At 38.5% G+C, this 226,487-nt stretch overlaps 1 protein-coding gene and 1 non-coding gene across 2 annotated transcripts; both read right to left on the bottom strand.

Annotated features, from left to right (window-relative positions):
• Positions 1-70,143: 70,143 nt before the first annotated feature.
• Positions 70,144-197,164, bottom strand: SENP6 (SUMO specific peptidase 6). The gene is made up of 24 exons (XM_052645712.1): positions 197,033-197,164; positions 163,620-163,713; positions 161,650-161,710; positions 149,540-149,682; positions 145,528-145,623; positions 140,406-140,426; positions 130,206-130,276; positions 115,289-115,437; positions 110,277-110,664; positions 105,121-105,359; positions 102,272-102,442; positions 101,315-101,348; positions 100,481-100,675; positions 99,310-99,536; positions 97,877-97,986; positions 97,644-97,760; positions 90,278-90,400; positions 88,844-88,936; positions 80,792-81,222; positions 75,531-75,634; positions 75,201-75,289; positions 73,959-74,027; positions 73,706-73,856; positions 70,144-70,546 (listed from the first exon to the last, which is right to left on the bottom strand). The coding sequence occupies exons 1-24, from the start codon at positions 197,082-197,084 to the stop codon at positions 70,337-70,339; spliced, it is 3,438 nt and encodes a 1,145-aa protein (XP_052501672.1). The 5' UTR covers positions 197,085-197,164; the 3' UTR covers positions 70,144-70,336.
• LOC128053625 (U6 spliceosomal RNA) lies at positions 134,409-134,512 on the bottom strand. The gene has a single exon (XR_008199944.1). It is a non-coding gene; the product is annotated as a U6 spliceosomal RNA (small nuclear RNA).
• Positions 197,165-226,487: the final 29,323 nt, after the last annotated feature.

Below are 226,487 nucleotides of genomic sequence, written 5' to 3'. Positions count from 1 at the left end.
AGATATTCTAACTGACTGCAACTACTTACAACCATACTTTACAATATGCTTTGAAGACAGTATCTACCAAAATACCTGTAAAAATTCAATTCTCACTTTTTAAAATGATCAAACATTCCTCGAGTTTTCCACACCGCATCGACTTGCCATCCTGCATCTGTGCCCATGTACTCTGCGTTCCGGTCTATTACTGAGGCTGAGTGAGTCTTCCTCAGACCTGAGACCAGCTCCTCGATCTACCCACCAGACCCTACCCCCTCGGCCACACAGAGACAGAGCTGCTCTCTCTGCTGCCCGCCCGTCTCCCCTCATCACAGCTGACCACCCTCCAATTCACGGTCCACACTCACTGCCTCCATTTCCGCTCCTCTCCTCCCCTCTCGAGCCCCTGCCTTAGCGGACCTCATCCCTACGCTGGAGGGCCACTAGAGAGCCCGCCACACTGCTAAGACACGTGACCAGGGCTCAGTCTTCATACGCAAATCAGCAGCCCCACCTGAGAGCTTAGGCCTCGCCCCTGAAGCAGCTCCTCACAGCTCTCAGGGTCCTGAGCTCGTCTGGTGTGCTCCCTGGATTGCCTCAACTTCTCTGGCTGGATTCTCCCCATCTCCTCAAGGTCAGAAACTCTTGGAGAATCGATCCTTGGGCCTTTTCTCTTATCTACTCTCATCCCTCATCAACTCCTATTTCACCTAGTCCTAAGGCTTCTTGCATTAACCCCCCACAAGCTGACAACGCCCAAGTTTCCACCTCAGCTGACTCCTCTCCCCTCACTCCAGGCAGCCAACACCCACAGCCTGCTTCGCATTGGTTCAGTTCAGTTCAGTCGCTCAGTCATGTCTGACTCTTTGCGACCCCATGAACTGCAGCACACCAAGCCTCCTGTCTATCACCAACTCCTGGAGTCTACCCAAACCTATGTCCATTGAGTTGGTGATGCCATCCAACCATCTCACCCTCTGTCGTCCCCTTCTCCTCCTGCCTTCAATCTTTCCCAGCATCAGGGTCTTCTCAAATGAGTCAGCTCTTCACATCAGGTGGCCAAAGTATTGAAGTTTCAGCTTCAGCATCAGTCCTTCCAATGAACACCCAGGACTGATCTCCTTTAGAATGGACTGGTTGGATCTCCTTGCAGTCCAAGGGACTCTCAAGAGTCTGCTCCAACACCACAGTTCAAAAGCATCCATTCTTCAGCACTCAGCATCACTCTTTGGGAAAGTACAGCCACCTGGACCTTCTATCCTAAAGTGGCCTCCGACGTCCCCTTCGATGCATTCCTCTCTTGGTCTTCTCACCCCATGACCACGTCACCCTCACTCGTGTATGAGCCAAAACCTTGAAGTCCTCAGCTCTCCTCTTTCTCTCCATTCTCTGTCTAGTTCTTCAGCAAAACATCTTGGCTCCAACTTCGAGTTCTATCCAGAACCTGGAAGGGTCTCATCAGTGCAACAGGCCCCACCCCAGCCCGAGTCCACACGGCCTCTCGCTAAGACTGCCGCCGCGGCATCTGACTGGGCTCACCTTCTCTCTCCTTCGCCCACACGGGTCAGGGCTGGCCCTGCCGTCAGTCAGATCCTTTTATAACTCAGCCCAGTGCCTATCTCTGCTCCACTCTCTCCAAACGCCGCCCACCACTCACGGAACACCTAACTCTCCGCAGGGGCCCACAAGACCCTCCACAAAAGCCCTCCCTTACCCCGCCCCTCTGACGCTACCCCACCTGCTACTTCACTCCCGCTCTGGGCTGTTCCTTGAACACACTATTAGTGTTACTCAGCCGTGTCTGACTCCTTCGCAATCCCATGGAGTGTAGCCCACCAGGCTCCTCTGTCCATGGAATTCTCCAGGCAAGAATACTGGAGTGGGTTGCCACTCCCTTCTCCAGAGGATCTTTCCAACCCAGGGATCAAACTCGGGTCTCCTGCACTGCAGGCAGATTCTTTACCAGCTGAGCCACTAGGCATGCGTCTATTTCAGGCCTCTGGTCTTTACCAGTGCAACCCCTCTGCGTGAATGACACTGCTTCCTCCGAACTTCTTCACGACTTTGCTTCACTGTCACCTTCAAAGGGAGGCTTCCTTCATCACCTCACTAAAAGAGAAACCCAACCCGTCCACCGAAACCAGCGCTCCTTAACACTCCCCTCGACTTTGTTATTCATATAGTACTCACCATCTGACATACTAATTATATGTTTTGGTTATTTAGAATATCAGCTTCTTCAATCCAGGGGCTTTATTCATGGCTATAAATCGAGATGCTCAGAACGATGCTTGGCACAAGATAGGTATCTGTTAAACTGATAAATTAATTCTATAGTCTCACCAACCATAAAATAGCTAGGGTCATTGCAGTGAGATTCAAAATCAAAAACTGAGAAAGCTGACGCTGCAGGGTGCCTACTCCAGTCCCACCAGAGCAAGTATCAGGCTTTCTGGAATACTAAAAGCAGACGAAGGAGAGCCACGTGGACCTGAGGGCCCTCGAGATGGGAACTTCGGTACTTTCTCAGCAGCTCCCAAGTCCAGCTGCTGAGCCGTTAGGGAGCACACCTCATGGCGGGTGTTTCTGAATGGTATGTTAACCCATTCATATTTGTTCAGCCTCACACCAATTCTCTGTTTTCTTGGGTTAAAGGTAAGGGCTGACGTCACATGTCTCCTGTGACTCCAATATAGAGCAAACAAGAATCCAAGAAGAAGGCGGTGAATGTCACTGCGACCCAGGCAGTCGTGCCCCGCAGGAAGTGGCCCATGAAGCATCCTCTGATGCAGTGGGATTCACTGCGACCGGAGCTGGGGCTGCAATAGAACACTCTTGATAACCCCAAAGGCACAGAGAAAGAAGGTTTCAACAGAGCAGAAACTCTGTTTTAACTTTTAATTAAAGTCACAAAGTAAACATATCTCAGACAGTAGAGTTAAAAAAAAAAAAAGCAAACAAGCAAGTGTAAGAGAAACAACAAATCGTTTCCACAAAATCAGACTTCAACCAAATGTCCTAGGATTATGAGGTGGGAGCCTGAGTCAACAATACACTATTCAATAATATCTTCTGACAGCAACTGCACCAGGTTTGGAAGGACAAACTGACCATATTTATGGACTTCAGGAGTCATTCTTCCTTTTCGACTACCAACCACTAACAGCACACGCAACCATACAGCACTAAAAAGTTAAATCTCTGACAAATCCGTTCCAAAATAACTCGTACGGAGAATACTGAGTGATTCAGCTAATTACATTTCTTCTCACAGTTATATCTGGCATAACTATACTTATCTTGTGGCTTCCCAGGCAGCTCAAATGGTAAAGAATCTGCCTGCAATGCAAGAGGCCTGGGCTGGATCCCTGGGTTGGGAAGATCCCCTGGCGAAGGGCAAGGCGACTCACTCCAGTATTCTAGCCTGGAGAACGCTATGGACAGAGGAGCCTGGTGGGCTACAGTCCATGGGGTCGCAAAGAGTCGGACACCACTAAACAACTAACACCTTCACTTTTCATACTTATATTAAATAATAACCGTTTGAAGTAGTCATAGGATGATGAGGCTGTGTAAGTATTTTAGAAGCATGCCTTCCTACAAAATACAATTTTTTCAGCAGATAACATCAAACAATTATGGACCAAACATAACACATCCTAAAAACTCCAGAAACTTCCAAAGTTATCTCCCAATGCCATTTAAAGAATTCATACCAATTATCTCACAGCAGGGTCAGGGGAGAGTAACTAAGGTGACAGTACCCCAGAGGCCCAAACGCAGGGGTGAGGAGGGAGGAGGTCAGAAAACCAGTACTGCAACGCTCCCCCAGAGTTATAATGTGGGTAAAATTAGCCGACACCATCTTCTCTTTCCTCACCTTTCTCCACCTAAGCACACTAACTCAGGCATCCACACAGGCAAAAAATCAAGACACAGTGGCTATCTTAACTCCTTGAAGTGAAGATTCAAACCCCAACCTACACAAACCTTACTTGTTAGTAAGTAAATTAGGAAGGGGGGGAAAAAAACCAAAGGAAGTATTTTCCTGCTTTATAAACAAGTCTACATTTGCCTGCCTTATAAACTCCTAGGGCTTATACATTTTTAGAAACATTAATTTGAAAATTTCAAACACTGACGACATTCACAATGATCACGCTGCTTCTGGATCTACCATCCTTGTTCCTCTCCCACCTACAAACGCCTGTGTTCTTCCCAGGCCCTGCTGTTCTACACAGATAAGAGACCAGAGGCCAAAGTACGACAGTCTCATATGTGAGCATTAAGACAGGACGACTCTGGCCACCTGACTGAAGTCAACGTGGGGGTGAGACTTTAGACAGACAGAGTGATGTAAGCTGGGTTTCAAAAGTCCAAGGATTGGTGGCTTCATGTCAATGTATGGCAAAACCAACACAGTATTGTAAAGTAAAATAAAGTAAAAATAAAAATTAAAAAAAAAAAAAAAAGCACAGGAAGGAAAAAAAAAAAAAAAGTCCAAGGATTTCAACAAGTAGAGAATCAGGGAGGGGCATTCCAGACAAATGAAAGGAAAAGGAAAAATTCAGAACTGCAGAACTGAAACTGGAGGGTACTAAAGAGAGAAAAAAAAAAAGCTGGCAAGACAGATCCATGCCAAAGTATAAAGGGCCTTAACTCTTAATTCTGTATTCCACAGGCAATGGAGAGCCATCTGATTAGATCTGCATGAGAAAGATCACTGTGTTCTGGTAGAAGAGCCTGTACTTAAGAAACCAATACGATGAGAAGAAAAAAAAAATCCAAACTGAAGCAGTGTCAGATAGAATGACAAAATAGGATGGAAACCAGACAGCAATAAATAATTAGTCAATGCATGAACAGACAAAAAGACAGAACAGGTTTAGTAACTGACTGGATGTTTCAGACAAAGTTAAAAGAACACTGACTGTTACAATCTGTTGGACTGTATACACCCTCCAGTCAGATATATTCATTGCTGGCCATCCAACCTAGCAATTCCCACAAATGTGGTGAAAAAGTAAGTTAAGGAAACAGGGTAACACAATAGATTCTCAAAACATGGATAAAAACACAAAGATTCACCAGTCGGCAAAGTTTAGGTGAAAATCAAGAATTTTTTTTTAAGATAGATTTTTATTAAAAAGTATAAGTAGCAAAATAAATCAAACACTGTAATTGGGATTTCCCTGAGTGGAAAAATCTACTTGGATTTTTTATTTTTCTGAGCAAGACTTGAGACAAACACAATTTATACACTGCTATGATCCCTCATACAAAGTGTTTTATGAAACTACAATGCTTTTGTCAAAGCACTTAAAGGGTTAAACAATTAACTTTTCAGACAAAATCAATTAATCATTCTAAAACTGTAAAACAGTGACTGAACAATCCAAACATTCGTACATCTTCCCAGCTCATAAAACAGGACATCTCAAAGAAATGCTACTTCCAGGGTTAAAGGGCTTCAGTTTCCCTAAACAGAGTGAAAAGTAAGTGAGCTGTTTTGTTTTTTAATCAGCTCTCACGGCGAAAACTCTCTCCTCCATCGCACTTTGGGCATTTTGCCTTTACTCCAACATAGCTATGAATGGTTTCCTTTAAAGCTGCTGCTTTCCACCTACACCAAAATTCAATCTTGAGTTTTTACAGTATCAACTTTATTTGTAAAGTTCCTAGTTGTTAAGGTCAACTGAGTCCAGAGACTTTAAATCAGAGTAGTTCTTGTCCTCAGTTACTATTTTTATAATCACACGCATCTTGTGGGCATAAAATTACACAGTAATTATTCAACAATTAAAATTCAACTCAGCTACAATTTAGTCTCAATTCACAAGAATTACTGTCCTAGAATAGAATTCGCTAGAATCACTGAGTACTCTTCATGAATTTCTTCTCACCCTAATTTTGGTCTTCCTTTCCGTCAGTTTAAGCTGTTCACTTCAAGTTGCATGAATTACAATCTTCCCATGAGTCCTATGTAATACTGATAGCACTTCACAATGGTGCACTTTATATTAACTTTTTTTTAAATTAAACTGATTTTAAAAGAACAGAGTATTTAAACCAGATATACTATTTTAGAAGGCTTATATAACCAACCCCAGGGCCCTGTCCTCTCTCCCCTCCCAGCCAGCTGCTCTCTGGACCTGCCACCCAGCATCACAGAGGTGCCCTTCCCTCCTGGGTACACACTGGAGCCCATTCACGTCCACCTTCATACCAGTGATAGATTGAACAAACACACACACACACACACACACACACACACACTGAATTCTAGGATGAAAGTCTTTTCTCTTCAGGATTTCAAAGGTATAACAATTAGCATCCAACGACTGTTCTGCCTTTCAGATTCCCCATCACTTAATATTCCTTTTCTTATCCCCTTGGAACTGCAAGCTTCAAGGGTTGAAACCCCCCGAGGATGCGTTCGGTGTGGGGTACTTGGATTCACTGAGCTATACACTCAGGAGAGGACGTTCACGCTGGGGTCACAAGTCACGCGAAAGTGACAAGTCCTCCAGTATTACTTCTTTAGAAAGCCTTATCGTTCTCTTTCTGACAGTTCTATAACCTGATGCTGCTCCTCCGAGTCCGCTCCCTTTCTCCTCCTTTCTAGCATGCATCCCTCACCTCTTTATTCCACCTAAATGTCCCCCATTCAACTGTCTATTCCTGTGGTCAAAATTTTTATTCTGTAATCAGATTCCTAATTTCCCTCCACCATCTTGGTTTCCTTGTTGTGTGTTTTCCTACTGTTTCTGTTCTTTCTCTTTCGTAGGAAGGCTTTTCCTCAAAACGTTTGTTTTCCAATGTTTATAAGGCAGGAGAAGGCTCTGACGGGAAGCTCTGGAATCGCCCGGAGGGCAGTCTTCATTCTCAATTGCCCAGGCAGGACTCCGCCTCTCTGTGGGCAAGAGCCGCAGGCAGTGTCTGCTCACCTTAGTCTGGTAAAGGTCCGCTTTCCAGACAACCAGGCCTCTGTCTCTCGTGAGACAGTTATGGAACTGGAGGCCTCAGCTCTTCACATGCAGACTTCCAGCCAAGCGCCCCATCCTCTGCCCCGAGCCTCCAGCCTCACTTCTGCACTAACCAAAACCCCCGAGCCCGAGGCCTCGCAGGGATTCTTCAGTTTGATCTAATCTGCTCTTGTTGGGTTTTGTCTCTTCAAGATCTTAGAATATAGATTCCTCCGCTTAACTAAGTCAGTTTAATACTCCTTTATCCAAATTTGCTGAAATTCCTCATCTACCACTGCCTTAATATTAACACATTAATAATTATTTACGAGTTGTTTCTTAACTTTTTGAAGTTTGCCATTAAATGGCTTCCCTGATGGCTCAGCAGTAAAGAACCCACCAGCAATGTGGGAGACACAGGAGACACGAGCTCTATCCCCGGGTCAGGAAGCTTCCCTGGAAGAGAGCTTGGCACCCCACTCCAGTATTCCTGCCTGGAGAGTCCCATGGCCAGAGGAACCTAGTGTGCTACAGTCCATAGGGCTGTAAAGAGTTGGCCACGACTGAAGTGACAGAGCGCAATTAAATGCATTTCACATAGGTAAATTCTGGTGAGCTCAGTGACTTGTACTGTACTTTTCATTATAAAACTGGGATTGTTTTCCCTAAGAGGAAAGAGGCTTAATCCCAGGGTACAGTAAAACCATTTAGTATCTTTTAAATTTTTAAGTCATAAAAAAAACTTAGTTTCACAGAAATGTTAACTGAAATACTCAAATACATACAATAGATGAAAATGCACAATAAATGAAAAACACAAGAACCAGAAGCTAGCAGAACCACTTCTCCTGCCCATCACTCTTCACATGCTGTGCCCACCACGTAGTACCAATCCCACAAAAGGCCTACAACTTTTGCATTTTTGCTTTACTTCAGTATTCTCAAATATTACATTCTAAGATTCAACATCTGGATAAAAACAGATGTAGAAAGATGCAGGAAACTTCAGAGAAACTACGTGTGGGGTGGTGCAGTGCGCGCGTGTTCACTCTGAGTAAGCATGAGAGAGAAAACATTGATGTCATCTTTTGGCAAGACAAAAATACAGGTTTGGGATCGTGAATTCTCTGGCACAAATTCTCCCTTATTAACTCTGTAAAAATAATTATACAGTCCAACCTATCTTCTAGAGAATAATCTAATTTTACGTTGTTAACAAGATACTGACAACCCATGTCATCATCCAGTGTACCCCATTAGTATCAACAGAGCAAAATCAGCTAGAACACGCTAGATTGGATCAAGCCACTCAATAAATTCATCTTACCTCAAACCTTAAAAACCAAGAACCAAGTAACAACAGAGACTGGTGGACCAACTCTTCCGCAGAATATCAGAATTAACTGTTTCCGCAATAATGAACAATCAGTGACGTATGTTATTGTCCTCATTTCCAAAAACAAAGGCAGAGAAAAGTTAACGTGACTCATCCATAGCCATGGAGCACTGGACACCAGAACAAGGCTACTCTGTGTCCATCCATTTGCCTTTCCACTAAACTGCCAGCCCTTCAACCTTCCTTCAAAGACCTGTTTCTATCAGAGCCACAAGAAAATTCTGCATTTTAATATATACTACTTCACATTCAATTTTTGTGTCTTCCCCCAAAAGATTCAATTATGCACTTCTAAATACATTGCTGCCAGCCATTCAGAAAGAGCAGATAGTGTGGCTCAAGAGAAAACTTTTTAAATGTTCAACCCAAATGCTTCATAATTAACCTAAGATTCTTCTATCAAAATGAAAAATACTTTTTTCGTTCTTATATCAGCTGAAAAATCAGTCTCTTTGATGAAGTACTTTTAGTAATGGAATAAAATCAAGAGGAAAAGATTTTACAGTATCTATTATTATTTAAGTGCCAAAATTATTTTTACCATCTAATGTAATATATATTACTATATTTTAATCATGTACCATTATAATTTAAATTTTTTCAGAGATTCAGTTTCACAGCAGATACAATTTTATCCTACCATTAACAGGATCATAAACATTATACATATTAAGTTCATTAATTCTTCAAAATATAAAATCTCATCTTAGAAAACAAAATAAACACAAATTGAGCAACAGATCATAATAAGAAATTCAACAGGACTCCAAAATTTTTCTAACTATCACTATTATTTTTTATAATTAAAAATGTGGCCATTATGCTACTGCAGAAGAAAAATAAATCTAGTAATTAAAAATGTCATAACAGTTGCATAATTAAATCTGCACTTTATAATTTACTTATTGCCATAAAAAAATCCAGAAACTTAACATCAATGATAAGGTCCTATAAAAATTAATGTGAATAAGTCTTCAATCTAATACCCCGAAAAATGCAAATTTAAATGAGATGCCATTCTTGTCTACAGAATTAGAAAAAAAACTTTTACTGTAATAACTAATGTTGAAGAAGTTATGATGGAACTTACAACTTTAAGCATCATAGTGAAAAATATAAACTGGTATTACAGTTCTGTGCAGAGCTGGTGGTTAGTACTCTCGCTTCTACTGCAAGGGGCAAGGGTTCAGTTCTTGGTTGGGGAACTAAGATCCTGTATGCTGTTTTAAGAATGCTTAGACTTTTCTTATTTCTAGGCATCTATACTTAAGAAAATAATGAGAAGTTTAGCTAAATTCTCTAAAGTACTTACAAAAAAAGAGACAATGAAGAGAAAAAGAAACCAGAAAAACAAAGAAAAATCTTCGAAATAAACTGTATGTTTAATAATAAAGGACAATTAACTAAATTATAGTGTTGTGTAATTCAGCATTTGAGGAGTCAAAACCACAGGTCTGAATATCCAATAAGAGCCACCCTGAAAAACTATAATATAGTGATTTACAAAGGAGTGATACCAACCAACACTGTTATTGGGAGGATTAAACGAAATACCACATACCTCAACAATCATAACATGTACTTTTTTCATGTGCTAACATGTTTAGAACTAAGATCTATTTACAATCAATGGTGTGTCATGATTTAATTGGCAGTGTTTTTTTTTTCTCTTTCAACAGTACATAAAATAATTAGGTACTTTAGAATTGACGGTTATTAGGATGGAATTTCAGAGAAGGCGATGGCACCCCACTCCAGTACTCTTGCCTGGAAAATCCCATGGATGGAGGAGCCTGGTGGGCTGCAGTCCATGGGGTCGCTAGTAGTAGGACATGACTGAGTGACTTCACTTTCACTTTTCACTTTCATGCATTGGAGAAGGAAATGGCAACCCACTCCAGTGTTCTTGCCTGGAGAATCCCAGGGACAGGAGAGCCTGGTGGGCTGCCGTCTCTGGGGTCACACAGACTCAGACACGACTGAAGCGACTTAGCAGCAGCAGCAGTAGCAGCAGGATGGAATTTAGATTCAGTGAAACACGGCAATGGACTGCAGAGCCTGGCTCAAGTCTGAAAGGCTTAGCACGCAGTACAACTGGCGCCTTGATCCAGTCATCTGGATGGCAAGTGAGCCTACAGAGCCTCCGGCCGCCTCCCTCAGCCCATCAGGTGAGCCGATGGTAACACACAAAGGACCTCCCATTACTGTCTTCAGTTAAAGTCTACGCTGCATATGAAGGAATATCACGTTGCCTTAATTGTCTTCATTTCTTTAAGAGCATGGCAAATGCTTATTTCTTTGGGTAACTATTTTTTCTCACCTCCTTCTCCAGCCATCCTCAACCCAAGTGTAATACTCCAGGCTGAGCCAACCCCCAAGCCACTGCTCTCGATCAGCTTCCTCTGACAAGATCATTCCAGAACCAAAGCTCTGGCGTCAGCTCTCTCGGAAGATTCTCCTGCCTCAGCCCAATCTCTTCCCCCCAACTCTTCCTCATATTTGGTCCCACTTTATCCCACATAAAATCTTCCAATAGAGCATGAGAAAATGTTATTATACTAGTGTTTACTTAAGCTCTTCCCCCTACATTGAAGCACCTAATGATGAGGACATCTGATGCGTATATGTGTATCCTCAAGCCGAGGGCACAACAAATGTTCTATAAATGTTGCACACAGAGGGGTTTAGAGGGCAATGTACATTACTTGCAGAACTAACTACACCGTGTATATTCCAGAAATACAACTGGCATCAGAAATAAACTTTCAGTCCTACATGTTTGTCATAAAATATGAAAACAGTCCAACTTTTCTTATGTACTTCATTTAGCCAATATTTTCTCGAAACAGTCAAGGAGTTAAACCAACACATATTTTACAGAGCCCTCATGCAAAGAATTCCACAATTCATCCTGAGGATAGAGCAAACTTGATGATAAAATTCACAAACATAGATACAAAAATCCTAAACAAAACATCAGCAAAGCAAATCCAGTAATAAATAAATCGCAACCATATTTCATTTGTTCCAAGAATGCAACTTTGTTTCAATATTTAAAAATCAATAAAAAGATACTCCAAAGTATAATGGATGGCAAAAGCAGCACAGAAAATAATATTCAACACTGTAATCATCGGAGAAATACACCTTAAAACCCCAATGAAATACTACTATGCATCCGCTTTAGGCTAAAATTTAAAAAAATGATACTCCCAAATGTCAGCAAGGATGCAGAACAATTAGAACGCTCATATACTGTTTACCATACTATCTGAAATCCTACTTCTAGGAATTTGCCCAAAAGAAATAGCCACACAAAGACTTATAACCAAATGTTTACAGCAATTTTTTTAAATTGCCCCAAACTGGAAACAATTCCAGCAACCAGTGACAGATGAACAGATGAACAAAAATCTATACGATGGATAACTACTCAGTAATAAATAAGACTGAAGTGCTGATAGGCAACAGGAATGAAACTCAAAAGCATTAAAAAAAAAAAAAAATACACAAGACACCAGAAATATATAGTGTTAGACACCATCTACAGGCAAAATAACTCTAAAATAACAGGAATCAGATTGTGGAGGGGAACATGAGCTGAGGAGGTGGGATGGGACTGACTGCAAAGGGAATGAAGGCACTTTGCGGGGAAAGGGAGCTATTCTAAATCTCAAACGATACTCCTCAAAAAGTGAATTTTATTGTATGTAAACTATACCTCCAGTAAACTTGAATTTATTTTTAATCAACTTTTAGGATTCATTTACACTACAAACACCTGGTAAAATTCAACAGCCAATTGTGATTTTTTTTTTTAAAGAGACCCTCAGAAAACTAGGAAGAAAACATAAAGTCCTTAATTTGATCTAACCGACTATGAAAAAAGAAAAATGATGCGTATTGGTTAAACATAAAAAGTTTCTCCTTTAAAAACAGACACTGTGTAATAAGGAAGCCTGTTACCACCACTCCACCATTTTAGCTGAGGTCTTAGCAGATTCAGTAAGGCAAGGAAAAAGCAAAAGACATGGGGGTGGGGGGTGGAAAGGAAACAATAAAGATCTTATTTACAGACCTGACTATATACAAAAAGATACTTTTCAAATCTACAGATAAATTATAGGAACAATAACTGAGTTAAGTAAATGTGTGAAATAAAGATCAATGTACTGAGTGGATTACATTTTTGCACACGAACAATAGTTTAAAAATTAAAAAATTTCAGGGACTTCCCTGGAGGTCCAGTGGTTAAGACTTTGCCTTCCAATGCAAGGGGCATGGGTTCAGTCCCTGGTCAGGGAACTAAGATCCCACATGCCTCGTGATTACAAGCCAAAATATAAATAAGAAGCAGTATTGTAACAGATCCAATAAAGACGCCTTAAAAAATGGTTCACAATAAAAAAAATCTTTGAAAAACAATTTTTGAGATACCATTTATAATAGCACCAAATACTGAGGACTAAATCTATTTTAGAATACGTCCATCCCCCCATAGATACAAAGCAGAAACAATAACTTTCTATGTAAAGTGACAGATACCATCTTAACCAAATGATCAAAATTCTAGTCAGTACTTCATCAGTTCAGTTCAGTTCAGTTCAGTTCAGTTCAGTCGCTCAGTCGTATCTGACTCTTTGCGACACGCCAGGCCACCCTGTCCATCACCATCTCCCGGAGTTCACTCAGACTCAACGTCCATCGAGTCGGTGATGCCATCCAGCCATCTCATCCTCTGTCATCCCCTTCTCCTCCTGCCCCCAATCCCTCCCAGCATCAGAGTCTTTTCCAATGAGTCAACTCTTCGCATGAGGTGTCCAAAGTACTGGAGCTTCAGCTTTAGCATCATTCCTTCCAAAGAAATCCCAGGCTTGATCTCCTTCAGAATGGACTGGTTGGATCTCCTTGCAGTCTTCATACCCCTTCTGAAAACGTACAGCCTAAATCTCACCATGAGAAAACATTAGACAAACTCAAACTGAGAGACTTCACACAAAAAAGCTAGCCTGCATTATTCAGAAACTTCAAGGTCGTGAAATGCAAAGAAAGATGGCAGGAGACTAAAGCACCTTGATGACCAAATACAACCTAGGATCCGGGGTTCACTTTTGCTATGCATGAACTCTGATTATAACCTGAAAATTTCAGATAACATTTGGTTATTAGGAAATACATACGGAAGTGTTTAGGGGTAAAGGAACAGGGTTCTGTCTGTAAGCGTTATGAGGGGAATAAAGAAAATGTGGCAAGGTATTCACTTAGGGAATCTCGGTAAAGGATATCGGTAAAGGATATTTTTGTAAAATACAGGAATTTTTGTAAAGAACTGTTCTTAAAAGAACTTTTCTGAAAGTCTGAGATTAAAGTTAAAAAAGAAAAACACACACAAGTAAGACTATTACAGAGCAAACTATAAAATATCATCATGAGGAGTTCAGTTCAGTTCAGTCGCTTGTTCGTGTCCGACTCTTTGCCACCCCATGAACTGCAGCAAGCCAGGCCTCCCTGTCCATCACCAACTCCCGGAGTTCACTCAGACTCACATCCAGCGAGTCAGTGATGCCATCCAGCCATCTCATCCTCTGTTGTCCCCTTCTCCTCCTGCCCCCAATCCCTCCCAGCATTAGTGTCTTTTCCAGTGAGTCAACTCTTCGCATGAGGTGGCCAAAGTACCGGAGTTTCAGCTTCAGCATCATTCCTTCCAAAGAAATCCCAGGACTGATGATCTCCTTCAGAATGGACCGGTTGGATCTCTTTGCAGGATGATGTTAATTCCTATGAGGAATTAACAAAGACCTAAATAAAGCAACACGTTCTGATCCTAGATGAAAAGACTCAACAGTGCAGATGTCAGTTCTCTTCAGTGACCTCTAGGTTCAATGCATTCCAACTAATATTCCAATAGGTCTTTTTTTTAGGACTTCACAACCTGATTCTAGAATTTATACAGAAATGTGAAGGCCAAGAATAGCCAAGACATCTTTGACAAGAATGAGATGGAAAGGTAAGATTTAGTATACAGCTACAAGACAGTGTGACAACGGAACATGGACAAAGAGACCAATGGAACACCACAAAGATTCGAGCATCCACGAAGCATCCGTGCACACCTGCTTCACAACACAAGCAGCAATCCCCAAGAGGAAGCCACGCAGGGCAAAGATTCACCTTTCGATAAATGCTACCAGAGAAACTGAAACACATCTGGGAAAAAATGAAATTTGAGACCTACTTTACATCAAACACAAAAATTATACACAGGTGAGCTATAAATCTATACATGAAAAGCAAACAATAAAGCTTCTGGAAGTTTTACAGGAGATTATCTTTATGACCTCAGAACAGGGAAGGACTTTAAACGTGGAGGGGAGGAGGGAAGATGAAACACAAAGAAAAAGATGCACAAATCTGACAAGCGAAAAATTTGTGATCTTAATTACTACACAATTCTATTCTCCCCCAAAGAAGGTACTTTAGCAGAACTTCCAGTTACCGAGTTATGACTTTCTTCATGATGAGAAAGGTTGCTACTCTGTGTTTTAAATGATTAACTGTTTATTAATCATGGTTAATAAAATCTCATGGTTAGCACTCAATGAAATAGTTACTGGGTAAGCCACTAGATAAATAAATGAAAATTTACATTTACTTGATGAAAAATACATATTTGGAGGACAGACTATGCACTGAGTACTAACACATAATGAGTTACAGAGGGATCCCTACATTGTTAACACGTGGGTCTCTCCTCCCAGTTCCAAGGATTAACAAATTAAACAGCAAGTAGCCTTCACTTTCTCTACAGTGGTTTCAAACCACAGAAATACGAGGACTCTTCCATCTCCCGTCGGCTGGTACTGTCTTCCCCAGCTCCATTCTCTTCTTTTTCTTTGCCTCCTAAAGTAGGACCTTCACTTTCCCTCTGGTCTGCTCCTTACTGTCACACCCTGTGGTCTGCTGGTTTTCCCCAGACTGACTTTATTACACTATTTCTGGCTTCAACTTCACCTCCATTTCTCTGTGCCCAGCACTAGTTACTTCAAACTTCTCTCCTAACCCCTCAAATAAAGACGTCCCTTCAGGATATCTTAACCACTTATGTAGACGGTCTTTCTACCAGGGCCCTACTGAAGGCAAACTCTGATGAACAAGAATTGCATCCCAACTTCTTCCACCCAGTCCTTCACCTTACAGCAGAAATCTGATGCCGCCCTTAAACACAGCCTGCCTTCTGCCTTCTGTCCCCAACTTAGGAGATTCACAAATATGAGTCAAGATCATGTAACTGTTCCAGTCTAGATGAGAAATTTCTAACTCTCTCAAAACTGCTAGTGAACACTAAAATGACAATAAAAATGACCACAGATGGGTAGATCCTAGACTTGAGTAGGAGAGAATTACTGCTATTGTCAAAATAATCGATTTTGTTGACCTCTTGACACAGCCCCAGGCCTTGTCTGATGATGGCACGTGTCCACACCACTGACGCGAGGAGGACAGCTATGAGATGCCATCTTAGGGTGGAAATACCCCTCTGTAAGGGGCTTCCCGGGTGGTGCTAGTGGTAAAACCCACCTGCCAATGCAGGAAACTTAGAGAGACGTGGGTTCGATCCCTGGGTTGGCAAGATCCCCTGGAGGAGAGCATGGCAACCCACTCCAGTATCCTTGCCTGGAGAATCCCCAAGGACGGAGGAGCCTGGCGGGCTGCAGTCCACGGTGTCATCGCAGAGAGTCAGACCTGACTGAAGTGAATGCAGGCACACACCCCTCTGTAAAATATTCCATTAGTAAGATAAAGGGCTCCACCAAAACACAGGAAGAGATGGAGGCACGCTGAAACCAAGGCTATTTCGATGTCCTAATTTCACAAATGGGGTTCCCAGGTCAGTGCATCCAATCAGAAAGAATCATCTGAAATCAAACAAGAACCTATGCCAGCAGGCAGTTTCCCAAAGGACAGAGAAAACTAAAGCTTTGGGAGAAAACCGGAGGCACTCTGAGGAAAGCAAGACTAAAAAGTAAAAAGCCCCCAGAGGATATCGAAGACTATGGCTTGTTCTTTGGGAAAAGCTACGTTTGCAGCAAATACCACTTCGGGGAGGTTCATGAAGACAGCCAGAACCCTTGGTCAGACAAACAGAGAATCTCTATTTTCAGCTTAAGAGATAGTTAGCACAGAAATAATAGATGTGGGGCAAGGAAACAAGGACAGGTGGAAAACAGGCTGAAAAGGGGAAACGGAAAGAAGAGAAGGGAAACATGAATCTCAGGATGGGCTATCAGCAAGGATGAAAGCTGAACACCCAGGGCAACACACACTGGCTAGGAAAACAGCAACTCACTCAGCACTGAAAACTCAATGACGGCGGGCAAGGGGAAATGAGAGATCTGTAACCACCACCATATTTAAATGATAAACCATAAGTCATCTTTCTACTTTTCTTTCTAACCAGCTATAGAGAAAAGTTTAAAAAAAAAAAAAAACAACACCAAGATTCTGCGGAAGCAGCAGCAGTGAGTACCATCACCTTGAATATACGGGTAAGGAAGAGACAGAAACCAAAATAAAACTACAACATAAAGCTATTTTAAATGGGTACAAACTAAGGTAACTAATGAATATGAATTGTATTTCAACCTATCACTAACGTCCAACAAAATGCCCAGCACAAATTTAGATCCAAATGCAAAGAAAACGTGTTTATGAAAGTTCCATTAAAGCCAGAGAACTGGGAAACCCACTGCAAAGTGATCTCCGCCATCATCCACCCTGTGCTCTGCGATATCTGGAGTAAGGTTGCTCAGAATTAGTCTCACTCTGAACTACAGCACAGCCGCTCACCTGTTCTGGTGGTTTAGGTGACGCCCCACCCTCTCGTACCTTTGTCTTCTCTCGCAGAGAAACAGTTTCTCCAAGTGACGCTAGAAGAAACACATACAAACCTGCAAACCCGGGAAGCCGAGCTATCGCCCAGCACAGATGGACGTGCTGACTGCATTCTGGAACGAGGCGCCTGGACGGTCTCCCTTTCACCAGCCTGAACAGGTCAGCTTCTGCTGGGGTTGCTTCGACACATCTCATGTACTCTGCTCCCCAAACATGCTGAAGAGTCGCCCATCCACACACACACAATGCGCACTCCCCTTCCCCTACAGCATTCATTTCATTCATACGTCACAGCTCCAAGAATCCAGTAAATCACTCCTCCCTGATAATCCACATAATTAGGGGTTCCCTCCTCTATATCTGCTTTCAACTTTACAGAGAATAGCATCAGTTTCTGTTTTGTTTCATACCTTCCTGTTAAATTTTAACCTCTTTATTTAAAGTGCTGTTTCCATGTCTTGTCTATTCATATGCTGCCAGCACTTAACGTATCATATGTAGGGGATTATTAAATATTTGTTGATCAAATAATATGTAGCCAATGCCCTCTTCAATCCAAATGACTAAACAGAGCTATACGTTAAGGTTAGAATCTGAACGAACGGCACTGTCAGATGCTAAGATAAAGGTTTTCAAGAAAGCAGGTATGTGTCATTACTAGCTCATCTCTACAGAACATGTCTTGTCTCTGTAAAGAACAAAAAATTGGTAATATGCTTAAGTGGAATTTTAACAGCACACATTCAAAGTGTCCTAATTTAGAAATGATTTTTACCATTACCCAGAAATGTTGGCAAACATAACAAAATGGTTTCTTAAGTAAAACTGACATATTACAATAAAGTATTACAATGAAAGACAACTTTGTGAATTAAAACATTTAAATATACTGGCTTTAAAAGTGCTTATCTTGAGGCTCACAAAACTCATAAAATTAACTTATGGTTGCCAGGGGAAAGGGATAGTTAGGGAGTCTGGGATGGACACGTACACACTGCTGTATGTAAAATGGATAACCAACAAGGACCTACTGTACAGCACCGGGAACTCTGCTCAGTGTTATGTGGCAGCCTGGATGGGAAAGCAGCTTGGAGGGGCATGGATATATTTACATGTATGACTGAGTCCCTTTGCTGTTCACCTAAAACTATCACAACATTGTTAACTGGCTATACCCCAATACAAAATAAAAATTTAAAAAGAAATAAATAAAGGTGCTTATCATTTTTAAAAAAGCATTTTTAATAGCAACTTAATTAACAAAGGTATTGTTGTATACCTGAAACTAACACAACTAAATTAACTATACTCCAATATAAAATAAAAATTAAACTTTTAAAAATAATTTAAGAAAGTTAACTGGCAGTCAAAGACACAGGGGAAAGATTACCTTTTATTCTGGTTCTTTTTTAAAGCATTATTTTTTTCCACCAGGAAATAAGAAAAGTGTAGGCAGAGCTATTCCTATTATTTATATTCACTAAACCAATATCAGTCATATGAAACTAAACACCTTAAAAAGAAGTAAACAATTCATTTGCTGCTCAATTCTCAAGAAATCATAAAATACAGAAGAAAATGTACTGTACAGTATTTGTAAGATGCTTTAGACTTTGACCACCATAAATAATGGAGACAGAAAAATACTAAAAAAAAAAGAGTAAAATTCATGTCAGAGGGGACTATCCACACTTCGCTGGGTATTTTATGATCAGGTCCTTTTAATACCATACTCATATCTGTTTCTGTTTGCTTATCATATAGATCATGCCAGTGCCAACCAAAAATCACTGATACATGTACAAAATGCTTAACCTTAACGCTGCAAATGCTACACTCGAGTATCTATCTGAATTCTAACATTAATTCATTACTTGTCTGTTTGCCAAACAACTAAAACGTATTCTTATTTCTCCATTCCTCTAAACCAAAATAAATCTTGGTTCCATATTTTATTAAACAAACTGCATCTTTTTAAGTTTGAGAACATTTCCCAAGGTCTTAAGACTTTAAAACATCTGATTCTAAAAACTGAAAGGCAAAGAATACTTTTGTCCCTGTGTTTTAGCTCAAGTCAAATGAAACCTAAACTAACTAAAATGAATTGGGGGTAGGGAGTTAAGTGCTTCTTTATACAAAATGATGAATTCAGAACAATTTTTTTTTTTTTTTTGCCTTTCAAACACAAAGTCTGTATTTCAAATAGCCAGACATGTCTCTGTAAAGAATTACACCAGAAATCCACATTTTATCCATCTTTATCATTAAATTCTGATATTTCCCCTTAAGAAAGATATTATTACATAAAATTAAACAAGATACTTTTTTCACCCATTACACTGATTAAAAATTAAAATCCAATAACATCAAGTTGCTCTCTTAGCGAGATTACAGAGTGGTAAATTCTCTGAATCAGCACTTCTTAGGATACACCAAGGCTGTTCACTATAGCACTATAAGTAAGACAGAAGAACTACAAACAGTCTAAGTATCCAGCAGCAAGGAAAATAGCTGAACAGCTACACAATACCTGGACTACGGAAAACCATCCAATTAAAAGCAATAAAGTAGGTCTAAACCTTCCAACACGGCCATGTAAGTCATGTGGTTACATGAAAAAACAAAATTGCAAACCATTTTTCAGAGTACTCATGTCAAAATACACAAAATGACAAGCATAAAACTATAAATAACACTAAAAGAAACAGAAGTATATGCACCAAACTGAAAACAACACTTGGTTTCTAGACGGAGAAAAGGTGGTGTCCATGGGAACATCAACTGGAAGTGTACTGTTTTGTTGTGGCAAATCACTTGCTAGTTGATTAAAATGAACACACTGAAAAAGATACTACTCAAAAAAATTTATGGGGCTTTCATAAAGAGCAGAGGAGGACTTCCCTGGCGGTCCAGTGGTTAGGAAACTGACTACCAACGCAGGGGACATGGGTTCGATCCCTGCTCCGGGAAGATTCCACATGCCGCGAACAATTAAGCCCACGCGCCACAACCACAGAGCCAGGAGCCTACAGTTCCTGCTCCACAAAAGAGGCACCAAAATGTGACCCCCAAGCACCTCAGCCAAGAGGAGCCCCCACTTGCTGTAACTAGAGAGCCTGCATGCAGCAACGACGACCCAGCACAGCCAAAACATAACTAAATAATTTTTTTTTTTTTAAAGAGTAGTGTAAATGGTACTTCCCTGGTGGTCTAGTGGTTAGGATTGCACTTCCACTGTGGGGACACCGGTTCAATCCCTGGACAGGGAACTGAGACCGCACATGCTGTGTGGAACAGCCAAAAGGAAAGAAAAAAACAAAGAATATGGAGGAATTAAAAAATAAAATTTCCCTAATACAATCCAAACTATCAGACTTTACTGTGCGATAAAAGGAAAATGATCAAATATTACAATTTTAAAGTAACTGTTCAACCATGCTCCAAAATAAATGTAGGACAAATTACAGTTAATTAGGAAAAGAGAAAGTGGAGCATAATACTTATCTGATTTCACAGTAAGAGTTAATTAATAAAGTTTTAAAAATATGTATATTAAAGTATGAGTACTTCTTGTTTCTAATTGGTGCCATTATAAATGAGTTTTCTTTTCTCCTTTACACATTTCATATTTTTCAAGTTTTCTGAAGGATAGTGACTGCTTTTATAATAGAAAGAAGAGTTATCTTTAACTTTCATTTAAATATATAATAAATTGTGTAGAAACTCTAACTGATGCTATACATGTATGTGTGTTTACAACAGTCTTTCTTACTTGGTGAACTTGTTCAGGCCAGGAACAACAGTACACAAAACTTCAGGATGGAGGTCAAAAGGCGGAATATGCGCAAATTACTACATTTAGCTTTCTAATTTTTCAAAATGATTGATCAAACCCTAACAGTTATGCAAACAACCAGGCCTGGTCTCCACCATGTATCCTGCACCACATCCTCCAAATTATTAAAGAAAGCGTTCTTTGAACTGAAGTCTCACCTTCCTTAAACAGATCTTTCTTACCACTGCCATTAGTTTCAATGCTTTTCTTTTTTTAAAGCAATATTCTAGGTGCCTGGGTTCATTAAACCCTTGACTATCCCAATCTCACCTGCTTTAATAATCAGGAAATTTTTAAAAAAGTTATCTTTAAAGTAATTTTCTAAGAGGTTTTAGGGTTGACAAGATGACCCAGCATTTCTATTTGGAGAAAAAACTTTTTCAAAGAAGCAGACAATATATCTACAGTTCAAACTTGTGATTCAATTATTCACTGAATAAACATTTCCTGAGCATCTAATAAAACAGGGCCAAGTCTTAGGTCCTAAACTCACAAGAATAAAACTAGTGTTCACAACTCACTGAAGGAGAAAGACCAGGTAAATAAACTGGGTTGCAGAGCAACATTTAAAAGAAGTTCTGAGAGAATTCAACGGAGAGGGACTGGGTGAGACTGGGGTGGGGGACACAGTGAAGGACAAGGACCAGGACAAAGGAGACCCATTTTAAACAGAGTATTTAAAGACGAGCAGAACAAAATCTTAAAGCAGTGGTGTGCTACACATTCTAGGAAAATAAAACAAAACTCCAATGTGCCAATGAAATGGCAACCCACTCCAGTATTCTTGCCTGGAGAATCCCAGGGACAGAGGACAGTCCATGGGGTCGTAAAGAGGCGGGCACGGCTGAGCAGCTGACAGCCAGTGTGCTCTGCAGGTCAGGACTCAAACTACTTGTGAAAATCACTGTTCCCACAAATGCACGAGTTAAGGCCATTAAAAAGCCACTTTCACGGGTCTATAAAACTGGTCCTAAGAATTTCTGACACAAGCCACAGTCCCTCAAACAAATGTATTGCTAAACACCAAAACTGTTAACCAATAACAAAATAACATCAACGAATAACAACCGGAAAAGCTCGAGCCTCCAACAGCCTAACTGGAAAAGGAGAGGATCCTTTTGACAGGTCACGTGCACCTCCTGACCTCCCAGAGGTCACAGCACTCCCAGAGGGGCCACAGACCAGCAGCAAGGCTCTCAGGGCTGGAGACGGCTCTCCTGCAGGCCAGGCATCCACTGGGTGTTGCTCTCTGCATGCTGCCGGCGGACGAGCCAGGGGAGACCTAGAACCCGAGCAGGTATATGTCCGATCTGGACAGTTGCCCACCTATCCCATTCAAAGTATCCAGGGGCCAAGTCCAGCCCAGCCCCCACGCCCAGAACCCAGGCAGCAGCACCTTCAGTTTGCACTCCCGCCCCAGAGCTGACCTGCAGGCACTCTTCGCCACCTGCTGATAACCAAACAGGAATTTGCTCAGTCCAGTAGCTGTGCAGCCTCCAGCCTGACCACTGGCAACCCAGCAGCCACAAGCTTCAAGTCCTGGGAGGATCATATTTACTGCAGAGAGCACATGGTCTCTTGGGACAGAAACTAAGGACTGCAAAACAGCACCTCCTTTACCACGTATAAATGGTAATGCTAAGCATCACTCTTGCATGGTTTAGAGCGAAATAATCCCCCAAGGTTTCAGGGAAAGGGGATGCTAAAGGGTAAAGGGAAAGAATTCCCTGACAGTCCAGCGGTTAGGACTCCAGGGGCGCAGGTTCAGTTCCTGGCTGGGGAACTAAGAGCCTGCAAGCCGTAAGACTCAGCTCCCAAAAGAGGCGAAGGGGAAAACTTGGCTTCTCTAAATTACACCACAAAATTCTATCCATTACTTAAGAAGCCATTTTTTGAAAGGTAAAAAATAAAACACCCATGATGCTTCAGTATATTTCAATATTTACAGATCTCAATAGCCACGTAAAATACTAACTACATTCATTCTCTAACACTGGTTTTTAAAAAAATCTTAAAGGTTATTAGCAGTTTGGTGGCATAAAGTTATGCAAATAAATAAAAAGAATGTCAAAAATAAAGGCAAGTTTTTTCAAACTGTTAGATTATAAGAAGGAAATCTAACAATTCTCTAAATTTGCACAGGGCTATAATTTATATCTGAGCTTCCCTGGTGGCTCAGACAGTAAAGAATCTGCCTGCAATGCAGGAGATCCAAGTTCAATCCCTGGGTGAGGAAAATCCCCTGGAGAAGGAAATGGCAACCCACTCCAGTATTCTTGCCTGGAGAATCCCATGGACAGAGGAGCCTAACGGGCTATAGTCCATGGGGTTGCCAAGAGTGGGACATGACTGATTGACTAACACACAAAATTAGTATAAATTCATTAATCCCAGTTGGTGCAAAAATACTGGATTATCATGCTTTAAAATTATATCCTTAGAAAAATACACAATTCACAACCATTTTGTTGTACAAAATTAAAAAACAATAAATGTGTATTACATGTTATCTATAATACCTTAATAAGAACACATTTGCCTTGGGCTATAAATAGACATTCATCAACTTAAGTTATCAAGTAATTATTAAGTGGGGCTACAACACTTTGGTATCTAAAGGTAGTTATTTTTCTTTATACAGCAACAATACTCAGAGGACCCAACTCATAAATTTCCAGGTATAGAAATGAAATTTCTCAAATCATTGTACAAAAAATGGAAATGCATGTAATTTTTAAGGACTTCCAAAAAGGACATGGGGAAGGGGGGTTTAATTTCATTTTTGTGAAGAATATATAGGCACACATATATACACACACAAAAAAAAATACCAAAATATCACTCAACAGAATGCCAACAACAGAGATTATCTCAATGCGATAGAAAGATTGAGGAGTCTTAACTTCCATGTTGTTATGTGGATTCTGCACCATGAACCAACCATGAGTTAATTCATAAGGAGGAAAAGAGCATAAAAGAGGATGGATTAGTCCACAAAGGTACTCCACAACCTTCTTAATGTTTCAGCTCCACTGCACTGCTCTTCCTAACATCCTTCCCCATCACATGCTCTCAAAGCACACACAGAGCTTGTCCATTCAAGTCCTGCCATAGGACTGTCTATGTCCCTGTTAGAACACAAGTGTAATGACGGGAGATCACGTCCATACTGATCAGCAGTGCATCTCTAGAACTTGGCATAGTGCCCCTATCCAGTAGGCTGACAAGTGACTGAAGGTAAATCAATGAACATCCTGAAAGATGATGCTGTGAAAGGGCTGCACTCAATATGCCAGCAAACTTGGAAAACTCAGCAGTGGCCACAGGACTGGAAAAGGTCCGTTTTCATTCCAATCCCAAAGAAAGGCAATGCCAAAGAATGTTCAAACTACCACACAATTGCACTCATCTCACACGCTAGCAAAGTAATGCTCAAAATTCTCCAACCCAGGATTCAACAGTACATGAACTGTGAAGTTCCAGAGGTTCAAGCTGGATTCAGAAAAGACAGAGGAACCAGAGATCAAATTGCCAACATCTCCTGGATCATAGAAAAAGCAACAGAGTTCCAGAAAAACATCTACTTCTGCTTTATTGACTATGCGAAAGCCTTTGACTGTGTGGATCACAACAAACTGTGGAAAATTCTTAAAAGAGATGGGTATACAAGACCACCTGACCTGTCTCCTGAGAAATCTATATGCAAGTCAAGAAGCAACAGAACTGGACATGGAACAACAGACTGATTCCAAATAGGAAAAGGAGTATGTCAAGGCTGTATATTGTCACCCTGCTTATCTACTTATATGCAGAGTACATCATGTGAAATGCTGGGCTAGATGAGGCACAAGCTGGAATCAAGATTGCCCAGAGATATATCAATAACCTCAGATATGCAGATGACACCACCCTTACGGCAGAAACTGAAGAGGAACTAAAGAACCTCTTGATGAAAGTGAAAGAGGAGAGTGAAAAAGTTGGCTTAAAACTCAACATTCAAAAAACGAAGATCATGGCATCTGGTCCCATCACTTCATGGCAAATACATGAGGAAACAATGGAAACAGTGACAGACGATCTGGGGGGGCGGGGGGGGGGGTGCTCCAAAATCACTGCAGATGGTGACTGTGTTGTAGCCACGCGTTCCGGAAAACAAACTCACTCGGAAGGACAATGCAGATAGTGGAGTGCAGTTTATTACACCGGCGGGCCTAAGGCAGAGTCCCTCTTAGGCAAGGACCCTGACCAGTTTTTGTGAAAACGTTATATTCCCTAAGTGTACGTGCTCAAACCCACCTCCCCAAATTCCCTGAAACTAGTCTGAACAAATCAAAGTTTGTATGTCATTTCCACAGTACAGGGCACACAGCTCAAAATCCACAGTCCTGCCCAAGATGGAGTCCTATTTGCAAGATGGAACCTGTTCTGTCTGTTTCCTCCTTCAACTGCAGCCATGAAATTAAAAGACGCTTGCTCCTTGGGAGAAAAGCTATGACCTACCTAGACAGCACACTCAAAAGCAGAGACATTACTTGGCCAACAAAGGTCCATCTAGTCAAAGCTCTGGTTTTTCCAGTGGTCATGTATGGATGTGAGAGTTGGACTATAAAGAAAGCTAAGCACCAAAGAATTGATGCTTTTGAACTGTGGTATTGGAGAAGACTCTTGAGAGTCCCTTGGACAGCAAGGAGGTCCAACCAGTCAATTCTAAAGGAGATCAGTCCTGAATATTCATTGGAAAGACTGATGCTGCAGCTTAAACTCCAATACTGTGGTCACCTGATGCAAAGAACTGACTCATTCGAAAAGACCCTGATGTTAGGAAAGACTGAAGGCAGGAGGAGAAAGGGACGATAGAGGATGAGATGGCATCACCGACTCAATGGACATGAGTTTGAGCAAGCTCCAGGAGTTACAAGCTCCGGGATGGACAGAGAGGCCTGGCGTGTTGCAGTCCATGGGGTCATAAAGAGGTGGACATGACTGAACAACTGAACTGAAACTGAACCTGAATGAACACACTGGTCTAAATCCCTCAGAATGCAACTCAAGCAAGATTTCCTCTGTTTCCACTAAAAAATGCTGTCTGATAAGAGATCATTGTCTTTTGTATTTGAAAACATGTCTGAATCACATCATTATTCTTCTTTTTCAATTTAATCAATTTCAATCCCCTGAAATTTTCTCCTAATACGTGGCTCTTATTCTGAACCCTAGTTTCTTCACAATGGTTCAGTTGCAAAGTTTAGGATTCATAAGCCAAACATTTGAATTCTTATTTACTATTTATTATAACTAAAGGAATAGACATAATTTTATACAAAATCTGGACAAATTCAATCAAGTGTTTATAATACCCTCCATACATAAACATCCTGCCCTCCCAGAATATAAAATTTCAAGTTTCTAAGACTTTCTCCCCTTTCACTATCATCACTAGTATAGTATTTTTACAAATGGTATTATTTTACTTTTTACAGATTCTATGTCATAATCATGACAACTTCTTACTCTGTTTTTAAGAGACATATATAGATAAATGTATAGTTACTTCCTAATCTCATGGAATCAATGTAAATTTTTTTGCAAAGTCAAGTAAATATAATTAAAACCCAAATCCTTGAACTAGGTAATTGGACAATTTGCTTTAATTATCTGTATGTTTCCTAAAATCACAAGATCACCAACACAGTTCATATATCATCTCAAAACTCTGGAATTTCAGGAAGGCCCCAATATCACCTTTACCTTATAAAAACTTGTGATGACCTAATGTCTACCTGACAGGGAAAAAAAAAATGCAATAAGCTGTGAAACTTCCCAATACTCTGCCTCTCCAACCAAAACCCCATGTGTAGCTTCATCCACTTCTGAACAGAGCTGGCGTCTCCACACACGGTTGTGACTCCGCGAGCTCCCAGTGCTCCAGGCCGTCTCTGAACTCATTTCAGTCATTTCCTCACCACTACCTTTCCTTCATCAGACAGAATCTCTTTATCTTACACAATGCCGCGTTCCCAATGGCTCACACCGAGTCCGCCTGCAAGGCAGGAAAGCTGCGTTTGATCCCTGGGTCAGGAAGCTTTCCTGGAGAAGAGAATCCCCCTACCCACTCCAGTATTCTTGCCTGAGAATTCCATGGACAGAGGAACCTGGCGGGCTACAGTCCATGGGGTCACAAAGAGTCAGACACAACTCAGTGACTAACACTTTCGCTTTCACTTTAACGTTCAGGTTCTAATTTTGACTGATTTTTTCCCCTTTAAATTTTATTCACAGAGAAAACATTTAGCATCTGGTGTCCAAATATAAATACTGGAGCTCTGATGAGGAACAATTACAGATAAATGTACCTTGAGTTAAAACATACATTCATTCATTTCTTTCCCTTTTGTTCATTAATCAATTTCTTGGAATATATACACACTTTAGCAAAGGCTAGTAAAAAAGTATTTCGCAGAATCCTTTTCAAAGAAATTTCTGTAAGGAAAAGCATCGCTAACTTACATGTGTATCTCCTGAGGCTACATCTCTACCTATTGCTTAGGCAAAGCCATCTACACTACCATTCCTTACAACACTCAGACTCTTTATATTGTTGCCTGTCAAGGTTCAGCTAAACTGCCAATGTGACTTCAAAAAAATCAGAAAAGGTACGTCGACTAAAAGATATCTTGCTTTCAACTGCACATATAAGTCATTGGAAAATGTCTATAAAACTAATGGTATATAAAAAAAAGCAGATTCCAAGGACTGTAGCCTGCCAGGATTCTCTGTCCACAGAATTTTCCAGGCAAGAATACTGGAGTGGGTTGCCGTTTCCTACTCCAGCAAATACTAAACTGAGCACAACAAATATTTACTGCTATAATAATAAACAACATGATAAAATTATTTCTGGCCATCTTTTCAAATACATACCTCTTTATGTATATTCATGACAATCTCTCTCTAGTGTATCTTTATGGCAAACTAATGAACATATCTTACAGCAATAATTTACTTCTAACCTCTGTTCATTCTGAGACTCACAATCTCCTTGAGGATAAAAAATAGATTATCTCCATCTGGGGCAAATCTCTCATAAGATAAAGAAAAATTCTTGTATTTAAACTCAGATTCAAAATAGAGCAGATTATTGGGATCTCAATATTCTAAAACTATAGATAAAAGGTTACTTATGCATTTTGCAACACATATGGCCTTTAAAAAGCTAATAATACAACACCTGTAGAGACAAAATATGATTTCTGCAGTAAATTTGTTATCAGTTGCAATGAATTGCTATTAATTTGAGTGGAATCTGTGAATCATATGGCATTTTTTAGAAAACTACATATATTTACAACTACCACATTTGCTAATTTACATCAGAATAAATGTTTTCATTATTTCACTAATTATTTGTATTTTCTACTCAATTTAAATTTCAGTATTTCACCTGAAAATAGTTACACATCACTCAATAATGAATTAAAGATGATGATCCAATAAAATTAATGCAGCCAAAACAAGCATCTAGGACAATTCAAACTGATATGACTCCTGTGGGAGGGACAGAAAGCGCACTTTACATTCTACTTCAAATTATTCTGATGCCATCAATGATACACAGAAGGCAGAATAAATAGCGAACTTAGAGAAGACAGTAGAGACCAGAATCATATCTAAAATATTTTTGCACTGTTTTAACATTTACTGAGTTTTCCCAAAATAAAATATCACATAAATTGAGAGAAGACTGTCTTTCATCTGGATTCTCACCAAAGATGTTTATTATTTTGGAGAATATTCTATTACAGAGCAATGCTGATCATATGTTAGTCTAAGCTGAAGTAGCTGCATTCATGACTGTTTTATATATGGATGCTAGCAATGGATTACTTTGTTCTGTATTATAGTATAGGAGTATCTAAGCCTTCACATACTGAAGTATGAGTAGTAATAAGTAATTAATATAAATATATTTAATTTATATAATATAAATATAGTGTTTAATATAAATATATTTGTGATAAATACATAATTTAATAATTACTTCTTTTATGTAACATCACTATGTTTTTAATTATACATGCAGATACACATGCATATACATGTATGTGTAGGTTAATTCAGTGTAGTAAATAGGGTTTTACAATTGTTTTGAAAAGGGGGTCCCAAGTCTGACAGAAGAGAGAATCACTACTATTAAGTAAAAGAGAACAGGACTGAGGCCAGAAGCAAGGCATTTTAAAGGATGAATGAAAAAGGAAGGGACAACTGGGAAGAGTAGACAGACAGGGAGCACCCTGGGGGACAGTATGTTGCCAAAGGAGAAAGAAGTCTGAACAAGAAGACACTGTCCTCATCACCAGCTGGCTCAGAAGAGGCTGCCAACTGAAAGGAAGCTAATGGATTTGCAAACAGGAAGGGCAATGGCGATCTGGGAGCAGGGTCAGTTGAAGCAAAGGTAACACTGCAGTGAGTAAAAGGGTGAACAGAAGGAAAACAGAAAACAGCGCACAGAGAATTTGCTAGTAAGGGAACGAAAAAGCAAAAGAACACAGAGATGACAGGGTGTAAGAGGAGGGTTCGTTTGTTTCTGGCTTTGTTGGTTAGGCTAAGAAAAAAACCCTGAGAGGTTAATTCAGACTTATTTTAGATATCAATTCCTCTAATTACAAAGTGTTAAGAAATATTCTCTCCTACAAACTGAAATGCTTCTAGATGATACATCATTTTTTTTGAAAAAAGGTAAAATAAGATTAACAATGAGCTGTTAATTGCTGAATCTGAGTGGTACGAAGTGGTTCACACGCTCTTTTCTGAATACGCTTAAAACTTTATACAATAAAATTATTTTTAAAAGAAATACACTCCAAAAGATGCTCAATTATTTTTCGATTTTGTATATAATCATATCCTGCACCATCTCAAATGTTAAGCTGATGATACTCATTTTTACTAAGGTATATAGAGGTTTCTCTTAGTAGTAATTAGACATTAATTGCTTAATTATCTTAATTAAGTCACCCAATCTTCCATCTGATCACAGCAAGCCATTTCATAGCCAACTAGCTGAAAAAAAGGGAGAAGGCAATGGCACCCCACTCCAGCACTCTTGCCTGGAAAATCCCACGGACGGACCCCACTCCAGCACTCTTGCCTGGAAAATCCCACGGACGGAGAAGCCTGGTGGGCTGCAGTCCATGGGGTCGCTCAGAGTCCACAACTGAGTGACTTCACTTTCACTTTTCACTTTCATGCATTGGAGAAGGAAATGGCAACCCACTCCAGTGGTCTTGCCTGGAGAATCCCAGGGACGGGGGAGCCTGGTGGGCTGCCGTCTACGGGGTCGCACAGAGTCGGACACGACTGAAGCGACTTCGCAGCAGCAGCAGAGCTGCTTTACAATGCTGTGTTAGTATCTGTACAGAGAAGTGAGGCAGCTGTATCTTCACATATATCCCCTCCCCCTGGAGGAGTCCCCAGCCCACCCCCACCCGCCATGCACCCCCCCAACTTCCACCCCACCCCGTAGACGGCCACAGGGCACCGAGCGGAGCTCCCTGAGCTATACGCCAGGTTCCCACTGGCCGTGTGTTTCACACGTGGCAGTGCGCGTTCGTCCATCCCACTCGCCCAGTTTACCACCGCCCCCCCTCCCCTGGCGTCCACACGTTTATTCTCTACACCTGTGTCTCTTTCTGCTTTGCAGACAGGTTCAGCAGTACTAGTTTTCTAGATCCCACATACATGTATTAATACATGCTACGTCTTTCTCCTTCTGACTTACTCCACTCTGAATGACAGGCTCTAGGCCCAGCCACTCCACGGCAACGGCCCAGCGTCATTCCTGTTCGGCTGAGTAACAGCGCACGGCGTGCCCGTGCCACATCTTCCTCACCCTCTCCTCTGCCAACGGACGTTCAGGTCACTCCCACGTCCCGGCTGCTGTGAACAGAGCTGCAGGTCCTCCACTTCTTGACCAGGAGTATGAATTAAACTAATTGAAGGTAAAGTCTGCTGCTGGGAAAGGCTGAAGGCAGGAGGAGAAGGGGATGGCAGAGGATGAGACGGTTGGATGGCATCACCGACTCAAAGGACAGGAGTCTGAGTAAACTCTGGGGGTTGGTGATGGACAAGGGAGGCCTGGCGCGCTGCAGTTCCTGGGGTCACAAAGAGTCAGACACGACTGAGCGACTGAACTGAACTGAACTGAATGTCTAATTCTGACTCTCCAGGCATCTCCACATCAGGTCTACAGAAAACCTGAACACACAGCTCCGGTGGATGGTGATTTAGACCAGCAGTTCTCCAAGTGTGGCCAAAGCACCGCAGGAGATTCCAAGACCCTCGCAGTCAGTCAACACAACAAAACAATTTTCAAAGTGATGCTGAGGAATCCGCCCTAATAATGCAGAACCAATGATGGGTAAAACTCCCACCACTTTAGCCAGAATAAAGGCAGGGGAGCCAAACCGCACCAACGGTCAGGGCTGCCACAGTAAAAAGGAAGCTGCCCCACTGAACAGCACCTCTGATGTGAAGCTAGAGATTATCACACCCAGGAAGTAAGTCAGAAAGACAAAAACAAATACCACATAACATCACTAACATATGGAATCTAAAATATGACACAAACTAACCCATCTGAACCCATCTACGAAACAGATTCACAGACACACAGAACAGACAGGCGGCTGCCAAGGGGCAGTGAGCTGGTGGAGGGACGGAGGGGAGGCTGGGGTTAGCGGATACACGCTTTCATACACAGGATGGATAAACAAGGTCCTACTGTGCGGCACTGGGAACTATACTCAGTATCTTATGACAAACCACAATGGAAAAGAATATATGTATGTGTGTGTGTATATACATAACTGAATCACTTTGCTGTACAACAGTAATACAATATTGTAAATCAACTATATTTCAATAAAAAAATAGTACCTCCAAAGTTGTTGCTGTTGTTGTCGAGTCACTCTGACTCTTTTGTGACCCTATGGGCCGTAGCCTGCCAGACTCCTCTTCCATGGGATTCTCCAGGCAAGAATACTGGAGTGTGTTGCCATCTCCTTCTCCAGGGGAGCTTCCCCACCTAGGGATCGAACCTTCATCTCCTACATTGACAGGCAGATTCTTTAGCACTGAGCCACCACAGAAGCCCCAACTTTATGACATTTTGATCCTCAGATATAAACCTGTCATATAAACGGGGATGGTGCACAAATCACTTCCACTGTAAAACGAAGTATGGTGTTGCCCCAAGGAAAACATTCACGAGAGTGTTTGAGTTCTCATCTTCAGGACACTGGCATTTTTTCATGAAACACTCTTTTCGCTGGAAAGAATGGCTAGCAAAGCTTGGTTAGTTATAACAAACCTTGACTAACAAACTCAAGCTTGAGCTTTTGGTAAACAAGTTTTGCTTTTCTGAGTGTAGCCTGTCACATCAAGGAAAGCAACTGACAGTATCTGTTAACAACGCTAAAATTCAAATGAAAACAGAACCTGGGAAAACCTGTATGTGCCACCTTGAACATAAAACAATTTATCCTGTAGAAGTATAAACACTTGACTTTTTGATGAGATTACCTATATTTTGAAGGTCTGCATAACTCAGGGAAATAGTATGTTCAAATGACCATTACATTATATTGTGAAATCACATATGAGGAGAAGACCCATTTAAAGCGCAAAACTGAATAACGAATTTTAAAGCCACAAGATACAAAAAATTTACTGACATGGTTTAAAATTTCACTTGGGACTTTAAGAAATTACCACTTGTTTAGTTGTGATGAAGACTGAAGCATATATGCACAATTAACTGAAAAGGTCAAATTAATACTTCCTTCCCCAATGAGGTATCTGTAGGACGCCAGATTTCCTTCATTAACAGTTCAACAAAAAAACGTAAATCAAAATAATGGAACAAACTGAATCATGAGCAGATATGACAATCGAGCTGTCTTCTACTGTCAGACATTAAGGAGTTTTTCAGAAGTGTAAAACAGTGGCACTCTTTCACTAATTGGTGTTTTGGAAAATAACTGTTTTTCATAAAACATGTCATTTCTGCTAAAATGCATGCATTTTTATTTTTAAGTAGATTAAATATTTTTAAAATTTCTAATAGAGCAAATATCAATAAACATAACTAAACAGATGAGCGAAATCTTTACAGCATCCTCAATAATTAAGAGTATAAAGGAGTCCTAAGACCCAAGATCTGCTGATCTAAATAAAACATCACCAAATCGTTTGCTGGCAGTTCACACACTTGAGTCATTCACCATCTAGGAAGAGTAGTGGAGCATGAAAGAAGACACACATATATTACATAACCAGTGATGAATACTGTAATACAGGCATGCTTCCAAAACAGTAAACTGGGGAAAGCTACTTTCAAAGATTTAACTCAAGCAGGTTCTGAGAGACGGGTAAGCCTGACTAAAGGAAAGTATTCCAGACAAAGGCCTGTTTGAAGTGGAGAAGGGAGATGCGAGAACCGGGACGTGTCTGGGGAACAGGTCGATGGGGCCTGGGCACAGGACAATGCCAAAGTGTGATGAGCGCTCAGGTGAAAAGCGGGCCAAGAGACCAGTCCACAAAGAGTGTCAAACCCCACAATAAACGTCTGGACTTGCCAGTGTATTAAAGCGGTAAACAGGGACTCTCACTGAGGAAGAGATTATTACAGTCAGATTTCTACTCTGAAACAGAACTCTGAAGGCAATGCACAGGGCAGCCCGTACGCTGAGGGCAAAGGCCAAACGCAGGGAGCCGTGCAGGAGAGCAGGCATGAGGCTGCACCTGGTCCCGGGCAGGAAAGCGATGGCCGACCTTCACAGAGTGTGACAGTGACGTGAGGAAAGGTGAGCGAAGTTCCGAGCGTGAACCATTAGGGTAAGGAGGGGATCGTAAGGGAAACGGGGGAAAGGCAGCTTCTGCCTGGAGGTGGCCTGGGAGGAAACACGTGAAATGGGAAGGTGTCTGTGGAGACGATACGTTCAGGGATCACTTCTATAGTTCATGAAGATGTCTGTGCAGCATCAGTTTGGAAAGGCTGCTCAAGATAACACAGAAAGCAATCTGAGGGGAAAGCGGCATGAAATGAGAGCTGATGTAATTATCAAAAACAAGAACAGAGCGCGTAGAGCAAAGTGCCAGGCACAGGATTTTATGAGACATGAACAGTAAAGGCATGGGCGGAGAAAAGCAGCAAAAACCAGACCGCAAACGGAGATCTGGGAGAGTGCAAGAGCACAGGCGCTGAGAAGGAGAGCTCAAGGAAGACGCAGCAGCAGCAGCAGCTGAAGAGGCTGGAAGAGAAGAAGGACCTAAATGAGGCCACTGGGCCTATTAACTAGGAGGCTACAGAGCGGTCTCTGTTGAGTGTTCGGGAGAGAACACAGATTACAATGGAACTGGGCTCACAGCCTCATTAGCAAGGTATTAGGTACAGGAAATAAATATTTCACTCAGGACTGCATGAAACTGTGTGTTCCAAACCAACAGTCTGTCTGCTTTTCAACCATAACAACTGTTTCATAAACTCTCACTCTAAACTTTATCTGTTATTTTTAGAGAATGTATTTCAGACTCATGTAAAACACTTACTTTGGCATTTAAACAGAACACTAACATTTACCTAATAAATTTTTATGACACAAAAATAATTTACTGTTGTGCTATATATTTAACCTCAACCTACTGCTTAAAAGAACATTATTCTTCGTCTAGATAAGCCTACTAAAGTACATTTTAGTACAAATACAACAAACACCACTTAACAAACCAATTTTTTCAGCCCCTTTTTATTAACAGTATCAAGCACAGTATGAAGTCAAACTCAATTTAGGCATATTCATATGAACTGTGTGTTTAGCTGGGTCTATGTTTACACAAAGGTCATAAGTGAAAGATCCAGACTTACTAGTATAATTTAGAAAACAATCATTTGTTTTACAAAGAGATTCTTCCCTTTACAAAAGAAGTCACTTATTGGGATCCTTTAAACAAGTAGCTTTCCAAGAATAACAAAAAATTACAATTTAGTTATTTAACTTATACAAAACTTGACAGCAATACGTTTGTTTAAAGCAAATTAATAAGATAAGTGAAAGGGGTAGTGGTTAAGGAATTTAAAACGTCATCTAGAATGGTTTAGCCTCTATAGGCCCACAAGGTCTCCCCTGTCATCAGTCCGAGGAGAGGCTGGGGCCCTGTGACCAACAGGAATTAGTGGGTGGGGCACCTGAGCACATCACAGAGGACCTATCCGCCCCCGCCGCTGCTGCCTGAGGGTCAGGATGTTACCACCCTCGTTTAGACAGAGAAGGACACAGCGGCTTAATACTCAAAGCTTCAAGTCTTCAAAAGAACACACAAAAGAGGAAACTAACATTCTAAACGCGACAGAGGCTCCGGATCTAGACCACCTGAAGACGCCTTCAGCCCTGGCCCACTGCAGGGTCACCTAGGCAAATTGCTAGACCTCGGTTTTCTCAGCTACAAAGGGAGGTGAGAAGAGCCACCTCACAGGGCCCACATTAGAATTAATGAGGAAAGGACTATAGGGCTCGCAGAGTGGTGGCACGTCTCTGGCCCTCAGGAGCTATCAAAACTGTACTGTTGGAGAGTCATTCTGGGCCCACTCCTTCAATCACCATCATGAGACACTGCTGTCTTTCACTGTTCAAGCATGCTGAAGCACTCAGGTGTCTGTAGGTCCCGAAAATAGTCTAGGTCAACGCTGTTGCCAAACAGCGGGATCGCAGAGAAGAGGATCAAAGTGCGTGAGATTCTGGGCCAGTTCCAGAGGCACACTGTTAATAAACAGCCCATTTTCTGACACACTAACATTCCATGCAGCCATCAGGCTATCTCCATTTATGCTAATAACTCGTGAAAATCATCATAGCATACAACTGGTTTATAAATTCCTAATTTATGCTGCACACCCACCCCCCTTTCAAAAGCAAACTCATCAGTAGAATCTATCTCTATAAAATACAAAAGTTCTGACTCAAATTTTATTCTCTGACTTACTCGGTTGGCCAAAAAACCATCTGAGGTGAATCTGGTCATATGCTCAAATTCATTCAATTCTCTTCCTCCACTCCCCCTCACCACCACATCTGATAGAAAATCTTTCTTCTGTGTCCATGGGATTTTCCAGGCAACAAAGCTGGAGCAAGTTGCCATTTCCTCCTCCAGGGGATCTTCCCTATCCAGGAACCAAGCCCGTCTCCCGTGTCTCCTGCACTGGCAGGCGGATTCTTCACCACTAGCACCCCTGGGAATCTCCAAACTAACCTCCTCATTAGCAGGTGGATACAAAACAACTATTTTTACACTTTAAAATAGTTTTCTCCATCATCTCATTAGCCAACACAAGCCATAGTTCTGTTTGCAACCTCAAGCACAACAGATACATCAATCATCTTGCTCTTCTCATCTTCAACTCAATAATGACAGACCAGAAACACAGAGAAAGTAATTCATTCCCTCTCAAAACACACACACATGCATACTTTGTTCTTCCCCAAAATACCAAAAGGATAACAGACAGCAAATCATGCCCACAAACCAAAACACAGCTGTTACATCTAATTTTAGAAAAAAAATAACAAGGAAAGGGAGAAAAGTTCTCTCTGGAATAACTCAATCTTCAAATTAAGGAAATTCAAAGAGCATAACAAGGAAAAGCCAACAGCCTCAATCCTTTCCTGCGGGATACTAATTCTATCAGCATCAAATCAAAATAAACAATGTGCTTTCAGAAGATTTCACAAAAGTTTGAACTCGCTCCTTTCAGAAAAAGGCTCACCTACAGGGAAAAAAAAAATCTAAATATATGATTTCCAAGCACAGGTGTGCTTTTGTTGACCCCAAACCTGTTTATTTCTTCCACCATACTCTTTTAAAGACAAGCTGAGAAACTTATTTGTTCCCCCAAACCCCAACTCCAGTTATAACATTTACATAGATGTACTCTTTATTTGTATGTTAAAGTTTCATACCTAGGTGTTGGTTACTGATTAATTTGCTCTTTTTTTTGGAAGCTGTGAGTAAGACCCAGTCTAGCTGCTGCTTAATCTGAATAAAATCTTGGACTCTTTTCCCTGGAACCCATAAGAGGGGAAATATAAACTATTCTAATTGCCTTGTCTCAAGTAATGCTCATAAACTAGCGACCTTCATGCCATCTCTTTAAGGCAAGAAATCTTTTTCTTTAGTAATCTTCAGGAATCTATCCAAAGTGAAGAGCAGAGGTTTAAACTGGCTAAAGCCAGAATTCAGATTAACTAGGTAAAGTTGGCATTAGCAGAAGGCAGCTGTATAACAGTACACTGTGACAGATTCATACAGAAATTTAATGTGTCTTTAAAAGGACTTGGGGAAGAAGAACAATTATTTCATACTAGTCCTACTTCTATGAACTGTAGTCTGGTGTTCCTGCTATCAGTCCAAGTGAATACAAAGTATAAATTCCAGAAGGCAAAGGACTTATCTTGCCATAATATTTTAAACTTAATCAGTAAAAAAATTTTTAATGAAAAACATTCATTCTATCAAACTAAGACTACCTAATGAAGAAAATTTCAGAAAGACTTACTAAGGCATAACAACACATGAATGAAAGTGCTTTATGTTAACCTGCCTAGATAATGTTTCTCATCAGGCTATATGGATCATTAAATTTCCTAATCGTTTGATTAAATGAGAAAGTATTTTCTAAAAGCATGTAAAAGACAGGTAGTCTCAAGCACTTTGCCAACACATCACAAAGCTAGAAATTATTTAAAATGCACCAAGTCAATGCAACAAAATCCCAAAGTTTCCACCTGATGCCTGAGTTATTCACTTGCTCCTCTGCACCCCCTTCCCTCTTCTGCTCCACCCTGCCCAAGGCTCCCTACTCAGAGCCATGTTAGCTGGCCTCCCCAGCTGCCTGGTAACTGAAGCCACCGGCCAAGACCCAGAAGACAGGGGGCCCCGGGAACCTCCCTGCTCCCCGCCTTGAAGCCTGGGCTCCTACCCGCCCTCTTCCTCGAGGCCAGCTCTCTACTCCCAGGATCTCTGGAGAACTGAGGGCTTCTCACCACTGCTATCCCCTGGGTACCTCCCCACTCCATGTTCGCTTCCAACCCCTGCAGTCTCTTCGCAGGCACCATCCAGGATGGAATCTCTTCCTGCTGGGACCTCACCTGCTGTGGCTAACAAGCCCAAGACTGGTTATTCAGAAACAGTGCATTATCTAAAGAAATCCAGCTAAAAAGGTTAAAAAGGTCTTAAGATTTAAATGAGAATTATTTATATAATACTGCTGTGTGTGTGTGTGTGTGCACGCGTGCGCCCACTCAGTCGTGTCTGACTCTTTGTGGCCCCGTGGACTGTAGCCCACCAGGCTCCTCTGTCCATGGGATTCCCCGGGCAAGAAGACTGGAGCGGGTTGCCATTTCCTTCTCCAGGGGATCTTCCCAACCCAGGGATCGAACCTGAGCATTTCATGGCTCCTGCAGTGGCAGGTGGATTCTCTACCACCAGCTCCATCTGGGAAGCTCCACTGCTATCTGTATAGTCATTTAAAAATTAAACATGACCAGCTCCCTTCCAAATGAAGCTGGTTAATAAGCTGAAATACTCTATACTATTAAGGTGTGAAATTTAACACTGCATTGTCCTCTCACGATAAATGCTGTGAGCTCCAAATAAGCTTAAATGAAAAAAACAATCAATGGAGAGATTCTGGTAACCGATATTTCACTTCCTTCTATCACATGCTGCCTGGTAAATCCAAGCAATGTTTTGGTGTAATTGCGAACACCCTCCCAAAGCAGAGGATGAAGAAAAGGTGTCAGCCAGTGGTTTCCAAATTTTGGTGCACAAATAAATCAATTGAGAAGCTTATTAAAATGCCATTGCCCACACCCCACCCACACCTCTCTGACGTGTTTTTACTAGTTCCCCAGATAATTGTGGTGTGCACCTGTTTTAAGTACTACTTAACAGGTCAACCCTTCAAGATTTCACCTGAATCTCCAATACATAGCTTGTTTTCCTTTTGGATGAACATCCCACGTTAAACATGGGGAAAATCCCAACGCAGTAACAATAACACTGTACCCTAGCTATGTGCTTTCCCTGTATTTGTGTCTGATCCAGTCCTCACGAGAACCACACCAGGTAGGTAATACTGCAGCCTCCATCTGACAAACTGCAGCCCAGAGAAGCAAAGCCACGTGACCCTGGTAACAAGAAGCAAAACCGGGATGCCCTCCCCTCTGCCTGCCTTCCCACTGTGGGGCTGGACAAGCAAGCCCTTTTCACAAATGCAACTCTGGGGCCTGGGGGCTGGAATGAAGCAGGTCAGGGGTCAGCAGTAAGGCAAACAACAACAATAACCCACCTTGTCCCTGCCCCCCCACAACTCCCCCCACTCACCCAACAAGCTCTCCTGACCCTCCACGCCCACCCCTCACTCACCAAGCCCTTCCCCCGCGTGGTGTGCCATGACTTGCGGTCGGCACGACGCCCTCCCCACGGGAGTGTCTGCGACCACACGCTGAGGACAGCAAGGGGTTCAGTCCCAGCTTCACCCAGTACTGGCTGGGAGCGAGTTTAACACGCCTGTGTCTCTGTTTCCCAAGACACAAGTCACAATGCCAAGGGCACTGAAGTGACACAGTGATTAACTGGGCTAAGGTACACACAGCGCTCGACTGACACAGTACCTACACATGGCAAGCGCTCAACAAACAATAGCTGCCATGAAAATCACACTTTGCCAACACTCTCTCCTCCCTTTACTTGTCTCTCAGCCTTGTTTCCTGAAACTGTGATAAAAGGTGGAACATATTAGTATCTATCAGGAGTCGACTGGTAATAGGGCTGTGACTCAGGGGACTGAAGGCCAAGAATAGAATATTTTAGAGCAAATGAGGCTTTCAGTAGCCCTCAAATTGCACCACTTTGGCAACTATTTCCCAACTTTAGGGTCAGCCCTGTTAATCACATACTAGAATGAAGAGTCTATAATTAAATTAATTCAAAACAACAATAGAATGTCACTCAGTACAGGACTTGGTTTTAATTTACCACCTTATTGACACTTAGAACCATGCCTCCATGTGACAAGACACTCAAATATTTGTGGAATGAATGAAGGCATATAGATACCAACACAGTCACACCTTACAGCTCATTAGTGAGTCTTTACAAAAGCAAGACAACCATCAGATCAATACCAATGTGCCAACTCATAAAGTTTATTCTCAAAATTTCCCCAGAATACTTTCCTCCTTTTTTAAAACCAATTGCAGTTTTCTCTTAAAAACTCTACAACTAGAAAAGTTAACTACCAACACTGACTCCATTAATGTACTGAAAATGTTAGAGTAGTTCCATAATAATGCATCATGCTCATCTTCCACCTTCCATTTAAAAAAAAAAAGGAAGAAAAAGGAAAAACAATTTGTAACTACACATTTAATAATTATCACTTTAGTGACCCTGATTATTCAGAATTTTCTGACCCGTCTGACTTAAATCCATAAAATGAAATAAGTCACTGCTGAGAGGTTGATGAGAAGAACTGACTCATTGGAAAAGACCCTGATGCTGGGAAAGACTGAAGGCAGGGGGAGAAGGGGACGACAGAGGATGAGATGGTTGGATGGCATCACAGACTCGATGGACGTGAGTGTGAGTAAACTCATCCGGGAGTTGGCGATGGACAGGGAAGCCTGGCGTGCTGCAGTCCACAGGGTCGAAAGAGTCCGACACGACTGAGCGACGGGACTGACTGAAAGGTTGACCCCAACTGACACCTAAGAGCTAAGAGGCCTGGAGGAGGGCGGATCTACGGGAGTATGTGGGCAGAAGGTCCAGTTCTCAGGGATGCCCCCAAGCAGCCTCCCTTGCGGCCTGGAACACAGCACCGCCGTGGCCACTGAGTCTGTTCAGGCTTTCCCATAAGGTGGCAGGAAACACCAGAATGAGCGTTTTGGCCAACCTAATACTTTTTTTTTTTTCCTCTGGTCTCCATTTTCTCATCTGCAGATTAGGAATAAATTTACCACATCTACTTAATCAAGTTTCTCTAGGACCAAATGTACATAAGCGAATTCCAAAACGGGAAAGCACCACACATGTAAGGTGTTCACTTCTGACATGAACGTCTTCAGGTTTTGATGGGTGTTTCTGATTATCTTTCTCTTCGCATCTGCACCACGCTTTCTGTACCCTAAATCTGCCAGGACAGGGAAGAACCGGTGCCCATTAACAGCTGTGTTCGGACACAATGGACCCTCAGTAAATGCTGGTTGGAAGAGGAGCTCATCCATATAGAACAGAAGTATTTTAAATCTGCGATATCGAATACCTCACCATCTAAAGGTTAAGCGGCAGATTACCTTCAAATAAAAGAACAAGTGACGCAAGGTACATGAGCGATGCCTGTGGTTCTGCGGGAGCGCCGCCGGGCTTTGTGCACATCTCTTGGCAGGCATGTGAATATCACCTGAGGAATGTGCCTAGGTGTTTTGGTTTCACTGGAGGCCTGCTTTGTGAATAGAAAAGGCCTTCCCCCTCTCTCTGACACTAGAAAGGTTTCTAGCTGGATCTGTTCTTCCGGTTTGACTTCCCACGCTTCAGTACTCACAAGGAGAACTCTTACTGACTTGTGGTCATTTCTCAAACCACTGTGTCATTCTTACACTACTCAACGAGAAGACAAAAAACTCCTCTTTGTTTTGAACACCATAATTAGAAAGATAGCCTAAGAGTTACACTTTAAGATTATTAACAGTCCACTAAATGTATCAAGGCTATGGTTTTTCCCGTGGTCATGTATGGATGTGAGAGTTGGACTGTGAAGAAGGCTGAGAGCCGAAGAATTGATGCTTTTGAACTGCGGTGTTCAAGAAGACTCTTGAGAGTCCCTTGGACTGCAAGGAGATCCAACCAGTCCATTCTGAAGAGCAGCCCTGGGATTTCTTTGGAGGGAATGATGCTAAAGGCCACCTCATGCGAAGAGTTGACTCATTGGAAAAGACTCTGATGCTGGGAGGGATTGTGTGCAGGAGGAGAAGGGGACGACAGAGGATGCGATGGCTGGATGGCATCACTGACTCGATGGACGTGAGTCTGAGTGAACTCCGGGAGTTGGTGATGGACAGGGAGGCCCGGCGTGCTGCGATTCATGGGGTCGCAAAGAGTCGGACACGACTGAGCAACTGAACTGAACTGAACTGAAATGTGTCACATAAAAGTGTAACTATTTTAAATGCAGACCGTCCTGGTTCCTCTTAACATTATATATGCCTCAAAAACAGAGTTAAGCTTATTATCAAAAACAAAATTAAGCTTATTAAGCTTTAGTTAGTTCTTGATTATCCACACACACACACACACACACACACACACACACACCCCTAAGCAGATGTGTTACAGATCATCCATTAATAATTTACACTTAGCCTTTGGATGATGGTTTTGTATTTACAGTTGAATATGAGTATCTTCCAGATGCGAAATTCCCCGCAGTTTAAAACAAATAAACACCTGTAACAGAAGTCACCCAGCTCCGCCTTCCTACCATTTTTCTGCTCATTTACTCAACCACATTCTACTGCCGAAATGACTCATTTGTTACAGAAGGTGGACTTTGTGTGCTCATTTTTGTTCTTTATGTCTATTATAGCTCAAGGGACATTCCTGAAATAAACACAGGCCATTAAAAAAACTGTTCTAATCGAACAGGTCACCATTTAATCATGATCTAAAAACCATTTCCCCCCTTAGTATTACACAGTTAATTATGTATTATTTAAAAGGCAACTACTGTACTTATGGGCAATAGTCTACCTCATTTGAAGTTCCATCCTAACCGAGAATATTATGCTATTCATTTTAGCTACAATGAAAACCAGTACTACATTGTAGTCTGATTCTAGTTCCTATAACCCACCAAAATTAAAAGTGCACTATACATGTAATATTCTGGAATTTACCCCCAAAATGATAAAGCAACATCATATCACTGTTTAAGGCTGTCCACCTAAGAACGAAGAAACAGAATTCAAAGTCAGTTCCACAGTCCCATGTCCAGTCTTTCTCAACATTGCTCCTCTACGCCTCCTTCACTCTGCAGCCACATTCTTTAGAACAATACAGTTCTGCAGGTTTACCAGAAGAGTCTACCACATGCACCTGAGGTCAAGGTAACCCGCTCTGGTGGAAAGGACCGAGGTTTCACGGTCAGAGGACTTGAGCGTGAATCCAGAATCTCTCAGGAACTGACAGGACCTCATTACCTTGAGCAAATATTTACTCTCTGAGCCTAAATTTCCTCAAGGGACAATTTAGGACAGGTGGTGCTAGTGTAAAGAATCCGCCTGCCAATGCAGGAGACTCAAGAGACGCAGGTTCGATCCCTGGGTCAGGAAGATCCCCTGGAGTAGGAAGCGGCAACCTGCTCCACTATTCTTGCCTGAAATATTCCATGGACAGAGGAGCCTGGCGGGCTACAGCCCAGAGGGTCACAGAGTCGGACACATCTGAGCACCCGAGCACGCACACACACACAAGACCACCAACCTTGAAAATTATTTTGTAGATCAAGTTCCTCACTGTTCTGCTCATGACAGATGCCTAATAAATGACAATTTTATCCTACTAAAGGGCCAGTCACCAATTATACTAATACCAAATATCTCACAAGCATCACAGATAAACTGTATGGAATTTATTACAGTTGTCATACTTTTTTTCAATCTTTTACTTAAAATGTTTTAATATATAGAAATAAAAAATTCACAAAGGTTAAATATCCTTGTAAAACTGACATTTGACATAACAGACATGGTACTTCGATTATCGGCAGACTGTAAAGTTTTCTTAGAAAAAAGTCTGGGGTGCTTATGTTTATTCAAACCTCATGATCATTTCTTTAAAACGTTATTTGAAAAGCTGCGTTTTATTGGGAGATTGGGGCTGACACATCTATACAACTGATACCATGTATAAAGCAGAGAACTGATGGGAATATACTGTACAGAACAGCGAACTCTCCTTAATGCACTGTGATGTCCTAAACGGGAGGGAAAATCCAAAAAAGAGGGGTATATCTATTATGTATGGCCGGTTCACTTGGCTGTACAGTTGAAGGTAGCACAACATTGTAAGCAGTTATACTGCAATAAAAATTAATTAACGAAAAAAAAAAGAAAGTTGTATTTGAGAATCCGGAGACAGCTGGGTTATCTAAACAATGGACTACATAATCTACCACAGTCTCCAGGCAAAGTCACAACAGGATGAGAAAAGGGCCTCAGCTTCTCTCAGATTTCCTGGCCACTGTTATTTTAAAACTTGATCACACAAACATAAACAGAGGAAAAAATCCATTTCAGATGAGCTCCACGGGTTACGACTTATGATATTTTTAAGACTTTGCATGAATTTACATTAAATTTTGCAATACCTTATTACATTTTTCTTGCCCATGTTTCCAGGCACTAATGAAAAAAATATATATTATACATAGTTTAAAATATCATATAGAGAGTTTTTAATCATTATCTTTTCTTAACGTTGCTCACCACTTCCATTACTCCCTCTTAAAGTCAGTTTTTGGAAACTAAAATGTAACTTAAAAGCCAACAATAAATAGCATGTCACACAGAACATACAAGTGCAACTGGACAAATGTGCATAAGACTAAAATAACTTTTGTTTACCACTATGCAAGTAATTAAGCTGGATATTTAAAAGTCAATGAGTTATTTTAAAAGGTTGCTTTGTTTCAAGCTCTGGCTATAGACCAAGTTGTGGTGTTACTAAAACTAATATTAAAAGACACCAAGGTAGTTTTTTCAGTAAACAATTTTCAATGGCAAACCACAAGCCAAGGAATCTAAGAAGTTTAGTTAATTTGTAGAGAAGCGTCCTTTTGCTGCCAACCTTTGTACCATGACCAAGTTCAAGATTCACATTTTATGGTGTGAACAGTGTTCAGCTAAATCTTAAGAATAACACTTAAAAACTCTCAAACCCAGACGACATTTACCTATACTGCATCTACACGGTCAGAGCACAACAACCAGGAAAACTTACTTAGCATGAACAGCAGCCTATTAAATTGGGGCAGTGTTCCTAGCTCCTCAGATCTGTAGATTAGGATGTAAGCATTCCTCCACTACAAACTTCACGCCGGATACAATGTAACACTTTTTCTAAAACTGTATGGAAATATTTCTGATACGGATGCTCTAATAACAATAACCCTCTCAAAGTATTTCCTTATCCCAGAGTTTGAGCAATTTTAATCGTTTAAAGAGTTTCGGAAACTTACAAATATGAAAAGCTCTTGTTCAGTAGCAGATACATAAATTAAAAAACCCAAAACACTGGACTAACCGAAGACTAAAAATGCAAGTTTACATAGTCCCAATCCGGGCTCCTGTATGATTAATAGGAATAGCAGCTGATTCTCGCATCCCAGAACAAAAAGCACTCTTTCTGCACTTTATTTTAAGCTCGCGGACGAAAGAGAAAACTGTCACGGAGCGTCCAGGTCTGAGCTGGACACCTGAGTGCTCTGTTTCAACCTGGGAGCCAGAGATGATACACAAAGGTATCTTAGTGATGACAAACCCATGAAAGGAGACTCTCATTGTCCTGTGGAAGGGAGACCCAGCCCTGAGTTCCCGGGACCGCCGCCGCCCGGGCCCACGCATCACCTGCTTCACCCCCGGCGTCCTGGGGAGAAGAACCGAGCCGGCTCGTCGACCCCGGGCGGCGGGCGGAGGCCTCGAAGCGAGGCCGGGCTCGGACAGCGAGGCTGCAGAGGGCGAGGCGCGGGCGCCCCGGACACTCACCGGTGCGGACGCGAGGGCAGGTGCGCGGCGGCGGGGCTACCTGTCGCCGGTAAGGCTGGAGGGTGGGGTCTGGGGCTGACGAGGGCGAAGAGACAGCGCCGGCGAGCGCCGGCACCGGGACGGGGCGGCGGCGGCGGCGACCGGTCTCCGGCTCGCTTCCTGCTCGGACAGATCCCGGGTCCGTCTCCACCCGCCGGCCGGCGCCCTGCCGAGTCCCCGGCCCCGCCGCGCGCACGTCACGGCTACGGAGCGCCCGAGGGGGCGGGGAGGCCGCGGGCCCGGCGGGCGGAGCGGGCGCGCGCGCCGGGAGCGGGGGGCACGCGCCGGGGAGGGGGGCGCGCGCCGGGAGAGGGGCACGCGCCGGGAGAGGGGCACGCGCCGGGGAGGGGGGCGCGCGCCGGGAGGGGGGGGGCGCGCCGGGAGAGGGGGGCGCGCCGGGAGAGGGGGGCGCGCCGGGGAGGGGGGCGCGCGCCGGGGAGGGGGGCGCGCGCCGGGAGAGGGGGGCGCGCCGGGAGAGGGGGGCGCGCCGGGGAGGGGGGCGCGCGCCGGGGAGGGGGGCGCGCGCCGGGAGAGGGGCGCGCGCCGGGGAGGGGGGCGCGCGCCGGGAGAGGGGCACGCGCCGGGGAGAGGGGCACGCGCCGGGGAGGGGAGCGCGCGCCGGGAGGGGGGCACGCGCCGGGGAGGGGGGCGCGCGCCGGGAGAGAGGGGCACGCGCCGGGGAGGGGGGCGCGCGCCGGGAGAGAGGGGCACGCGCCGGGGAGGGGAGCGCGCGCCGGGAGAGGGGCACGCGCCGGGGAGGGGAGCGCGCGCCGGGAGGGGGGCGCGCGCGCCAGAAGCGGGGGCGCGCCGGGAGGGGTCGCGCTCGGCGCCGAGCCGCCCCGCCCCTCCGCTCCAGCCCGCGGCGCCGAGCCTCCCGGACCTGGTGGGCGCTCGGCTGCTCGCGGAGGAGCCTCCCCTGGCCTGGCCCGGAGCCCTAGTTCCTGCCCCCGCAAAACCGCCTGGTTCACGGGGCTGTGGTTCCCGGCGCCTGCAGAGCCCCCTGCGGACTGTGGGTGCAGGGACGGTGCAGTCCGTCCGCAGCAGGAATCAGTTCCCGGACGGAGAAAGTAGTTCGGGGACGGGGCGAGGACCCTGAGCTGTGGCGACGGGGGTGCGGGGGCGGCGGGCCGCCGGGCGGAGGCGGGGGGAGGCGGACTCCCCCGCAGCCTAGGCTGCGCTGCCCAACGAGGGTGGTCACCTCCCCGTGCAACAAACTTGCTGTTCTGCTTTTGGGAACGGGGGTCTGAGATGGAAATTTTGCATTTCTTCTGCCCTTCTGCCACCGCTGTATACACTTAATAGAACCCAGATATAATCTGTTTGTTTTTCTGTTTGTACAAGTGACATACCTGTGAGTCATATTCGAAAGTTTAATATGATGAAAATATGTTTCGCCTTTACGACAAAAAGAAGTTTTTTTGTTTTGTTTTGTTTTGTTTTTAAGAAAATGATATGATGACTATAATGCTGAAAGTCTCCGCGGAAAAAAAGCTAGTCGTACTCACAACAATTACCCTGTGAACATTAACCCGGAAACATTCCAAGTAGCAAGGGGAAAGCTCCAGGAAACCTACAAGATTCTGATCAAGGACAAGTTTGGGAAAGCTTTGGGAAATCTACAAGATTGTGATGGGGACAAATTTCAGTTATTTAGATGTTCCACAGTTCTAGGGGGAAAGCTAAGTTATGATGAGGTATTTTAGCATAGAGTTAAAACCTAAGATGTTAAGAATAAAATAGGAAAGTAAGAAAGAGGAAGAGAAACCAAGAAAGGAAATAATTGACAGCAATCTCAGAAATTTAATTCCAGATTGCCAGGAGGTAAAACTTAATTAGATTTCAAAACGAAAAGGAGGAGTGGATGGTTTCAGTTCACTGCTTTGACTTCATTTTGGATTTAAGATTAAAAGGCTTTGACAGACCAATAGAAGCCCATACACACAACTTACTATGAGTAGTGACTTGATTTTCTCTCTCTCTCCCTCTTCCTCCCCTTCCTCCTCCACTTGCAATTCATTACTGTCTCTTTGCCCCTAGCTCCCTGTTTCTCTGGCTTCCCTGGTGCCTCAAAGGTGAAGACTCCATCCGCCCAGTACAGGAGAGGAGGATTGGCTCCCTGGTGGGGAATATTCCCTGGGGAAGGAAATGGCAACCCACTCCAGTATTGTTGCCCGGAAAATCCCATTTGATAGAGGAGTCTGGTGGGCTACAGACCATAGGGTCACACAGAGTCTGACTCGGCTTAGTGCCTAAACAGCAGCCCTGCCTCTCTGGTGTATCCAGTTTCTCCTAGCAGCTGCTGTCTTATTTCAGGCCGTTCACGCGGCATTTCCCAGGCTGCAATCTTGTCTGCTCCTAATCCAGTCTGTACAGTACCATCAGATTTGCATTTTATAAAATGAAAGCCTGATTAGGTACTCCTCTCTTTAAACTCCTGTGGAGGCACTCCACTACCCTTGGTATAAAGTCCAAACTCCTTGGTGGTTTACTCGCTAAGTCGAGCTGACTCTTGCAACCCCATGGATGCTAGCCTGCCAGGCTCCCCTGTCCGTGGGATTCTCCAGGCAAGAATACTGGAGTGGGTTGCCACGTCCTTCTCCAGAGGATCTTCCTGACCCAGGAATCAAACCCAGGTCTCCTGCATTGCAGGCAGATTCTTTACCGACGGAGCTATGAGGGAAGCCCAAACTCCTTAAGATGTCTCATGTGATCCTTCAACTGTTTTTGTTTGACTAGCACAGTGGGGATCTCCTTTGTCTTTTTTTTTTTTTTCAATGAATTTGGATGCCTCTTCATTGTTTCCTAGTTTATCACCGTGCTAAAAATCCATAAAGCTGTCCTGACAGCTTCCTCACAGACTGAGTTACCTTTCTTGGAAATTGCTGGCCTTTTAGACTACTGTCTTAGCCCTGCTTACTTGTCTAGTTTCATTTCCACCCACTGCCTTTTGCCATTTCTTGTACTTTACATTCAAGCCCTTCTGAAGTGCTTGCAGTACAGAACAAACAGCTGTGCTATGTATTGCATTGAAGTGTTGCCAGACTAAATACAGTTAATTCTTCAGAATAAAGCCTATTGGTCCTCTCCAAGAAATTTTCCCTCAAAACCTTGTTTCAAAACTGAGGTGCAGTATGGTGCTCTCTCTCAGCACCTATCGCATGCACATCTTCCAACACTCATTTCCCCGTTGGTACTTTAGTTATTTACAAGTACTGCCCACCTGGACTGTAAGCTCCTTGAGAGCAGGGTAGGGTCCTTAATTTGTCTTTGTGTCCCTGGTGCCAGACATGATGGCCTTTACATCTCATTTAACACCTGCCAACTGTTGTTATTATCAAATAAACGGGACCCACGGATAAACAAACAGCAAGAGAATAGACAGCTCTAGGAAACTGAGCATATGTTGCTAAGCATAGTGGATATGACTGTATCTTACCTGCTGCCAGAACTCACCGTAAAAATGTATTCCATGCTTATGTTCGTAAACATTTCAACTTCGCTCTCACTCTGTGAAGATCTGTAAGACTTCCCCAAGTCTCTTTGTACCATCCCATAGTTTCCCAAACTCAGATCCAGAGATCTCAGTTCTTCCTGTCACAGATGTGGTCTCCAAGAACTACCTCTGAGGTCGCATGCAAAATCTTGTGATCTGGTTCTTTCATTTTGATAGGAATCAATATTATAGGTATCTACTGAGTCTTTCCTCCTTCCCTGATTGATAGCCAATTTAATAGCTTCAGCTGCACTCCTTGTTGCCATCTCTTAACGTGAGGCAAGCCAAAAACCACGCAGAAACTCATTCTCTTTCCTCTCCCAACTGCTTCGAATTACTCCCTTGCCTATCATTCTAATGATAGCATGGCCATCCACTCGTCATAAGAAGTTGTGTGGTTTTTTAGTCACCCAGGATCCTTCCATTCCTCGCTCCTAGTGTTGGGGGCACTGAATGTAGTTCATTCTATGTACTAAATTATTGGGTTGGCCAGAAAGTTCATTCAGGTTGTCCCATAATCTCTTACAGAAAACCCTGAATGAACTTTCTGGTTGACCCAGTATTTCTAAGCTGTTGTCTTATTTTTCATCTTCCCCGAGAACAGCCCGTCATCTTCTCTCATCTGAACTCGACATTGCCTCTGCTCAGTCTCATCCACTCTCACCCCGCCCCCCAGGTCTGATTAGGTCACCCCCTTTACCAAGGGTTATCAGTGAAATCACTCATTTCGGTGATACACAGAATCCTTCACAATCCTGAACCTGCCCCAGTCACAGGAATTCAGACATGCCAAGTCCTTTCAGGATGCGGCTCTCAGGATTCAGAACTTAGTCTCTTTGCCTCTCTGTTCTGACTGTTTTTCCTTTTCCTTCTTTTCCAGCATAGGTATGAGTCACAGTATGAGTCACAGTATGAGTCACAGTATATGACTTATAGTATAAGTCATACCTATACTGTAGCACTTATTTATTGGTGTTATTATTATGCTTTTATATTTGCTTCTGCCCGTAAAGCTTTCAAAAATAATTGAGGCTTTTGGTTAGAAATGTGCCCTATCACATTTTTATCCCTAAAATGAGCACATTGCCCACCTCATTGAGTTAATAATGATAACAGTGCTGAAGCTGATCAACTGCCTCCTTGTGCCAGCATTGTGCCAGCATTGTGCCAAGTACTTTACACAGACCCCTGCACTGAGTCTTCCCAGTCTTGTGAGGTCCTACAGCGAGCACTGGCCTTTTACCTGCCTAATTTCTAACCTCCCATTCTATCTGTGGAGAATCCATAATTATGAGTCTTGGTGGGAACAGTGCCCACTTTGCAGTTGGAAAGCTGAGTTTGGCTCACATACTTGTCACCACTCTCTGGTAACTAGGGAGTAGTCAGGGCATGGGACCCAGGTTACGTCAACTGGGTGCACTCACCTTAAACTTGGAATCTGCACAAAGTGCCTCAGAGATGCAGAGATAACCCCCAGCGGTGTGCATCACTGTGGCGACCCGGGTCTGGCTGCGACAGTGCCGGTGGTCATGGCGGGCCCGTTTTCCACAGCGACTTCACCATCCCCGTTTTCTTCCAATACAACCTTTTTCCAGATACGTTAGCCAAGGTTTATTCTCCTTTTAATATTCATTTATGTATCTGGCTGCATGCGGGATCTTTAGCTGTGGCATGCGGGGTCTAGTTCCTTGACCACAGATGGAACCTGGGCCCTCTCTATTGGAAGCATGAGTCTTAGCCACTGGCCCACCAGGGAAGGTACAGCCAGAGCTCATTCATGTTGTCTTCAACAAAGAAACCTGGCTGATACAGAAAGTTCAGCTGTTATCCCCATCCTACAAAGGAGGAATGAGTAGGTACTCAAGTATTATTTAAAGAATAAATGAGATATTTACATATAGCTTCTGAAAGAAGTTTCGATTTGCTTTAGTTATTAACAAGTTTGCACTCATGGTGATCATCTAGAATTTATAGGCAACTAAAAGGGAATAAGCTGATCCTTAAAGAGCTGGTCTTATGACTTTTTTCCTGCAGGTATTATTTAGCCCATCCTCAGATACCATCAACACCTGTACCTCCCATAATTTATCAGGAAAAACGTATGCTTAATGTAGCCACTATAAAAGCACAATCTTTAAAAAAGATTAAATCATGTTTTGAACATCATTCCTAAACATATTCTCTAGAAAGAAAGTAGGCTAATATATGTTAGAAATAATTCCTAAATAAAGGACAAAAATTAAAGCTAAAACCTCATTTATTAACACTGTTGTCATTCACTCACTAAGGCATGTCTGACTGTGCGAACCCATGGACTGTAGCATGCCAGGCTCCTCTGTCCACCGTCTCCCAGAGTCTGCTCAAATTCATGTCCACTGAGCCAGTGATGTTATCTAACCATCTCATCCTCTGCACCCCTTGCTCCTTTTGCCTTTAATCTTTCTCAACATCAGTCTTTTGTGAATCAGCTCTTCGTATCAAGTGGCCAAAGTATTGGAGCTTCAGCTTCAGCATCTGTCCTTCCAGTGAATATTCAGGATTGATTTTCCTTAGGATTGACTTTAGATTTGATATCGTTGCGGTCCAAGGGACTCTCAAGAGCCTTCTCTGGCACTACAATTCAAAAATATCAATTCCTTGGTACACAGCCTTCTTTATGGTCCAACTCTAATATGACTGCTGGAAAAACCATTTCTGCCATTAGAGTGGTATCATCTGCATATCTGAGATTGTTGATATTTCTCTTGGCAATCTTGATTCCAGCTTGTGATTCATCCAGCCCGGCATTTCACATGATGTGCTCTGCATATAAGTTAAATAAGCAGGGTAACAATATACAGCCTTGTCATACTACTTTCCAATTTTTGAACCAATCAGTTGTTCCACATTGCTTCTAACTGTTGCTTCTTGACCCACATACAGGTTTCTTAGGAGGCAGGTAAGGTAGTCTGATATTCCCATCTCTAAGAATTTTCCACAGTTTGTTATGATCCACCCAGTCAAAGGCTTTAGGGTAGTCAATAAAGCAGAAGTAGATGTTTTTCTGGAATTCCCTTGCTTTCTCCATGTCCCAACAAATGTTGGCAATTTGATCTCTGGTTCCTCTGCCTTTTCCAAACCCAGCTTATACATCTGGAAGTTCTTGGTTCATATACTGGTGAAGCCTAGCTTGAAGGATTATTGAGCATTACTTTGCTAGCATGTGAAATGAGTGCAACTGTGTGGTAGTTTGTACATTCTTCAGCATTGCTCTTCTTTGGGATTGGAATGAAAACTGACCTTTTCCAGTCCTGTGGCCACTGCTGAGTTTTCCAAATTTGCTAACATACTGAGCCACACACAATGGTGTGGTCTCTTATTTATCAATAGATGCTTTAAAAGAAAATTCCTTAACCAGATCAACACACTTTTCTAGTTGATTCTAGATCTATTTGATTCTAGATCCTGGAAATTTCTAATGCAGTGTCTTTCTCATTTAAACTTGCATCTAGTTTTTCCTGAATTGTTATAGTGGTCTTAAAATTAAGGCTGAGAGACCTCTTGGTCATCCACTGTCTTCTCAGTCCCTGCTCCTGATGGCCCTGAGGGTATGTGTGCCGGGGGCGGCCCCCAAGAGTAGGATGTGCTGGGGCTGGGGGTGACTGGGAGGGGAAGCGTCACTCTTGCAGCAAGGATGGGGAAGACCAGGAGACAGCAAGGATAGGCCCAGAAGCAGTGGCGTCCAAAGAGGAACAAGCGGTAAAAAAATCTCGGCATGGAAAATGCCAACCAGGAGACTGAAAACAAGGATGAAAGGGGGCAAGACGCTAATAAAGAGAGCCTGTGGCCCTCCTTTCGGAAGCCGTGTACCTAGGGAAATCGTAGGCGCTTCCATGTTAGGCAGCCCTTTCTGCATTATAGATGGGACATGGCTCAGAGGCTTGCAGAGCCACAGGCAAGGGTGAGAGAGGAGAATATGGGAAGCACTGGGAAGGGGTGAGGCAGCTTAATGGAAAAGCTTTGGGAGAAGCAGTTGAGTCATAATCTGCGGGCAATTAGCGCTGACCGCCTCACCACGGCCATCATGATGAGTTACGCCTTATGCCGTGATGTCTGATGCTAATAGAGGGACACCTGCTTCCTAAACTTACATGTTCGTGACAGACCTTAGTTGTAAATCTTTCGGTGGTGTTTCTTGTGGGCTTCCTGTTACCGGCTTCTCATTGACTGTTGTTTTTGACCCAATCTGTTAAGTTTCTGTCAGCTGCAGTTTTACCTATTGCATGGAGAGATGTTCATTATATATTGTGAAGTTAATAAAGCAGTTGGAAAAAGCAAAAAACAACAGCAACAACAAATAAAACTGAAACAGTAGTCTAACCAAAGGTCATCACTTCAGACCCTTTAATTGAACTGTCAAATGCCTAAAAATAATGTTTCATCTAATTTGCCATATCCTGTGATCTCCAGCTCGAGTGGGATAATTTGAAGAAAAGCAGAGGAAAGATGATTATTTTTTCTTTCCAGATTTCAGTGGGTCAACTGTAATTAATGAAGTTGTAGAAGTTTTAAAAAAAAGTGTGAAGGCCCCTCTAGAGGTGCAATATTATATTAAAGCTTATTTAATTTGAGGTGAATAATGTGAAGAGAAACTAGGTTCCAGGCCTGTGACCTGTAAAGTCACTTAATCTCTCTGAGACTCAATTTGCTCATCAATAAAATAGCAATGATAATGATACCTCCTCCTCAGGGAAAGCACTAAATAAGATAATACAAAAATGAAAACGTTTTGCAAACTAAATGGAGGTTTGCAAACAGCGCATTACCAATCCCATGTGTAGATCATGTAAACAATAATAAATGCATTTGTAAGAATACATGCCCATAGAATCTTGAACTTGTTACATGCTAGAAAAGTTTGAAATATATTTGAGAAAGAAAATATAAATCTTTTAAAAAATAAAACCAATGATACAATTTATTTGAAGTTAACTTTGTTTTAAAATTAGAAGTTAATTTGAGAAGACAATTATAGAATGTCTTCTAAGGTGCTGAAATATGAATGTTTAAAAAATCCATAAAAATTTATGTAAAACATATAATTTCTAAAAATTTTCCCAGTCTAGAGAAGTCTTCTGCTGAAGCAGAAGTTCTGCTGTACTTCTAGGAATATAGTGAGAAAAGTAGTTATCTATTCTTCTTGCTTATTATGAATGAATGATTACAGTTGAATTTATGGATATTATTTAATTAAAAAACAAAAATGTCCAATTGAAGGAAGCCTTAAGAAGCTATCAAAACAAGCTTGAATTAAATTTTGAGAAAGGAAACTATGCATACATATTTGCTTTAAATAAATAATCTGCTTAAAATATTCAGTGACACAATTTGGAAAGGTCAGTTCTGCACATCCTGCTTAAATAGTCCCAGAAAACACACCGAAACATTTGTGGTGTTTAAAATCTTCAAGATTGTATCTTTACAAATTAATCCCAGTTTGATTGCAAGTTAATCATTTTCAGTGCCTTATTGATCTTTATTTAGAAGTTAATATCATAAACAAGTTTCAACTCTCAGGCTGCATTTAATGCCCACTGACATATCCTGTGCAGATCTCCACATTAGTACACTTCCTAATAATAAAGGATGTTTTATTTACAAGTTTGTGAGCTCACCGAGATCCTACCGGTCCAATGGGTTCATAAAAGGCGTGCATTGAGGAAATTTTTGTGCAGTGGACCTGAGCTGAATACACTTGAGATTTTCTGTGTGTCCATGATCTTGACAGTCCTTCAGAAATGAATATTTTTAAAACATTTTAGAACTATGTTATAGAAAGGCAGGGTTATAGTCATTGAAATATAAACCACCATTTCACATGCAATTCAGTATTTATTGAGCTGTCACTATACTTATTTTTATTTTTACCAATTCTCCTTCAGTTTCTTATGAGTTAAACATTATGATGCTGCTATCTTACAAAAAATATAAAAATGAAAATAAATTGTACCTTTTTTAAAGGTAAATAACATATTCAAAGTTGATATTGCATAATGCAAAAAATTGCAATGTATATAATATTAAAAAAAAAGACTCAGTGTGGGGAGTACTATGCAGACAAATCAGTGATACACAGTATTATTCTGAAAGCAGTGTTTTTTAAACAAATGAAAATATTGGCACTGACTGATTTCCTTGCCTTAAAAATAGTAGTATCTTGAAATAGACTAAGGAAGTATCAAGTAATCTCTGACCAGGAAGTATCTAATTAAATATACGTCAGAGTTAAATATTATCCTTCAGTTAATAATAAACGTGAGTCTGAAGTGAACAAAGCCTTAAATGGATTCACAGAGTAATAAGCGGGGTTCACTTACTTATGCTTTGTCGAGTATACCAAATGGTTGCTGTATCAGTCAGCCTTTGCTGCAACCAACACAATCTCAGTGGCATATAGCAAAAAGCATTCACTTTTCTTCCTGTCAAGTATGTAGGTTGCCTGGGACAACTCTAATTCAGGCTGCTAGTAAGTTCAGGTCTGCTCTACGTGTCTCATTCCAGGGGTCAAAATGAAGGGCCAGTGGCTACCCGGGGGTACATTCTCCTTGAGGTCAGAAACCTGCTGTGTTTCCTAAAGCCTCGGCCAAGAATGGCACCCTGCTGCTTCTGCCACCGTTCCATTAGATGAAAAAGTTCAGATGACCAAGTGTAGCATCAGTAGGGCAGGATGAGTGGTCTTAACGTGGATGCACAGGCCGTGAACGTTTGCTGAACAGTAATCAAATAACCTAAATCATCTATTGCACTTATTAGTAATTCAAAATGATGCATTAAAAAGGGTTGGTAGCTTAATAAGAGGCGTGTGGAAGGCCTCTGAGATTCTGGTAATGCTCTGTTTTTCACCTGAGTGGGTGGCAGTTGCTCAGGTGGGTTCATTGGTGCTAATTCTTTGAGTAATACATTCATTTATGGCCTTGTGCTTTTTCTGTAAGTTTGTAAGACTTAAAAATAGAAGCTTGTATCTTTTAAAAAGAAAAAATAATCTGAGACATTTTCAACATTTTTTTTAGCTTTCTAAAGTTTTAGTTACTTTCTCTTAGAAGAGTCAGATTGAAATAAATGGCATGATTCTTGAAATCTTTTGTTAAAAAATTGCTGTGAGAAAACTTAGGTCTTTTCAAAGAAATATATCCCTAAGATGAAATAAATATTATATTTGCACATTTATTAATAAAGTGAAGATAGGCTGGCTAAGTTAATTAACTCAAGCAAATTCTAAAAAAATGTCTAAGGTCATTTCTGGGTACAAACAAAATTTTTAATTTTGCTCTTGGATATTTTAAAACAAATGTCTGTACATTGTGTGTCCCACTGCACTCACAACTCCAACTTTCCCCCAAAGAGGCATCTACTAACCTGGATTTCTAGTTTAATAATTTTCTGACTTTTCTATGTTTTCATATATATGAGTTCCTATGTAATGTAATTTTAGCTTGAATGTTGTTCAACATGAAAGAAACAGCATCTTATACTGTAAATTCTGACACATGTTTTCAGCTCACAGTAGTGTTTTTAGATTCGTCCATGTTGTTACATGTGGATGGAATTCATTTTCACTGTTGTGTGAAATAACGTGATATGAATAAACCACAGTTTATCCATTCGACTGTCAATGAACATTTGAGCTTTTCCCTGTCTATGCTATTGTGAATAGTATTATTATAAGTATTATTATTTACATGTTTCCAAGTCCATTTTTACACAAAAATGTTTCCAGAGTATTAATCTGAGAGCAGAACTGTGGCTTCCTAGATTATCAATATTCAGGTTTCCTAGACAATACAAAATTGTTTACCCAAGTGGCTGTTTCAGTATAAACTCCTACAACAAAGTATTCTCTGATTACTAATAAGGTTGAAAGTCTTTTCATGTTTGTCATTCATATTTTATTAGATTTCTTGTATACTTTGCCCATTCTAAAAATTAAATAAAAGTCTGTGGAGAAATATATTGGTCATGCAATATAATCTTACCAATAGCAAAATGAAAATAATCAGAAAACATCCTGCCTCAACATATACCCCACACATTCCAAAGTTCAACGTCATCTTTGAATCAGTGATACATTGTCAAACAAAAATTTGAGAATTCAAAAAACAATTTTCATAATTTATGCAACATGGATATATCAATGTATGCAAGTTGTCACTAGATAAAATTTTACTCTTTTGTATTTAGATCTTCTGAAGTGCATAAAGTTAAAACATTGGTGTTATTCAAACTGTGGATGATAATATCAAGGTAGTGGCTTTCAAGGAGCATTTTAAAAAAGAATAAAACAGAAATTATCATAATGCATCTCCGCAGAGTATAAGAATTGTTTCCTCCTGAAACTTTCCAGTTTTGTTTGTGTGTTTGTGTGACAAATTCAGGTGGCAGGCAAGGGGTGGGGGGAGGGGGCAGGGGCAGGGCGGCAATGTATAGAGAACTGGACTTTATACAGGGTCAAAATCTAAAATACATTTGTCTGTGATGTCACTGTCAAAAAACCTGCAAAGAAAAGAAACGTCTGACATCCGCCGCCTCTTGCAGAAGGAGTATAGTCTCTAGCCCATGAACCTAGTCTTGCCTGGGGCTTTGGTAGGTTACTTGGCAACTTGAAGAAATCGTGACTAGTGCTGTGTCTAGAGAATAATTTCTCCCCAGAGTTATTGTGGTTATCCTATTTATAGCCAAGTCTCCAGTGAGTGAACGATAAAAACAACTAAAGAACTGTTATTATAAAATGTTAATTAGTACTTCAGACATGGCTGATGACAGCAGCAGTTTATTCTAAAGCCTAAATGAACAGCAGGTTAGAGAAGTAGCAACAATGAACAGTTGGATGACTGGTCACGTCAATATTTGCTATGTTGTTCTTTCCAACCTTTGTGTGTTGCTGGTGTCTTGCTCTCTTGTTTTCCACATTGTATAAGTTTAATGTGTACAGTGTGATGATTAAAAACGCACACACATTTAAAAATTTTTATTGGAGAAGAGTTGATTCACAATGTGCTAGTTTCAAATGTACAGTAAAGGAAATCAGGCATGCACTCATCCACTCTCTTATTCTTTCCACATATAGGCTATTACAGAGTACTGAGTGGGGTTCCTGGTACTGTACAGTAGGCCCTTATTAGTTATCTATTTTATATACATAGTAGGGTATATATGGAGAAGGAAATGGCAGCCCACTCCCGTGTTCTTGCCTGGAGAATCCCAGGGACGGGGGAGCCCGGTGGGCTGCCGCCTATGGGGTTGCACAGAGTCGGACATGACTGAAGCGACGCAGCAGCAGCAGCAGCAGCAGCAGGGTATATATGTGAATCTAATCTCCCAGTTTGTCCTCCCCCCTCCCCTCACCCCCTGGTAACCATGTTTGTCTTCTACCTCTGTGACTCTATTTCCATTTTGTAGGTAAATTCATCTGTATCCTTTTTTTAGATTCCACATGTGTTGTTAAGTCACCCAGTCGTGTCCAACACTTGGCGACCCCATGGACTGCAGCACACCAGGCTTCCCTGTCCCTCACCATTTCCTGAAGATTGCCCAAGTTCACGTCCATTGCATCAGTGATGCCATCCAGCCATCTCATCCTCTGACATCCTGATATCCTTCTGCCCTCAATCTTCCCAGCATCCGGGGACTTTTCCAATGAGTCAGCTGTTTGCATCAGATGACCAAAATACTGGAGTTTCAGCTTCAGCATCAGTCCTTCCAATGAGTGTTCAGGGTTGATCCCTTAAGATTGACTGGTTTGATCCCCTTGCTGTCCAAGGGACTCTCAGGAGTCTTCCCCAGCACCACAGTTTGAAGGCATCAGCTCTTTGATGCTCTGCCTTCTTTGCGGTCCAGCTCTCGCAACCATACATGAGCACAGGGAAGACCACAGCCTTGACGAGACGCACCTTTGTTGACAGAGTGCTTTTCAACACGCTGCCTAGGTTTGCCATGGCTTTCACGTGAAGAAGATGCCAAACGTAAGCAATATCGTATGTTTGTCTCTCTATCCGACTTACTTCACTTCGTACAACAGTCCCTTTATCATGTGGTTGCTCCTGCCTCCCTCTGCTTCAGTCTGTTTCTCTGAACACACCTCGTTTTTATTCCATCCTCCTTCCCAAATTCAGTATTGATTTTTCACAGTGACTTGTCATACATTCTGATACCTTTTTTCTAGGATTCTCTCAGGGATTCGTTTTTCACTTTTATATAAGCTTTGAGATTTTAAATCTATCTAAAACAACACTACCAGTATTATACAACATTGACTAGTAGTTCAACTTTGAGAGAACTGACGTTTTCACAGTGTAATACCTTCCCGTCTGAGGACATGATTATGTTTCCATTCCTTCAGCACTTATTCTGTGGCTGTCAATGAAACCGTGTAGTTTTCTCAGTCAGGTTGTATGCCTTTTCTTGCTTAATTTACTCCTAAATATTTTATAGCTCTTGGTCATTACTGGAATAATTTTCCCCCACATTTCTTTTCTAGATTCTCATTGTGCATTTATCCAGGCAATGGACCAGTTCTTTTTTTAAATGTCAAAAAATATTCTTTATACTGAGTTTATACCAGATATCTCATATTCTTGTCTTTTTACATCTGTTTTGAGTGCAAAAACAATGTTTAAAAGTTTGAGAGCCATCTAGTTTCTCAGTATAAATTTTAGTTTTTTGTGTTTCATCATTGAATATATTATTAGGAATTTGTATTTTAACAGATTTCTCAATTTGCATTTAAAGACTGTGTTATGAATGACTGAATTTTTATACAGTCCCATAAATTTCTCCCTTTAAGCTTTGACATAATAATTGATATATTTTCTGATATTGAACATCCTTGAACTTGGTCATAGGATATCACTTGCTTGTTATTGCTGGATTCTAATGATCAATATTTTATTTAAATTTTGTCAATCTTGAAGCACAAACTGCACTTCCTTAGTGTTGCTTTTTAATACAGTCTTCACTGGAACTTTTTCATTAAAGGTATGCTGGCCTCATAAATGAGTTGGGAGTTTTTCACCCATTTTTATGGCCTATATTGTTGAAATAACCTCAGATTTAACTGTTAAAAAATTCAGATCCAAGAATTGATAAGGGATTCGTGCAATGTAACAGTGGCTCTGCAATGCCTTGCCAGCATCTTCTAACTGTACATAATGTAATCAAGTTGTCTACTTCCTGAATCCATTCTAGTATTCTCTAACTCTCCAAGACCTGTTTCCTTCAAGCTTTCAAATTTGTGGTCACAGAATTACACATTGAAGTCCCTTTTTAAAGCCTTTCTGTATCTGTAGTATCTTTCCTTTTCCTTTTTCACTTTTTTTCATTTTACCTTGATCAGGCTCGGAGTTTATCTGAGATAAGAAAAGATAAGTTATTATCTTTTCCAAAAATCCAGATTTGGGTAGGTTTTGTGTATGGAACAACAGACTGGTTCCAATTCGAAAAAGGAGCATGTCAAGACTGTATATTGTCACCCTGCTTATTAAACTTATATGCAGAGTACATCATGAGAAACGCTGGGCTGGAAGAAGCACAAGCTGGAATCAATGTTGCTGGGAGAAATATCAATCACCTCAGATATGCAGATGACACCACCCTTATGGCAGAAAGTGAAGAGGAACTAAGCTTCTTGATGAAAGTTAAAGAGGAGAGTGAAAAAGTTGACTTAAAACTCAACATTCAGAAAACTAAGATCATGGCATCCAGTCCCATCACTTCATTGCAAATAGATGGGGAAACAATGGAAACAGTGACAGATTTGGGGGGGGTTCCAAAATCACTGCAGATGGTGACTTCACCCATGAAATTAAAAGATGCTTACTCCTTGGAAGAAAAGTTATGACCAGCCTAGACAGCATATTAAAAGCAGAGACATTACTTTGCCAACAAAGGTCCATCTAGTCAAGGCTATGGTTTTTCCAGTAATCATGTATGGATGTGAGTTGGACTGTAAAGAAAGCTGAGCACTGAAGAATTGATGCTTTTGAACTGTGGTATTGGAGAAGACTCTTGAGAGTCCCTTGGACTACAAGGAGATCCAACCAGTCCATCCTAAAGGAAATCAGTCCTGAATATGCATTGGAAGACTGATGCTGAAGCTGAAACTGAAACTCCAATACTTTGGCCACCTGCTGCGAAGAACTGACTCATTGGAAATGACCCTCTTGCTGGGAAAGATTGAAGGCAGGAGGAGAAGGGGATGACAGAGGATGAGACGGTTGGATGGCATCACAGACTCAATGGACATCCCAGTAAGATCTGGGAGTTGGTGATGGATAGAGAGGCCTGGCATGCTGCAGTCCAAGGGATCACAAAGAGTTGGGCAAGACTGAGCAACTGAACTGAACTGAACTGTGCCAAGGAATGGCAGTGCAATAGAGTTAGTTCTAGCCCATTAATTTTCATTTTCCTTAATTTCCTCTTCCATAGTTTTTGAGAAAATATTATTGTTCTGTTCTTATCTTCTAACATGTTTTAAATACCCTTATTTTTCATTTTTCTGTGTAATAATGGAAGGGATTAAGTCTATAAACTTCCTTTGGGTACTGTGCTTTATAGCTGTGTGTGTGCTTAGTCATGTTCGATTTTTTGCAACCCTATGGACTGCAGCCCACCAGGTTCCTTTGTCCATGGGATTTCCCAGGGACCAAACCCGAGTCTCTTGCATCTCCTTCATTGGCAGGCAGATTCTTTACCACTAGCACCACTTGGGGAGCCCCAGATAGTTACTAGAGTTATTAGATATATTAGGTCTTATAGTTAGTAGGTATAAATGAAGTAATTGTGTGTGTGTGTGCACACATGGGCTCAATTTCATCCAGCTTTTTGCAACTCCATGGACTATAGCCCACCAAGCTCCTCTGTCCATGAGATTATCCAGGCAAGAATACTGGAGTGGGTTTGCCATTTCCTCCCCCAGGGGATCTTCCCAGCCCAGGGATTGAACCCACATCTCCTGCACTGACAGGTGAATTCTTCACCACTGAGCCACCTGGAAAGCCCCATAAATAGAGTAATGAGACCACTTAAAGAAAAAAATGGAAATTTCATAAATTATTGTTATAGTAATTATATGACAAAGATGGAAATTCATTTTAATGCTAAAAGTTTTTATAAATAATGCTGGCACAAATGGCTATTTGAAGAATATAAATTTAATAATATAACATCCATATCTTTTTGCCACATACAGAAATGAGTTCCAGTTTTATTACTTAAATTTTCAAAAAATCTTGAAAGATACATGTGACTGTGTATACTATCAGGATTCAAGAAGGAGCTTCTTAACTAAGATTTTACACTCAGAAAATACATTAAAATGTTGGTATGAAGCACCTCCCTGGCAGTCCAGTGGTTGAGACTCCACGCTTCCAATGCAGGGGGTGCGTGTTTGATCCCCATTTGGGGAACTAAGATACCACATGCCACAGGGCTCAGCCAACAAAAAACTGGTATGAAAAATATGTAAACAAGGCTACAAATAGTAATCAAGAAAGACACACTTATAAAACAGATGACAATGTAATATGCAGAAAGCTTAAATGTAAATAGAAAAAACCTACTAATACAATGGAAAAGTAAACAAATGAAAAGCACAGCTGTCATGGAAAAAATGCTCAAATTTAAACTGGAGCCCAGGGAAATGCAAATCAAAATAATAGTGAGAACAGCTTCATGTTCACAAGACTTGCAAAATAAAACAGCTAGAATACTTACTGCTGCTGGGGATGCAGAAAAAAATGTATTTTAATAAATTTCTGGTGGAAACGTAAACTCTTACATTCTTTTAGGAAATAAGTAGAAAATATTTATAAAATTTAAAACTATCGGGGATCGTTGATCCTACAATCCCTAGGAATCCACTCCAAAGAGCAAAAACTATCAGCGTATTAACAAACAAACAGGGAAATATATTACATGCTCATGGAAATAAAGGGAAAGCCCATCAGTAGTGTGGCGGTCACGGAAGCGGCTAAAAATACTCCATTTTGGAATTACGGTAAGAGTGAACTTCTTTGTTCATGTTGAAATTGGGAGTGTCCCCGAGCATGTTCGGGCCAGGGCAGTGAGAGTGGGAGTGGCGCACCCCTCTGGGTAGAAGCTTTGGGTTCACGTGCTGCTCGTCATCAGGCTTCCTTCCCACTCTGTTGTGGCCGTGAAAGCTCGTATCAGCCTAGAGCTTCCTCAGTCTGGGTAGCCAAGAAACTGGGACAGAACTCCCTTGCCTTCCTCTTTTGGACATGTAGCCCGACCAAAGGGAGAAAGCTTTTGGAGAGAGTAAGCCACTGAGATTTTGGAATTGTTATTACAACATAACCAAGCCTATCCAGACTGCTAGAGTTAAGACAATGGCTAAATTAGAGTCCATCACTGGTGGGTCAGATGGTAAAGAATCTGCCTTCAATACAAGAGACCCAGGTTTTATCCCTGGGTTTGGAAGACCCCCTGGAGAAGGAAACAGCAACCCCTCCAGTATTTTTCCCTTGAGAACTCCATGACAGAAGAGCCTGGCGGGCTACAGTTCACAGGGTTGCAGAGTTGGACAGGACTGAATGACCAGCACTTTCACTTTCTTTCTATAATTCACTTTGACCTTGATTATACTAGGTGGCTTGGATTGATTTTCACAAGTTATTGCTGAAAAACAGAAGATGCTTTAAAAGTTTATAGTTATCCCAGTTGTTATAAAAAACACATTTAATACTTCTTTATACATATTCTATAGAGATTATATGAGTATGGAGAATATATGAAAAATACCAAGCTGTTAAATGAGGCTATAAAGATCAATCTAGATTTAACCATTTTTTAAAAAAGCTAAGCTATGTGGTATGATCACATGCCTCAGAGATAGTCACATTTAACTGTAATTACACATAAAGTATTATTGAGTAGATATCATCAAATAATTTCATTTAGTAGTTTGCTGAATCTGGATGCTTCGATGCTTGGTGCTCTCTTGGTCTTACCTGCTTCAAGAGGTTTTCACACATATGGCTGCAAATGCTAAATAAGAAACACCTCAGTGGTTCTCGAAGTGTGGTCTTCCATGGATTGTTAGAAATGAGAATGTGCAGGCTCAACTGAAGACAATCCTGAATCAGAAATTGAGGATGAGGCCCAGTAATATGTGTTTTATCAAGCTTTGCAGGTGATTCCAATGCAATGCAAACTCATTCCTTGTTCAGTAAGATGAAGCCTTAATTCAGAGGTTAAAATGTGAAAAAAAAAAAAAAAAGTCCATCTTAGAAATAAGGTATCTTTTAAAAATAAGGACATTGCATTAATTTTCATCTTCTTTTATCTAGCCAGGCTGACCTAGCTTCTAGGGTAGATGGTGCCTAGCTTTGCTGGAGAAACTATGTCTTTGGACCTGTTGGTTCTTCTGTAAAGTGGGAGTAATAATAGTACATAGCTCATAGTCATTGTAAATAAATGAATTCATACATTTAAAGTTTGGAACAATGTTTGGCATATAGTGCACACTTGAACAAGGCCGTCATCATTTAGCACAGGTTACACATCTCCCTGCCTCATGGACTTTGCAGTCTGCAAGCACGATACTTCTGCCCTCCCATACTTCATGTCCACCAGTAGTTCAAATGTCACAACTTCAGGGAAGATGTCCCGAACCTCCCCAGATTAGCCTTCATACAATTTATGCTTTTCCTACATCGCACTTATTTAAAATTATTTATTCATGAGGCTGATTAACAGATGTCTTTCCATTATACTATAAGGGGGGGAAGATGGTATCTGTTTGGCTCCCTGTTTTAAACCCTGAGTACCTAGTACAAAAGTAGGTACTCAGAGCATTTCTTCTGTATTTAAGGATCAATTTCTTTTCATCTCTGGGCTTCCCTGATGGCTCAGACAGTAAAAAATCTGCCTGTAAAGCAAGAAACCCAGGTTTGATACCTGGTTGGGAAGACCACCTGCAGAAAGAAATGGCAACCCACTCCAGTATTCTTGCTTGGAGAACTCCATGGACAGAGGAGCCTGGCAGGCTACAGTCCATGGGGTGGCAAAGACTCAGACACGAGTGACTGACTAACACTTTCTTTTCATCTGATTTGTTTTGGATCAAATCCTCTGCTATCAACATGTATAAAGCAAATTATGATAAATGTAGTAAGTTTTATAACAAGCTTTAAACAACTAATATTCAGTTATTTCAGGGATTAAACATATGGAAAGTATATTAAATCAATAAAGAGTACTTCTTTACAGATTTCTTCAGAAGGAAAAAAAAATGTTCCTAGCTATAAAGTTTGTGGGTTTCAATTTAATTCTAAATTAGAGGCTGATGGAATGGAAATTAGGGAGGCATAAGCTTGCAGTTAAGTGATTCAGATGTAACAAGGAAGAGTCTCCAGATAACCATTCAGCTCACTTTCATCTTTTTACACAATGTCTACTTGTGTATGAATGAGTTTAGGAAGTTTGATGACTTATAAAAATTAGTATCATCAAATCTGTTTTCTCTAGAAGAATCCACTTTATATATATAAAGAGTTAGGTCTGTAATTTTTTAATTATAAAAGAATGATTCACATGAAACTTCATTTCCCCCAGAATGATTCACATGAAACTTCATTTCCCCAAGACATTAGTCATTTATTTTCAAGTTTCCAAATGGTATACCCAAGTATTAATAAAATAAAATATAAAAAAATAACCAGCCTCAGATAAGTCTCAAAAACAACTCCTCATAAAGTTCAGTTCACAAACACCCCCAAAGAGTTAATTCTGTCTTCTGATGGCTAGTATTTATAAGGAAGTTTAGAGAACCAGTGCAGGAAAAGAGAAAGAGGATATGGTCAAATTCTGAATTTAGTATACTGTGTTCTGTATTTCCCTTGTTTAATCATTCTGCATATTGGCTCCAAGAAGCCTGCCTAATTTGTTTTAGAATTTTTCTAAACTTATTCAACCAGAGAACTTATATCTCTCAAAACTAGAGTCAGCAAAAACACTTTTGAGAATTGTTAGTCTGACTGCATTCTACAGATTGACAAGTTCAGAATCCTAGTTAAAATACTAAACAACCCTGGTTATAGTGACCCGTAACTCCTGGTGGACCATTAAGAGTTCACAAATCATCCATTTAATAAATCCACTTTAGAATCCTATCAAGAGTTGACATTCTTGTAATTTGCAGAATTTACTTTGTGCCTTTTGAAAAACAAGGTATCAGCTGGGCTCTAACCTTTGAGTACCTTAATTTCTTTATAATTCTGCAAAGTTTAGCAACAGGAATTTATTAACTTTACCTATCAAGTTCTTATTGAGAACTTGGGAGGTAGGTGTAAAGTGGTATCTTAAAGCATTTGAGAGAAGAAAATGCAGACAAACCTTTACCTTTGGGACCAGCAACTTGACAGACATCAGGGACATGTCGACCCTTTTTACATCAGTGGAGGTGACTACTAGAATTACTTGAGGAACTGTCTGAAAGTACATGGCACCACTGGGGTAAAGAGCCTAGATATGAGTATTCAGAAAAGCTCCCCAGATGATTCTGATGCACGTTTCTAGAAAACCCTTGTTTTGGATAATATGTTCCTCGCTATAATCTACAGTAAGTATGGCACGACTTGAGATAAAGATAGCGAAGGCCTCTAAGCTTTTAACTTTTTTCTGTTTCAGACTATGGGGTCTGTGGTACTTTCCTCTAAGTACACTGCACTCTGATATCCTTAATAGTTCAGGGCATTCTACCATTATTTCTTCATCTGGCTTTTCAGAATTAAGATGGGAGACCTATTTCCCCCAAGGTACACATTTCTTCCACTTGATCAACCAATACTTCCTCTGTGGTTAAATTTAAGGTTTGAAGAACAGTTTTCATAACTGTTTTACTTCTTCTTGGGAGTAGTGAAATGACAAATGTACCAGAAAGTCTTACTGGAGTATTTTAGAACATTGCTTAGTAGGCTACGTTTCCAACTCTGGTCTGCCTCCGTGCATTCAGCGGTCAGCTCTCCACTGATGGTCCCCTGGCTAGACAGTCTGTGGTCTCCTTCCCCAATAATCTCCTCCTTCTGCTTTGTTCTCAGAGCCACTTTGCTGTCTGCACCTCTTCTAGACACACAGTACCACACAGCCTCATCTCTGATGGGTTCTAACTAAATTATCCATTCTATTACTACATCCCAGTAAGCTTTACGCCACCAACTCTTGATCATGTATATTAAAATATATTCTTTATTGTTCCTCTTCAGTGGATTTTCTGAGAGTTTAATTATAATTTTTAACTTCTGGGAAATTAAAGCATTCGTTCTTGTATCTTACAGTTCTCAGAGATCATAGCTTTTTAAAGAGAAAAAATAGGAAATTCATTTTGGTGACTTAAACAAGATATAATTTAGATAATTATTTCATCCTCTCAAATAAAGCCTCCTACATTTAATTAACTAATAATTTAAGCACAGGTTACTATGCTTAACTGATTTAGCTTTATGTGAACCTGAAGTAATACTATTAAGTTTTCAGCTGTCTTAGTGACATCAAAGGAAAAGGACTAATTGAATGCCAACTTTGCTCGTAAACTACCAAGAGCTAAGACACATACAAATTTTATGGCAAGTAATCTAAAACCCTTCTAAAAATGATTAAGTGTTATTCTATCCAACAAGAAAACAAATACAACAAATCTATCTAATTAGTTAAGACACCAGATACTGTCATGCAGTTTCAGCATCTAGTAACAAACCTCTAAGCTTTAAAATTCTGTTTCACGACTTTTGAGTACTAATAACACATTTTAAAAGGTTGATATCCACTATAAACTACATGTAGAAGTACCAGAGTACACAATTAGCAAGTAAATGTGCATACACACCGAAGATTCTCAACTCTAATTTTGGAGCTCAACCTGGCAGTCTCCAAAGATTTATCTCCAAAGCAAAGTCATTAGCATAACTTTTAAATATAGCATTTTATACAGGGTGGGAGAAATATGATCAAACAGCTGGATACTCTGCCTCTAGAAAGTTGACAGACATATCTGTATTTCTCATGTCAAAACATGATGGACTGAACTGGCCCAAAGGACAGGTTGTTTTTTTATCTTTTTAAAAATTAAGAGTGTAAAATGTAGCCATTAGAAACTGAAACAAAACCAAGCATTTTAGAATAGTTCTTTCAGTACCTTAAATTCTAACACAGTATAGTGAAAAAAATATGCCAGTTTTGCGTACTGCCATCAGGTTTTTAAAAAAATTTCTTTCTTGGTCCATATTCAGTAAATAATAAACTTCTCTTTTCATATCTGAGCTAAAAGAGTTCTAGGGTATTCCTTAAAAAGTAATAATATAATCACAAATAAAAATGTTAAGATAGTTCAAAGTTAACAAGTTCATAATCAATACCAATAATGGTGATGTTCCTGAAACTTAACATTTTAATTTTTCCTTTAATGAGTGTATATAAAGCAGATTTTTTCTTTTTTTTTAGGTGGTTGTTAACAACACCCAAATCCACCCCAAACACACCCAAGGACTTTGTTAAATTCAATAAAGTAACCTAAAATGTGGGTTGCAATGCCAGAAATGGCCAGATTAAAAATAAAGTAACTGCTGATTAAAAATGGTCTTTCTTTTATTCTCAACTATGTTTGTTATATGTGCTTTTTAAATTATTTAACAAAAAAAACGACTTTTCAAATATATAATTTCAAGTCTCAATTTGAAAGAATGTGTAACATTTCATCTGAAAATAATAGTTTCAGCAGATATATGCAAGATTCCTATATGAACTGTAAACGTGTCAACACCACCACATTTTAGTGTTTTCAAAGGGGAATTCAAGATAGACTATTATTTTCTGCAGTATGCAACTGATTAAAGATAGTACTTTTGCATGTAAAAATAATTTTCACTAAAAAACTCAGGTGCAAAAAGTCTGGTACTTTGTATATCAAAATAACAAGAACAAAATGAGCAATGAAAAAATAGCAAAAGTCATTACAAAAAATAGTAAATTCCTATTTAAATTTCTGTGTTCACAGGTTAAAAATGTTTATTAATTAACTATATCACACAGATTGTAGATACTTTAATATAGGAAGGTAACATGGGATATTTGAAATTCAAGCTGTACTTACCAAAATAGTTTTAACCTGAGTTTTTGATATCTTCAGAAAGGTACTTCACAATAACATATGATATAGTTATTATGTAGTAGTATAATTCAAAGTTATTTTTCTTTGACTTGCTTTTCCTTAAATAATTGAGTAAAGTTATAAATATTTATTATACTTTTGGGGCCAAGTTCTCCAAACACAAGGAAGTATCTGGGTTAAAAAAACCTGTTATTTTTTCCTGCTATACAAGCATATGAAGATGTCTTTCTTGTTCAAAATGCCTTCAATTTAATCTTATTTTTACATTTTATTTTAAAACAAATGCAAAAGTGAAAAGATCATCATAGATACTCGAATATTCCCATGAAAAATATCACACCCACTGAAGAATTTAATTTCACTAAAGAATATCAAATTAATCATTTCCTCCTATAAATATTCTTTTTATTTATTTATTTGTGTTTAGAAGTTGCAGTTTTAAGTACTATTAACAGAAAATACATAACAAAAGCTTCCTAAAGTGAAAAAAATAATTATAAATGCTGGAAAAATTGGCCTCATTAACATATTTACAGACTTTTACTTAATACATACTCCATTGGAAATTAATTATATGACATTTATACAATCATTAACATTTCCAAATCACTCTGAGTAGTGAGCATTTCAGTTCTTTACTGTCTATACCCAAAGTTTAAAGTCACTCAGTTTCTGAAGGCAATACCCACAAGCATCAGAAATGGTCAATCTGAGATGCTATTGATATATTGTTCTGCTCCTTCACCTAAAGACGTTTCTGTTGAGTAAGTGTCCTTATGCTTCTTTTTCTCTTTGCTCTGATCTTCCTGTAGCTTCAGAATTATGTTTCGGATTTCTTCTCTTTTTGTTCTCATTCTTGGGGGAGGAAACCAGTTTGCCAGATTCATAGGTAATTCAAAATTGAGAATTGGATTCTGAGAATAAAAATATTAAATGCACATCAGAAAATTATAATATTTTAGTTTCAATGACAAAAGCATTCCAGAGTAGAAATGAAAAAAAATCAGTAACATTCCAGGCATTTTGCTAGGCACTGGAGATGTAAGACAATTTCTACTTACAGATCAAGGGTTAGCAAACTACAGCCAGTGGGTCAAATTCCGCCTATTGCCTGTTTTTGTAAATAAAGCCTTATTGGAACATCACCACGGTAACTCATCTACATGCTGTCTACGGATGCTTTTTCTTTCATGCACAACAGCAAAATGGAGAGCAGAGACTGTATGGCCACAGAACCTAAAATATTTATGACGTGGCCCCTTATGAAAAGGACTGCTGGCCCCAGTCTAGACAGATAACTCAACAATTAAAACAATGGATGTGACAGGTACTAAGATAGGAGAAGCAGAGAGTCCTTTGAGAATACATACCTAAGGGCGTAGCACAGTATCAAAAAGTGATGTTTATGCTGAGATCTAAAGAATGAGTAGGAATTAGTCAAATAAGGAATGATGGAAGCAACAGGGAAGAATACTCCAGGGAGGGAAATAGGTATCAATGTCTGGAGGCAAGAAAGAATATGAGAGCCTGAAATGGCATTCAGGTAGATGGTACACAGAACGCTGGAGTGAGAAGGGTAGAAAGAAGGCTAGAAGCTAGGACAGGAGTTAGAGCATGCAGGTCATGCGAAGGATTCCAGTCTTTTAACTCAAGAGCAACAGGAAGCCATTATAAGATTTAAAGCAGAAAAGTAACATGGTTAAGTTTGGGTTTTGAGAAAACAACTGTGAAAAAAACACAGCAAGAGGCCCAGCAAGCTACATGTAAAAGAATGAAATGAGAACACTAACATCATACCCAAAAATAAACTCAAAATGGTTTAAAGAACAAAATGTAAAAAAAAAAAAAAGAACAAAATGTAAGGGCAAAAACTATAAAACTCTTAAGAGGAAAACATAGGCACCGTGCTCTTTGACATAAATCAAAGCAAGATCCCCTTTGACCCACCTCCCAGAGTAATGGAAATAAAAACAAACAAATGGGACTTAATTAAACTTAAAAGCATTTGCAAAGCAAAGGAAATTATAAACAAAATGAAAAGACAGCCCTCAGAATGAGAGAAAACTGCAAACTGACAAAAGATTAACCTCCAAAATATACAAGCAACTCATGCATTTCAGTATCAGAAAAACAAACAACCTAATCAAAAACTGGGCAGAAGACCTACACAGACATTTCTCCAAAGAAGACAGATAGATGGCCAACACACAGGAAAAGATGCTCAACGTCACTCACTATTTGGGAAACGCAGATTAAAACTAAAATGAGACATCACCTCACACCAGTCAGAATGGCCATCACCAAAACATCTAGAAACAGTGAATGCTGGAGAGGATGTAGAGAAACGGGAGCCCTCGTGCACTGTTGGTGGGAACGTAAACTGATACAACCACTATGGAGAACAGTATGGAGATTTCTTAAAAAAACGAGGAGTAAAACGACCACATGACCCAGCAATCCCACTACTGGGCATATTCCCTGAGAAAACCATAGTTCAAAAGGACACATGTACCGCAATCTTCACTGTAGCACTATTTACAACAGCCAGGACATGGAAGCAGCCTAGATGTCCATCGAGAGATGAATGGATAAACAAGTTGTGGTACATATACACAATGGAATATTCGCCATAAAAAGCAGTAAATTTTAGTCAGTTGAACTGAGGTGGATGAACCTAGAGCTTATCATACAGAGTGAAGGAAGGCAGAAGAAGAAAAACAAATACCGTATATCCAACGCATATATATGGGATCTGATGAATCTGTCTGCAGGGAAGACTAGAAACGCAGACGTAGAGAATGGACTTGGGGACACAGCAGGGGAAGGACAGGGCGAGACGAACGGAGCAAGTGGCACTGATGTATACACTACCGTGTACCAAACAGATGGCTAGTGGGAGGCTGCTGCACAACACAGGGAGCTGGACTGTCTAAAGCAATTATCCTCCAATTAAAAATGAATACATTAAGAAAAAATTTAAGACAGTATACTAAACGCATATATATGGAATTTAGAAAGATGGTAATGATGACCCTGTATGCAAGACAGCAAAAGAGACACAGATATATAGAACAGTCTTTTGGACTCTGTGGGAAAAGGCGAGAGTGGGATGATTTGGGAGAATGGCATTGAAACATGTAAATTATCATATGTGAAATGAATCGCCAGTCCAGGTTCGATGCATGAGGCAGGGTGCTTTGGGGCTGGTGCACTGGGTTGACCCAGAGGGATGGGATGGGGAGGAAGGTGGGAGGGAGGTTCAGGATGGAGGACACATGTACACCCATGGCGGATTCATGTCAATGTATGGCAAAGCCACTACCATACTGTAATTAGCCTCCAATTAAAAGAAATAAATTAAAAAAAAAAAAAGGAGGCTTAGTCAGAGGTTGGTACAGCACTGTGGAATAGTGATGCTAGTGAACTGAACTGAGAAAGTGGTCGCAGGGTTAAAGAACTCAGCATGTGTGACACTGAGTGATAGAATTCACAGAACTTATGGCGCAATGGCTGGTGGATAAAGAAGAAGAAGAAGAGGAAGTCAAGATAAACTGTAAAGAATATCCAAGACAAGTATCCACGGTAAAGTCAAATGAAGAGTGTTACGAGGAAGGAATGCTCGGCAGTGTCAGTGGTGCCGGGAGGTCAGGAACAATTCCTGTGTAAGGGGGAGGGTCAAGCCAGATTACACAGATTTGAGAAGCAAGTAGGATTTGTGGAAATGAAGACAATGAATATAAATATGTACCCAGAAATACATTTGTGAAGGGGAGAAAAGAAGGTAAAGAGATAGGGTTTGAATCATGGCAGAGATTTCTTGAAGGCCAAAAGAGCCAGTGGAGAAGAAGAGTTGGTCAGTGATAGAAGTGACTGGATTCGCATTACATGGAGTTCAGTCTTGTTTAAACCTTAAATATTCTCCGATTTATGAGTTTTTGCTCCCTGGAATAATTTTTGAAACAGCAGTTTTCAGTCTCTCCAAAATATTTGATTATTCTGTCTTTTACACTAATGTAAGATCAAAAATACCATTTCAGTATTTATTAAGTCAGATCCAACCAACTGAAACTCACCTCGAAAAAGCTCTCCACATACTGCAATACATATACGCCACAGTCACTGAAGTTGTTTTGCTGTGGTACTTTTGGATTAGAGCCTTTCATAACATCTTTGGAAAAACTTCTTTTGCTTCCTTTTTTAACTTCCCATTCCACCTCTAAATACCTGCAATGATAGGTATATAGTAAGAACACATACATACAAATAAATATACATACTTCCTCATCCTCAACAGAATACAAAATACAGGTAGACTTTTGAACTTACTCTCTTAGAATTTTGACAACATTTGACCGAGAAGGGCCTCTGAGTGAGTCCATCAGTAAGATACAAGGTCTGAAATAAAATGACCAAAAATTAACATTTTATTAATGTTTAAAAGGCACAGAAAGATGTACATTAACAATAAAATGGAGGAGGGGATAAACCTTTTAGGCAAAAACACCCTAATAATACTTCACTACCCATGATTATATTAAATACTGAATTATACAGTAATAATTTGGCCATACCTAAGTTATGAATATATTTCACCAAAGTTCCATAGCTAGTTCCTAAAAATACTTCAAAATTTAGTACAAAATCAAAACAATTCTGAAAATTTGAACATTCCTTGTTCAGAAGAAAGATAATCCCATTTTAAAAATCTACTGATATTTTAAATAACTAAACAGGTAATCTTCACATAAAAGAATTAGCTTAGAATCCACTGTTTGGGGCAAGATTCCACTTTAGAACACTTACTATAAAAAAACACTTAACTTTCAAAAGTTTGTTCTTAACCCTAAGTATGTGAGCCAGTTTAATGCAGTACAGAAAGCCCTGAAATGACTGCAGACCTAGGTTCTCCCTGGCTAACATTTTATGGGGTTTGGAGAAAATATTTTAACTGCTCTGCGTCTCTATGTTTTCCTTTATACCGACGTTTGCTTTTCAAATGCTGTTCCTAGAATTTCAGATGAGGTTTCCTACAAAAAGTCAAGAAGAGATTAAGTCTAGAAATAGGTACTTCATCCCTGAAGTCAGGAGACCCTGGAGAGATCTCAGAACATGTACTTCTGAGAACCAAAACAGACTCACTCTCAATGTGAGGTTCCCTGCAACACGCCTTTTAGGACTGTCCTGAGTCACTCCACAGCCTTCACACAGTGGCTATGGAGCTAGTGTAAACTCCAGTCCCCATGTTACCGACCTGAATCTGAATGAAAATTCTTTGTCCTTTCCTGCTTCAAATCACTACATATCCAAAAGGAATAGTGGCTTTCTATGTATGCACTTGCACAGAGATGGAAAGTGGGCAGTTGGAGAACTGAAATGATTTCCATTCTCCCCAACTCAATCTTGACATTAGTAGGCATGACCCAGGTTTTCCTCACTGATTCTGAAATCCTTGGTGATTTTTGCTTAAGTACTTGTTTCAATTAAAACAGTATGGTTACTATTTTATTCTAAGAGAATATGTGAATAAAAGTCACCAGGTGGTTTACAAGATGTATAGTCAACGCTTACTGTTTACAGAGAGTAGGCTTTAAATGCCACTGTCCTATTTCTGAACTGCAGTTGTCGTCAGCAAGGAGTCCATCATCACTGCTATCATCCTATAAAAGACAGTCTACAGTTAGTACTGAAACTACAAAATCTAAGTAACTAATAACGAAATAGCACTACTGAGGATAAAAACCCTTGTGGCAAATAGGTAAAAAATATATCTCTAATTAGGTGATCAGACTTTAGAAAATGTTCTATGTCACTCAATCCCGAGGGAACTGCAAAGGAATCCAAAGAAAAACTTTTAATGACATAAAATACTCGAACTCCTTGCTAAGCATTACGTTTCACCTGGTTATCCTGATCTTCTGAGAAGTCAATGAGTTCATCTTCAAGCATTTTACTACCTTCAGCTGATTCATCACTGTAGTTTAGTCTTATTTTGCTTAAACCATCTGTATCAATAAGAAATATTACACAATTCTTAAAAAGAATATGCACATAACTTAATAGTATATGATCTTAAAATTAATGCTAGCAATTATATAGTAATTACAAATATAAAATTTGTCTTAGCATGTAATATCACAAATACAAAATAAGTTACTTTTTAAAAAACCTGGATTTTCATACTATTTACAGAGCTGTTTCTACTACTCAGACTCTAAAATTCATTAAACATTAAAAACTAGGTATCAATTGTATTATTAAAATTTATATATATTTAAATACATGTCTATAAATAAAGGTTTTGTGCTAGGTATGCTAGATATCTTTAATAACAGAAGCTACAATGGTTTGAAAATAATTGTTCAATAACAGGAATACTCAGCAAATATAGAACCTAAAATGAAATACTGTGTACATGTGAGAAATTAAAATTGTGAAAATACAGAAAATTGTACAAATTAAAAAACATGATTAAAACATAGTAAGATGGGCCTGCTTTTGCACAAATAATTTTTTAAAAATACAAAAATGAAAATAATGATAATATTAGTAGTTATGGGTAAGCTCTTCAACTTGGCGCACTTTTCCTTCATGTTTGGTTATATTCATAAGATTGTCAGTAAAATAAAACAACACAAGCCCATGTAGATGCTGGTAGTATGAAAATAAATGACTCACAGAAATATCTGAAATGAATTATTTTAAAAGTCTCTTTTAAGAATCCAAATCCTTAAAAATCAATGATTAAGCTTAAAGAAAGAGAAGACTTACAAAAAATAATGAAAACTGAGTCAGGAACTTTGATGGAAATATACAAATATTGTTTACTATAGAGCATACCATTTCCAAGTTTTTTAAAAGCATGACTTCAAGGTATTTTAGACAGGATTTAACTTATTTTAGTAGAAGTTATTAAAAGAGCATTAAGAATGCTAATATTATTAAGCAAGACAAGATGGGAAGATAGCAGGATAAAAGTGCTCCTGAAAAGATATATTTAACATATATTAAGTTTAAATGTTGTGCTAAAAAATACTACTTAAAATAATAAAGCCCTATGATTAATCCTTTTATTATGCAAAGAATAACCTTTACAATTTATCTTTTTAAAAATTTGTATTTTAATGTTTTGAAGCTAAAATACCTATATTTAAGTAAAATCTGTCTAAATCCTTAGGTAATTCAGAATTAGTAATTACAATCAAGTTGTTTTAGAATCAAAATATTCCTAACTATACCTTTTACCCAGAAATTGTGTCATATAAACATGAATTTATACAAATGAAAACACACGTGCCTTGTAAAAAGGAAAGAAAAGTAAATAGTGTAGTCAATTGCTTCAGTTACTTCGTTCAGTAAACAAATGCTCTAGTATAAATTGAGTGGCAGTAACTCAATCAGCTATTCTCACAACCAGTCCCAGTTCCTGAGGTTCTCACATAGTGAGATCATCTGAAGATGCCGAACCAAGTGCGATTCTAGAATTTAAACATATTTTTCATGTACTGATACCATACATCACAAGACAACTATTTCAAATGGTGCCCAACTGAAAAAGCAGCAAATCAAAGTAATAATAACACACATTATTACTTTCCTACAGTTGATCTTAAAAACCTAATCCCTGTGTCAAGATACAATTCTATTTATTTGCTGTAGCATGTCAACGTACATCGAAGTCACTTGTGACTATATGTGTTCAGTGGTTAAATTATGTTTAAACGACCTAAAATGCTTCATTTAAGCCCTGTCAACTATCAAACCAAACAGAAATAGATCAATAAGATACAGATCATAATCACAAAAAATTTTCACAAGCTCTACTCTTCTTAAACTTTGATGGCATGATTTTATATAGCATAGACTGCTTAAACCATCCTCTCTGAGGCTATTCAATGTTCTTTTGGGTGAGTGAGCCCTTGAAGACATCTGATGAAAAATGAGACTTCATTCCTTAAAAAAAAATACAGACCCATTCTAGAGAACTGTGGGACACTATCATCACTGGATTAAGATAAACATTAAAAAAGGATAGAAAAACACCAGTGTATCACACATAATAATGTTAAATTAATTACCTTCAAGGATAATTGATATAGTTACACACATACTAAAAAAAAAAAAAAAAAAACCAAAGCACAAACTATAATTTTTCAAAGAAGAATAAACAGATACTGAAAGGGCAAACTAAAGGATTCACTGGGACATATACTCAAATTTAACCAATTACTTCTCAAGTAGAACACTAACTTGTAGGAAAGGGCCACTAGGAATTTCTGGGGTTTGTGTAGATGAAGGAAGCCCTAAGGCTTTGTCTCATTGCTCTAAGTCATGCATTTTAATTCATTTTTTAACTTGAATTCATATTAAACTATATGAAATTATTGATCGAAAAGGAACTTAAAAAATGTTCTCTAGAGATATAATTCACATACCATACAATTCACCCCCGTAAAGTGTACAATTAAGTGGTTTTTGTATATTTACACATTCTGTGTGCAACCATCACGAGTCAATTTTAAAACATTTTCAAAATGTTTCAAATCTCAAAACAAACAAGCAAAAATAAACCTCTAAACTCTTTACTATCACTCCCTTTTCCCCATATTCCTCTTCAATCCCCAAGCACCCTTAAGCAACCATCAGTCTACTCTTATAGGCTGTTTGGGAGATTTAATACAAATAGAATCACATTAATATGTGGTCTTCTGTGACTACTTCAACTTAACATGTTCTCAGTTTCATCCATGTTGTAACATGTATCACTACTTCATTTCTTTTTATGCCCTAATAATATTCCATTAAATAGATATATCATGTTTTCATTATCCATCTATCAGTTGATGAACATCTGGGTTGTTTTTACCTTTCGGCTGTTGTGAATAATGCTGCTATAATTGTTCATGCCCAAGTTTTTGTGTGGACATATGTTTTTATTTCTCTCGGGTATTTATCTAGGAGTGGAACTGCTGGATCATATTATAACTTTATGTCTAACATCTTAAGAAACTGTCAAACTGTTTTCCAAAGCAAGCTGTAGCATTTTACCTTCCTACATTAATAATATATGAAGTTTTCAGTTTCCCCACATTCTCGTCAACACCTGTTGGCATCTGACTTTCTAATTCTAGCCATGCTCTACAAAAAGGCTTGCTGCTGCTGCTGCTAAGTCGCTTCAGTCGTGTCCGACTCTGTGCGACCCCACAGATGGCAGCCCACCAGGCTCCGCCGTCCCTGGGATTCTCCAGGCAAGAACACTGGAGTGGGTTGCCATTTCCTTCTCCAATACATGAAAGTGAAAAGTGAAAGTGAAGTCGCTCAGTAAGTGTCCGACTCTTCGTGACCCCATGGACTACAGCCTACAAGGCTCCTCCGTCCATGGGATTTTCCAGGCAAGAGTACTGGAGTGGGTTGCCATTGCCTTCTCTGATAAAAAGGCTTAAGCAGCCATTAATCCACTCTATAGGCTTGTGGTTTTGATTTATAGTTCCTTCATGACTAATGATATCCAGCATCTTCTCATTTACTAATTGGCAGGACTTTGTTCAAAGGCACACAAACTGTGCACACTGCCTTGAAGGCTTAATCTTCAGAGTGCCCATCTAAGCAATGCTTTCAGTGTAGCAAAATGGTAATTAATGTAGCTATTCAATGCCTTTTATTGCTTTTTTCTTCTATTCAAGTATTAAAATACTAAAACTGAAAAAAAATTACAGTGACTTGGTGCCTACCTATTTTGCCTTTCTCCATTCCATTTCCTCCCTGATGAAATATATTAGAAAGTGAGCAATAAAAATAAGTACTGTTGGCCCTTGAACAGCACAGGTTTGAATTGCACTGGTCCACTTACACAAGGATTTTTTTTCCACCCAAGAAAGAGGTTAGCACAGTACTGGACAATCCGAGGCTGGCTGAATCCAGGGATGTGAATCTGTGGATGTAGAACTGTGGTATGACATAAATGGCTGATGATAAAGTCAGAGGTGGATTTTGACTGTCAGAGGGTCAGCACCCCTAAATCCCATGCTGTTCAAGGGTCAACTGCATTTATCTGCTTGGTTTTGATGTACTTCTTTGCTTTATCTGCTAAATTCCCCCCTTTTGCCTCTTCTCTTATACCCGCTAAAAGGCACAAAGACCAATATCCATAGGCCTGAAATCAGCTTTATGCAGCTGAGCATGTCAAACAAAAAATATTTTTGAAAGAATGTAGCGACAGCTTTCTGATTTACTAAAATAACAGGCTGGTAGAAGTACCCGAAGTATGCTCAGCATTCACAACTTTTGATAGGTTCTTTCTGAGGTCACATAATTTCTTCTATGTCTTATACTGAGTTTTTTCCTCCAAAGAGAGTGTATTAAATCTATTCATAGTTTATTAAGTTTGCTATCTTATATATATAGCATACTATAGTTCATGAAGTGGACTATTTTACTTTGAGGTTGAAGTGGAAATTCTGCAGTTGACTTGATAAAAAATTTAAGTATTTGAAGAGGTACCTTAGATTTCTAGAATAAGTGCTAGTAATATGGACCTGATTCAAGGAAAGAAACAATTTATTAGAACTGAAGGGAAATAAAAAAGCAGAGGTTGGACCAGTGCCCTTCTTTCCACTGAAAACCATGAAAGAGAGTGAGGAATAGGAACTAACCTTTAATTTGAATGTCAACAACTATTTGGAGGAAAAAGCTTTAATTTTTTGCCTCTTGATCTCAATTTGCCCATCTGTAAATTGAGAAGATCAAACTAATTTGCCTTACAGATCTAAGATTGTGCAACTACTGTTTATGCTGAATAAGTAAATTTCCTACGAAATAAAAACAAGTCCAAGTTCCTACAAATGGAAAATGCAGACCTTGTACTTTAATTTTAAAATTGCACTCTTTGTAAGGATGAGGGGAGGAGACTCACTATCAAAAGGGCACAAGAGAATTGTTTTGAGTAATGGCAAGGTTCTAAATCTCGATTGCTGTAATGATTACATGACTATATATATTTATCAAAGCACACTGAGCTATATTTATGAGTGAATGTTACTGTAAGTAAATTATACAATAAACCTGACTTTAAGAAAAAGTGCACCCTGAAATTTTAATCCTATTTCTAAAAAATCCAACTTATTCTGAATTTTTTGATTCTTTTGAAGCATTTAGTAACATACCTGTATGGTGCATAGAACTTAAATATTCATTCTGTAGGCCATTCTCACTTTCAGTCCTATCAACAAATTTCTGGCATGTGGGTTCTCCTTTATTCGATTCTTCATTTTCACTTGCAGTATGATTTATTTTTTTCAGACTACATTTCACACTGCTTATGCTTCTCCGGTAACGAGGGTCACTTTCTTCCTGTTCATTATTTGAATCAATTACAGCTACGCAATGCTTTCTGTTTAACATCTTCTTAATTACAGGCTTGGCAGCAGAGTTTTGTGAACAACTGTCCATTTCACTGGCTGAAGGAGAAGAAATACAACTGTCCTCTACAGGTGAACTTTTTTGCGTGACTGTATTTTCATGGTAATGAGGATTAGGTTCATACTTTGGTTTTTCCAAACCAGGGAAACAAACAACGGCCAAAAACCAGTGTGCACTGTAAAAAACAAATGAAACTACTGAATATATTACTAGAAAAGTTTATTATATTTGGCAATAAATATTAAAATATTTTTTCTAAAGCTTCTATAAACAAACTTATTAAGAATGTCCAATTTTTTCAATTCTTAATCTACTTGTTTGAAGACTCACTGATTCATTAACAGAGTATAATGTCTATTCAAAAATAACATAATTTTTGTCAGAATTACCTAGCCTGCATTCACTTTTGCAAACAATCCTTTGAACATTTTCTTGCTTTTGGAATGAAAAATTCATCATTTTCCAGGCAATTAAAATGTAAATTACATCACTGCAATTCATCATTCCCATTTACCTTTCCTTTGTTTTATTTATGCCAAGGGTAAAAAGCCAGCAACATTAAAATATCTTCAGCAGTCTAACTAATCAGACTTTGTAAGTTTGAACATTTTCTAAATATTGTACATAGTCGTTTTTTAAAAACTTTTCATCCGTGTTTTTCTTATTAATAAGGTGAGTGAGTGAGTGCTCAGTTGTGTCCGACTCTGCGACCGCATGAACTATACAGTCCATGGAATTCTCCAGGCCAGAATGCCTGAGTGGGTAGCCTTTCCCTTCTTCAGGGGATCTTTCCAACCCAGGGATCGAATCTAGGTCTCCAGGGAAGCCCAAGAATACTGGAGTGGGTAGCCTATCCCTTCTCCAGTGGATCTTCCAGACCCAGGAATCGAACCGGAGTCTCCTGCACTGCAGGCAGATTCTTTGCCAACCAATCTATCAGGGAAGCTTGGTTAATATTAACTAGGTATTATTAAGTATTAATATTAGGTATTAATAAGTACTAATAACACTTATTAGGCTGTATTAATAACGTAAGGATTTCTTAATACTGAAAATATTATTCTTGTCTCATACTCTACTGAAATAAAATACACTAAATTGAAATAATGTATCTAGTGTAATTATCAGTACAGAAGTATCAATACGATTCCAGCTAGAGCTGAATTCAGGTATCATCACAGTTCATGACAGTAGGATATAAGCTATGAGCAAGAAGCTATACAGCTAAAAGTGGCTAATACTCATTAATCTAATTAATTTTATTCAGGGTTTACTATTTGCTAGGCACAGTGTTATGTGAAAGGGTCTTCCCTGGTGGCTCAGACAGTAAACAATCTGCCTGTAATGCAGGAAACCCAGGTTTGATCCCTGGGTTGGGAAGATTCCCTGGAGAAGGGAATGGCAACCCATTCCAATAAACAGGTTAAAGATGTCAGATAATTTATTAGCTGAGCACAATATCTGTCATAGAGTATGGAGTTCAGTAGATATTTGCTGTATGAAAAATGAATGTTGACCCAGACAAAAGTTATTGCATATTCTATTTATGTAAAATATTAAATTTCCCCAAGGTAATACTAAGAGGCACTGTATGTCTCTTCACTAGACACAGTAAGCAGAAAAGTTCACAGAGGCTGCCTTCATCCTCAGTACTGAAAATCCAGATGGAGAAATGCTTCTCTCCTCTTCTTAATTATCAACCCTCAGGACCCTATGGACTTAGGTCAGGCCAGGCTGGGAGAACAGTGCACACGATCTTCCTCCCTTCATCAACTCAAAGACACAGCTGACACTAAGCCACATCTCAACTTCAGAAAGGTTATAAAGTGAAAATATGTGCTTTAAAAATTGATTAAACATGGTAAAACACAGTGATTCTCAACTTACAGGTGAAACCGAAGTCTGTCACAGTTATAAACATTTTTCAGCTATGACAATATGGATGAGCCAGTTTTTCTGTTGCCTTATCTAATAACTTGGGAAAAAAAATCTTCCTTCACCTAGCTGTAAAGAGAAAGCTGAATCGGATACATTTGACCTCACTTTCAACCTCTATGAGCCAGAGTTTTGCTTTTATGATCCCTTTTAATGGCAGATATCTTGACCTTAAGCCATTAGTAGGAGACATGGCTAAAACAGGCAATTCCACTTAGTTTAATTTGATGTTTGGATTAGATCCAAACATCAAATTTGTATTCCTTGTCAATTACAACAATTTTTAACAAATAGCTTATCAACTTTTAGCTTAACCACCACCAGGAAAATTAAAATAAATGACGAATACAGGGCAGCCTATCTAATTAGTTTTATCTCTTTATAAAAACGCCCTCATGATCTGGAAGTTATTCTTCCATCTATAAACAGCACAGTTCTGCAGAACACAACTAATTCACTCGCTACCTTTCACCAAGACAACCAGGATGACACAAAGCACTAAACATAGTGTCCATCCACATCAGATACCATGACTAAGGATGTGCCTCTATTACTAAATTATATATGCCTCAAATTATATTTTTATTTTAAATTTTTATAATTAATTTCTGACAAATGGCTTCCCATGTATATCCCTCCCTTTTACCAAGTGGGCAGCTCATGTGGTACTTGATATGACAAATTAATGTCAAGAAATCTAATTTTGAGGCGAATAAAGAAATTATAAAGATTAATTTTAAACTTAGTTTTAAAGTTTATTGATACTATGATACTATGTTTGACTCAAATCATTTTGAAGAGGTTGGGCTTTACAGTCGTAACCAATGTTTTAACCTAGTCTACCTATCTTTGGCTGGGCTAATTAGAGATCATAATAGGTGTTATAATTAAAGCATGACTTTAAATAAAAAGAATCTGACTATACTATAGAGTAACTGTTTTTTACAGTGAGAAAAAGAGCACATTCAGAAGCTAGCTTGGCACAGATAGGCTTATTAGACATTAAAAATCTTACAGAACACCAACCTCAGACAAAGTTACTCTGCAACCATGATAAAAATGACACAAAGCAAGGTCATTTCATAATGTCTTAGCAGAGACAAACATAAGGTCACAGTGCAACCCTTCAAAATACCAAATATCTTTTTGCTATATGAGTGAATGTATGCCGCTGGAGCAGCTGTGAGGAGATAACCCATGTCCAAGGGCAAAGGAGAAGCCCCAGCAAGATGGCAGGTGAAATCGCCTTTAGAATCAAACTCCATACCTACCAAAAACACTCAGAGGGCTCAAACATACCTTGTGTACGCCAGGACCCAGATGTGTTTGAGTGTCTCCTGCAGAGGAACGGATAAGCAGTGGCCTGTCGCAGGGGCAGGGGCTCTGGGTGCAGCAGACCTGGGTATGGCATAAGCCCTCCTTGGAGAAGGCCGCCATTAACCCCACCATAGAGCCACCAGAACTTACACAGGACAGGGTAAAGAGACTCTTGGAGGGCACGAACAGAACCTTGTGCATACCAGGACCCAGGAGAAGGGAGCAGTGACCCCACAAGAGACTGACTCAGACTTGCCCGTGAGTGTCCAGGAGCCTCTGGTGGAGGCGTGGGTTGGCGGTGGCCTGCTGCAGGGTGGGGGCACTGAGTGTAGCAGGGCCAGCATGGGACCTTTTGAAGGAGGTGGCCATTCTCATCATTACCTCCACCAGAGTTTGGCCCCAGGTAAATAACAGGGAGGGAACACAGCCCCAGCCAGCAACAGAAAACTGGACTAAAAATTTACTGAGCATGGCCCCGCCCATCAGAACAAGACCCTGTTTCCCCCTCAATCAGTCTCTCCCATCAGGAAGCTTCCATAACCCTATTATCCTTCTCCATCAGAGGGAAGATAGACTGAAAACCACAATCACAGAAAACTAACCAATCTAATCACATGGACAACAGCCTTGTCTAACTCAATGAAACTATGAACCATTCCCAGTAGGGCCACCCAGGACAGATGGGTCATGGTGGAGAGTTTTGACAAAACATGGTCCACTAGAGAAGGGAATGGCAAACCATTTCAGTATTCTTGCCTTGAGAACCCCATGAACAGTATGAAAAGGCAAAAAGATAGGACACTGAAAGATGAACTCCCCAGGTCTGTAGGTGCCCAATATGCTACTGGAGATAAATGGAGAAATAACTCCAGAAAGAATAAAGAGACACAGCAAAAACAAAAACAACATCCAGTAGTGGATGTGACTGGTGATGGAAGTAAACACTGAAGCTATAAAGAGTAACGCTGCATAAGAACCTGCAATGTTAGGTCCACAAATCAAGGCAAATTGGAAGTGGTCAAACAGGAGATGGCAAGATGAACATTGACACTTTAGGAATCAACAAACAAATCAGATGGACTGGACTGGGTGAATTTAACTCAGATGACCATTATATCCACTATTGTGGGCAAGAATCCTCAGAAGAAATGGAGTAGCCATCATAGTCAACAAAAGAGTCTGAAATGCAGTACTTGGATACAACCTCAAAAACGACAGAATGATCTCTGTTCGTTACTAAGGCAAACCATTCAATATCACAGTAATCCAAGTCTATGCCCTGAACAGGAATGCTGAAGAAGCTGAAGTTGAACGGTTCTACGAAGACCTACAAGACCTTCTAGAACTAATACCTGAAAAAGATGTCCTTTTCATTATGGGGGACTGGAATGCAAAAGTAAGAAGTCAAGAGATACCTGGAGTAACAGGCAAATTTGGCCTTGGAGTACAGAATGAAGCAGGGCAAAGGCTAATAACAGTTTTGCCAAGAGAGTGATCTGGTCATAGCAAATACACTCATCCAACAACAAAAGAGAAGACTCTACACATGGACATCACCAGATGGTCAATACTGAAATCAGACTGATTATATTCTTTGCAGCCAAAGATGGAGAAGCTCTATATACAGTCAGCAGAAACAAGACCAGGAGCTGACTGTGGCTCAGATCATGAACTCCTCATTGCCAAATTCAGACTTAAATTGAAGAAAGTAGGGAAAACCACTAGACCATTCAGGTATGACCTAAATCAAATCTCTTACGATTATACTCTGGAAGTGACTAACAGATTCAAGGTATTAGATATGATAGACAGTGCGTGAGAAACTATGGATGGAAGTTCGTGACATTGTACAGGTGACAAGGATCAAGACCATCCCCACGAAAAAGAAATGCAAAAAGGCAAAATGGCTGTGTGAGGAGGCCTTACAGATAGCTGTGAAAAAAAGACAAGCAAAAGGCAAAGGAGAAAAGGAAAGATATACCCATTTGAATGCAGAGTTCCAAAGAATAGCAAGAAGAGATAAGAAAGCCATCCTCAGTGATCAATGCCAAAAAAAAGAGCAAAATAATAGAATGGGAAAGACTAGAGATCTCTTCAAGAAAATTAGAGAAACCAAGGGAACATTTCATGCAAAGATGGGCAAAATAAAGGACAGAAATTGTATGGACCTAACAGAAGCAGAAGATATTAAGAAAAGATGGCGAGAATAAACAGAAGAACTGTACAAAAAGATATTCACAACCCAGATAATCACAATGGTGTGATCACTCACCTAGAGCCAGACATCCTGGAAGGCAAAGTCAAGTGGGCCTTAGGAAGCATCATAATGAACAAAGCTAGCGGAGGTGATGGAATTCCAGTTGAGCTATTACAAGTCCTAAAAGATGATGCTGTGAAAGTGCTGCACTCAATATGCCAGCAAATTTGGAAAACTCAGCAGTGGCCACAGGATTGGAAAAGGTCCGTTTTCATTCCAATCCCAAAGAAAGGCAATGCCATAGAATGCTCAAACTACCACACAATTGCACTCATCTCACATGCTAGTAAAGAAATGCTCAAAATTCTCCAAGCTAGGTTTCAATGGTACGTGAACCGTGAACTTCCAGATGTTCAAGCGGGTCTTAGAAAAGGCAGAGGAACAAGAGATCAAATTGCCAACATCTGATGGATCATTGAGAAAGCAAGGGAGTTCCAGAAAAACATCTACTTCTGCTTTATTGACTATACCAAAGCCTTTGACTGTGTGGATCACAACTGTGGAAAATTATCAGACCACCTGACCTGCCTCTTGAAAAATCTGTATGTAGATCAGGAAGCAACAGTTAGAACTGGACATAACAGACTGGTTCCAAATAGGGAAACGAGTATGTCAAGGCTGTATATTGTCAGCTTGCTTATTTTAACTTATATGCAGAGTACATCATGATAAATGCTAGGCTGGAAGAAGCTTAAGCTGGAATCAAGATTGCCGGGAGAAATATCAATAACCTCAGATACGCAGATGACACCACCCTTATGGCAGAAAGTGAAAAGGAAATAAAAAGCCTCTTGATGAAAGTGAAAGAGGAGAGTGAAAAAGTTGGCTTAAAACTCAACACTCAGAAAACTAAGATCATGGCATCTGGTCCCATCATTTCATGGCAAATAGATGGGGAAACAATGAAAAGAGTGACAGACTTTATTTTGGGGGGCTCCAAAATCACTGCATATGGTGACTGCAGCCATGAAATAAAAAGACGCTTACTCCTTGGAAGAAAAGTTATGACCAACCTAGACAGCAATTAAAAAGCAGAGGCATTACTTTACCAACAAAGGTCTGTCTAGTCAAAGCTATGGTTTTTCCAGTAGTCATGTAAGGATGTGAGAGTTGTACTATAAAGAAGGCTGAGCACCAAAGAATTGATGCTTTTGAACTGTGGTGTTGGAGAAGACTCTTGGGAGTCCCTTGGACTGCAAGGAGATCCAACCAGTCCATCCTAAAGGAAATCAGTCCTGAATATGCATTGGAAGGACTGATGCTGAAGCTGAAACTCCAATACTTTGGCCACCTGATGCAAAGAGCTGACTCACTGGGAAAGACCCTGATGTTGGGAAGATTGAAGGTGGAAGGAGAATGGGAGGACAGAGGATGAGATGGTTGGTTGGCATCACTGACTCAATGGACATGAGGTTGAGTAAACTCTGGGAGTTGGTGATCGACAGGAGGCCTGGTGTGTTTCAGTGCATGGGGTTGCAAAGAGTCGGACACGACTGGGCGACTGAACTGACTGAGTTCTTTATCCAAACAAACCACTGCTTCCTTAGACCTTCCCTCAAACCACCATAACAAAGACCAAATTCTGTTACTGCCTCTTCAAACACATTTTTATTTAGAGGAATCATGGTCGGCCATGGTATATGTTCTCACTTAATGCAAGTACTAAACCCATGCTGCCCAATTACAAGAGTATTCCTGGAGGTCTTTGGCTGGAGGGCAGGACAGTTGGAAAATGGAATAGAGAAACTCTCAAGTTCAAATTGTATAATAATACTAACGTGCGTCTATGCTTCTCTAGTCACTGGGTGACAGTGACATAAAATGTCTACCACCTCTGTTACTTAGGAGATACCTCCAAGTAGCAAACATGGCTCTCAGTGAGCAAATGACGTAAATCCAGCCACCTTCTCTTCATTTTGGTTGAGTCAAAGTGTGTTTTATAAACGAAAAATCCAAATTCTTCTGTGTGACCTAATCACCATTCTGTACAAGGTAGTGTTTTCTATAGGATGTCTCCTAGACCACAAGTACCATTTTTAAAAGATGACATTATTCTACACTGATGAATAAAATGAAATTAGGAAGATTTCTTATTGAGTACTTGTAAAATTCCATATCTTACATGATTCACTGAAAAAGTATATTAATTTCCATAAAATAAGGAGTATAAGTATCAACATATACAAGAAGTTTCAGAAAGAAGTTTAAAACTGGATGAATTATTCACCTCATAAACATATTTTCTAAAAATTGCCATCACATTTACGTAAAGGAAACTGTTACTCACGCTTCATTAAGGGGTACAAAAATAAAATCCTTCTCAAAAATATCTACATGCCGGGTCCATGTTTTTACTCTTCCATGTCGCTTCTGCTGTATTCTGTAAGACAAGAGGAAAGCTATCAAGCTTCTGAAATGTTTGCAGTGTTGTCAGCCTATATGCAGCAATTCATTCATTACAGCTATTAAGATGTCAACAGATCAAACAGCTGTATAAGAGGATTTAACAAGATGTGAAAAGAAAGCAAAATATCTGAGATGGAGCTGGGAAGATGTGAAACTGGCCATCACTGAATCTGGGAGAAAGAGATTCTTTAATTCCTACTATTACTTACTAGGGTGCTTATTGTTGCAGAACTGGTTTTAGCAAAAATATTGAGTGTGTATCAGACTGTGACCTATAAGAACTAAGGTGAAGAGAGCAGGAAAAGTGAGCACTATTTTACAGTAGGTAAAACAGGACAGATTATCAGCACTGTTCAAAACCAACCACTACCATCAACTCCAGGCTTCCCTGATCGCTCCGCTGGTAAAGAATCTGCCTGCAATGCAGGAGACCCTGGTTCAATTCCTGGGTTGGGAAGTTCCCCTGGAGAAGGGATAGGCTACCCATTCCAGGATTCTTGGGCTTCCCTGGTGGCTCAGCTGGTAAAGAATTCACCTGCAATGCAGGAGACCTGGGTTTGATCCCTGGGTTTGATCCCTGGATTGGGAAGATCCCCTGGAGAAGGGAAAGACTACCCACTCCAGTATTCTGGCCTGGAGAATTCCATGGACTGCATAGTCCATGAGGTTGCAAAGAGTAGGACACTACTGAGTGACTTTCCCTTTCTTTCTTTCACCATAAACTCTAGGATACAAAATTAGGTATCACTGAAACAGTAGAAAATTTATTTATATCGTACACAACAGCCATTGATTCAAGACACTTAACAGCACTGATAACAACAATGGACTCTGTGCATCTTGTAACCAATTACCAGCAAGTATTAGAGCTGGATGCACTCACTATATGGAAAGACATTATAAATAACTCAGGGCTCACATGTAGAATACTGTTTCCTTGTCTGAGAATTATTATCCAAAGAACTTATTAATATTATAGATTCACAGGTTCCACTGTTAGATACTACAGATGGAACATGTAGGGTAAAACAGAGCGATTGGTATTTAATAATTTTCAAGATTTAATAAGATTCAAGTAATTTTCCTTTTTTAAACTTTCAGATATATTTGGAAAATAGTGATCGACATATTAGACCTAAAACCTTTACGAATCCCAGGTATTCTTTGGGTTTTAAATATTATATGCTATATAAATTTTGCTAATTGAGAATAGAAGGAAAAAAAGTTGCCTTAATATAAACAAGTGATTTTTTTCCTACATTAAACTTAAGTGACTTACTACATCTATAAAGTATTTTCAAAAAGCTTGACTTACGATAGATTAGTTGTTTCATGAAGATTTCTCCTCTCCCTTTGATTAAGGCGTTTATAGAAAAAAGAACTGAATATATGAATTCGGTCAGCTTCTTCTTTCTTCAATTTTTCAAGCACCAAATACCTGTTTTATAAGAAGCAATTCCAAACAGAGTGAACTTGTTTGTGTACTAAAAACAGAGCGATCAAATACCTACTCACCACCAATCTCCATGCCTTTAAACTGAAAGACTTTATAAACAAAATTTCATATTCTAGACAATGATTACTATCAGATTATTTGTAAGTAATAAAACATGATATTTGAGAGTAAAACTAGAACTTGAAAGATCTAATCTTTTTAAACAAGGGCCCATTTATGAACATTCACATAAACTTTATCAAAGCCAACCAACAGAAATGCTGGAAACGCTCATCAGTCGATGAATGGAAAATGTGGTGTACGGATACAATGGAAAATTACGCAGCAATGAAGAGACGAAGTTGGTGCATGTAGTTTCATAAAAAGAACCTTGAAAATGTTATGCTAAGTGAAAGAAGCTAGCCATAGAAAAGCACATATTGTATGATTCCATGTATATGAAATGTTCAGAATATGCAAATCCACAGACATAGTGAGGAGACTGGTGGTTGCCAGAGCTGCGAGTAAGGTTCGAAGGAAATGGGTAGTCACTCCTAATGGGTACTGAATTCTGTGAGGGATGAAAATGTTCTAGTATTAATTATGGTGGTGGCTTCAAAACTGAACACACTAAAAACCACTGGAATTATACAGTTGAAATGCATGATCTGTATGGTATATGCACTCTATCTTAATAAAGCTATCTTTGTATTATTTTGTTTTAAACACTTAATAAACCATGATGACCTAGCCATAGACTACTTTTTATAAAAACAGAAATGAAACAGAAAGAACCTGTACAGTGGTGAGGTTGTAACAATGACTCATCTTTAAAGTGATCTTATATCAGTTCTAATTTTTCCTTGCTTTAGTTGTTTTTTTCCTGAAGGTAGGTCTATATTAGACATGGTCCTTTAAATTACAAAGATAAATTATAATACATTAAATTTAATTGTGTATGTCCTAAACTCCCTCAAAGGAGGTATGCAAAGTCAAGCTTATGGCTACATTTATCTTATTAAAATGAGGCTCATATGAAAACCTTGCGAAATCTTGCACAGAAACAGGAAGTACCCACAGGGCACACCTTTGAGACCTGTCACTTTAGTCATAATATTCAATAATTCTAAAGCTCAAAAAGGACATAAGTTACAGATTTCTTGCTTTAGGGCAACTCAGTGTGCCCCCACAAAAGATATGACAGCGAATCAGCTCATGACACAGTTTAAATCAACTGCTGAATTCTACATTTTATATTCAAAACAGAAGTGAAGTGAAGTGAAGTCGCTCAGTCGTGTCCAACTCTGCGACCCCATGGACTGTAGCCTATCAGGCTTCTCCGTCCATGGGATTTTCCAGGCAAGAATACTGGAGTGGGTTACCATTTCCTTCTCCAGGGGATCTTCCCGACCCAGGGATGTTCGATCCCTGGGTCTCCCGCATTGGAGGCAGGCACTTTAACCTCTGAGCCACCAGGGAAGCATGTAGTCAATTAGACTTGAACTTACAGACTGTAACCATAATGGGTGAACCGCGCTGCTTTATCAAAACAAATGACAATGGCTCCTTTGTACACTGAACTGAATGAACAATGGGATTTGGTGACTTAAAGAAAACAGACTATACTTTAGTCTGTTTGTGTACTAAATAAAGCATGCTTTATTTTTGTAAACATACAAAATTAATTTATTTAAAGGTAAAAGGATTTTCATACAGAAAACTTAAGAAAGATCTACAGACACATTAGAAATGTTTTATCATGAAGGCTGGCTATAAGATCAGAAAATATTTTTACTGAAACACTCAAAGATATAAGTATCAGTCATCCCCAAATTGCATAAATTTAGTGGCGGGCTCCTCAAGCTTGGCACCATTGACATTTTAAGCCAGATAATTCTTTGTTGCTGGCATTGTCCTGTGCAGTGTAGTGTGTTTAGCGTTATCTCTGGACTCTACCCACTAGATGCTATTAGATTAATCCTTTCCTTTTGTGAGAATCAAAAATGTCCACAGACATTGTCAAACATCCCCTGGGGCCAAAGCTGCCTCCAGTTGAGGTTAACTGATTCAGTGTAATCACAATCAAAATCTCAAAAGAATTTTAAAAATTGTATTTGATGGGCTGATACTAAAATTTATCTGAAAGAATTAAAAAGGTCAAGCATATCCAAAACATTTGTGAAGAATATGGCCTTTTTAGATAACAAGAATAAAGATAGTAACCATGGCAGTGTGGTACTGATGCAGGGATAGGTACACGGCCAATGGAACAGACTACAGAGTCCTGAAAACAGATCTGTCCACTGTTATCTCAGTATATGGCAGAGGCAGGGTTTCACACTGGTGGGGAGAGAATGAACTGCTTCACAAAGAATACCAGGGCAATTATTTGTCCACATTGAAAAATATGAAATTAGGTCTCTATCTGATACCATGCATAAAAACAAATCCTAGAGGAATTAAAGACATAAAAGTGAAAAAACAAAACTTCAAAAAGCCTTTTAAAGTAACTAGTTCTGTCTCTCTAATCTGATATACATCCATAAGTATTAACATTTCTGTGACGATATACAGTTCTGGGTTTTTCATGTACATGTATTAGAATTATTAATTTTAATTTGAATAGCTGTTTCTTATTCTAGAATTAAAGGGAAATCCAAGTTTATCACACAAAAAAACCCCCAGGAATTTCTTTCACTTTGAAATTTCTTTCTTTCCATGTATAAATCATTTAAATATTAAAACTCATGCACCTGTTATAAGGACAATCTAATAATTTAATTATGAAATTTAATTACAGGATGAAGTTAAAAGATCTTTCCCTCTGTATTTTATTAACATTCTCTAGATTCAATGCCCTTCTACCTTTTATAAGTATGGCAAACTGTTTAAAGGTTTGCTTTTAACTTGTAGAGTTAGAAATGGAAAAGAATGAGCAGCTCTGGTGGCAACTGAATTACTTATTTCAATAGTGAAATTTGAAAAAGTTTCCTCTTTTTAACTTGCTTCTAAAAATCATGAGAGAAATATAAACGGAGTTTTTAAAATCATGCATTTTGTTAGATTATTTAGAACAGTGATTTGCATGAGAAAAGGCAGAACTTGTAGATAATGTAAGTTCATTGTATAAAATTTGCTTTAAAGTTTAACTATATGATGTCAAGAGGCCTACTGAAAATAATTTCAAAAAAATAACTATAAAATCTCTACTCTAAAAAGTATGGACTATTTAGTATGCAATACAATAAACTAAAATGTAAAAAATATAGGAACTTATTTTTAAGATACATCTATATGCTTTCAGAAAGAATTTTTTAAACATAAAGACTTAAATAGGTTAAAAGTAAAAGGATGAAGAAACATACATCACGCAAACATGAACCAAAAAAAAGCTGTAGTAGCTATATTAATTTTTAACAAAGTAGGGTTAAAAACAAGGAGATTATCAAGAATAAAAAGGAATATTATATAATGATAAGGGGCTTGATTCTCCAAGAAGACATTAACATGCATGTAGCTAACAAAAGAGCTTCACAATACATTAAGGAGAAATAGACAAGTCAATAATTATAGTTGGAGATTAATGACTTTCTCAGGAATTGAGAGAACAAGCAGGTATAAAATCACTAAGGACAAAGATGATATGAATAGTAACTGTCAAACAACTTGACCTAGCTGACATTCATAGAACACTTTATCCAATAACGGCAGCACTGTTCTACACCATCGCTTAAGATTTTGCAGTTGCTTGGTTTCTTAAGGTGGTATACACTAGTATTAAGACATAACATCTCTTGAAAACTTAAGAAAAAAATGCAGAACAGTTTACAATCTTAACCATTTTTAAGTGTACAATTCAATAATGTTAAGTATATTCATACTGTGTGAAACAGATCTCCAAAACTTTATTTTGCAAAACCAAAACTCTATATCCATTAAACAGTAACTCCCTTTTCCCTTGCTCTGCAGCCCTCGGGAATCAGTTCTTTGCTTTTCTATGAATTTGACTACTTCAGTTCCTCATGTAAGTGGATTCATACAGTGTTTGTCTTTTTGTGAGTCTCATTTCACACTGTATAATGTGTTCAGGTTCATCCATGTTGTAGCATATGAAGGGTTTCTTTCCTTTTAAGGGTGAATAATTCTCCATTATATATATGTATCACACTTTGTTTATAACCTCATCCATCAATGGACATATGTGTTGCTTCCACTTTTTAGCTATTATGAATAGTGCTACTATGAACATGGGTATGCAAATATCTCTAAAATAGCTCTACTTTCAATTCTTTTGTATATCCAGAAGTAGGGTTGCTGGATCAAATGGCAGTTCTATTTTTCATTTCTTGAGGAACCACAACACTGTCTTCTGCAAAGGCTGTTCCATCTTATACTCCAACCAGCTGTGTACAAGGGCTGGAATTTGTTCACATTCTTTTGTACACTTGTTATTTGGGGGGATTTTTTTTTTTTTAAATAAAGCAGCCATCCTACTTAATGGGTATGAGGTGAGATCTCACTGTGGTTTTGATGTTCATTTCTCTGATGATTAATAACATTGAAGATCTTTTCATATGCTTTGTTGGGTATTTTCATGAAATAATATCCTTTAATTTAGTTATCAAGAACTTTGAATTTGTCCTTGAATATGGGTGAGGTTTCAAAAGAATCTACATATGCAAAGTTAGGCATTTAAAATCTAGGACAGTTTCTCTTGCCAGCAAATCTTTATTTAAAATTCTTACCTCTCAAACACCTTCAGAATCTATTGTCTCCTTACTCGCTCTCTTTTAAAATCTACTCTGCTGGCTTTGTCCTTATAGCTCTTTTTCTCATTCTACATTCCTCACTGTGCAATTTCATCCATTCTCCTGATTAAACTACTATCTGTAAAGCCTTCTATCTCTATGTGTCTCTAGGTCAGAACTCAACTGACCTCTATAACCATATATACAATTGTTTACTGACACTGTCCCTTTTGTCGTATCACAGTTCGGTTAGTGGCAAAATCATTTGGACATCTTACTAGTAAGAAAACTAGGAGTTATTTGACATCTATTTATTTATCTTCTTAATATGCAGTCGATCAGTCCAGGACTTCTGCTAAACAACTCTACCTCTTAAAACATTTCATTATTTCTTCTTCACTGCAACTAAAATGCATTAACTAAGCTTCTTATATCACCTTAATTAAATTTGCTTAAATCATCTCTCATCTAGACATTCACAATAAACCTGCTTGTCAAAATGACCTTAAGGAAACAATTACATGTCACTTTTCTGATCTTTCATTGTGAATAATAATGCTGTCTTTTCCCAAAGTATGGGCTGCAATCATAGGCTATAAAAACCAATCCAGTGGCTTTTAACAACCAGTTTTAAAAACATATATATTATACATTTGAATAAACAAAATATATTGGAGAGCACTAGACACACTGATGGTTCGTTTGTTTCATACATTCATCTTATATCACAAAGCAGTAAACACATACAGCTTATACATACATAAACACACTACACATACATGTTATGTATGTATGTGTATTCCAGATCATGATGTAGGCCCTTCAAGGAAAGCTTCTTGATTCTTCATTTCTCAACCCCCAAAGACAATGCTGCTTTTTTCTGCTATATTTGCACCATGCTAATGCTTCTGTCAATACTTTAATCCTATATTTGTATTCCCTATACAATCATAAACTTCTAACACAATGTGTATGTGTGCTCAGTAATTCAGTCATCTCTCTTTTGAGACCCCATGGACCGCAGCCCATCAGGCTCCTTGGTCCATGGAATCTTCCAGGCAAGAATGCTGGAGTGGGCTGCCATTTCCTTCATCAGGGGATCTTGAGGACTCAGGGATCGTACCCGGGTCTCCTGCACTCAGGCAGATTCTTTACCATCTGAGCCATCAAGGAAGCCCCAAACACTATTTATGGTCACTTTGCATGTGATATTTTTTCTAGATTCTTTTAGATATTATTCCCATTAAAAAAATTCATTTATTTTGAGGATAATTACAATATTGTGATGGTTTCTGCCACACATCAACATGAATTTGCCATAGGTATACATGTTTCCCCCACATCCTGAACCTCCCTCGCACATTCCTCCCCACCCCATCCCTCTAGGTCGTCACAGAGCACCAGCTTTGGGTGCCCTGCTTCATGCATCAGACTCATGCTGGACATCTTTTTTACACAGGGTAATGTATATGTTTTAATGCTATTCTCTCAAATCATTCCACCCTCTCCTTTTCCCACTGAGTCCAAATGTCTGTTCTTTACATCTGTGTCTCCTTTGCTGCCCTGCATGTAGAATCATCCACTGGTACCATCTTTCTAAGTTCCATATATATCCATTAATACACAGTATTCATCTCTTTCTGCCCTGCAGATAGATTAATCAGACTCCATATATATGCATTAAATATATAGCATTTGGTTTTCTCCTTCTGACTTACTTCACTCTGTATAATAGGCTCTAGGTTCATCCACTTCATTAGAACTGACTCAAATGCATTCCTTCTTATAGCTGAGTAATATTCCATGGTGTACATGTACCACAACTTCTTTATCCATTCATCTGCTGATGGACATCTAGGTTGCTTCTGTGTCCTAGCTATTGTAAATAGTGCTGCAATGAACACTGGGTCTGACAATGAAAGCACAGTGTCTGTTTCAATTCCGGTTTCTTCAGGGTATATGCCCAGCGCTGGGACTGCTGGGTCATATGGCAGTTCTATACCCAGTTTTTTAAGGAACCTCCACCTTCTCCATAGTGGCTGTACCAGTTTGCAATCCCACAAACAGTTTAAGAGTGTTCCCTTTTCTCCATACCATCTCCAGCACTACCATTCATCATAGTTTTGGAAGTTCTAGCCACAGCAATTAGATAAGAAATAGAAATAAAAGGAATCCAGATTGGAAAAGGAGAAGTAAAACCCTCACTGCAGATGACAGGATCCTCTACATAGAAAAGCCTAAAGATGACATCAGAAATTACTAAAGCTAATCAATGAATACAGTAAAGTCACAGGATATAAAATTAATACACAGAAATCCCTTGCATTCCTATTATTCTCATTTTTAAAATGAAGAAACACACAGAGACATTACTTTCCAAATGTCACACAGTAAGTGGCATTGATGGAATTCAAAATACAATTCTGACTCTAGAAAACAAACATATACATTATGATGTGTTAAAAATTTGCTAAAAGGCTAGGAGAAAATTAACTTACTTCAAATAAAAGTCTATAATAACATCATTTAAAAATTCTCCTTCACTTAGACAATGCAGGTCCTCATTAGTAACGGAGATGCCTCCCTTAGCTGGAGGTGGTGGATATACTATCAATCTGTAACAAAATTTTAAAAAATAAGCAAACAAAACAAAAATAGGTCCGTATAACACTGAAATGTAATAAAACAGAGAAGAAATTTAAGTGTTGCAAATGTAAAGGAATTCTCTCACTTTTCTACAGGACCCATGAAGATGGTATGGCTCTCTCCAGTTTCTTCCTCATCATCAAAAAATTGGAATTCTTGTTTGTTTTTAAGTTGTATTTTAGATTCAAGGGCCACCTGGTAAGGAAAATTAAATTACCAGTTCACAAAATCAATTTGAAAAAATTTCAACAGAAAGATAAAGGCAAGAATGCTTTTCAATTAAAAAGGATTAAAAATAAAAAACAGGCAAAACTAGGGTCCACTTTCTTTTTATCTGTAGCTTCTAGAACAATACTTCCAATTTTTGTAACTGGTTTTCTGGTATCTTGTCTAAGATCTCTATCATCCATATTAAATTAGATTATGTTAGTAAAATCCAAAGAACAGATAGTGGTTTTTTCTTCTACAAGTGGAGGCCTACCTAAGTTCAGTGCCTAGGAAATCCATGGAATATGGGAGCAGAGGCTCAGGGAACACAGTCCATTGAGCTTCAGTTCTCCAGAATCAAGAAGTCCTTAAAGAAAGAGCCTTCCATTGAAATCTGAGTCCATCACAGCTGCCTTATGGCTCCAGCTGCTCTTTTCTTCCTCTGGAATTATTTCCTGTAGCCAATTCTGCAAAAGAAGGGGAATGGTTCCCCTTCCTCCTCCTGTTCTTTTCTTCAACCCACTAACTGTGTGGATAGTTCTTTTCTGGTGAAGTCTTGCTCAACTTCACCAGTATTATGCCTTGGATAGCCCTATTTCCAAATTTGTAGGCAGGCTGCAACATTTAAGTATTTTTAATAAATTGTCAGCAAACTCCAGTTGCTGTGGTAGGAGACAAATTTCGAGTATTTAAGTTATATTTTTATTGATTAACTTATATTGTATGTTATAGTAGTATTGTGGCCTTTGATTCAGCTGGCTTCAGAGTTACTTACTACATGATCAATTATTCTAGAATCAGTTATTCTAAAATTGGTGAGAGTCAGAATCAAAAGGTTTATATTTTTCCTTTCCCAAGTTTTCCACCGTGTATGCACGTTACACATAAAACTACAATACATCAGGAACCAAAATGCCTTTATTTGTATTGAAGCCAATGTCACCAATAGGAATCACTAGCAAATTTAAGAACTAGAATACCAGTCACTTTGAATGTAGCACTGCGTGTGTATGTATGCTGAGGGTGGGTGGAGGTGGGGGAAGAAAAAGGGACGAGAGAAAAAGAAAAGGAGACAAAAAGTAAAGACAAGAACAGAATGTGTAAAGAAACTAAAATACTTCTGAGACTTGTACCAAATACTATTTGTGTCACAAATCACCCACCACCGTTAATATTTTGACACCATATAGTTTACAAATTACATATAAAAGCAAATAATTCTGAAATGGAAATAAAAAGAGCTAACTCCAAACAAGCAATATGATAATGAAACACATTTCCCTTTAAAGTTACCATTTAAAAAATAATTACATTTTTAATTTTGTTTTCTTTTTGCACACAACTTCCTTTGATGCTCTCTTCATAGGTTCTTGTACAGGCAACAAGTCTGCTATTAGCTTCATCAAAGGGAATTTTCGCAAAAAAATTTGACACATTATTCTTTATACCAATGTCAGTAATAATATTTTCAAATAGCATATTTGCCTGAGGATCAAGGCCATTTTGAAAAATTAGAATTATGTATTGTTCTTCCAAATCTGAAAAGAAATCAATATAATTAATTAGTCTAAAAGAAAAAAATAGGTAAATAGATACTAAAATAAAAAGTTAACTAGTTATTTCCAAGAACATCACCAGAAATCCTGGTATAAATGTTCAAAACAGTGTTTGGCATACAGTGGATAAGTAATAAATACTAAAATAAGGACCAATAATACCGTCACTTAACAATGTCACTTAAGTTAATTAAGAGAAAGGAACCAGAACACATTACCCTAGCAGTAGCTCTAGAATGAATCTATTCATAGATGTAACTAATTTATTTCACCTAATAGGATCCAAATATATTGAGTTTTAAACATATAATCAGTCAATACTGCTGTCAAACACATAAGAAACTGCCACGTAAATTGGCAGTAACTCCAGATTTAAGTAAAAACCGATATTCACTAATGTGCCAACTCTTGGAGCTTTCACAGTTATCTATCATTTACTTATCATTAAGCTGAAGGAGCAATTAGTGAGGAGAACACAACTAGTCACGCTATGCCACAAATGTTTGGGGGAAGGTAAACAAACCATTTTATTGTAGAAAATGAAGACCTGTTAATGAACTTTCAAACTTTCTATTCAGGCTAAGTTTTAAAGATTCCAACTTGATGGCTGATTTACAGTTACAACTTCTATCAGTACATTAAAACAAAACACCTCATTTTACTCAGATTATACAGTGTTAAATAAACACTATGTATATTTTGGGGTTTCAACCCATTTTGAAAACTTTCCAAATGGCTAAACCTGGGTTTTATCTTCAGAACTTCCATTTTCTATGGACTTTTCCTCTTCTATAAAATGAGGGAAGTAATATCTTATAATGTCATTATCAAGATTGTAGGTAATACAAATATATCTAAGGTATCTTATCAATATCAACTCACAGTCTGCTAACCAATGTATTGTACATTTGCTCTACATAACTTACTTGTTAATTTATTTACTCCTTTACAGTCATTCCAAACTTTATCCTCCATGTTCATCTGCAGTTGCATGCTCAGCTTCTGATAAACTGCCGGTTTAGTCTGAAGAAACACTACTGGTAATTTTCGGACACTACACCATTCACATTTTGTTAGATCAGAGGTATTTAAAGTAATCCCTACAGGATCATTTTCTGGTTCTGGAGAAAAACAAATGGAAATGGAAAAGGAATCAGTTCTTAAGAGGGCAAAATCATGAATGGAGGAAACTAGGGAATTACAATTTTAAAGTACACATTTATTATGAAAAACTGAAAGTGAGAGTGTTAGTTGCTCAATTGTGTCCGACTCCAAAACGCCATGGACTATAGGCTGCCACGCTAACCTGTCCAAGGATTTTCCAGGCAAGAATAGCGGAGTGGGTAGCCATTCCCTTCTCCAAGGGATCTTTTTGACTCAGGGATCGAACCTGGGTCTCCTGCATTGCAGGCAGATTCTTTACTATCTGAGCCATCAGGGAAGCCCCCACATATTTATTATATGTTGTACATGGTAACTTTAGTGGGAAAATGAAGAAAAATCTTTGATCTTAAAGAAGTATCTAAATACATTTTTTCCCATATGGAAAGAGAATTCTAATGAAGAATACTTAAAAACTTAAACATAGCTTCTGTGATGTTATAGTATGAAATTTCCACTCTTAAGGTATAATGCCCTTTGTTACAACGCATATAATAACTAATTATCTTAGTGAACTCTAAAAATAACGTTTTTTATTCCAGTAAAGTGTTTTAGTGTAAACAAAGCTTTAGTGAGCAGGAGGACATACAACAGCTTACCTTCTAGCTGTATCTTGATAAAATCTAAACAAAACTAAAAAATAAGATAAATTAGTAACAATCATAGATTTTGGGGGAAGATTTTGCTACAGAGACCCTAAATGACATGCTGTTGGGACTTTGCCTATAGAAGGCAGAAAAACTGATTCATGTACTGCATTTGTCCATCTGATCTTTATAATACCAAGAATGACGCCAGCCTCTATTCATTAAAAATAGTTGGAAACAGAATTAAGGACACCCAAGTTAAGAAGCCTTATAAGTACAGTGCTACTGGAAGATTAACCTACCAACAGTGCATAGGATACATCAGAAAGAAAAAAAAATATGACTTCGAAGGCAGATTAAGGAGATTATGTTACAATCTTAAACAGAAAATATACATTTGAATTGGACTGGTGGTAGCAGAATAACAATGAGACAGGTATGATAGGTAAGATAAAGGGACGAAAGAAAGTTCTTGGGCTTCTCTGGACACTGAACTAGTTCAAAAGCACAATGCCTCTTGGGCGGCCACCAAAGTCCAATAATCTATTTCTAGGAGTCACTATGTCACAAGACATTTTTATGCGGACCCCAAAGCTTTTCAATTCTTCCTTTTCTCATAAAGTTCCTCAAAATACTGTTTTCATGCATTGGGCTGACATGAGAATAAAACGGTAACACACTGGAGTGAATTCCAACTCAGTGAGAATAAACACTTTCCTATAATGATTAAGCACTACTTTGAATATTATGTTATAATTTAAAAAAATTTTTTAACAGAATACACATGACCAAGTTTTTACCCACTAATTTTTATGGTGAGTAGCTATTATTGTCCATATTCTTAAAGCAATTTGAAATCTTGAAATAATTGCAATGTTCTATTAAAGATTTTAACTTATAAATTTTAAAATATTATATATTAAACTCTGAATCTTATAATTGGTAGTAAAGAGCATAGTATGTACTTACAATTACAGGTTCTATTAATAGTCGGAAGAGTGTCCCTACTCGTATACTTCGACAGTTTAAAACTACAGTATCAGAGGAACTTTGGCAGCTTAAAGATACAGGATCAACTAAAGTTTCTTGAGAAATCACTTTGCGACGTTTTAGAGGTGTGGTGATAATAGAATTACCAAACTGAAAAAGGAAAAACATTTTTACTTAGTAAGTTATTAGAACAAGACTGCAAACTAAGTAGACATAGCAAAGATGACCCAACAGAAGAAATGTAATTATCAAAACATAAAATTGATTTTACTTCAACAGTGCTACATGAGTAAGTATTTACTGATTTTATAACAGTAACGGTAAACTCTTCCTGTTCCACTTTACCTAGTTATTAGGTGAAACTCCAGTAACAGCTAAGCAGAGAAATGGTCCTTTAGGAATCAGATAGGCTGGGTTCAAAAAACAGTTTTACTACCTTTCAATGATCTGATCTTGTAAAACTTATATTAATAACTTCTAAACTAAAAATTTTAGTTTCCTAAACTAAAATGTAACAGTATTTACTCAAATGAGCTAATGCACATAAGTAGCTTAGCATGGCGCTTCATGCATGGTAAAAGGCTGGATAAAAGTTATCTAGTAAGAGTGGCAGTAGTTGCTGTATTTGGATTAAATTAGCAGCTCTTCAGAAAACTGATAATTTAGGAAAATTGCTATTTACATTATAAAATGATGCTTCCTTATATATTAAAAACTATTAAATGACTTGATCTGTTGAATTAAGATTTCAGTCATTCCCAAATGCAAATTAATCATAATATAAAAGTGTCTTTATAAGTATATATTCAAATTAAATCTAATTAAAAGTAAAGATGTCAAAATCTTTATCATCAAAAAAAAAATAAAACAAGATCTTGATTTAAATGAATATTTTCCCAGGTTATTAACAGATATCTATTAGAGAGGTTTAAAACTTTTTTTAGTTTTAGAATTATTTCTTCAAATGAGATTTTACTTAGCTCAATAGTTAAGTTAGGTAATTTCCAGCAATCTAACACTTAAAAATATATTTCTTTTTTTGTACCTTACTCTAAAAAAAAAAAAAAACTCCTCTTATTTATATCCTTTATTCATTTTTCTATAGTTGCTTCTATTTTTTGATTTTTAACAAATCAAAACTATGTAAAGGACCAACTTATCCTCTGTCACATATTTCACTATTTTTCCCATTTGCATTACCTATTAAATTCTGTGGATGGTGTTTTGGTTCACTGCATTGTACTTTCCACTGAAACAAATATATTCATCTCTTCATTTATTACTTTTGCTTGTGCCGAAATGTTTGGAAAGGCATTTCCTAAGATTACACCGAACTATCAACCTATATTTTTTCTATTATTATAGTTACTTTTGGTTTTTCATTTCTTACTGATCCCATCTTAACAATCAAATATGTATGTTTCCATATTTTAATCTACAACTTTCCGAATTCCTGACATATGTACGAATTCCTGACATATGTACGAATTCCTGACATATGTACATACAACTTTTTAACATACAAATTTATTTTTTAGGTTCTTTTTACAAAAATAAGAAAATATGCACATAATTTCTGCATCTCAGTATTCTCACTAAACAGTGCCATGTAGAAAATCCTAAGCCATTGATACAGTTCCAATTTTCATTGACAGTGGCTGAGTAATAATCCACGGTACATATATACTATAGTTTCTTCAGTAATTTCTATGAAAGTGAAAGTGAAGTTTCTGTAATTTCTGTGAAAGTGAAAGTGAAGTTTCTGTCGTGTCTGACTTTTTGCGACCCTGTGGAGTAGTCTACCAGGCTCCTCCCTCCAAGGGATTCTCCAGGCAAGAATACTGGAGTGGGTTGCCATTTCCTTCTCCAGGGGATCTTCCTAACCGAGGGATCGAACCCAGGTCTCCCACATTGCAGGCAGATGCTTTAACCTCTGAACCTCCAAGGAAGTCCCTACGTAATTTCTATATCAATCATTAAAATGATTGTTTGCTAATAATTATATTTGTATATATAATCAAAGCACTGGAGGTTAAAGATTCCTTTGAGTCTAGGGAATGAATTACTTGGTCATTCAGTATATATTTTAAATATTTCAGTAGATGCTTCTACTCTTTTTCCAAAAGGCCACAGCTTACCCTCTTTTCATCAACATATAAGGAAAGTACCCTTTACCTTGGATTTTTGCCAATGTATGTGTTAACTGATTTTGCATCAATTGTGAAAGTTTGTTAAGTATATGGTTATATTTTATCTTCTTTGACATGTACTTTTCCTATAAAGTTTTATTATCTGAATTTCCCTTCTTTTGGTCTATTCCTATCTTTTTAAAATTTTCTTTTTCCTTCTAACTTTTAAAAGTTCTTGGTTTATTATAGACATCAGCATAGTTTACCTGCATTACAAATACTCCTTTCTAGACCTACTGTTGATTGACAGAATTTCTTTTGTCATCTGAATATTTTTAAGATTTTACAGTAAAACATAAAATATACTATAACCATATTATGCTATTAATAAAATATACCCAAGTTAAAATGATCTCTTACTGTCTACTAGATTATACAAATATATGCGCTTTACACTTATATTTTGCTTACTAAAGGTTGATGTTTCTTTTTGTTGAATTTTTACACTTTAAGCCTTTATTTAAAATATATTTTTCTGTATGCTTTAATGTTCTTTCAATAATCTTCCCAGTGTTATTTTAAGTTCTACTTAATGAATAATTCATTTTTTTCTATTGATACCACCAAATTATCCTCCCCCCCAAATATTTACATATCAAAGAAGAAATCTGAATAAACGTTAATAAATGTGAAAAGTACCTGGTCTTTCATTCTTGCCTTTCTTGGCAATGTAACTGTATGTAATTCTGAATCTGCTGGAATGCTTCTTAGTTCATGCTCTATTCTACAAGTGTTTTCATTTAGAGCTGCTTCTACTTTTCCAGTGGATGGAGCTGGGGAAGAACATGCTGAATCAGCAGGTTGCGGAGAGATGCTTTCTCTTCTGTTAATCCTGTCATTGTCGTCATCGTCATCATCATCATCACTGGACAAAATGACTATAAAGAAAGTGTTAAGTACTTCAGTTATTTCATTCTTGTCAGTTAAAAATGTAAGTCCATGACAAAAGTTGGAAATATACCAAATCTGCTTTGGATCTCCTGATCTGAGATTAATAAAAATGAAGATACAATCCATTCTATTTGAAGAAAAGTTAAATTTGTAGAGCAATTAAACTGGCATTTTTTATATAACATACAAATGTAAAATTAACTCTACAACTCATCACAATCACCCACACAGAAACATAGACAAGTTACATTTACATGTTTATCATTAGGTCTATTTCAGAGTTTCAGAAAGTCTTAGGTATGAAGAGAATTTGCATACAAATTATTCATAAAATAGCATGCATTTTAAAAGTCTGTAAGACTGCATGTGATCAAATAATTTTTATCTCACACAAGAAATCACTAATATCATTACTAGTCTTTGAGAGAACTTGAACCAGTGCCTGAAAGTGAAAGTCACTCAGTAGTGTCTGATTCTTTGTGACCCCACGGACTATACAGTTCATGGCATTCTCTAGGCCAGAATATTGGAGTGGGTAGCCTTTCCCTTCTCTAGGGGATCTTCCCAACCCAGGGACCAAACCCAGGTCTCCTGCATTGCAGGTGAATGTTTTACCAGCTGAGCCACAATTATTGGACCAATGCCTAATATGCAGTAAATCTTGTTGAGTAAATGAACATGGGTAAGACATTACATGAAGGTAATTTGCTCTTATACCACGTACTTATTAGTGAATCTTTTCAAACTCATCTCTCTATCAAATTCTGCAGAGCCAGCATACTGCACTTGAGTCAAAATCCAAACTCCTTACTCTGGTTCATAGATGTATGCAATTTGGACCCAGGCTACTTTCTCATACTACTTCATTTTTTCCTCCAGCTTGTTTCTATCTAACTGTAATTCTCTTAACACTTTTGCACTTTTGTCATCAAATAATTGGTTTAAATACCACTTTTTGATTAACTACCCAATCTAAAGTAAGCACATAGGTACTTGCTTATTCACATCGACTAATTTAAATTTCTGTTGTCTTTTGCTGTGGATGTACACTTACTCATTTGTTTCTCCCCACTAAAATAAAGTATAAAGAACAAGAATATCACTTTTATTTACTGCTATATTTCCAGTGTCCAAAATACTATCTGGTAAAGAAAGTCATGTGTTGAAGAATGTAAAAACTTGCAGGAGCAATTCTGTTTTCCCCTATCATATATCATAAACATAAATGCTTAGTTATTATTTATGAGTCATATAACAAGTCCCAGAGAGGAATCACCCCCAGCATCACACCATTCATCTTTTTAATTTTGCTATCCAGTCTCAAATGTTTTTCAGAAGTGATATTTTTATTAACAGAAAATGTGACAGGCCAGATTAGAAGGCTCAAGACCCTAGTTTTCAAGTCAGTTTACACACACTGGAAAGTTAGAGTCTTGCCACTTACTAGTCATTTGCCTCAGTTTCTCCTCTGTGATATAGGGGACAACAAAGTCTTAGGAACAAATGATTTAATGTACAAAAGATTTATTAGCACAGTACCTGATGTATAAAAGCTTTAGAAAACTTCATAACTGCTTATATTGTTTATGAAGAGCTACACAGAAGCACATATTCAACAGGAAGCCTAGTGTTCAATCTACAGTCATTTTTTTGTGCTTCAGGAACATTAAAACTTCTACATCTTGCTCTATCAGAAACTTATTTTAAAGCTCCAATGCTGCAACAGATAGAACTGTACTACATAGTTCTTGTTTTATTAATTTAAGGTAAATGAGGGTTGTACTCAATGTCACCATAATTACAAAGCAAACAGGGAGAGAGTATGCAAAGATGATAATAGTTAAAGAGCTGTTCTTATAACTGCTTTAATTCTCTACAAAACATGGAACATATTCTATGTAAGTATATACCTAAGATTCTGCATCAGAGTCTGCTTTGCACTAAATTCTGTCCCTTTTAAATCCATATACTGAAGCCCTAATCCCCAAAGTGGCTATATGTGGAAATAGGGCATGTAGAGAGACAATAAAGGTTACATGGTCTTAAAGGTGAAGCCTCAATCTGATAGGACTGGTGTCACAGGAAAAAGAGATGCCAGAGATCTCTCTCCCTCTCTGTGAGCACAAAAGGAAGGGCATGTAAAGACACATTAAGAAGGTGGCTGTCTGCAAGCCTGGAAGAGAGGCCTCCACCTGACACCAATTCTGATGGCACCTTAATCTTGGACTTCCAGCATGCAGAACTGTAAGACAATAAATTTAAGCCCACTCAGTCTGTGGTATTCTGTTATGGCAAGCTAAGCGGACTAATACTAGTCTTTGCATTTACATTCCAAACTTGTTCCCATAGAAATCAGGCTATCTTCTTTCTCACCTCATTCTAGGCAGTGTTCAAAATTTCTTTATCAAGTAACTTTTCCACCTACCTATCTAAAATTCTACGATCTAAAACTGCAAGCTTCTTCACTGTGACACTTGTCACTCTCTATTTCCCAGAACTGCTTCACTTTTCTACACAGAACTTACCACTACTTGACACACTGTACATTTTATTATTTGACCACCATGGACAGAACAAAAGCTTCATAATAATAAATCATTTTAATAGGAACACAAATTTAAGAATGATAAAGTAAACAAAAGAGACTTTGAAACCACAAAAATCACTTAAAAAAAAAATCTAAACTCCAACAGCCTATATGTACATAACAATGAGAAGCCTTAAGCATAGATTGCCTCATTTATAGAATAGGGTTGCATTAGTAACTACCTCACAGGATTGTAAAAACCGAACTAAAGTGGTTAGTATATAAACTTTTATAAGCAGGACCAATAAGCATGTAATAAATATCTTAAAACAGAAAATTTTTTTCTATATACATTACTGAGAAACATGGTTTTTAATTTTTCTGGAGGGGAGGGAAACAAAATTAGGCTTTATGGTTTTAATTCATAGTAAACTGCTTAAGGCACCTCAAAATCACATAGATTCACTTTGTTTTTTTACTTACTAACTCAGTCTTACTAACTTCCAGTTCCCCTCATCCTGGAAATCTCAGCAAGCTGAGTTTCCAGCATGGAAGTCTGGCTCAGAATAATACCCAGTAATTGCCTATTAAGTTTTAGAGTTCTACTTATATCTTACGGTAAAATTTTACATAACAACCTCACCATTAGGAAATATTCAAATGATATTAACATATTTAATATTGCATTGGTATAACACTAAAATGTGTCATAAAATATTCATATTCAATATAGACATCCTCATAACATCATAACAGAGTTTTGGCTTGACAGCTATCATACAGAAATTCCTTTGCAAATCAAGCTCTTTCGGAAAATAAGCTAATATACTGGTAAAGGTTAAGGTTTCTCACTTTGAATTAAAATAGGACTTGGTACATTTTTGAGGTTGAAAAACTTCTTGATTTTATCCCTTTTATAAGGTGGAGCTTTTCTCTCTGTGAGAGAGTAGGCGGGTACCATTATGAACTAACTGTGATATATTTAACATATTTCAATACATAGTAGTTATGGTTCCTTTTGTGGCCCAAGCAGATTCAGTCTTGGTTACAGAGTGAAGCCTTTTCATTTTAGCTGTGTGCTTCTGACATGACCTTAGCTATTTGTGACTGTTTCCACGCTTCCTGATACAACTCAGTGATTGAGATTTATCTCATACAGTTGTGTTCCAGACCTAGAGTCAGCCATTTCTCTGAAGAGCTCTGATTATTTTTAGTGGAAAATGGTATTAGAAACACAGATATGGGATATGGGAACTAAAGTTGTTTTTATACAATGTTTGCTTACTGTTTCCAGGCATATTTCATGGGTAAAGCTAAGAGATACTTTCTGTTCAATAGAAAATATTGATATAGAATAAGTTCCAGTATTATCTTCAATTCAAATTCAAATTTAGTTATTTTTACTTCTTTGATTTTGCTTTTGTATTCCTTTTCTCCAATACTGAACATCTTGGTTTCTGGAGACAGTAATATAATTGCTGGCTTGTTTTTATCAATATGTATTTAAAAACAGCAATATTATTATTAATAAAATTACTGAATCCAGTTAGGACTTCTCTGGAGTTTTATTTAAACATTAAGGATGTGCAGCCACAATATTATTTTAATTTAAATTAATTTGAGATAATTCTGTGCATTCAAGCCACCAACAAGGTATATAAATTTTCCTACCCATCACAAATAAAGAGTAGCGTACTATAAACTCTGATCTGCACCTTGCTTTAATTCATTTGATAAAATAGCTTAAAAATCATTCTATACAATATTAAGTTTCCCCCCCTTTCCAGCTACCTACACTAAAGTTTATTTAATCAGTCTATGACTGTTTCCAATCTTATGCTATTTCTTACAAAAAGGACTGTATTTCATATACACACACATATGTACATGTTACTAAAGACAGGAAAAGGATTTAGAGGAGGAACAACAGTAGTAAGGGAGTGAATCTTCAGAGTCCTTTCTTTTGTCAAATGCTTTATTGAGCTATGCCAGGCACTTCATGTTATTTTTAAATTTACTCCCTCAATAACACTATCAGGCAGGAAATATATCCACTTAGAGATCAGAGAGATTAAAGTAACTGGGTCAAAGTTAGAAAGTTGATCCTAACTGGCAACTGACCTAAGACTAGGGCCAAGATCTATGCTCTTTTTTTAAAAAACTACTTAAAATGGATAGGGTAAGAACAAAGTCTAAGTCAGTTATTATTTTTCAATTACATGGGCAGTTTTAATAATCTACCCAAAAAGCATGTCATGTAACAATACAAAAAATCTTTTAAAACTACACTTCAGAAATATGCTCATGCTCACATTAAAAATATATGTGAAAAATATTAGACCCATATAAGCAATACTAAAGAGAGTAAAATACTTACTTGGATCATTTAAGTCTGACAGGCTTGTTTTCCTTTCTTTCAGGTTTGTGATTTTGGCTACTTTTGCCCTAGATAGAATGACTTTTCCATTAGTATGTAAATAATTCTGTCCACTCTCATCACAACTCACAATAATATCAATTGGAATCTTTCCCACACTGTTGCCATAAAACTTCTTGGCTGGTAATATTGTGTTTTGTGACTTCTGTCCTCCAGAATTCTGATGAATTGATGTTCTTAATGAAAATCCAGCAGAGTCATTCAAGGTTACAGTTTGTCTGCAATTTCTCTGCAAATCCTTAGAAAAAGGAATACCACAACTTTGGCATTTGGTCTGATTTTCTTTTTCTTTCCCACATTTTGGACAAAATCCACACTGTTTAGAAACCTTAAAATCCAAAAGAAAGAAAGGAAAAAAAAAGACTTTGGCATTTTATTTCAACATCATGGAACAACAACAATAATCTCAAAATTAATCTCCTATTTCTCATCACCATCACTATGGCTACCACAAAATCCTGAATGTTACTTGGGATTTAGCATCACAACACTGGAAGGAATTTCTGAAACGATCTAGTCCAGCAGTCTTCAAATCAGAGTATGTATATTCCTCAAGGGCTACATAAAGATTTTCTAAGGCATACAGGGCATAAATAATCTTAAGGTAAATCAATATTTAGATGTTCAAGTTATACATATAACCCTTCAAAAAACTGGTCCTATTATGCTTATGTCAAAGTATCACCTGCCACAAATGTTCATACTTAAAAAAAAAAAAAAAAAAGAATGCTAAATCCAACTTCCATTTGAAATATTAAAATGGTACATGGCCCTAGGGTATAAAAATCACCAAACCAAACAGAAAGATAATGTTACATGCTGGAAAAATGAATTGATTCTAAGTTCTTGTTAAGACAATCTTTTACAAGGTAATTTATTTCTAAATTATCAGCGCTACAAAAAATAGTTCAAGGAAGGCCCAATCTAGGCCTCTTACAATTATGATACCATTAAAAAAGTTTTTTTGACAGTAGAGTATCATGATTTTGAAGCCTATAATGTAGAAGGAGTTCAAGGTATTTGGTGATATTACTGTAATAAAGCTCTTTCCATACCCATGTACCTATTTATGTGAACAAGGTTCTTCAGCACCTACATCTATAAGGAAAACATGAATAAATGCTGAATCCAGTTTCAATATGTAACATAATATTCATCCATGGACATATAAAATAATTGAGAAAGATAGTCTGTCTCTAATTAAAAGATGCACCTCCAATAATTTTGCTTTTACATCAAACTATTCATCAAACTTTGTATAAAATATATGGCTTTAATAATTATATACTATTAACAAGTGTATATTATTAATTTGGATGTCCCCAGATCCATATATGAGGAGACTGATCTAAATATTCTATTTTAAAAGGTAACTCCTTTTTAACTGTGTCAACTATTACATCCTGTGTGACCTTTTAAATTCAGGATGAAAAATGCTAAATGTCAACTTAAGAATACATAAGAGGATAATATAATCATGTAAAATTCTTATAGGTGACAGAAGACATCAACTAGTTGCAGGACCAACAGATAGGTGGCAACTATATATGATTAAATATATAGAATTACATTTCAAAATTCACCAAACTGAATGCTTAAGTTCTATGCATTTTTACTTTAGGTAAATTTATGACTCAAAAATATGTACACAAACAAAAAAGGCCTATAAAGACCACTACTCTAGACTTACCTGTTTGCTGTAAAGATGAAAAAAACTGACAGAGAAATTGCTAACTTTGCCCAACTGACCATGACAAAGCTGTTCTAAGATACCATGTTACCTATTTGAGGGTCTACCCCAGACAACAAAAAGGGATGAAATTTGTTACCCAGATAACGCAAAGGAATAAAAACCAACCAGGGCAAAATTAAACTTAATAGGTAGAACTTCAGCTTGGCATATGTAGATTGTACTTTTTTTTTTCCCCTCTGCCAAGACATAAAGAATTCAATTATGCTATTTTGAATGCATATGTAATTTATGTGAACAACTGGTTAGATACAAAGGAGCAGTCCCTACCTACATACTACCCGATGATGAAATATCTAAACCTCTTAAAAAAAAAAAATCTAAACCCCCTCATTTTCATGATGAGCATAGATCTCCACATCTAGCTAGGTTTTAAACACATCCATTTACGTGAAAACTAGACCCTCATTTCTCACAGTGGGAGTCAGCGCTATGTAAGCTAATTCTGTCTTTTATTAAGAAGAATCCAGGATATCATCAAGCTGGGTTCAGACTGGCTCCAATGCTTTAGTGTCTATAATAAAGGGTACATTTCAATAAAAAGAACCCTATGGAAAAACAATACTTTCACATATTTGCTTTTATAAAATTGATACTGAAACAGAAAAAGCACTTCCCTACTATTAAAAATTTTAATATTAAAATATAGAAGGAACTATATCATGAGCTATTATCATATGCCATCCACAGGCTAAGAAATAGGTATCTTAGAACTGTTTGCAGCAATTAGGAACAAAATGCAGATCAGCTTAACCAAACATGGTATTACACTGTTCATGATAAAAACTAGAGATTAAGAATTTTATCAACCTAGTGATCAAAAAACTAGAATCTCAATATTCAATTATTTTTAGTAAAGTAGCAAATTTTCTTAACAGTTTTATGTTAAATATAAATTCCTTCAGAAAACAAAGATTAATTAAAGTGTCATTTCCCCCCTCTTTGGTCAATGGAACACTTTAAAATAAATCCAAATCGCATTATCACATATTATCTGCCAGTCTATACACATTAATAATAACCTGTATACTTATTAATAAGAATAAGCGTGTCTTTGATGAGACACCACTGAGACAATTTCATGTTTTGTTAAATATTCTGAACCTGTTATAATCTCATTAAATACCAAAGACTTCATTTTCTTACAAGCAGTATGTAATGTGAAATTTCACAGACTATACATGGAAAGAAAAACCACTCATCTTGTTAAAAAATTTAAAATTACATAGAGGATGGCTACAATCTATTCTTTATCTCCACTAAGAAAAGAATAAGTGGCACAGAAGTTAAGAGTAAAAAGAAAGAAAATATATTTTCAATGTTAAAAAAAAATTCTGAGGCTTTTAGCGGGCATGCCTAAGGAAGGAAGGTGTGTGTGGGGGAAGCAGCTTTCTTCTTTTCTCCTCCTTTCCAGGGGTCCAGCAAAGGGCTAAGCAGTGTGGGTGACGACAGCAGAGCCCAAGCCAACCTTAGGCTTGTGTGCCAGAAGACTGGCCACAGAAAACTCAACTGAGCAAACACACTGGAGATAATGGCAGAGAGGTTTCGCAGTCAGAAAAGCAAGTTACAAAAACATGCAAAGCACAAAAGGCTAAAATAAACACTGTGGTGTTGGACTAGAATTGGAGTTATTAACGTACACTCATGAATTTTAATATATACTAAATATTAACACATATATACACAAATATTCCTAGTTCAGTCTGCTGAGAGGGCCTACAAATTTGACACCCAGTAGCAACAAGCACAACTACTGCCCAAATATATTCCTTTCACTTATACAAACAATGATTCCTTGGAGAAATGCATGACTACAGAGTTGATACAGGGAAATACAAAGAAATCTAGACCACCTGGTTATACCAGAAAGCAGGTACTCAAATAATGATGGGGATACGTCGAAAAGAAAACAGCCAGCTTGAAGAACTTTCCATGGGCCAAATCTAGGGCAATTTGAGCATCAAACTGCTCAAATTGCTCAGCTGTGGAGAATAACCTTTCTGAGAAAAATAAGAATCTATGTCTCCATGCTGATAAAAACAGAAACTATGGTAAATGTGAGATAAGAAAAAATTCTTATTAACAAATAAGTATAGAAACACTAGGGAACTCCCAGGTGGCTCAGTGGTAAAGAATCTGCTTGCCAGTGCAGGAGATTTAAGTTAGATCCCTGGGTCGGAAAGATTCCCTAGAGTAGGAAATGGCAACTTGCTCCAATATTTCTGCCTGGAAAATTCCATGGACTGAGAAGCCTGGCAGGCTACAGTCCAGAGAGTCACAGAGTCAGACATGTAATGAGTAACTGAGTACACAGAAATACCCATTAAAAACACCTACTAAAATACCTGGAAAATGAGACAGCAAAAGAGACACAGATGTATAGAACAGTCTTTTGGACTCTGTGGGAGAGGGAGAGGGTGGGATGATTTGGAAGAATGGCATTGAAACATGTATATCATATATGAAACAAAAAATAAATAAATAATAAAAAGAGAAAAATAAAATACCTGGAAAAATCTAGAAGAGTACATCTTAAACAAGATAAAAGTGAGTATCAGCAATAATGTCAAAATCAACATTATATACCTCCTGATATGATGCAATAAGATCATAGCATCACCTCTGAGGAATCTTGAAAAATACATACATCATGAAGAACCTGCAGACCAATTCAACGTGAGGTACAAAATAAGTGGCCTATATTTCTTACAAATATCAAGGTTACGAATGACAAAGGAATGAACATCAAGGAATTATTCCAGATTAAAGAAGACTGAAGATCACCACAACTCAGTGTAACATGATCCTGAACTGGATCCTGTTTCCATAAAGGACATGGTTAGAGAAAATGTGAATGGAGTTTGTGCATTAGATGATAATTCTGGATCCATGTTAATTAAACATTTTTGACAGTTGTACTCTGGTTATACATGAGAATTTTATTTAAAAAAAATTCTGACTGAGAGCGATTATATGAAGTATGGTGTAGGGAAGTATTCATATGTCTTTTCAAAAAGATATATATTCTGGATTTGTGACAATTGAAAAATGATCTAATGAAGGCAGAAAAGTTTGCCAAAGTAACCTTTTCTAGTTCTCTTGCAGTCCTATTTGAAAAGATCACCAGAATTTAATAAGTACTAAAAATAGTATTAATAAAAATACCAACTGATTAGCAGCAAAAAATAATTTCTCTACCCACCTCTAAATCAGTTAAACATTTTTTGGAAGCAGGAGACGGAGAAGGTGGGGTAGACTGATATGTACTACTGTGACGTTTCTGTGCAACTTTCCTTTTAATTTCAGACTCCAGGTGTGATTCAGGCTCTTCTGTTTTTTTCATTATACGATCTAAAAAAAAAAAGGGAGGGGGAAGTACTAAAATTAAACTTTATAAATTTCTCATTTTTCACCATGAAAAAAATACTAACTCATATTGTCAAATGATGTTTTAGCTAAAAGAAACTAATGTTTCAATATGTACAAGAGAGAAAAATAGAACTTTAGGCCAGAGCCAGTAGCCATCTCCTGGTTGCTCTTGTCTGTCCTTCACCAGGATCACTTTCCACCTGCTCTACCGTGTACCATTTTCATCACGTGTACCAATACTCTCTTCAGCTTGTTCTGTGCTACTAAGGCAACATTCTGCACTGAGTCACGCACACGTTTCTTTTTCCTATGTTATTGTTCTTAGATCAGTAATGAGAAAAATATGAATTCAAATGTTGGGTACAACTGTTTCGATAAAGGAAAGTAATTCTCAATTTAATGGCTTTTTAGATTCAAGGCACACGAAAGAGAAGTTTCTTCATTATTTTTCAATGTAAAGTCAACCATTTTCATTTCTAATTAATTCATAATTAGAATTTTAAAATGATTTCACAAATTTCAAACAGAACAATTTAAAATTCATTACAATTTGACTTCATCAGCAAAGAAAACTGAACATGTATCTAAATCAAAAGTTAATGAACCTACGCTGATGACTAATTCATGTTGTTGTATGGCAGAAACCAACACATTGTAAAGCAATTATCCTCCAATTAAAAATAAAATGAAAAGGCATTAAAAGTTAATAAATCTAAAACAAAGGTGTTCTACCTGCATAATCCCAAGTATGTTAAATATTTCCATTTTCCTATCTTTAACATCCTCTAAAACTGTCTTAAGAAACCCATGCAATTATTGTTGCTTGGTACAATCACAGAGTTCCACCTCCTCAGCATTTGCTCAGTCAGAATACCTTTATTTTCCTGGACACCGAAGCTAGAAATCCACGTAATCACTGACTTGTCCCAGTGAGTCCTTCCTCACAGTCAAGGGAATTCCACTACCGTCAAGGGTCTTAAACTCATTCCTTCCTCTCCAATTCCACTGCCACTATATTTCAGATGCTTAGCTCCTGCCTAAATTGATCTCCCTCATTCCAATTTTGTTTGCTTCAAATCATTCTCCACTACTGCCGAAGTGATCTTTCAAATGATCTAATCATTTTAATGTTTAAAGTGTTAGTCACGCAGTCATGTCCGACTCTTTGTGACCCCAAAGACTGTAGCCTGTCAGGATTCTCTGTCTATGGGATTTTCCAAGCAAGAATGCTGGGGTGGGTTGGCATTTCCTTCTCCCTAATGCTGAAAATCTTTCAATAATTTCAGTAGCTTAGGAAAAAAGTCTAAACCCCATATCTTGGCAAGGTCAAGTTTGTATTGATATTCCAGTCTTAATTTTAAAAAGAAACAAAAACCCTATACCTCAAAGAAGTGCATTTCTCCAGGGTATTTTCTTTCTCACCCTCATATATATATGTCATTCTCTTTGCAAGCAAAGTCCTCCCTATTTATCTAGTAAATTCAAACTATTCTTCATTAAGAAGCTACCTCTGGCCCACACTATGCATGATGAAGCACATCCTCAGAGCTTCCACAGCACTTTATCCATACTGCTATTAGCACTCATTTCATTCTCTGCTAATTATTTACACTGATCTGTTTCCTCCATTATACTGTCGGCTCTGAAAAAGTAGAAACAATGTTTTACTCATGTTTTCTCAGTGTTTAGAAACTGCACAAGGCAAGGGCTCAAAACATGTTTACTGGATTGATGAATCACATTACAAAACATCATATGACACAGGTTTTAGTAACAGATCTAGATATGTCAGGACTCAGCCAGGGAGAGGAAGGAAAAGCTGCTCCCGAGAACACCTTAGGTTACAGAGCAGCTGCTCCAGCCAGAGCATCCAGGTGTTAGTTATATTCCTATGAAAGCTAACATTGGTATGGCGTTAAATGGATTAGATCAGATCTAAAAAGAAGTTTCCGAATAAATGAGTATTGAAGAACTAGAATGTGGCACTAAGTAAAAAAAAAAAAAAAAAAAGAGGAGGCAGACAAGATATGGAATTCAGAAAATATACAGTTATCTGGAATACACAACCGATTACTGGCATAATTTAATTTACAGAGACAGCTATCTTAAAACATGGGACTTTTTTTCTCCTCCAACTTTTTTTGGTCTTACTGATTAAATTTTTGTATGTATACAAAACAGCTTTTTCCTTTTAAACATATTTTAGGAATCTCTGTAATCCCTACAAAATCTTTGCAAATCATTTTGCTCAAGTATGTCTCTATATCGTTTTCCTGCCAGACCCTACTTAGAGAATGACATTTTAAAAACTATTATCATTTCAATCCAGATCATATAATCACACTCTTCTGTCCACTGCTGCTATCTCATCATGTCTATGTCACATTTTTCTCTACCACATAATTAACAAGGGAGAAACGAGTGGCCCAAGCCCTGAAAGAAACAGGAAAAATTTTATTGATCATAGAGAAAAACAGTTATATATGCACATCTTTATCCACTCCTGTGTCGATGAGCATCCAGGATGCTTCCTGGCTATTGCCATCACAATGCTCTATCTATTGCTGCTCTGGCTATTACAATGCCCTGGCTAGTGCTGGCAGTGCTTCAATGAACACTGGCGTGCAGGGATCTTTTCAAACTGTGGTTTTCTCTGGGTATATGCTCAGGAGTGAGATAGATAAGATCTTATGGGAGCTCTGTTTTTAGTTTTTTAGGGAAGCTCCATACTGTTCTCCACAGTGACTGTACCAATTTACATTCCCACCAACAAGGTAGAAGGGTTCCTTTTTCTTCTTGACAAATATACACCACTATATATAAAACAGATAACTAAACACACGCACACATACCAGAAGAAAAACCCAGAACCAATATACAAAGTACCAAAAGAGCTAATGTTAAATAATCCAGTACTACGACTGGCTCACTAATTACTGAGAAAATTAATTCTGGAGAAACTAATTTTGGCAAATTAGATAAAAAAGAAACTGCTTTCCCAACTTAAAGATTTACACCATAAGATGGCATTTAAAATACTGCCTTCAATATTGTACTTAATCCTCATTTATGGCCTAACAAGCCCAATCCTGTAATCATTTCATGGGCCCAATTAAATAATGTGCTAGCAATCAGTAATTTCCTCACCTGGAAATATAAGATGTTCATTTACATTGAACACCTAATGTTCATATGTTCCCCCCAAAGTATATTTTACAATAGCTTATATATATATTAGTATATCCTTTTTCAGCTGGATTATATCTGTAATATGGAAACTTCTCTATCACTGTTATTACAAAATGATTTCAAAGATTTTCATTAATTTTTAAGAAAACAAATTTTGGCCCCCAAAAAAGACAATAGAGGAAAACAATTTTAAAATCTGACCCCTCCCTCAATCAAGATTATAGGGTACCAAAAGAGACAGAAACAGAAAGAACGACATACTTAGAAGTTTTAAGATGAAGCTTTGTCTTAAGGTAAACACAGCTAAGAAGATTATGATAATTCATATGAAAATTAACTAGCTTCAAATTATAGCCAGAAATATAAAATGGCTAAATACTTAAAACTTGATGAGTATAAAAAAACAGCAAATCCCTAACAAGAGGCTCATGAAAGTTTTAGCAGCTGACTATGAAAGGTATTTCCAAACCCTCAAAGTACTCCAGGGAGATACTTAAGATAAAACCTACCCCCAATCCCACCACCTTTTAGGGATGAGAAGGTGAATAGAGTATTAATCCAAGACCACGCAAAACAAACACCAATATTAAGATGAGGCACCATAAAACTCCTAAAAGAAAACATAAGCAGAACATTCTCTGCCATAAATCATACCAATGTTTTCTTAGGTCAGTCTCTCAAAGCAACAGAAATAAAAGCAAAAAATAAAAATAAAAAATAAACCAATGAGACCTAATCCAACTAACAAGCTTTTGCACAGCTAAAGAAACCATCAGCCAAACAAAGACAATCTATGAACTGGGAGAAATTATTTGCAGATGATGTGACCAAAAAGGGCTTAACTTCCCAAAATATATAAATAGCTCATGAAAAACAAACAACCTAATCAAAAAATAGGCAAAAGACGAAAACAGACATTTCTCCAAAGAAGACATACAAATGGACAACAGGGGCATGAAAAGATGCTCAACATTACTAATTACTAGAGATTATTAGAGAAGTGCAAATCAAAAGCTACAATGAGCTATCACCTCACACCAGTCAGAATGACCACTATCAAAAAATCTGCAATAAATACTGGAGAGGATGTGGAGAAAAGGAAACCCTTCTGCACTACTGGTGGGAATGTAAACTGATACAGCCATTATGAAGAATAGCATGGAGAGTGCTTTAAAAAAAAAAACAAACTAGGAATAAACCTACCATATGACCCAGCAATCCCACCACTGGGCATACACCCTGAGAAAACTGCAATTCTAAAAGACATATGCACCCCAATGTTCACTGCAACACTATTTACAACTGCCAGGACACGGAAGCAACCTAGATGTCCATCTACACAAGAATGGATAAAGAAGATGTGATACATATATACAACAGAATATTACTCAGCCTTGAAAAAGAATAAATGTGTCAGTTCTGGTGAGGCAAATGAAACTAGAGCCTGTTATACAGAGTGAAATATGTCAGAAAGAGAAAAACAAATATATTTTAACACAGATATATGGAATCTAGAAAACTGCTATTGATGAACCTATTAGCAGGGAAGGAATGGAGATGTAGATGAAGAGAACGGACTTGTGGACACAGTGGGACAAATGGAGAAAGTAGCACTGACATACATACACTATCAACTATCACATGTACAACAGATGGTTGGCGAGAAGCTGCTCTGTAACACAGGGAGCCCAGTCTGGTGCTCTGTGATGATTAGAGAGGTGGCATGGGACAAGCGGAGGGAGGCTCCGGAGGGAAGGGATACATGTACAATTACGGCTGATTCGTGTTGCTGTATGGCAGAAACCAATAATGTTGCAAAGAAAGTTTCTTAAAATTAAAAAATTTTAAATAAAATATTCTTTACAATAAAAAAAAACTACAATGAGGTATCACCCTATACCAGTCAGAATGGCCATCATTAAAATGTCCAGCAACAATAAACGTTGGAGAGGGTGTGGAGAAAAGAAAACCCTCCTACACTGTTAGCAGGAATATAAATTCGTGCAGCCACTATGGAGAACAGTATGGAGTTACTCAAAAAACTAAAACTATAACTACTATATATATGATCTAGCAATCCAGACAAAACTCTGGTTCAAAAAGACACATGCAGGCTTCTGGTTAAAGACGATGGAGTAGGACGTACTCCTCCTGCAAGGACACCGCAATAACAACTAGCTTTTGAACAACCACTGACAGGAGAACGCTGCTGCTGCTGCTAAGTCACTTCAGTCGTGTCCGACTCTGTGCGACCCCACAGATGGCAGGAGAACGCTGGAACCCACCAAAAAAAATGTACCCCACATCCAAAGACCAAGGAGAGGCTGCAGCGAGACAGTAGGAGGGGGGCAATCATGATACAATCAAATCCCATACCTGCCAGTGGATGATGTACAAACTGGGGAACAATAATACCAAACAAGTTCTCCCACTATCGTGAAGGTTCTCAACTCCACATCAGGCTTCACAGCCTAGGGATCTGGAAAAGGACTGGGAATCCCCAGGGAGTATGAGCTTGAAGGCCAGTGGGATTTGACTACAGGACTTCCACAGGACTGGAGGAAACAGAGACTCCAGTCTTGGAGGGCACAAACAAAACCTTGCCCACACCAAGACCCAGAGAAAAAGAGCAGTGACCCCACAGGAGACTGAACCAAAACCCCCTGGTAGTGCTGAAGGGTCTCCTGTGCAGGCATGGGTTGGCAGAGTCGGAGACTCTTTGTGACCCCATGGGCTGTAGCCCACCATGCTCCTCTGTCCGTGGGGTTCTCTAGGCAAGAACACTGGAGTGGGGTGCCATGCTCTTCTCAGGGGATCTTCCTGACCCAGGGATCAAACCCATGACTCTTGCATCTCCTGCATTGGCAGGTGAGTTTTTACAACTAGTGCCACCTTTGTTGGATCATACATATATAATTACCTTAATCAATAATTACCTTAAATGGATTAAATGTACCAATTAAAACACACAGACTGGCTGTGTGGATGAAAATAAGTACATGTATGCACTTCCACTTAGCACATCACTCTGCTGGAACCCCCAAATTGCATGTCATTATTTTATAATGTTAGTTTAATCACGTTCCCATTATGACTTGCGATTCTAATTATCTTTTATTTTTTTGTCTGGCTATTTCTTGTGAAAACTGATAAACATCTATTACTAATGTGCTTACGAAACACTCTCACTCACTCAATACCACTATATCATGATTGATCAACAGAAAAACAACAGAATTCTTAATACCCAAAGCTACTATTTAATAGAAAAGCCTGTCATTCCTTTTTAAAACCCAGATGCATATGAGAATTATCTTTGAATTAAAAAAAAAATACCAATGCCTGTTTTATTTTTTTCCAAAGCTCCAGATACGCTTCTAACGAGCAGCCATGTTTGAAAACAACTGGACTATATTATGATATTTTACTTTTACCTAGCTGGTTTCCCTTTTGCTATTTCATATTCAATGCTCCCATATCATTCACTTTATATTTTCCAATTTCTCCATCTCTTTTTTGATATTCTTTCTTATCAAGTGTAGCAGAAAGGCTTTTGTATACATACATACAAATAGCATGTATAATATATATATTTTAGAAAACTTACCAATTTTTGCCTAACTAAAAACCTTGCAGTATTTTGATTCCACTTGTTTGATTTAATATGAAAAGACTGCTAGATTTATAATTAAAAAAAAATAAACAGGTATGCAACAAGAAATCAAAGGTGTACTGTATAGCACAAGTAACTATAGTCAGTATCTTGTAATAATCTATAATGGAAAATAATCTTAAAAATAATATATATGTATATGTATAACTGAATCACCTTGCTTTGCACCTGAAACATTGTAAGTCAACTCTACTTCAATAAAATATATATATTATGGATAAGAATAAATAAATAACTTACATTAAGGCAAATTAAAAAAAATTACATGCACTCGAATGTTCAGAGCAACACTGTTTAGAATAGTCAAGACATGGATGCAAGCTAAATGTCCACCAACAGATGAACGTGTAACAGACAGACAGACAGGAATACCACCCCACCATAAAAAAGAAATAATGCCATCTGTAGCAACACGGATGGACCTAGAGGTTATCATACTAAATGAGGTAAGTCAGACAGATTATCATATGACATCACATATCAATATACGTGGGATCTAAAGTATGATACAAATGAACTCAATTAAAAATACCAGAAACAGACTCACAGACAGAAAACAAATCTACGATTAACAAAGGGGAAAGGGGTGAGACAAATAAATTAGGAGTTAGGGCAGATACAAACTACTATATATAAAATAGACAAATACCAAGATAAGGCCCTACTGTATAGCACAGAGAACTATATTCAATATCCTGTATTAATAATAATCTAGTAGAAAAGCATATGAAAAACAATGCATACTATACATATAACCGAATCATTCTGCTGTATACCAGAAACTAAAACTGTAAATCAACTATACTTTGATTAAAAAAAGAAGAAGATTAGAGTATTTCCTGGTGGATTTTCTAGCTCAATGTCTTTTTAATATACCACCCTATGTCCAGGTATGCAGAAAAGGTAAATATGGGAAGCTATTATGAGACAAGTAAAAGCGGTTGAATCTACGCTTTAAAAACGAATGGTCCTCCATAAAAAGAATGTTTATAGCAGCTCTCCTCATAAAAAAACAAACCTAGAAACAACTCAGGTATCCATCATAGGAGACTGATAAATAAACTGTTACAGCCCTACAATGCAATACTAGAGAAGAACAAACTGCTGATGCACGCAACACTGGTGAATGTCAAAGATTCATCCTGAGTGAAAAGAAGACGTACATAAAAGTGTATACACTGTATTATTCCACTTATGTGAAAATGGTTACCTATGATGGGCAGCGATGAGAAGTAACTGGTAGGAACACGAGGGAATATTCTGAAGTGATGATATCATTTACACTATTTGTTCCCAAGTCCTTGGGTTACAAAGGTGTATATACCTGTCAAAATGTATTCAACTGTACATTTATGACTTGTAAATTTCATTATATGTAAATTCAATTTCAAAAGAAAACAAATACATATTGAACTCTAATCAAGTGTCTGCTGAAGTGTTTAGGAGTAAAACTAAACTGGTATTTGTAATTTTAAATGTACTGGAAAAAGTAGATGAATTTATAAAAAATGATTAGATATACAAATACATAATGAAGTAGAGTTCATTACAGAATCTATGTGGTACATGTAAATTCACTTTTAAAAGTTAGTTTTTTGGTATGTTTGAAAATTTTCATAATAGAAGTTGGAGGTTGGGTGGGGCAAGGATAAGGATAGCCCTTCATTTTTGTTTGAAAATTTAGCTCTGCTGGAAGATATATACCTCAAGGATAGTTAGGATACAAACAGCTATCTTTATTATGGTATTATGGTTATTTATTTGCTTTTAAGTTATTTTTATTACCTTTTAAAAGAGAAAGACAAATTAGAAAAATGGTTTTCTCCGTCATGTCACTGTACTATGACCGATTTTCATTATAAAATAAAATTAAAGTCATATATCATATTCTCATTATAATCTCCTTAAAAATCACTTTGGGCTATGCTGAATATGTGTGATAAACAGAGAACACAATAGGCAAAGAACCCAACAGCCAGACATGAATAAAAGAAGAAACTCAAATGGCCACTTAACATATAAAATACCTGGTCATTAATAAGGAAATGTGAAAAAACAAATAGTACTTCCCAATCAGTCTGGCAAAGCCTGAAAGAATGGTAAGATCTAATACTGCTGAGGAGCATAATAAACATAGATCATGCCTGCTGGGTGCTGATACCCTTTATAGAAAGCATTTTGGCAGAAACATATCAAAAGTCTTTAAAAGGTACATAACTTTTGACCATGTAATTTTATTTCTAAGGACTTGATCTAAGGAAATAACATAAAATACACAAAATGTGCTAAAATTATTAATCATAATATATAATATCAAAACATTAAAAATTTAATTATACTATATAAATATAGTGGGTCACTTCACATCTATTAAAAAATAAGAGACTTGGCTATAGTCCTTTTGATTCTTTTAATTGTGTCTTTCATTTTGGTTTTCCTCTGGAATTCCAGTATCTCTTAATGAGAGTACAGAAGCCAGATAATATCATAACAAAGTCAAGATGCAAGTTATAGAACAATACATACAGTATAAATGCATCAAAAAATAGCTATATATGCATAGAAGTCTGGCAAGTTATCAATATATGTTAAAATACTAAAAGAAGATACCTTGACTGATTAAGATGAGGGGATATATTTCTTCTGCAAATGAGTTAAACACTGCTAAGTCAGATGATTTAAGTTAGAATCATAATGTAATTATGAAATCATAATTTAATTACATTTAGAATGTAATTAAATATTTACTCAGAGACAGCATATAACATCTATTAATTCTCTGATAAGAATACAAAATCAGAATGAAAAACAAAAAAGAAGCTTAAGAAATAAGAAAAAAAGAGAGAGATCTTAATTAAGACATTATTTTTCATGCTTAGAAAAACTAAAACCACCACCAAACAAAAAATTAACAGGATATGTGACATGTCCAAAAATTACACCAACACTTAGTTTTTACAAGCTTTAGTTTAACTGTACAGAACTGCTTTATCAGTACTTACTAGCCTAGTGCTGATAAATAACTATACTTCATATTAAATGCCTCTTAAATGCAAAATAAAGGAGAAAAATAATAAAGGAAGTCCTCATAAGTGTTAAGAACTATAAAAAGACAGTGATACCTTTAAAGGAGGAAATTATTCCAGGTGCTATGCCACTAACTACTGATCCTGGGGTTTGGAAATAGTATTTTAAAAGCTATCTCCAAGGAAATCCTAAAAGAAAAATGCAATCTTTATGAAACAATATACACAACATTATTATAGCCCTATCATTCATACTATATCCAAGTATATATGAACCTACCTAACACAAAACTGAACTGACCTAACATGAAAGAGCTATCAGTTCAGTTCAGTGCAGTCACTTAGTCGTGTCCAACTCTTTGCAACCCCAAGAACTGTAGCACGTCAGGCTTCCCTGACCATTACCAACTCCCAGAGCTTGCTCAAACTCAAGTCTATTTAGATGGTGACGCCATCCAACCATCTCATCCTCTGTCATCCCCTTCTCCTCCTGCCTTCAATCTTTCCCAGCATCAGGGTCTTTTCAAATGAGTCAGCTCTCTGCATCAGGTGGTCAAAGTATTACAGCTTTAGCTTCAGCATCAGTCCTTCCAATGAATATTCAGGACCGATTTCCTTTAGGATGGACTGGTTGGATTTCCTTGCAGTCGAAGGGACTCTCAAGAGTCTCCTCCAACACCACAGTTCAAAAGCATCAATTCTTCAGCGCTCAGATCTCTTTATAGTGGAAAGACCATAGCTTTGACTAGATGGACCTTCCCAGCAAAGTGATTGATGTCTCTGCTTTTTAATATGCTGTCTAGGTTGATCATAGCTTTTCTTCCAAGGAGCAAGCGTCTTTTAATTTCATGGCTGCAGCCACCATCTGCAGTGACTTAGATCCCAAGAAAATAAAGTCAGCCACTGTTTCCACTGCTTCCCTATCTATATGAAGTGATGGGACTGGATGCCATGATCCTAGTTTTCTGAATGTTGAGTTTTAAGCCAATTTTTTCACTCTCCTCTTTTACTTTCATCAAGAAGCTCTTTAGTTCTTCTTCACTTTCTGCCATAATAGTGGTGTCCTCTGCATATCTGAGGTTATTGATGTTTCTCCCGGCAATCTTGATTCCAGCCTGTGGTTCCTCCAGCCCAGTGTTTCTCATGATGTACTCTGCATATAAGTTAAATAAGCAGGGTGACAATATACAGCCTTGACATACTCCTTCTCCTATTTGGAACCAGTCTGTTGTTCCATGTCCAGTTCGAACTGTTGCTTCCTGACCTGCATACAGGTTTCTCTAGAGGCAGGTCAGGTGGTCTGGTATTCCCATCTCTTTCGGAATTTTCCAGTTTACTGTGTTCCACACAGTCAAAGGCTTTGGCATAGTCAATAAAGCAGAAATAGATGTTTTTCTGGAACTCTCTTGCTTTTTCCATGATCCAGCGGATGTTGGCAATTTGATCTCTGCTTCCTCTGCCTTTTCTAAAACCAGCTTGAACATCTGGAAGTTCACGGTTCACGTATGCCAGCACACCAGGACTTACGTAGCTCCCAGGACTGGTGTATTCAGTGCCCCTGACCCTGCGGCAGGCCTCTGTTGACCCATACCTCAGCCGGAGACTCCTGGACACTCACAGGCAAGTCTGGCTCAGTCTCTTGTGGGGTCACTACAGTAAAGAGTCTGCCTGTAATGCACAAGTCCAGGGTTCAATCCTTGGGTCAGGAAGATCCCTTGGAGAAGGGAATAGCTACCCACTCCATTATTCTTGCCTAGAGAATTCCATTAGCAGAGGAGTCTGGAGGTCTACAGTCCATGGGGTCGCAAAGAGTTGGACATGACTGAACAACTGCAACTAACACTGTCACTTTTTTACAAGCTAAATATACCAATATCCCTTTCCCCAAGCTAACGTGTTTCATGTGGACAGGTAATATTTATACATACACACACACACACACACACACACATATATATACACATATATTTACACACTTTATTATGAGTCCACAGGCATAAACTGAATAAGTAAAGCAGAAAGTATAGCTTTTCCCTATAAAAAATTTCAATTAACACATGTAAAAGAAATAAAATAGAAGACTACCATTAATAAACACTGAGTAATAATCGTTGCCAGCAAGAGCCACCAAAAGATGCTAGTATTAGTGGACACAATTTTGAGGAAAAAGAGGGTATCTGCATAGTGTCAGAGTCCCAAGTTATTAATAAGGAGGGGAAAATAGCTGTATGGTGGAAGAACCCACCAGAAACTACCTAAGTAGGAGATCATGTTTAACAGTAGTTAAGACAAACCAACATCATACAACCCTTGATATAATGTGTAGAAAAAGACACAACCTAACTTTCATGAAAGTTTTGCCAAAAATGAACAGCCTCAATCTAATCATAAGATGCAAAGAGCGTACTCAGTGGAAAAGACTCTAATGCTGACAAAGATGGACAGCAGAAAGAGAAGGGGACATTAGAGGATGAGATGGTTGAATGGCATCACCAACTCAATGCACATGAGTTTGAGCAAGCTCCAGGAGATGATGAAGGACAGGGAAGCCTGGAACACTGCAGTCCATGGGGCTGCAGAGTCAGACATGACTGAGCAACTTAACAACAACACATCATAAGATAACATCATTCAAACTTCCAAACAGAAAGGCATTCTACTAGTATTCTTCAAATTAATCAAGGAAACTTAGGAGATGTAACAAATGTAAGATCCTCAAACTAGATCTTGGAACAGAAAAAAGTTATCAGTGAAAAATTGGTGAAATGAGACCAATGTCTGTTTGCTTAGTTTAAAATGCTATACCAGTGCCAATCTCTTAGTTTGTAAATGTACTATGACTGTAACATGTTAATAGTAAGAGCAGCTGGGTAAAGGGTAAATGAGTTCTATTTTTATAACTTTTCTGTACTCATTTAAAATGATTTTAAAATAAAAAGTTTTTTTTTTAAAAAAGGTTATTCTTATCTATTTAATGAATGTCATTGAATAAACAAGTTTTTTTAAAATTTCGTTATTTTCGGCTACACTGGGTCTTCACTGCTGCAGACTTTCTCTAGCTTTGCGGGTCGGGGGTTGAGGGTGGGACTCTCCAGCTGTGGTGCTTGGGCTTCACATCATGGTGGCTTCTCTTATTGCAAAGCACGTCTATCTACAAAGGTGGGCTCAGCAACTGTAGCTCACGGGCTTAGCTGCCCAGTGGCATATGGAATCCTTCCAAACCAGGGATCTAACCAGTGTCTCCTGCACTGGCAGATGAATTCTTAACCACTGGACCACCAGGGAAGTGTCTGAATAAACAAAAAATTTTTGTAAAATGTCTGGGGCTTGCTGATATCTAAAACCATATAATAGGCCAAATCACTTAACTTTCTGAAATGCATCTGGGTAAAGGGAATGATAACCGTACCTATTGTGTAGTTCTTCCCTGAGGATCAGAAATAAGTTTCTTTTTGATCTAGGGAGAAAATAGTAAAGCACAGTGGTTAAGAGAACATGTGGTCTTTATCATCATATAGACCTGGATTCCAGTACTAGTTTGTGTCCTTGATTAAGTTATATAATCCCTGCGAATCTCAGTTTCTTCCTCTGTACAAAATGGAGGTAAAGCTGAACTTAGCTTATTGAGATCCTGGGTAGGGAGCTAGGAAAAAAGCAAATAATCAATGTCAAGCATCCAACTCAGCTCAAGTGCAGGGTAAGAGTTCAGTAAAGATTTAAGGTATGAATGTTAAAGAGGCTAGTCATTACTACCACATGTAATAAACCTAGTGAGCATAACTATGCATTACAAAGCATACTAATTCACATTCATAACAACTGCAAAATTATTAAGAAAGAAGCTATGTTTCAAATATTCTCTTTACAAAATATGTTCTATATATACACAAAAGATTTTCATCCAAGGTATAGAAAAATACAGGTGTTGTTTTTTTTTAAAAAAAACAAAACAAAACTGTTTTCAACCAGGAAAATTCAGCTGCTTAAAATCATTCAATTTTGGATAGTAAGAGCCACTACTGCTATTTAAAACAAGCAAAAGGCCTATGGGATTAAGAGATACAAACTACTATACATAAAATAGATAAGCAACAAGAATATATTCCATAGAATAGGAATTATAGCCATTATCTTGTAACAACTCAATCAACAATAACCTGTAAAAATACTAAATCACAACACTGTACACCTAAACCTAATATAATAATGTAAATCAACTATACTGCAAATTTTTTTAAAAAAGCCAAAAAATAAACAAGCAAAGGCCTGGGGAAAACAAGATGGACACACAGATTGAAAATCTCTAAATAACGAACATAAATTTGATGGTAGAGAAACAGCTTTCATAAGTGCTAATTATTTTTTAAAAATTATTTCGATGTAAATTAAATTTCTACTTATAATAATATTTCAACATCTACTATTAACACAGTTTTATCAGGTATGGTCTCTTTTTAATTCAGTGATTTTCTTGTCTAGAATAATTTTGATCCTAAAATTTAGAATATATTAGGCAACCACTGAATTAACACTGTTGCACTATATTAAGATTGTAACATAATGCAACACAACATAATTTTGAAGCTATAACCCATCCAGAGTGAATATTTGGATCCTGAATTTAACAACAATGCTAATATAATCAAAAAGACTTCCAACTATCATCACCTGAATGTGTACTCTCTGAATCATTCTGCAATTTCAGATGAGAAATAAATTCTCAAGTCAGTTATTAAAAATGGGTCTATATATTTCTAGTATAACTGGGAATATTCTAAAGCCAGTGCTACATCCCTAACCTACCTTTCATACAACAACTCAAAACCCTTCACAGGTGTTAACAAATAAAACTGCACACTTACCAACACTTTGGGGCCGACTTAACCTTACAGGGTTACTTTCAAATTTTTGGACATGAGGTGGGTATTCTTTCCTAAAAAGGAAATTCATATAGTTTTACTCTAAAAGAAAAAAAAATATTTAAAAAATGAAAAAGTAGAGGGAATACTTACAATATGTTTATCAAAAGCAAATCATAGCTTGTTACATAAAAAGTGGTACTATAAAATAACACTATATTACACAAACATACTGAACCTTAATGCACTGCAAGATCCCTAAGGGCAGTGATTTTATTTTATTTAAACTGTTTATCTATGCCAGCCAATAGTGGGCAGTCTTTCAAATAAACATTTAATAAATGAATCCAAATATTTATCCTTTCAAAGTAGTCACTTTGGGAAGATACATATATCTCTCCAATGCACAAAATTTTAGAATTTTTCTTTTGGAACTACTTTCATAATCCATTTATAAAAACTTTAAAAAAAGAAAGGCTTGTAATATTTCATTGTCACATGCAGTTCTGAAATAAAACAAATTACTCAGCTTAGAATAAATATCTGCCCAATTTTGCTGTAAATGTTTCTAGCTGTTTAAAAATCAAGGAATAAAGGGAATAAAGACTGAATAAGATCTTACTCTTCAGGATAATTACAAAAGCAGTAAAAAAAAAAAAAGTTATATACAAAACTAGAAATCATGAAACAAGTATTCATACTGTGCAGTCACAAGTATGAATACTTGTGACTATATAATGGGGTTATAATTATATTAATACTTTTAAAATTATATTACATTGTCAGACTTCATACACAACCAATTTTCAAAATTCTGAATAGGAATCCTTAGTAAATAAGGATCCTAAAATGTGAGAGAAGTCCAAATATACACCAGTTTGGGAGAAAAGCAAAAAACCTATAGCTAAATTATGGGATAAAACCATTAAAGAAGGAGATTTGCAACAGATGAGGGAACTACAAATAGCTACTTCCCCATCCAAATGAAAGGCTCCAAAAATATTTTCATATTATTTAATGGGGGAATTAAAAGAGGTTATTCTGTTCTTTATAAATCCATTCACACAAGTGATCAAACCTATCACAAAGCAATACAATTAAGCAAAAATTAAACAAAAATCCTCAAGGAGTTTTCCTTATAAGGATTTCATATTTTTATATTGCAAAAGTCAGAGCACCTGAGTTGAAAGCGAACTAAGAAAATGACAAGCAGAACATAATAAGCGCAGTGACAGTAGTGTCCTTCTGACAACAGCTAGCAAACAGTGCACACAATGTGCCAGGCGCTGTTCTAAGTGCTTTGCGTCTCTTAATTACTTTGGCCTTCACGATAACCTTATAAAGTATACACTACTGTTAGCACTTTACAGATGAGGAAACTGAGGCACAATGAGGTTAATTAACTTGGCCATGGTCACAGAACTACTAAATAGCAACACCAGAATCTGAATCCTGGCAAACTGCATCAGTTTTGGTAAGTAATGGTATTTTCATTATTATCGTTGAGCAGTATGTGGTCCAACTGGGTCATTTCCACATTGTCAAAATTTTGTGAGGATACAAATTGTGAAGATGAGAATTTGCCTCAAGAGACAGCAGTACCAGTGCTATGAAAAATAAGGTTTTCAGCTCCTAACTACATTAAGCTTTAAATAAAGTACATGTTTTTATATTCTACACATGTTCACACTAAAAATGATATAATATAATCTTCTCCATATACACTCAATTTTCAATCTCTGTTATAACTCTACACTGGAAAAATAAAAATATCAACTATAAAATACAACCGAGGCAATAAATTTGAAGCAAAATATGATACAACGATAGTAAATTCCAAAACCTCTATGTATTAAAACAGTGGACAATAAAAACAGTAGATATTCTTAAATACTAAGGATTATCAACAAGCAAAATGATTTGACAGAGTGGCCACAAAATCTGGAAATCCAGATAATTTGGATTTTTGTCTATTTAAATTTGCTTTACTTATTCTGGGGTATGCTATAAACACAAGTTCATTCAGTAATAACTGGCTTAAATCATCTAAGACAACATATCACAGATGAGATTACTAATTCACTCAGCTCTCTGCTATTTGACAGAGTGCACTGAACCATGCATTGCTGATGAGGAACAAACACCACAATGAAGATATGTGTCATAGAATGTCCATGACCATCATGTATTGTCATGTTAAAAATTATGTACATGCGCCAACATTTCCAAACCTTATGGCCACTCTGTATCTGATATTTACTATATTTTGCCCTATACATAGCAAATTTTGTTTTAAAAAAATGTATTATAATAAGCAAATTACTGAAGTAAAAGCATACCTTAATTTTAATATAAGAATACAAGAATTTCAGAATAAAAGTATTTGTTTAATAAGAGAATTAAAAGAATTTTATAATCTTGTGTTAACTTTTGTTAGGTAATCAAAAATAAACTTTTATGTTAACTTCTTAGTATGAAAGTTCCAACACTCTACAGACATTAAAAATTTCAAACTTCAAACTAGTATGATGCTTAAGGCTAGGATTTAATTTCCTAGTGGATTTTCTTTCCTACCTTAAACCAAGCAGAAGCAGAGAAGTGTCCCTACCAACTGGGAGCATTTTTTCTTTTTTCTTTTGCTTCTGAGAGTATGTGTTTTGTATATAAGTTTTAGAGAACCTCATTTCATGGATCATGGATCCAATATTTTACGAAGTGCAGAAAACTAGATACCTTTTTCCCCCTTCTGTGCAAAACTGTTTAAATAACATCAGAATGTTTTGTTTATTAAAAGTTTGACAGGCTTCAGCTTTGGAAGTCTTTTTTAAAAAAAAATAAAATTTAGAACAAATTTAGATTTACTGAACAGTTGAAAAGATAGTTCAGAATTCTCTTATATCCCTTACCCAGTTTTTCCTAATGTTAACACCTTCATTACCCTCATATCTATATCAAAAAACACAAAAATCAACATTTGCACATGGCTATTAACTAAATGCCAGGCTTTGTTTGAATTTTACCAGCTCTTCCACTTTCCACTAATATCCTCTTTGTTCTAGAGTACAACCTAGGATTCACTGTTTTTTTAGTGATCCTGTCTCGCTAGGTGTGCGTGTGTGCGTGCATGTGTGTATGTGGCTCAGTCATGTCTGACTCTTTGCAACCCCATGTACTGTAGTCTGCCAGAATCTTCTGTCCATGGAACTCTCCAGGCACAGATACTAGCCCGCCAGGCTCCTCTGTCCATAGAATTCTCCAGGCAAAGACAATGGAGTGGGTTGCCATTTCCTCCTCCAGGTGATCTTTCCAACCCAGGGACTGAACCTGGGTCTTCCGTACAACAGGCAGATTCTTTACCATCTGAGCCACTACGGACGGAGGCAGCTTGTTTGTTTCTCGGACTTAAAATTCTTTCTCGTGACCCTGGCACTTGGGAAGAGACTGGTTAGTTATTACACAGAATACCCCTCACCGTGGGTCTGGTGCTACACTCATGACTAGACCAAGCTTGTAGGTTTGGCGGATGTCTCCTCACGTCGTATCAGAGGTTACATGATACCAATGATTTATAACAGCAGTAAGATTAACCGTGATCATCTGGCTAAGGTAGTATCTGCCAGGTTTCTCTACTCCAAAATTACTTATTTTCCTTTCCAATGTTCTATTTGGAAGCAAATTCAGTTAGTCCAGCCCACAAGGGAGGCTTCTTCCCTGGTGTCTCAATGGTAAAGAATCCACAAGGCAGGAGACGCAGGTTTGATTCCTGGGTCAGACCCCTGAAGAAGGAAACAGCAACCCACTCCAGTATTCTTACCTGGAAAATGTGGTTGACAGAGAAGTCTGGTGGGCTACAGTCCATGGAGTCACAAAAGAGTTGGACACAACTTAGCAACAATGCTTCAACTCTATTTCTTCCTGAAGAGGGGAGTATCTACATATATTATTTATTTGGAATTCTTCTGTAGCAAACAGCTGTCAATTTCCCCCAAATCATTTTATGCAGCTTACAAAAATTTTAGGTTAGTTCATAAGTAAACCACTTATTCAATCATTTATACTAGTACCACCAATGGATATTTATTTTATACTTTAGGTTATAATCCAATTGTTTTGGTTCTGGCCTTTGGGAGCTCTTTCAGTTGGTTCTTGTTTTCCTTTCCTGTGATGTCACCTTTTTAATTCAGATAAAATATACATAAAACTTACAGAAATATGGAATGCTTCACCAATCTGCATGTTATCCTTGTACAAGGGCCATGAAAATCTCTGTACTGTTCCAATTTTAGTGTATGTGTTGTTGAAGTAAGCACCCTTTGGTTTTTTGAATTGGATTCTGATACTATAAGATACTCTAAGATTATTTTGTTTTCCCTAACCCATCCCTAGAATCAGCCATTTCTCCAGGTTCCTTTTATTAGAATATTAGAAACCAGGATCTGAGTGCTGGTTTATTTTTAGTTGGTTTTAATAACTCACTTTATAAACTGTTCCACTGCTGTAACTGATTGCAAAAGATGTAAACTTCTATAACAAAAATTAAATGTGTCTATTTTTCCATTAAAATCCATTATTCCAAACTTATGTTTAAACTTCAAATTTTTGAAGATTTATTAAAATTTCCCAAAGTTGCACTCTAACCAAAAACTTTTTTGCATTTAAATATTTTAGGGGAGCTTTATTCATTTCTCAGAGTATGTCCATTATGAAATGCACTCCTTTATCCTATTTAGTGCTTCTAATCCTTAATCTGGTCTCATTTATTGCTAAAATTCTACTCATGCTTTCCTTTTGTTTGCATCTTTAATTTATTTTTAACTGGAGGATAATTGTTTTCTATTACTCTGTTGGTTTCTGCCATATTGTTTGTATCTCTTTTGACTCTAAGAGTCAAGAGACCCTTTATTTACAAACCATTTTAGAAGTAGCTGATTCTTATAAATAGTATGATATAGCTGAGTTTAAACAACAGATTTGTCTTTTAATAAATATATTCAACCCTGATCACAATTATTATTGCAGGTGATAAACTTTTTTTAATGTTTTTTGATGTTTTCCTTTCCTCCTACCTTACGAGTTAGTTGTTTTTTTTATTTGTTTCATTCTTTCCTCTTTTTTCCTATTTTTACTGACTTACACAATTACTTTTCTTTCTTTTAAAATTTATTTATTTGGCTGCAGTGTGTCTTAGCTGAGGCATGAGGGATCTAGTTCCCTGACCAGGGATCGAACCCAGGCTCCCTGCACTGGGACTGCGGAGTCTTGGTCACTGGCCCACCTGGGAAGTCCCCACAATTACTTTTCACTCTTTTTTTTCTCCTCTGGTTAATTTAACAAATACAATAGTTACCTTCCCTGTCTTAAGCCTTATTTCAATTGCATACTATGTTCATTAACATGGTATCAAGATTCCGACTATTTCCTCAAGCAAGATATTCTACACACCCCAAAGTCATAAAGATCTTTAAAATCCTTTCACTTCCCCATCCTATCCCATTCAATCCCTCTCCCCAGAAAAGCCATAAGATTCCTTTTACTTATGTCTTTCTACCTCTCTAATTCCTAGACTTTGCTGAGCTATTAATAGTTTTGAACAGTCAAAGATTATTACTGATATTCTATTTGGTAAGTGAAACAAGCTTAGCCTCAATTAAATACCACATAAATCATACATAAAAGAGTATTTTTTTTAAAAATCTCAAATATTTATCAGGTAGTAACACTTCTCTACCTAAAATGCACTGAAAGTTTTCAATGAGTGCACCAATGTAAAACTCAAACTCTTGAGATTCTCTTACAAAGCCTTTTATGATCTAGGGGTTCTAGCTGACCTTACTAAACCAACCCTCGTAACATTTTCCCCTTTGCTCCCCAAGTTCCAGGCACAGTGGTCCTTCTTTCTTTCTCTGAACATACCCTACTCATGCCAGCATTAATACCTTAGCACCACCTCTTCTCTGTCTGAAGAAGCCATCTCTATGATCACTGTATCTGAGTCTACATTCAGCCCTTGGTTAAATGTTAGCTTTATAGCTGAGTTTCTCTGAACATCTAAAGAAACCACATTGTCACACTATATCACATCATCCAATTGTACTTTTAAACACAGAACTTATTAGGTGCTTTACTTATTCATTATCAGTTTTTGCCCATCAAAATGTAAACTACGGGAGAACAGAGGTCTTGCCTGTTTTGTTCATCACTGTATTCTTATGCCTAGAACACAGCAGGCACTTGATAAATAGTTGGAAGGAATAAATGTATATAACTAAAAGGCAGTATATAATTGGAAGTGTATTTATCAGGTCAAACAATTATCTAAATATTGCAGTACAAGGATGACAATGTCAAAACTCAACCACTGGCTACCATGCAGCCACCATAAAGGAATTCAAAATATTAGCCTATGTGAAAATAATATAATTCAGGCATGGTAAACTAAACATTTATTGATGTTCAACACACCTGGATTCTCTAGTCTGTTTACTGTCCTACTTGTTTTTTAGACCTTTTCTAATGTTTCCATATTCAACCACTGTTTTCCTCACAGTATGCTTTATTATGTGGCAAGGCATGTCATTTTTCTCTTCCCTCATTTACTCTTTTTACAAAATTAAAACTGTTGCTCTTCGCCAATATTTACTCTTCGAAACAAACGAGTCAACTGGTCAAATTTCCTAAAGTAACCAAGTCAACAGGATTTCTGACTAAAACTCCATTAAATTTATCTTAAGGAGCAACTCTATCAAATAACCAACCAGGAACCAAATATATGCCTCAAATCAGGTTCTTTAGGTATATTTATAAGGGAGCTATACATCATTAATTTTATTATTGAATATTTTAGTTTCTACTATGAATGAAATTTTGATCTTTTCAATATATACTTCAACTGAAGAGTGAATTAAAAAAACTTAATTATTATTAGTCTTACAATCTAGCATCTTGCTATACTCTTATTTCTCAGATATCAAGATAGTATTTTATAAGGCTAATATAAACTGGTACCACTTGTCTGCAAAACAATTTGGAAGTACCTATCAAGAGCATTAAAAACAGTTGTAAAGAATCCTTCCCAGAGATTTATCTTAAGAGACATATTTAGAAATTTATATACAAAGTTGTTCATTTATGTATCATATATAGCAGTGAAAAACAACCAGACATGGGCTAATAGGCAAATAAATTATGTATATTTGTAGGACAAGCTACTATGTGATCATTAAAAATCATTTTTGCTACTGCTACTGCTGCTATGTCACTTCAGTCGTGTCCAACTCTGTGTGACCCCATAGACGGCAGCCCACTAGGCTCCTCTATCCCTGGGATTCTCCAGACAAGAATACTGGAGTGGGTTGCCATTTCCTTCTTCAATGCATGAAAAGTGAAAAGTGAAAGTAAAGTCGCTCAGTCGTGTCACGACCCCATGGACTGCAGCCTATCAGGCTCCTCTGTCCATGGGATTTAAAAATCATTTTTAGAAGCCAAAATTCAGAATATACAGCTGTATTTTTACTATGACTCCCTGTTAGATATATTTAAAGGACACAGGAAAAAATATTGTAAAAGAAATGTATAAAGATGCTAATGATGTATTTTCTATTTTAAGAACTTAAAAATTATAAAATATTTCATTATAACAGTTGTCTTTTCAAACAAACCCCATATTTAAGTAAACATGTCTAGTGTTTCACATATATTCTTTTACTACATTCTTTTCACCTTTGTACCTTTCTGTTATTTCAAAATTCTATATAATATGAACATACTAGTTATAATAAAATATTTTTAAAACTTTTGAAATTACTATGTGCTCATTGCATAATGGGTCACAGTCTATTTACGGGGGGGGCGGGGGGGGGGGTAAGTTCTAATACCAGATTAAGTATTCCAGGTTGCTGGTGTCAGCAGATACACTGTATTCATAACCACTGTCCAAGAGTCAGAAAAGAAGTCACTCAAGTTACCAATGTCACTCACAACAAAGAAAAATGGCAGCAATTTTTTTAAGTTTGAAAGCCCTGGACCTTAGAATCATTGTTTATTACTTATTCCAGCTTGGTTTTAAACCTAAAATATACCTCATTGTGCCCAGTATATAGTTTAACCTTCTACAACTCCCTATCTTTCAGTTTATTAGATAAGCTATCCTCTTGTAAAGCAATCATTTAGTTCAGCGATTTGTAGTCCTTCATATGTAAGGGATAAAGATAAAAGATTTTCTATTGCTCTTCAAAGGTCAGAAAAAAAGATGTGACTTTGCTTGTAAGAAGAGAGGGGAAAAGGCTTATGTGGAAAAAAAAGTTCCAGAGTAAAATCTACTGACAGAAAATTTCTCAGCTTAACTCTGACAAAGATAAAATAATTTTAGCTAAGAATCCAAAGGATTAACGGACTAAACTGAACCTAACAGTAACAAAGGTGCTAAATAAAGCACTCCAGTGTATTTATGTATTTTATAAATACCTGCTACGTTATGCTAGTCCCTGGCAGTAATGTCGGTACAAAAGACAAAGAATTTCAGTATCTATTACAGATATTTCAAACTTCACAGAATATATGTCACTTTCAAATAATTATCTCATTTGTTCTTCACAAATCTCCTTCAAAATTGGGCAAATATCATTATTCCCATTTTAGAGTAACTTATATGGTAACACTAGTTACTTAATTCTATACCTTTTGATTCCTATTCCAGTATTATTCCAACAAGACTATAAGCTCCAAGAGGGTAGGGATTTCTGTCTGCTCCTAGAAGAGTGCCTTGGCACATAGAGTCACTAAAACATTTGCTGAATGTATCAGTAAATAAATTTCCACAACAGAAATATGCCTAAGAAGCCAAAACAGTGGGGAAAAAAATCAGTTTAACCCTCCAAAGCTACTGGGAGAACGAGAATAATCTAAGCTCTATACTATTCTGATAATATAACAATACCTGCATTTTATCTACTATAACACACAGGAAGGAATGTTTATTTCTATAAAACAACAGTCTGGTTCATGTGTGACTGTATAGTTATTTAATGTATATTCTTCAGCAATTTTATTAAAAATATCTTACAAATGGTCTTCTCTCCAAAATGAGTCACTTATGAGTTAAAAATTTAAAAGACATAAAATCTGTATCTGACAAGAAATAATAATTTACTCAAAGAGAAACAGAAGAATAAATTTTCTTTTCCAGGAGATAGGTAATAAAATATCTGCACAACCCATTCATTTAAAACATATAAGAACTGTGATGTATTTCAGACTTATAAAATAATATGCCTAAATCTTTTGCTGACAGAATCACCTTTATAGCTCAGAAACTTGGTGTTCATGAAGTAAGACGGAATATACAGCATTCTATAAAACACTGTAAGTTGTCCTCTTTGCTTCCTCTACACCTTTAAACAAAAGTATAGAGTCAAAGTCACACAATTAAATCGAAGTATAGAATGTCCCTTCTTTTGACCGTCACCAATGACACAAAAGTATTGGCTTAATACAAGGGTTGTTTACCTGTTTTGGGAGGGGAGAATTCATAAAAGGTTCCTGAGATTCAGGGAAGCAAGAAAAAAAGATACGCACATGCACAAAAATTTCCACATATACACACTGAGGAGAGAGCTATTCTTAAGGGTATTTGCTTCAAAACAACTATAATCATTTCACTATTCAAAGAAATGTGTTCTTAAAAACTTGTTTCTATGTTACTTTCGTTACATTACTCAACATTTCTGCTAAAGGATGATGTGTCTGCTAGAATTACTACAAAGGGAACAAAGAAGGATCATAAAATTCTGTCACAAAATTCTGGGTCAGAATAGAGTTTTAACTCCAAGCTTAAGGTATTCTACTCAATTTTTCACCTCACTCTAATAAAGCATTAAGCAAAAATATTATCACTAAAATACAACAAGAAATATTTATATTACATAACTGAAAATAATTTTACTACTAAGATCCTGAAATACTTTATTTAAAGTAGTTACACATCAGTATAAATATATAATAATCATTCATGGAAAAATGTATGTTGAGAATTATGGTGAAATATTACTCACGTAAATTAAATATCATGTTGTGCTATGTTTCCTTTTATTAAAATAATTAATAAGCTTAATGATGAACTCTAATTCAGTGATTTTTCAAAGCATATAAATAATATGATATTTTATTGTTGTATCCATGCTCTAATTTCATCAATATTAAGCTTACCTTTCCTTTTGGTCCAGACTGCTTAAAACATGAAAAAGAAAAAAAATGTAAGAGGCAAGACCTCATTTTTGATATATCACTATAGTTTTAGTAAGTGCAGTCAATAAGGCAAAACTATGATTTACTTGTTTTAAATGCATCACATATGTTATATACTAGTGCTTCCAATCCTCTCAGATATGTAAATTGGTTTTCCATTTTTGTCAGTACAGAAATTAATTTATATCTAAACATATTTAAAGAAGAAAAAAGGATGTATAAAGATCAAAAAATACTTAAAAGAGCTTTATTCAAATGATACAACATTTTAGGACATGTGTTATTTAGAGTGGTTACAGCAATAGTCTCCAAGGAACAAAACACTTTTCTAAAAGCTATACAATTTTTACAGGTCCCAATTCTGTTATCAGGAGTGATTACAGTAGTCCCTTGGTTATCTGTATGGGATGGGTTCTAGGACCCCATGCAGATACCAAAACAGTGGGTGCTCATGTCCCTTACATAAAAGGGTATGGTGTTTCCTCCCATATACAGCAAATCATTTCTAAATTACTTATAGTACCTAATACAATGTAAATGTTATATAAACAGTTGCAAGCACCAGCAAATTCAAGTTTTGGTTTTGGGAACTTTCTGGAATTTTTTCCTTGAATATTTTTTAATCTGTGGTTGGTTGTATCCACAGATGTGCAACCTCCAGATACAGAAGTCCGACTGTATCTGCTTCTGAGCAAAAAAAAGAAAATAAAAATTTAAGGTTGAAACTTTTCCACAAAAGCTTTATATTAAATACAAGTATACTATATGGCTGGAGACACTAGAAAAAATCCTGGGACTTAAAATCGTGGCCTCTAATCAAAAGTCAAAAGTATAACAGGTCCAACCTTTTCCACAGTTCATGGAAAATTTTAAAAGCTATCAACATCAATTACTCAACCTTTTTATAAAACCCTCAATTTAGAATAAGAGTCACATTCTGCAATTATTCCTATTACAAAGAAAACTAAATATTCAGAACTGTAAGCAAAACATAGTTAACAAAAATCTCTGAGTCCCCATATTAACTCCTGAATTCCTATCATGTGAAGCATACAAGTAAAATATCCATTCAGTCCTGGCAAATTAAGAAAAAATAATATGGTAAGTTGGTTTTACATAAACAACATTGAAAAGAAACACTTATTTCTTTAAAAAAAATTTTTTTAATGATAAAGAAAAGAATTATTACAAACTTACATGAATACCATATTTGAGATTTTACTTTTGTTATTTAAAAAATGTGATAATCTGTGTAAGATAAATTTATATTGGACAAATGACAGAAAAATGAAGGAAAATTATCTGTCATAAACCTATTAAAGTGAAACAAAATATAAACATAGAAGCTCAATCTGTCTGTCCTTTTGCATTTACTTCTTATGGTGTTGCATTTCAGGAAAAGTAAAAATGGAAACCAAAACTTGGGCATTAACACCTCATCTGGTCATCTCCTACTCTATGCTGTTGTGCCCAGAGTTCTCACTGTGGTGAAGAGTTCAGTACCACAGACAGTAAAAGAAAGAGGTAGAAGACACAGTAGAAATGGGCTTGGTTCTTTCCAATAAACCAAAGGAGTTAGAAGAAAACAAAACCCAAAAATATATACATTCATGTTCACGTCTCTTACACTTGAAAAAAATGCATTTTCTATGATATTTAACTTATGAGTTATGGTAGTTTTCCAATACTCCTCACCCTAATATGTGTTTATTATCAAGCCCTGCCGTAGAAGAGCTTATATATTGAAAGAAAGAGAGAGAGAAAGAAAGAATAAAAGAAGTAATAAAGCTTTTAAAAATTGAGACAGGAAGCCATTATTGGTAATGTAAGACTTCGTAAAACTGTTGATTTAATGTTCCTTTTGGACTACTTCTGCTCTTAAAATTTAAAAAGAAAACAAGCTGATTGACTCTGCTATCTATGACTTGATTTTGGACTTCCATTTGGTCAAAGTGGTACTTTTCATTAATACTGAAATCTTGCTTATTCCAGGAGCCCATTTTCCCATTTATGAATTATATATGCTTTTGTAAACATTCCTGTTCCCCTAGAGTCCTTTTAAGTCTTTCTATCTTGCCTTAAAAAAAAAAAAAAGGCGAAAATGTAAACAAAACGTAAATCAATAAATAAGCTCTTTTTCCAAGTCTGGTTAAAGTTAGGAGTAGAGATGGTACAGTTCTAAAGATTTTTTATTTTCTGCATTTTTTTCTATACTATCTCCATCACTATTAGTATATAAACAACCTACCTTTTAAAGATGAATTAACATTTGGAATAGCAGTAAGAAACCAGACTGCACCCATAATATCCTCCAAATAGTAATCTGATCTCATACTTTAACACTTCTTTCTTTCAGATTAAAAAGGTGTGATGTACTTATTTCAATATCTTACAAATTATTCAAAATGCAGGTCTGATTTACTTAAAAGACAAGGTACACCACTCACCCCAGGAGGTATCGATTATGTGTGTGAATTACTAAGTAGTGATACTGTCTTTAATTTCAAATGCAGAGGTGAGAAAATAAGAAAAATTAGGTGAAACTGTAAAAGCCAGTGTGCTTTTACACATCTGAGGCCTGACAATTGTGCCAACATTACACTAATTAAAACCAAAAGTTTGCTAGCTATCACCTTGGGTGAAGGTTTTTTTCATGTCCATTGAAGATGTGGTTCCTACTCCATGGAGTGTTCTCTTATAGCTAAAACACTCAAAAGCTTCTTTAATACTTCCTTTGTGAATTTTTCACTGCTATAAATGGTACTACACATACTTTGCATATTGCTACACTGTACTCACCAGGTAAACATTTGCTTACTTGTTATTCTGTTTTCTACCCTAACCAAACTTGAGCTTGGAGGAAAAACTGTCATACTCGTCCTTGACTACTCTAAACCTATGTATGTAGGTACATGTATGTAGCATCCTGCATGCTTAATCGTGTTCCACTCTTTGCAACCCTTTGGACTCTAGCCCACCAGGCTCCTCTGTCCATGGGATTTTCCAGGCAAGAATACTGGAGTGGGTTGCCATTTTCTCCTCCAGGGGATCTTCCCAACCCAGGGAATGAACCTGCATCCCCTGTGTTTCCTGTACTGCAGGTGGATTCTTTACCCACTAAGCCATAGGTATGTAGCATAAAATCACTCAAAACTTTTGAAGGAAGGAAATTGGGAAAACTCTCAATGACTGGTGTTTGCAAGTCAAAATCTTTTTAATGACAGTCACACTGCAGTAGCACTAAGAAATATTTATTCTATGAGAGAGAAACATAAGGACAATCTGTCCTGTAGACATGACACTTCACAGTTTTCCTTAATGCCCCTACTTGTCCTTCACTTGTATTTTCACTCAGGATTGTTTTTTAAATATAAATTAAATCAGGTTTTTTTATTGTTCTAAGAAACATTATTTTACTAATAAATACCACTCCTATTAACAGAAACTAATTTTTTATACAGAGGCGTAATGTAGAAGGTAATGTGTACCTTATACATGGCAAGGTATAAGAGGTGCCATGACATAGAATTAAAAAAAAACACAAGCCAATTCCCAAACTGAAATCAATTTTTAACATTACCAATGAAGAAAGGTGAAATGGGGAGAATAAGGCATAGTGTAAATGATTCTAAACTAATAGATAACTTCTAAACCAGTAATAATTTTGGTTGTAGAATATATCACTTGATTATAAATTAGTATTTCAACTTACACCTCATTTTCAGAATAGAAAGTAGATTTTTCACAGTGATGAATTATATCAATGTGATCAGTATACGAGAAACAATGTGTCTATCCTTCTAAACTTCTTCCTTTCCCTTAATTACTTTCCTTTTATTGTTTCTTCTCATGTTGTGCTACGTGTAGGCCGCAGAGCTTGTTGCATAAGGCCAGTCAATTTTTTGGTATGTATAGTAATTTGTCCATTTTTTTAGCTGAATTTCTAAAACATCTTACATTAAAACTATGAAAAATAGGCAAAGAAAAGGTTTTCTTATTGTGCTAAAGTATGAGAAAATTTTAAGGTTTTTAAGTTGAAACTGTATGTTATAGCAAATACAGCAAGGGTAAGAGTCAGGACACATTTTCTCAAGGAAGAGCAGTCTAGATCAGGAGTCTAAAAACTGAAGAAAAACATCTAGTACATATTTTTAAATGAACATCTAGCACATATTAAAAAATCCTTTAAGTTTTACTAGCTATAAAAATTTAATGCAATTATTCAAAATGCAAGAAATAAAGAGATAAATTATTTTGTAATTGTTGGAACCTAAAAATTTTTTTGTCAGCTGAAATTGACTAAGAACTGAAATTCAACTGAAACTTCATTACCATCCAAAAACGGTTATGAAAAACCTCAAAAGCATTTAAGAACATCAACTATCACACTATCCCTTGCACTATTTCAAGATTCAAGTAGTACTTTCATGATCAATGAGAAGTCATATTTATGAAAACACAGAAATTTCTCATTTAAAACTAACAATGTGATTTACTTTGATACCATGAAATCCTATAAACCTTACAAAGAAAGTAAAGTAATAACTATAGTTTTACTCATCAGAACTAAACTACCAGCTGAAGACTTCTCTGTTAAATGTACAAATCAGCTTAATTTAACAGGAATATAATCCAACAGAATGGCTTTTACTTAAAATACCTCTATTTACAGACTGCGATTTATTTAAAAGTAGGTATAAAATAATAAAATTGTAGGGCATGAATTATATCAGAAACATGAGTCTCTCTTTAGAGACAACAGAAGCAGTGAAGTTCTAGAAAGTGAGGAAAAAGGTTCTTTTTAAAAAAGGCAGTGACCAACTCTTATTAAAGAGGATGACAAGTATATTCTGCTGCTGCTGCTCAGTCGCTTCAGTCATGTCCGACTCTGCGCGACCCCATAGACGGCAGCCCACCAGGCTCCCCCATCCCTGGGATTCTCCAGGCAAGAACACTGGAGTGGGTTGCCATTGCCTTCTCCGATGCATGAAAAGTGAAAAGTCAAAGTGAAGGCGGTCAGTCGTGTCCGACTCTTAGCCACCTCATGGACTATATACTAAACAATGGTAATTAGAATCCTTACCTTTGGGCTGCTGTTTTTACTACTGCTATCTGTGCATTAGCATGAGGAAAACGTCTTACAGTTCCAGAGCATAATGATGTATTTTGTGTATTTTCACTGCAGAGTCAAGAAACAAAGAATAAAGTAAACGGGAAAATTATATATACATAAGAAAAATACATCCTTTAAAATCTGAGGACACACACAAAAAACTTAATCACTTATAAGAACTTTTTTATACATAAACCCACTGCCCATGTTAAGTTTCCCAAAGTTTCCACTTTCTGAATTTGTCTCCAAAATGTTTCCAATCCAGTTCATTAAAGAAGGTAAAGAGCAGAACGTTAGAACAGAAATGAGGAATCCTAAATGTGTATTTCACACTGTAATATTTCCTATAAATTAATCCAGATATATTTCTTCTTATTCTCTATTTAGGAATATCCATTGAGGGAAAAAAAGCTTTTAAACTATATACTATGAATATACAAAGCTTCCTTATGTGCCAAAATAATAATAAGTGTTAATTATAAAAAAAATTAAAAGTGCTAAATTCTACTTTTGACTCTCCACTGACTTGAAAATTAGTTAGCCTTTATGTTTCCCAATTGACTATAAACTGAGAAATAAAAATAAAACAGTGATCTCAACCCTATTTCTGGGATGTGCAATAGACCAATCATATCAGTAACAGTGGTTCACTATGACAACCAGGAAAGATGGACGATATCTAGATGAAAAGTGGAATAAGAAATCTTCAGGAAAAAAAAAAAGAAAGAAAATAAAAGGAGTCCCTCATTGAAAGTTTTGCCAAGAGAACGCATTGATCATAGCAAACATACTCTTCAAACAACACAAGAGAAGACTCTACACATGGACATCACCAGATGGTCAATACTGAAATCAGACCGATTTTATTCTTTGTAGCCGAAGATGGAGAAACTCTATTTAATAGTCAGCAAAAACAAGATCTGGAGCTGACTGTGGCTCAGATCATGCACTCGTTTATTACAAAATTCAGACTGAAAGAAAGTAGATAGAGAAAACCAGTAGGTCATTCAGGTATGACCTAAGTCAAATCCTTGTGATTACACAGTGGGAGTGACTAACAGATTCAACAGACTGGATCTGATAGAAGACCTTAAGAACTATGGACAGAGGTTAATAACACTGTGGCAACCAACACCATGCCCACAAAAAAGAAATACAAGAAGACAAGATGGTTTTCTGAGGCCTTGCAAATACATGAAAAAGGAGAAGAAAAAGGCAACAAAATGAAGGAAAAGTATACCCAACTGAAACAGAGTCTGAGAGATAAGAAAGCCTTCTTAAGTGAAGAATGCAAAGAAACAGAGGAAAACAATAGAATGAGAAAGACTAGAGATGTTTTCAAGAAAATTAGAGATACCAAAGGAACAGCTCATGCAAAGATGGGCTCAATGAAGGACAGAAACGGTAAGGATCTAATAGAAGCAGAAGAGATTAAGACTAAGAAGACGTGGCAACAATACACAGAAGAACTGTACAAAAAAGGTCTTAATAACAAAGATAAGCACGATGGTGTGATCACTCACCTAGAGCCAGACATCCAGGAGTGTAAAAGTCAAGTGAGCCTTAGGAAGCATTACTAAGAACAAAGCTAGTGGAGATGATAGAATTCCAGTTGAGCTATTTCAAATCCTAAAAGATGATGCTATGAAAGTGCTGCACTCAACATGCCAGCAAATTTAGAAAACTCAGCAGTGGCCACAGGACGGGAAAAGGTCAGTTTTATTCCAATCCCAAAGAAGGGCAATACCAAAGAATGTTCGAACTACCATACAACTGCACTCATTTCACACACTAGCAAGGTAAGGCTAAAAATCCCTCAAGCTAGGCTTCAACAGTACGTGAACCAAGAACTTCCAGATGTATAAGCTGGATGTAGAAAAGGCAGAGAACCAGAGATCACAAACTGCCAACAACTGCTGGGTCACAGAAAAAGCAAGAGAATTTCAGAAAAACACCTAGTTCTGCTTCACTGACTACTCTAAAGCTTTGACTGTGTGGATCACAACAAACTGTGGAAAATTCGTCAAGAGATGGGAATACCAGACCACCTTACCTACCTCCTAAGAAATCTGTATGCAGGTCAAGGAACAACAGATAGAACCAGACATGGAACAATGGACTGGTTCAAAATTGGCAAAGGAATACATCAAGGCTGTGTATTGTCACCCCGCTTATTTAACGTAAATGCAGAGTCCATCAAGCAAAATGCTGAGCTGGATGAAAGCACAAGTTGGAATCAACATTGCTGAGAGAAATATCAATAACCTCAGACACCATCCTAATGGCAGAAAGCAAAGAGGAATGAAAGAGACTCTTGATGAAGGTGAAAGAGGAGGGTGAAAAGCTGGCTTAAAACTCAACATTCAGAAAATTAAGATATGGCATCTGCTCCCATCACTTCATGGCAAATAGATGGGGAAAGAGAGGGGAACAGCCCAGACTTTATTTTCTTGGGTTCCAAAATCACTGTGGATGGTGACACTAGCCATGAAATTTAAAGATGCTTGCTCCTTGGAAGAAAAGCTATGGCAAATTTAGACAGCATGTTAAAAAGCAGAGATGTCACATCACTGACAAAGCTTCACATAGTCAAAGCTATGGTTTTTCCAGTAGTCATGTATGGATGTGAGAGTTGGACCATAAAGAAGGCTGAGCACCGAAGAATTGATGCTTTTGAACTGTGGTGTTGGAGAAGACTCTTGAGAGCCCCTTGGACTGCAAGGAGATCCAACCAGTCCATCCTAAAGGAAATCAGTCCTGAATATGCACTGGAAGGACTGATGCTGAAGCTGACACTCCAATACTTTGACCACCTGATGCAAAGAATTGACTCACTGGAAAAGACCCTGATGTTGGGAAAGATTGAAGGCAGGAGGAGAAGGGGATGATAGAGATTGAGATGGCTGGATGGCATCACTGACTCAATGGACATGAGTTTGAGTAAACTCCAGGAGTTGGAGATGGACAGGGAGGCCTGGCATGCTGTAGTCCATGGGGTCACAAAGAGTCGGACACGACGGAGTGACTGAACTGACTGACTGATCTTTATGTATACTTAAGTATCTTTATGACTTAAGAGTGAGGAGTTATTTTTTTTAGAAGATCCAAATAGCATGAATCAAAAGGTAAAAGCTGATTTATTAATATGAAGATGAAAGCTTTCAGGTCAATGAAAGACTGTATAAGCAAAATTAATAGGTAACTATTTGGGAAGAAATATTTGCATTCTTCAAAACCAAAATGGAATTTATCTGCTTTATATATGGAATCCTTCCCAACACAAGGGAAAATAAGGAAGTATAAATAAGAGTCCCTCGGACAGCAAGGAGATCAAACCAGTCAACCCTAAAGGAAATCAACTCTGAAAATTCACTTGAAGGACTGATGCTGAAGCTGAAGCTCCAATACTTTGGCCACTTGATGCGAGGAGCCAACTCACTGGAAAAGACCCAGATGCTGGGAAAGACTGAAGGCAGGAGGAGAAGGGGGCAACAGAGGATGAGATGAACGGATGGCATCACTGACTCAATAGACATGAGTGTAAGCAAATTCCAGGAGATGGTGAAGGACAGGGAAGCGTGGTAATCTGTAGTCCATGAGGTGGCAAAGTGTTGGACACAACTTAGTGACTGACAATAACAACACTGAGATAATCCTGGTAAGTATTTCCCAATGGAGATATGACTTTCAATTTTATGACCAAGATTTTGCTGTTTGAAAGCAAGTTCATTTTATGAAATCCTTGTGTACCAAAATTTTCCTTTCAATATTTTTATTCCAAACCAAGAAATCACTGCAATCCATCCTATTCCCAAAATTCAAAGCAAAGAATTCACACACTAGGGCCATTCTACCTCTTGGCTCTACCGACAAACTGTAAACAAAAGGTACAGGTTGGGCCAACTGACCAAACGTGGCCAATTAGTTTCTGGTGTCAAACCGTTTATCTTTTCTGTAGGGATGTACAGTAAAGTGCCTATACCTCAATTTCTTATTGTTGCTCAACATGTTAAGTCCAATTGCGTTGCCTTTCAAAGGTTTGAAACTTTCGGTCTTGTTTCGTCTTGCACATGTCTTCCAGGAATCAACAGAACTAGTAGCAACAATTTCAGATTGACGATTTAACTGTAAAAAGATCCATAGATGTTAGAGTCAATAAATGACAAAATAAGATAATTTATCAACAAATATTTGAAAATCCATTTATTTAAAAAAGTAGTAAAAATATACCAGCTATTGGAAATGGGGGAAAGGGGTGGCAGAGGCACAGACTTCAGAGTATTTCAACTACAGTACTTTTTTTTCCCCTTAAGCACAACACAAATATGTAGGAACATGGGTATTTATCATATTATTTCCTTTTCATTTCAGCATCACCGAAGATATTTGAGAAAATTATGAGAAAAACAAAAGGTATGAGGGTGGAGCATCTTAAGACAGCTCTTTCTTGAAAGCAAAATATAAACATTTCCCCTGCGTAACAGGCCCCGATGCACCTGTAGGACAGGACAGCAGTTAGTTGTCACTGTACAAGGACTATGGCTTTAGCATCAAAGTTTCTATATAAACACAGAAACTGAGATAAAGTCTTCATATCTTAATACTTGAAAATATTAATACAAATATACCAATAACCATCACTTTGCTGTTAAGAAAAAAGTCCCAAGTTCTTAGTACTAGCTTGCCCAAAACAACATTTTAAAAATCACTCTTATCTACTTTTATATTGTTTTTTAAACAGCAGTCTAGTATTTTAAATTTTACTTTTTTTACAAGAAAATAGTCATAAGAAGATAACCTTCTCTTCACCAATCATTTCCACAGAAACCTAAAAATTCCCTTAAAAAAAACATTTTTTCCCACCAAAAAAGTCTTTTTGTGAGGAGTTCATTGTGCCAGGACTGGTTTTGTTTTCAGGCATATGTATATTACAAAACCCCCAAAAGATCTATTTTAAACACACTGCTTAACACTTTCTCCTCCTTGAGACAGTTTCTTACTTCTTAGTCTTCCACAGCCATGTACTTTGGACCCCTTCATTTATGATGGTGACAGACAAGGCAAGTGGCTAAATCTTCCCTCTACTCTCTGAAAACTAGAAAAGCTGGACAAAATAGAAATTTTTAAAAAAGGAAACTGTTTGAAGCACCTGGGGGATACCAAGGCAGTGAAGAATTAAGTGACAGCTTTTGAACTGTGGTGTTGGAGAAGACTTGAGAGCCCATTGGACTGCAAGAAGATCCAACCAGTCCATCCTAAAGGAGATCAGTCCTGGGTGTTCATTGGAAGGACTGATGTTGAAACTGAAACTCCAATACTCTGGCCACCTGATGTGAAGAAATGACTCATTTGAAAAGACCCTGATGCTGGGAAAGATTGAGGGCCGGAGGAGAAGGAGATGACAGAGGATGAGATGGTTGGATGGCATCACCGACTCGATGGACATGGGTTTGGGTGAATTCTGGGAGTTGGTGATGGACAGGTAGGCCTGGCGTGCTGCAGTTCACTGGGTTGCAAAGAGCCAGACACAACTGAGTGACTGAACTGAATTGAACTGAACTGACAAGAAACTCAGAGATCTCAGCCCAGACTCACATTTTCCCGAGACACCTGCTGTCTCCAGAAGATACAACTTCTGGAGCTGCAGATGAGAGTCTGAGAAGCTAAGCTGAACACCCAGCAGAGTCAGAGAGCTGGGGAGGCAAAAGTAGAGTTCAACATCCACTAAGTATGGACTGCTTCTTAAAACACCTCAAAATCTGAATGAGGATATATGAGTAAGGGTGAATTCGGAGAAGGCAATGGCACCCCACTCCAGTACTCTTGCCTGGAAAATCCCATGGATGGAGGAACCTGGTGGGCTGCAGTCCATGGGGTCGCGAAGAGTCGGACACGACTGAGTGACTTCACTTTCACTTTTAACTTTCATGCATTGGAGAAGGAAATGGCAACCCACTCCAGTGTTCTTGCCTGGAGAATCCCAGGGACGGGGGAGCCTGGTGGGCTGCCATCTATGGGGTCTCACAGAGTTGGACAAGACTGAAGCGACTTGGCAGCAGCAACAGCAAGGGTGAATCACAACTATAAATCCAGCTTCCATTCATCTCAATCTCCAGTTCAAGTTTAGATTTTAGAGTAAATCTAGATGAATTACCTGGATGGTTTGTTAAAACAAACTGCTGTGTCCAACCCTTACAGTTTATTCTGATTGAGTAGGTTTGGGATGAGCCAGAGAATATGCATTTCTAACAAGTCCCCAGGTTTCACAGATACTGCTGAAAAGGGGACTACACAGCTAATGAGCCTCTGAGCCACAAACGCTGAAGCCTGCAGGCCCTAGAGCAGTGGCAACTACTAAGCCTATGTGCTGCAACTACCGTATCCGTGTGCCTAGAGCCTGTGCTCAGCAACGAGAGAAGTCACTGCAGTGACAAGCCTGTGCACCTCAATGAAGAGTGGCCCTCACTCACCGCAACTAGAGAAAGGCCCTGTGCAGCAATGAAGACCCAGCACAGCCGAAAATAAATAAATACAGCAGTGTGCACATGCCAAAAAAAATTCTGAGACATTTCCATTATAGACTAACCATTTAATTTCACCCCTCCATATACAGATAATTACAACAAATAAATGACTGCTTATGGCATTTGGCTTCTGAGGTGGTGGCTCAGTGGTAAATAATCTGCTGCCAATGCAGGAGACTGAGGAGATGTGGGTTCGATCCCTGGGTTCAGGAAGATCCCTTGGAGGGGGAAATGGCAACCCACTCCAGTATTCTTCCTGGGATAACCCCATGGACAGAGGAACCTTCTGAGCTACAGCCCACAGGGTCTCAAAGAGTCAGACACAACTGAGCGCACACACACACATAGATAGGCATTATGATAATTACGATATACTCAACATCTCACTTCATTTGCATATTTATACATTTCAGTAGTTCTTCAGACTGGGATTCAGAAGCTACACCTAAAACACCAGGCAAATTAGTTGACACTACTGAACTGAATGACAGGATTAATATGCTCAAATTTCCCACTTCAGTTCTCTTTCTCCAACAAAATCTCTTCACCATGTATCACGTGAATTTTATGGGAACTCTGTTCCTAGGTTATTAAAGATCACTGAGCTTAAAAAGCAAAGTAACTTGCCTAAACTAGTTAAATGGATCTGAACAAAGTATTGACCTGACAACAAACTCTATGCTTTCCCATACCACACTGCATATAAGGAATTTTTAATAGTGTTACTTGCAGAAATGTGGGCTTCCCTAGTGACTCAGATGGTAAAGAATCTACCTGCAATGCAGGAGACCTGGGTTTGATTCCTGGGTTGGGAAGACCCCCTGGAGAAGGGAATGGCTACCCACTCCAGTGTTGCTGCCTGGAGACTCCATGGACAGAGGAGCCTGGCAGGCTACAGTCCATGGGGTCATAAAGAGTCAGACATGACTTGGCAACTTTCACTTCACTTCATTTTGCAGAAATATAAATACTATAAATTATGGAAATATAATTATAGATATTAATTCTTAACCAGAAGAGACAAACCCAAGCTATGTTATTCCAAGATAACACTGAAAATCATAACATCTCAAAATCAAAGGAATAAAAATTTCTTTGTATGTTAACAAATGTAGAAAGCTAATCCTAGAGATAAAAAATTATCTTACTCAATATACAGGCGCTTAGCAAATTCAACCATATCTCTTGACTAAGTGCTAAAACATTTTCAAATTTCCTTTTTAAGAAAATATTTAGGCATAGCAATAGACAACTCAAAGTTCATCATTAAAACAAGATTTGCATAAGACAAATTCTTAAATTTCCCAATTCTGCTACCAACAGGTTACTATCAAAAGCTATATACAGTCAGCAATAAGACAAATAGTACTTCCAGTTTTGCAGATAACTCATGAAAAACATTTAGTGTGCTGTTAAATTGCCTTAGGAAAGGGCCCTTACTATCTGTCACACGTAGAAAGTAGCTTGCAGGGGCTGGGGGCAGGGGGAGTGTCACCCCATAGCAGAATCACAGGGTGTAAATTTGTAAAAGATTCTCTTCTCACACAGTTACAAACCTACAGTACACAATTAAAGCCGCCAAAAAATTTAGAGATATCTGTTGAATTAAAATACAACATATAAATTATTTCAGATGCATGGCACATCTACTTTTCTTTATGTAATAAATAATTTTTATTTTCTTTCATTTTACTCATATTCTTGGTAATCTACATCAAATTATTGGGAGAAAAGGTGTAAACAAGTAAAGTTCAAGCCATTTATGACCATCTCATGGATTAGAGTACTAATATTATTCAGTCTAAAAGTCAAAGTGAAAGTTGCTCAGTCCTGTGTGACTCTGCAACCCATGGACTATACTATACAGTCCATGGAATTCTCCAGGCCAGAATACTGGAGTGGGTAGTCTAGCCTTTCTCCAGGAGATCTTCCCGAGCCAGGAATCGAACCAGGGTCTCCTGCATTGCAGGAAGATTCTTTACCAACTGGGCTATGCAGGAAGCTCCAATTCAGTCTAAAGGCCCCCCCAAAACTCTAATTTTCCTTCCCCTCTAACCCTCAGTTTCCAGGTGGCACTAGTGGCAAAGAACCCACTTGCCAGTGCAGAGATGGTAAGAGACGTGTGTTTGATTCCTGGGTCTGCAAGATCCCCTGGAGGAGAGCATGGCAACCCACTCCAGTATTTTTGCCTGGAGAATCCCATGGACAGAGGAGGCTAGCGGGCTACAGTTCACAGGTCGCAAAGAGTCCACATGAAAAGCCCTAGGTGGATTACAAAGTCTAAGAATTCTCACAACCATCCTATAGTTATATGCAGACCTAAAATCTGATATTCTAACTGCTTTAATATGGGCTTCCCTGATGGCTGAGTGGTAAAGAATCTGTCTGCAATGTGGGAGACCCAGGTTTGATCCCTGGTTCAGGAAGATCCCCTAGAGGAGGAAATGGCAACCCACTCCAGCATTCTTGCCTGGGAAATTCCATGGACAGAAGAGTCTGGCAAGTTACGGTCAATAGGGTTGCAAAGAGTGAGATGCGACTGACCAACTGAACACGCACACACTCACTCTAATTCATAGGCCATAGGCTGTGGGCCAGATTTGGCCTGTGAGTCTTGGTCTACTAATCCTTGTATTTTAACATTAATCATTAATAACTAATAAGCATCCAGTTACCAGAATATAAGCTCCACCGGAATAAGAAACTTGTCTGTTTTGCTCTCCATCATCTAGAATACTGTTAACAATACATATTTTGCTACACGATTATTTCATTGGGACTGCTAAATGTGCAAAAGTTACCAACATGTGTATCTTCCACCCAAGCTTACTGCACATCACGACAATTAAAAAAAAAAGTATTCAGGAAATTTAGCATCTAAGAATTTCAGAAAATAAGACAGCATAAATGAATCTATTAAATGATTAAAGACATTAAAATATATGTTAAAGGTTCTGAAATTCTTAAAATTGAAATGGAAACAAATAGTGCAGAAAGAATAAGACACTATGAAAAACATAAAATTTTAAAAGAGAACCAATAGTTCTACAAATCATATTTAATTTGTTTTTAAAAAAAGAAAAATAAATGACTAAACAGCACATTAGGTATGGCTGAAGATAAAAGAGAACTGGAAGACACAACTGAGGAAACTATATAGAATACGGTAGAGGAATGATTTTTTTTTTTTTTTGGCCCTTTATCTTTTTTCTTTTACACATAAAATATACATTAAAGGTCATAAAAAAAAAAGATGGTCTAATAATACCTAGTAAAATTAGTTCCAGAAAAAATGAGGAAAGGCAATATCTAGATAATGACCAAAATTTTTTCAGAATTAATAAAAAATATGCATCCTTTATATAAAGAGGCACAATGAAACTGCAGGAACCCAAAGGCAAAGAGATTATTCTGTGAAAGAGAAGGGGAAGAATACTAAAACACTTTGAACCAAAATAAAGGCTTTCTCCTAATTCTACATTCATTTTCAAATACAGTAAAGGGGCTACATTAGTTTAAACTAATGACCCATAAGGACCTATATATTACCCACATTATTAAAGAGACTTTCTTTTACACAAACTTTCTAAGGGACCAACAGATATGGATCATTTTAAGAAAATCAACTCCTACTGTACAACTGGGCTCATTTCATATACTAGCAAGGTAATGCTCAAATCCTACAAGCAAGGCTTCAGCAGTACATGAACTGAGAAATTCTACAAGATGGGCTTACAACGGCAGAGAAACCAGAGATTAAACTGCCAATATCCATTGACGCACAGAGAAAGAAAAACATCTACTTCTGCTTCACTGACTACACTAAAGCCTTTGAATCTGTGGATCAAGCAAACTGGAAAATTCTCAAAGAGATGGGAGTACCAGACCACCTTATCTGTGTCCTGAGAAACCTGTATGCAGATCAAGAAGCAACAGTTACAACTGGACATGGAATAATGGACTGGTTGGTTCCAAATTTAGAAAGGAGTACGACAAGGCTGTATGTTGTCATCCTGCTTATTTAACTTATATGCAGAGCATATCATGCGAAATGCCAGACTGGATGAAGCACAACCTGGAATCAAGATTGCCGGAAGGAATATCAATAACCCTAGATATGCAGAGGACATCACCCTTATGGCAGAAAGAGAAGAAGAACTAAAGAGCTTCTTGATGAAAGTGAAGAGTGAAAAAGCTAGCTTAAAACTCAACATTCAAAAAACGAAGATCATGGAATCCAATCCCATCACTTCATGGAAAATAGAAGGAGAAAAAGTGGAAACAGTGAAAGACTTTATCTTCTTGGGCTCCAAAATAACTGCAGACGGTAACTGCAGCTACGAAATTAAAAGATGCTTGCTCCTTGGAAGGAAAGTGATGCAAACCTAGACAGCATACTAAAAAGCAGAGACATCACTTTGCCAACAAAGGTCTGTACAGTCAAAGTTATGTTTTTCCAGTAGTCATATACAGATGTGAGACTTGGACCATAAAGAAGGCTGGGCGCTAAAGAACTGCTGCTTTTTAACTGTGGTGCCACAGAAGACTCTTGAGAATCCCGTGGACAGCAAGATCAAACCAGTCCATCCTAAAGGAAATCAGTCCTGAATATTCACTGGAAGAACTGATGCTGAAGCTGACACTCCAATACTTTGGCCACCTGATGCAAAGAACTGACTCACTGGAAAAGACCCTGATGCTGGGTAAGATTGAAGGCAAAGGGGCCAACAGAGGATAAGATGGTCAGATGGCGTCACCCACTCAATGAATTTGAGCAAACTCCAGGAGATAGTGAAGGGCAGGGAAGCCTGGCATGCTGCAGTCCATAGTGGCAAAAAAGTTTGGGACACGACTTAGTGACTGAACAACAACCACTTTAACACTTTCTTAAAATTGATTTAAAACGCATTTGTAGAAAAGGCATCATATAATATCTCCTTTCCCATCTTCACTTTCACAGTAAACTTCTTCCACTTTACAAAAGACATAATTCTTACTGTATTGAGTCTAAAAACCTCATGAAAAAAACATTTGTAAATACTGGTATCTGGAACCTCTTTTGGCACTATAGTAGAGTTTCCTATCTTTCCCTGTTTTATATATATTTCTGTTAAAACTGAACCTATAGTTAAAAACAGTATTCTGGACCAACTTAGGATTTTCTTAATATAACTATTTAATATAACGTAAAATGGAAAAGCAAAAGTGATGAAAATTTTCATTTAATGACTTTATATCTCTACTTTAGTTATTATCAAGAAAAGCATTGCCCCAAGGAAAAAAATCATGTGAGAACAATGAAAAGAAAGCCCTCCCCACCCCACCCAAAAAGTTGAAATTTGCACACATTTATTACAACCAGGTAAAAAATTCAGGTCAAAACCAAGACTGTATTTTTCTACTAGAATTCCATGGTAAAACGTCATCATGAGGAGGGAAATTAACATGTATATTTGAAATAAAAACAGGAAAAAAACCTACTTATTACAGATCAATAATATATCTGATTTAACTGATGGCCTTGTCAAGTAAGTGATGTGAAAGCATTTTCCACAGATCACATGAACTAAATATGCAGTTCCAAAATTTAAGAAAATATACAAAAACAGAATATTTTACAAACCATACGGGCAAAAGCCAATTAATAACGAGCAAGATTTCAGTATTTTCAGTTATTTCTGAGATCATCTGGTTAAAACAAAAGGAACTAACAAATGTAACTACTAGCTACACATTAAGTACTGATAAAGCCTTTTTAATATATTTCCCCCAAATTCAGAAAGACAACAAATCTAAAGACTGGATTACAAATTATGTTAAGCTTTCAAACTTACATTACATTGCTATATGATTTCTTTTTTTTTTTTTGGCTGTGCTGGTTCTTCACTGCAGTGCACAGGATTCCAGTAGAATCCTGGAATTGGCAGCCTCTGGAGCATTCAGGCTCGGTAGTTATGACACAAGCTCTCTGTTGCATCACGCAGGCTTAGTTAGCTGCCCCACATTACGTGGGGTCTTAGTTTTCCAACTGGGGACTGACCGGGAATCCCTGCATTGGAAGGACTGGACCACCAAGGAAGTCTCTGCTATGTGATTTCTGCCATTTAATCAAAAGGAAAGAACTGAGTGATAAACGCTATAGCAATTATCACTAGATCCATCTATTATGTGACCAAGATTTCTCAGCACTTGTATCTAAAAAAAAACATAAAATTACTGTTGGAAGTTACAGCACAGCAATTAATATTTATGGAAACATAAACTAAACGAATAAGGGAAGAAAACAGCAACGCCATCCATTTTAAGAAATACATTTCCAATATAACTCTTGGAAGGAATGATGCTAAAGCTGAAACTCCAGTACTTTGGCCACCTCATGCGAAGACTTGACTCATTGGAAAAGACTCTGATGCTGGGAGGGACTGGGGGCAGGAGGAGAAGGGGACGACAGAGGATGAGATGGCTGGATGGCATCACGGACTCGATGGACGTGAGTCTGAGTGAACTCCAGGAGATGGTGATGGACAGGGAGGCCTGGGGTGCTGCGATTCATGGGGTTGTAAAGACTGAGTGACTGAACTGAACTGAATAGGTTTAACAATTATAAATTACACATTTATTAGTAATTATAAACATAATTTAATCTAGTAAAAAAATGAATATTTAACAACTTTTAGCGGCAAGATCACTAAATATTAAATTTCAATAAATGTATATATCTTTTTATTCAGTAAACATATATTTATAAAGTATGATAGAGTAATTAAAATATTTTAAATTGCATAAAAATATATCATATGAAGTTAAAATAGATATATAGGGACTTCCCTGGTGGTCTAGTGGCTAAGACTCCACACTCACAACTCAGGGAGCCCAGGTTTAACCCGTGGTCAGGGAACAAGACCCCACAAGCTGCAACTAAGAGTTCACATGCCGCAACTAAAGATCCAGCATGCAGCAATGAAGACCAAAGATCCCATGGGCCTCAACTAAGACTGAGAGAAAAAAGCACAATATGAATTTTCCAACTGTTAAAGAGGAGATGGCATACATACTTTTTAAGTTTTTTAAAATTGAAATATAGTTGATTTGCAATTTTGTTGTACATGTATTTTTAAAATAGATGATGATGAATATCAGATCTGAACTATCTTTAGAGATCATAGGATACACAGTGTCGTCTAAGTTTTATTTTTAAAATATCAACATGTACATCCTCAAAAATGTGTAACAAGGCAAATACTTTATTTAAAAAAGGAGGTGGGGCAGCGTATCTGCAAGAGAAAAAAAATAGTGAAAGTGGCTCAGTTGCATCTGATTCTTTGTAACTCCATGGACTACATATAGTCCATGGAATTCTCCAGGCCAGAATCCTGGAGTGGGTAGCCTTTCCCTTCTTCCCAACCCAGGGATCGAACCCAGGTCTCCCACATTGCAGGCGGATTCTTTACCAGCCAAGCCAAACCTCCCAAATCAAAAACCTAGACTGAGAAGAACCTCTGCTTATCAACTAATATCTGTAATATCTCTAGTACGTCTATTCACTGGACTACTACATAGCAATAAGTAGCAATAACACAGAGCCTATCCCTTCTCCAGCAGATCTTCTCAGGAAGATCTTCTCTGGGTTGGCCCAGGAGTCAGACCAGGGTCTGCTGCACTGCCAACTGAGCTAGGAGGGAAGCCCCTGTCTAGCAATGAGACAGACGATAAAGACATCAAAATACTTCGCTATGGAGTGATCTTACAGACTACACTACCAAGTGAAAAACCAAACAATGCTGAGAGTTTCTTCAAGAAGGGTGGCATATTCTAACGGTAAAAAAGCAACAACAACAACAACAGCGGAAGGCTAAGCCATATAATATTTAAAGCAGGTCACCCATGGGTAAGAAGAGAGAAGGGAAAAGAGGGAATCAGGACAAAAGTTAGACTTTTCTGAATAAAATTTCTTTGCAGATTTGACTTTGGAACCATGAAAACATCTTTTGCGTAATTATAAAATACATTAAATTCAAAACATTTTTTAAAAAGCATATCCTCAAAGTAACAAAAAAAAGTTTAAATAAATAAATCAGCATAACTCTCACCCAACTGGTAGAATTACAAACCAAGAAAAAATAATTTCAAGTGTTTTTAAAACACAGTAATTTAAATACACATTTTTAGTAGATAAACCTAGTGAGATATGCCACCAACAAGAAAATAAAAAGACTTTAAATCATTTTATTAGCAACTATATTTGTATTGATATTGTGAAACTATTTGTCTAAAAGGATAAAGCAAGTAAGTTACTAAATTAACATCATTAGGAACCAAGACACTCAACCCAAAAGCTATGAAAGAAAAATAGTGCTGTATTTGACAATGTTAAAAAAATACCTTTTCTCCAAGGCAATAACCACCAAAAGTGAAGACAAAAAATTAGCGGAAAAAAACTAGTTTGAATTACTAATAACTATTAGTAGTATCACAGCAGTTGGCTAGTTTCTCTAAAATACCATTATTTTGTCAAATCTAAGAAACCATTATAAGATACATTATTACTGTCTATACTAATGTACAAAACATTTTTAACTCAACAAGAGGCATCCAGTTAGATTTCAGAGATGTCAAAAATGTGGGAAAATGTTGCCGAGACTCAACATAAAAAGAATTTCTACTCAATAGTATTCCAAAGACCAAATGGAAAAATGGGCAAAAGATATCAAGTAACAATTATCAAAAGGGAAATAAATGGACTATACATATTATGAGTGAGGTATTCAAACCACTCAAAAGAAATACTAAGTAAGACTACACTGGGATACTATTTTTTATTGCAAAGATCAAAAGGATGATAATATTGTTAAAGTGTGAGGAACAGGCATGCTCGGACATTGCTGGTGATAGTCTAAATCAAGTATAACAAAATTAGAAATGTACCTGTCCTGATATAGCAGCTCTACTTCTAGCAATTAATCCTGCAGATATGCTGATAAATGTGCAAAATGACCCATACAGAGGCTAGTTTATGCAACATTATTTTAAGTGGGGGAAGAAGGCTGATAGAGCCTTCCATATGTTGGTGTTGGACAACAGCAGTATATCATACACTGGAACACTATGCACCTACTGAAAAGAACGCTGCTGCTGCTAAGTCGCTCAGTCGTGCCCGACTCTCAGCGACCCCATGGACCGCAGCCCGCCAGGCTCCTCCGTCCATGGGATTTTCCAGGCAAGAGTGCTGGAGTGGGGTGCCACTGCCTTCTCAGACTGAAAGGAATGAGGGTGATTTTAATGGACTCTTATGGTTGGTCTCTTAAGAGATATTAATTTTACAAAGTAAAATTACAAACAGTGTGTACAATATACTACTGGCGGAGAAAGAGTAAGAAAGTGGGATAAGAATACAGATTTTCTTCGTGATAAATAAAATATTTCTGATGAGATAAACAAGAAGCTAGGAATACCATTTGCCTCTGGGATGGGAAAGTGGGTGGCTTGGACTTGCAATCAAAAATACAAATCTTCTGATGTATTAGCTTTTTAGTAATAACCTAAAAAAAAATTAAAAAGTAACACTTGCCTTTTTTCCTTTTGAGGTTTCAGAATCCTCATCTTCATCTACACTGAGTAGATTTGCCTCACTACATAGAAAATAAGGGGAAAAAAATCTTAAGTGACAATTACAACTCATATATTAAATTCAGAAGTTTTATTCTCCTTGTTCACCTAATACAGAGATCAGCAAACTTTTTGTAAAGGGCCAGAGACTAAATATTTTGGAATTTTGCAAGCCATATGGCCTCTGAAGCCACCACTCATCCTTGCTTTGCAACTGAAGTATGAAAGCAGCCACAGACTAAACGTGTGGCTGTGCTCCAAGAAAACTATAGCAAAATCCAATGATGGCCCACACTGGGCCCACTGCCATTGTTTACTGACCTCTGCCATAAATGAACACATAGCTTTCGTTTTCATCTTAACTGTAGATTTCATCTACTTTCACTCATTCTTCCTTTCTGTCTTGGATTTTAAATTAGGGGGAAAGGACTCAAAACGGAAGTAAAGAAACATACTGTTAAGAAAATCTTAGTTGAAAAAAAGTAATTTCAACGGTATTAACCCAATAAAATTGTTATACCTCTACCATTCTGAGAAATATCAAACCTTCACTGAGAATTATGGACCTCAGAGTCTAAAAAGCCAGAATGATGTATCTATTAACAGTTCATGTTAATCTGAACACAATGATAAACTAACTGTAATTTATAAATGAAGCATATAGAACAGGGAGTACCTTAAAAGACACATTTTTATACATGACAAATATTCTATCAAATAAAGTAAAAATAAATCCTTCTGAAGACAACTATGCTAAACTGTTTTTAGTTAAAATCTTAGCTATTATAATAAAGATGTAAAATGTTTCAATATTGCTTGTATACAACTTTTTAAATGCTCTCCGACAAACATTTTACAGAAATGTTTAAAAAGTGGTATATTTCTTAACATTTAAAGGTGGTCTACTCAACTTCTGATTTAATGCCGATTTGTCAAAACAACACCTAAGTAACAAACATCTATAATAAAAAATAATCAGAAATAGAAAGAAGACCATAAAATGCCAATTTTGAGTGAGAAACTTACTGGTTCAAAGTTCTCCTTCAAATAAAACTTAACTTCAAATTCAACATCTCACTGGTGAAGGCACGTAAAGCGGTAATGATGAATGGAGCTGTTGCCCAGACAGAAGAAAAGAACCTACAATACTTAGCCAATATACTCTGAAAGACTTCTTGCATAAAATTTCTAAAACATACTTGCAGTTTTGGTAGAACTTAAGTGTATATATTTTTGTGTCTCTTAATTTGCTATTTGTTCTGCCCAGCAGAAACCAGATCAATAACCAAGAAACTAATAGCAATGCTAAATTTCTAATACAAATCTCATGATATTCAAAAAGTTGTATGAAAGCCATTTAAAAATTTACAGCAGTCACTCCAAGTACATTAACAGAGTATAATGAACGCTTCACTTAACTTCTGTCTGGGTCAACACCTGTGTTTAGCATTTATAGGGTTTCTACTTTCTCTGGTAGCAATCTATGATGAACATGGTTGGGGATGGAGTTGGGGGTTGGGGGGAGTTTCAGCTGCAAAGGTAGACACTAAACTTTCTAACAAACTTCAGGAATCGTAATCTGGGTTCATTCACTCCTGGTAAATGGTGGCTTTTCTTATCACTACCTGAACAGAGTGCCATATTAAAAAAAATAATAATGTCTTTAATAGGAAATCCACAATATGGTCAACTTTTAATTATAAGATTACCTTTATAATATGTACATATTTATACATTGCAAAAGATGAAGAAATATAACCACATAATTATTTACCAATAAAACAATTGCTTTTTCTTTCCTTAATGCTACTGTAAGTCAATATTTTCTAAGAATATCACACTTTTAAAAATATTTCCATGGAATATAAATTGTTTTTCTAATGAAAAGTTTCATTCTTATAAAATATCTGAGGGGGTAAAAAAAATTCTTACTCTTTATCTGTATCTCCTTCACTTTCTTCTCCATGATCAAAGCTCCAATTATTTTTAAAACCTCCATCTCTTTTAGATTCTGATCTAGCCAAAGCTGAAATAAAAACAAACTCAGATAAGTATTCATTAATAGAGCTATTCAATATAAAATAAAATTGAGCATTTGCCAAATTCTTTTAGTCAAGATTTTCTTTTAGTTTGTTTGCCTTTTGCCTACCGTCTCTAAGAGAAAAAGAATACATTAAAATCTGTTCATACACTTGACCATATGTGTGAATGTGCTATAGAAAAAAGCTCAAATTCAGTAAAATATAATAAAAAATGTGGACAGGAACGTATGAATGTGTATGAAATACATAAAAATCAACCCTGTATCTCCATATTTGATCACTGGTTCTAGAAATCAGTAACTTAATTTGCTTGCCTTATTAATGAGAACTAAATCCAGACCACCAGCCTTTAAAAGAAACAAACCAAGGTTTTTTGGGTTAGAATCAGGGAGAGCTCAATGTTCAACAAACCTCTCCAAATAAGAACACCAAACATGCTTAACTATGAGATTAAAATCATATAGATGCATGCCTGAAATATCCTAAAGCCATAAACAACTAGAAAGTGGGAACCTGAGAAATAAATGAAGTTCTGAAGGTGGCATTTGTTTTGGAGCCACATAACAAAACCCTGAGGCCTAGAGCTTGGGAAGATCACTTCTGGGGGGCCCGCAAGATGAAAGGTCAGCCTGAAGACCAGAAGGGCAACAATCCCACTGGCTGAACTAGTGCAGAAAAGAAAGAGACTTACTCAAGAAAGAGACGGGTGGGAGGGGGGGATAATTACAGTATCATGCTGTTGGTTCTGGGTTCTGGGATTGAACTAAAGACAAACAGGGCTTCCCTGATGGCTCAGCTGGTAAAGAATCCACCAGCAATGCAGGAGACACATGTTTGATCCCTGGGTCAGGAAGATCTCCTAGAGGAAGAAAATGGCAACCCACTCCGGTATTCTTCCCTGGGAAAGGCCATGGACAGAGAAGCCTGGTGGGCTACAGTCCAAAGGGTCATAAAGAATTGGACGCCACTGAGCGACTACGCATTCATGCAAAGACAAATAAAGAGTACCTCCATTTCATGTTTAGGGAATACCTCAACACGAGCTCATAGTTACTCAGGTTTGGGACCAGAATTTTCATAACCTACATGGCCCAGAAGAGTCCATAATTAAAATAGTCTCATAGCCTATATGGCCCAGAAAAGCCCCTAATTAAAATGGAAAAGATGCACAATATCACAAAGACATTAGGGAAGTGCAAATCCAAAGTATAATGGGATAGTATTTCACATTCGTTAGGATGGTTATTTTTTTTTTAATAGAAAACAGTAAGTGTTGGTAAGGATGTGGAGAAACTGGAACTCTTATGTATTACCTGTGGGAATATAAAATGGTGCAGCCATTGTGGAAAATGCTTGGCAGTTCTTCAGAAAGTTAAGCGTAGAACTGCTCTATGATCAGCAATCCTACTTCTAGAAATATACCCAGAAACAACTGAGAGCATGGACTCTGAAACTTGTACACCAAAGTTCACAGTAGCATTATTCACAAAAGTCAGAAGGTGGAAACAACCCAAATGTCCATCAGCAGATGAACGGATAAACAAAATGTGCTGTGTTCACAAATACACATACAAAGGATTATTTTTTTGCCTTATTTTTTGAATTATAAAGAAACGAACTCTGACATGCTACAACATGGATGAACCTTGAAAACCAGGAGTAAAATGCTTTACCCATTTTAACTCATAGGGCTTCCCTGGTAGCTCAACTGGTAAAGAAAACGCCTGCAATGCAGGAAACCTAGGTTCGGTCCCTGGGTTGGGAAGATCCCCTGGAGAAGGGAATGGCTACCCACTCCAGTGTTCGTGCCTGGAGAATTACATGGACAGAGGAGCCTGGCAGGCTACAAGTCCATGGGGTCGCAAAGAGTCAGACACAACAGCAACTTTCACTTTCATTTTACTCGTGCCAGACACAGAAGGACAAATACTGCATTATTCCATTTATATGATATATCTAAAAATAGGCAAATTCAGAGAGCAAGTAGAATAGAGGTTTCCAGGGGCTGAAGGGAGAGGACAATGCAGTTATTTTTTAATGGGTACTGAGCTTTTGTCCGGGATGATGAGAAAGTTCTAGAAATGGCTAGTGGTGATAGTTGCACAACATTATGAATGTACTTAATGCCAATTTACATTTGTATATTTATAAACAGTTAAAACAATAAATTTTATGTTGTGTATATTTTCCCACAGTAAAAAACTCTAAAGGCTAAAACATAAGTACCAAAACTTATAAATGACTAGCAGAATCAAATATAAATCTTCTCTAAAAAACTGACACATCAATGTCTCAAAAAAATTCAAAAAAATATGAGTTTACAACCAAAAATATTATGAAGTAGGTGGAAAGAAGTCATCATGAGCAAATCTGAAACCTCTTTACATGTATAATATACATAAAGAAATAGCAGATAACAGGAGCAAAGTTTTTCTTTCAGGAAAAGAAGGTATAAACAAGCAAGAGAGGAGAGCTAGAATGGACTGTTCATTCTGGTGGTGCTAGGTTAGAGTAAGCGGTGTCAGTATGAACTTACATTTATTGATACCCAGACAGATGAATAGATACAGAAACAAATGCAGACACCCTGTTCCATGGGCTACAAGAGCTAAAGGTCTGTCCCCAGAGAAAGCCTACAAGTGATATCCTAGAGTAGCAACAAGCATGCTTACAACCAGATTTTATTTTCTGAATACCATTCTCCAATGCAAGGAGCCAGAGCTCCCAGCAGAAATGACTGATTCTAGGATGAGGCAGGAAAAATACAAGGTAAGTCTGGAGTATTCTGTAGGGCCAGAAGGCGTTTTTTTAAAAAAAGGATGGTGTAAAGTAACTAGCCTCCAATTAAAATAAATAAATTTAAATTAAAAAAAAAAAGGACGGGAAATTTCAAAAGGATTCGGGAGCAACCTAAAAGAACCTCCCAATCACCAAAAGTGGAACAATTTTCACAAAAATAAATGATAACAGTACTGAATTATAATCCCCCTAATAAAATATTCATTATATAAATAACTGAATAAATAAATAAATGGGGAGAAGGGACACATCTTCCTTACAGAATTCCAAATAATACATATACAAACCCCTGCCTTTAAGAGACAGAACGTGTAATTCACTTCCAAAGAGTCAACTCAGAAAAGGTGACCAAGAGTAAGAAATCTGATAATCACTACCTGCATCAAGTGAACATCAAAGTTAACATCAAAAGTGATGCTTTATTCATAGCACTCCCTGCATGGATCACAGCCTTGTCCTGGTGAAGGCGCTTGCAAAACTCAGTGAAGCTATGAGCCATGCTGTGCGGGGCCACCCAAGATGAACAGGTCACGATGGAGAGTTCTGAAAAAACGACTTCCACTGGAGGAGGGAATGACAAATCACTTCAATATTCTTGCCTTGAAAACCCCACAAACAGTATGAAAAGGCAAAAAAAGATATGACACCTGGAGATGAGCCCCCCAGGTCAGAAAGTGCTCAATATGCTACTGGGAAAGAGCGCAGAAATAGCTCCAGAAAGAACAAAGAGGATGGGCCAAATGGAAATGACACACAGTTGTGGATATGCCTCGGGATGAAAATAAAGTCCGACAATGTAAAGAATACTGCATTCGAACCTGGAATGTTAGGACCATGAATCAAGGTAAACTGGACGTGGTCAAGCAGAGGTGGCAAGAGTGACCACCACCATTTTAGGCATCAGTGAACTAAAACGGATGGGAACAGGCATTTAATTCAGATGACCACTGTATCTATTACTGTGCGCAAGAATGCCTTAGAAGAATTGGAATAGCCCTCTTAATCAAGAAAAGAGTCCAAAGTGAACTCCTTATTGCAAAATTTAGGCTTAAATTGAAGAAAGTAAAGAAAACCACTAGGCTTTTCAGGTATAACTTAAAACAAATCCCTTATGATTATACAGTGGAGGTGATGAATAGATTCCAGGGATTAGATCTGGTGGAAAGAATGTCTGAAGAACTATGGATGGAGGTTCGTAACACTGCATAGGAGGCAGTGACCAAAACCATCCATCCCCAAGAAAAGCAAAGCAAGAAGGCAAAGTGGTTGTCTGAGGAGACTTTACAAATAGCTGAGAAAAGAGAACAAGCAAAAGGCAAGGGAGAAAGAGAAAAATGTATCCAAAACACGCAGAGAGAATAGCAAGGAAAGAGAAGAAAGTCTTCTTAAGCGAACAATGTAAAGAAACAGAGGAAAACAGAAAAATGGGAGACTAGAGATCTCTTCAAGAAAATTGGAGATGCCAAGGAAACACTTCATGCAAAGATGGGCTCGATAAAGGACAGAAACGGTGAGGACCCAATAGAAGGAGAAGAGCCTAGGAAGAGGTGGCAAGAATACACTGAAGAATTGTAGAAAAAAGGTCTTAATGACCCAGATTACCGTGATGGTGTGCTTACTCACCTAGAGCCAGACATCCTGGAATGCAAAGTCAAGTGGGACTTATGAAGCATCACTATGAACAAAGCTAATGGAGGTGATGGAATTCCAGTTGAGCTATTTCGAATCCTTAAAAATGATGCTGTTACAGTCCTGCACTCAACATGCCAGCAAATATGGAAAACTCAGCAATGTCCACAAGACTGGAAAAGGTCAGTTTTCATTCTAATCCCAAAGAAAGGCAATGCTAAAGAATGCTCAAACTACCATACAGCTGTACTCATTTCACACGCTAGCAAGGTAATGTTCAATATTCTTCAAGCTAGGCTTCAACAATACGTGAACTGAGAACTTTCAGATATACAAGCTGAGCTTACAAAAAGCAGAGCAACCAGAAATAAAACTGCCAACATTTGTTGGATTATAGAGAAAGCAAGAGAATCCCACAAAAACACCTACTTTTGTTTCATTAAATATAAAGCTTTGACTGTGTGGATCACAACAAACTGTGAAAAATTCTTAAAAGAGATGCGAGTACCAGACCACCTTACCTGCCTCCTGAGAAACTTGTATGCAGGTCAAGAAGCAAGTTAGAACCAGACATGGAACAACAGACTGGTTCAAAATTGAGAAAGGAGTATGTCAAGGCTGTATATTCTTACCCTGCCTATTTAACTTATATACAGAATACATCGTGCAAAATGCCAGGTGGGATGAATCACAAGCTGGAATCAAGGTTGCTGAGTGAAATATCAATAACCTCAGATATGCAGATAATACCATTCTAATGGTAAAAAAAGAGAGAAACTAAAGAGCCTCTTTATTAGGGTGAAAGAGAGTGAAAAAGCTGGCTTAAAACTCAACATTCAAAAAACGAACATCAATGGCATTCAGTCCCACCACGTCATGGCAACCAGAAGGAGAAAACGTGGAAACAGTGGCAGATTTTATCATCTTGGGCTCCAAAAATCACTGCAGATGGTGACTGCACCCATGAAATTAAGACACTTGTTCCCTGGAAGGAAACCTATGACAAACCTAGACAACGGATTAAAAAGAAGAGACATCACTTTGCTAACAAAGGTCTGTATAGTCAAAGCCATGGTTTCTCCAGTAATCATGAATGGATGTAAGAGTTGGACCATAAAGAAGGCTGAGTGCCTAAGAATTTGGGCTTCTGAATTGTGTATTGGAAGACTTTTGAGAGCCCCTTGGATTGCCAGGAGATCAAACTGGTCAACCCTAAAGGACACCAACCTGAATATTCATTGGAAGGACTGATGTTGAAACTGAAGCTCCAATATTTTGGCCACCTCAGGTGAAGGCCGACTCATTGGAAAAGACCTTGATGTTAGGAAAGATTGAAGGCCAAAGGAAAAAGGGGCAACAGAGGATGAGATGGTTGGATAGCATCACTGCCTCAACGTCTGAGCAAACTTCAGGAGATGGTGAAGGACAGGGAAGCCTGGCATGCTGCATTTCACGGGGCTGCAAAGAGCAGGACGTGACTTAGGGACTGAACAACAACATTCACAGCACATTTAATATGATGTGATGAAAATGTGACTTCAGCTCTCTGTTTTCTTCCCCAAAACCCTTGTCAGTTTTGTCATGAGAACACATCAGATAAACCCAAACTGAGGAACATTTTAGAAAATCCTGACCAGGACAGTTTAAAACTGTTAAGGTTATGAAAAAAAAAAGAAGATTAAAGAAACCAACATGATCAGAGGGGACAAAGATGACACGACAACCAAAGGCACTGTGGAGTCCTGGACTGGATCCTATGGAAGAAAGTCAAGTCTGTAGTTTATGCCCTTGTTAATTTCCTAGTTTTTTACAAACATTATTACCTAAGTCGGCAACATTAGGGGAAGATGGGTAAACAGTACAAAGCAACTATAACATCTTTGAAACTTCTCTATAAATCTAAAATCATCCCTCCAAAATATTCAGAAACCAAACGTAAAATAAACCTGTAGGTTTTTTTAAAAAAGGGGTTATGAAGAACGTAATAAACTCTGGGATGATTACTAGTCTATAAAGACTCCTAAATGCAGCAACTAGTATCCATTACTGAAAGCCAGGCAACTTACCATAAAGGCCACTAAGCAGTGAAAAACCAAGAGGTTTTTACATTGCGTACACCCTAAAGGAAACAGGGTTCTGTACACACAATTCTAACAAGTCTAATCATATCATTTCCTAATTGACAGCATATTGGAACCTATAAATTAACCTAATGAAAGAGAAAAATAACCTAATGAAAGTGATGATTGCCAATTAGAACAAAATAAATTATAAAAAACAAGCAAATTCTAAAAACACAAATTTTAGAGCAACTTGCACTAAGGAAAAAAACTTTGAACCCTCAGAAATTCTTGAGTATCAGCACTCTGCTGTCCTGTTATGGTTGACACTCATAATAATCAGAGTGGAAAATTACATACACTGTATTCTATTTACAAAATTAAAGGAAATACAAAGGCTAAAGAGAGATCTCCGTTAAGCAACATAAATTAAATACTGCATTTTTCTCCATGCACCTCCATTAAAAGGACAGTAATGAAAAGAAAGGGGAAAATTAGAAATCTGTAAGAACAGAAAGAACCCAGAAAGAAGATAACAGCAGATGCCTGATGTACCTAAACTGATGAAAGATGAAGTCTGATGGATGCATAGGAACTGATTCAGTTTGTCTACAGAAAGAAACAAACACTTGTGAGGGCACAAATTATTACCAAACTGACAAAAGAAAAAAACTCTGAATATTGCTATCAATAAAAGATAACTGAATTATTACAAATCTTTCTGAAAAGAAAAATTCAGACACAGAAGGCTTCTCCCATAATTTCTTTCAAGCTTTTAAAAAATACCAACAAATAGATCTAGACTTTTCCAGAAGAATAAATTTTTTAAAAAGGAACATTTTGCAGCTCATTTTATGAAGTCAGAAGACTCTATCCCAAACCTGATACTAACATTTTAAGGAAGGAAAATGCCATGAGAACATGCTCTCATGAAGACAGATATCTAACTCTAAATAAGATAACAGTAAATCAAATACAGCGATAATAATATATTACAACCAAGTAGCGTTTATTCTAAAAGCAAGTTCACATTTGAAAATCATGAATGTAATTCACAAAATAAAAACTCAGCAAACTGAGTATAGAAGGAATAAAAAGAAAAGAGTAACTACTGCACAAAACCCTTTGGAAAACACTGTAACTTTTCCCCGGCCATAAGCAGCATGAACAATTCTGTAACTATGTAGTGAAGGTCCTAGCTGGCACAGCATGGCAAGGGCAGACGATGTCTGCAAGAGGTGAGGAAAGCAAACAAGAAGCAAACTTCTTCATGTACACAGCCCCAGAAGAGCTGAAAAGCTGGAGGCACAGGTATCTGAAGGTAAGAAGAAAATCTGACTTTTTTTAAAAAAAAAAGAACAAGTATTTAGTAGAATGTGAATTAACAAATATAGAAGGATACAACTGGAAAATCATAATTTGGGGAATATTATAATAAAAACTGATCAAAGCAGGCATCATCAAGGAATGCTGAAACTAATAAATGGAAAGAAGCTAATACTAAGGGTGAAATCTGGTAAGAAATATGTTGTTATATTGTCTCAAAGTAGTTCCCCACAGGATATTAATTACAAAGGAGAACATAGCACCTTTCAGTGGAGAAACCTGGCAAAAACCATCTTAACTAAGTCATCAAAGATAATTTCACCAGTAAACAGGACAGAAGCTCAATTGAGAATATCAATGAAAGTAAGTAATTACTGTGGCATTACTTACAAAAATGCATAACCTAAATCTAACCATGAGGAAGCATTAGACAAACTCAAAGTACAAAATAACTGTAAGGTTTATGGCTTCCCAGGTGGTGTAGTGGTAAAAAATCCGCCTGCCGATGCAGGATGCAAGTTCCATCCCTGGGTCAGGAAGATCCCCCTGGAGCAGAAATGGCAAACTGTTCAGAAGAATCTGCCTGCAATGCAGGAGACCCGGGTTTGATCCCTGGGTTGGGAAAATTCCCTGGAGAAAGGAATGGCTACTCATTCCAGTAGTGTTTTCTGGAGAATCCCATGGAGAGAGGAGCCTGATGGGGTTGTAAAGAGTGGGACATGACTGAGAGATTGAGTGCACACCCACATATTTTTAACATGTCAATGTAAAGAGAGACAAAGACTGGAATACTCTTCCAGATTAAAAAAGACACAAGAAACATGACTAATAAATGCAGTAAGTGAGTTCCAGAAAAACATCTATTTCTGCTTTCTTGACTATGCCAAAGCCTTTGACTGTGTGGATCACAAGAAACTGTGGAAAATTCTGAAAGAGATGGGAATACCAGACCACCTGACCTGCCTCTTAAGAAATCTGTATGCAGGTCAGGAAGCAACAGTTAGAACTGGACATGGAACAGACTGGTTCCAAATAGGAAAAGGAGTATTTCAAGGCTGTATATAGTCACCCTGCTTATTTAACTTCTATGCAGAGTACATCATGAGAAACGCTGGACTGGAAGAAACACAAGCTGGAATCAAGACTGCCGGAAGAAATATCAATCACCTCAGATATGCAGATGACACCACCCTTATAGCAGAAATTGAAGAGGAACTAAAAAGCCTCTTGATGAGAGTGAAAGAGGAGAGTGAAAAAGTTGGCCTAAAGCTCAACATTCAGAAAACGAAGATCATGGCATCCAGTCCCATCACTTCATGGGAAATAGATGGGGAAACAGTGGACACAGTGTCAGACTTTATTTTTGGGGGCTCCAGAATCACTGCAGATGGTGACTGCAGCCATGAAATTAAAAGACACTTACTCCTTGGAAGGAAAGTTATGACCCACCTAGATAGCATATTCAAAAGCAGAGACATTACTTTGCCGACTAAGGTCCATCTAGTCAAGGCTATGGTTTTTCCTGTGGTCATGTATGGATGTGAGAGTAGGACTGTGAAGAAGGCTGAGCATCGAAGAATTGATGCTTTTGAACTGTGGTGCTGGAGAAGACTCTTGAGAGTCCCTTGGACTACAAGGAGATCCAACCAGTCCGTTCTGAAGGAGATCAACCCTGGGATTTTTCTGCAAGGAATGACGCTAAAGCTGAAACTCCAGTACTCTGGCCACCTCATGAGAAGAGTTGACTCATTGGAAAAAACTCTGATGCTGGGAGGGATTGGGGGCAGGAGGAGAAGGGGACGACCGAGGATGAGATGGCTGGATGGCATCACGGACTCGATGGACTTGAGTCTGAGTGAACTCCGGGAGTTGGTGATGAACAGGGAGGCCTGGCGTGCTGCGATTCATGGGGTCACAAAGAGTCGGACGCGACTGAACTGAACTGAACTGATCCTAAATTGGACCTGGAATCAGAATTTTTCTTTTTCCTAAAAGAACGTTTTAGGTCAACTAGTAAAAATTGAAATAAACACTGTAGATTAGACAATAGTATTACATTAGTGTTAATTTTCTGATTTTGATAACTACACTGTAGTGATTTAAGACGATCTATAGTTCAAAAAACATGAAGAAGAGGCAGGACAATGACATAAGTTGGGGTAATGAGCAGTGTGCCTGAAATTTACTTTCAAATAGTTCAGGGCAAAAAAAGTAAGCATATATAAACATATACAGTTAGAGAGAGAATACAATAAAGCAATGATGGTAAATATCAATACTTGGAGAAATAAGGGCAAATGAAAATTATTTCTACTAACCTTACAACTACCACAAGTATCTTGATAGGAAAGTCTCAACTGTAAATTGACGAACTGTTGGAGGTTCAGTATTTACATGTCTGAGGATTAAAACTCCAGAGGCACCCAGTCGTAAGAGGGGGTCCCACTCTCGTGAGTATCGCCTTCAGGAGCTTGACCAGGTTCTCCCAGTAAACACTGGAGAAAAATCCACTCCCACCCCACCCTCCCCTTTCATCTGGGAAAGGGAAAAAGGAACCATTTTGAAATGCAAGAGAGGACTGTTCTTAACAAGACCTCAGGAGTAAGAAAGAGCCTAACCTACAAAAGTTTTATTAAACTGACACAACTCCTGCTGGGAGAAGGGAGATACCCAACACCAGCCCATTCTAGCCATTCCGTCCCACCTAAGAGTAGAGAAAAACACTGAGAAACACGTGTAAAGTTCACAGTTTAGAGGCCTAGGCTCATGGAACTGAAGATCAGACCCAATCCCAGGGCTGCAGAATGCTTCCTCTTACCTGAAAACCTGTAGTTCCTTTTACCCAGTATATCATGTCCAGGTATCAGGAAAAAAAATCATTAAGACATACTAAAAGGCAAAAACCACAACGTGATGTGATAAAACAAGCATCAGGGCAGACATGGCATGGATGTTGGAATTATCAAGCTGGGAATTGAAACAACTGCGCTTACTCTGCTAAGGGCTCTAATGGTCACAGCAGACAGTACAGCAGACAGCTAATTAACAAATGAAGACCTCTGCAACGTAAGCAGAGGCGAAAATCCAAAAAACCAAAAATTAATGCTAGAAATAAAAATATGTAACAGAAAGGAAAGATGCCTCTGATGAGCTTACTAGTAGATTGGACACAGCTAAGGAAAGAATGTCTGAACTTGACTATATCAACGAAAGGGAAAGTGAAAGTCGCTCAGTCGTGTCCAACTCTTTGTGACCCCATGGACTACACAGTCCATGGAACTCTCCAGGCCAGAATACTGGAGTGGGTAGCCTTTCCCTGCCCCGGGGGATCTTCCCAACCCAGGGATCAAACCCAGGTCTCCCACATTGCAGGCAGATTCTTTACCAGCTGAGCCACAAGGGAAACCCAAGAATACTGGAGTGGGTTGCCATTTCCTTCTCCAGTGGATCTTCCCGACCCAGGAATCAAACCAGGGTCTCCTGCATTTGCAGGCAGATTCTTTACCAACTGAGCAATCAGGGAAGCCAAAGAGAACTGACTGAAGGGGGAGAAAAAAGAAACAACGTCCAAGGGTTGTGGGAGAAGTACAAAAGGTGTAACCTACGTTTAATAGAAATACTAGAAGGAGAATAATGGAAGGAACAGAAAAAATATTTGAAACAATAAAAGAGCGAGAATTTCCACAAATTAACATCAGACAACAAACCACAGATCCAGGAAGTTCTGAGGCAGAATAAATCTAAAAACTACACCAAGGTGTCAGCTACATATTGGCACTTGCCAAGAACACCTGCCAGCAACGGAACAACAACGAGGGCCTTTGCCACCTGCCTCTGCAGAGACTGAACCCTGTGCTGCTGTAGCTGCTGACCTTCAGCACCACCGAGGAGAATCCAGGGTGGAGAGCAAGGCACTCTGTGCTCCAGGGAACCCGGTGTAACAGATCTTCAGACAATTAGGTACTTTCAGGAAGTGATTTCATGATCCAAGTCCTTGCATCTCCTCGTATCTAGAAAAGCACTAAATCCCCTTCATGGTGACATCAGCTCCTTGTGACTAGCAGAAAACCTTTCATAAAATAAGCACTTGATTGCGCTGAACTCCCTTTTCAGCAAAATCTTACACGCTGAACTTCCCCCACTACCGCTTTGGATCAGTCTCTCAGAGCTATCTGAGGTGCTGTCGCCCAGGCTGCAGTCATCATTTAGCCTCAAACAAAACTTAACTCACAGCTCTCACATTGTGCATCTTTTTAGTGGACACAGGCATATCATTTTCAAACCACAGGAAGACATAGGATGGGGGAGGGGTGGGCAGGTGATGCTGAAAGAAGCCCCAGAGAACTTGCTGCTGTTTTGCAAAAATTTTTTTTTTAAGTTCTTCAGAGGGAAGAAAAATGATGTAGGTTAGAAATCTGAATGTTTATAAAGAAAGACTATCCAGAAGGAATAAGTGAAGATAAAATTAAAACTTCAATTTTTATTTCCAGTAGCAAGTAATAGTTTGCTGAAAATAATATAAACAAGGTATTTGATTATATATCTTCCGTGTTGTATTTACAGAGATACAGATAGGGAAGAAAGAAATAAAACTTTGTTTGCAGATGACATGATCATCGAGGTAGAAAATCCAAATCACTCAAAAAAAGAAATACCACCACCCTCTTGGAACTAAAAAACAAATACAGTAAAGCTGCAGGATACAAGGTTAATACAAAAAAATTACACTTTCCTATATACCAATAATGAGCAAGGTGAATGTGAAATTAAAAACACAATTAACACTGACATTAGCACCCCAAAAATGAAATACTTAGCTATAAAGCTAAAAAAATACATATAAAAATCTACACAGGGGAAACTACACAACTCTGATGGATGAAATGAAACAAAACTTAAATAAAATGGAGAGATATTTTGTGTTCATAAATGCGAAGATTCAATACCGTCAAGATGTCAGTTCTTTCTAACTTTATAAATTCAACGCAACTGCAGTCAAAGTTTTCACAAGTTATTTTATGAATGTTAAGAAACTGATTCTAAAGTTTATATGGAAAGGAAGAAGATTCAGAATAGCCATCACAATGTTTGTTTAGTCTGACTCTTTTTGCGACCCCGACTGTAGCCCACCAGGCTCCTCTAATCATGGGATTTCCCAGCCAAGAATACTGGAGCGGGTTGCCATTTCCTTCTTCAGTGGATCTTCCCAACCCAGGGATCAAACCTGTATCTCCTGCATTACAGCTGAATTCTTTACCACTGAGTTACCAGGGAAGCCCAATCACAATGTTTAAGAACAAATCTGGAGAACAGACACCACCTGACTTCAAAGACTTATAAAGGCACAGTAATCAAGTCACAGTAGTATTGGCAAAAGAACACGTAAATCAGTGGAAAAGCAGACAGAGCCCAGAAGAGAGCCACATAAATACAGTCAACTGTTGTTTGTCAAGGGTGGAAAGGCAACACAACAGAGCAAAAGACCATCTTTTTGAAAAATGGTGCTGGAACAACTGCACGTTCACATGCAAAGTAATGAATCTAGACACAGACCTTACGCCTCTCACAAAAAGTAAAGCAAAAAAAACTAATTCAAAATGCATCACAGACCTAAGTGTAAAATACACAACTAAAGAACTCCTAGAAGATAACATAGGAGAAAATCTAGCTGGTATGGAGATGACTCTTTAGCTAAAACACGAAAGGTATAATCCACAAAAGAAAGAATTGATAAACTGGACTTCATTACAATTAAAACTTTTGCTCTGTCAAGAAAACCAGAAAACAAGCCACAGAGTGGGAGAAAATATCTGCAAAACTACAAATCTGATAAAGGACTTTACCCAAAATATACATAGAACTCAATGATTTAAAAAAACAACCTGATTAAAAAATAAGTCAGAGACCTTAACAGACACCTTACCAAAGAAGATACAGACATGGCAAATGAGCATATGAAAAAATTCTTCATATCGTATGTCATAAGGGAAATGCAAACTAAAATAGGAGATACCACTACCCATCCACTAAAATCGACAAAATCTGGAACACTAACACCAAATGCTGTGAGGATGTGGCACCGGAACGCTCATTCACTGCTGGTGAGAATACAAAATAGTACCGGTTTAGTCTCCTACAAACCAAAATGTACTGTTACCATACGGTTCAGCAACTATGCTCCTCGGTATTTATCCACAGGAGTAAATTTATCCACACTGAATCCGCACCCAGATATTTACAGCAGCTTCATCATAACTGGCAAAACTTGGAAGCAACCAAGATATCCTTCAGTAGGTAGGAGGATGGATAAACTTTGGTGAATTCAATGAAATATTATCTGGGGGAAAAAAAGGAGTTGCCTAGTCATGACATGACATGGAGGATGAAACAACCTTAAACACCTATTACTCAGTGAAAACAAAACAAAACCCAGAAAAGTAGACCGACTGTATGACTTCACCTAGATGACACAGCGAGTAGGCAAAACCATGGAGACAGTATAAAGGTCAGCAGTTGCCAGGGTGGGGTGGGTGTGCGGATGGAGGGATGAACAGGTGGAACAATGAAGATTTTTATGGCAATGAAAATATTCTGTATGATACAATAAAGATGGGTACACGTCATTATACACTTGTCCAAACTCACAGACTATACCACACAGTGTATCGTCTATGGGTGAACCATAATGTAAACTATGGACTTTTGAGAGATGATGAGGTGTCAGTGGAGGGTTATCAGTTGCAGCAGACATACCACTCTGGTAAGAGATGTTGATACTGATGAAGGCTATGCATGTGTTGGGGTGGGAGGTATACAGCAAATCTCTGTACCTTCCTCTCTCAACTTTGCTGAGAACCTAAAACTTCTCTTTAAAAAAAGAGTAAAAAAAAAAAAAAAGTAAACCTTTTGCAGGCAGTCCTCCTGCCCAGTTTTATTTTTTATTGGAATATAATTGCTTCACAATGTTATGTCAGTTTCTGCTGTACAAGGAAGTGAATCAACTATATGTAAAATATATCCCCCCCCCTTCATAAACCTCCCTTCCCCACCCCCATCCCACCTCTCTCGGTCATCACAGAGCATAGAGCTGAGTTTCCTATGCTTTACAGCAGGTCCCCACTAGCTGGGATTTCACACATGGTAATGTATACATGCCAATGCTACTCTCCCAACTAATCCCCCCACCCACCCCATGTCCACGTCTGTTCACCATGTCTACATCTCTACTCCTGCTCTAGAAATAAGCTCATCTGTATCATTTTTCTGGAGAAGGCAATGGCAATCCACTCCAGTACTCTTGCCTGGAAACTCCCATTGGCAGAGGAGCCTGGTGGGCTGCAGTCCAAGCGGTCACGAAGAGTCGGACATGACTGAGCGACTTCACTTTCACTTTTCACTTTCACCCATTAGAGAAGGAAACGGCAACCCACTCCAGTGTTCTTGCCTGGAGAATCCCAGGGATGGGGGAGCCTGGTGGGCTGCCATCTATGGGGTCGCAGAGTCGGACACGACTGAAGCGACTTAGCAGCAGTAGCATTTTTCTAGATTCTACATATATAGATATATGTGGAATGCATATATATTCCACATATATGCGTTTATATGTGATATCTGTTTTGCTCTGACTTCCTTCCCTCTGCATGACAGACTCTAGGTTCATCCCTGTCCAGCTTCACTGAGTTATAACTGAACAACACTGTGTAAGTTCAGGGTGTACAGCATGACTTGGCTTAAACATACTGTGAAATAATTACCATAATATACTCAGTTAACAACTACCATCTCATACAGATGAAATAAAGAAGAAAAGGGAGAGAGAGAAAGAAGAAAACGAGGAAAGTTTCTTTCCTTGTGATGAGAACTCTTAGGATTTACTTTAACTTCTAAACAAGTCAAACTACCACACAATTGCACTTATTTCACATGCTAGCAAGGTCATGCTCAAAATCCTTCAAGCCAGGCTTCAACAGTACGTGAACCAATAACATCCAGATGTACAAGCTGGATTTAGAAAAGGCAGAGGAACCAGAGGTCAAATTGCTAACATCCGCTGGATCATCGAAAAAGCAAGAGAGTTCCAGAAAAACATCTACTTCTGATTCACTGACTACGCTGAAGCCTGACTGTGTGGATCACAAAAAACTGGAAAATTCTTCAAGAGATGTGAATACCAGACTACCTCACCTGCCTCTGGACAAACCTGTATGCAGGTCAAAAAGCAACAGTTTGAACCAGACATGGAACAATGGACTGGCTCCAAATTGGGAAAGGGGTACATCAAGGCTGTTTATTGTCACCCTGCTTATTTAACTTATATGCAGAGGACATCATGAGAATGCCGGGCTGGATGAAGCACAAGATGGAATGAAGACTGCCGGGAGAAATATCCATAACCTCAGATATGCAGATGACACCACCCTTACGGTAGACTGTGAAGAGGGATTAAACAGCCTCTTGATGAAGGTAAAAGGAGAGTGAAAAAGCTTGCTTAAAACTCAATATTCAGAAAACAAAGATCATAGCATATCCTATCACTTCATGGCAAATAGATGGGAAAACAATGGAAACAGTGACAGCCTTTTTATTTGGGGGGGGCTCCAAAATCACTGCAGATGGTGACTGCAGCCATGAAATTCAAAGACACCTGCTCCTTGGAAGAAAAGCTATGACAAATCTAGACAGCATATTAAAAAGCAGAGACATTACTTTGCAAACAAAGGTCTGTCTAGTCAAAGCTGTGGTTTTCCCAGTGGTCATGTATGGATGTGAGTACTGGACAATAAAAAAGGCTGAGTGCCAAAGAACTGACACCTTTGTGGTGCTAGAGAAGACTCTTGAAAGCCCTCTGGACAGCAAGGAGATCAAACCAGGCAATCCTAAAGGAAATCAGTCCTGAATATTCATTTTAAAGACTGATGCTGAAGCTCCAATATTTTGGCCACCTGATGTGAAGAGCCGACTCATTGGAAAAGACCCTGATGCTGGGAAAGACTGAAGGCGGGAGGAGGAGATGACAACAGAGGATGAGATGACTATATGGCATCACTGACTCAATGCACATGAGTTGAGCAAACTCCAGGATATACTGAAGGACAGGGAAACCTGGTATGCTGAGGTCCATGGGGTCGCAGAGTCAGACAAGACTGAGTGACTGAACAACAATTATGTCATAGAGGACTACTATCTATAACCATCCATAATTTTTTACATTACAACCCCAGTACTTATCTATCCTAAAACTGGAAGTTTGGACCTTGGACCACCCTCATCCAAGTCCCCTACCTCCCTTGCCCTACCTCTGGAATCCACACATCTGATCTTTTTTTCTGAGTTTGGGATTTTTTCATTTCGTTTTAAGCCTTTTTTTGTTTTTTTTAAAGATTATACATATTAGTGGGATCACACAGTATTCTTATTCACTAAGCAAAATGATCTCAGGGTCCACCCATGTTCTCACATATGGTAGGATTTCTTTTCATGTCTAAATAATATTCCACTGTATATATATCCACATCTCCATCCACTGATGGACACTTAAGATTGTTTCCATGTCTCGGCTATTATAAATAACATTGCTACGAATTGGGGGCACAGATCTCTCTTCAATATAGTATTTTCGTTTCCTTTAAATATATTCATGTAAGTAGAATTCCTGGATCAGAAGATAGCTGTGCTTTTAATCTCCTGAAGAACCTCCATACTGTTTTCCACAGGGGCTGTACCAATCTTACAATCCCAACTTCACTGCATGGTTACCATGGTTTCATGATAATCATTCTACAAGGCATAAGGTGATATCTTATGGTGGCTTGATTCACATTTTCCTAGTAATTAGTGATGCTAAGCACCTTTTCATGATATCTGTTGTCCATTTGTAGGCCTTCTTTGGAAAAAATGTCTGTTCAAGTCCTTTGTCTATTTTTGGTTCAATTATTTGGAGGTTTTGCTACTGAGTTTTATGAGTTCCTTTTATATTCTGGATATTAACCCCACTATCAGATTCAGAAGTATTTAATGAAAACTTTTTAAAAACCTTTTTTAAATGTAAAGAAAACATAAGAAATAGATACACTAAAATAGATTTTCAAATTCTGTTACCCCAGCCTGGATAGCTTATCACTCTGCTACAATAATAACCAAAGAAATGAACAATAATTAATAAAAAAAAGGTAAAGTTACAATACAAGGGACCAATAAGACCAAAGAATTTCATGTATCACAAAAACTGCAAGACATTAAAAAAAAAAACCAAAACACTATTTTTAAAATGTGCTCATAAAATTATTCTATGCATTAAAAAATAAGCAGTAATTTTATAAGATGTATGCTCAATACATGTAATTCAACCAAGGTTTACTACCCAGACTATATAAAGAACTCCAACATTCCAACAGAAAACAAAATGTGCGGAAGACATGAGCAATTAAGAAGAGAGGAAATACACACAAATTAACCTAAAAAACAAAAAGAAACTCATAGAATACCTTTTTAGTTTACTCAAGCACCACAAGCGAACAGAATAGGGATTAACTCTAGGTTGGCACTCAATATTTTAACACTGCATGAACAATGAGTAAATTTTTTAAATACAGCAATAAAGATACTCAACCTCACTAAAACATGGGTATCACAAATTCAAATCACCATCCAATAAACTCCTTCAGACTGGCAAAAACTAAAACATCAGACATTATTAAGTGGGTGATGATGTGTATAAACAGGAAGTCTTAAAAAGTGCTAGTGAAAGCACTTTGGTGATCAATTTGGCAGTATCTAGGGTGAAGCTGAAATAATACATGACCCAATAATTCCAATGCTAAGAAACACTCTAGATCAGATGTAAACAAAGTATGGCCCAGCCAACTCTGGCCTGCTGCTTGATTTTACAAGGCCCATGAGCTAAGAATATGGCTTTTACATTTTTAAAACACTCTTCCCTGGTGGCTCATATAGTAAAGACTCCACCTGCAATACAGGAGACCCAGTTTCATTTCCTGGGTTAGGGAAGATCCCCTGGAGAAGGGAATGGCTACCCACTCCAGTATTCTTGCCTGGAGAATTCCATGGACAGAGGAGTCTGACAAGCTACAGTCCACGGGGTTGCAAAAAGTCGGATATTACTGACGGACTAACACTTTCACTTCAGTGGGGAAAAACAACGAATCAAACAAGAAAGATGTTTCATGTTACAAGAAAATCATATAAAATTCAAATTTCAGTGTCCATAAAAGTTTTACTGGCACACAGCCACCCTCATTTGCTTATGCATTATCTGTAACTGCCTTCTTGCTAAATTGGCAGCACTGCTTGAAATGCAAAGTGTAAGATATTCACTATCTGGCCCTTTCCAGAAAAACTTTGCTGACCTCTGCTCCAGAGAAACACACACATGTGCACAAGGAAATGTACTTAAAAAAAGTTCATAGTAGCAATATGAGACATCCTAAGACATTCATCCTAGTTATGTAAGAGTAAAAAAATTAGATACAACCCAATTTCCACAAAAAAAGGAAATGCATAAATATAATGCAGTATACATTCATACTATGAAAAAGAAATGGAGCTGTTCTTATCAACATTTAATTTCTCAATGCTGTAAGAATGAAAAACAAGTTACACAAGAATATAGTATGACATGATTTATAATATATTCTGACCATCTGTACAGGTGCACAGGTTGAAAGATATATACATAAAGTACAAAGCAATGCACAGGACTCACTACCAAACAGAGGCTGGCGACTACACTTGGAGTGGAGGCAGGGAGATGCAAACACTGAAGGGTTCACCCGGCCTCACTGTAGCTGACACTGTACTAACACTGGACTAGTAACGTTTTCTTTAGGCTAGGAATTAGAACATAAAGTTTTTGCTCTGCTATTCCTTATATTCCACACAGACATGAAATATTTCCTAATAATTTTTTAAACTGTCACTGATAAGGTTTTGCAATAATAAAAAATGGAGTTTTTAAAAAAGTGTCACTGACACAGAAGTTAACTTCTGCAAATTAGAAATACAAAAGCAGTAACAAAAACCTAAAGAGAGAATTAAATGCAAAGACCAGGAAATCTCCAGCTTCCCCAGTGACTCACGGCGAAGAATCCACCCGCAAGGCAGGAGATACAGGTTTGATCCCTGAGTCGGGAAGATCCCCTGGAGGAGAAAATGGAAACCCACTCCAGTATCCTTGCCTGTAGAAACCCATGGACAGAGGAGCCTGGCAGGCTACAGTCCATTGGGTTGCAAAGAGTCGGACATGACTGAGCGACTTCACTTCACTTCATTTCACTTTGTAATGCTTTAGTCCCAAACTTTCTCAAGAACCTGTCAAGATTCTCCAAAGGCAGTGTTTTGGAGCCCTAAGTCATCATGTTACAAGTCTGGGTACCCTGCTGCAGAGACCACACGAAGAGGCCTTTATACATGCATGGAGAAATAAGGGCCCAACTTTCCAACCTGCCCGTTAGACATCTGAATACAGCTGCCTTGGAACGTTCAGGCCAGACAAGCTACCACTGAATAACTCCCACAGATGCTACAAAAAGCAGAAAAATCACCCAGCTAAGGTGATTTTCTCAAACTTCTAAATTTAAAAAAAAAAAAAACAACTTTATTTTTTTGATACAGAAGACAGAGTACAGTCTAATATTATCTGAAGATGAAGTGTGAATATATTGTATTCTCGGGAATAATATTAAATTAGACTTCTCTGTGAGCCACAGTCCACAGCGTTCTTTGCCTCAGGATGCAGCTGCTGTTCACTGTTCTCCCAGTCTGCCCGCTCCTTCTTTCCACTGAAGAGGCGTCTATGGGTTCCTATGCATCTCTCGGCAAGATGCCGACATCCAGTTAGCTCTCTCCAAGGCCAACATCAGGCAGCAGTCTGGTGCTGCTGGTATTGCTGGAAGCATACTGATCTTCTATGGAATCAAAATACCAGTACCTTAAGCCAAAGTAATGTAGTTGGTAATACCTTTACACAGAATAACAACTCTAAAAATACAGTTATCTTGAGCACACAAGGTCCAAAAAAATGAATAACAAGAAATGATCACAAGAGACAGGTGGCTCCAAAAGTGTCTTCTACTCCAAGGAAAGGAGAGAAGACCACCAAGATGGCAGGGGAATTCAATAATCATGAGATGGATCAACGAAACACTGTTTAATTCTGTGAGTGCAAATGCAAAATTCAACAAGGAGAAAAATGACAGGTTCATAGTAAACTTAAAAGAAGATAAACTTGAAAGCCAGGTATAAAGCCTATAAAGGGTGAAGACAAAGGAGACTCAGGAGTTGGTTCTCAAAACTTGTGAGGGAAACGCTGATTAAGATTTGCAGAGTTAATTATTAGAATGACAAAATTAAATCATTCTTTTTTATTTCCTGTGATAAGAGAGAATGAAGACCAGTGTGAAGGGAAGAAAGTAAGTTTAAATGCCAAAACATGGAATCCCACCTCATGCAAACAGTGGCACAGGGGTTTCAGAGGCAAAGATAATACTGGTTTCCATGAAGATGGAGTCACCAGAAGTCACGGTGGTAAAAGGGAGTACCTTCACCATATCGCAGATTTACTGGAAGATTAAAAAAGAGGAGTTGGGGAGGCAGAAAGATTGCAGATCTTTTTTTCAATATAGGAAAGACAAGAAGGTTATTACATAGTCTGCAAACAAGTCTCTGGAAATTTCTAGCTCTTCCTGTCCTTAAAACTGGCTTCAATCTTTCCAAAAAATAAAAAAGTATATTTGCTATACACTATAAACAAGCACTGTTTGCTTTCTTCTCCTTGCTATATTTCAACGATTATGAGGTTAATGTGGGAGGAAAAAAACTTTCCTGTTAAAAAACTAAGCATGAAATGTACTTGAAATAACAAAAAGCTCTCCCAAATCAAGATCAGAATATGCGTGCTCTTTTACTTCTCAAGCCTGTGGTTTCAGATGGCCTCAAGGTAGCTGTTAGCTCGGGACAAGGCACAGGGTCCACATGTCCCAACTTGCCCAGGGCTGCTCCAATTTTAGTACTCAAAGTTAGTATCCACAGGAGACAAGAGGTCCTAATGTTTTGTGATGAACACAGAAGGCTCTGGGAAGTACAAAACACTAAGGTAGCCCGAAAAGGGGGCTAAAAGTAACATTGCTGTCAGTGTGAAACGGATACTGCACGGCTACTTTCTGGTTTTAGGTGATGTAGGCAACCATAGTTGGCAGTTCACAATAATGGATCATCCACTGTTGCATCTCTCCAAGTAACATGACTTAAGTGCACAACTGAAATGGGTTGTAATTGTGATTAACAGCCTGCCTTTGACTTTCTCGATTAACTGCTATGTTTTGTACTGAGATAACGTTCAATTTTTAATACTGCACACAGTGGTGACCATATTTTTTAAGAGATTAGGTAATGAAAATGAGAAGGATTACAATAACAACTCCAGTATATCACTGAATGAAAGAAAAAAAGGAAGGAAAAGTCTCTAGCACTCCTCTTTTCTTCCTTATGCTTGCTTGGTTTCAGAAATTCTTGAATCAGTCCCTAATCAAAGAAAAATTAACCAATGACTACGTTGCAGTTTTCATTCCAATCCCAAAGAAAGGCAATGCCAAAGAATGTTCAAACTACTGCACAACTGCATTCATCTCACATGGTACCAAAGTAATGTTCAAACTGCTCAAGCCAGGCTTCAACAGTACGTGAACCATGAACTTCCAGATGTTCAAGCAGAGGAACCAGAGATCAAACTGCTAACATCCATTGGATCACAGAAAAGGCAAGAGAGTTCCAGAAAAACATCTACTTCTGATTCACTGACTACGCTGACGCCTTTGAGTGTGTGGATCACAACACACTGGAAAATTTTGAGAGATGGGAATACCAGACCATCTTACCTGCCTGCTGAGAAATCTGTACGCAGGTCACAAAGCAACCATTAGAACCAGACACGGAACAACAGGCTGGTTCCAAATTGGGAAAGGAGTACGCCAAGGCTGTATATTGTCACCCTCATTACATCATTCAAAATGCAGGGCTGGATGAAGCACAAGCTGGAATCAAGACTGCCGGAAGAAATACCAATAACCTCAGATACACAGATGACACTACCCTTACGGCAGGAAGTGAAGAACTAAAGAGGCTCCTGATGAAAGTGACAGAGAGTGAAAAAGTTGGCTTAAAACTCAACATTCAGAAAATGAAGATCATGGCATCCAATCCCATCACTTCATGGCAAATAGATGGGGAAACAATGAAAACAGTGAGAGACTTTATTTTCTTGGGCTCCAAAATCACTGCAGATGGTGACTGCAGCATGAAATTTAAAAATACTTGCTCCTTGGAAGAAAAACTATGACTAACCTAGACAGCATATTAAAAAGCAGAGACATTACTTTGCCAACAAAGGTCCATCTAGTCAAAGCTGTGGTTTTTCCAGCAGTCATGTATGGATGTGAGAGTTGGACTATCAAGGTGAGTGCCAAAGAATTGATGCTTTTGAACTGTGGTGTTGGAGAAGACTCGAGAGTCCCCTGGACTGTGAGGAGCTCCAACCAGTCCATCCTAAAGGAAACCAGTCCTGAATATTCATTGGAATGACTGATGCTGAAGCAGAAGCTCCAATACTTTGGCCACCTGATGCGAAGAAGTGACTCAGTGGAAAAGCCCCTAATGCTGGGAAAAATTGAAGGCAGGAGGAGAAGGGGACAACAGAGGGTAATATGGTTGGATGGCATCACTGACTCGATGGACATGAGTTTGAGCAAGCTTCGTGAGTTGGTGATGGACAGGAAAGCCTGGTGTGCTGCAGTCCATGGGGTCACAGAGTCAGATAAAACTGAGCGACTGAACTGAACTGATTTATGTTGCTATTTATACCTTTGAGAAAAATTACAAATGTGTGGTCTATTTTTTTCTGTCTTCCTTTAGCTTCCTAATCTGTCTAGAAATTAGAAACTTTTGGATCTCAAAAGAACTGTAGTTCTCAAATACAAGAAACAATATGATTCTGTTGAAAGTATTAAAACTACAAGAAAAACAAAACACCAAAGAGGCTTGGGAGAGGAAAGATGGCTGCAAATTCTTTTCCACCGTTCCTGATGAATGATGGTTCTACTTCCCCTCCCCTTGAATCTGAGCTGGCTCTGTGGCTTTCTGGCCAATCAAATGTGACAGAAGTTACACTATAATTTCTGAAGTTGGGCCTTAAGACATCTGTGGCTTTGGCTTCGCCCTCGTAGAGAGATCAAATTGAATCAATGAATGTAAGTCCCCATAATTCCCTATTATTTTTTCCTTCTCTTGTCCAGCCTAAAGGTTAAATAGGTAAGAAGAATGGGAAAGCAAAGGGATAAAGAAGGAAAGGAGGGAAGAAAGAAGGAAAGGAATGCTGAAGGAGGTTAAGGCTCTAGCACAGGTCCCAGGCTCTGGTTCTGCTGATGCCCTAACTTGCTCTAGGTCATATGATCCCTCTAGACCTCTTGACCTCTTGACCTCCTCAAATTGTCAACATATTTTTGTAATGGCAACATTACAATACAATATTACAATGGTATTGTATTAAGATTACAGTAACATTACAGTACAATAACAACTAATTTATAGAAGTCTAGATGTAGAATACATAACTTCATTCTCTTTTACTCTGTCACTAGTCACTCTAGAATATCAAGAACGATCAGCTAATACCTAGGAAAAGAAAGGTAGTAAGTTAAAGAGAGTAAAAACCAGAATTCAAATGAGAGAGAAGGCAAGCATTAAAAACAGAAAAGCAAGAAAAGTTTTTCTCTTTTCTACCTGCTAAGAAAATAAATATAATACCAACTTATACACAGTATTTGGAATCACATGCCTGGAATTGTTCTAAGAGTTTACTATATATTAACATGTTTAATCTTCAGGGCAACCTTATGAAGTAACTGCAGTTATTATCCTTGTTTTACAGATATGAAAACACAAAAGTTATCTATCCAAGATCGCAGTGCCAGTAAGTATAGAGCTAGAAGATAAATCCTAGCATTCTGGCTTCTGACTTCATGTTCTCAATGCATGTCTTATGAAAACTGCTTCCATTTCATGTAAGGTTCTACTCGACTGTTTCATGTGAGTACATTAAATCAAGTGATAAGTAGAATTTATCAATTCAACTGAAATGCATCTAGGAAATACATAGAGCTAAAGCACCAAATAAGGAATGGCACGATGGTACAGTTTCTAAAGGGAGTACAATCAAAAGAGGAAGGAGTGGGGCTAAAATGAAGAACTTTGCGGTGTGACCCCCTGAGCAAGCCAACATCAATGAGAGCATGCTAAGTCCCTTCAGTCATGTCCGACTCTTTGCAACCCCATGGGCTGTAGCCCAGCAGGCTCCTCTGTCCATAGGATTATCCAAACAAGAATACTGGAGTGGGGAGCCATCTTCTCCTCCAGGGGATCTTATTGACACAGGGATTGAACAAGTGTCTCTTATCTCTCCTGCACTGGCAGGCGGGTTCTTGACCACAATCACCATTTCAGTTCAGTTTTAGTCACTCAGTCATGTCCGACTCTTTGCAACCCCATGAATCACAGCACGCCAGGCCTCCCTGTCCATCACCAACTCCCGGAGTTCACCCAAACTCATGTCCACTGAGTCGGTGATGCCATCCATCCATCTCATCCTCTGTCTTCCCATTCTCCTCCTGCCCTCAATCTTTCCCAGCATCAGGGTCTTTTCCAATGAGTCAGCTCTTCGCATGAGGTGGCCCAAGCATTGGTGTTTCAGTTTCAACATCAGTCCTTCCAATGAACACCCAGGACTGATCTCCCTTAGGATGGACTGGTTGGATCTCCTTGCAGTCCAAGGGACTCTCAAGAGTCTTCTCCAACACCACAGTTCAAAAGCTTCAATTCTTCGGTGCTCAGCTTTCTTTATGGTTCAACTCTCACCTCCATACATACTGGAAAAACCATAGCTTTGACTAGACAGACCTTTGTCAGCAAAATAACGTCTCTGTTTTTTAATACACTGTCTAGGTTGATAGTAGCTTTTTTTCCAAGGAGCAAGCGTCTTTTAATTTCATGTTGCTGTCACCATCTGCAGTGATTTTGGAGCCCAAGAAAATAAAGTCTCTCACTGCTTCCATTGTTCCCCCATCTATCTGCCATGAAACCAGACTGGATGCCATGATCTTCATATTTTGAATGTTGAGTTTTAAGCCAGCTTTTTCACTCTCCTCATTCACTTTCATCAAGAGGCTCTTTTGTTTCTCTTCACTTTCTGCTATAAGGGTGCTGTCATCTGCATATTTGAGGTTACTGATATTTCTTCCAGCAACCTCGATTCCAGCTTGTGCTTCATCCAGCCTAGCATTCGCATGATATATTCTGTATATAGGTTAAAAAATAATCAGGGTGACAATATACAGCTTAACATACTCTTTTCACAATTTGGAACCAGTCTGTTGTTTCATGTCTGGTTCTAATGATTGCTTCTTGACCTGAACACAGATTTCTCAGCAGGCAGGTAACATGGTCTGGTATTTTCATCTCTTGAAGAATTTTCCACAGTTTATTGTGATCCACACAGTCAAAGGTTTTGGTGTAGTCAATAAAGCAGAAGTAGACTTTTTTTTTTCTGGAATTCTCTTGCTTTTTTGATGATCCAATGAATGTTGGCAATTTGATCTCTGGTTCCTCTGCCTTTTCTAAATCCAGTTTGAACATCTGCAAGTTCTCAGTTCATGTACTACTGAAGCCTGGCTTGGAGAATTTGGAGCATTACTTTGCTAGCATGTGAGATGAGTGCAATTGTGCAATAGTTTGAACATTTTTGGCACTGCCCTTCTTTGGGACTGGAATGAAAACTGATCTTTTCCAGTCCTGTGGCCACTGTTGAGTTTTCCAAATTTTCTGGCATACTGAATATGTCACTTTCACAGCATCATGTTTTAGGACTTGAAATAGCTCTACTGGAATTCCATCACCTCCACTAGCTTTGTTTGAAGTGATGCTTCCTAAGGCCCACTTGACTTCACACTCCAGGACGTCTGGCTCTAGGTGAGTGATCACACCATTTTGGTTATCTGGATCATGAAGTTCTTTTTTTGTAAAGTATTCTTGCCACGTTTTCTTAATATCTTCTGCTTCTGTCAGGTCCATACCATTTCTGTCTTTTATTATGCCCATCTTTGCATGAAATGTTCCCTTTTCTAGTTTTCTTGAAAAGATCTTAGTCTTTTCCATTCTATTGTTTTCCTCTATTTCTTTGCATTGATCACTGAGGAAGGCTTATCTCTCCTTGCTATTTTTTGAACTCTGCATTCAAATGGATATATCTTTCCTTTTCTCCTTTGCTTTTTGCTTCTCTTTTCTCAGCTATTTGTAAGGCCTTGTCAGACAACTATTTTGTCTTTTTGCATTTCTTTTTCTTGTAGATGGTTTTGATCACTGCCTCCTATAGAATGTCATGAACCTCCATCCATAGTTCTTCAGGCACTCTATCAGATCTAATCCTTTGAATCTATTTGTCACCTTCACTGTATAATCGTAAGGGATCTGATTTAGGTCATACGTGAATGGTCTAGTGGTTTTTCCCTACTGTCTTCGATTTCAGTCTGAATTTTGCAATAAGCGCCACCTGGAAAGCCCCTATTCATATTCATGGAATGCCAATCATTTAGAAGAAATGGTACTTTAGTTCAGGAGATGTGGTGAAGTATTTACTATCCCCCACAAAAATGACAAACAGATTGGATTCTGAACTTGACTTGTATGTAAAAATAAAGTATAATTAAGGGAAAATGGAAAACACTTTTCATTTGGAAACATAAGCAGTTTTGCTGGATAGAGGACAATACTGCAGTAGTTCACACCAATCTCTTTAACAGACAAGGTCCACAAAGGGAGAGGGGCCCAGAATGAAAACAAAGTAGGAAATACACACAGACACATACACATATGAAAGGGGAAGGAGAAAAAAATGGGAAAAAAATGGTTAGGCAGTTCGTAGAAGAAAAAAGATAAAGGGAAAGAAAACTATTACAGGATGAACAAGAGAACTATAAAAAAAAAACAAACAAACAAATGAGAGAGGAGTTAGATGTGCTAGAGGTTCCACAGGTGAGAAAAGGAGAATATCAGAAGAGGAGCTAACTAGAGCACCTTTGCCCTATACCACAAGTCTCCTAACTGACCTCACTGACATTCTTCTGCCCCTCCCTAGAGCATTCTACAAGTGGTAGACCTTGACCTTTTTTTGAAACAAACCTGAGGATGTTAACCCCAGTCTCCTCTTGTAACACTCTCCTTACTAGCACCATATGGTCCTCTCAGTTCCCTAAACATATCAGGCTTTCTCCACCCTGGCTAGAAAGCTGTCTCTCCACCTTTCCCTCTCTTATTCACCCTCCAAACTGCCCTCAGTTCAGTTCTGTCACTCAGTCATGTCCAGCTCTTTGCGACTGCATTAACTGCAGCACGGCAGGCCTCCCTGTCCATCACCAACTCTCCAAGTTCACCCAACCTCATGTCCATCGAGTCAGTGATGCCATCCATCCATCTCATCCTCTGTCATCCCCTTCTCCTCCTGCCCCCAATCCCTCCCAGCATCAGGGTCTTTTCCAATGAATCAACTCTTTGCATGAGGTGGCCAAAGTATTGGAGCTTCAGCTTTAGCATCAGTCCTTCCAAAGAACATCCAGGACTGATCTCCTTTAGGATGGACTGGTTGGATCTCCTTGCAGTCCAAGGGACTCTCAAGAGTCTTCTCCAACATCACAGTTCCAAAGCATCAATTCTTCGGCGCTCAGCCTTCTTCACAGTCCAACTCTCACATCCATACATGACCACAGGAAAAACCATAGCCTTGACTAGACGGACCTTAGTCAGCAAAGTAATGTCTCTGCTTTTGAATATGCTATCTAGGTTGGCCATAGCTTTCCTTCCAAGGAGTAAGCATCTTTTAAATTCATGGCTGCAATCACCATCTGCAGTGATTCTGGAGCCCCAAAAAATAAAGTCTGACACTGTTTCCACTGTTTCCCCATCTATTTCCCATGAAGTGATGGGACCAGATGCCATGATCTTCGTTTTCTGAATGTTGAACTTTAAGCGAACCTTTTCACTCTCCTCTTTCACTTTCATCAAGAGGCTTTTTAGTTCCTCTTCACTTTCTGCCATAAGGGTGGTGTCATCTGCATATCTGAAGTTACTGGTATTTCTCCTGGCAATCTTGATTCCAGCTTGTGCTTCTTCCAGCCCAGTGTTTCTCATGATGTACTCTGCATATAAGTTAAATAAGCAGGGTGACAATATACAGCCTTGACGTACTCCTTCTCCTATTTGGAACCAGTCTGTTGTTCCATGTCCAGTTCGAACTGTTGCTTCCTGACCTGCATACAGGTTTCTCAAGAGGCAGGTCAGGTGGTCTGGTATTCCCACCTCTTTCAGAATTTTCCACAGTTCATTGTGATCCACACAGTCAAAGGCTTTGGCGTAGTCAATACAGCAGAAATAGATGGTTTTCTGGAACTCTCTTGCTTTTTCCATGACCCAGCGGATGTTGGCACTTTGATCTCTGGTTCGTCTGCCTTTTCTAAAACCAGCTTGAACATCTGGAAGTTCACAGTTCTGCTGAAGCCTGGCTTGGAGAATTTTGAGCATTACTTTACTAGCATGTGAGATGAGTGCAATTGTGCAGTAGTTTGAGCATTCTTTGGCATGGCCTTTCTTTGGGATTGGAATGAAAACTGACCTTTTCCAGTCCTGTGGCCACTGCTGAGTTTTCCAAATTTGCTGGCATATTGAGCGTGGCACTTTCACAGCATCATCTTCCAGGCTTTGAAACAGCTGAACTGGAATTCCATCACCTCCACTAGCTTTGTTTGTAGTTAGATCAAATTCTCATTATTACAAATAATCCCCATTTGTTGCACTTGACAGCTGTAATTTTACACTTACAAGTATGATTATTTGATTACTGACTCTCTTCACCGGACTGGAAATTCCACCAAGAAATCTCCCCTGCCTACACTGTGCCTCTCCAGCACAGTACCTACAACATTATAGTTGCTCAGTAAGTATCTACTGAATGAATCAACAAAAGAAACCTCCCAAACTATCACAAGAGGGAAAGGGGCAGAAGACAACCTTAAAGGAACAGAAGAGAAAGGAACAAATCAAAGAGGAGGAAGAAAAAAAATCAATATAAACTGTGGCCTAATTCAATTCACACCATTTCAGTGTGATACTACACTGACAAAATAAAGCACAATAGTAACCAGTAGCTCTTTTTCCCTAGTGAAGGTAGGAAAAGAATTGGAATTAGTATTTTACTTCACAGTTTATGAGACTGTAAAGCAGTATTTAGAACACGGAAGACAAACCAGCACCTCCAACTTAAGATGACAAAAGCAGAGCTATGAGCGTCTCATTCCTCTATTCCATCTCAATAAATGGAGTCCCCCCACCCCCACCAAAACCTCAAACCAAAACCCTAGGAGTCATCTCTGATTCCTACTTTTCTCTGATCCTCAATATGCAATGCATTCAGAAGTTCTCAAACAGATCTTCCATCTATCCCCTCTTCTTTCCCGATGGCCACTGCTACCATCCTAATCCAAACCTGTCTATTTCTCAGACTGCTACAATATTCTCCTAACTAATGGCTCTGCTTTTACTCTTACTCTGTTCTAATTTACTCCAGGAGCAAAGTTATTTTTTTAAAAAGATAAATTGTATCATTAACTCCATTGCCCCAAACTCTTCAATGATTTCATACTTTTCAGAATCAAATAAAAATTTATGAACTTTCATGATCTGCTCTCATATCTGTGCTTGTTACTGTGTTCTGTACTTATTACATTTCAGCCATAATGATCTTTTTCTAAGCAAATGAAATCCTATATCATCTTAGAACCTTTACAGGCATCGTCCTCTCTGCCATACTCTAGTCTCACAGTTATTACCTTAACACACGTGTGACCTCCTCAGGAAGGCCTTTCCTGACCTTAACACTATGCAAAATGGCTTTTTCTATGTGTTTCTTCCATAGCCTTTACTACACTATCATCTTCTTGTTTACTTCATTAACAAGAAATAAAGATGCTCCAGGTGCAAGAAATATGGTGAAAAGAAAAACTTATTGCTTTAATGGAGCTCATATTTTTATAGGACTAAAAAACATGAAGACAAATTTATCATGTGAAAAGTGCTACCATGAAAAATAAAACAGAGGAATACCATGTTTGTACATGTGAGTGTGGCAGCATGACATTTTAAGTAGGCTGTCAGGTCTAAGCAGATCTAAAGGAAACTATGCAACACAAAAAAGCGGTAAGATTGTTCTAAATGGATTAATTTTTAGTTATAAAAAGTCCCTCCTACTAAAATATAATTCCTATGAAGGAAAGGACCCTAACTATCTTATCCACTGCTTCCTTTACTTTGGTAAAGTGCCTAGCACAGAGTAGGCTGATATAAATATTTGATGTGGCAAGTTATATTGGAGTATCTCATCATTAAAAGCGTAAAGAACCAAAAGAATGAAATATAAAAAAATATACGTAGTCCTAAATATCATTCCACTTATTTAGTAGTACTAAATATCAGCCTCTTATGCTCATATTCTAAACAAGGCACCATTCACTTGTTTATGCAAACGCTGAAAAAGAAGTGGCGAAACTCAATTTTTTCCACTAGAGTAATTCATAGACCCTTAAGTTAGAATAAGCTAAAAGCGAAAGGAGAAGGCAATGGCAGCCCACTCCAGTACTCCTGCCTGGAAAATCCCATGGATGGAGGAGCCTAGTGGGCTGCAGTCCATGGGGTCGCTAAGAGTTGGACAAGACTGAGCGACTTCACTTTCAGCATTGGAGAAAGAAATGGCAACCCACTCCAGTGTCCTTGCCTGAAGAATCCCAGGGACGGGGGAGCCTGGTGGGCTGCCATCTATGGGGTCGCACAGAGTCGAACACGACTGAAATGACTTAGCAGCAGCAGCAACAGCTTTAAATTTACCTCAGCTCTGTACCTGTTGGCCTTATTTATGCTCCTTCCATCCTCCCAATGTTCATCACATAGCACGACCTGTAATACAAGCTGCACCACTCTCAGCCTCTGACAAGTAACTAATCAGCCCAAATGAGAATGGAGGTCGAATAGAAGAAATATAAGTGAAGAAAACTCACAAGCTTTCCACATCTTCTTACTACAAATCTCATATAAAACTCTCATCATTTTTAAATAAAGGCTGGTTTGCATAACAAGGTAAAAAAAATTTTTTTGTTCTGCTATACTTTTAAGAAGAATTAAGAATATTAATATTTCTTTTCCCACTCACCTCTCCTGGTCTCTATTTGTCCACTGGACTGAGTACCTACTGTGTTCCAGGCACTGTTCCCAATGCAGTTAAAACTGTAAACACAGCATAAGCATCCTTCCACAGCCTCTTTTGGGCTTTGTACCATAGTGAAGTTGTACTATCTTAAATCAGAAATGTTTCCAATTATTTTTAAAGTACTGCCTATATCCCAGGTGAAATTCATCTTTGCAAAATTTTCCAGAGGAGTTAATCCTTTTTTTTTTTTTAAATAATCACTGCACAGCAGACAGACCTGCTCTCCCGAACTGACTAATAAACCCAATTACCAGCATAATCAGTGAATCCACAGTCAAATTAAGCAATGAACATTAGCGTTCCTGATCCACAACTACAACGGATTTAGCTGTATTGGCCAAGGAGCCAACACTATTATTACCCATTACCACCATCCCCAACAATAATATGTAGCTTTTGTTAACATTGGCTTAGTCCACCTACAGCAGATGTTTAACTTTTTCCTCACAAGTGAATAAAAATAGAATCACTTGAGCTTTGTCTGTTAGCTTGGGTGACGACCCCCAAATTGATATTGTGTATCTCGTTCTCTTTTCTCAGATACATTACTTCCTAAAACATGTTCAGCAAAACACATTTCTCACGGCCAGGCCTCATCTGAATGCTGGCTGCAAAAGAAAGCCTGAAGCTCTGCGAAACAGAAAGGCCTGCGGGGCGGGGGGTGGGAGGTGTTAAAACAAGCTCCGGGAAACTACGTCTCCCCTCCTAAAGTGGTCTGGCCCCCGATTTCACCCAACCTTTTAGCAACTTGAAACTTTTCACAAACACCAAACAAGAGCCGAGCAGTCAGAGAAAGCAAAAAACGTCAAAAAAAAAAAAAAGAAAAAAAAAAAGACCCGTGCAGTCTCAGAGGACTCCCAAAAAGTCCGGCTCGCGGCCGGTCCACCGCCGCCCCCTCACAGCCTCCCGGGCGAGCCCCTCGCCGGGGCGGACTCGAACCCGGCGCCCCCGCAGCACCTTCCCTCCCCTCCACCGCCCCGGAGCCCCCGCCGCCCCGCCCCGGTCCTCCGCCGCCCCCCAAACGCCCCCGGCGCCCGTCCCCGAATATCCGGGAATCAGGGGCCACATTTTCCCGTCTCTGCCCACCCCCAACCCCCACAAGGGCAGGAATAGACGTACCTTCCAGGAAAGTAATCTCCCCGGCGCTGCCGTCGCTCTTGCCAGCCGCCATCTTCCTCCTCCCACGCCGCCGCCGCCGCCGCCTTAATCCATGGCCCACACCGCCGCCGCCGCCGCCGCCGCGTTCGCCGGGATGAGGGGCCGCGCCGCAGGAGGGTAGCCGCCGCAGGGTTGCGGGCCTAGGACTCGGCCGTGAGGCGGGCGACGCGGCCTCGTCCGGACGGGCCTACACAAAAGCAGCCGGCTCCCGGGGCCTATCCGCCGACGGGCGGCGAGGCCCGCAGCCTGGGCTGGCTCAGGCCCCGCCGGGCGAACGCGAGCGGCGACGGCGGCGACGGCGCTTCCCGGGCCCGGTGCCTCTCGGCCCGCGACTACCCATCCACCGCCCGCCCAGGCCGCCCTTGAAGCTCCCCCCAGCCGCGGGCCCGCAGGAAGAGGGGGGAAGAAGGCGAGCACACAGATACGCTTCCCTCGGTCCCGGGCCGTAAAATGGCCGCACCCGCCGCGCCGGGGCGGCGAGGTCTCCGCGACCCACAGGCGCCCCCCGGGGCCCTCCGCTCCCTGTGCCGCCGCCGCCGCTACGGCCGTCTGCCCACCCCGCCCAGGCGCGAATGCATCAGCCGAGGCCTCTGCGACTGGCCATGTGGACAGGGGTGGGTCTCCGCTGCCACCGCCTCGCGTCCGTCGCCACAGCAGCTCCAGCCGCCGCCGCCGCCGCTCCTCCCCCACGGGCGCTGCTGCCGCTGCCGCCCGGCTCCCGCCCCCGCCCCGCCGCCGCCGCCGCCGCCGCCCCCAGCGCGGCTCCCCCTCAGCAGCCCGGGCTCTCGCGCGGCGCCTGCCGCCCGGCCCTCCGTGGCGAGGGCCCAGCGCGGCGCCGGCTCGGCCCACACACGCCGGGTCCGGAGTCGCGGGCGGGCCGGGCCGGCGCTGCCTTCGGCCTCCGTGGCAGCACGGTGGCCTGAGAAGGACTCTGAGTTCATTCCTCTGAGGAGGCCTTCGGGCTTAGACCATAGCCATCTGGAGAGAAAAGGTCGAGTGAGGTAGTGCGGTCACACATGTGGAGAGTGATTTGTCGTCTTCTTCATTTTAAAAACGTTTTCAAGGTAATTCATCACGGAAGTTGCTACAGTACCCTTTGGGTGACACTGTAAATTAAAAAAAAAATGTCTTTTTGTGTACCTGAATCTTCAAAAGCCGTCCCGCTGCCTTGCCAGTCAGTCAGGCCTTATGACTACAGGTGACTGTGTCATGTTCGTTTTTCTTTTTTTAGTTAAAGAAATGTCATGTTCACTAATGAATATTTGGAAAATACAGAAAAGGAAATAAGTTATGCATAGTCCCACCACGAAACTCACGACTCCTTTTGGTGTGTAGTCTTCCAATCGAACATTTTTCTTAAATCCCTCACTGTCTTCCCTGGGGAAAAAAAAAACACACAAATGTATGCTGTATATCCATGAAAATTCAACAGCAACTGAAATGATACAGGAAAACTATGATTGAATCAATCAAGGAATGAACTATTTTAATTGCCCTGAGGCCAAGGTATAAATCAAAAAACTTTGTTTAAACCTTCTTTTAAAGTATTTTCCTAAGATGAAGTAATAACCTTTCCTGACTTAGTAAGAGTAATATAATGAATATGTTATCATTTGCTATTTTTGTTGCTTGGGGAGACTGAATGTTAGTCGTGATGGTCTATGGCAGAGTCTGCCAATGACAGTATCCTGCTCAGGCTGGTAGATCATAGCCACATTCGGGAGACTGGACTCATCTGTACAGATTCTAAAATGAACTTTGGGAAAGAATTTTTGAGTTTAAAATCCATACATGCATTGAAAATGGAAGAAGGTGCCAGAAGTCTAGGAATATGGATGGCCTCTGAAAGCAGGAAAAGGCAAGGAAACTAATTCTTCCCTAGAGCTTCCAGGGAGCAAAGCTGACATCTGGATTTCAGCCCAATGAGACAGATGTTGGACCTCTGACCCTACAAAACTGTAAGATAATAAATTTCTAAATTGCCAAATTAATGGTAGTTTATTAGAGCAGCTGTGGAAAACTAATACCCATGAAATGAGTCAGAAGGTGCAGTTACAGAAAAGATGTCTTTTAAGCAATCTGAGTTAGGATCTTTCAGAGTCCACTATTTTATTTTTAAGTAGTGTGAATTTCAGTTTATTTCTTTGGTATTCCTTGATTTCAGTTTTAAAAGAGAAATACCAATTAAACCAATGGGTCTCAAACTTCAGCATGCATCAAAATCTCCTGAAAAGGCTTGTTAAAACAGATTGCTCTGCCCGTCCGCTGTAGTTCCTGATTTACTGGGTCTGGAGTGGGCCTTAGATTTGCATTTTTAACAAGTTCACTGGTGATGCAGAGCCTGCTGATCAGGGGACCCACAATGTGAAAACCTCTAGATTAACTGTCTCTAGATTCCTTTCCAGTTCAGTTATTCTTACTCTATGAGTCTGCAGTTTACTAATACAAGTGAAGTTATCAGTTTCCATATTCATGTATAAAATTAAAGATATTCTCAGAAATCACTGTTCTTCCATATAAATATGATCAACTAAGAATTGATGGTATCATGTATCCCTTTATCCAGAATTCGGGGCCCAGAAAACTTCAGATTTAGGATATATCCCTGAAACTTAGATGTGTTCAGTACGTATGCAAATATATACTTAGAATATTTATAAGTATTTAATTTTTAACTCTTTTATATATACAATTTGAAGCTCAGAGATATTACTGAGAATGCCTTTGGATAATAGAAATATGACTAATTACAAAACCAATACTCTGAGTTAGCCATTCAGTTTTTATGAAAAGCCTAACGTGTCTTTATCTTTTAAATTTAGCAAATTCCATTCAGATGTCAACGAACTTGTTTCTGTATTAAACAGTTTAATTCTGGTATATAAGATAGAGGAAAATTAGACTATTTCATATTTGAGTGAATGAGTAATTGCAATGGATATATTAAGCTACTTCATTTTTTCTAAATATTCCATTAAAGAAAATATAGGAAAAAAGGAAAATAAAAATAGAGTACTGCTGCCTAAAATTCTAACTCTAATCCATAGCTTTGCCAATCTTTTTTTACTCACTCTGGTCACCTACTCCCAAGGTTGAACCCTGGACCCACCTGTCTTCCAAACTCCCTGTAATGTGGTTGGAGACAGTAACTCGAAAAATCCCTGTCTCCAGTCACAACCACTGTGACCATCTGCAGTCTCATCACAATCCCTAAACACACCCTAATGCCTTCTCAACATTCCCACTCTCCTTAATCCACTAGAATTTGTCTTCTTTTCAGCAAAATGTGCTGATTCTACAATTTACAATCTTTGGGATGTTTTGACCACACCATAAGGTTGAGAGCTTTGCAGGCAGTGTAGCCTATCGAAACTGTTTCAAAATCGTGTATTCAGGGGTCTCCATATCATGAATGCCTTCAGTTTATGTGCAGTCTGAGCCCTTGAAGAAAGAATAATCAGTGGTAACGACCAATGGACCAGTGGACCAGCATTTTCGAGGCTACAGTCCTGTGCAGGTAGAATTCAGAAGAAAGCAGAACTGAAAGAGTTCACAGGATTTGTTGGAAGGATGGAAGAGTGAGACCCTACCCAAAGCTCCTGCTCTCCTGGGATTGTCTGTTCATCAATAGTGTTGCCATTCACTCAGCTTCACAAAACAGAAACCTAGAAATCATTCTTGACTCTTTTTTTTTTTTTTAATTAAATACATCTTCAATCTATGGTACTTTTTACCATCCCACTGGCCCCACCCTAGTCCTAGGATCTATTACCTCTCAGCCATACTGCAGGAATAAGCACTTCAAACAGATCATTCCTTGTTCTCTCGGCCCCTCCTCTAATCCATTTCTCACACAAAAGCCACAGTAATCTTTTTTTTTTTCTTTAGTATGAATCAGATCAAAGCACTTTCAGTTTAAAACCATTCAAAGATTTCCCACTGCTCTTAGGATAAAATCCTAAACCTTTAATTGATCTACCAGGCCCTCCCTTCCTACTTTACTAACCTCATCTTGCATCATTTTTACTTCTTAATTTTGCTCTGAGCACTTTGTACTTGCTTCAGTTCCTCAAATACTACGTCTTTTCTACTTCAGGGCCTTTAAACATGTTTTACCTTTTATCTGTGTCTACAGAGTCCCATCAAGAGATGGGAATACCAGACCACCTGACCTGCCTCTTGAGAAATCGGTATGCAGGTCAGGAAGCAACAGTTAGAACTGGACATGGAACAACAGACTGGTTCCAAATAGGAAAAGGAGTATGTCAAGGCTGTATATTGTCACCCTGTTTATTTAACTTACATGCAGAGTACATCATGAGAAACGCTGGACTGGAAGAAACACAAGCTGGAATCAAGATTGCTGGGAGAAATATCAATAACCTCAGATATGCAGATGATACCACCCTTATGGCAGAAGGTGAAGAGGAGCTAAAAAGCCTCTTGATAAAAGTGAAAGAGGAGAATGAAAAAGTTGGCTTAAAGCTCAACATTCAGAAATGAAGATCATGGCATCCGGTCCCATCACTTCATGGGAAATAGATGGGGAAACAGTGTCAGACTTTATTTTTGGGGGCTCCAAAATCACTGCAGATGGTAATTGCAGCCATGAAATTAAAAGACGCTTACTCCTTGGAAGAAAAGTTATGACCCACCTAGATAGCATATTCAAAAGCAGAGACATTACTTTGCAGACTAAGGTCCGTCTAGTCAAGGCTATGGTTTTTCCAGTAGTCATGTATGGATGTGAGAGTTGGACTGTGAAGAAGGCTGAGCGCCAAAGAATTGATGCTTTGGAACTGTGGTGTTGGAGAAGACTCTTGAGAGTCCCTTGGACTGCAAGGAGATCCAGCCAATCCATTCTGAAGGAGATCAGCCCTGGGATTTCTTTGGAAGGAATGATGCTAAAGCTGAAGCTCCAGTACTTTGGCCACCTCATGCAAAGAGTTGACTCATTGGAAAAGACTCTGATGCTGGGAGGGATTGGGGGCGGGAGGAAAAGGGGACGACAGAGGATGAGATGGATGGATGGCATCACTGACTCGATGGACGTGAGTCTGAGTGAACTCCGGGAGTTGGTGATGGACAGGGAGGCCTGGCGTGCTGCGATTCGTGGGGTCGCAAAGAGTCGGACACGACTGAGCGACTGAACTGAACAGAGTCTTACACCAATAGGTTAATACATTTCTACATTGAGATGAATACAAGTATATATAAACAAGTGGATACAGTATATTTAAAATAATCATTGCCAAGGAAACTTCAGAGTTCTAGAACCCAGACTCCTTAGAGACTATCTAATATAATACTTAAAGAGATCCAGAAAATACCTTTGCCCAAAGTTGCATTGTGGTAGAAATTTAGGAAAAATACCTTAAAAAGGATCAATAGTCCAGGTATGAACCCAGGGTTTGGCTTTGAAGATTTTGCTTAAAAAACTTGACCTAGGAACTGACTAAAAGAAGTGTGGTATTGATAATAGATACATAGTAACACAAGCTTCCTCTCTGTCTATGGCTATAAATTCTTTGTATCACAGCTGGTGTTTCCGCTATTTTAGCCAGACTTAAAATGCTGTTTGTAAAACTACACTTGAATAAACTGACTCTTACATTATGCTGCTGCTGCTGCTAAGTTGCTTCAGTCGTGTCTGACTCTGTGCGACCCCATAGACGGCAGCCCACCAGGCTACCCCGTCCTTGGGCTTCTCCAGGCAAGAACACTGGAGTGGGTTGCCATTTCCTTCTCCAATGCATGAAAGTGAAAAGTGAAAGTGAAGTCTCTCAGTTGTGTCCAACTCTGAGCGAACCCATGGACTGCAGCCCAGCAGGCTCCTCCATCCCTGGGATTTTCCAGGCAAGAGTGCTGGAGTGGGGTGCCATCGCCTTCTCCTGGTGGGCCTTAATAGTTGTTAATAGAATAGCAACCCAATTTTATTTTTTAAAATTTCTTCTTAATGCAGATTTTGATACAGTAGGTTAGGGTAGAGCCTGGGATTCTCAGGTTTTTTGTTTGTTTACCAGGCCAGACAGCAAGTAGGATCTTAGTTCCCTGACTAGGGATTGAAACCATGACCCCTTAACTAGAAGTGGAGAATCTTAACCACTGGACTGCCAGGGTAGTCCTGCAACCCTCTTTTAATACATATATTTCCTTGAAAATGCACCTATAAATCTTGTTCTTTTAAACACTACACTTAGAAGCATAGCATATGGTTAGTCCATGACTAAATATAAGTTTCAAAAGACAATTAGAGATTCTGAAAATTATGTCTGGTTGATGGTTTTTAAAGGGCAAAGTACATTTGTGTCAGATGCACTGTGTGGCTAAAAAATTTTGAAAAATAATAAAAAGAAATGAACCTTGAATGTATTTAGTACATGAGAATCTTGTATATGTTTTTGTTATACGTTTATTTAATGTAATTTCTTCATTGTAATATTCCACTTCACTTTCAACTTGTTGATTATATTATTTTTGCTCTTATTTAATCCTACTATGCTTCATGTTCCTTCCAGTTCTTTTAGACAATGCTTTTGTGTCCCTCTTTCATGTTCCAGTCTTTTTCCTAGGACTTTATCATGCAGTTTAGTTGCTAAAATTTTAATGTTTAAAAATTTAACTTTTGATTAAGTGAAAACATTTTTTTAATTATAAATGAATATATCCTCAAAATAACACATTTCTTGTAATAGTCAATTTCTACCATGTACCTTCAGTGTCAACAATTATAGCTATAAATTAATACCTTCAATGTCAACAATTTATATAAACTTATATAAATATAAGTTTTCTGGTGATCAGGGCTGAATTTTTAGTTTCCTGGATCCTAGGCACTTTTGTCTTCATGGGCCCTTCCTCCACAAAAAATATAATTTTTTTTTTCACAGCCACCAGTATTTATTTTTTATAAGTTCACATTCATAACCATTTTCCCACTAGGAAATTAGCTAAAAATTTTAAATATATTTAAAGTTGGTGAAGCTACTGTGAGCTGAACATTCTCATTCACTGATGCTGTTAATTTAAAGAAGAGTAAACTTTCTGGAAAGCCATTTGACAAAAAAATGTGTCAAGGTCTAAAAGTTCTATTTCATTTGTCTCTATTATATACGCATTTATGCGTGCATGTGTGCATGTTCAGCCGTGTCCCACTCTTCGTGACCCCATGGACTGTAGCCTGCCAGGTTCCTCTGTCCATGGGTTTCCCAGGTAAGAATACTGGAGTGGGTTGCCATTTCCTTCTCCAGGAAATCTTCCTGACCCAGGGATCAAACCTGCATCTTTTGCACTGCATTGCAGGCAGATTCTTTACCACTGAGCCACTGGGGAAGCCCCTCCCCACTATATCTTCGAGATAATAGGTAGTTTATTAATTTGGAATTCTATGTATATATTTTTTATTTAATTTTTTAAAATGAGGTGTAGTTGGTTTATAATATTAGTTTACAACATAGTGATTCAAAATTTTTATAGATTATACTGTTTAAAGTTATAAAACATTGGCTATATGACCTGCGCTACACAGTATATTCCTATAGCTTATTTACTTTACACATAGGAGGTTTTACCTCTTGATTCCCCACCCTTACCTTGCCCCTCCACCTTTCCTCTCCCTACTGGTAAACACTAGCTTGTTCTCTGTATCTGTGATTCTATTTCTATTTTGTAATATTCATTTATTTATTTTTTAGATTCCACTTTAAGTAATACAATATTTGTCTTTTACTGTATGGCTTATCTCACTAAGCATAATCCCATCTGAGCCCATCTATGTTGTTGCAAATGCCAAAATTTCACTCATGCCTGTGTGTGTGTGTGTGTGTGTGTGTACATGGAATACTATATATGTGAGATATATATTATACGCACTCACAGTGTGTGTGTTCCGTGTATGATTTACTAGGTATATCATCAAGATCTCATAACCAACATTTACTGAACATCTACTGTTATTTTATGAGGAGAAACTGAGATCCAATAGGCTAAATAACTCTTCCAGGGTTTTTTTTGTCCCCCCCACCTCCACCTAGAAGGGAATAGAACTGAGATTTGAACCCACATCCATCTAGCCTCCAGAGTTCATACTCTCCTATCATTATCTTGTGGATAATGATCCCAGAGGTAGATATGATCAATGGGCCTAGAAACCAGCTTTTAAACATGAAATAATGCACTAAAAATGGTAAATGTATTTCCTCGATCATCATTGTATTTTTCCTGTTTATTGAACTCTGCTGATGGCTTTCTTCTTTTAGGCTCTTGATTCCCGAGTCCTTGCTTCCAGTTAATAGCAGCAAAAGAATGAAGTAATGGCTTGCAACGTAATTTTCTGAGAGTGCTGTTCTATAGTGCTGACTAAAGCTGACTAGGGTTTTGCAACTTTCATTACTTTCACTTTTCAGTTTAAACTGCTTCCTCTCTTCTGCAAAACACAAAACAAGTAAAGGTAACTTCAAAACACAAAACAAGTAAAGGTAAATTGCACTAAAGAGTTTTAAACTTTAAAAATCTTCACCTTGTGAGGTTAAAAGCCTCATTTTATAGCTAACTTTCTCATCCATTTTTCTTAATATTTTCTCATTATAAATATAAACACATTAGATAATTTCTCTTTTTCCATCCACGTGTGTGTATCTTCCTCATTCCTTTCTGTCCTCTGATTCTTTTATTCCTCAAGAACATGATGTAAATGTAGGCCATTTTATAAAGTTGTGTTTTTTAAGAAGATGCTTTGGTGATCTCAAAGTTTACAAAACCTTTTCCCCCACCCCAATGTAAAGGGACTACAGTGTTTTCAGTAATCACAGGCATAATAAACTAGGTACCAAAAAATACTAATGTATTCAGTTCAGTTCAGTTCAGTCACTCAGTCGTGTCTGACTCTTTGCATCCCCGTTAATCGCAGCACACCAGGCCTCCCTGTCCATCACCATCTCCCGGAGTTCACTCAAACTCACATCCATCGAGTCGGTGATACCATCCAACCATCTCATCCTCTGTCATCCCCTTTTCCTCCTGCCCCTAATCCCTCCCAGCATCAGAGTCTTTTCCAATGAGTCAACTCTTCGCATGAGGTGGCCAAAGTATTGGAATTTCAGCTTTAACATCATTGCTTCCAAAGAACACCCAGGGCTGATCTCCTTCAGAATGGACTGTTTGGATGTCCTTGCAGTCCAAGGGACTCTCAAGAGTCTTCTCCAACACCACAGTTCCAAAGCATCAATTCTTTGGCTCTCAGCTTTCTTCACAGTCCAACTCTCGCATCCATACATGACCACAGGAAAAACCATAAAGTGAAGTCGCTCAGTCGTGTCCGACTCTCTTTGCGACCCCATGGACTGTAGCCTTCCAGGCTCCTCTGTCCATGGGATTTTCCAGGCAATATACTGGAGTGGATTGCCATTTCCTTCTCCAGGGGATCTTCCCAACCCAGGGATTGAATCCTGGTCTCTCGCACTGTAGACAGATACTTACCATCTGAGCCACCAGGGAAGTCCATAGCCTTGACTAAATGGACCTTTGTTGGCATTGTCTCTGCTTTTCAATATGCTATCTAGGTTGGTCATAACTTTTCTTCCAAGGAGTAAGCGTCTTTTAATTTCATGGCTTCAGTCACCATCTGCGGTGATTTTGGAGCCCCAAAAAATAAAGTCTGACACTGTTTCCACTGTTTCCCCATCTATTTCCAATGAAGTGTTGGGACCAGATGCCATGATCTTCGTTTTCTAAATGTTGAGCTTTAAGCCGACTTTTTCACTCTGCTCTTTCACTTTCATCAAGAGGCTTTTTGGCTCCTCCTCACTTTCTGCCATAAGGGTGGTGTCATCTGCATGTCTGAGGTTATTGATATTTCTCCCGGCAATCTTGATTCCAGCTTGTGTTTCTTCCAGCCCAGTGTTTCTCATGATGTGCTCTGCATATAAGTAAAATCAGCAGGATGACAATATGCAGCCTTGAAATACTCCTTTCCTATTTGGAACCAGTCTGTTGTTCCATGTCCAGTTCTAACTGTTGCTTCCTGACCTGCATATAGGTTTCTCAAGAGGCATGTCAGGTGGTCTGGTATTCCCACCTCTTTCAGAATTTTCCACAGTTTATTGTGATCCACACAGTCAAAGGCTTTGGCATAGTCAATAAAGCAGAAATAGATGGTTTTCTGGAACTCTCTTGCATTTTTCATAACCCAGCAGATGTTGGCACTTTGATCTCTGGTTCCTCTGCCTTTTCTAAAACTAACTTGAACATCTGGAAGTTCACAGTTCACGTATTGCTGAAGCCTGGCTTGGAGAATTTGGAGCATTACTTTACTAGCATGTGAGATGAGTGCAGTTGTGTGGTAGTTTGAGCATTCTTTGGCATGGCCTTTCTTTGGGACTGGAATGAAAACGGACCTTTTCCAGTCCTATGGCCACTGCTGAGTTTTCCAAATTTGCTGGCATACTGAGTGCTGCACTTTCACAGCATCATCTTTCAGGATTTGATATAGCTCAACTGGAATTCCATCACCTCCACTAGCTTTGTTAGTAGTAATGCTTTCTAAGGCCCACTTGACTTCACATTCCAGGATGTCTGGCTCTAGGTGAGTGATCATACCATCATGATTATCTTGGTCGTGAAGATCTTTTTTGTACAGTTCTTCTGTGTATTCTTGCCACCTCTTCTTAATATCTTCTGCTTCTGTTAGATCCAGACCATTTCTGTCGTTTATCAAGCCCATCTTTGCATGAAATGTTCCCTTGGTATCTCTAATTTTCTTGAAGAGATCTCTAGTCTTTCCCATTCTATTGTTTTCCTCTAATGTATTACAAGGATACATAAGTAATCAGAAGTGTTGTGGAGTATCCACATAATGAAATGCTTTGCAGCTGTTTCCCAGTGAGGTAGATCTATTTGTGCTTTTCAGGAAAGCATCCATGATTGATTGAAAAGAAAAACCAAATTACAGACCAGTTCAATTTCATTTTTAAAGATACATTTTTAAGTTTATATAGCTAATCTGTGTAGTGTAGGCTATTTCCAGTGAAAGAGATTAGAAGGTTGATATAGAGGACTTTGTCTTCTTTTAATGGAATTTTAAATAGTTTTTGGATTGTAGGTAACTAGTGTTTTTCAGTATTTTCAAATAATTTTAAACTAACTAAAGAGAAGGAAATGGCAACCCACTCCAGTATTCTTACCCGGAAAATTCCGTGGACAGAGGAGCCTGCAGGCTACAGTCCATGGGGTCGCAAAATGTCAGCCGTGGCTAAGCGACTGAGCACAACAAATAAATAAAACTATATTTTAAGACATTTACCTCAAAACTCAAAAGTTTAACAGTATTAACTTACTTTTTCATAAAAATATATGTTTTCTTGAAACAAAAATATGGTCATTGTGCACTTGCCCAGCTGGTATATTTTTCTTTATCTGTCAGGCCTTGACCATCTTTGAGGACTTAAAATTTTAGATGTGAAAATAAAAGAGTTCTATGATCTTATAAGTTGTAAAACTGTATACAAGTCAGAATTGAATTTGGACAACTGCAGTTGATTCCTCTATTTACTATTTCTTTATTATTATGAGCTTGAAGAAAAGCTTGAATTATTAAAAATGTAGAACTTATATGGTGACTATTAAGCCTATAATACAGACATGTACTATGACCTCTGTTTTAATTATTAGAAAAGCAAAGAGTATAATATTATTAAGAATAGATACCAGCCTTTATCCATAATGTGACAAATTGGAGATTATATTCTTATGAAATCATGATAAAGATTAGAGGTTAGATAAAGAGGGAAGATATGTCAGGCCTTTAACCTGGAATTACTTAAAGAATGTGTATGATTATCTCCTTTTGGGAAAAAGTCATTATTTAGTTTGGAATGGAATGCATTATACAGTGAATCAGAGAACATTATATGCTTGTCATCACCCCCATGTCCATGAAAGTATTCTATTTTCTATATACTACTGAACTTTTGGTTTGGTTCTATGAATGAGTGTTCACTATGTGAAGGTTCTAGCCACTTATGTAACGAACTTGGCAGAGCAGGACGAGTTCCTGCTTCTAATCAACAGGAACAGGCTAGGGTGTACTATGTGAAATCTGAACTGTGGCTACAAATGCCAGTGCTGAGACCCCGCCTTGCCTCTCTAGCCTCTTTCCCCAGTCAGGCTTTGTGGATGACTTATGGACAAGCCATGGTCCTGAAGACCATTCATTACCACCAAGGCATTAGACACTTCTCTCTGCCCTGGGAAGGCTCTGAGGACTGTGAGCGCAGTCTGCCCTGAGGCCAGGCATAAAGGAATAGGGGGACAGGGAACTGTGCCATTTCCTTCTTACCTGCTGTTGTCACTAAATGAGCCAACTTGAGAAAAATATAAGTACCTGATCTACCTCTTTCACGTCACGTGGATAGGTCTGTCTTTGGTGTCTTCAGTAGATTTAGAATCTGTCTGAAATATGTGGGTTTAGAAATGGACTAGAAATGTGTATGCTTATCCCTAAGGGGCTTGCCTGGCGGCTCAGATGGTAAAGAATTTGCCTGCAATGCAAAAGACCCAGGTTCAATCCCTGGGTCAGGAGGATCCCCGAAGAAGTGAATGGCTACCCACTCCAGTATTTTTGCCTGGAGAATTCCATGGACAGAGGGGCCTGGAGAGCTACAGTCCATAGAGTTCAAAAGGAATTTTTTAAATTGTTATAATAATGTAAAATCTTCTACAGTAAAATCTCTCAGTCATAATGAGAGAAAAAAATACTGGCCCACAGTTCATTCTGCTATGTGATAAAAACAATTACTCTAGTATTATTGATATAGTTGACACATTTAAATAATATAGGAATCTCTACCTTCCCTCACAATGGCAGAAAAATCAAACCCAATGTAAAACTGGATATAACATTTAATAGATATTCAATAAACATTTACTGAATTACAAATTGCAGTCTTTTTGGTTTTTGGAGCCTGGGCTTATTAAAGGTTTAGTAAGTTGTAGCCAAGCTACCTGGACTGGAATTTCAGTGGTGCACTGTAATGTGAACATTTTTCCTCATATGGAAATAAGGTCAGGCCTTGAGCACTAACTTGGCCTCTTCTTAGTGACAGAATTAAGCATTCCATTCATTTGTATCATTATATTTTGTTTAATCTTCATAGTTCTTTCTTTCTTTTTACTGTTTTAATAGTAAAATGTAAAATCTTTAAGTCATCAATCTTCCAACCTAAGTGGCTTTGTGGTCATACACTACAAAACGTAGTATTCTTCTGAATACCTGTTTTAATCATCAGGAAATTTCTCTAACCTGATAACAGACTTAAAACACTAGATTGTAATATGAAATAATTTTATCAATTAAATGAATTTCTATTAAGTTTATAGAAGAACTTTGCCTAAGCTTACATAAATAAATATACTCACTTTATCCTCACAATTTTAGGCTGATCATGTATTTTGCTTTTCTTTTCTGAATTTACAATCAAAGAAGTTGATTTTAAAAGTGTCTTCTTCAATGTCTTTGTCAATGTCACAAATAGATTTTAGGATCCTAGACCCTGAGGGTGCCTCAACAAGGCTTTGAGTGTGCTTGGTTTGTATAACCCAGTCAGGCTAAATCCACTAACCCTGGCATAGTGATTACTTCCGATAAACCCATCTAGTTCTGAAATACACATTGACAAAGGTGTGAAGTTCTCTATCACCATGAAGTTAACATCATCTTGACAAGTTGGCTAACTAGCAGTTTCACACTGATTATGTTAGTCCGTTTCAGAGTGTGAACTTTGTAATATTGTCCTCTTTATACACCACGTAGAGTAAATGTGCATGGCATAAGGTTGGAGACAACCAAGTACGGAAAGAGAAACGTTAAGGTCATACAAAAGGTTGTTTTAGCTGCAACCAACTGGTAGCAGTCCTTTTCTTCTGAGAAGAGAGCTAAGATAGAAGGGAGATTGACCTTTTATCATATATCCTTTTCTACTTTTTGAGTTTTGTATCTTTCCTTTATGTTATCTAGTAAAAAGTTATTATTTTTTAATTTTATTTTTACTTTATTTTACTTTACAATACTGTATTGGTTTTGCCATACATCGACATGAATCCACCATGGGTGTATACGAGCTCCATTATATAGTCATCTGAAAAGTTCTCCGGACACTTTTGTAGTTCTCACCTCCTAAACTGGTTTACTACACATGTTACAGTCATGTTAATGAGCTGGTGCCCCTGGGAGTTTCTTTATTTCAGTTGTCAGTCTGTAGTAGTTGACTTGTAATGATTCATGCACATTGCCTTTCCTTCTTTAACAAGTACAACCACCATCAATTCTCCACTTTCAAAATTATACTCTTGCCTCTATTTTTTTTTTAAAAAAAAACCTCTCATAGCTCAATCTGACAATATTAAACTCTCCAAGAATGCTTATCTTTAACATTTTTTAATGTCACCTCTTGAGAAACCTATATGCAGGTCAGGAAGCAACAGTTAGAACTGGACATGGAACAACAGACTGGTTCCAAATAGGAAAAGGTGTACATCAAGGCTATGTATTGTCACCCTGCTTATTTAACTTCTATGCAGAGTACATCATGAGAAACGCTGGGCTGAAAGAAGCACAAGCTGGAATCAAGATTGCCGGGAGAAATATCAATAACCTCAGATATGCAGATGATACCACCCTTATGGTAGAAGGTGAAGAGGAGCTAAAAAGCCTCTTGATAAAAGTGAAAGAGGAGAATGAAAAAGTTGGCTTAAAGCTCAGCATTCAGAAAACGAAGATCATGTCATCTGGTCCCATCACTTCATGGGAAATAGATGGGGAAACAGTGGAAACAGTGTCAGACTTTATTTTTTTTTGGCTCCAAAATCACTGCAATTGGTGACTGCAGCCATGAAATTAAAAGATGCTTACTCCTTGGAAGGAAAGTTATGACCAACCTAGATAGCATATTGAAAAGCAGAGACATTACTTTGCCAACAAAGGTCCATCTAGTCAAGGCTATGGTTTTTCCTATGGTCATGTATGGATGTGAGAGTTCGACTGTGAAGAAAGCTGAGTGCCAAAGAATTGATGCTTTTGAACTGTGGTATTGGAGAAGACTCTTGCGAGTCCTTTGGACTGCAAGGAGATCTAACCAGTCCATTCTAAAGGAGATCAGTCCTGGGTGTTCATTGGAAGGACTGATGCTAAAACTGAAATTCCAATACTTTGGTCACCTCATGCAAAGAGTTGACTCATTGGAAAAGACTCTGACTCTGGGAAGGATTGGGGGCAGGAGGAGAAGGGGACGACAGAGGATGAGATGGCTGGATGGCATCACCGACTCGATGGACATGAGTTTGGGTGAACTCTAGGAGTTGGTAATGGACAGGGGCCTGGCGTACTGCGGTTCATGGGGTCGCAAAGAGTCGGACACAACAGAACGACTGAACTGAACTGAACATCAAATAGCTACAGTTTGGAAGCAACTAAATTTAGTTAAGAATAGGAAGTGTGTTTATAGATTTCTTTATGTCTCCTATAGTATAGTAATTTGAACATGGAAAGTACTTAATAATTGTTCATCTGATAATGAACCAAATATTCTAACATCAAAACACCACAGGATTCTGAATGCACACTTTATTTTAGGTAATATTGCTGTTAATGCAGGTGAGGGCTTAACTTTTAACATGCACCTGCTGAGATCAAGTTTCCTCTGCTCCTTAGTGTGTGCAGAACAACTAGTCTGTATTTTCCAGATATTTCTAATGTATTTTTTACGTTATTTTAACCACTAGTCACCAAAATTAAACTCCTAGCCACAGAATCATTTTAAATATGTGGCATGTCTGTGAAACAAACTCAGAAGAATCCAAAGCATGATGTAATCCTGTGCTGATTTCAAATACTAACCACCCTGCCTGCATGCCTTCTTGTATGTGTATTGTTATTTACATATCCTTATTGTAGGTATATAATTTAATCTTTGTTTTGAAAAATATTCAGCCATACTTCTCACTTAGTGTATGTTACCCATGAGCTTCAAAATACACAGACTGGAATCCCTTGTGAACGCCCCTATATCCATGCCAGACTGTGGGAGATGACTTAGTAGTCTTTAGCAGTGTCTTTAGGTATTTTGGAAAACAAACCCATTTAGGTGGCTGGAAGTTAGAGCCTTTATGTGACTGAGCCCATGCTGTAACGTGTCACGTGACAGGAGGATTTAGACTGCACATATATGTGTAAACAAACACCAAATACTCTTCAGACTCAAGTCTGTTGAGATTATTGTTAATAATACTAATACTGATGTCACCTTTGTTACTAATCTGATTAATGTGAGCAATGTTATTGTGATTATTCTTTCAAATATTCATGGCTGAGTAGACCAATAGGTGATCAGCTTTCAATGCATGAAGAATGTCCTTTGGTTAGCAGACACCAGCATTACCTCAGCCAACATGTGAAATTTCTTTGAAGAAATAACCTTACTATTTGTTAACAAGTTAATGGGATGAGTTATTATTGACTAATATTCCACAGCACTTCTATGAGTTTTAAGTCAGTACTCTAGGTATAGTTTCTTGATGATCATAAATGCATCAGAGATTTTTTTTGTCCTTTGGTATACTTTGTTTTCATATCTGTAGTGCTGTTTAGCCCACAGTGACTGGCATTAAATTACCGCTGGCCAGGATACGGTCTCTGTTCTTCAGAGTTCCGGAGCTTTAATAATCACAGCGTTCAAGTATCTGGTTTACTCTAGTCAAACACATAATAGGTCAGTGTGTTTGTGTGCCCTAGAAGATCACTTTATTAATTTTTTTAAAGATCAATGTTTCCATTGGGTGGATTACTTGTATCTTATCTGGCATCCATTTGCTGGTACCAAAGTAACCAAGATATCAAAAATGTTTGGTAAGTGTGAAAAGCAGAGTAAGGGGAGTTTAATACTTAGATTCTTCCTTCCAGGTCTGGTAGGTCAAGATAAACAAGCCCTTTCCAGCTCTGGTCCTCTTATCTACCATGTGCAAAGTTTCTCTTTTCTGTGTATAAGTTCTATTTGAAAATCCAGTTTTGCTTTTCAATTCTGTTTTCTATTTTCTTTATGCATACTTAAAAAAATCACTGACATGCTTTCACTAATTCAGAGTTTAACACACGGATAATCAAGCAAAAGGAGACTCTCATGGTTCAGCGTGGGAGTGCTTATATTTAACGTGCAGCTCCAAAAGAAATTTGAATCTTGAGTCATCTCTCTCTCAGAAGTTTAAAGGAATCCAATTGCTTAAATCATGGAATCTCTTAATAAAATTCCCTGTCCACTCTTGTCACCAATACTCTGAAATTCCTAGGGATCTCTCACTACCCTAACCTAAAAGAGTGTTCTCAGACTCTAGACTGCCCCTTTACTCCCAGGTTCTGAGCACCAGGCCATATGCTCTGAGATATATGCAGTGCCCTGAGAACAGCAGTTCTTTCTATGCCTTTCGTTCCCACTCCTAAAGCAAGAAGAAGCTTAAGTAGGCAGCCATAGAAAGCTTTGTGGAAGCAATTGGAGGGAAAGTAGCTGTGCATCCCTTATGTTGATAACTTTTATCTTGTCACATACACAAGACAATAAGAGAATCCCATTATTTGTGGGATTATGGAAACCACTTTGATTTTAGAAAATGTAATTTTTTGGGCTCCAAAATCACTGCAGATGGTGACTGCAGCCATGAAATTAAAAGATGCTTACTCCTTGGAAGGAAAGTTATGACCAACCTAGATAGCATATTGAAAAGCAGAGACATTACTTTGCCGACTATGGTCCATCTAGTCAAGGCTATGATTTTTCCAGTAGTCATGTATGGGTGTGAGAGTTGGACTGTGAAGAAGGCTGAGCACCGAAGAATTGATGCTTTTAAACTGTGGTGTTGGAGAAGACTCTTGAGAGTCCCTTGGACTGCAAGGAGATCCAACCAGTCCATTCTGAAGGAGATCAGCCCTGGGATTTCTTTGGAAGGAATGATGCTAAAACTGAAACTCCAGTACTTTGGCCACCTCATGCGAAGAGTTGACTCTTTGGAAAAGACTCTGATGCTGGGAGGGATTGGGGGCAGGAGGAGAAGGGGACGACAGAGGATGAGATGGCTGGATGGCATCACGGACTCGATGGACGCAAGTCTGAGTGAACTCCGGGAGATGGTGATGAACAGGGAGGCCTGGTGTGCTGCGGTTCATGGGGTCGCAAAGAGTCGGACACAACTGAGCGACTGAACTGAATGAATGATTATTTATATTCAAAGAGGTAGGCCTGCCTGACCTAAATAGTCTGTCATTTTCCTCAAATACCGGTTAGGGTTTCTCTTTCTAGCAGTCCTCTGACTAGCAACTTAAGTGACTCTTCATTTTGATTGTTGTACGTGCATACGTGCCCAGTCGTGTCCGACTCTTTTGCGACCCCATGGACTGTAGCCCCCTTAGGCTCCTCTGTCTATGGGATTTTTCAGGCAGGAATACTGGAGTGGGTTGCCATTTCCTCCTCCAGGGGATCTTCCCCACCCAGGGAGCAAACTTGCCTCTCTTGTGTCTCCTGCATTGCACATGGATTCTTTACCACTTGAGCCACTGGGGAAGCCAGTTCCTCCTTTATCTTATTTTAAATCCAATAACAAGATCTATTTCTGTACTCTCCATTTTCTTACATTAATGGTCTTTTATTCCAATGTTACCACTATACATTTAAGAATATTGTTATTCTGTAATATATTTGAGTTATTGGTAAGGCTATTTTCCCCTGTCATTACTTGCTGTTCTCACCTGATATATGATTTCCAACACAGTATTTTTTTTTTAAGTTCTGATATAACTACCCCATTAGAATATTGACTGGAATTATTAAATCTATGGGGAATATGCAAAACATGAGGTTTCAAATTCACAAAAAGATGTTTTGAAGGAAGTGGAGCTTTTTTTTGAAAATCTAAAGAAATCACTAGGCTTTTAAAATATTTTTTCCTTTTATTCCCCAAGTGACACCAGCTGTGCAGTTTTGCTGCCAGCTAGAATGTTGTTTTCAACTCCCACTGGAAGTTTTTTCTTTCACTCAGTATGAAGACTTTTTGTTCTATTGTATTTGGCAGCATGACATGTATACCAAAGCATATTTTATGACATAGTGTGTGTATACAGAAATTGCATATGAATTTCTTATAGTGGTGGTGGTTTAGTCTCTTAAGTCGTGTCCAACTCTTGTCACCCCAAGTACTGTAGCCTCCCAGCCTCCTCTATCCATAGGATTTCCCAGGCAAGAACACTGGAGGGGATTGCCATTTTCTTCTCCCAGGGATCTTCCCGACTCAGGGATCAAACCCTCATCTCCTGCATTGCAGGCAGCTTCTTTACTGCTGAACCACCAGGGAAGTCCTGAATTACATATACACTGAAGTAAATGGTATTTGCATTGACTTTTATATTGCTCAGTTGGTAAAGAATCTGCCTGCAGTGCAGGAGACCCGGGTTCGATCCCTGGGTTGGGAAGATCCCCTGGAGAAGGAAATGGCAACCCACTCCAGTATCCTTGCCTGGAAAATCTCATGGACAGAGGGGCCTGGTGGACTGCAATCCATGGGGTCGCTAAGAGTCGGGCACGACTGAGCGACTAACACTAACACTTACATTCTCTGGACAGTTTTACTGTAAATAAATATGATGTTTTATCACTTTGTTTACTTTCATCCTTTTTAAAATTTTTACTTATGGTATTCTTTTAGTCTGATTTTAGCCAGTGATCTTTAAGTAAATTATATTTTACCCCTTTTCTACTGTAAGATCTCTACAGGCACTGCCATGGCGTGCAGCAGGTCGCTCACTGAGGAAGGAACAGTCTGCACACAGCTCCAGTGAAGAAAACCGAAAAGCGTGCCCTTTTGCTGGTGCTTCCAATTCAGCACAGCGAGGTTGCTTCTGGTATTCTACCTTTCCCTGTATATAACCACTCTCTCCTACAGTGAGAAATACAGGTTTCATTATTCAATTCTTTTCAGCATAATTGCTGACTCTTCCAGTTTATTTTCTCATTGTATCACTCGCCAATGTCACCGTCTCCTTCGCCCCCCATGTCCAGGCCCCCCACCCTCCGCTACCACTGACAGCCTCCTCATGGCATGTAAGCATGGCATCCCTGCTTACACCCCATCTCCTTGGGCGCCGGCAGCTGATGGACCCCTGCACGTCTCCTTCACCTCCTCATCTCACTGTGCAAAGAAGGGAAGGGAGGAAAATGGGAAGAACTGGGAAGAGAATGGAACAGGAAAGGAAGTGAATAGGAAGGGGAAGGAGCGGAAGAGGAAGGAAGGAGTCTAAGGTTTCAATTTGATTTTTAAGAGAATAATAGAGTGAGTTGTTAGATTTGTAAATAAACAGGACTCCTGACGACTCCAAAGGTTCTGGCGATAAGCGCAACTTCAGTACTTTCCTTGCGTAAAGTTTATGCAACTTTGTTCTGTTGTTTGAGTGTGGCAAATGGGCAACAGTGTACTTTGGGCTCTTCTTGGCTCTCCTTGAGCTTCTCCTTGAGCTCTCATTCTTGGGTTTCTCCTTGAGCTCTCATTTACCAGGCTTAATTGTTGGGTGGGTCAGGAACAATAGCTGGGCTGCTGTAGCACAGAGACTTTCTTCTCTAATCTGCTTTGCAATGACCTGACCTACACTCAAGCATTTGCACTCCCTGAAACATTTTCCCTTCTTCCCTCGCTCCCTTCCTCCTTCTCTCCCGTCCTTTTTTCCTTTGTTACTTAACACAAACTGTTTTTTAATACATCAAAGTAAATAAAAGAATTTGTTACATTCAGTAAGATGAGCAAAATGTGTGATTATTCCTAAATATTAGAATCTATGGTGGGAGGAAGACAGAAATTGGGAGATTGGGGCTGACGCTGCACGCTACTATGCATAAGGCAGGTAACTAATAAGGACCTATTGTATAGCACAAGGAACTCTGCTCAATACTCTGTAATGGCCTTATACAGGAAAAGAATCTATTAATAAAAAAGTGTGAATATAGGTATAACTGATTCACTTTGCTGTACAGCAGAAATTAACACAACATTGTAAATCAACTATATCCAATACAATTTTTTGAAAAATAAATCTCAAAACTCTGTAACTTGATGTATTATTAAAGATGCAATTAATATTTGTGTGTATGTGTTTCTTTTAGTGAATTATCATTTAAGAAGGAGCTTTTTTCTTTTTCTTTTCACTTTTATTTTGCATCTATTTTTTTGCGGCATTTATTCCCAGGCTGTCAGTTTTTGTTTCTTCAGTTTCTTCTGGGGTATCTTTTTCTTCTGTGCAGCCTCCTCTTCTGGTTTGGGAACAATCTGTTCTTTTTCGGTGAGGATCATCTCAGTGGGGCAGGGAGAACTCTTATACGGGTTGGTGCAGCCACGAGCTCTGTACGCCCTGCGCCACATCTTGGGGGCTTTGTTCACCTGGATGAGCTCAATGACCAGAGAATCTACATCTAAGCCCTACAGTTCAGTTCAGTTCAGTCGCTCAGTCGTGTCCGACTCTTTGCGACCCCATGGACTGCAGCACGCCAGGCCTCCCTGTCCATCACCAACTTCCGGAGTTTACCCAAACCCATGTCCATCAAGTCGGTGATGCCCTCTAGCTATCTCATCCTCTGTTGTCCCCTTCTCCTCCTGTCCTGGTCTTTTCAAATGAGTCAGCTTTTTGCATCAGGTGGCCAAAGATTCTAAGCCCTTAAGTTCAGCACTACTCTCTGCATTTTTGAGTATGTGCAGTAAGAATGCAGCACTCTTTTTGGGCCACTGACCCTTCGTCTAGCCCCGCTGTTTGGTCTGTGCACACCTACCAACTCCACTGTTGTAACAACGGAACGGCACACATTGCTTCTTTACAATGACCTCCTTCAGGTCCTTGGTAGCTTTTCAGATATGCATACCTTTTATGGCCTGGGCACTTTCACGAGTGCTCTTACAGTGAACATGAAGATTTCAACCTCTTGATTTGCATGATTTTGTGGCGTTTTCTGGGTCAAGTGAATAGTGTACCAGTTTTAGAGGTCACCTCAGGCTGCTTACAGGAAAAGCAAGAAGGAGTTTTTTTTTTTTAAAAAAACTCTGAAGTGTACTTTAATAATACAATGAACTCTTTGGGGTCAACTCAATTCATATTTCCTAAATATCTATATGAAAAACTAGGATAACACCCATTTTTGCTTGTTTTGTAATAGCATTTTCAGAAATTATCCATTATAAAAACAGTGGCTTAGTGGTAAAGAATCTGCCTACAATACAGGAGACCCGAGTTGATCCCTGGGTTGGAAAGATGCCTTGGAGCAGGAAATGGCAACCCACTCCAGTATTCTTGCCTGGAGAATTCCACGGATAGAAGAGCCTGGCAGGCTACAGTCCATGGGGTTACAAAGATACGACTGAGTGACTAAAGGAAAAACATCTGCTATATAGTAAAATTACACTTTAGATATTGTTATAAACAATATAGTTCAGTTTCTAAAGATAAAATTTCCCATTTGTTACCATATTTTATTAGGTGCAAACTTTTATTTTCACAATATCTATGTATAAAGTCTAATAAATTTGTTTTACTGTAGATGAACAGAAAAAAAATGGTGTCTAACTTAGTGCTGAATTTAAAGTTGAATTGAACTTAAAATTGTGTTCAGTAAATAAATAAAAATAGCATTATTAAAAGAAAACTAAGTTACAGACAGATGTACATGGTAGTTTTAAAGTGTCAAATAGTTCTACAAGGCGAAAGAAAAGTAGTTATCCACTATTCCACTGGTTCCATTCAGAATTTCCCTCCCCAGAGGCAAACACTTGCAAATCTCCTAGCTTTTCTGATATTTGCCTCTATTTATCTAAGAAACTCACATAAGCCTTTTACTAATATTTGAGTTGATATTTTCTGATGACTTGCAACTAGGTAAGGTGACAATCAGCACCTTTATCCAGATGCACCGCCACACAGACATTTTCTCTCTTTATCCTCCTTCTATTTTTTAATAATAATATTTTAATATTATTTTAATAATTTAATAATATTTGTTAGGTGAGTTTCTAGTGTTAAAATTTATTTATGTGTGATACTAGGATTATACTTCTTTTCTTTTATAATTTATGTATTTAATTTAGTTGCTCAGTCATGTCCAACTCTGTGACCCCATGGACTGTAGCCTGCCACCCAATGGACTGTATCTCACCGTGCTCCTCTGTCCATGGAATTCTTCAGGCAAGAATACTGGAGTAGGTAGACCTTCCCTTCTCCAGGGCATGTTCCTGACCCAGGGATCAAACCCCAGTCTCCTGCGTTGCAGGCAGATTCTTTACTGTCTAAAGCTACCAGGGAAGCCCAAATTTAGAGTTTAAAAGTGGTTTTGGTTGCTTAGTTTTTTTGGTTTTAGGTAAGCACAGAGTCGGACACGACTGAAGCGACTTAGCAGCAGCAGCAGCAGCAAGAAGTGGATTTATTTAGAGAGAAACACACTCCACAGAGGGTGGGCTGTCTCAAAAGGTAAGAGCAGCGTTGACAGAAACACACTACACAGACAAGAGAGCGGGCTGACTTAGAGGGCAAATACCACCTAGAAATGTTGTGTGGGTAGCTTTTATGGGCACGATAATTTCACAGGCTAATGAGTGGGAAGAGTATTCCAACTATTTTGGAGAGGGGTGGATACTTCCAGGAACTGGGCCATCACGCACTTTGTGATCTTTGATGGTCAGCCTTGGAACTGTCATGGTTTCTGTGGGTGTGTCACTTAGCTTGCTGATGTGTTACAATGAGCATATACTGAGCTGAGAAGGCTGGGGGACTACAGTCCCTGGGGTCGCATAGAATCAAACACAACTTACTAACTAAAACAGCAACACAATAGCATACTGAGTCTCAGAGTTGTTTGGTTTTTAATATATTTTTCACAATGTTACTCCCAAATTTTGCTAGAAATAGAATTCTCAGCACCATATGTTCCAATTCCACTTCCACTGCCTCAATTAATTAATTCTTGTTTTTCCTAGTGACAGCCTTCCTGAACCTGGATCTTCCTGTTCTGATCTCCACCGGTGGTTTCTGATCTTGGACTCAACTTTAATCTGGGTTTTTGCTTTTGGTTTTTTGGTTGAGCCTTATGGCATGCAGGATCTTAGTTCTCCTGACCAGGGATCGAACCTGTGTCCCCTGCATGGAAGTAAGAATTCTTAACCACTGGACCAGGGAAATCCCTCAAACTGGGCTTTTTCATTTTTTCATTGCTTTCTTAGGGGTCCATTTTGTCTTTCTTTTTTTTCTAAATCTCGCACTTTCACATTCTTGATTTACTTCCTTGTTTGCTGAAATACACCCCTCAGTAACTTCTAGGAAAGGGTGTGGTAAACAGCCTCCAAAGTAACCATGATCCCCATTTCCTAATATTCACATCCTTTTATGGTCCTCTCTCAACAGTATATGAGAAAAGTGATGTTATCTCACTTCTGAGATTAGGTTATAAATTTTATAGCTTCTGTTTTGGGAAACTGGCCTCTTTGTCTCAAATTCATGCTTGGTGGGAGGTAAGTTGCCTTGTTTTGAGCAGTGTTATATAATGGCCCATGTGCTGAGGAACTGAGATCTCCTACTGATGTAGAAATTGATAGGCAGTCAGTGTAGGACTCTAAGACCTTAGTCATGTTTTCAACAAACATCTTGCTCCATTAACCTAAAAAAGTTATACCCTTTATCCTGAATTCTTGGACTGTGTCCTTGGTCTGATAAATTATCAGCACTCAAATCCAGGGAAGGGCAGTAATTAACTTATGTTCTGTATGCCTGAGGGAAAAGCAACTGGTGATCATTAATATGAGCCACCAGGGAAGTTCACCATGAACTTCCAGATGTTCAAGCTGGTTTTAGAAAAGGCAGAGGAACCAGAGATCAAATTGCCAACATCTGCTGGGTCATGGAAAAAGCAAGAGAGTTCCAGAAAAACATCTATTTCTGCTGTATTGACTATGCCAAAGCCTTTGACTGTGTGGGTCACAATAAACTGTGGAAAATTCTGAAAGAGGTGGGAATACCAGACCACCTGACCTGCCTCTTGAGAAACCTGTATGCAGGTCAGGAAGCAACAGTTAGAACTGGACATGGAACAACAGACTGGTTCCAAATAGGAAAAGGAGTACATCAAGGCTGTATATTGTCATCCTGCTTATTTTACTTATATGCAGAGTACATCATGAGAAACGCTGGACTGGAAAAAGCACAAGCTGGAATCAAGATTGCTGGGAGAAATATCAATAACCTCAGATATGCAGATGACAGCACCCTTATGGCAGAAAGTGAAGAGGAACTAAAAAGTCTCTTGATGAAAGTGAAAGAGGAGAGTGAAAAGGTTGGCTTAAAGCTCAACATTCAGAAAACGAAGATCATGGCATCACTTCATGGGAAATAGATGGGGAAACAGTGACAGAGTTTCTTTTTTTTGGGAGGGGGGCTCCAAAATCACTGCAGATGGTGATTGCAGCCATGAAATTAAAAGACTTTTACTCCTTGGAAGGAAAGTTATGACCAACCTAGATAGCATATTAAAAAGCAGAGACATTACTTTGCCAACAAAGGTCTGTCTAGTCAAGGCTACGGTTTTTCCAGTGGTCATGTATGGATGTGAGAGTTGGACTGTGAAGAAAGAGCACCGAAGAATTGATGCTTTTGAACTGTGATGTTGGAGAAGACTCTTGAGAGTCCCTTGAACTGCAAGGAGATCCAACCAGTCCATCCTAAAAGTGATCGGTCCTGGGTGTTCATTGGAAGGACTGATGCTAAAGCTGAAACTCCATTATTTTGGCCACCTGAGGCAAAGAGTTGACTCATTGGAAAAGACTCTGATGCTAGGAGGGATTGGGGGCAGGAGGAAAAGGGGACGACAGAGGATGAGATGGATGGATGGCATCACCGACTGGATGGACATGAGTTTGAGTGAACTCCAGGAGTTGGTGACGGACAGGGAGGCCTGGCGTGCTGAGATTCATGGGGTCGCAGAGTCGGACAGGACTGAGCGACTAAACTGAACTGAACTGAACTGATCATTAATCTTAAGCAGCATATATCTGATCCATTGTAAAATGACCAGGGGGCATGAAAAAGGGTGGCGACTTAATCTAATGAACAAGAAAAGCCATAGAATTGTTAAGCATCTTGACTTTTAAATTGATTGGTTAGAAATAGTGTATTTTAAGGACAGGAGCCAACCAAAAAATGTACAGATTAAGGATATAAAAACTGCAGTAAGTCCTGACTTTAGGGGACTCTTTACCTTCTCTCAATGTCTATGCAGAGAACTTTGTACTTTCCTTCTCTTTAATAAATCCTATTTGCTTGCTACCATGAGTGTTTGTGTGTTCATGAAGTTCATTCTTCAGCTCTGTGAACAAGAACTCAGATTCCTGTTTCACTACTAGCAGCCAGTGAGCAACTGAAACCAGCCAACAGGCACATGAATGACCTTGGATGCACCTTCTTCAGCCCAAGTGCAGCCATTACTTGACTGCATCCCTGGATGATGGCTTGACTTGCAATCACATGAGGGCCTCTCAGGTATAGCCCCCAGCTGACCCACCCTGGAATTACTGACTCACAGAAATTGGGAGAAAGTAAATGCTTGTTTTCTTAAGCTGTACAAATTTAGGGGAATTCATTGTGTTGCAATAGATAACTAATACAGGGTGAAAAGGAGATAGATCTTTGAAATATTTAAAGTATTTAAATATTTAAAGTATTTGTTCTATCCTTGCACTTCTTTGGAAGTTTGGCTGATTATGTAATTCTGGGGAAGAAATGAATTTTCCTTAGAATTTTGAAGGCTTTGCAGTTGCAGTTGAACAGTTATCAGAGATCTTGATTCCTGATTCTTTTCAAATGTCCTTCTCTCCCACTCCAGAATCTCTATTCTGAAATTTTATGATGACATTTCGTGGAATGGATCTCTTTTTATTTATTATATTGGGGGATATATTAATCTTTTTAATTTAGAATTTGTGAGAAGTAGTTTTATTCACTTATTTCTCTGAAGATTTTCTTTTCTCTTTTTCTCTGTTCTTTCTTTCTGAAACTCTTATATTCTTATTCAGCTCAAGGCTGTTGAATCTTCTACACTGATCCTCTAATTTTCTTAATCTTTTCTCTTCTACATTTCATCTTTTTTTTTTCCCTCCTATGATCTGGGTGATTTTCCTCAAGTTTCTATTCCAACTCTTCTACTGAATTTTAAAATTCTGCTATCTTTTCCCTCCTCCCAATCTTTCAAACAATGAGAACTTTATTAGGTAAATCAGAACAGGATAAACTTCCAGGAGGAATAATATATATTGGTTACAGGCAAGATGTTGCAGTTATTCAGTTCATCTATTTTATGAACATGTCTCAAATTTGGAAATGCCCGTCCCCTGGGATAACACCAAAGATCAAACATCTGCTATTGAAGGATGTATATAAATTCTAATTAGAAATTTTACTTAGATTTTTTTTTACAAGTCTGATTGTATATTGTTGAACAATATACAAAGACTACCATCACATGTGGGTTTGAGTCTTGATGAAATTGCTTTTCTATTTAATAAGTAGGGATGGGATGATGAATTCAGTTCAGTTCTATAAGATTTTAGGCAGGTGGGGAAGTATCAGCTACTGTTCTATAATACATTTACTATTTTTGTACTTTTCTTCCTTTAGAGCTAATGTTCATTTAATATCATTTTCCGTCAGCCTCAAGAATTTCATTTAACATTTCTTGTAGTATAGGTTTCCTGCTGACAAATCCTGTTGAGTTTTGTTTTATCTGAAAATATCTTTTTTTCTTTTTTAATTATTTGGCTGTGCTGAGTTGCAGCACACAGATCTTCGATCTTCACTGTGACATGTGGGATCTTGAGTTGTGGCATGAACTCTTAATTGTAGTATGTGGCATCTAGTTTCCTGACCAAAGATTGAACCTGGGCCTGCTGCATTGGGAGCATGGAGTCTTAGCCCCTGGACCACCAGGGAAGCGTCTGAAAATATCTCTATTTCACCATATTTCTGAACGATATTTTCACTGCATGTAGAATTATAGGCTGAATTCTAGTTTTTTGCTTTTAACAATTTAAAGATGTCATTTTATTCTCTTCTTGCTTGCATTGTCTCTTATGAGAAACCAATGATAATTTTATTTTTCCCTTGTAAGTAATGTATTTTTTTCTCCCAGCTGTTTGTAAAATTGTTTTTCGTCTTGAGTCTTCAATAATTCAACTATGCTTTGCTGTGGTTCTCTTGGTCTTCTCATTATTGAGACTTCCCCCCCACCCCCAGTTTTATTGAGGTGTAATTGACTTACAAGATTGTGTAAGTTTAATGGCTGCAATGTTATGCTTTGATTTGTATATCTTGCAAAATGATTGCCACAATAAGGTTAGTTAACACTTCTATCACCCCACATAGTTATCTTTTTTTTCTTTTCATTTATTCTTTCTTTCTCCCCAAGTGGTGAGAATATTTAACATACTTTCTTAGAAACTTTCAAGTTTGTAATACAGGATTGTTACCTTTAGTTACCATGCTGTGCATTAGATCCCCAGAACTTACTCATCTTATAAATGAAGTTTGTACCGTTTGATCAACATCTCCCCACTTCCCCCACCCCACAGCACCTGGCAACCACCATCGTACACTTTTATTCCTATGTTTTGTTTTTGTTTTTGCATTTAGATGACCTTTTTTTTTTAATTGAAGTATAATTGCTGCACAATATTATATAAGCTGGTCCACTGCAGGTGGAAAGAAAAGAAAGTGAAAGTCACTCAGTCGTGTCTGACTCTTTGCAACCCCATGCACTATACAATCCACAGAATTCTCCAGGCCAGAATAATAGAGTGGGTAGCTGTTCCCTTCTCCAGGGGATCTTTGCAACCCAGGGATTGAACCCCACTCTCCGGCACTGTAGGCAGATTCTTTACCAGCTGAGCCAACAGGAAAGCCCTATCCCAGGCGGCTCAGTGGTAAAGAATCCACCTGCCAGTCTAGAAGATGCAAGAGATGGGGGTTCGATCCCTGGGTTGGAAAGGTCCCCTGGAGTAGGAATGGCAACCCACTCAAGTATTCTTGCCTGAAAAATCCCACCAGAGGGTCTGGTGGGCCACAGTCCACAGGGTTACAAAGAATTGGACACGACTGAGCAACTGAGCATGCACACACGCATGCACATTATGTAAGTTACAGGCGTACAATACAGTGATTCACATTTTAAAGTTTATATTCCATTTATAGTTATTATAAAACCTTGGCTATATACAGGAGTGTATCCTTGTAGCCTTATTTTATACTTAATAGTTTGTATCTTTTACTCCCCTGCCCTTATCTTGCTCCTTGTCCCTTCCCTCTTTTTACTGATAT

Source organism: Budorcas taxicolor, chromosome 9, assembly GCF_023091745.1.
Source record: "Budorcas taxicolor isolate Tak-1 chromosome 9, Takin1.1, whole genome shotgun sequence".
Taxonomy (NCBI): domain Eukaryota; kingdom Metazoa; phylum Chordata; class Mammalia; order Artiodactyla; family Bovidae; genus Budorcas; species Budorcas taxicolor.
Note: the sequence above shows the minus strand (reverse complement) of the source record. Positions and strands in the feature narration are given on the sequence as shown.

Excerpts from the sequence above, each read along its gene's own strand:
- SENP6 (XM_052645712.1), bottom strand. The coding sequence starts at position 197,084 with ATGGCGGCTGGCAAGAGCGACGGCAGCGCCGGGGAGATTACTTTCCTG. Across the intron at positions 163,714-197,032 it reads GGAGATTACTTTCCTGGAAG|CTTTGGCTAGATCAGAATCT; the intron begins GTACGTCTATTC and ends TTTTTATTTCAG. Across the intron at positions 75,290-75,530 it reads CAGAAGATCAGGATAACCAG|GATGATAGCAGTGATGATGG; the intron begins GTGAAACGTAAT and ends TGTCTTTTATAG.